Source organism: Mytilus edulis, chromosome 9 (assembly GCF_963676685.1).
Source record: "Mytilus edulis chromosome 9, xbMytEdul2.2, whole genome shotgun sequence".
Lineage (NCBI taxonomy): Eukaryota > Metazoa > Mollusca > Bivalvia > Mytilida > Mytilidae > Mytilus > Mytilus edulis.
In genome coordinates this window covers 84,050,093-84,288,874 of record NC_092352.1, presented here as the reverse complement: position 1 = coordinate 84,288,874, position 238,782 = coordinate 84,050,093, and the positions used below count along the sequence as shown (strand labels likewise).

General features: G+C 32.0%; 6 protein-coding genes and 1 pseudogene across 10 annotated transcripts; 6 read left to right on the top strand and 1 right to left on the bottom strand.

Moving 5' to 3' along the window:
- The first annotated feature begins 1,673 nt into the window (after positions 1 to 1,673).
- Positions 1,674 to 10,280, top strand: LOC139489218 (ras-related protein Rab-40B-like). The gene is made up of 6 exons (XM_071275428.1): positions 1,674 to 1,983; positions 4,198 to 4,258; positions 6,278 to 6,338; positions 7,103 to 7,180; positions 9,280 to 9,502; positions 10,005 to 10,280. Exons 1-6 carry the CDS (start codon positions 1,791 to 1,793, stop codon positions 10,241 to 10,243), a joined length of 855 nt encoding a protein of 284 aa, XP_071131529.1. The 5' UTR covers positions 1,674 to 1,790; the 3' UTR covers positions 10,244 to 10,280.
- Positions 10,281 to 22,182: 11,902 nt separating this feature from the next.
- Positions 22,183 to 26,697, top strand: LOC139490473 (perlucin-like protein). The gene is made up of 6 exons (XM_071277251.1): positions 22,183 to 22,280; positions 22,411 to 22,547; positions 23,218 to 23,309; positions 24,212 to 24,299; positions 25,143 to 25,369; positions 26,586 to 26,697. The coding sequence occupies exons 2-6, from the start codon at positions 22,412 to 22,414 to the stop codon at positions 26,616 to 26,618; spliced, it is 576 nt and encodes a 191-aa protein (XP_071133352.1). The 5' UTR covers positions 22,183 to 22,280; position 22,411; the 3' UTR covers positions 26,619 to 26,697.
- A 1,697-nt stretch (positions 26,698 to 28,394) lies between these two features.
- On the top strand, positions 28,395 to 225,887 carry LOC139489210 (cholesterol transporter ABCA5-like). Of its 5 annotated transcripts, XR_011656162.1 has the most exons (35): positions 28,395 to 28,501; positions 32,416 to 32,526; positions 33,487 to 33,575; positions 34,214 to 34,634; positions 35,431 to 35,540; positions 38,330 to 38,550; positions 39,386 to 39,746; positions 40,004 to 40,148; positions 41,556 to 41,721; positions 42,690 to 42,748; positions 43,700 to 43,833; positions 44,454 to 44,606; positions 47,725 to 47,844; positions 48,970 to 49,108; positions 49,479 to 49,569; positions 49,907 to 50,046; positions 51,173 to 51,289; positions 52,137 to 52,562; positions 57,638 to 57,777; positions 58,162 to 58,434; positions 59,778 to 59,909; positions 61,061 to 61,213; positions 62,363 to 62,500; positions 63,372 to 63,464; positions 64,221 to 64,433; positions 71,391 to 71,621; positions 73,487 to 73,659; positions 74,404 to 74,479; positions 75,079 to 75,173; positions 75,484 to 75,603; positions 76,702 to 76,946; positions 78,870 to 78,925; positions 81,236 to 81,403; positions 105,438 to 105,865; positions 225,171 to 225,887. XR_011656162.1 is itself a non-coding variant. In XM_071275414.1 (34 exons), exons 2-34 carry the CDS (start codon positions 32,493 to 32,495, stop codon positions 81,335 to 81,337), a joined length of 5,214 nt encoding a protein of 1,737 aa, XP_071131515.1. In that variant the 5' UTR covers positions 28,395 to 28,501; positions 32,416 to 32,492; the 3' UTR covers positions 81,338 to 81,470. The 5 variants fall into 5 exon arrangements, 4 of the variants coding, with proteins under 4 accessions (XP_071131515.1, XP_071131516.1, XP_071131517.1 ...); XM_071275414.1 differs by lacking the exons at positions 105,438 to 105,865; positions 225,171 to 225,887 and adding an exon at positions 68,640 to 68,687 and having other exon boundaries at positions 81,236 to 81,470; XM_071275415.1 differs by lacking the exons at positions 105,438 to 105,865; positions 225,171 to 225,887 and adding an exon at positions 67,620 to 67,643 and having other exon boundaries at positions 81,236 to 81,470.
- Positions 97,256 to 105,322, top strand: LOC139489211 (cholesterol transporter ABCA5-like). Its single transcript, XM_071275418.1, has 8 exons — positions 97,256 to 97,465; positions 98,077 to 98,249; positions 99,045 to 99,120; positions 99,758 to 99,852; positions 100,150 to 100,269; positions 101,030 to 101,274; positions 102,312 to 102,367; positions 105,092 to 105,322. Exons 1-8 carry the CDS (start codon positions 97,388 to 97,390, stop codon positions 105,191 to 105,193), a joined length of 945 nt encoding a protein of 314 aa, XP_071131519.1. The 5' UTR covers positions 97,256 to 97,387; the 3' UTR covers positions 105,194 to 105,322.
- Positions 121,784 to 125,478, bottom strand: LOC139490472 (patched domain-containing protein 3-like). Its single transcript, XM_071277250.1, has 3 exons — positions 124,716 to 125,478; positions 123,550 to 123,750; positions 121,784 to 123,296 (listed from the first exon to the last, which is right to left on the bottom strand). Exons 1-3 carry the CDS (start codon positions 125,344 to 125,346, stop codon positions 121,861 to 121,863), a joined length of 2,268 nt encoding a protein of 755 aa, XP_071133351.1. The 5' UTR covers positions 125,347 to 125,478; the 3' UTR covers positions 121,784 to 121,860.
- LOC139489364 (mycocerosic acid synthase-like) lies at positions 155,818 to 174,509 on the top strand (annotated as a pseudogene).
- LOC139489212 (very long chain fatty acid elongase 4-like) lies at positions 213,849 to 216,429 on the top strand. Its single transcript, XM_071275420.1, has 2 exons — positions 213,849 to 213,992; positions 215,841 to 216,429. Exons 1-2 carry the CDS (start codon positions 213,849 to 213,851, stop codon positions 216,336 to 216,338), a joined length of 642 nt encoding a protein of 213 aa, XP_071131521.1. The 3' UTR covers positions 216,339 to 216,429.
- Positions 225,888 to 238,782: the final 12,895 nt, after the last annotated feature.

The window sequence follows — 238,782 nt, the reverse complement described above, 5'->3', positions numbered from 1 at the left end:
AACCCAACAACGTTAGATTTGCATTTTTTTTTGTTCTTCCCTCCCCGGGATTCGAACCCATGCTACTGAGATATCGTGACACCTAATCGCCTGCACTGTAGCCATCCCGCTATATTTCTCCTGATAACATTTTATTCAAATACAGTCCCGCTATACCACAAGACCACCTGGGCTTCCTAAAAATGAAGCTTTCGGTAGCCGGGTGTTACCTTTCCACGTCAGTTTTAATCTAGCGTCGTACTACAGTACATGATATATATAAGGCATGGAGATGTTTTTTTTTACAGATAAGCTAAAATATCTATAAAAAAGGATCCTACAAATTAATGTAAGATACAGTCACAGAAAATAATTATATTTATAAGTACGTCTGAGCCAGTGACAACTCTACAACAGATTTATCCATCGGATCACCAGCAGTGATGGTGATACATGGCTGTGTACATTAATTATGTATATACAATATATTAACCAAATTTTTCACTCTAAATTTGGCGTAGATCTGCCTCTGCTGAAGATAAAGTAGCCAACTTGCATGAAAACTATATATATGAGAGGTTCTTCCCTAAATTAATATTGGACAGGTTTTCAGGTCAGGATAATAATACGAAATTTCAATTATATCAAACCTCTAGCTGTACATATACTCGCATTATTTATATACATTCTGGAATCGTCTAGTTTTTATTTTGTCAATATAGTGATTTAAAAAGAACATAATTCAAAAAGATGTGAATAATGTGAGAATAAAATAGAAGTTTTGATTTAATAATGTTGAAGATAGAGCTATAGCTATTATCTGAGGCTATAATTTGATGACACTCTTAGCGCCTTGTATAATTAATTATATTATACCATTTCACGGAGTCCCTTTTTTATATATATCCACATATTTGGATGACATACACCAAATCACATTCTTTGGTCAATGTTTTTTGTGGAGGCGGGGGATCATTTTCAAGTTTAAAGGTTTTCCAATGCAGTAGTATTGATATCTATAAATTAATAGTTAAAACAAGACATTGATATTTTTGTCATTTACAAATCTTCAAAAATTGTAACAGTTTAAGCAAATCAACGCTTGCACGAGGATGCCGCAAGTGTTACACATGATACATGATATCCGAACTCAAAATTATGAATGTAAAAGCACCGACAGTTTTTTCCTCCAGTGAAAATAATTAAGCGCGTATATTTCAGTATTACAGAAATTTCTTTTTCTTGCTGAATATAAATTCCTTTTCAACTGATTTAACTCGATTAACATGGAATGAAATTTGTATATCGGTAGACTACTGTATTCTGAATTTAACGAATTAAACAAATTTAAATTCATTTTCAATTAAATTTACCCCCCCCCCCTTTTTTTAGTTTTTATAATACACGTAGAAACACTTTAATTGAGAGCATTCGTGTGCTAGCACGTGTTTGTTATCCTATTTTGGGAGTGTAGAAGAAGACCCCAAATAACCGGTCAAGGGTTCATACACTAGTCAAAATAAAAACACAAAAAAACTTTAAGCCAATCGAACTAGCAGGATAATTTATCGGTATGTTCGGACTGTATGATTATTTGTTATGTAAAATCTAGATATTTCCGAAATTAAGCCGCCATTGTCTGATTATCATCTGAAGCGAGTTAGGCTCCCCTCTCTATGATTTCCCCTGATGAAACTGTTTATGTTTATTTGACTATACAATTTATAGCTTACATTCTTAAATTTGCAGAAGTAATCGATTGCTTAGACCATCATGTGATTTCTGTAAAATGTCATGTACACGATTAAGTCATGTCCTCTTTGGAAAGTTCGCCTAGCAATAGTCTGAACAGATCTGTAACTGGGCTGGGATCTCCTTCTCCAAAATCATATGACTATTTACTTAAGTTTTTGTTAGTTGGAGACAGTGACGTAGGAAAAGAAGAATTAATTACCGGTTTAGATGATGGTGCTACTGAATCTCCATATGGTGTTTCAACTTGTGGTAAGAAACCTCCCATATCATATGGCACATGGTGTATTTGTCATCCTTCCCTACGTTTTAATCACCCTACTCAATAGCTTCGTAATTCTCATATCATATTTGGACGAGAGCAGGCATTATCAGCAACATCACTATGTCTGAGGAGAAGTTATCAGCGATGTCACAAAGTGTGAGGAGATGTTATCTAGCTTAATTTTGTTAAACGTAAAACTGTATTAGAGAGGGGGTTAACACCAATAATAGAGCAATAAACAGATAATCAGGTTTTCTTCGTAAAGATATAGTCAAATAGCAGCCGTTCAACACAACAATCACAATGTCCAGCTTTTAAGCTTGTTTGCTGCGCTCACTTCCCAAAAATGTTGACAATGTGGCTTAACCTGACATTTATGATATCAGTGAATAATCAGGCCACAATTAAAAATATTTCAGTTTGCCCAAACCCGACCCATGATGACTGGGTGTGGGTAGGTAGGTAGGCAAATTCTTTTTTTTTTTTTATCAGAATTTGCATCAAAATATTAAAAGATCTTAAAACAGTATATCTTTTTTTTCCGTCAAACCTTTGTAGAGACAACCAAAAGCCATGAATTTAAAAACCTCTATAAATAAATTAGTCTACTATATGATTTGTATCCTGAGATGTTTATAACCCTGACAATTGCTAGCTGTGTGAAAGGGCTGGTGGATTTATGAAGTGATTTTCAACAGTTCCATCAACACAATGTTTGTGTAAAAAAAATATCAGCTGATTATGTAATGATTAAATTTGTTTGCAGTTTTTAAATCCTATTTCTATTAAAATAGATTAAATGTCCTAAAATATTTATATGCATTATTATCTACCATCCTCAGTGGCGGATCCAGAGGGGGGGTTCCGGGGGTGCGCACCCCCCCTTTATTTTGGCCGATCAATGCATTTGAATCGGGACATATGTTTTGCACCCCCCCTTTGCCCTGGGCTAGCACCCCCCCCTTTCGAAAATTCCTGCATCCGCCACTGATCCTTAGTTTGTGTATTTTTTATGTTTCGAAAACAAATTTATATTTGACATTATCACACAGGTAAACTAATTTGGCTATAAATAGATCAAAGCATGTTCTGTAGAATCTCCAAACTAAAAACGTATTTGTTATAATTTTATTTCTTTAAATAATCAAGTTTAAATTTTTGAAAATAATCATTATTGATAAAATATAATTGCATAAAGTTAACGTTTTCTGAAGACTATTTATTTTTAGGTAATGGTTCTAGAGGCTTCCATAACATGTTTTTACTTTTGCACATGTGAAAAAAAATATTTCTGACAAAAGTCAGATTTCTCTTGTCAAAAGGAATTTATATTGCAATAAATTATTCAGGAGTTACATTCAGTTAAGATTATATTTCTGATTCTGTATAGCAATTATAATTTGATCAAATTCTCCCAAACAGCAACATACTGATCTTGTCTAATGAGACTTGTAAATTTGAACTATTTGAATAAAAGGGCATCTAATTTACATGATAAAGGAAAATTATAATTAAAGACAACAATTTATCAAGAAATAATTCCTTTTTATTCAGTAAAAACAAAATCTTCTTGCAAGATTGTAAATTCGCAACTTCCGGATCCATTTCCTGTCAGAATAACATTGAAAATATTCGATTGCACATGGTTTTGAACAAATCTACCTGAATATTCTTATCAGATATTCGATAACACGATGAAATTAACATTGAGCATATAGGTAAGGGTTTGGTAGTACAGACAACTACAGCGTAAAAAAACTGTGCCACTTCACATATTTTACTTCTTTACGTTCGTTAAATCAGAAGATAAAAACAGAGAATATCGAATATCGATTCACTGCGTCTCTTATACACTTTCATTTTAATCGTATTCACAGTTACTTTCAAACGCAAAGACGACAAACATTAAGTTTTGTACGATGACGGAGCGGACCCAAAAAAAATCCGAAAAAAAAATTCTTCAAAAACACGTCAAAAAAAGAATTTGAGTCGGCGGGTTTATTTCGGGTCGGTCGCGTTTGGGCAAACATATAATCTTTTTATTTTGGCCTCAGTGTGTAGAAAACCCCATAATCTATGTGTATCATGTACTGATACTGTATCCTTTACATATTGTGCATAAATTCAGATTTGATAAAGCTACATGTATATATTTTTGGATACACTTTACTGTACTCGCACCTGTTTATTGTGTATTTCAGGTATAGATTACAAGACAACCACCATACTCCTAGATGGCAAGAGAGTAAAATTACAGCTATGGTAAGATACATCAGATATTGTATTGAGGGGGTGGGGGTAGGAATTTTATCAGAACTTTGGGATAGGGTGTTTTAAAGCTCGGGATTGACCCTTTCGGGATCCTGGAATTCTTTTTTTCAAAATTTCTGGATGTCAGTTTTAATTTTCTTTAACTTTGGCACCATGCATGGGATTTCATGTTTTCAAGCTCACCCCCCCCTTTCTGTATTAGTGATACAAATTTACATGTCTGTCTATTTTTCATGGCTTTGGCAACCACTTGTGATGATGAAAATTAAACTGGTATATCGGATTCACATAGTTCCAAACAAGAAAGTCTTGTCATATTTAATTATATTATAATTACATATGAAATATTTGTACAGTTTAGGAAAATATAAAGTTGATTTGCTGAGCTGCAGTAGCAGAGAGAGAAAATAATGGTTCAACTAGCGTACTAAGTGGACCCCAAATTGAATTGTTACATACATGTACATGTAGATATAAGAAATGTGGTATGAGTGCTAATGAGACAACTCTCTATCCAAGTCACAATTTGTAAAAGTAAACCATGATAGGTGAAAGTTTGGTCTTCAACACAGAGCATGTATGTAAACAGTGATTTTACCATAACTGTTCACTCACAACAGAAACAGGGTACCAAGAGAATATAAATGTGAATTATGCATTAATCATGTTAATTTCTTCATCATTCATGTTATCTGCCAACCTGTATTTGTATAATATAGATAGAGGTAACTGGTTGATTGCACGATAAAGTTAATTATTCTGAGTTTATTTTGTGTAACTATGAGTAAAGCAATTGTTTCAATGTTCCTGAGTTCTTACTTTGAAATTTACCAAAACTTATATGTCCATGATAACATGTAGTCAAAAGTTTCCAAGTGACTGCTGGTGATGTCAACTGACTACTTTGTATTTTTAGTTCATGATTATCAGGTGTTTCATACCAATGTGAATAAGAAATTGTTTATTTCATCCAGAATAATTTATAACAGTTTAGCCTTTATATACATGTACCAACAAGCTCACCAGGATGTCATTTGCTTGTTCTCAAAGATATTTTCACTTTATTGAAGAAACCAATAAATAAACAAACATATTTTGAATAAAACTATGATGTGTGCATCTAAGATACATCAAACCAACAATATAAATGATCCAAAGTTATGTGAATGTTAATACAATCCCCGAAGTGTGTTTGCGGAGACCCTGAAACAACGGATCACTATTTATTAAAATGCAAAATATTCAATGTACCTTGCCAAAGACACATTCACAACCTACAGATTCCAATCAAAAATTTCTACTAATGTCTTAATTTTTGGCTCCGATAGACTCACAGTAGAACAAAACATACTGATATTTAAAGCTGTGCAAAACTTTATTATAAGTAGCAATCGATTCACATCCACAATCAAATAATTCTAATTACTCACTCCTCCCCTATATAAAAAATATTGTTTCATTCTTTAATAACACTCTTATTTTTCTAAAAACACCTTTCACCCTCTTCCCTTGCTATATACTTTTCTTATGAATATTCCATTTGTTATTGTAATCATTGACTGTATTTTGTTACATATTTATTCGTTTGCTATTCAGCATGTGTTCATAGCTTGTATTTTTATTTTCGAATTTAGGGAGACAGATTTATATAAGAGCACTGCTCTTCTTTCCTAATCCCAGTTATTGAATCTTGTATATTTCGTATTTATGTCTTTACCCTTGTAGCTATATCATGTATATATATAATGATTTCTTTAATAAAATATGTTTACACTAAGTTAAAAAAAAAAAAAAAAACTCAAAGGAGATTTAGGGTATTTGTATGTCAATGAGGCAGAAACCAAGCAAGGCATCTAAAGGTCAACATAGTCTTATATGCATTTTATTCATGGGTATGACTAATATATTTTACTCTTATTGCTACTATGAATTACAAAACAAATTGTAAAATACCAGCACAGTTATGTGGCCTGCATGATCTTGATGATCATTTCTCATATTTATTTTCAGGGATACTTCAGGCCAAGGAAGATTCTGTACAATATTTAGGTCATATTCCAGAGGAGCTCAGGTAAATCTATATGGAAAAACTTGTCTGAATATAAAATGATATATGAACATTACATGTATTGGGTTTTTCAGAATCTTGTGAGTTTATGATAATTTCACTGGTTTTATATTCTGTTGGGTTATTAACATTTAATCATTTTGTGAACTTAAAATTTGTATGGCATTATCATGTTTGTTAGTCATACATGTAACTCATGATTACTAGGTGTACACTTTTGTATACATTACTCAGAATGCATTAGATTCTGAAATGGGAAATTAAAATGTATACTTGATAAATGATTTCAAAAATTTCATTGAGGAAACCACTCATACGCTGCAGTAATAACATAATGCTGATGTAATAACATAATGCTGACGTAATAAAATAAGGCTGACGTAATAACTTGACGCATTGTGATATCGGAAATGTTTCAGAAATGCATGAATGTGAAAATTTTCAATGAAGAAGGTCTGTGGTTCTCTCTGGCACTCCAGTTTCCATCACCAAAAAAATGACCACCAGGAAATAACACAATAGTGTTAAAAATGACTTTTATAAACACCAATCAATTGATGAGTATGAATGAGTAAAGATACATATGAAAAGAAAATTAAATTGTACTATTGTTTTTACAGTCTTAAAAAATCATCCACAAGTCATGCAAGTCATGAATAGTAGTCCATTTTATAAATTTATAATTTCAAGATATTTATGAGAAGAGCTACTGCTTGAAATTAACAGATTATGATGATCACTAATATAAGTATTGTTAAATATTTCAGGGTATCCTGTTGGTATATGACATAACAAACAAATGGTCATTTGATGGAATTGACCGCTGGATAAAAGAGGTCAACGAGGTGAGATTAATTTATTACGCAACCTAAATGTCTATATTACACACACCTGGTGATTTTGTTAAATTTTCATATTTAATCATGTTGATTGTTTTGAAGGTCTCTTATGGAATGATTGAAGAAATATAAAGTCAACTTAAATATTAGGATTAATGAACAAAATGAAAAAATGTGGTGCAGCTCAAGGAAATTAATCATGTTGGAAGCAGCACTATTAATTATTATGTGTCTTACTTTATATTAAATATACAGTTAAGTTATTTATTCTCAAATAAAACGGGTATAATTCCACCAGGTATAAGGGTTTTCCCTTGAGGTTTAAAACATGGTGGTACCCAATGCTTAATTCTTTTCTCCAAACCTTTAAAACGTGAAATTCTCTATAACTCTTGAAAGACACTTGAGTGACTTATCTCTTAACATGTATGACCATTATCTGTCATACAATCCCTGATCCTTCAAAAACAATTCTTGGAAACATGTACAGTCAGGGGCGTAGCTATAATAAAACGGTGTGGAAGCAAAAAAAATTTTGGGACCCTTTTCTACAGAAATTTTTTTTCGGTTTTCGGTCATAGGACGGTTAAAAGAGGAGCTATATATGTAGATGAAAATTTATGAATGTAAAACTAATAAATCTTCTGAATAGAGTTATACATAAACAACACATATTTGTCATGTTTGTGATACAGAATTTACTCAAAATTGTCCAAAATCTGCTCTTCGGGTCTGGGCAGAAACAACCTTCTCTATTACTTTGTCAATATTCACACTGAAATCCCGATGAATATACAGTAATGCTATGTAACTGTCGTTCTTCATTGTTGATCTTACACTTGTTTTCAAACACATACGTAGTACCGTGACTGATAGATCTCCATCATGGCATGGTAGCACTCGCGAGATGTTATAAACCAGCGTACGTGTTCGGCATCGAGCGACCTCCAATTGAATTCGTCAAAATAACATGCCAGGTCAGTTTCGTATGCTTCAGAAAATATTGAGATTTGTTGGTTTTGGATATTTCCTACAACACGATGAAGCAGATACAGCGCAAAGAAGCGATTTTCTGATAATACTTGATTCGACTCCACACTCCAGTTCCCTTATCATATGGTCTATGAACGCAAAAAATAATGAGACTTTCCAATACTGTTTTGGCCCTGGTTGCAGGGTGATTGGCCCCGGTAGTCTGTCGACCACATCGCCTCGGCATAATTTTAACGATATCGAAGGGATCTGATAATTCTAATGCCGATTGGTACATCTCATTCCAAACTGATGAACTGTACACTGTAAAATGTGCTTCAAAACTACATGTCTTAGGCTGAGTATAACAAATTCAAATCTTGTAAAAGATACAAGTTACCTTCCGATTTTGTCATAATCTCCAAAAAAAAAATATTTTGAAACCAAATGCCGTTATTTAATAATATTTCATCAATTAAAAAAGTGACAACATAGGTGTTTCCTTTAACATTCAATTTATAAATTTTTATTTTGCCGTTTCTTTCTTGCATGCCGAATCAATGTGCACGCAACTGCGTGTTAGCGTGTAGGGAGCTACGATCTTTTTCTGCATTACTCGAACACTTGTAACTAGGTTGTCAAACTAATATCCGGGATAGATGAAAAGACACAAACAGTGTCCGAACGTTAACGTTTCAGTAAACAAATATTCTAATCATTTTTTTTTTCTTTTTTATTTTTTTTGTGAAAACGACGTGGATGCACGTGCTGTCGTGCCTCCGGGTAGCTACGCCCCTGACAGTATGTTCATATCTGTGCCCAGTCAGGCTCTCTGAACATTGTGTTATTTATTGATTATTATCTATAAAAAAAAAATGAAATGTGGTATGATTACCAATGAGACAACACTCCACAAGAGACCAAATGGGGTAGAAGTTAGAAACTATAGGTCACTGTGCTGACATTTATATTTTGAAAGCATTCAGGTGTTGGTGGTTGAAGTGGTCAGTTGGACTATGGTCCAATATTTGTGGTAATTCATGTTATCTGTTTGAATTATTAAACAGAGTTTGGCTAATTATGAAACATTATTAGTTGAATATCTTATTAATATAAATTGTTTAATTTTTTAGCATGCACCTGGAGTACCTAAAATTTTAGTTGGAAATCGTTTACATCTAGCCTACAAAAGACAAGTTAGTGAGGCAGCTGCCGAGGCCTATGCCCTGAGAAATGATATGGCATTCTTTGAAGTCAGTCCACTCTGTGATTTTAATGTGACAGAATCTTACGCTGAATTATCCAGGCTGGCATTGAAAAGAAATGGCGTCAGTAGATCATGGGGGCATAACAAAGGTACAAATCAAAATAAACCAGCTGATAAAAAAAGGCTATTTAAGTGCACTCACTTCTTTAAAAAAAATCATGAGGTCTAAAAATATATATTCCTATTATCTCCTACGGGTAAAAATAATGTAGGTAGTTTAGTAAAATAAATTATTTTTAAAAATATTTCTTGTAGAATATATTTGAAAGCTCTTGAGTTAAACAATGCTTATCCAAAAATTCTGGACAAGTGAGAATATAATCATTCACCTTGTATAAAAACAAGGTTTATATAGAATGTTTGTCATATCATTTGATAACCTTTACAGTACCAGCTTTAGAGCACCACATGTGCATTTCAACCATAAATGTCTCTTCAGTGATGTTTGAGTCCACAATATTTGAAAATTAATCCAAACCTTATCAAAATGAAGAGCTGATGAAAACCCAAAGGGACAAAAAGTATAGCCAAAGTCGGACAAAGAATCATTTAACATTCTATTACAGATATTGTTTATTTCTTCTCTTGTAGTGCTGAGTTTACAGGAGTTGGCCTGTCACACGATTGTTTCCAGTACGACTATATATGGCATAGACAATCTTCCTTTACCACAGACTCTCAAATCTCACCTCAAATCGTATGCATTGACAAACAAGACCCGTGCACGCATGCTTAGTTTTATACACAGAGACAAGAGCAAGAAACCAAAATACTTAAATCCCAGCGACTCGCCGCCTATGAACTGTCGCAAAAGTTGTTGTATAAGCTAGCAATTCAGGATAGTTGTTATTTAAATGATGATGAGTACTAAGAGAAGATAATCCAAATGCAGTGTGTGAGGGCAGTGTTTTGTATTAGAAGGGAGCTTGAGTTAGTTGTGTTGTTGAAGTTCACTCGGTTTAAGTTTTCCATGGGAATTATATGACTTGCTAACATGTCCCATAATGATCTGTTACACAGAATCCATTTTTTCTTTATGATTTATGATGATATTGAAAGATATTTTTTGGTGGTTTTGTTCACAGTGAGAAATTATTGTTTTGACATTCAAAACATAACAATATTTTAATGACCAAGATATAAAAATTTGCAAAAAATGTAATTATCTACTTTCTTAGCTTATTTTTTCATCACAAAAATGTAATTTACACTATCTTTTTGGCCTTTTTATAGTGCACATAGATTTTTAAGGAAATATAGGTACCATATAAAACTAATAAAAGCGAAGTTGTAATTTCAGAATGAACAATGTAATCATGTTAATGACATGAATGAGACAGAATAACATAAGAATATTAAGTGTTTTTGTTTCCATGGTATAGTTCAACTGAGTGTTTATTGTTTCATGATCTTTGTATATGTTTGAATGATGTTTAGGGATGTTTGTACAGTTATTGATTGTATATTAGTTTTGATATTGGTGCAATTGTAGGTAAAATAATATTGTTGTATATTGTTCAGCTGATATCATGTTGATCAGTAATATATCTGAATACATTTATGTTATTCAGATATGTGTTTAAAGGACAGCATCACCCACCCTCCACTCCACTTGAAATAATGGAATAGTTTTACATAATATAGAAGGTGTTTTTTTCACAGATTTTACTACATTAAAACAAAAACTTCAATCAGTGCTATAATCTTAGTCAAATATTTTTATTGTGTGATTTGTATCACACCTATAAATAAGAAAACTTGTAACGTCAAACAGCTGATCATGATTGACATTTTTCTGGTATCCTTGTAAATTAGGAAATGTTTTTTTAAAGATGTACATGTACTTCATAATCATGGTAATAGCGGGAACAAAAGATTATAAACATTATCTTCATGAAAAAAAAACAGATTTGGGCACTGTATATTGAGTGAAGTTATTCAGAGTTATTGATGTTGGTATTTATAATACTTTTTAAGTCTATACCAAATATTCTGAAAGCAATTACATTGGAATGGCTTGTAAAAAGAAATAACATGCACTTTGAAAAAATGCAAGTGTTTGAGATAATTTATTAAATGTAATTACAGGTAGTTTTTAGAAAAGAATAAATTTGAAGCATCTTCTGAGAAAAAGCATAAAAAACTTCTTTTTTTTTTAACATGGTCTCTTACCTGTAAGTCAAGTTATAAGTTTTTCACTATTTCTGCATCATTTTGAAATAAGTATGTGCCATAACTATATGAGAGTTGTATTTATTTAAAACGAAGGATTACCTGGTTGTACAGCAATATAATTTCTGTTAAAAAATTGTCTATATGATCAGGGATTGACTGTTTAATCTATACCAATGTACTTTGGTTTGTTGAGAAATAAAGATATAGAACTGTTTAGAGATAATTAACTCATAGTTTTTTATATGTTTTTTTGTTGTATGTATATTTTGTACCACATGACATACAGTATCGAAGTTTATATTTTTTGTACAGAGAAAAGACATTTGTACATATGGAAATTAATGTTGTATTTATTATCAATCTGAAGGAAATACAGATTATGTGTTCAGGCTTAGCTTACAAAGATTTGACAATGTTACATTCTACTTTCTATTTTAAACACCTTTCAGGATCCTCGGGTTTTGTCCAAATGATTAACTGATGTGATAATAACCAGAACAGAAAGTAGAATAGATTTGTGTCTGTGTTCTACTTTTTGTTTTAAAGAACTTTGGGATATATGTATTTACACTTTTGGTATTCAGCTGAATTTTGTCCCTGAATGACCTTAGATCTACTCTGAATAACCTTCTCAATCTGACGTCAAGAAACCATCACTTCTTAATTGTGACGTCAAATGTTTTAAATTGTGATGTTAAAGTTAATGGGAACCTGGGTAAATTTACGTAATGGTGGACAAATTTGCATGCAAGTGTAAATACATCTATTCTCTGACGTGGTAATGACCAGAACAGGAAGTAGAACGAAGTGTTGTCTGTTCAGTGTTAGTGAAGCACGGACACACGATCAGTATAGGAATCAGATTGTATTTATAATAGATGTCACATGGTTGTGCTGTATTATGATTATGTTAAAATTGACTAGTCAAATATTTTTTTGTAAGTTTCATAGTTCAAAACTTTTATACTGTTTATATTATATCAATAATGAATAATACAGTTGTCACTTGATGTAAACAATGATTGAAATTTAGTGAATTCTGAATGTTAATTTTTAAAATGCATTCTAAATTATTAATATAGTGCCAATATTTTTCTGTCACAAGTTATTCCATGTGAAAGATATAATGCCAGAAACCATAGTAACTAAAACATATTCATAATAGGTATATAATGTAGTATATCTTTAAAGATACTTAAAGAATGACTTGAATAATGTAATGCTGAACTGAAATTGTAATTGACATTTAGAATATAATGCCAATTACTAAAAGATTAATTAAAGATTAAGGATAAAATATTACAGTCAAAAAAAATAGAGCTGTGGGATGAAGATCCAGTCAAGCTAATAATATAAAAAAAGAAGATGTGGTATGATTGCCAATGAGACAACTATCCACAAAAGACCAAAATGACACAGAAATTAACATCTATAGGTCACCGTACGGCCTTCAACAATGAGCAAAGCCCATACCACATAGCCAGCTATAAAAGGCTTTGCTCATTGTTGAAGGCTGTACAGTGACCTATAGTTGTTAATGTCTGTGTTATTTTGGTCTTTTGTGGATAGTTGTCTCATTGGCAATCATACCACATCTATTTTTTTATATTTATTGAACATTTAAATATGTGATCCTCCTGTACCTATGAACTCAATGAAAATTAGTATCCAATGAATGATAATGATTCTACAGTAAACACTTTAATTTCGTACACATTTGCTGTTCTATTAAGCTGAAGTATGGAAATTTTGTCAGTGATTTATTTTATTACGCAATTTTTATATGAGACAATTACAAATATAAACAAAGACACATGGTCTTGAAATTTCAATAACATTTTTTTAAGGTATGTTAAATTTTTATCTAAGATTAAATTATTTGTTACTTGAAAAAAAAAGAAAGACATGTTGGCATTTTTAAATCTGCATTATAAACTTTATGTACATTATAATTTACCCGTTTTGTCTTGTGAGTTACTTTTTAAGTGACGGATCTTATAAGAAAAGATATGATTAAACTGATCTGTTTTTTGTCCCCATTAAAGATTTTATCAATTATTGAATCAGTCCACTTTAAATCATATATTGTCTTATTGGTGACTCTAGTCATTACAAAATTTGAAACATCAAATTTGTACTGAAAGTGAGATTAACATAGGTAATAATCAGAATAATAATAAGAAATTACTAAAATCAAAACAACTTCTAATGCATAGCATCCGTTAAGTAAGTTTTTTGTTTAGATGTCTACATTTTTTGTCCATACATATGGAATGGTATCATTTCTCAGAAATTTTGATGACTGATGAAATTTGTGTTTTCTATTACAAATTTATACTGTTTGAGTCGTATGACTTATTGTTAATTGATGCAGATGTACATAAATATGTATATATTTAATACATGTAAAAATGCATGTAACTTAGATCTGCCTAAAAACATCAAATGTTTGTAATGGCATTAAAAATAAAAAGAATCTCATTTATTGTCTGTTTTTTTCTTTCTGAACAGGTTTATATGTACAATGCATAAAGATTCTACCATAAACAATTGTAATATGATATTTTATCCACTGGAGACATTTATATTGCAAGGCTTGCCAAGATTTTTAAATATCTTTAAAAAATTAGCTGCTGGATAATATGCTGAGATTATGTGTTGGAATTTGTTTCTCTAATGACTTTACGACAATATGCAGACAATCTTAATTCTTGCAAAAAGATGTGTTCTTTCAATGGTAAGTAATCCAGCTTGGTAGCCTTTTTCATGATGTCAGAATATATAGTAATTACATTCAGAGGAAAGCAAGAAAATTTGACATCATACCATAATCGAATTTTGACTATGAAGAATTCAGACCAAAAGAACCACACTTTCATCAGCTAAAAGTGATAAACAGATCAGGAATAAATTGTATAAAAATTACAGACATTTTTATACTGTTTTATCACTTAGTATTGCTTTTATGAGAAAAAGGAGGTTTAGATAGATCATACACCAACAAACTAAAACTAATTCCGCCTTTAACAATTTTTTGTGCTATAATCTTGAAAGCTTTAATAAACAGACACACTTTTAATATAAACAAATTATAAACAATAAAAGATATATAAATAATTTGCCATTGCCTGCATTTTAAGCCAACTACAACGTGAGTTAATGCCCTTTGAGCGTATAACCTCCCCCCTTTTATTGTAGACTATAATCTTGTAAGCTGTAAAAGAAAGGGAGAAACTTTTTAAACAAAAAAACACCAGCTGGACAAGATCTTCAAATAGGTCAACATGACCATAAATTATTAGTACATATGTACTTCCTTTATACTTTGTGGTCTAAACTCTTGCAATTAGGAAACTATTTTTTTCTCAAATGTTGTATTTCAGAGCTTTCTCTACCCTTGTTATCAGTATACCTAACATGGTGCAGTGAGGTGAATATTCATTATAGCCTGTGCATGCCAATGGCAAGCAATTTATTAATAATATGGACTCAGATATTCATGTTACCAATTGAATTGATGTGTATTTGTATAACTATACTTGCCAAGAAAATCGTCGCAAGCATACTTGCATAAATAAAATATTGATGCCACTGTTGCTAAATATAATGACTTATTTTACATATTTTTGTCTGGTGAGCAATTAAGGCTCACTGTTGACAATATTAACTAGAGGCTCCTAAGATCCTGTGTTGCTCACCTGACTCAACTTTGGTTTTGGAAATAATGTAAAAATAGATACAGAATCAAAACAGATACCAAAATTGGGTTTGATATTTATTAAAAAAAAAACAGGTGATCATCTTGAGCAATAAATCAGTAACAAAGTAGCAACACTTCCACGTTACCTAATCAGGAACATTTATGCATTGTTTGGTTTCATTCCATTCAGTTGTTCTCTAAATGAAGACTTTTGAATGTATTGTCCATAGGGTCCCATGTTAAATGAAGTTCCCCACTGGCGGCCATATGGAAGATGGATCAGCTTCAAAGTAACTACACTTGGTTGGTTTCATTCCATATCATTCATTGGTTCTTTAAAAAAAAACAATGTTGTCCTATTTTTACAACTAAGTCCACATCTGGTGGCCATCTTGGATGATGGTTTACAACTAAGTCCTTGGTCAACATCTCATAGGGAAGATTTATGCCATGTTTGGTTCCATCCCATTCAGTGGTTCTCAAAGAAGTTCAATATTAACGACAACGACGACGTGCGCCAAGTGATTTGAATAGCTCTCTAGACTTTCTCTCTCTTTGGGCCAGGTGAGCTAAAAAGGAGATTGTAGCTCCTTCATATTTGAAAACAAGATGTATCAAGTTATGCACAATTGTATAAAAGACTTACTGATCTATAGTCTTTATAATTCACTTATAGCTGGCTAGTGTCTAATACCTAAGCCCTCCGTATTGTTCTTTGCCGAAATTGTCAATATATTGGCACTTTTCACATTATTAGCTCACCTGGCCTAAAAGGCCATGTGAGCTTTTCTCATCACTTGGCGTCCGTCGTCGTCGTCGTCGTCGTCGTCGACGTCGTCGTCGTCGTCGTTAACAATTTTTCAAACATCTTCTCCTCTGAAACTACTGAATGGATTTGAATGAAACTTAACATGATTGTTCCTTAGTATATCCTGCACAAAATGTGCGCTTCGATTTTTGATCCGTCAAAAAACATGGCCGCCGTTACTTAAAATAGAACATAGGGGTCAAATGCAGTTTTTGGCTTATATCTCAAAAACGAAAGCATTTAGAGCAAATCTGACATGGGGTAAAAATGTTCATTAGGTCAAGATCTATCAGCCCTGAAATTTTCAGATGAATCAAACAAACCATTGTTGGGTTGCTGCCACTTAATTGGTAATTTTAAGGAAATTTTGCAGTTTTTGGTCATTATCTTGAATATTATTATAGATAAAGATAAACTGTAAACAGCAAAAAAGATCAGCAAAGTAAGATCTACAAATAAGTTAATATGACCAAAATTGTCAATTGACCCCTTAAGGGGTTATTGTCCTTTAATGACAATTTTTCACAATTTGTTCATCATATTTGCTAACTTTAAAAAATCTTCTCCTCTGAAACTACTGAATGGATTTGGTTAAAACTTAGCATGGTTGTTCCTTAGATTATCCTGCACAAAGTGTGTGCTTTGATTTTTGATCCGTCAAAAAACATGGCAGCCGTTACTTAAAATAGAACATAGGGGTCAAATGCAGTTTTTGGCTTATATCTCAAAAACGAAAGCATTAAGAGCAAATCTGACACGGAGTAAAAATGTTCATTAGGTCAATATCTATCAGCCCTGAAATTTTCAGATGAATCAAATATCCAATTGTTGGGTTGCTGCCACTTAATTGGTAATTTTAAGGAAATTTTGCAGTTTTTGGTCATTATCTTGAATATTATTATAGATAAAGATAAACTGTAAACAGCAAAAAAGATCAGCAAAGTAAGATCTACAAATAAGTTAATATGACCAAAATTGTCAATTGACCCCTTAAGGGGTTATTGTCCTTTAATGACAATTTTTCACAATTTGTTCATCATATTTGCCAACTTTAAAAAATCTTCTCCTCTGAAACTACTGAATGGATTTGGTTAAAACTTAGCATGGTTGTTCCTTAGATTATCCTGCACAAAGTGTGTGCTTTGATTTTTGATCCGTCAAAAAACATGGCCGCCGTTACTTAAAATAGAACATAGGGGTCAAATGCAGTTTTTGGCTTATATCTCAAAAACAAAAGCATTAAGAGCAAATCTGACATGGAGTAAAAATGTTCATTAGGTCAATATCTATCAGCCCTGAAATTTTCAGATGAATCAAACATCCAATTGTTGGGTTGCTGCCACTTAATTGGTAATTTTAAGGAAATTTTGCAGTTTTTGGTCATTATCTTGAAAATTATTATAGATAAAGATAAACTGTAAACAGCAAATATGATCAGCAAAGTAAGATCTACAAATAAGTCAATTTGACCAAAATTGTCAATTGACCTCTTTAGGAGTTATTGCCCTTCAAAGACTTTTTTCACAATTTGTTCATCATGTTGACTTACTTTAAAAAATCTTCTCTTATGAAACTGCTGTATCAATTTCAGCCAAACTTAGGCTAAATGAGTTTCAGAGTTTCAGAGTATCTAGTATAAATTTTATATTTCATTTCCTTGTATGTCAAGAAACATAGCTCCTATGGCTAAAATAGAACATAGGAGAAAATGATTTTTTTGGCTTTTGAAGAAAATAGGACGATTCAAAGAACATTTAAATAAATTGAAAAGACAAAATAATCATTGATGAGAGATTAAACCAAAAAAATTCAGGTGAGCGATTCAGGCTCTTGAGAGCCTCTTGTTAATTGTTTTAACTTTAATTTCCCTCTCATGTTTACTTTATCCAGAAAATCATCGGGACCAATAGCTTGGACCAAACTCTCAATAACACGTACTATTCAACAAAACTTTTTTTCTCCTTGACTGTTGCAAAGTCTCTGACTGTAGGTTGTCTAGTTCTCACTAGGCTAACATGTGTTCGACTTCTCTAGACCTGTAATCGCCTGTTATGCATCTGGCTGCTCTTAACTAAAATAAATAAATAATCTTTATGTCAAGAGGATGATCCCATTAGTTAAAACTAATCTTCCTGAGAGTCCTCAAAATAATAACAACATATTTATAAGTACATACAGTATTATAATGATATTTTATACACAATATACAATTGTGTCTAAATAATAACGATAAGGCATATTAATTTGCACAATTGATGAAAAAATTGTAACATTTTGTTTTAAAAGATACAAGTGTATTACTCATTTTTATTTCAATTGGTAAACTGTTCCATATTTGAGAACCTGAATATGTAAATGTTTTAAATGTTTTTGGTTTTTGAAGATTTAATAGTTTTTCATTAGCTGCTCTTCGTTATATCCTTTCCGTTGATTTGAGTCGTGTTTTGTATATGGTCCCATCACTGGGGGGGGGGGGGGGGGGGGGGGGGAATAACTTCCTATTATTGGGTATACAGAGATGTGCCAAAAATATGGGTCATAATTTTGCGAGATTTTATATAAAAATGACCCTCCTTTTTAATGACATCCTATATTATAATGCTTTTACGTTTGATAACTGTATATCGATTTGGGGTATATGAATATGCTATCGAGAATCTTACATTTTTAGTGGAAGAAGACGTCAAGTCTTCTGAAGACTTAAGGGGCCGACCATTGGCTTTGAGTCTCCGTATGCCGCATTCATTTCGTGTATTACAATTTCAAAACAACTTAGATTCCTGACACCGATTTTTACACATGATTGGGCATCTGAATCATTTAATTTGTAAATTATGATTGTAATACAATCACTATCGTAAATATGACCCTTTTATTTATGTAAATTATTAGATTTCATCTTATCCAGATGAACGTAATTTGTTTACTTGTAACAGGATGTTTTAACTGTAGATATTTGTATTACGCATGCGTGAATTTGGTATCGCCCTGTTTACAAGTTCGCCCTTGAAGTTACGAATTTGCAATCCTGCAGACAAGAAGATTTTATTTTTATATAAATAAAAAGGATATATAAAGTGTTATCTTTATTCATGGGTTTCCTTTGTCATGTGAATTAGATGCCCTTCGTAACATACATGTGAACCTCCCGTTTAGGAGAAAAAACTTCCGTGTATGAAATTTTTCAGACGCCATATTTGATCATTTCTTACTACTGTACGGGTGTAATTGACACCTGTGTTAAATTTTACCTGAACATCAAAGAAGATGTATAATTATATGGCTTCACTTGACAGCTTGGGTGTCAAACATACTGGTAATCAACGATGTTTACCTCCGGCTAACTGCCGTTGTGTTATCAAAACGATGTGTATTGGGAATATTGAAATACTTTTTTGTTACTTCCCTTTGTTTTATCCTGTTTTCAGTTATTTTGCTTTTAAAAATGTAAATGGTAAAAAGACTATAAATGATTAATATTTTAATCAAATAATCATAAAAGGATGTTGATTAAATGAATTTAAATTATTTTGGACAAATAAAAAAATTAAAATTTATAAATTATTTTATTAATTTAGACCTCCTTTCAAGGATTAAATTGAAGTTTATATATTAAATTTGTTTATAACTAATTGGAAGTCAACATATAATATGTGCAACTAGGCTAATAGTTTTTGATGAAGTTGAAATCCAATCAACTTGAAACTTAGTACACATGTGTTCCTCTTGATATGATCTTCTTAATTACTGCCAAATTAAAGATTTTATCTAATTTTCATAGTCAACTGAACATAGAAAATGATTGTACGGATGGGAAATCCATGTACTTATGACCTTTTCTTGTTTGAAGAAAAAAAAATACATTTTAACGATAATGGAACAAAGCAGCCTGGGTAAGTGGGGCTGCTTTTATATTAATTCAAGTTACCTTTTATTCACCTTCTTCCACTTCAGAGCTATCAGCTCTTTGATTATAATGGTCACTTATTATATTAAATTAAATCGATTCATTCAAAATATATAAGCATGGGTCATATTTTATATTAAGTCTAGGTCATTCTTTCTTAAATATTTATATAACTATAGGTACTGAATTTCAGTGAATGTTATATTAAAATGGGTACGTTTTTTGAGGCAAAAATGGCACACCCCTACCAAAAAAATATCGAAGTTACACCCCCCCCCCCCCCCAAACCCCATGGGTCCCATACTATGGCCACATTCCATAGTTGAACATACTTACGATATATATGCGATCTTTTTGCAAGTCTTTTGGGCAAAAAGGTAGATTTCTTTTTAGAAAGTCTACCTTCGAATTGGCTTTCTTGACTACATTTGAAATGTGTGAAGTTCTTTCCAGTGGCGGATCCAGAAATGTTCATTAGGGGGCGTAATGACTGCCCAGAGAGAGGGTGCCAACTCCAGTCATGCTTCAGTGATTCCCTATATAATCAACCAAATTTTCCCACAAAAAAGGGGGCTGGATCTGCCTACGATTTTAGGTCAGTCTTCCTATATTTGTAAGCCTAAGTATGGATTTATTATATTGGACTTAAAGTTGTTGTAGTACATGTCCGTCTATAGGCTGTACATGTTCTGGCTATTGTTCTTGATGTTTGGAATATAGCACTTCTTTGCATCAAAACGCATGCCCCAGTATTAGACCAATATCTCTATATTTTGTTGGTCTCGCTGCAGGAGTGTATGGTCATTTTGGGTATTTATGTTCCTGCTCAGAAGGAAGTCATCTGCAAAAAGTCTGACAGATGACGTATTTGTATCTGGGAGGTCGTTAATGTGGCAGAGGAAGAAAAGGTGTCCTAGTACAGTTCCTTGTGAAGCACCGAGGCAGCTGAAGCTTCTTCTGATTCCTCTCCATCTTCAACTGTTACAGCTTTCATTTAATTTTTAGCTCACCTTTTCAAAGGAAATGTGAGCTTTTGCCATAACTAAGCGTCCGTTGTCGTCCGTCCAGTGTAAACTATTTCAAACATCTTCTCCTCTGAAAAATACTGAACCAATTCCCTCTAAACTTAAGCTGAATGATCCTTAGTGTATCTAGAATAAATTTGTGTTTTATTTTCTGTTCATAAAAAAAAACATGGTTGCTATGGCGTAAAATAGAACATAGGGTAAAATGCTGTTTTCGGCTTATATCTTAAGATCTACAACATTTAGAGAAAATCAGGTAATTGAGAAATTAAGTATTCAATATTTCAAGGTCTACCTGCTCTGAAATTATCAGCCAAATTGGGTAATGATTTTTAGATTATTGTCCCGACTTTGATGATTTAAAGGAAATTTAGCAGTTTTCGGTTATTATCTTGAATTTTATTATAGATAAAGATAAACTGTAAACAGCGAAAATGTTCAGGAAAGTAAGATCTACAAATAAGCTCTATGACCAAAATTGTCAATTGACCCCTTTAGAAGTTATTGCCCTTTGAAGACAACGTGTTCATGTAATTTGCTAACTTTAAAAATCTTCTTTGAAACTACTGAATCAATTTCAGCCAAACTTGGGCTGAATGAGTTTCAGAGTATCTGGTATAAGTTTTGTGTTTTATTTCCTTGTATGTCAAGAAACATAACCAATGTGGCTAAAATGGAACATAAAGATACAATGCATTTTTTTCTTTTGAAGAAAATATGACCGATGCAAAGAACATCTAAATGGAAGAGTTACTCGTTATTAAATCTATTGAAAAGCAAAAATAACCATTGATGAACGATTAAACCAAAAAATTTCAGGTGAATGATTCAGGCTCTTGAGAGCCTCTTGTTTATGTATAAATCTTCAGAGCTTCTTTTTCTTTAGGTTAGGAACATATCCGACCACTTGTGATTTGTTGAGTGGGTTTCTCACACCAAATTTGTTCCTTTATCTAGCAGTTTGTTATGAAGCACGGTATAAAATGCTTCATGAATTTGTTTTCCTGCGTCAAAGAATTTCATGAAGTATTTTCTATAATAAAACATATTTTTGATAGTTTATCAAAATATAATTCGCGTATCAGTTTCCGTAATATAATATCAGTATATTGTGCCAAAATATCATCGATGTTTATTGACTTAAGCTTGACATGGAAAGGTTGCACATCTCCGATTTCTTCCTGCAGAATAGTGCTTTATAAAAGGTCCAGCTGAAGTCAATCGTGGAAACAGTGCTCGCAAGAAACTAAAGGTTTGTTACATATATAAAATATATATAACTATTGTATTATCTTTTTATATAAGTTCTATCTTTTAATATAACATTTTTTTACTTTTATATGATCACATTATTTGCTGTCAATACTCTTGTATGAATTTAGAATGTTTGTCTGTGCCCTGCTGGTGATATTCTGTTGTGTTTCTGTGATTAAGTCCGAGACATGTTATGGAAAAGACGAGAAGTCGATCATATCTGGTATAAGATCATCGCTGAAGACATTGGAAGACAAACTTAATGGTAAGAACAAAACGTAAGACAAAAATATCTAGAATAGGAAAGAAACAAATGTTGCTTTTGTTTTCGAAATCTCATAAAAGTGAATTCAAATGTTGATGATTAATAATATACTAACATTTCATAGGTTTCAAAATCCTAAATCATCCCGTTATTCAAGATATGGTAATTTCCATGACAGCTTATATATTGCTGTTTCAGAAACAATAATACATTATCATTAAAAATAAAGAAAACGGAAAAAAATTGAAAACAACGTAAAATTAAAATTTTGCCGATAGTTCACAATTATAAATCTTTGGGGGGGGGGGAGGGGATACACCCCCCCTTTCCCCCCAAAAAAATAAACTTAGAAACGTGCATGTTTTTGTTTTTGTTACTAAATATATGTCTCTTGTCTCTTGTGTAGTTTGAACCAATCATTGAACCTTTTCTATCATTGCTGTTTTAGTATATATCTCATTTGTATTTTCGTTTGTACAAATTTATCAGCATTCCGTATTTATTTCCCGTTGGATAGCGTTAGTCTAGGCTCTTTTTTTTCACCAATTACATGCCTAACAGCTTTTGCTGAAAATATAGACCATTAAATTACATCAACAACTTCGATGTGCATCAATAGTACTACAGTATCCTCTGTGCAATCAATTTAATTTATCTTTAAATCTTTAAGGAAAATCTCCCAGATGTCCGGCAGGTTGGAAGGAATACAAGAATCACTGCTATTACTTTTCATCAGACAAAATGTCGTGGTTTGAGGCTGAAGTAAGTCTCGAAAAACTTTTAAGATCTTATAATACAGCGAATATGAAAATACCATTTATTTTTACTACAGTTGTGATTGTAAATCACCGTGTAAAGTTGTAATTTTAGTTTTTTTAGTTCCAATGTTTTTATTGAAAGTATTCGTTCGTCAGACATTCTAGATCGAGCTTTATTTCATTAGAAACATTTGTTCACCAAGTTCTGTATTTTGGTAAATACATTTTCATACCATTATCAGATAACAAAACCTCGTTCAATTCAGTGGCGGATCCAGGAGGGGGGGTTCCGGAGATTGGAACCCCCCCTTTTTTGGCCGATCAATGCATTTGAATGGGAGCATATAGTTTGAACCCCCTTTTTTACTCTGGGTTGGGACCCCCCCTTTTTAAAATGGCTGGATCCGTCACTGCAATTGACCATTAGAATAAAGAGTACAAGCTTGTCCGAGTTAAAATAAGTCGGTTTAATAGTATATTCAGACTTCGTATAACAACAAAAATTATTTTGAAGACTTTTAGTAACATTTCTATTCCTCTTCTGTATCGTCATCGACTGATTGTCTTTTACAGCTTTGCAGTTGGCGTTGATACTTACAATGCTTTGTATCCCAAAAAATAGTTTATGAATACAGTGGATTTATTTATTTCTGTGTGTACCAGTTTTCATTGGTCGAAGCAAAATCTTAATTTCGTCTATATTTGAATATGCGGTTTTGCCAATTTTCTGCGTACAGGCCTTTTGTAAAATCTGTACTTCGTTGCCCACCTTTATTCGTGGTTCAATTTGACCAAAGAAATACACGAAAATTGGTATCCCACGAAAAATAAGGAATCCCTAGTTAACATTTAACAAATATTTTAACAATAACATTTTCTTTATCTTTTATACTTTTTTATTCGCAGAGAACTTGCAGAAATATGGGAGCATATCTTGTCAAGGTTACAGATTCAAATGAAAATTCGTGGATCAAGAATATGATAACTAGTAAAAGCAAGTATTTTATTTTTAATTACTGAATATGGTCAACTTGATTATTCTATAAGACTTAGCTTGAATATTGTGATAATAGTAAATCACAACAGGTTGTGTATAAATTGACTTGCAACATCATTTCAAACTAAATTCAATTTAAGTAGAATTTTCACATTACGTACGTCGATCATTATTCAATTTGTCAGCATGTCTATCGAATTAATACATTCATAAATTCATTTTATGCTTAGCTTGGTACAAAATTTGTCATTTCGGGCCTTTTATAGGTGACTATGTGGTATGGGCTTTGCCTATTGTTGCAAGCCGTATGAATGAATGAATGAATGAATCTTTATTGCATTAGCAACAACATTGCTTTAGCATAATACATATATACATATATGACAAATATGACAGAATACAGAGAACAATTAAACAAATTAAATAATGCAGAGATAACTTATAATAATATGAATAATATATTAACTGATAATTTGCAATCTTAGTTTCCATGCAGCTTTAAGATAATTACATAGATTTTTAGTTAAGCTTTTTGACCCAGCTTGTAACAGAAAAATTAGCTTTCGTGTATTTGGCCATGAACAATAATACTTTGGCAAAAAATTACATCTAAGTGTTCTATATGCAGGACAAATCAACACAAAATGATATTCATCTTCAATATTATTCATTTTACAACATCTACAAATACGATTGTCTCTAGGAATGGTGATCTATATTAATTTGTGATCACGAAATCCTTGACTTAATGGTTTACCAGTCAGTAATCCATCATAGAGTATATATGTTGGGTTATGTCTATGACTCCGAGACTTTAATATTTTTTTTATATTAAAATAGAAGTGGTTGAACAAAATTACTGGATGGGAGCAGGAGATTATTTGAAGGAAGGAGACTGGAGATGGGTGAACGATCTGTCTAAAGTACAATACTCCGGGTGGAAATCAGGAGAACCCAACAATACAGGCGGTAATGAAGACTGTGCGTACTTTTATCAGCCACACGGCTTTAACTGGAACGATGCACATTGTAGTGCAACGAGTGGATATATCTGCGAGAATCAACATGTATGTATGATACGTTTTCTCTTTTCCAAGTGTGCGTAAACAAAAATGATATCATGAACGAATTTATTTGACTCTCCAATTAATTTATTTATCTTTACAAAAGGCAAAACTAAAGACTGAGTGCATAGATTTTAGCCAAGGTTAAAAATCATATGATATATATACTAGGTTTCAACTCTTTGATTGATAAGACCTGATACCTTGGCGAGTAACTATTTCGCCACAATTTATTCACTGATATTTAAATGATAGATATACAGGGCATCGAGTATTGTATACAATACAATATTTTTTTTTTATTTTCCAAATTAAAGGGCCCATTAAGAGCATAACATTAATAACAACAACAAAAAAAGAAAATTTTAAGAAAAAGGTTAAATTACAATTGGCAGCAAACAGGAAACACTATAAATATTTAGCTTTAATAAAATTATGAAGGGACACATTTTTGTTTTCTAATGAAGGAATCGTTGCTGCCAACACCAGCAACGTTTTTCATCAGTATCGGAGGTGATTTCACTTTATTTAAAAAAAAAAACAACAATCAAGCATTGCAAGAGTTTGCTGTTGTAGATTTCCTTAAAAACATCTGCCATGTGACTGTTCCAACTCAATATATTAGCAGCCTCAGGCTGGTGATATGTTATACTGAGGATCTAAACATAATTCACCATGAAAATCTCCGAAAAGATGATATCTCATTGTAAATGATGGTTCAGAGAACGCCAACATATCAATTTGAACCATAACTTTAAAATAACGATGGATACCCGGTTGATGATAGTTGACAAAAAGGTAAAACACGCTATACATGCACAGAGGAACACGTACTTGATCAAAATGATGCAAGTTTCTTATTTACAACATATTTGTAGAATGTAATGGTACAACAAATTGTCGACATTCCTATGGAAATTCAGGAATAAGACAGCTGTTTTCCATTCGTTTGATATGTTTGAGCTTTTGAATTTGCAATTTGAAAATTAAGAGACTTTCCATTTTGAATTTTCTTTGGAATTCGGTAGTTTTATTATTTTAAGAAAAAATGTATATCTTTAATAAAACCACAGACATACATATTATAAACACCAATAAACCACAACATACCAACCATCTTAAAAAAACAATGAAATCGAATAAAAAAAAGTTGAAGATTGTTCGGAACTTTTGTAGCGTAATAGTACTTGTTTTCTACGTTTTTAATTTTATTTTACAGGGATCCAAGTGCCTCCCTTATGTAAAAGTATGAAGCGAACATTCGATTGAAAAAAGAAGATGTTTCCTGACATCTGCAAGATAATTACCTTAATAAAGACATTATTTCAAAATTTCTTGTTTTATTGTAGTAGTAGTCATAATTCCGTCTTCTGATATGTTTTGATTCTCAAAAGTTCCTTATAGATCTATATAAATTTTCAAACCGGAATGCCTGTACCTTAATTTAACGGTAGTCATATGAGCGAAAACCATTCCATAAAGTTAAGACCCCCTCCTCAAGTAAGCTCTGTAAAACTCACGAAAAACTCAGCGAAAAAACTATGTGAATTAAGGTTTTTTTTATCCTACATTGAACTTTTGATGTCGTCCCTTACTAAACTTTTTCGAATGTGTGATTGAGATTAACACTTGAAACTCTTCTGTTCCATGTAAATATGAAATTACTCTTTGACCTACAATGACTTCCTTATTATCACGGATTTGATTGGTTCACATATCCTGGTGACATTTTTTAATTGCATTCATTTCCTTTTTAATGTTGCCAATGAAAAGGATTAATCATGATAAAACAATATTATTTCCGAATCTCTTCATATATTTGGTGTGCATGTCTTTCAATTAAAATATAATACCAGTGATGAGCCAGTTTTTATTTAGAGTTTCAATCATTGTTCTACGAGTCAAACACATCAACCCAACTAAGATATACAATTTCTACTTTTTATCAAATTTTGTCAGTTTACCAATCTATTGAAGTTGGTCAATAAGGTATACAGCAAAGGCCCAATTGATAGTACAGAGATTTGCAAGTGATTGTACAGTCAATTAAAATATTAAACATTGAAATAATGAATGTATTTGGATTTCTACAAGAACAATGTCTTTTAAACTTTCAAACAGGTAAGACTTTATATCAGAAAAGGTACATTGGAAAATTCTGGTAGCAACGATTGTTTTTTTAACATTTTTTTATTGCAGCTGCATGACAGTTTTGATCGATTTACTCGGAGCTCCACCATTCTAAGGATAACGTTTGGACGAATTTATCATTTTATAATTTGATTGGTTCATATTTACATATAGAATGTTTTCGTCTTGAAGCAGAACCATAAAAAAAGTATCATCAAGTTTAGCAACTTTGAATGTCGGAGCCCCGCTTGACAGTCTCCCAAATGACCAAAAAAAATTGAAAAACCGTATAGTACTGTTCCCCGACACTTAAAATATCTTAAAATATTGTTTTACGCTACGTAAAAATGCCCGATGAGAGAATTTAATATCTGAATGGAATTAACCAATCAGACAAAACCCAACATAAGTATTCAAGGATTTCGTTACCACAAATATCTTAAAACCTTTACTAAATTCATTTATATAGATACCAGAATTAGTTTGGAATTTTGCCTCTACCTTTAGAATACTTATTATAATCCGGGGGTAGTATAGCAACATCCTTAGTTTCTGTATCCTTTTTATTTTAGCACCCCATTCTTCTCTATATTCTTTATCGTTTCGTCCCTTTTCTCTATTTTTTTATTTATTTATATACCCTGCGTTATCCTCTACACTATGTTTCTTCCGTTAACGCTTGAAATGCTAATACAGCATATATTTATAGATGAGGGGGGTATAGATAACTCATCCCTATCATCGCGAATTCACGAGCCGTGTGTAAATCTTAAACTGGACCCCTGTTGTGTTCTCGAAAGAAAATTTAAAAAAAATCCCTAAAATGCATTCGGATGTCAATACTGTGTAATTAATGACCAGTTGATTGATTGTGATTTATACATAAAAAAAGTTTATTGTCTTCTAACACCGGAAGGCAATGACACGACAGCTTATTTACGTTGCATATTTTGTAAATAAGACAATAGTAAGGCAGAAAATTAAAATATCCATGATTTTTAGGAGGTAAGAGAAAATTCAAATTTGTATATTCAAATTATCTAGCGATTTTCTATGACTGCGGTTGAGATTATATAAGTTTGTCATGCTAAGCAGGCTGTTAGACTATATATACCCGTTTTAAGTATATAAACACAAATATGATTCGTTCTTTGCAATTTGCATGAAAAATATTTGTTTTTCCCCGTTATGATTTTTTACCAAGATGGTATGTGACTGACGAAGGGCCATATAAACGATATCATAGCAACATAACACATTTTTCTTTATGCCACTTCACTAGTTATCATTTTCCACGGATGGACAACATATATCAGGTTGATAGTATCTAGTTAAGATTAAACAAAAGAGATGCAACTCTTCATTTAGAGAAAGTTAAATAGCCAAGTCGGTATATTTAAATTGTTCATCTGAATATATGGCAGTAAAAGTTGAAAGAAATCCCTGTACACATGTTTTTATTAGCCATTCCAGTATATAGTGCACTTTCAACATTTTTCATTTTCGAAATCTCATATGACTGATATCAAGGATTTGTTTAGTATACTATACAAATCCTTGCTGATATGCATAAGAAGAAATCCATAGAAAGGTTTAAGATTTATATAAATGAATTTAAAATTAAATGAAACGGGGAATAGAATATAATGTGTCAAAAAACCAACAAACCGACCTAAAAGCAGAACAAAACCAAAGGCCACCAAATGGGTCTTCAATGCAGCGATACAAACCTGCACTCGGAGACGGAGGCGGGCTTCACTGAGCTAGACCCTATAAAAAAAGGTATACTAGTTATCCAAAAGAGCATCAAACTTAACGCCGAAACATATAACTTAGATGAAACAAAATTAAAAAAACAAAAACAAATTTTTTAAAGCATTTGCCCTTTATAGATTTTTTTTGGAGAGTGGAAGGGATTCTTACATCTGGCAATACTCTTATCGAAAAGTGGAAGTCGCATGCACCTTTTTTTACGTTCACTGAAAATGTTCGAGTTGCTGACTGTACAGACCCCCCCCCCCAAATGTACATGTATGACTACGTAGTATATCTTGATAAAGTTACATTAAAAAATCCTATATACCAATAAAACATGTAAAAATGGTAAAATATGGGACATGCAAAATACCGACGTTCTATATAGATCTATATATAAATGACTGACTCATGAGGTATACATGTTTTTGAATAAACAAAAATCTTCGTTCTACTAAAAATGTAAAAACCTTTAAAAGGTGTATTTCTGACCGTGTATAGCCAAATGATAAAATAGGAAATTTAAAATGTCAAAAATAAAAACGAAGAGACAGAGTGGAAAATTTCTAAAATTTCCGCGGGAACTTTGGAATACTTCTCTTTTTGACACTAAACTGTAAACAATTTTCGCGGGAATGTTGGATTACCTCCCTTATGATTTGGGGTCAAAAACTGTAATCGTAAACAAATGTCAAAAACGCAAAAAACAACATGTACGGGTACTGATGTAGAACCAGACGTACTGACATTTTCACCTATATTTGCAATAGGTAATTTTCTTCTTCAGTGGAACATACAATAGTCAATTATCGAACGTTTGTATCTTTGTTTACATTTGTGACATCACATGGGCAGGGTTATTTATAAATGTGTTTGTACTGTCCAAGTGGGTATTTTGAAACATAAATCAGTCAATATAATCACATCACATCACATGTGAGTTTACAAATAGGATTTTCCCTAGCTACACCATTTATAAAAGTCTGCATATGTGTCATGTGTTTAGTTTATGCTGCTAGGAATACTAGAGTAAGTACACGAAATTCAGATAATTTTTTTTCAGCAGAAAAAAAATTTATGGCTGTATTCACCATGTTCACAACTTTACACATGTTACAACACACCATTTACTCTTGAGTACAATCAAATATGTCACATTTTGCCCCTGGAAAATGCTTTAATGCATGGCAAAATCTAGTTAAAAAAGGTTATAAATACATTTTAATTTCGAACACAAAACCCTATCCAGGGCTGGTAGACAGGTACCAAAATAAAGAGGGGGTAAAGGGGAAGACCATTTAAATAAATTTTAATTCTGAAAGAGGTCAGAATTATTCATGCCAGTCAAGACATATTTTACATAAATTGTATTATATATGAGGGGGGATAGGAGGGGTCTTGATCCCGAAATCCCGGACTTAAAAAAACGAAATCCCGAGGTCCCGAATTTAAATAAAGCAAATCCCGACATCCCGAAATCCGAAAAAAAGGATTCCCGGATCCCGAAAGGGTCAATCCCGAAATCCCGAGCTTAAAAACACCCGATCCCGGAGTCCCGATAAAGGTCCTATCCCTCCTCATATATGTCGATCTATATATAAAAAAAGAATTAAGATGTGGCAAGGATTTGTATAGTACTATACAAATCCTTGGATGTGGTACGTATGATTGCAAATGAGACAACTCTCCATTATAGACTTAAATGACACGGAATTTAACAACTATAGGTCAGCTATAAAAGGCCCCGAAATGACAATGTAAAAAGAGAATACTAACAGCCTCTGTTCATCATAATCATGCCAAGGGTATTTATTTTTATCAAATCAAACTTTTTTTTAAGTTTGCATATGATAATTAAATAAGTCCAAATAATTATGATGCTTTCAGGTTTTGTAATGCTTTTTGGTATATTTTTTTATGACTTAAAATGGCTAATTCCCTGCCCTTGTATGAAATTGTAACAGCAAAGACATTCTAGACCTCATAATTATTTGAACTTACAACATGTACAATAAATATGACATTACGTAATCTTATAAGTGTACAATTAATGGTCATGACATATACAACATTCATACATGTATATATATATATGACAAATTATTTTATGAAACAAAAAATGCTTAACAACTGAACATTAATGATAAATCATGTACATGTATGCTACGCTGTATAATCACAAGTGTGTTATTTTTTTGCAGTCTGTACTGTTAGTCTGATGCCCCAGACTAGTAAATATTGATTCGGACTAGTGAAAATGGTCAAAATTTTATATAGTCTGATAGGGACAAATTTTGATATATAGTTTCCGAACTAGTAGATGAAAAAGTTTTTGGCACCAACTGTTTTTGCAGAGTTGTGAACATATATTTGTTCCGCATAATACTTGTTCCCCTTGTTGTTGTTGAGTCTGAGGAATACAAGTTTTTTTAACATTGTTACATATTTAAATGATGGCTCTTATTCTAGACAAGGTACAAATATATATTTTTAATATCTTATTACTGCACGCTTGATTATTATGCGGCTTCACTGTGACTAGCTTAACTAAATGGTCCATTAGTCTGTACCAATTTAGAAAGTTTAGCTTATACATTAGTCAAGCATGAAGTTGGCCACAAATTTCAAATGAAAATGCCTGTACTTTATCATTGGAAATTTACTTCCATACATTTGTAGCTAGAAATAACTTTGGATATTGTAGTATATATTCCTAGAACTTTGATCATATAATAAATGTTTCTAGAAATTTAATTATCTAATAACCATGATAACTATTCCTGGAACATTTATAATATAGACAATAGCCAATATACTTTTATAATATAACAAATATGCCTAGAACTTTTATAATATAACAAATATTCCTGGAGCTTTTTTAGATATAAGATATACCAAATTGAAAATATTTTGTGTCCCCTGAGAGACGTGTTAAGGGGAAAAAGAAATATTTTCTGTCCCTGTGTATATCCATACTGTCTTACTAGTGCTCTCTGCGTACAATTGTTGCCAGATTTTTATAAAACTTGCAATTGTATCATAGGTTTATATCAGAAAATAAATCAACTACATAAATTTGTATCATATCTGACCATAGATCACAATTTTGACAAAGTCATCAATAGTAATGCATAATATATCTTTATATATTTATTATTTTACAGGTCTTGTAGTAGATAAAGACCATGTATATCTTAATCATACTATGATATAACTCTGATCATTTATTGAACAATTCTCCATGACACAGAAGACGTACCACTGTCAACAACCAGGTAATATAATTACACTAAATTTATCAATCGCTGACCATACATGATTTAGTCAAATATATTAATCAAAAAGTAAATATATAGTGTTAACATCATTGAAACAGCATCCCAACACAAACCAAATAAAACCCCAAGACAGGTCAACATGCAGTGTGCTAGCTATGATATTTATGTGTTCATTAACTAAGCTTTAAATGATCCTTTGTCTAGTCAAGTGATATAATTTTGAATTAATCCAGGTGTAGATAAATGATTTAGAAAAAGTAGTGAAATATTGTTTTAAAGAATGAATTTATAGAACTGGGATAGATCCATACCTATAGGGTGAAAAAACCGGAATTTGTTTCTGCTAACGTGCTTAAAGAAAAGGGTAGGTAGGTAGGCAAAATTATTTTATTTTACAAACATTTTTTAGTTGCTTACTTCTAAGGAATCAGTCTAACTTTAACAGTGTTTTTTCTAAAATGGCATAAAAAGTGTTAGGAAAGCCACTAAAAATAAGGGTAGGTAGGGTTAGTAGAAACACGGGTATTATTTTTTTTTACCTAACCACATGCATGCATCACAGATTCAGTTCTGGGATTCAAATTGATATTCTACCAATAATGTGCAGAATCATTAATAATTATTTACTTGAAATATATATAGGTCACTCAGACCTAAATATTACTCTTAAGTTGTCTTTTTATTTTGTAAAAGTTTATTTCTCTGATACCAAGTGACCTATTGACACACTTGTTTCTATTCTGAGAGTATTCTATTGAAATTAGTACTGTAACTTTATGAAACATGCTCATGATGGTGGTGACAAATAGTATTTATTACGGCTTCAACATAAAAACGAGAATGTTAATGAACAATGATTTGATTTTTTTTTTATATCATATATGACTGGCGAAATGGACATCCTCCAATCAACTTATCATTACTGTAACCTTCAATCAAATTTAAATTCTTTTTCAGAAAAAATGGCAACTTTTTGGGATCAGTTTAAAATTCTTATGTGGAAGAATATTTTACTGAAGAAGAGAAATAAAAAACAAGTTGCACAGGTAATTAATAATCCGTAAAGATCTTGGCATACATTTGAAGTTAATTGCAGTTAATGTTTTTCATTTGATTGTTTATATTGAACTAGTCAACCCAAATAAAATAAAAAAGAAATCAGAAAAACTTAAAATGTTTAGTTTAATACAGACTTACTCTAAAATTCACTTAATATGCATTAGAAATATTTTGGAGTATATTTAAAGCTAATCTACACTTATCCTGCAACCTTTTTACAGTGGGCTTGGAAGAGTTTCTCAGAAAATCACAACTGAAGAGAAAATTGTAAATTGTTTGTTTGTTTCATTTGTATGGTTGTCTCAACCACCTGATTATCCATTATAATAATTGAACATCAAAACATTACTTAAAACTGTTTTATATTTTATAAGGAATACAATAACATATTTTAAAGGAGAGAAAAAGAATTGTAATGAATTGAATGAAAAAAAACACCATTTATACGATGCTCTTGATTAATATTTTATTTTTTATGATATTAGAATATATTATAGTCAAATTTAACATAATATAGATATTAACCCTCAGAGTCCTCTTAAAAACACCCGGGTAATTTATACAATGTAAGAATGGAATTATACGTTTTTGAATGATAACGCTTTTTTTGATTATTTATTTCCAGGAAATTCTGTATCCATTATACTTTATTGCCATTCTGATATTGGTAAAGGCTTTCAACAAAGGCACAGAAAAACCAAGGATAACTGACTTCCCAACATATTCGATGACAAATGCTAAATTTTTAGACCGAAACTTTTTTAATGGAAAGTACATTCTAATATCCCCAGACTCGTCTGTTTCACATTCCATGGCCAATGAAACGATTAAAGTATTTGAAAAAATGGGTAACATAACTTCTGGTCAAGGTCCGTCTCTTATGTATTTTACTGACAAAACAGCAATGGATGATTATTATGATGCTTATACAGATAATGTTGCTGCTGGAATCATCTTTGAATATTCAGGGGGAGATAATTACTCATATGCATTGAGATTTCCTTCTAACAAAGTTCCTGGCACAGGATCTTGGGCTTCTGTTGCTGGTAAGTTAATATGTATTTAAAAGATCAAAATTGCTGGACAAATGCATAGATAAGAAATAGATGTTGCCATTTCTGAAATTTGAATTTATCTGTAAAATAATTGTACAAATGTTAACTTGACCATATTGTCCTTAACCTTACTGAATGATATTCTTTGCATCAATGTATTACGCAAGGACTTTAAACGCTCTTTATGATATTGCTTCTTCATGTTTTATTTCATTAACATCATTTTTAGTGATTTACAAGCTGAGTTTTCTATTGACTTAGTTGGAACAAGAGTTATTTTCCTTCTATGCAAAGTTAATCCAACTTGAGGGCGTCACACACATTCTTTCATAAACCTGCAAATTCAACGTGTAGGACATATATCTTATTAGACGTGTAGGATATATATCTTATTAGACGTGTAGGATATATATCTTATTAGACGTGTAGGACATATATCTTATTAGACGTGTAGGACATATATCTTATTAGACGTGTAGGACATATATCTTATTAGACGTGTAGGACATATATCTTATTAGACTTGTAGGACATATATCTTATTAGACTTGTAGGACATATATCTTATTAGACTTGTAGGACATATATCTTATTAGACTTGTAGGACATATATCTTATTAGACTTGTAGGACATATATCTTATTAGACTTGTAGGATATATATCTTATTAGACTTGTAGGACATATATCTTATTAGACTTGTTTGTACTTTTAATTCTTTGTTTAACATCTAATAGCTGTGAGGGATGATTATTTAGCAAGCTGTTATTTTATTTTCTATTGTTCAGGACAGTGTCGAGATGGAGATGGACTGGATCAATCTAGCTGTGATGTTAACCAGTATTTAAATCCTGGATTCTCTTTGCTTCAGTTAGCTATAGATACAGTATTAATTAGGGTAGGACTTGCTTCAGTTAGCTATAGATACAGTATTAATTAGGGTAGGACTTGATACTGTAAATAAGTTAATCTTTGTGGCATCCAGTTTACAAGGTAGAATTCTAACAGCTTTAGTGAAAGATAAAAGTTTTGCAACTTATATTAATCCCTTTCCACTTTGCGGGTGCAAGTGCTGCCTTGTAGCAGCATTAGCCTACTCTTTTCCGAAATCTACAAGGGTGTCTTTAACGTGCAAGAGATATGGCTCTCTCTTAACACGGGTCAGCCATTTATCGCCCCCTTCCGACAGACTATCATCGTTTCCTCAAGACCATACTCGCAAATGGTGTCAAGGAAGAGCCGAAAATTGAGTTCCTGAAATGAGAGCCGTGGTGTAGTGGTTAGTGCCAGGGCTCACGCTACCAGGCGACTTGGGCGAAGAAGTCGCCTTCCAGACCGTCACTTCGCTTTCCCTGACCCCCAAAAGCGAAATCAAGTCGCCCTGTTCTTGACAATACTCGCTTTCAGTCGCTTCCGTCATCGGACATTTTCAATTTTTACCAAGTTGATGAAACATCAATTTTTTATTGATAATTAAAGAAATTCAGACATAAACGATTCATTATCTTTAGAAAAGAGGTTGAAGCATTGTCTTGTGTAGCAAGTTATTTGATAAAAATACAACTTTTTATCACTTCATGCATTTTCGCAAGTTCCGGTGCTTGTTACTCGAAAACGTACATCAACCTAAATTTCGGCGGCAAAATAAGTTTGTTACTTCATTTAAACGTGATAAAAGTTGCCTCCAGTAAATGTTTAATCCATTTATTGCATTAAAAACGTCATGTTCCTTTTCAAATAACTTGTCAAACATCGTTTATTTTTGTAAATTTTCTTGCATTCGTCCGCCATTGACCGATTTCTAAACTACGGATCTGAACCGGACCAGCTATGACCGAAATCCGTACTTTTACAATAATTACTACGGACGCACGGACGGAACAGCTGAAAGAAGAATATTGATCCCAAAGGGAAAAATTACGCATTCCACACATATTAAGAGACTTTTGGTTACATCTAATTGATTGGTGTATATAATTCCCTATATTTTTTATGGATTGTTTCAAACTATTGATTAAAGTTGCTTCACTCTGAGACTATTATACTAATTTCAATATATTATGGCCCAGCTTAATAACTTTTATATTTTTTTATGAGAAACACTGAATTTCATACACAAGATAATTTTTAATTAAATTGTAATAATGATATATTATAATTTCTTTACATTTTTTAAAATAATTTTTTTTTAGTGCTAGATATTTAGTTGGAATAAGTTTCTCACAAGAACCTTAGTAAAACTTAAACAACTTTTAATTTCAAATGTTACTTTAATTGTATTTTTTTTACTCAGATATGAATTGAACAATATAAAAAGAACATTATTTACATATGACCCTTTATACTATTGTAAAATCCAAACATTGTAGCGCACCGCGCGAATGAGCACTTCTCTTTCAAATCTCACCACTTCTCCCTATCAGTTTCAAAAGGAGAAGTCACTTCTCCCTATAATTCTGAAGTAGTGTGAGCCCTGAGTGCATCGGGCTACTAACACAAAGATTCCTGGTTAGATTGCGTTTTGGATGAAAGATATAATGTTAAATGAACCATGCATAAAGCAGATGTCTGGTTCCTCGAAACAGATGAATATTCTATAACTTGTGTAAAGCAAACACCTGTAAAATGGGATGGTTTGATTTTTATGGTCCTTAAATCAAATGTATATCAATATTTCTAAAATTACCAATATTTAATTTAATAGAAAGCATTAAACAGGCTATTACTGTAAATTCAAAAATTATTGCGTGCATTTTTATTGCGATTTTGTCATTTTAGACTTAAATGTGATTTTAATTTTTATGATTTTGAGAAAAATCCTGTTTAATTCATATAAAATATTTCAAAATACGAGTTTAAATTATTGCATTTACAACCCTGTTGCATTTTTCGCAATAATTTCTGAATTTACAGTATTTGAACTTGGAATTATTTTTATTATGGAATTAGCATAATTTCTTGTGCTTGAATTTTTTAATAAATTTCATGTTTATTTGGTATTACCATGTTTTGAGTAGTCCATAACACTTTCCATAAAATGTATTTTGTATAGATAGTGTTGTGTGCGGAACAGTACATTCTATTGAAAATGTACTATCTTCTTTGTAATAGAAAGTGTTGTGCGCAGCACAGAACATTTAAGTACAGAATAAACATGGAATTTATTAAAAATCTCAAGTACAAGAAATTATGCAAATTTCATAATTAAAAATAATTCCAAGTTCAAATAATAGCCTGTTATTTGTATTTTTGTGTAAAATGTTTCCTTTTTACAGGTTATACATTCCTGACTGTGAAATTGTAAAATTCACCAAAATTTGACTGTATGACTCACTATGATATGTTATAGTGTACAACTCTCTCCAATAACATATTGGCACATGAAGTGCAGCTTGTATTAAACAACATGCAAACAAGAATATATTTTTGTGATGCATGAGATCTATGTTAAATAAGCCAAAAATTCCATAATATATATAGCATTTTTAGTTAAAATCTGGCATATTACTTCCTTCATTATGTTTTATTAATTACATCACACACTTATTAACCTGGGACAGTGGTATAACTGGACAGCATAAGAACAAACTATAAAAATCAGAAGGCCTCACTAAATGCATGAAGCTAAATAAAGTGTCTATTCTGTGTTTACATGGTCCTGATGGTATGTCAACTGTTTCTTTATAGATGGACTATCCTTCCTACCCATTACCAGATGTAACCGTTGAGATGTTACCCAAGCCATTGTACAAACCAGATTCAACATACATCCAAGTGTTATCATCAATATACTTTGTCTTAGCATACTCACCATTTGTTAATTTCCTCACAGTGCACCTTGTGGCAGAGAAGGAGAAAAAGATAAAGGAAGGGATGAAAATGATGGGCTTACGAGATTCTGCTTTTTGGTAAAATTTGCTTAGTATTATTAATTTCCTTAATTAAAGACAACAACACCCATCAATTACCACATGGTAAGAGTTTATTCTGGTCTAAATGTTTTGCCAACAAGGGTGGCGTCTTGGAAGACAATATTACACATGAAATCAAACAGTGAAGTAGAAATTTTGCGGTTGTGTGGTTTGCTGTACAGCTGTACAATAGAGGTTGTTATGACGATGTTATAGATATAAATAGAAAGTGAAAGTAAAAAAAATATAGTATAGTCAAAAGTGAAAGTTAGTCAATAAAGTTATTTACGATCCTAAATATGCTTATATTTCTTCTTCTTTTTTATTTTTTTTGTATACTTGTCTTAAAAAAATGTATGCTATTTTAATTTAAAAAAAGGATGAAATCCTCTCAGATATTCTGAACAAATGAATTCCAAATATGATTTAAAGGTTATAGAACAGTTGGCATGATCATAATGATTGCCAATTCCCGAGGGTTAAAAATTGTCTTTAATGTACATTATAGATTAAGATATTAATGAAAGCAGACATGGCTGCCCTATAGATTAAGATATTAATGAAAGCAGACATGGCTGCCCTATAGATTAAGATATTAATGAAAGCAGACATGGCTGCCCTATAGATTAAGATATTAATGAAAGCAGACATGGCTGCCCTATAGATTAAGATATTAATGAAAGCAGACATGGCTGCCCTATAGATTAAGATATTAATGAAAGCAGACATGGCTGCCCTTCACAGTGAAGTATGTTTACAGTCTTTAGTCGTTTGTCTATAATAATGAAAATGATTAAGTGCTTTGTTTATTTTTATTTAATTTCCATTGTAGGCTTTCCTGGGGACTTGTGTACCTTATTTTCATCTCTATAGTTACCGTAGTAACAGTTATATTGGCATATGCTAGCGGATTTTTTATTAACAGTAATGTGTTCTTGTTTTTCCTGATTTTGATGTTTTATGGACTTTCTATTATCTCTTTTGCCTGTCTGTTAACACCATTCTTTAACAAGGCACAAACAGCTGGAGGCGTGGCCAGTTTATTTGTCATGTTGTTAAGCTGTTTGTACTTGGTTGTTAGTTTGACAAGACAGTTAAATGAAGATGGTACTGTGACATATTCCATTCCAGCAGTAGTCAGGGGATTTATGTGTCTAATTTCACCGTGCTGTGTGTCATTAGCTATTGATCAGGTATGCTATATATCAACTTAGAAGAAGTTACTTATAATAACAATTTGAATATGGAGAATATAACAGTGATGATTAAATAACTTCTCTGATGGCGGGAGTATACTGCTCTACATCTGTCCATCCATCCTATGAAATTTTAGTTCTATTTTTTTCCTGAGCTACAAATCGCAGCTTTCTGAAATTGATACCAATCTTTTATGTTGGCAAGCTTTACTTTGTTTCTGTAGCATAACCTTGCTTTTTGTGATATTTTTCAGGCAGTGTTTTTGGATATTGGAGTTGGAATGGATTTTACGACTGCTGGACAAGGAGACTTTCCACTCTATATTCCAATGTTCATGTTACTTTTTGACAGTATTTTATACTTTGTCTTAGCCATGTATCTGGACAATGTCATCCCTAGTAAGAAGAAATATTTAATTTTAATATCACATTAATCTTTTTTTTTTTTCAACATACTGTAAAGTTATATACCATCTTAATTTCGTAAGTGATTTATTTTTGTAGAAAAATAACGCGAAATTTAATTGTCGTGAAAATGCAAAATTTGGACCTTTCCTTATATAACTTCATCAAGTAAATTAGAAAAACGCAAAATTAAATCGCTGTGAAAAAGACTAGAAAGGGATAAACAGAAAATAAAGTATCTGCGAAAATTAGTTGGTTTACAGTTGTCATGATCTCATACCAATATAACATATAACATGCCAGTATGATCTCATACCAATATAACATATAACATGCCAGTATGATCTCATACCAATATAACATATAACATGACAGTATGATCTCATACCAATATAACATATAACATGCCAGTATGATCTCATACCAATATAACATATAACATGCCAGTATGATCTCATACCAATATAACATATAACATGACAGTATGATCTCATACCAATATAACATATAACATGACAGTATGATCTCATACCAATATAACATATAACATGCCAGTATGATCTCATACCAATATAACATATAACATGCCAGTATGATCTCATACCAATATAACATATAACATGACAGTATGATCTCATACCAATATAACATATAACATGACAGTATGATCTCATACCAATATAACATATAACATGCCAGTATGATCTCATACCAATATAACATATAACATGCCAGTATGTTCTCATACCAATATAACATATAACATGCCAGTATGTTCTCATACCAATATAACATATAACATGCCAGTATGTTCTCATACCAATATAACATATAACATGCCAGTATGATCTCATACCAATATAACATATAACATGCCAGTATGATCTCATATAACATACCAATATAACATATAACATGCCAGTATGTTTTGAAAGAAAAAAATCAGTATCATTTCCTTTTGCATTAGGGAGATATATTCCTTAACTTAGAATAAGTTCTTGTTTTCAAAATTCCAATAGGGAACATACTTTATATAATTATATCAATAAACCAATTTTTCAAGACGTTTGGCCATTGGCCTTAAAATAAGTTCCAAAATTTTGTAAAAATAAATTTTAGTAACACAAAATCTGTATATTCATGCCAGTATCAAAGTACTAGCTACTGGGCTGGTGATACCCTCTGAGACATTCAGTCAACCAGTAGAGGCATCAACCCAATTCTAGTAATAACATAAATGATTCTTATGTTCCGAACAGAACATGTTCAATGCGCATCAAAATTACCTGTTCTAAATTGATTTAAAAAAAATTTCATTTTCGTCTTTTGTGGAGAGTTGTCTCATTGGCAATCATACCACATCTTCTTTTTTTTATAATAGTCTTAAATTGTTTGTTCTAGCTGAATATGGTGCCAAGAAGCCACCTTATTACATCTTTATGAAGTCGTACTGGTGTCCTGGTACCAGAGAAGAAGATAATGATGAAAGGGCGGAGGATTATGATGCCTTATTTGGTAATGATGTGGAGAAAGCGACCAGTGATATGAGAGAGCATACAGGAGTCAGGTAGATAATACTATTTTTTATCCAAAATTATAGGGAAGTTAGATGACCCTAAAATTACACCTAATATAAGATTTTTGCAATTGAAATTCCCAAATATTCTGATTTGATAATTTTAGTATGTTACCTGTATAAATATTAAAAATATAACGCCATGTTATGCATGTACATTACTGTCCCTGACTAATATCAACAAGTAAAATAACAAAAATACTGATCCCTGAGGAAAATTCAAATTGGAATTCCCTAATCAAATGGCAAAATCAAAAGCTCAAACACATTAAACAAATGGATAACAACTGTTATATTCCCAAATATAGCCAATATAACATGATTTTGAAATACACATACAATAGAAGGAGGACATTATGATTTTCTGTCTATTAGTCCATCTATCTGTTTGTCCTTGAAGTCCATTGCTCTTTCCCATGTTAGGTTAAAGTTTTGCATGTTTTGGTTTAAAGTAGTTTACCATGACATCCACTTGAACTTAGGAAGTGTGCACTTCTTTAATTTATGCCTTCCTATGGTTTTAATACAAAATTTGTGGTTTACTGATAATAGATGTCAAGATGGGTGGACTTGGGAGTGAGCATATTGTCCTGTAAACATTTATTTTTGTAAAGAAAAAATTGGATAGTGCCAGAAAAAAAAAAAAATATCAGAGCAAGTGAAACTAAGGATTCCAAAAAAAAAATTGAGCCATCCTGATATTTTTCAAGCCAATCGGAGTAACCAATGGAGGATCAAAGGAAATGACCTGTGTAACAACACATGAAATCATTATTGCATAATTTAAATATGAATTCAATTTTCTTATTGTAGCTGGTATCTTTTGAAAAAATATTCACAATTTCTCAACTTATTTGTACATGCATAATAAATGTTTACCCTTCATGAAAAAAAACCCAACAATTTCCAAGATATTGAAATTGGAAATGCAATAATCCTTAAATCTGCTTTAATTTCAGAATTTTAAATCTTACTAAAGAATTTAGTGGAAAAGAAGAAACAGTCACTGCAGTAAATAGTAAGCATAGTATACTAATGTAAACAAATTCTCTTGCTATGACAAAGTCTTTGATGTGAGAGTTAGGCATGCTGTTTCTAACTGGGTACCTGCATCAACTATTTCTAACTGAGTACAGTTTATTATTTGGTCTGTTTAATTATATTGGTTAGATGATTATATCCTTGAATCCTCTCATTACAATGAGGATTAAATTTGTGATTATTATATTCAATGGTATTCAGTATGCAGTTGTATTAGCATTGGCATATTACATTTCCACATAGTGGTATGCTCTGCACCTTAAGTCATGGTTTATTGACTTTGAATGTTTGGCATATTTTATATGTTAAAGTATTGTAATTAAATTTCAAACTAGACAAAGTGATGCCCCACACTCATCTCTGAAGTAACTGTACCTCTAGGACTTTCTTTGAGATATTATTGTGTCTGGGAGACATAAATGATGCCCTTGCAGATGCAAAGTATTAAAATACACAAAGTTGTGCATGGGAGCACGCTCCTCTTATGCAAGTAAATACTCTATAAAAAGATAAAGTTCAACTATCTCCCAAAAAGAGCAAATATTAATAAAAATCCAAACCCTAACCACATGCACACCTTCAATATATGTACAAACAGACATCAGAGTGAAAACTTCCTAGAATTCAAACTTTAGGAGGAATTATATGTGGAATAACTATATACCCATAATATGACGTACAGATCAAAGGATGGACAGAAGGATGGACATACTGAAGGACAGACAGGTGTAAAACAAAAGCATTTTTACATACAAGTAAGGCATTTCTCTGTGTCAACAGTTTATTGTTATATGAAAAGTGAAAAAAATAGAAATATTTGTTTTTCTATTATGATGCCATCTTTTGACATGTATGATAAAAATATGGATTATAATGAATGAAATATAAAAGAATTGGACACTAACAGATAGAACTTTTTTGTTTATAGAATTGTCTCTAGAAATGTACACAGGACAGATCACATGTTTGCTTGGACATAATGGAGCGGGCAAGACAACACTGTTCAACATGTTATCTGGTCTGGTATCACCAACAAGGGGAACAGCTAAAGTCTTAGGTTTGGTAAGTTCAATAAATAGGACATGTCTGGTTTTTTGTCACTAACAAGGGGGACAGCTAAATTCTTAGGTTTGGTAAGTTCAATAAATAGGACATGTTATCTGGTCTGGTATCACCAACAAGCGGAAGAGCTAAAGTCTTAGGTTTGGTAAGTTCAATAAATAGGACATGTTATCTGGTTGTAACATGCATTGTTTTAGTTTGTTGTCTTAATTGATATTTTAACAATGAATTAACAAAGTAAAACTTTGTAAAGGGGAAAGTAGCTGTTTTTTTCTGTTAGAAATATTAACCACTTGAATGGTGATTTATGAAATAATTGGCCTACTTTAATTTGGTTAGGGGTCCCTGTACTTTATCATTAGGGTTCGTTTTTGGTTAGGGTTAGATTTTAGGGTTAGAGCTAGTGTCATGGTTTATAGATATGGGTTTTATTTGGGGTTTAGATTGAGGGTAACTAAATGATTAGTTTAGTATTAGTTTAGTATAAACCTCTATATAGGTAAAAGAAGGCCAAATAATTCAATTTAAAATGTAACTTCCATTATTTTCAGGCTCTTTATATACATGTATCTGCATTGATTTTTGAAAATAATGTTTGAATTTTTTTAATTTCCACACAGGACATAAACAACCCAGGAGATATGTTAAAGATCAGACAAACAACAGGGGTATGTCCACAGCACAACATTTTGTTTGACAAATTGACAGTCATTGAACATCTTCAACTGTTTGCTGGAATCAAAGGAACTAAAAAAGATAATATGATGAAATCAGTAAGTGTAACAAGAATGAGATGGAATCTCACTGTATAATTTATCAATAAATATGTCAAGAGTTACTTCCCTTTCTGAAATACAAAATCTCTGAAATTGTAAAAGTTCATTTATTGACCTTTCAAAATATCATTACAATTTTCAGGTAATTTTCAAAGGAGAAGATATTCTCTCTGTTAACTTTACACTGGACTGATTGTATCAGAAAAAACCCTTGATTACATTTTAATTGTATTCTAAATCATCATAATCAATTTAGTATTTATATGTTTCCAATTTTTGAAAATGAATAATTCTTTTCAACATTGCATTGGTGTTTTTCTTGCCAGATAAGCAGACATGTCAACCTCTGACAATGGGAAATCATGTCATGACATGACATGACATGTCAAAAAGAGTGTGAAAACGCGTGACGTAGATGCGGACTTTTTAATATGAATGTGGTAATGTTGGTAATTTCACATACAAATTTGTTAATATACAAAAAACAATATATATACTACTGTGAACTTTTATTGTATTAAGCAGTGGTCTTTTATGTTGTTTTTAAAGCACCACCACTAGGCACATATTCAAAACAACTGCCAGTTTCAAGTTTAGTTACATTTATTTGATAACAGCATACAACAATGTACAATATAAATGTAACATAGTCAAGTTCTGATCAGAATTCAGTGTCAATATTTCTTTATAATTGAAAATGCTCTTCCACAGTAGGAATTGATATTTGAAAAAAATGTCATTATGTTGTTTTTTTGGCAATGTAAAATGTCATCTATTATCTCTGCCATTGCTCCCATTGCTATTGCCTGGTCAAAACTGGGTAGTTCATCAGAAGATAGCTGGTACTATGAGAGCTGATCCAACAGTTCTGTGATATTTTCATCCCCATGGCCTGTAGAATCTGTTGGCTATATTTGAAACTGAAATTAAAAAAGAAAAATGTTTTATAAATTTGATTTCCATTAAATACACATGTTAAATGGTTATTCAACTAGCTGCATTGTATTTCTCCTCTCACATGTATTGTTTTTGATCATTGCAATAAAGAATGCACAATACGTTACTTGTCACTCAATCATTAAAACTCGAACTCCAAAATATAATTTATAAACATTGAATCTTGGTACGTACACATCTTTTTGAATTAACAATCGGCGCTTTAGACGACGGTACCAGCCTGAAAGCGACCTCTTTCTGTGCACATTTCCCCATTAAATTGAATTTGAAAGAAAGTAACAAAATCGTTAAAACTAATCACAAACTACTTGCCTTTTACCATACATGTGACAGAGTTGTGAAGCCACAACTGGAGATTTGGAAATTTTCAGCTGGAGTTTGGGCCTCAAAACTGGAGATTTTTTATCGACCTTTTTATCGACATACGTAAGATTTTTTCGTGTGTGTTTAAACTGCATATCTACCTTTTTTGTTAAAACACCACAATGATTCCATACCTTCAAGCACCTACATAGCCATTTTTACTTAGTAAAATAGAAGATAAGGGGGGTTCAAATATTTATTCATCATAATTTTATATAGTTCAAGATAAAGTGATCAGCCATCATACATAGTTGGCAAAAAGTATGTCTGCTTTAGTTTAGCCACATTGTCAACTTTTGTACCACTACTGAACATGTTTGTAACAGAAGTTGTTGAATTGATAAAGTTGTGGTCTTTCTGGTGGGTAGCTGTCTCCATATTTTTGGTCAAGTAATTAGGGCCACCATAATCAGCTTTGCCTGAAGTGTAGTAAGCATGGTCTTGACCCTTGGCACTGGACTTGCACCATTTTTTAATTTGGCTAGATACTGTGTCTTCTTTAATTTGATGCTGGGGTACAAGTATTTGGTGATAACATACAGTTTGCATTTTGTCAAATTATAAGACAAACACACTTATTTAGGTATTTCATTGGACCAGATAGAAGACATATCATATTTGAGTTGATTTTATTGTCTTTCAGGTTCAGTATAAACTAAGTCTGTTCCATGTTTTCAACAGCATCAAAATTAATTAAAGTCGATGTTTATACAACTGTTCCATTGTCAGTATCACTTTTAATCATCCAGACATGTTTATTTAACTAGCTAGTTGATTACTAGGTAAATGCCAGCCAATCATCTTTTATTGTTGTATATACAGTCTAATCCTTAACACCTTCATTGATTACTCGAGGCTATTTTTTATTTACCTTTTTGACACAAATTCCATTACAGGAAACTTCCGATTTTCTCGGACTTTTCCCATATCAATTTAGAGTTTCTCGGACTTTTCCCCTGTCTGTATCTATTTTGTAAACAGAAATGTCTACTGAAATTTTTTCGAGATCGACATTTTGAAAAAGCGGAAGATTTCAAATTTTAACGGGAGGGACGGAAGAGGGTCTGAAAAGCGGGAGATTTTAACTCCCGCCGGAAGAATCACATGTATGTTTTACTGTTTGTCCATATAGAAAAATAAACAACAATTCCTTAGAAATTTTCGGTATTTATCGCCGAATAAGGAAAAAATACGAGAAAAGCGATATCACTAACGACCACAAAGTGAAAAGAACAAAAATGCGTGTAATTGCGTGTAAAGTGTTGAAAAGCGTGTACACGCCATGTGACAAAATCCTCGCGTGTAAACCGTTGAAAAAGCGTGTATTACACGCGAATATCATGTCACTTGACATGTATGCAAATAAGCTTTAAAATTTGCAAGAAAATAAAAAAAATTGTCTGTTCTTATTTTTACCAAAATTTAATGTCTTAGCTAGAGTAGTGAAGCCATACCCCTGAAAAATTACTAACTACTGTATATTTGTTGTTATTTGTTGGATACCAATTTTCGTGGATTTCGAGGTAACCTGGGAACCACGAATTTCACATCTTCGCTAGCCAAGGATTACAATCCACTCCTCATCTCCTTGGCTAGTGAACATGCAAATTTCAATGTCCAACAAATTACAAATTTTCTATAAGAATGTATGCAGACTTTGCAAAACCATGAGATCCATCATAGTGAAGTTTTTCTCAATCCAAAAAAATTAGGTACCCACGGAAATGAATGAATCCACAGTAGAAAAGAAAGGGAATACAATTATATGTTTAATGATTTTATTATTTTTTTCCAGATAAAGCAGATATTAAATGATGTTGGATTACTTGATCAAGATGATACATTTGCATTAAACCTTAGTGGTGGACAGAAGAGAAAGTTGTCTGTAGCTATAGCTCTGATCGGAGATCCAAAGGTACTTTCTTTGCTGTTAGATTTCTTTTTTATGCCCCACCTACGATAGTAGAGGGGCATTATGTTTTCTGGTCTGTGCCTCCGTTAGTTCGTCCGTTCGTTCGTTCGTCTGACTTCAGGTTAAAGTTTTTGGTCAAGGTAGTTTTTGATGAAGTTGAAGTCCAATCCACTTGAAACTTAGTACACATGTTCCCCATGATATGATCTTTCTAATTTTAATGCCAAATTATAGTTTTGACCCCAATTTCATGGTCAACTGAACATAGAAAATGAAAGTGCGAAGTTCAGGTTAAAGTTTTTGGTCAAGGTAGTTTTTGATGAAGTTAGAGTCACAACTACTTGAAACTTAGTACACATGTTCCCTATGATATGATCTTTCTAATTTTAATTCCAAATTAAAGTTTTGACCCCAATATCACGGTCCACTGAACATGGAAAATTATAGTGCGAGTGGGGCATCCGTGTACTATGGACACATTCTTGTTTCTATATCATTTTCTGTTTCCAAGATCATAAACACTGGGATATCTTTTACATCGTCATATAATCATGATAATAATTCTGTTCTCTTGAATTGACTAATTAAATTTTCAATACTTCAGCAGAAAACAATAAAAGAAATAAAGGATTTCTTTACCCTGCCTTAAATGTTGCTCAGGGATGTATATTACTCCTTATCCATTCAAAAATGTGTACATATAGCTAGGATTTTTTGCAGTTATCTTACTTTTACTATATTTTGTGGTCAGCATCAGATAATTGCAAATTTAAATTCCACCAAAATGTTATACCAATTACAGCTGGTCTTTGCATTCATTATAAAATCAAAATTTAAAGCTACCGATAAAACTAGACCAAAACCCAAAAGGTTTTTGCATCCATAAGAAGATGCAAAAATAAGAATCCACAAATTAATATTTAAAATTTTTCATCCTCAAATCTTTCGTATTTTCTGTAGGTGATAACTTGGCTGGTTTGACTCCTTGGTTTTCTACATTAGATGAGTCTAATTTTTTTTTTACATAAGCAGGAATACAGAATTCTCGCATCATACTGCAATAGTTTCACCATAAAGATGTTTGTTGAATGTGTTTGTTGTGTTTATATTTTTTATCTATTTTTACAGATTGTGTTTCTAGACGAGCCCACCGCAGGAATAGATCCTTTTTCAAGACGCCATCTTTGGTCTGTCCTGAAAGAAAAGAAGAAAGGGCGTGTTATACTTCTGACCACACATTTCATGGATGAAGCAGATATTTTAGCTGGTAGGTTTCTGAATTAATCTTTTCAGAGAATGAAGCATTCTGAGTAATTTCTTCACAAACCACACCCCAAAAAAAGATAATTGTAAAAAAACATCCCTAATAATGTACATATTTGTAGTTTTCATTGAGACAGCATCTTGTAAGAGCCAATATGTCAAGTTTGTAAAAATATGAAGAGTATTGCAAATTCAACAACCTATACTAAATCATTAAAGGGCCTTGAAAATATCTGAAATATTGAATTAATTCCACAGCAATCACAATTTCATATTTTGTTCTATTTTGAGTTCAGAGTGGTTTTATTTTATTCACATATTCTGCTGTTTATTGTATAATGTGCTTATAAAACTTAAATCTTTTTCTATTTTAGACAGGAAAGCTTTCATCAGTAAAGGAAAACTTAGGTGCTGTGGTTCATCACTTTTCCTGAAGAACAGATTTGGAATAGGATATCATTTAAAGTATGTAATGACTACAGATTTTAATTATTGCAAAAGAAATGAAATCTTTCTCCTGAATGAGTTCCTCTTTGTAAAGCTATTTAAATATTTGCCAATTCACCTGTTCCATTGTATAAATACAATAGCTTTTGTTTTCTGTAGTTTATTCAATGGGACCTTTTACATTTTTCCTTGAAAAGCTAATCATTCATTGAAGGATATCTTTGTTTTTGTTATTTGCTGTAGGTCGAGTAATTTGTCATTACGGAAAAGAAAAAACTCAATAAAGATATTATTTTAGAAAAAAAATAAAAAAAAAATATTTTAGTTATATAATTTATTTATTTGAACTTTACAGCATGGTTGTAGATAAAGTTAGCGATCGTGACAGTATCACAGATCTTGTTTGTAAAAATGTTGATGGTGCCAAACATAGGAGAACTCATGGAAAGGAATTAGCTTATACTTTACCATTGGAGGAAGTTGGCAGCTTTAAAAGTAGGTTCATTGCAAACTGGATTTCAAAAAATATGTTCATGATCTGTGGATTTTCTTCATTGCTTAGTTTTACTTAAAATGGAGTCCTGCTTTTTGGAAAGATTAGAACTTGTTCTAAATCTTTACTTAGGCACCACCCTACCTAACAACAGGACAGGTTAGCTGCTGTTACTAAATGTATTCACACTAAAATTTGGTAACATTTTCTAGAAGAATTTATGCAATTTTTTTGTTTTTTTGAAACATGTTTAGAACCGGCAACATAATTTCAATTAGATATAAACTGCAGTTTAAATAAAATTGTGCATATTAAGAGACCCATATTATTTAATTTGAGCTCATTTATCCTCATACTGGAAAGGCAAGTTTCCTTCTAAAGACCTGCTGTAAATACAATTTTCAGCAATAGTGCTTTCTTAATAAATGTTCATTATTCCCCACTGTACCTTAATATGAAATAATTCTAACTTCTGTTCTAATCTTTCCATGAGTGATATCCATCACTTTGATTTTGCATATTGGTTGGACAGAATTCAATGTTAAATACAATTAACTGATTTACAATATTTTATATTTTGTGTGTTTATGCTTCTTATTATGTTACAAGAGCTAATAACATACAATACTTTCTGAATTAAAACAACTTTTGATACGTTTATTTTCTAGTAATTGATATTAGTTTGCAGCGGTTGACAAAACATTTTGACGATTTTTTTTGTGTGTAGATTTTAAGAATTATACATTCAGGACATAAAAACATCTACACTTTAATGAACACCTAAAGTTATGGTTCACCTTTACCCAAGAAATCCAACAATTTTAGTTCCCATGGAATACTGTAAACCAAGTTATTTTCTTGACTTTCGCGAGTAGAAAAACAATGCGAATATAGATCATCGTGAATATGTAAAATTTTGATCTTTCCTAATCAAACTACATCAAGTTAATTCGAAATTCCCTAAATTAAATAGCTGTGAAATGAGATGAAAAGGGTTATACCCAAAATTAAGTATCCACGAAAAATAAGTTGGTTTACAATAATACTGATATTGGTTGAATGTCTCTTTTATCAAATGAATTTCACAATGTAACAAGACAATCAGATTTTGACTATTTCTATTTATAGATCTTTTTGCTGCCTTGGAATCTAAAAGTACTGAAGTGTCAACGTTGGCAGAATCTATGGGAATTAAAAGTTATGGTGTTTCAATGACAACACTGGAAGAAGTTTTCTTGGCATTAGGTAATTATTATTAAGTAAACAAATTGAAAATGATGTGAAAATTTGTGTACAATTTTTTGTATAAACCAGTAAAGTTTTAGAAAGCATACACAGGTCTCATAGCAAATGCTGAACTATTTTATGGCCAGTTTAAAATAACACTGCATTGATTACCAATAAACTTGGTAATTGTCGTTAAGTTTTTAACGTTTTACACATTTGTATGTTTTGACTCACTTTTATTATAATGAGAACACTTTTATAGAATAATTTTCAAAAGTTTAAATAGTATGTGATGTTAACCATGAAGAAAAAAAACAACAAATACATCATTTTGTCATTGTGTTAAATTTTGTCATTGATCAGGATTTTTTTAACCAATTACAAGGTGTTGGTGCACTTTAAATCAAAAATTGCTTTATATTCTTCTTTATTCAATGTGTTTTCAAAGAATATATCATCTTTCACAGAATTTATCAGTTTAAGATAATAATTCCATTAAATTTCTATTTCATTTGATTCCGTAGTTTGATTGGCTGACAAAAAAATATTTGATTTCAGTATGAAATATAACAGCTATGACTGCTATCTGTAAAAATGTTAAAACAATCTTAGAAAAACAAACCAAAAGCTTGACATAACTTCCAAGTTCATGGTTATAGCATTAAAATGTAATTATATGTATAAGATTTGAATGCGTTTTAAAAAAATAATTTTATAGGGTTAAAAAAGCTTTGATTGTGCACACATTTTTAATATGAAGCACCTCACACAAAATTGCTCTTCTTTCAATGCTTTTACACCCCAGTAAAATTATAAAAAGAAGTATTCAGTTTTTTATAACAAGTTTTTTCTTTTGATTATTAAGAGGAAGATGACCAATCCATGGATATAAAAGACGTGTTGAAACTAGGTGGTCATGCTGCCAGCGCAGACACACTTGATAATAACCATGATGCTGAGTCAATCGACAAAAGTACTGTCAACATCCTTGCAGCCCTTGAAAAATCGCCACTTGTCAAAGAACAAGATAACTTAAAAACGCAGCAATTTTGGGCCCTAAGCAAAGTTCGTCTGATTAGAAGTTTAAAAGACAAGGCTTTATTATTTGTGAATCTGATTCTTCCTGTAGTATTTGTGGTAGTAGGGTTAGTAGTGAGTAAAACATCAGCGATGAATACGGCAACAGCACCATCACCATTGAATCTGACACTTGCATCAGGAATATATGCTAATTATACAAACTATTCGCCATCTGCTAAAAATCCACCCGTGTTGCTTAGGGATTCATTAGGTAAATATAACTTGACTTCCATCTCACGGCTACAGGGGTATATATTGTTATATAGTATATAAACATCTTTTCATTAAACACTAGTTTTTTTCATTGACAACAAATGTAACCATCTTGCCATGAGAAATTCTGAATCAGTTCCTGTTTTTGACTAGTATTTTTGTTTTTAATTTTAATGATAGGCATATATATGTTAATAAATTATATTACATTAGACTTGACTGTTAGTGTTGCTCTCCACCAATTGCAACTCATTCTAAATTCTGACCAAATTGCAATTTGTTTTATAAAATCAAATTGTTCAACTGGTCAGAAATTTGAACTAACTGCTGTAGAAAACCACAGCCAAGTTATGAAAGTGCAAAGTGATAAATTAAAACATACTTACAATCCTATAAGACTTTAACTCCACTTTAATGATGTTGTGACATAATAAGTCCATCAGTTTGTATAGATATATTATAGAATACTTTTAGAAAGAAAAACTATATAAAAGCTAAGTTTGGACATTTTTATAACAATTCAAAATAATAACAGTTCCTTCAGCATGGGAATGACTATAATATACCTATACAAACTGATAAACTAATTTTGTCACAACATCATCAAAGTGGAGTTAAAGTCTTATAGGATTGTAAGTATGATTTATTTTATCACCTTGCACTTGCACATTTTGACTGAACAATGTGTTTAATATTCTGACCAGTTGAACAATTTGGTTTAATAAAACAAATTGCAACTTGGTCAAAATTTTGAATGAGTTGCAATTGGTGGATAGCAACACTAACAGTCAAGTCACTGTATTTTATAATAAAGAACATCAAGTATCCATTACATCAGCAAGGTTATACAATTACAATGACAGCTCACAAGGGTTGAACAGGAAATTAATTATTTGTGAAATAAGTTGATATAGGTAAATTATATGTACATTTCACAACAACAGTGTAATTATAATCCTTATCCTAAGTCTTCCAGGTCAATATGAGGATTTGAATTGCAATTCTTAAACTGCTTTGTTTCATAAATATTATAACCATGATGAAATCTGTCCTTTACTCTTTTTTCTATTATAATCAGAACCATACATGTCCCTATACATTTTATTTTGCAAGATTTCATTTGTATTTTAAGGTGGTACCCAACACTTTCAGTAAAATTAATTTGGCTCGTTTAATTTTCATAAAATTTTGACAAAGTATTTACTTTGACCCTTTGACAAAAACATTAAAATTTCAAAAAATTTGAACCAATTTATCAGAAAAATTACACTGGTTATATAGCAGTTTGACAAACACTTATTTTGATCATAATCATTGAGAAGCTTAATATTCCCTTAACAACACAACATAATTAAAACGTTTAGGTGATTTGACAGCGTTATCTCCCTGTAGTGTTAGGTACCACCTTAATTTATCAGATGCTGTATTAAAGTAAAATATCAGAGTATTAAGGATTTTAGTACCCAACTGTTGCTAAAAACTGCAGATAAAACTCAGATTAGATCTAACAGGTTGGAAGAAAATTTATTGAACCACCTATGATTTTAGTTTCAATAAACAAATATTAAAATATAACACATATTTATTCTGAAGATTCTGCTGGTTATTGTTCCGTTGGGAACTATTGGAATAACCGATATTTAAAATTTGGAAAACGAATAGCAGCGTGGCAGTCAATGTCTTGGAATGATGAGAAAATCTCCTGTTTTGTGGGTAATACAGGTGGTTGGTTCAGGTGAAAGCATTGTCCCTAGCGGTAAATAGGAATCAATCTCATGACCGGTTTACAAATAACAATGCATGATTACTAATAATTAGAAAAATTAATAAATTGAACGGTAACTGAGGTTTTACTAATTATGACAAACACATTTTTCAGATATCAACTACAATTAGGGACAAAGGAAACTCCAATTCAAAATTTTGTCTGAATGTGTTCACATTGAAAATGAAAGAAATATTTATCCAACAGTGCTAACAAGTGCTTTGATTCTCAGAGGCCTCCCCTCTTATTCAGGCAAATTTAATTGTGGATTTTTTTCACCTAATCAGAAAAGTGACATTTTATCAGGTTTTATGGAGTAAATAAAGGACAACATGGAATTTTTTTAATAAATTAGAAAGAAAGGCAGAAATTTTAAAGAGAGAACCAGTATTACCATGGTTGAATTATTTTCTGCTCTGTATGCATGTTGAATAGAACTTATTTCACATGTTATTTGCTCCAACCCTTTCCCCTTTACTAACAGTCACCTCAATAACGTCTAAATTTATTGATTGATTGATAAATGCTTTACGCCGCATCAGCAAAAAAAGGATTTATTGAGGGTATTGTCTAAATTTAACTATATATATAGGAATAATATACATTATGTGTTTAATTTTTTTCTGTATTTTTTATATAGTCTGTAAGAAAATTTGCTTTTTTAAATGTCATATTACAGTGACTTGACTGTTAGTGTTGCTCTCCACCAATTGCAACTCATTCAAAATTTTGACCAAATTGCAATTTGTTTTATAAAATCAAATTGTTCAACTGGTCAGAAATTTGAACCATCTGCTGAACAAAAACCACAGCCAAGTCATGAAAGTGCAAGGTGATAAAATAAAACATACTTACAATCCTATAAGACTTTAACTCCACTTTAATGATGTTGTGACAAAATTAGTTTATCAGTTTGTATAGTTATATTATATTCATTTCCATGCTGAAGGGGAACTGTTTATTTTGAATTGCTATTAAATTGTCCGAACTAAGCTTTCATATAGTTTTTGTCGAGCCTGCGACTTTTGTCGCAGAAAGCTCGACATAGGGATAGTGATCCGGTGGCGGCGGCGGCGGCGCTAGCTAACTTCTTAAAAGCTTTATATTTTTGAGGGTGGAAGACTTGGATGCTTCATACTTTGTATATAGATGCCTCATGTTACGAAGTTTCCGTCAGTCACATGTCCAATGTCCTTGACCTCATTTTCATGGTTCAGTGACTACTTGAAAAAAAAGTTAAGATTTTTTGTAATGTTAAATTCTCTCTTATTATAAGTAATAGGATAACTATATTTGGTATGTGCGTACCTTGCAAGGTCCTCATGCCCGCCAGACAGTTTTCACTTGACCTCGACCTCATTTCATGGATCAGTGAACAAGGTTAAGTTTTGGTGGTCAAGTCCATATCTCAGATACTATAAGCAATAGGTCTTGTATATTCAGTGTATGGATGGACTGTAAGGTGTACATGTCCAACTGGCAGTTGTCATCTGACCTTGACCTCATTTTGATGGTTCAGTGGTTATACTTAAGTTTTTGTGTTTTGGTCTGTTTTTCTTATACTGTATGCAATAGGTCTACTATATTTGGTGTATGGAATGATTGTAAGGTGTATATGTCCAACTGGCAGGTGTCATCTGACCTTGACCTCATTTTTATGGTTCAGTGGTTATAGTTAGGTTTTTGTGTTTTGGTTTGTTTTTCTTATACTGTATGCAATAGGTCTACTATATTTGGTGTATGGAATGATTGTAAGGTGTACATGTCCAACTGGCAGGTGTCATCTGACCTTGACCTCATTTTCATGGTTCAGTGGTCAAAGTTAAGTTTTTGAGTTTTGGTGGTTTTTTTTAATACTATATGGTCAACTAATTATTTGGTGTATGGAAATATTTTATGATCTATATGTCAGTCGCGCAGGTTTTATTTGACCTTGACCTCATTTTCACGGTTCATTGGTCAATGTTAAGTTTATCTGACAGTTGTAATAAAGCTTTATATTTAGGACTATCAACATAATATCAATGATTAGTAAAGAAGGCGAGACATTTCAGCGTGTGCACTCTTGTTCTTTCTAAAAGGTATTCTATATTTATAAGAATCAGACATTATGTGAATTAAAACATTTCATATTCAGTAAAATATGTGTAAAATTGCAATATCTGTTTGTAGGAAGTTTCCATGGGGGAGATAATAACTTTTCTTTCAAAAAGTCTTTATTCAAAAGAATAATATTTTAGGTTATCTCCCCTGAAAACTTATCAATAGCATATTGTTATTTCACACATATTTTACTGAATATATGATGTTTTATTTAAAATGATATCTGATTCTTATAAATATAGAATACTTTAAGAAAGAAAAACTATATGAAAGCTTAGTTTGGACAATTTTATAGCAATTCAAAATAAACAGTTCCTCTTCAGCATGGAAATGACTATAATATAACTATACAAACTGATAAACTAATTTTGTCACAACATCATTAAAGTGGAGTTAAAGTCATATAGGATTGTAAGTATATTTTATTTTATCACCTTGCACTTTCACATTTTGACTGAACAATTTGTTCAATATTCTGACCAGTTGAACAGTTTGGTTTAATAAAACAAATTGCAATTTGGTCAAAATTTTGAATGAGTTGCAATTGGTGGAGAGCAACACTAACAGTCAAGTCACTGTATGTTTTATTTTTATATGATGTTAAAAAATATCTCAACTTATCATGCAAACTTTATAGCATGATATTATGAATATGGTTTGAACTTGACAAGTCCTACCTAACAGTCTTTGATTAGTCAAAAATCTTTTGTCATCTTTGATAGATGAACACATTGTGTAGTTTTTCTTGATCACAACTTTGCCTTCTCATCATGTGTCTTTGGTTTTTGAATTGACGTTAGTTAACAGGGACAGGCAGACAGTAGACATAGTATAAAATATACAAGGTTAGATTATAAAAGTAGTAAGAAGAAATACATAAGCTGAACAATTTTTATGCCCCCGCCGTAGCAGAGGGGGCATCATTAAGTTTTACCCTTCTCTGTCTGTACATCATACGTCTTAAAATTGGTTACCATTCTTTAACTTTAGTTTGCCTCAATCAAATGTAATGAAGCTTATATACAATGCTTATTACCACAAAACACTGATCAAGTTTGAATTTTTATAACCTTTCTTGAGTTATGCCCCTTTACCAATCGAATATTTATTTTAATACCTATTTGTATTTTAGATCTAGATTGATATGTATATAAGAACTGAAATATTGCTTTGATATGGTAGTAAAATGACATTGTGTATTTCAGGAACCACCACTGGGAATGCTTTCCTTCAGATGTTTAGGAGCATGTTTGAAACAAAAACTTTCACAAACTCATCTGAGATCGTAGATACTACCTCAAACTTTGGAATAGACTTAAAGAATCTCACTGTGACAGCTAGTTCAGTATGTATATAAATAAAGAGGGATTTAAAACAATCATCATCAGACTCAAACTCAGACTTTTCAAAGTTGTTGAAGAAATTAGAGCTCTGAAACAGCTAATATATATATTTTTTAAAATCAAATACAATTATATTTTTTGAAAGTAAAGATTCTTCTTGGTACATTTTAATTCATTGCTAGGCTGTTTAATGCTAGATTAACAAATATCTAAATTCTCAGCCCACTCCATTTCAATTTAACTCCCTTTTAAGAATTTGAATTTTATCATTTCTTTTCTTCCATTTTTCCATTTTGGCTGTTCTGAAACTGATGGAAATGATTAAAAAAAATCAAATTAAAAAAAGTCATGTCTCCCAATGAAAAAGGTATTCGTGTATTTTTCAGATCAGCAATGTTGGATACAGTATTTTGTATAATAGTAAAGCTACACACAGTATACCTTCTGTCATACTTCTGATGAGTAACAGTCTTCTCTCCATGGCATCTTCCTTGGTCAATAGAACACAGAACACAATATCTGCTGCAAGTCTGCCATTGTGGAAACCATCAACTAAACTAACATACAACAACAATGCATTCTCATCTGTTATATTGGTGGCCATTGCTTTTGTTGTTGTGCCACCAGGTTTTGCTGTTGATCTCGTCAAAGATAGACAGGTAATTTAAGATAATTCCAGCATTGGCTGTCAGGTCATACATGTTTGTACTAAAATTGATATTATTTTAAATTGTCAAATACATAACATTAGATATGCTACTATCCAGTCATTAAAGATGTTATCTAGTCTGTTTCAAGATAACAAGCTTTTTAAATTACTGTTATAAAATGATAGTATATAAATAACAGAATTTACAAGGTAGAAAAAAATGACAGATATATAATCTATTGAAAATTTGACCAGAAATGATTCTCTAGATTTTTCAAACATTTAACATAGGCACCAATTTTTTTTCAGAAACTGAAATGATAACAAGAAGTATATGAAATTTTAAAAAATGGCCTTTTACATGTTTTAAATTATATGTAATAAAATTATGAAAAGATAAGCAAGTAAATTTTTTATTGGCACTACATGAATAAAAGTAGAGGATTTCAAATATCTTACAAAAAGTCAAAAACAAGAGTAGGTAATCAACCTATCAATGCTCGTATTTTAATATTGCTCAAAGTCATGCTTATTCCAGACTGATTATAAGGATAAATCCATTGGAAGTGTGCTGATTGATATTTTTGTCAGTGAAAACATGGTCACTTAATTAGTTAAAAGAAAGCTTTAAACTAGCTTTCAGTTAAGGTGGATATTCTGCTTGCTACACTGCATTGGTTTTGCTTATTGTTGAAGGTCCTACTTTGACCTCTGATGTTATAAATTCTTATCCTATTTACTTTATTGAACGTCATGCAGCAAAAAAAAATACATATTCATGTACATGTATAAATCCATTTCATGATTTCATTAGTAGGGATATGATTTTCAGTGCATTTTATTTGATTTGCCACTAGCCAAGGTTATCTTTATAGGTTGCATTTCTGTAAATATTGACAATTCAATTTCCCATAGGAACTCCTTTTATGGATAAAACTGTACCACTTTTACTATGAAGTTTTGAAAAAAATCTTATCCTAGAATTGAAAGTTCATATGCACTACAATTTTTCCAAAGGTCAAAATATAGAGCTGTGCAGCATATTTTCAACGTTTGTATGCTGTGAACTTCTCAGAGTTTAAGCTAACACTAATTTTCTTAACTACCCCTACCTCAACTGTAGGGTTACCACAGGTTTCAATATAAACAATATTCACATGTATCTTAACCGGTAACATTCTGAAGTTTTGTCTCTGTGAGATGCAACACAGAGAGCATAACTGGGAACCAGTTTGGAAACAAAATTAATTTTCTGTGATATTCTAGATCTCCCCAAAAGAGGCGTGGTTTAAGAATCAGCTGTATTTACAAAGTGCAACCTATAGAGTTTATTGATGATTAATTTAATTACAGTATAAGATCAGAAGTCAGTTGAGAACAGCAGGCGTACCATTCAGTGTTTACTGGTTATCTAACTTCTTTATTGACGTCTGCAAGTTCTGTATCCCGGCAGTATTCTGTATTATTCTGACAGCTGCGATACAGGTATATTATATGTAGAGGGTATTACATAAAAAAAAAAACTGTTTATTATACAGTGGTGTATGTATACAAGTTGTGTGTGCTTGCAGCATTCTGTATTATTCTACTAGCTGCTATACAGGATATCATTTAGAGGATGGTATGTAGAATAAAAGGCTTATTTAAATTATTTGGCAGATTTTCATCTCCGCCCGCCCAGACTTTTTTTTATTTTTGAAAATTTAATATTTCCAGACTGTGAATGATATCCAAACGCAAGAATCGTGGAACACATTGGTACAAGAAACATGAAATAAAGAAATTGACAAAACAGGATTCTTTAGGAGTTTTATAACTGTATATTGAGAACAAAAAGTCAGCCAATGTTCAAAATATATTACAGGAAACCCATTGATTTAGCCCAAAACTGTCATTTTTTATTGACCAACAGCAAACATCCTCGGTCTTCAACCCCTCAATAGAGTCTTTAAACAACTTCTTCCTCCTGGTTAAGTTCAAGTTTTACATTGTAATTCAGTATATTTGCACTTGCATAAAAATCTTAAAGCATCAACCCTAGTAATTTCCACACAGTTTAAGTATCTGCAAATAACATTTTTTTCCTGAAAATACTACACACAATGATAAATGAATCCACATTTATGAAAAAAATCAAAAGTTAAATTGATAGGTATTTATTTAAGAAAGTAAATGTTAAACCATATAAGTGATATTGTAATAGTTTCACGTATGTGATAATAACTGAGGTGTTTTGATACTAGCATAGTATCTAATCAATATCTGATCCATTTCAGTTTTGTCTTTCTTTGACAGAATCAAAAAGCGAGGTCAATGTTGTTTTGTGATTAAGGGGAGATAATTTAAAAATGACATTCATTTGATATTTGTATTGGCCAAACAGGTGTTATCTATAATCTAAAAAAAATCTTTACATTTGGTTGAAAATATGCAATATAAAAAGTATGAGATGAGCTTAATTTTCAATGAGACATATATCCACCAGAGTTGAAACAACGGGGATAAATGCTTATTTTCTAAATCACAAAAATGGCATGAAAGAAGGGTATTAGATTTATATAAACTATGTTTTTAAAATGTCTAGGTACACAAATTTCAATTGATTGTATAGACATATTGTATTTTTTTATTTTCAGGTTGACAGTTTAAAGCCAGGTGGCGCTATGGTGTCCCTCGTTCTTCTGTTCCTGACAATTATACCTTCATCTACACTCTTTGTGTACATCTTTCAATTCTTATTTGACAACTTTGAGACCTGTCAATCATCATTGACTGTTCTCTACTTTTTTGTAAGTATACTAAATTTAAATCAAAATAATATTATATTGTCATCCCAATATATATGAGGGTATAATGTTTTTGACCCGTCCGTCCGTCAATCAGTCCGTCCGTCCGTCAGTCCTGTTTCTTGTCATCGCAACTCCTCTCAAACCACACAACAGAATTTCACGAAACCTTTTCAGATAATAAGGACATACTATGTAGTTGTGCATATCAACGGGAAATTGCGATTCAATTTTTTTTCTAGGAGTTACGCCCCTTTGAACTTATTTATTTTAATGTATTACTGCAACACTTTGTCATCGCAACTCCTCTCAAACCACACAACAGAATTTCACGAAACCTTTTCAGATAATAAGGACTTACTATGTAGTTGTGCATATCGACGGGAAATTGCGATTCAATTTTTTTTCTAGGAGTTACGCCCCTTTGAACTTATTTACTTTAATGTACTACTGCAACAGTTTGTCATCGCAACTCCTCTCAAACCACACAACAGAATTTCACGAAACCTTTTCAGATGATAAGAACATACTATGTAGTTGTGCATATTGACGGGAAATTACGATTCAATTTTTTTCTAGGAGTTACGCCCCTTTGAACTTATTTACTTTAATGTATTACTGCAACAGTGTCACCGCAACTCCTCTCAAACCCCACAACAGAATTTCACGAAACCTTTTCAGATAATAAGGACATACTATGTATATTGACAGGAAATTATTATTCAATATTTTTTCTCATACAATTTTTTTTTCTTATACTTATTTAATTTCTCCAATGACAATGTGGGGACGTGGGGTATGTGAGCGTGCTCACTAAGGTTCTTTAATTTTGCCTGACACCTTTCTTCTGTTATAAATTACAAAAGGGACCTTCATCAGAGAGAGAATGATGGATTAATGTTTGCACCCTATTTACAATGATACAGTTATAAATTTATTTCAATTGCATAATTTTATATATTTAAAAAAATTGTCCAATAAATTACTTCCTTGTTTTCATTTATTTTTGGGGCACTTTTGTGGTAGAATGTTAGCTGCACTGTTTTACTAAATTGACTATCATATTTTTCAGATATCTTTTATACCGTATGTAGGAGTCAGTTTAGTTGACATGATTTCTGGCCTAAATTAAATATCATATTTGATTTTCAGATATCTTTCTTACCTTATTTGGCTGTCAGTTTAGTTGACATGATTTCTGGAGAGATCCCCGCCAGGATCATGCACTACATATTTGTTATGCTTCTGCCACCTTACAAAGTTTTTGGAGGCATTTATTATATTGACAGGGTAAGTCATACATAAATTAGAATAAGGTGGTATATAACACTACAGGGAGATAACTCTGTAAAAATCAGCTGAATGTTTTAATCACATTCTATTGCTAAGCAAATATTAAGCTTCTCAGCTATCAAATATGTGATTGTCAAACTACTATTTATCCAATAATATTTCCAAACAAAGTATGTGGTTCAAGTTTCGTTAAATTTTTGTTATTGGTCAATGGGTCAAATTATAATATTTTGTCAAAATTTTAAGAAAAATTGAACTAAAATTAATTTTAGTCAAGGTGTTTGGTGCCAACAATTTAGAAATAACATAGCACTATTTGAATGATGTGTGTTTTAAACATACTGATTTGCATGGATTTCATTTAGTGAACACTGCAAAATTTATCCAGATATGTATATTTTTAAGCTTTGATTTACAATGTTTATTGCATGGCTTTTAAAACAGTTCTACTCTTGAACGGTAGACAGCAACACATTTACGGTCATAGAAGTGACACGATTAATATGAATTATAAAATAAGTTGGTTTACTAATCATTTTGAAATTTTATAGAAAACAATAGAGAGGGAAGGAATATTGTTGTCAATGTGTTAAAGTGGTAGAATCTGTTTCTGTATAAATGAATTACTTGACAATATCATCTGTAATATTCCGTATGAATATGGTGGAAAATTAGACTGAACAAGTTTTTTTTTGATGTTTCAAGATATGTTATGGGAGATTTGTCAGTATTGAGTGAGTTTTGTTATTATATTTTTAAGTTTATGTTAAGTTTTAAGATGTATCCTTTAAGTTTTTTTTATGAGTACCAATAAACTTTAGTTTCTAATATAAAGATGTATAGAGTATGTTTTGTAATTATTTTGAAGATTTATCGAACAAGTTTACTTGGAAATGGACAGGACATTACGTTTGGAGAATATTTTAAGTGGGAGTCCAACATACTCCTACCTATACTGTGGGTAGGTATTTAATATATTTATTCACTAATCTTGTAATGTTTCAATCATATCTTCAATTGTCACAGAAAATGAACATTGATTATTTTTGGTCATAGATATCAGAAGATGTGGTATGAGTGCCAATGAGACAACTCTCCATCCAAGTCACAATTTGTAAAAGGAAAACCATTATAGGTCAAAGTACGTTCTTTTACATGGATCCTTGGCTCACACCGAACAACAAGCTAAAGCGCCCCAAAAATGACTAGTGTAACACTATTTAAATGAGAAAACCACCCATCTAATCTATATAAAAAAACAAGAACCAAGAAACACTTACGAACCACATCAACAAACAATAACCACTGAACATCAGATTCATGCTTGCTATTAATCTTGTTGAAGAAAAAAAAGATTTACTTATGTTGTCAACCTATAGTTAGTTATTTTATTTGAATAATTTTACAGAAATAATTTTACAAATATGACCTTCTTTTCATGTTACATTGGAATTCATTGAAGGTAGTGGTTAGAACCCACATACATTGTTTTTTTTTTATTGAACTAGTACACATTTTAGTTTAGGGGCCAGCTGAAGCCCACCTCTGGGTGCAGGATTTTCTTGCTGTGTTGAAGACCCATTGGTGGCCTTTGGCTGCTTTCTGCTCTTAGGTCAGGAAGTTGTCTCTTTGACATTTTCCACTTTTCCATTCTCAGTTTTCCTTTTTTTTTTAGAATACTGTTCCGTCCTTTAATGATATATTATGTTAATTACAGCCATTAGTTGAGATACCATTGTACATAATGTTACTGAGAATCATTGATGTCAGAAAAACAGGAGGTGAAATTCAAGATGCCTTACCGTGTATCAGTAAGAAGAATAGTAACGAGGTTGATACAGAAAACTCTGACATCATAGAAGATGAAGATGAAGATGTTGCAGAAGAAAGACAAAGAGTTAAAGCTTTACAGACCAGAGAAAGGAACCAGGTGTGTTTTCATAGTAATTTCTTAATAACACGAGCGTGAAGTTTTGTAAAGAAAAAATATATATGTGTCGTAGATGCGGGTGGTAACAGGTGTGCAATATTTTGGTTGAAGCACATTATTAAATCTCTATTTAATAGAAGATCTCTAATTAAGGATTTATTTTAGTGGTAGATAGGCTTCAGCATATATATTTTTTTTACTAAATTTGGATAGTGTTTTATCTATCATGGTTTTTTATTTTAACTTTAAATAAAAGTAAATGTGGGTTTACATCTTTTGAGACAGCAACCTAAATAGTAACAACACTTAAATATGAAAATTCTAAAAAAGATTAGATAAAAAGTAAACATTTTTTATTTGTGCAGGTAACTTGTAGTTTATTCAGTTTCAACCTTTTTTAGCTCACCTGGCCCAAAGGGCCAAGTGAGCTTTTCTCATCACTTGGCGTCCGTCGTCCGTCGTCCGTCGTCCGTCATTGTCGTCGTCGTCGTCGTCCGTCGTTAGCTTTTACAAAAATCTTCTCCTCTGAAACTACTGGGCCAATTTTTACCAAACTTGGCCACAATCATTATTAGGGTATCTAGTTTAAAAATTGTGTCCGGTGACCCGGCCAACCAACCAAGATGGCCGCCATGGCTAAAAATAGAACATAGGGGTAAAATGCAGTTTTTGGCTTATAACTCAAAAACCAAAGCATTTAGAGCAAATCTGACATGGGGGTAAAATTGTTCATCAGGTCAAGATCTATCTGCCCTGAAATTTTCAGATGAATCGGACATTCCGTTGTTGGGTTACTGCCCCTGAAATGGTAATTTTAAGGAAATTTTGCTGTTTTTGGTTATTATCTTGAATATTATCATAGATAGAGGTAAACTGTAAACAGCAAAAATGTTCAGTAAAGTAAGATCTACAAATAAGTCAACAGGACCAAAATGGTCTGTTGACCCCCTTTAGGAGTTATTGCCCTTTATAGTCAATTTTTAACCATTTTTCGTAAATCTTGGTCATCTTTTACAAAAATCTTCTCCTCTGAAACTACTGGGCCAAATTAAACCAAACTTGACCACAATCATCATTGGGGTATCTAGTTAAAAAAATGTGTCCGGTGAACTGGCCAGCCAACCAAGATGGCCGCCATGGCTAAAAATAGAACATAGGGGTAAAATGCAGTTTTTGGCTTATCACTCAAAAACCAAAGCATTTAGAGCAAATCTGTCACCAGGTAAAATTGTTTATCAGGTCAAGATCTATCTGCCCTGAAATTTTGAGATGAATTGGACAACCCGTTGATAGGTTGCTGCCCCTGAATTGGTAATTTTAAGGACATTTTGCTGTTTTTGGTTATTATCTTGAATATTATTATAGATAGAGATAAACTGTAAACAGCAAAAATATTCAGCAAAGTTACAAATAAGTCAACAGGACCAAAATGGTCTGTTGATTTCTTTAGGAGTTATTGCCCTTTATAGTCAATTTTTAACCATTTTGTAAATCTTAGTTATCTTTTACAAAAACCTTCTCCTCTGAAACTACTGGGTCAAATTAAACCAAACTTGGCCACAATCATCATTGGGGTAATTAGTTTAAAAATTGTGTCCTGTGACCTGGCCAACCAACCAAGATGGCGGCCATGGCTAAAAATAGAACATAGGGGTGAAATGTAGATTTTGGCTTATAACTCTGAAACCGCAGCCTTTAGAGCAAATTTGACATGGGGTAAAATTGTTTATCAGGTCAAGATCTATCTGCCCTGAAATTTTCAGATGAATCTGACAACCTGTTGTTGGGTTGCTGCCCCTGAATTGGTAATTTTAAGGAAATTTTGCTGTTTTTGGTTATTATCTTGAATATTATTATAGATAGATTAAACTGTAAACATCAATAATGTTAAGCAAAGTAAGATTTACAAATAAGTCAACATGACGGAAATGGTCAATTGACCCCTAAGGAGTTATTGTCCTTTATAGTCAATTTTTAACAATTTTCATAAAATTTGTAAATTTTAACTAACATTTTCCACTGAAACTACTGGGCCAAGTTCATTATAGATAGAGATAATTGTAAGTAGCAAGAATGTTCAGTTAAGTAAGATGTACAAACACATCACCATCACCAAAACACAATTTTGTCATGAATCTATCTGCTTCCTTTGTTTAATATTCACATAGACCAAGGTGAGCGACATAGGCTCTTTAGAGCCTCTAGTTTTATTTTTTTATTTTAAGTATCCACCATAATCAAGTAGATTTCTAAGGAAATGTGACAGGATCTTTTTCCTTAAATTAAATAAAAATTATTAAACTTTATTTTTACTGACAACTGAAGGGCTATTATTTTTCTGTAATCCTCTTAATTAAGAGAGTTGAACATTTTATATCACAATATTTAAGAATGTCTATTGCCAGTTGAAATACGACATCTTACTAGATATTCAAATTATTTAATCGTACAATGGTCATTAGGTTTGCTGGGCAGATAAATTTGAAAAGGTATTTATTATTTGAAGAAATGACAGATTTTAATGTTTCTGTAATGATTAACTCATCTATCAAGTCACCATTAATTTTAATCTTTGATTATTTATATTTAGCACTTGTGACAGGCTGGTTGTTCAATAACTTTTTATTGACTTCCCTATTTGTCAGTTGTTTTAACAGCAGTTTTTTACTTGCATAAACCTTTATTGTTGTGTTGTGTGTCACCTACAGCACAGGGTTGACACATTTTGATAACAGAGTTGACACATATTGATAACATAGTTGACACATATTGATAACACAGTTTACACTTATTGATAATAGTTGACACATACTGATAACACAGTTGACACATACTGAAAACTGAGTTGACACATTTTGATAAGAGAGTTTGATAGTTGACACACATTGATATTATAGAAAGTTTGAGAGTTGACATAAATTGATAACTGAGGTGACACATTTTGATAAGAGAGTTGACACATATTGATAAGAGAGTTGACACAGGAGAATATCAGTTTCAAGGTGTTTCATGTACTTTGTTTTTAAATACTAAACATTGAATTTAATGAAGAGAATGTATGATTAAACCTGAATGGTTGAGTGCTCATTTTTTTATCATGTAAGTTAGCAGTACCTCTTATAAAGATATGCAAAAAATATTGAAAAAAATAATATTTTTCATCTTGCTATATTTTGTATTAAACAGCCTGGCCAGTATTCATATGAGTCGGTGAGTGACAACCAGACAGTATTTACAAATTATGCTGTGACCCTTTGTTGCATACACCCACTTAATCAGTCCATAGTGAATAGTTTTGTCTCATTGGCAACCATATCACATCTCCTTATTTTATTTTTTTAAATTTTATGCTTAAAGCTTATTCCCAGTTGTTTGTGAAAGCTGTTTGTTCCTGTAAATGCGAGTGTCTCAAAGGTTCTAATATAAATGCTTTTTGTGTACTTTTTCTTGTTGTACAGTTGCTGTGCATGTATTGATTTTGTGTCATGGATCCATTACTCTGTATCCTTTGTTTTTCTATTAAATAATGTCTGACAAAAATGTAAACTCATCACAGAGAACTAATTAGTTGGGCATGTTTTTCCAGTTGTTATAATTGTTGTATAGTGTAACCTGTGTTATCCGACACACTGGGAGACCATGAAATAAAATAAGTAGGTTGTTGGAATACTCAGGTTTTTTTCTGCAAGGATAGGCATATTTTGGGACAATGAAACTCTGTTGGTTAAAGTAGGATAAGGCAGGTTACACTGTATATATACTTGATATTTATCAGTCTTTTACTGGACAACAAAAACAACATCTTAACAACAAAACTTTATTTGTATCGGTCACACAGTTAGGTGTACAACAAACATCCCCAAGTTCCCCATCATAGAAAGGCATAATGTTCGTTCAAATACTATATTTTTTTGGTGTTCTTGGGCTGTTATATTGTCAATGGGAATGGATTACCCGGTACTTAAATTCCTATTAGCCTTTAATTTCCACTGAATTGCTATTGTGTAAATGTCCAAATTTAAGTTTTTAAATTATTTATTTTAAATTGGTGTTTTTCTAGGCTTTCTCAATAGCATCTTTTATATGAATATCTAATACTTGGTGAAATATACTTTAAGCTTCAATATGTTCTTTTAAAGTTTTAAAGTTTTTAAAGGGAGAAAATATCAATATTTTTAAATATCACAATGATTTTGAAACTTTCAGGCTCGATTTCGCTATACCAATTCAATTGAACTTAAGTCTAATAGCATTGTAAGTATGCTTATTTTACCCCTTGCACTATATTGACTTGACTGTTTTCTGCAGCAGTTGTTTAAATTTCTGACAAGTTGAAAAGTTTGGTTTGATATTAAAATAAATTGAACTTTAGATGAATTGCAATCAGTGGAATGCAACACTTACAGTCAAGTCACAGTAATAGGCTAAACTGTAATTAAATTAGCTGAAAAGATAATTAAATTCACCAAATATCAGATAATTTATGTAATTTGATAGCAATCAGTACATATGCAGATCTCATTTATTTAAAGAAGATGCTCTAAGTTGCAAAGAATTTTTTGGACACTGAAATATGTTTAAGGATGTTTGCTAGTCATGTTTTGGAATTTTTGTCAGATTTTCGAAATCCTCTTGTTTTATCCATTTGAATTCCTTAAAAAATGTGCACACTAACCCCCATCTTTCTTTTTATAAATCTTTTACAAGTATAATTATAAGCCATCTGTAAAAGTCTTATAAAATCTTTGTTATTTTTTAACAGTTTTTTGGAACTTAAACTTGTCGATGATGAAGCTATGAAAAATCAAGAGAGAACATTTTACTGCCAAAATTTCAATGGCTAAAATTCCGATAACAAGCACACGGACCTATATTTTTTGCGTGCGCTCTTTTGTTTTCTTTTTTAATTCCCTATCAATATATACTAGTGTTATGAAAAGCTTGTTATTTTGAAACTGAGTAGCGAATATCCTTAAACTAAACTTGAATAAATTGTTGATACCTAAAAGAAAACATCAGTAATGTAAAAGATATTATACTTGTCATATATAACGTTCATATCCCCAGCTTTTTAAACCAGTTGGTATACAGTGATGGGGAAGTCTGTCCATCAGTCTGTGCATTCATTTATTTGTTTGTTCTTCCATTTGTTTATTTGTTCCTCCTTTTGTCCATCTTAAATCTGCATCATTATACCCCTGCTTTAAAAAAGGGGGGGTATACTGTTTTACCTCTGTCTGTCCGTCCGTCAGTCCGTCCATCAGTCCGTCCATCAGTCCGTCAGTCCGTCAGTCCGTCCATCAGTCCGTCCGTCAGTCAGTCCGTCCCATGAAACTTTCGTCACATTTTTCTCAGGAACTACACATCCACCCTTTCTGTAATTTGGTATCAACATTTATATATGTTAGCTATACCGTGTGATGCGTTTTCAGATTCATCACTTGACAACTTCCTGTTTACCGAACACTTGTATGATTTTACACATGATAGCCAAGTTGAAAATTTTCGTCACATTTTTCTCAGGAACTACACATCCACCCTTTCTGTAATTTGGTATCAACATTTATATATGTTAGCCATACCGTGTGATGCGTTTTCAGATTCATCACTTGACAACTTCCTGTTTACCGAACACTTGTATGATTTTACACATGATAGCCAAGTTGAAAATTTTCGTCACATTTTTCTCAGCAACTACAATACAAGGATTTCTGAAATTTGGTTTCAGGATTTATATAAGTCAGCTATACCGTGTGATGCGTTTTCAGATTCATCACTCGACAACTTCCTGTTTACCGAACACTTGTATGATTTTACACATGATAGCCAAGTTGAAAATTTTCGTCACATTTTTCTCAGGAACTACACATCCACCCTTTCTGTAATTTGGTATCAACATTTATATATGTTAGCCATACCGTGTGATGCGTTTTCAGATTCATCACTTGACAACTTCCTGTTTACCGAACACTTGTATGATTTTACACATGATAGCCAAGTTGAAAATTTTCGTCACATTTTTCTCAGCAACTACAATACAAGGATTTCTGAAATTTGGTTTCAGGATTTATATAAGTCAGCTATACCGTGTGATGCGTTTTCAGATTCATCACTCGACAACTTCCTGTTTACCGAACACTTGTATGATTTTACACATGATAGCCAAGTTGAAAATTTTCGTCACATTTTTCTCAGGAACTACAATACAAGGATTTCTGAAATTTGGTTTCAGGATTTATATAAGTCAGCTATACCGTGTGATGCGTTTTCAGATTCATCACTTGACAACTTCCTGTTTACTGAACACTTGCATATTTTTACACTATTAATATTATCCACTTGCAGCGGGGGTATCATCAGTGAGCAGTAGCTCGCAGTTTCACTTGTTATGAAATATTATGAAGCATGAAAAAGAGGCCTATTTTATATTTATTAAAGGAGTTTGTTCTTTGGGGTTACTGGTTCTACTGCTTTTGTTATGTCCTAGCTTTGTGAACCTGCCCATAAATATTTGTGAATTTTGGTTTGTTAGCATGAAGTTGATTCAGGAAGTTGCACCAAGAACAGCATTCTTATCCCTGAATGCAAAAATGAAACGAACCTGCACAAAGTTTTTACACACCCATAGAATTGACATTCCCTGCTCACACAAGCTTGTTTTTTTTAATACAAACTGCAAAAACTAGATGATTAAAATTTGCTATATTTAGATTAACTGGATCAGTTTAAATAGGATTAAAATAGCAATCAAGGTAATCAACAAAAATATTGAAAAGGGTGCAGGGACTTAATTTTTTTGTCAAACATGATGAATGCTATAAATATGAAGGTTAAAAGAAAGGTTTAACAGTATTATATTCTAGAAATCGTACAGCAGTTGAATAAATTAATAAGATCAGTTGTAATTTACATTTCATTCATAATTTATATAAGAAAACCTTTAAAATTTTATTTCAGTACCCTGTGGTAATGGTCGAAAATTTAAGAAAAGAATTTGCAAAAAGGGGAAAGCAGAAAAGAAAGGGATGTAAAAAGATCCAGGGAGAAGAAAAGGTCAAGGTTGTTGTTAGGAATACATCCTTTGCTGTAGAGAGTGGTGAAGTCCTGGGACTTCTGGGACCTAATGGAGCAGGAAAAACTACCACCTTGAATATGGTTATTGCAGAAGTCGGACCAACAAAGGGAAAGGTAAGATATTGTTGCCATTATTCAAGAACGATTCATTTATTTCATATGTCCTGTCATCAAATTAATTATTTTCATAAACATTTTCTGAGGGCCAGATACATTTTGAATGTACATTTAGGCCACACCAATTTAATTTCTTGTTCTACGGATTTTTGGACTCCAAAAATTGGGGCGAGCGAGCGATTTGAAAATTTTAATAAAAAAATATTTAATTTGCAAATTTTTAAGGCGAAGCTTGAAAAGTAAAGGCGAGCGATTATAATTTTTTTTTGTAAACATAAAATAGTAGGATTTGACAATTATAAAACTTGATTTATCACTTGTACTTTGACATTTCTTTAATTTATGAAATATTTTTCCCCTGTTTACCAAGAAATAATTGAATAATTAAATCTGGTCTTTGTATGTGTGACTGACAATGAGACAGTTCTCCATCCAAGTCATAATCAGGTTGGGAACAACCCCTTAATGTTATAAATAACCCGTTTAATGAGGGGTCAATATAACTTTATAATATATTTTTTTGTAAAAAACACTTTTTAGTACAAAAGGGCTCATATTTTCCCAAAGAACTATATATCTATCTGGTATTAAATGGTCCAAGAATTTTGTAATATTTCTGGACTTTAACCATGTTAACAATTTACTTTAACAGTTTAATATTATTCAAAATAAGTGGACCCCTCTTGTAGAAAAGTTGTTAAAAATATGTTGTATTTAACCTCTTTTTGAGTAAAAAATTCTAAGTTATCAAAGGTTTTGTATAGTAGCACTTTACAAATCCTTGGTATTTCTATTTTCTTTTCTATAGCAGTAAAATGACCCCTTGTCTGAAAAGGGGGGGGGGGGGGGGTATTGTTCCCAACCTGATAATAACAAACACAGGTCAAAGTACGGCCTTTTACACAGGGCTTTGATCAATACCAAACAGCAAGCTATAAGGGACCCCAAAATCATTAGTTTACACAATTCGAACAGGAAAACCAACGATCTAATTTATATATCCAAACAGGAAAATACCAATGCACCACATCAACAAACGACAACTGCTGAACGACAGGTCCCTGAATCAATCAGGACAGGTGCATAAACATACAGCGGCTATGGATACTTTTGTTTCGCCAGCATACAATATAAATATCTGATATGTACAGTGTTGTGGGGTGCTAATAGGTTTAAAATCGTTATATACAGGTTTAAAAGACTTTGATCTAAAGACAAATGTTTATATCTTTTTATAATATTTACAAAAAAATTGTGCGGGAAATGAACATGATTACATTTACGGATGCGGGAAGCGGGAATATAAAAAAAATTAAAAAAATCTGTTTTGAAAAAAATAGGTGCGGGCGGGTCCGTCGAACAAGGAATTAAATTGGTGTGGCCTTATAAGTCTATAACAATACTTTGGAATTAAAATAATCTTAAAATTGATACAGTGCCATAATATATTCAAACAACAGATTTTGGTTATCAGCAATGTATTCTTTAAGTGGAAAAACTCAGCTTTTTTTTTTTTGTCTAAATATCACATTGAGAGTTACAAAACCTGTTTGCATAAGGGTCTGGATGAGGTTTTCAGAATGGAGAAAAATCAACCAATGCTTCAGAAGAATAGACCTAAAAAGAATGAAAAAAAAAATTTAGAGAATTATGGGATGTTAAAATATACATATAGTTTTTAAAGGGAAACCAATATAATAGAGTGAAATGACCTAATAATTAAAGAATACAAAAATGAAGGACTCCCAATAGAGACCTTCATATACGCTAGAGAAGGCACCAGATGGTGAGTAATCATATATGTCTAATCACTGTCCAACTAAACCTACCGATGTTTACAGTTTGTAATTTGTTTATTTTAGGTACATGTAGGAGGGCATGATGTAAGATCCAGCATGTCAGAGGCCTTTAAGGTACTTGGATACTGTCCCCAGCATGATGCATTGTGGGATTTAGTTCAGCTTGATGATCATCTTAGAGCTTATGCTGCCATCAGAGGCATTCCAAAAAAAGACATAGAAAATGTCATCAATTAGTAAGTAATAAAGTCAGAAATTATTTTTGTGTCCGTAAAAATTGTATTGTGTTGTCAGACTATTGAAGATTTGAATTCTGTAATGGTAACAAATAAGAGTAAGACTGGTTTGTTGAATTATCAATGAAAATAAATAAGGGAACTGATGATGTCAAGGAGAAAAATACTAAACAATAAGTAGTTTTGAAAAATAAGTATCCAATGACTGCTCTATTTAACATTGAATAATGAAGAGGAGTTCACATATTTTATAAATCTTTAAAACTTACAGAATTGGATGCAGTGACATTACAGGGGTGGATCCAGCCATTTTGAAAAGGGGGGGTTGTTTCTAACCAAGGACAAAGGGGGGGTTCCAACTACATGTCCCCATTCAAATGCATTGATCGTCCCAAAAAAAGGGTGTGTTCCAACCCAATCCCCCCCATTGGATCCGCCACTGCACTATAGCTGAGACAAAACGAAGACATATAGATATAAGAAGATGTGTTGTATGAATGTCAATGAGACTAATTTTTGTCCAAGTCACAATTCGTATAAAGTAAACAATTACATGATGTATATCAATATTTAAAACAATGTTCTGTAAAAGATATCATCAACCGTCTGCAATGACTAATGCTCCTAACATACAAAAGTTTTAGGAATGTTTTAATTATCTGCTTACTGTATATAGCCATTTTTACACTTGTTACTAATATTTACCAGTTACAAACACATTAAAATGATTTCTCTTACTTTTAGTTATATAAAAGAATTAAAGTTGGAGGATCATGCAGGAAAAATGGCAAAAAAATTGTCTGGCGGTACAAAGAGAAAGGTAAATGATTAATATATATCTGTAGGATACAGAGATGCTTGTACAAAATTAAGTTTGTACAAATGCCATTTTGTCTTATTTAGGAGATAAATGTAAGGCGTCGCCAGTAAACTCAATTTCGCGACCATAGAAACACTAATTGATGTCGTCAGGGCTTTAAATACAATACTGTTATTTCCAATCTAATGAAACTTACTGAAAACAACGTCAAATCATCAATTTAAAATCTATCATACTTGGTGTGAATTGATGCCATGAGGTTTTGTGATGCTATCCAATCAAATTGAACGTTACAAACAATTTTGCATTAGAATAAATGTTTAACTGACTTAAAAAAAATCAGTGCATAGTAAAGAGTTTTCTTTTATTGAATTGGAAAAACATTTTCTTTTCATTCACAGAAATATGTCAGAAAATTCAAATTTTTAATTTTATGGCATGACTTTTTTTTTTTCTTAAATGCATGTAGCACATGGTTGAATTATGAAATTATTGAATTATGTACTGTTTCCATTACTAAATGTGTCCTTTAAGATTTTTGTGTTTCTTTTGAATTAATTAAGCTTTATTATGTTTTGATATTTGGTTTGATATTGTAGCTAAGTTATATAATCAGTATGCTTGGTCAACCTAAAGTGGTGCTAATGGACGAACCTTCAACAGGAATGGACCCACAATCAAAAAGATTTCTCTGGTATGTACACACAGTAGCTAGAACATGTTATTTATATCTCATGTTCCATTCTTATGTAATATCTAATTGGAGGGAAGAATTTTTTAGAACACTAGGGGCCATAATTTTCGTATTTTGATTTAAGAAACAAATGGGGATGGTGATTTAAAGGATTATTTGATCATATTGCAAGTTTGATATTATTGAACTGGGGAATTCAAATAAGCAGTTACTTTATTGACAATGAACATAATATTTTGTAAGTATTTTTGTACATGGTGTTTTTTCTCTTAACATTGGGAATTTGAATTTTGATCACTTTTGTTTCTAGGGACACTATTAGTTCCAGTTTCAGTGGAACAGAACGTGGTGCTATTTTAACGACACATTATATGGAAGAAGCAGACGCCTTATGCACAAGAGTTGCAATCATGGTCAATGGAAAGCTTGAGTAGGTATTTAATCTAGGTCACCTACATTCATTGGACAAAGAAGTCTACTGTGTGTGGTTGTATAGCCATTCAAGGTCGTTAAAAACTCCCATAATCAACTATTGCATGTAATAACATTTGTCAAAGTGTCAATTTTCATTTTCATTATGTTTAAATGTTTTCCCAGGTATAATTATATTTTTAGGATTTCCCTTATCAAATTTTGAACTTTGCCATTGTTTTATCTGGGATACCTAATTTGTATACACAACTGCTTCTAAACTCCTTAATGTGGATTCATTATTTCTTGTGAGTTACCATATCAAAGTAAAGTTTAAAATCGTTTTTTTTAATCTTTGTCAATCATTGTAATGGCCATCTGATTACCATAATTGCCTTTTGTGATTAAGTCTTGAGGAATTAAATTCCGGATCAGATATAAAATGTCCGGCTGGCTCAAATATTTTTTGGAAGCCCTGACTCAATCCACATCTTCTTATATCTATTGTATGTAGACTATGTAGAGTTATTGGTCTTTAATCATGAATAATAAAGCAATATTTTAAAATTCTGGTATGCTTTCACATTATCTCATGACATTTTCGAATGAATGAATGATTTTATTCTCATAAACTAGTACATAGCTACAGAGATAATAACAGTTCATATATAATACATATCTTTGTTTCGCATGTGTGAAAATAAATAACATTATAATAATATTACAGTTCCTCTAACCAGAAGGACAGACTTTCAATGATATATATCGTATAAATCTACACAATTTTTCTAGTTCTACAACATTTTCAGATGAGAATACATTTTTATATTTAATAATGTTTGCATTTTTGTTACAATAGTGTGGTAAATATTTTTCTCTTTCTATGTTAAAACAATTGCATGACATAATGTAGTGAAATTCATTGCCAATATCTTTAGAGCCCCATTGTTTTGTGGAAAATAAAAAAAATAAAAAACTAACATGTATTTAATCTGTTTATATTCACTGCTTTGCCGTTGGATGAACTGTACTCTCTAATCACAGCTGCTTATTCATATTTCATTAGTATTTTGGAAATATGTTGTTATAGAAAATAAATTTTTTAATGTGTTTCCAGATGTATTGGTGCTACTCAGCATTTAAAGAACAAATATAGTAGTGGATATTTATTGGAAGTCAAACTTAAAATAGAGGACATCACCGATGAAGAACAAGCTCACAGATTAGAGGAATTACAAAACTATGTTGTGTCTCTATTTCCAAATGCTGTAACATTAGAGAAATTTGGAACTTATGCCCAGTTCAAAGTACCAAAGGAGGATGTTCCATCCTTAGCTAATGTCTTTGCCTCACTTGAAGAAGGTAAACATACAAGAATTTGTTTTCGAGTTCGGAGTCAGTTTATATAATAATCTTATTAACTTCTACCTTTGATTTTTCTAAATATGTTGTCTTTTAGTCTTTTAAAGAATAACTAATAGGATATATTTTTTTTCTACCACAATATACTTTTTGATATTTATTAATATTATGTAAAAATTATTTAGGACTCTTCTTAAATAATCACACACCAACTGGCTTTTTCAAGTGGAGACATTAATTTTATCCCAATAGGTACTCAATGGGTTGATACAATGTGAAATTGAATAAAGCAATATTGATAGATGTTTTTCATACGGATTAGGGATTTGACGAAGCCTTAGTAATGGTGACTGGTATCAATATCATCACAGATGGCTGTTAGGGCACAGGCCTGTAGCCAGGAATTTCCAAGGGGGGGGGGGGGGGGGGGGGGTTCGTTGGACTCACAAACTCGACTTTAACAGTCACAATTTGAACAGAACATTGACTTTAACAGTGCTTATTTGTTTTCAAGGGGGGGTTCGTCCGAACCACCCGAACTCCCCTGGCTACGGGTATGGGGCACGATTTCTATTTGATCATATACTTAGTACAAAATACAGCAATTTTGTATATCTAATAAAGGTGTTTTTTTTCCAGTCTGTATCACATACCCTGTATTGCATACCTGGTGTGACGTCATAATGTGAATGACGTCAACGCTTGAACTATGCCGTCCAGTTGCAATATTTCCTAGCATGAAAGGGAAAAAATGAGTTAAAACTTACAAAAATGTCCTATCATTTCAAATAAAATCGATATTTTCTAAAATATTAGAACCCAGTAACTTTACGAGCGATTTTTATCTATGAAACAAAAAGACACAATAAGATGGAAATATCTGAAGTTTTATTGTTTATGTGGTCTTAATTTTTGTGAAGTTTGTTTTCATTACCTAATGGGTTAAACACAAATGGAAATTTTTACGATTTTAATTTGATTAGAGAACATGATAGCAAACTTTCAAGAAATATTTTTCTTGGTGTTCACCTCTTCAGAAATTGAAATGAACCCAGATAGTGAATAATATCATCACCGAATAAACAATAAAACTTTAAACATTTCTACATCCAACAATATTTATTTTTTTAATATAAATTTTTGTTGAAATACTAGGACAGTATCGTTGGTGGATGCATTTTAATACATTGTCTTTGTCTCAAACGTATATTGAAAATGTTATAAAGTTATAGGGGATATTACGATGTGGATAGTAAGCAAATAAGGAAGTCTATGGAAAAAAAGACAGCTGGGAAAATGCAGCACAATCATAATGTTCTTTTCTTGCTTATAATTTCGGACAATTTAAAAAAAATTGGATATCCCATGAATCTGATTCTATTAAAATATATGATAAACAGAATAATACTGGCAAAATCCGTATCACATGCCCTATCACCCTCGACCAATATCATCCCTTGGGCCTAAAGACCCTCGGGCTGATACGGCATATGATACGAATTTTGCCATGTATTATTCTCTATGTATTATATATATACAACTTTATTATGCTTATTACTAGATATAAAATAAAGATTATTATTTCATATAAAATACTTTTATTGTTATTACTATGACTATTAGATTAAATTAGTGATCTTTCATTTTGGCATCAGACATTTCCTGTTATGATGTCAAATTATATGGGAATGTTTTAGAAATCATGCAAAAAATAGCAGTAATGTGTAAGGTGTATTGGACACTGGGAGAGTATTGAAAAAATATGTGAACATTGAAGATTTTCTGTTTTTATCTCCTTTCAATTTGATATTTCATAATGACTTAGTGAAAACAATAGGTATGCACCACAGAACTTATAAACTATTTGATAATTTGAAGACGATAAGGCTGTTTTCTTTTTATTAATGATCATTTATATTTTAGGTAAACGTCATCATGGAATGGAAGAGTACAGTTTTAGTCAGTCCACTTTGGAACAGGTAAAAAGCCTTATATATCTTATGTATAAGTTTACACGTATCATACAGTGCCCTTCAGTTTGTCTTAGAAATATATAAAAGACAATGAAGGAGGGAGGATAGAAATTTGGACCTCAAAATTTTATATGTCTGTTTTAGACAAAGTCATTCAATTGTTCTGGGAAATGTATTTGTTTTTGGGATACAATTGCTTTCAAGCAATCTGTAGACTTATACCATTGGCTCAGGGCCATGTCCTCATGTCAACCATTTTATTCTAAACATTAAAGAACATCTCAGATTCTTATGATTGTCTTGCTTTAAAAGGTAAAAACAAACAAAGGGATTGAACTTAAACAACTTTCCTATAATGTTCTTTTCATAATCTTCATGTTTGATATTTCCCTTGACTTATATGCGTGTTTTTAACAACACAAAAAATCAGAAGTAAGCAGTATTTATATTTAGTGTTTTTATAAATTTAGAAACACGTCAGAGGGAACTCCCAAGTTTTAATAAAATTGTGAGAGTTCTTTGAATTCCGATAAATCTATTTCTGTCATATAAGAACTGAAGTGGAGTTTTTCTTGTATGTCACTGTTATGAAAATGATATTTGATATTGTACTTCCATAAAGAAATAGAGAACCATCTAGGTTGTTAAATTTACATTAAATATACGTTCTTGCTTCAGGGTTTGTTGAGGTAATTATGCACATGCATATAGTTTTCTTGACTTCAAGGGGTATTAGATTGAATGGTTGCTCTGGATTCCCCACTCAATTGATTAATTTAAAACTCATGGGATCCTTTCTATGTATGTCTGCTATTGAGGATTATTGCTGTTGCATAATTTTAAATCATATGCATCATTTAAATTAAAATTAATGTAGTCCACATCGTAAAGGTGTAACTACAATACCCCTTAAGGCGAAATGGAGTCTTCTATATTATCGTTTCGAGTTGTCTCCCTTCCAGAAGTAACTTTCGTCAATTCTGAATATAAATACGATACAACACGTCAGAAAAATTAACTCGTTCTGTCAATAAATGTCTTATTATATTAAAAACGATCACAATTTAAACCGAGGAATGTGTACGGAAAGGAGTCATGACCACTGACCAAAAGGAAATTAAATGTTTAAAGAGTAAGGAATGGGGTTCCTCCTAGAATTAACGTACTAGGAAAAATTATAGGTGATAAGATGCGAAGTGAAATACCTTCTCTCACTCTCAGTCTCAGTGACTGCTGTGGATAGAAAACTTGGAATTGATAGTACAAAAATAAAACACAATAAGTACATTGTTCATACTGTTACACTTGTATCCGGGATTGGCTATTTTGTAACTATTCAGATTATGTAAATTACATTGAATCAGTTTTGAAAATAATATTATCCAGCTACATGTTAACATTTGTCAATGAAAACAATGGCAATCGTATCCCTCAGAGCAATCTGCTCTTAGATTATAAAGAAGGGAGGAAAAGACCACTATTAAGACATCAGAATTTATATTGTATGTATAAGCAGAGCCAATCAATTTTTCCAAGAATTGTAAAGTTATATTACGGATTACAAATGAGTCAAGTTTTGTAATTGGATAACAACACAGACATCTCAGTATATATTCAGGAAACTGCTGGGAAAATATGTTTTTCACCCCAATAGGCTATTTGCCAATTCCCGTAATTGACCCTGTAATTAGCGATCCCTATTTTGGTTGTCTCCCTTATGAGGGACATTAATTTTCATTTACAATGGAGAACTAGCAGAAACAGCAAATTTACCTGTGCGTAAGTAATCTATAAGGTTTTAAAAACTTATACATTAATTTGTTGTTTAGCTGAATACTTTTGACATCAGAAATTATTTTTCATGAAATATTAGTTAAACCGCCGATACATTACTTTCAATTCATCATGCTTTGCATTGGCAAAAGCTCATTTTGTTCGGTATGGAACCAGTCTATGATTGACAAAGGGAAGTAATTTGTTTAAACACAATAAAACCATTTTCACAGAAAATGTCTAAATCCCTCATGTACGCGAAAAATATATTCATGGTGAACAAATACCTGGTACTAGAAAAAACATTAAGGCAGGGCAATTGGTAATATATGTATAATTCATTTCTTAGATAGGGTATATTATGTGACATCCCTGTCTTAGAGTTTATAATCCCAGAGCAGAATGAGGGTTATCAAAAGTGTGCACCACATTTTTAAGTGTTTTGTTTTTAAATAAACAGACAAATATTACAGTCATTCCTTAAAAACATAAATTGATATTTTTTGGGGCATTTAGACTTATAGATTTTTTATTTTCTTTCAGGTGTTTATTGAATTTGCTAAAAGGCAGTTGGATGAGCATGCTGGTGATCATGACAATGATGACAAGACAGATAAGATAAGAACATCCTCCCTTGTTATTTGACAATAGACTGGTGCTTTAGTGTTTACACTTTGTTATGGCATTTAATTGTTGCTATTTGTTTGCTCTGTGTGATGATATAAAATTAAAATAAAAGATACAATTCAGTGCTCAAATAAATATTGTAATATTCCAAGATACAGGCATGTAAAATTGTTTCAGATGGTACTTCTTTGGCAATGTAGAGGAGCATGTATATCTCTCTATTTTACAGCCTTTTCATTGAGTGTGTAGCCAAAGGTAATATCTTAGCTAAACGGTGAAGTCATTTTTAGCAGGCGCGGATCCAGAGAGGGGGTTCTGGGGGTTGGAACCCCCCCTTTTTTTTGGACGATCAATGCATTTGAATGGGGACATATAGTTGGACCCCCCCCCCCCCCCCCCCCTTTGTCCTGGGTTAGGAACCCCCCTTTTTAAAATGGCTGGATCTGCCCCTGGTTAGGTTAGGTAAACTACCCCATTTTAAGAAAAGACAAGTCCGACAGAAAACCACTCTATCTGTCTGTTGGACTATGCTACTTAGAAAAGAGTGTAGTTTACCGGATCTAATAACGACTTCATGGTTCAGCTAACAAGCAAGCTAACCAAAGATATTACTTTTGGCTACACACTCAATGAAATCGTCTGCAAGAACTTATTGTGATAATATTTGTTGAATGAGAAAAGAGTGATTGTATAATGTTATGTTTTTGTCTCTTTGTTTGTCTGTCCATCCACATGTTGTATCCAATAAAGTAAAATTGAAGTTACAATTTTTAGAAATTTCAATTTTTACTTAGCATTTTAATTACTGATTACCAATTACTGATTACCAAATTTGTGAAAACCAAAAATTTGTTTTTCTAATGAGCATGATTTTAAGGGTTTACTATTACTAAACATGGCATTTGTTTTAATAAATATATGTATATATGAAGTTTTTAGCAGGTTTTCATTTGGGAATAGTGTAGGCATATTAATACATTGATCCCATTGTTAATCAAAAGATGATCAAAGATGTTTTACAGTCATAATGGTCAATATGTCAAGACTTTTAATTTTCTTTTATTATTATAGATATTTATAAACATTTTAAAATTTATTTTTAATGTAGTAAGCTAAATATTTCTTGACATATATTATGAATTGGTGAAATCCCACAATTTGTTGTTCATATTTCATGTTAACTTTAACATATCATTATAATCTGCCTGACTCAACTGTTAAACAAGGATCTCACACTATTTATTTATATACTGCAACTATGCTATTTGCGCAGTCAAATTGCATTGACCGTAAATTCATTTGTGATATACAGTCACTGTATATCACCTTGTTTATGACGTTGACAATATGCAATAAAACATGTAGGTTCGCAGGAATTTTAAGTTGTTTGCTCCAAATTAAAAATGATGTTTTTTCCTGTAAATATTTCAATTAAAACAGTGATAGGAGTTGCAGTTTATAAAGAATAACAATATCTTGTCTCGAATAACTGATTTTATTTGTACTCGGCTCAAAATGGTAGAAAGGCTCTGCAAAGCCTTGTTTTCTAAAAGAGGGACGAAAGATACCAAAGGGACAGTCAAACTCATAAATCTAAAACAAACTGACAACGCCATGGCTAAAAATGAAAAAGACAAACAGAAAAACAATAGTACACACGACACAACATAGAAAACTAAAGAATAAACAACACGAACCCCACCAAAAACTAGGGGTGATCTCAGGTGCTCCAGAAGGGTAAGCAGATCCTGCTCCACATGTGGCACCCGTCGTGTTGCTTATGTGATTACAAATCCGGTAAATAGTCTAATTTGGTAGGTCATATTCATGAAAGGGAAGGGGATTGTAGTTACGACGTAAGGAACATATCCGATATCATTTGTGAAACGGTTATTCCATAACGGTCAACCAACTCGTGATGGCGTCCGTAAAATTTACGAAGGGATGATTTCAACTTCACCATTTGGAACTCTTGGTTTAATAGCTTCCTTGTGAGCAGCAAACCTCTATCAAGAAAATCATGATAGGAAATGCAAGCACGGGAGTATCGTATCAATTGGGAGATATATACCCCGTATGCAGGTGCTGCTGGAATGTTGCTACTTAGAAATGGAAAGTTCACAATAGGAAAGCTGAAATCATCTCTTTTGTCGTAAAGTTTTGTTTTCAACCGACCCTCATTGTCAATTTCTAGATGTAAGTCAAGATATGAAGCCGACTTAACTGTATCTGTAGTATCCTTTATCTCTAGTTCGATTGGATAGATGCGTTCCACATAGTCACCAAATTTTGAATTGTTTAGTAAAAGAACATCATCTATATAGCGGAAAGTAGAGTTAAAGGATATTGCTAACTTCTTATCTTTCTTCCTAAGAAGTTCCTGCATGAAGTCAGCCTCATAATAATAAAGAAACAAGTCGGCGAGTAGAGGGGCACAGTTTGTTCCCATTGGAATGCCGACAGTCTGTTGAAAAACACGTCCTCAGAATGTAACAAATATGTTGTCAATCAAGAAATCAAATTCTACCTGTTTCTAAGCCTTGTACAAATAAAATTTATATTTTGAGACAATGTATGATTATTCTGTACATTTACTAGGTTTTTCCACAGTTATCTACCTTATACCTGTAGGTCACTGACAAGAAATTACAAATGTAGTAAGAACCACACTGTTTATTTTTTACAAATCACCACAGTTTTTCTACCAAGTTCTGATGGGTTATTGTTGAAAGACGTTGTTGTTTGGTAAATGTAGTGTTTCATTTAATTTGGAAACACATGTTAAAATTATGTCATTGATGCCAAAATTACGGGTCTTAATTCAAATTATGTTAAAATTTTAAATACCAAGATCCTGGTTCCTAGGGTCAACACATAACATGACTTGTCTCTACATGTTAACTATTTTTTCCTATGCCAGGGCTTTTCAAACTACTTTGTTAGGTGAAGTTTAGAGTTGGGGTTTAAAATATTTGATTTTGAATACACCATTTGTCTGTCATTACTGGGTACCACAAAGGTATTGTAAAATTTTGACAATATTATAAAAAATATAGGACACTAAAATGAAAAGATGATTGCTATATGCCTTCATAGAACAAGAGGCAAAGATTCTCTCAGATTTCAGAATAGCGATAAGGTCTATTCCATTGTACTTGGTATGAATTCAATTTCCATGTGTGCTGTCCTTTTGTATGTGTTTCTTGTATATGGTGCTAGAAGTTTTCTCATTGAAATGATCATCATGTCCATCTTTTTAGTTTCCTCTATTTCCTTTAGGTATATGACGTATGTTTGACACTTTAGTGAACAAACTATATCAATGTGATCTTTTAATTGTCATAGAACACTGTCAATTTATTTACTTAATCAAAACTGCAACTTTTTCAAGAAACAAACATTTGAAAAAGTATAATTCTATACAGCAATTTTTTTTAGAATTTCACATTTTATATTAGAAGAAGCAAGAAATGTTGCGATTTTTAAAATTTCGGAAAAAAATCAATGCCTTCAGATTATTTTATCAAAAGGAATTTGTGTCTAGAATATTCACATGGAAAAAAAATATTAAAGTATTATTTAATGTATTTAAAATAACAAGAATTTTAAAACACTGGATCATAATCATATTTATAATGTAAATTTTGGAGAAATATTATGGTTATTGTGTGAAGTATTTTATACTAAGTTTGGGAACCTTGAGAGGCATTACAAAATATAGAGAGAAAAAATTCAGAAGTGAATGTTATAATGTTGGTTTTTTATTTAAATTGTTTTTTGTTTGGTCTTTTAAGTCTTACTTTACACATTGTTGAAAGTCATGCAGTAAGTTACATACAACAACTTCAACATCATTTGGACAATTCTGGATATTTGTGCACTTCCTTGAACATTGACTTTGTGGTACTTTTTACCCTCAAAATCATTGACAGTTGGTACAGATCTGTATCCCATGAAAGATGATAAATGTACATTGAATAAATAAAAACTTTTTGCCTCAAATAAGAAAGAAAACAATTTTTAAGATAAGAATAGAGATTTTTGTTGTTTGATCAGATTAAATGTATGTAAATGAATATGATAAAATTTATAGTATGAATATAAAAAAGCATGGATTTTTTTGTGTAGTACTGAAATGAAGCTTGCATATTATGTAAGGTGAGGATTTTTGTTTTCAGTCAACTGTATATTATGTTATATTCATTCATCTCCAGTCATATTTTACACTTGTATTTATTATTGTTATAGTTATTCTTGATAACTACAAATGTTAACATATGTATGTATTTTAGATGAATATTATCTGGCGTAAAACTATTTTTGTCTACTTGTTTTGCTTTTCATCTATACCTATTGTTTCCATTTCCAAGTTGCAAGGTACTTTAATAAGTGTCTTACTGTATTTCATAAATACTAAATTTCTTATCAGTATTAATTCATATGTATAGCTGTAAAATTGAAAACTAAGTAATGGGAGGGTTTGTACAGAATTTATACAAAGTTTTAACATATTGAAAGGTATGAAAACTTGTACAGGACATTTTTAAGAAAAAATGATGGATTGAACCTGGTATTATGTCTAGCCAAAGATCATGCGTAATGGCAATGATAAAAATACTGCTAAAATAACAACATTACATGACAGGAATACAGTACAAATAAATGCAAGAACAACCAGGACAGAGAAATACATAATATAAAAGTATATTTATACATGTAACCACAGAATAACAAAGAACTCCTAAAATTAATTCGGGGTTAAGTTTGAAATGGTGTTATTTGATGTATTTTATAACAATTACTAGAAAATTCCTAAAGAATTCTGTTAGTAAAACGGACAATTCCTGTCATGTAATATCATTTCAAGCACGAGGTTTGGCTAGCCAAAAAACCTGGTTCAACCAACCATTTATTTCTTAAAATGTCATCTACAAAGTCAGGAATATGGCAGTTGTTATCTAATAGTTTGTTTCTATTTATATTGCATTGTCATTTGTTTTTGTGGCTCTTCAGTATTTCTGTTGTTTCGTTGTTTTCCTCTTATAGTTGATGTGTTGCCATCAGTTTAAGACTGTAACCCGGATTTGTTTTCTTTCAATCAATGTATGACTTTTGAACAGCAATATGATACTGTTGCATTTATTCAAAACGGATTGTTATAAATACTGAGCTTATGATACCATCGGGGACTGATAGTCACCCTGGTACCTTTGATAACTATTGTATCGATTCAGTGCTGTGAATAATCAGAACAATATACTATAAATTTCATTAGTCTGCAACGCTTTACTAGATATACATTCATTACAAACGCGCACAGTCTTTCATTTGAAAGAAGAGATTTAAGATATGTGTTAATTGTCCAGTAAAGTAGTCCATGTACTGATCTAGTCAGACACTTTGTCTGATCTCCTATAAATATTTTTTTATTCAACCTTGTCGTGTTAAAGATTTCGAGTCTGCCATCAACACTTGGAATACTGAAAAAGATTTGTAAGCCGAAAATATACATTTGTGTTCAGACTCTATTTCTATTAAAACAAGAGAGAAGATACTTCGATGGGCTCATGTAGATGGGACCATAAAAAATCTTTTCACATGCAGGAAACAAAACAATACAAAATTGTTTCTTAATTTATACGGTAAACATTACAATATAAAATTGTTTCACATATGAGAATTGTGTAATGTACTGGTAGTGATGAATGCATATTTGAAGATTTTGTGCTGGATCCCTCCTAACTAAGGTTCATTTCTTATCAAGACATGGAGTTCCTTTTGGAGACCTAACTATTCCAGTGACCTATAGTGCCTAACAAGATTTTGTGAGGTAGACGAAATTGACTTTAAAACGATCGTATTGACTTTTGATGTGCAGAAATAGTTAGATCGGACATATTTTGACTTAAGTTACTTACTTCTTAAGTTTGGGATTAATTGTAATCAACATATTCCAATGAGACTGAAAAATGCTTCTTTTTATTATGATAAATAATAATTTTACCTGCCGTAGTCTTTTAGATAGGCTTTTAAAAAATAACCTTTCAACTGTATATTACAAAAATTTTGTGAAAATCGAATAATTGGCAATTCTTACCTTTCATACCTTAACTTTCATTGATAAAACATAATATTGACTCGTCCAGTGTCCAGTTTGAAGGTCATTTTAGTTACCGTACACATTCATGCACGTTCTAATTAATCAATTGTCATGTATGAAAAGCATAAACAAGTTGAAGGTAAACAAATAACAACTTAATCCAATCAAATTGCCTACGATTCAATAACAATGACCAGTCCACATCATAAAAATGTATAGGGGTAAACTGGGTAGGGAGAAAATGTCAGATATATTAAGTTCATTATTTTGCAATAACGAGTAAAAATTTGTTAACCAATAGATTTGTTATAATTTCATAAACATGTCGTTATGTATTGGTATAGTTTTTGGATCTTTCATTAGCGTATTTAAGGCTGTAGAAAGTTTGGCCTTCAAAAGTCAACATAATCATTGACTTTATAAAGAAAATTCGCCTTTTTAAAACATTGAATGTTTCACAAATAATACGCGACAACAAAGCAAAATCATTTCTTAAAACACTACAAAAAAAATAATTCTGATTGATGCAGTGGTATTGTCATAAATTGCACTGGAGTGAACAGTGGTACATCAAACGTCGAATTCCCTCACACAATGTTATCACACACTATAATTAGCAATCCGTCAGTGAGTTTGTGTGGGATAACTCCACTCGTTGTAGGTGCATTTAACTCCGACCTTAATGGACTAGGATTATCAGTTTTCTTGCCAAAATTCAGGGATTCTTCACCTCTGAAAATTACCATCGTGATAAAGCCACGAAAACTGAAAGTGGCATTAAACACCATCAACCAAACATGACGCTTATTAAGTCACTTTGACGAAATGTAAAAATTAATTGACGACATTTCAAAGAAGAATTTCTAGGGTTGTTATTATCCAGTCATTGATTTAAATATTTAACGCACTGCTTAAAATGCACTCGAATAATGTCGACAATACAAAAGGGCTCAAATTAAGATACAACGACAAAATATGACTTTTATGTAAAAGATATTCATTCACAGTATAAATTACTTCATTAAATATTTAAGCTAACAACAAAATAAAAACAAGTACAGTATTGTACACCCACAGATAATTATCACAAACACACACATACTATTACTAGCACAAACATAGGAGCATTAAATCACCTCTCGCCCACCACATGCATAGTCATCTCTGAAATTCAAATTAAAACAATCTAACAGTTCTCTAATTTTATAATGTCAAAAAATCAACATATGTTTAATAAGGTGTTATCACACATCACACAGGATTATTTTTGGCAAAATTTTTCATTTATTTATTTTTGGCTTGTTCATATTTCCAGTCCAAATAATACTAATAAAAAAACTAAAAATTGTCAAATACTTGCTTTTTAGATTATGGAATGTTAGTTCAAACATATTGAATGCAAAAACATCAGCAACACAAAAATAACAATTATGTGAATACGAAAGTTTTCATTCGCAAACTGGCTTTTTTAATTGTGAAATGACCTTTGTTTAGGCTTTATTAATTTTAAATTATCGTTGGTTATTCCAATAAGGCCCTAAAATGAACTCCATTTCAAGATATGAAATAAACCTTATGAACTTTGTGATATTCTAGCGTCACTGTTTATTGCGTTTATTGCAGACAAAACGAGCGTCTGACGTACAAACTTATAAGTCTGATATCTTTGATAAGTTATCCTGTTGGAATGATCGTTTAGAATGTTGACAGTCATGAGCATATACAAAATGTATGACAATTGAGACTGATATTATATACTAGTAATTATTATTAAGGAAAAGTAGAACATTTTCTACATAAGAAAATGCCTGTACCAAGTCAGGAATATGACAGTTGTTATCCATTCGTTTGATGTGTTTGAGCTTTTGATTTAGCCATTTGATTATGACTTATATCTAGAAATTGACTATGAGGGTCGGTTGAAAACAAAACTTTACGACAAAAGAGATGATTTCAGCTTCCAAATGGTGAAGTTGAAATCATCACTTTGTAAATTTTACGGACGCCATCACGAGTTGGTTGACCGTTATGGAATATCCGTTTCACAGATGATATCGGATATGTTCCTTTTGTCGTAACTACAATCCCGTTCCCTTTTCACGAATGTGACATACCGAATTAGACTATGTACCCCTATTTGTGACATTTGTGCCTATATTTTTGTTTGTTTTGTTCACACATCGTTGTCAATATAATGGAATTTGATGCGACTGTCATACAAGTGAGAGGTTTAGCTAGCTTTAAAACCAGGTTCAATCCACCATTTTCTACATTTGAAAATGCCTGTACCAAGTCAGGAATATGACAGTTCTTGTCCATTCGTTTTTGATGCGTTTTGTTATTTGATTTTGCCATGTGATTATGGACTTTCCGAATTGATTTTCCTCTGAGTTCAGTATTTTTGTGATTTTACTTTTTAATTACATAAGGATATTATTATGACTTGAATGTAAGTGTTGCATTCCACCTATTGCAATTCATCTAAAGTTCTGTTCAAATTGCAATTTATTTTATCAAACCAAACTTTTCAACTTTTTAACAACTTCTGCAGAAAACAGTCAAGTCAAAATAGTGCAAGGGGTAAAATAAGCATACTTACATTGCTATTAGACCTTAATTCAATTGAATTGGTATAGCGAAATCGAGCCTGAAAGTTTCTATACATATTGATATTGTAAAGAATGATTTGAAAAGTTTATAGGTATTACTTAATTCATTGCTATAACGTTCTAAACCAAGCTTGTCTATGTTCATCAGAATCTGACATCAGTTTGTATTAAAACATGTTATATTGTGAAATTACAATATATGGTTTATAACTTCCCATGGAAGGAAGTCTAAATATTGATATTTTCTCCCTTTAAAACTTTAAGAGAACAAATTGAAGCTTAAAGTATATTTCATTTAAAAGAAGCAATGGAGAAAGCAAAGAAAAACACCAATTTAGAATAAATAATTTAAAAACTTAAATTTGGACATTTTCACAAAAGGAATTCAGTGGAAATTAAAGTCAAATAGGAATTTCAAGTACCTGGTAATCCATTCCCATTGAAAAATATAAGAGCCCAAGGTGACCAAAAAAAATATAGTTTTTGAAACAACGTTATGCTTTTCTATGATGGGGACTTAAGGGACGATTAGTTGTATACCTAACTCTGTGACCCCCTTAAAATAAAGTCTTGTTGTTTAGGTTGTTGTTTTTGTTGTCCATAGAAAGACTTAAAAACATCAAGTTTATGTACAACAATAACAACAGCTGGAAAAATATTGTTCAACCAATAAGTTCTCAGTGATGAGTTTCTGTGTTTCTTAGACATTATCTAACAGAAAAACAAAGAATATGGTGTATCTATCCATGACACAAAATCAATTCATGCACAGCACCTACAACAACAAAAAGCACTCAAAAAACACTGTTTGTGTTTATATAAGAACCTTTAAGACACTTGCATTTACAGGAACCGACAGCTTTCACAAACAACTGGGAATAAGCTTTAAGCATAAATGTTTTAAAAAAATGAAGAGATGTGATAAAGTTGCCAATGAGACAAAACTATTCACTAGGGACTGAATGAAGTGGATGTATGCAACAAAGGTTCACAGCATAATTTGTAAATACTGTCTGGTTGTCACTCACCGCCTCATATGAATACTGGCCAGGCTAGTTTTATACAAAATATAACAAGATTAAAAATATTAAGAGTGATCGATTGTTTAACCTAAACGGACAAATTTCCTATAAAACTTGAAAATGTAAAAAAAAAGTGGGGTTATAAATTTCTCTGTCATTGTAATTGAATCGCACCATTTCAAACCAGGACATGATGTGTGCTTACTCAATGCTATATAAACATGACTGTTAATTTATAGATTATTGTACTTTATAAACTTTAAAAACGTGCAATCCAATTTCTTCTTTTATTTCCAAGAAAACTAATATTATTTGATACGTGGTGAAGAGGTTTGTCCATTTAAAAATACTAAGTCTAGAGTAGGTGGCTAATTAAAAAAAGAAAAGAAGATGTGGTATGATTGCAAATGAGACAATCATCACAAGAGACAAAATGAAACAGAATTGCACAACAATAAGTCACTGTACGGCCTTCAACAATGAGCAAAGTACCTACCTCAAAGTCAGCTACAAAAAAAAAATACCGAGATAACAAAATAATTTCTCCTGATGAATATTACTTTGACTGCTTAGTTTATTTTTGATGATATCCATTTGACGTGGCTCTGTAGTTATACATGCCGTTGCTGTGTTATTGTTCTATGGTAAAAAAAAATGTATTTTGCAAATGTGCTTTGTTATATGCCTTCTGGGTTTCTTTGTAACATGACGTGGCCCTGTACTTATACATCTCGTCATTATGTTATTGTGGTATGGTTATTGTTTTGTATTCTTATCTTTATTTATTGCTAATGTGCTTTGTCTATATGCCTTTTTTGCTTCTTTGTTACCTATTTGTTTGTTTTCATTGTGATTAAATTATAACACAGTGTTGACTGCTGTCCCCCTATTTTTGACATTTTTTCCTTTAACTAGTATGTATATTTTGTTTTGATTACACATTGTTGTCAATATAATGGGATTTAATGCGACTGTCATACAAGTAAGAGGATTAGCTACCTTTAAAACTAGCTTAAATCCTTTATATTCTACTAAAGAAAACGCCTGTTCTAGTCAGGAATATGACAGTTTTTATCCATTCGTTTGTTGTGTTTGATATTTGATTTTGCAATTTGATAAGGGAATTTCCTTTTTGAATTTTCCTCGGAGTTCAGTAATTTCGTTATTTTTCTTTTAAGAATATTGAATCTAATTCTAACATGCAAAGGTATTTCTGTCGATGAAAAAGAATTAATCCAATTTTACTTTTGTAAAATTTAATTTTCAAAAATGGCAAAATTTCTAATGGACCAAGGTCATTCATTGTTGATTTCTAATTACTTTATAATCATTGCTAAATTTTACGAAAGCGTACAATAAACTCATCATAGATACCAGGACTTAATTTTTTTTTATATACGACAGACGCGCGTTTCGTCTACAAAAGACTCATCAGTGACGCTCGAATCCAAAAAAGTTAAAAAGGCCAAATAAAGTACGAAGTTGAAGAGCATTGAGGACCAAAATTCCTAAAAGTTTTGTCAAATAAGGGTCACAAAAAAAAATTGATCATGCACGTAATAACGAGATAAATATCGCGTTACTACGAAAAAACTATCACGTAATTACGAATAGATTTTTATCGCGGATTAACGAGAAAATCATCGCGAAATTACGAGAAAACTATCGTTTTTATCGCGTAATTACGAGATAATCATCGCGTACTCACGAGAAAACTATCGCGTAATTACGTGATAATTATGTCGTAATTACCGAGATAAAAAACTTCTTATCACAAAATTACGCGATAGTTTTCTCGTAATTTCGCGATAGTTTTCTCGTAATTACGCGATATATCTCTTGTAATTACGCGATAATTATTTTTTTTTACTCTAACAGGCTTTTGTAATATTTAGCACGGTGATGATATTAAATTTATCTAGATGATAAATAAAAACTGAAAACCTTGCAATATTTAGCTCGGACTAATGCAAGGCTCCGTGATGAAGGCCGTACATTGACCTATAATGGTTTACTTTTATAAATTGTTATTAAGATAGAGAGTTGTCTCATTGGCACTCAAACCACATCTTCCTATAGCTATATAATCGTTATTCACTCAATCGACAAACTGCATGGTCGTATTAGATGGAAACACTAGAGAAAAATCAAAATGACAAATGAGGTTATAAATTTTAGCCTTATTTAGCAACTTGATAATGCAACCTTTAAATAACAGAAACGGGTGCACTTAGACTATTTTACTTAGTAAAGGATAAATATGTAATCGCAAATTCATCAGGAGAAATTATTTTGTTATCTCGGTATTTTTTTTTGTAGCTGACTTTGAGGTAGGTACTTTGCTCATTGTTGAAGGCCGTACAGTGACTTATTGTTGTGCAATTCTGTTTCATTTTGTCTCTTGTGATGATTGTCTCATTTGCAATCATACCACATCTTCTTTTCTTTTTTTTAAGTTAGCCACCTACTCTTGACTTAGTTTTTTTAAATGAACAAACCTCTTCACCACGTATCAAATAATATTAGTTTTCTTGGAAATAAAAGAAGAAATTGGATTGCATGTTATTAAAAGTTTATAAAGTACAATAATCTATAAATTAACAGTCATGTTTATATAGCATTGAGTAAGCACACCTCATTTCCTGGTTTAAAATGGTGCGATTCAATTACAATGACAGAGAAATTTATAACCCCACTTATCATTTTTTTTTACATTTTCAAGTTTTATAGGAAATTTGTCCTGTTTAGGTTAAACAATCGATCACTCTTAATATTTTTAATCTTGTTATATTTTGTATAAAACTAGCCTGGCCAGTATTCATATGAGGCGGTGAGTGACAACCAGACAATATTTACAAATTATGCTGTGAACCTTTGTTGCATACATCCACTTCATTCAGTCCCTAGTGAATAGTTTTGTCTCATTGGCAACTTTATCACATCTCTTCATTTTTTTAAAAACATTTATGCTTAAAGCTTATTCCCAGTTGTTTGTGAAAGCTGTCGGTTCCTGTAAATGCAAGTGTCTTAAAGGTTCTTATATAAACACAAACAGTGTTTTTTGAGTGCTTTTTGTTGTTGTAGGTGCTGTGCATGAATTGATTTTGTGTCATGGATAGATACCCCATATTCTTTGTTTTTCTGTTAGATAATGTCTAAGAAACACAGAAACTCATCACTGAGAACTAACTGGTTGAACAGTATTTTTCCAGATGTTGTTATTGTTGTACATAAACTTGATGTTTTTAAGTCTTTCTATGGACAACAAAAACAACAACCTAAACAACAAAACTTTATTTTAAGAGGGTCACAGAGTTAGGTATACAACTAATCGTCCCTTAAGTCCCCATCATAGAAAAGCATAATGTTGTTTCAAAAACTATATTTTTTTGGTCACCTTGGGCTCTTATATTTTTCAACGGGAATGGATTACCCGGTACTTAAATTCCTATTTGACTTTAATTTCCACTGAATTCCTATTGTGTAAATGTCCAAATTTAAGTTTTTAAATTATTTATTTTAAATTGGTGTTTTTCTTTGCTTTCTCCATTGCTTCTTTTAAATGAAATATACTTTAAGCTTCAATTTGTTCTCTTAAAGTTTTAAAGGGAGAAAATATCAATATTTAGACTTCCTTCCATGGGAAGTTATAAACCATGTATTGTAATTTCACAATATAACATGTTTTAATACAAACTGTCAGATTCTGATGAACATAGACAAGCTTGGTTTAGAACGTTATAGCAATGAATTAAGTAATACCTATAAACTTTTTAAATCATTCTTTACAATATCAATATGTATAGAAACTTTCAGGCTCGATTTCGATATACCAATTCAATTGAATTAAGGTCTAATAGCAATGTAAGTATGTTTATTTTGCCCCTTGCACTATTTTGACTTGACTGTTTTCTGCAGAAGTTGTTAAAATTTCTGACAAGTTGAAAAGTTTGGTTTGATAAAATAAATTGCAATTCGAACAGAACTTTAGATGAATTGCAATAGGTGGAATGCAACACTTACATTCAAGTCACAGTAATATCCTTATATAATTAAAAAGTAAAATCACAAAAATACTGAACTCAAAGGAAAATCGATTCGGAAAGTTCATAATCACATGGCAAAATCAAATAACAAAACGCATCAAAAACGAATGGACAAGACTGTCATATTCCTGACTTGGTACAGGTTTTTTCAAATGTAGAAAATGGTGGATTGAACCTGGTTTTAAAGCTAGCTAAACCTCTCACTTGTATGACAGTCGCATCAAATTCCATTATATTGACAACGATGTGTGAACAAAACAAACAAAAACAATAGGTAAAAATGTCACAAATAGGGGTACATAGTCTAATTCGGTAGGTCACATTCGTGAACAGGGAACGAGATTGTAGTTACGACATAAGGAACATATCCGATATCATCTGTGAAACGGATATCCCATAACGGTCAACCAACTCGTGATGGCGTCCGTAAAATTTACAAAGTGATGATTTCAACTTCACCATTTGGAACTCTTGGTTTAAAAATGAAAATTCACACAATTTGGAAGCTGAAATCATCTCTTTTGTCGTAAAGTTTTGTTTTCAACCGACCCTCATAGTCAATTTCTAGATATAAGTCATAATCAAATGGCAAAATCAAAAGCTCAAACACATCAAACGAATGGATAACAACTGTCATATTCCTGACTTGGTACAGGCATTTCCTTATGTAGAAAATGATGGATTGAACCTGGTTTTATAGCTAGCTAAACCTTTCACTTGTATGACAGTCGCATCAAATTCCATTATATTGTCACCGATGCGTGAACAAAACAAACAGACACAATAGGTAAAAATGTCAAAAATAGGGGTACAGCAGTCAACATTGTGTTATCATCTTAATCACTATAAAAACAACAAATGTAACGAAGAAGCACAAAAAGGCATACATCAAATTAACATCCTCACTTTGATTATAATATACGATTTTATTTGTCTATGTAAAATGCACCCATCAAGGAAGGAGGGTTTTGAGTACTGGTGTAAAATTTCGCGTTTGAAATTCGCACAGGTAGACATGAAATAATTTTGTCGTTCAAAGTATGACGGGATGCATAAATACAGTCACGCAAAATAGATATAACAAAAACTGACTTAACAGTTAAAGTAATATTAATAAATAAAATAATTTTGTCATTCAAAGTATGACAGGATACATAGGTACAGAGTCACATTAAAAATAATTTTGTCGTTCAAAGTATGATGGGATACATAAGTACAGAGTTACGTCAAAAGGATATCTAAAAAAACAGACTTAACAGTAAAAGTAATATTAATAGAGACAAACAAAAGAATAATATAACACGTTATTAAGATGATAAACAACGTCAGTACGCAAAATCTATACTTCAAGACCATCGTGTATTATTTGTGAAGTTGATACGGAATATTTATCAACAAGTTCTGGGTACCTTCCGATGAACTTTTTTAGAAAAAGGACGAGACGTTCTTTGACATACCCCTGGTTCATCAACTTTCTGCTCAGACACTGGTGACGTTTTACAAAGTCTGAATAGGAGCTGCAAGCTCTTGGATACCGAATAAGTTGGGAAATGTATATTCCATATGCAGGTAAAGTGGGGTTACTGGTTCTACTGCTTCATTCTGTCCTAGCTTTGTGAACCTGCGCTTAAATTTTTGTGAATTTGGTTAATTAGCATGAAGTTTTTGGTTAATTAGCATGAAGTATTTGGTTAATTAGCATGAAGTTGATCAGAAAGTTGCATCAAGAACACCACTCACATGATTTTAATCCTTGAACGCAAAAATAAACAAACCTACACAAAGTTTTCACACACCCATAGCATTGACATTCCCTGCTCATACAAGCTTGTTGTATAAATAAAAAATGCAAAACGATGATTAAAAGTTACTTTATTTAGATTAATTGATCAGTTAAAATGGGATTAAAATAGCAATCAACTTTAAAAAATATTGAAAAGGGTGCACGCAGGGACTTAATATTTTTTTACAAATATTAAGATGAATGTTATAATTATGAAGTTTGAAAGAAAAGTTTAGTTGGGTAATATTCATGGAAACAGTACAGCAGTAAAATTTGATTAATGAGATCAGTTGTAGTTTACATTTTCATTCATAATTAATACATGTATAAGAACATCATTTAAATTTTATTTCAGTACCCTGTGGTAATGGTCGAAAATTTAAGAAAAGAATTTGCAAAAAGGGGAAAGCAGAAAAGAAAGGGATGTAAAAAGGTCCAAGGAGAAGAAAAGGTCAAGGTTGTTGTTAGGAATACATCCTTTGCTGTAGAGAGTGGTGAAGTCCTGTGAATGCTTGGACCTAACGGAGCAGGAAAAACTACCAACTTGAATATGGTAATCGCAGAAGTTGGACCAACCAAGGGAAAGGTTAGTTCTATATCTCTGATATTGTTTGGGGATCTTGTTACAATTCAAGGCAGATTCGTTATCTAGTATGTCCTGTCATCAGATGTATTGTGTTCATAAAACATTTCTGAGGGCCAGATAAAGTCTAAATGTACATATATAAGTCTATTCATAATACCTTGGAATTCAAATTATCTTAACATTGATACAGTGCTGTAATGTATTTTTAAACAACTGATTTTGGTTACCTGCAATGTATTTTTTTATATAGAAATCCAAACCTTTTTGATCTGAATATCATATGGAAGTTTTCAAAAACATGGTTAGTTGTACTTTTAATCAAAGATCTGGATGGGGTTTACAGAAAAAGTTACCAATGCTACTGATCAAGAATATATAGTCCTATAAAAAGTAGACAAAAAAAGAATAGAGAATGATGGGGTGTTAAAGGGGAAACAAATATAAGGAATAGAGTACAATTACCTGAAAATTAAAGAATACAGAAATGAAGGGAGACCCCCCCCCCCCCAAAAAAAAAAAAAAAACCCCAAATAAAGATCCTCATACATGCTAGATTGTGAGTAATCCTCTATGTCTAATCAAATTTTTACTAGACACACTGATGATTTTAGGTACATGTAGGAGGGCACGATGTAAGATCCAGCATGTCAGAGGCCTTTAAGGTACTTGGATACTGTCCCCAACATGATGCGTTGTGGGATTTGGTCCAGCGTGATGATCATCTTAGAGCTTATGCTGCTATCAGAGGCATTCCAAAAAAAGACATAGAAAATGTCATCAATTAGTAAGTAATAAAGTCAGAAAATATTTTTGTGTTCGTCCTTTCCATTTTTGTAAAAATCAAATTATGTTGTCAGAAGATTTAAATTCTATTTTAAATGGTAACCAATAAGAGTGAGACTGGTATTAATGAAATATCAATAAAAAGTAAATAAGGGAACTGATGATGTCAAGGAGAAAAATACTAAACAATAAGTTGTTTTGAAAAATAAGCATCCAATGACTGCTCTTTATTACTTTGAATTATGAAGAGGAGTTCACATATTTTATAAATCTTTAAAATGAACTTACAGAATTGGATGCAGTGACATTACAGGGGCGGATCCAGCCATTTTGAAAAGGGGGGTTGTTCCTAACCCAGGACAAAGGGGGGGGGGTTCCAACTACATGTCCCCATTCAAATGCATTGATCGTCCCAAAAAAAGAGTGTGTTCCAACCCACAGACCCCCTCCCCCTTGGATCAACCACTGCACTATAGCTGAGACGAAACGAAGACATATAGATATAAAAAGATGTGTTGTATGAATGTCAATGAGACTAATTTTTGTCGAAGTCACAATTCGTATAAAGTAAACAATTACATGATGTATATCAATATTTAAAACAATGTTCTGTCTATGGACAGCATCTCTTTTAAGAAAAAAAAATATCATCAACCGTCTGCAATGACTAATGCTCTTAACATACAAAAGTTTTAGGAATGTTTTAATTATCTGCTTACTATATATAACCATTTTTACACTTGTTGCTAATATTTACCAGTTACAAACACATTAAAATGATTTCTCTTACTTTTAGTTATATAAAAGAATTAAAGTTGGAGGATCATGCAGGAAAAATGGCAAAAAAATTGTCAGGCGGTACAAAGAGAAAGGTAAATGATTAATATATATCTGTAGGATACAGAGATGCATGTACAAAATTAAGTTTGTACAAATGCCATTTTGTCTATTTAGGAGATAAATGTAAGGCGTCGCCAGTAAACTCAATTTCACGACCATAGAAACACCAATACCAATTGATGTCGTCAGGGCTTTAAATACAACACTGTTATCTCCAATCTAATGAAACTAACTGAAAACAACGTCAAATCATCAATTTAAAATCTATCATACTTGGTCTGCACTTGCGCCTAAGTTTTCATGGCATCAATTGTGAATTGATGCCATGAGGTTTTGTGATGTTATCCAATCAAATTGAACGTTACAAACAATTTTGCATTAGAATAAATGTTTAACTGACTTAAAAAAAATCAGTGCATAGTAAAGAGTTTTCTATTATTGAATTGAAAAAACATTTTCTTTTCATTCACAGAATTATGTCTGAAAATTCAAATTTGTAATTTTATGGCATGACTTTTTTTTCTCTTAAATGCATGTAGCACATGGTTGAATTATGAAATTATTGAATTATGTATTGTTTCCATTACTAAATGTGTCCTTTAAGATTTTTATGTTTCTATTGAATTAATTAAACTTTATTATGTTTTGATATTTGGTTTGATATTGTAGCTAAGTTATATAATCAGTATGCTTGGTCAACCTAAAGTGGTGCTTATGGATGAACCTTCAACAGGAATGGACCCACAATCAAAAAGATTTCTCTGGTATGTACACACAGTAGAACAAGTTATTTATATCTTTTGTAATATCTACTGGGACGGAAGAATTTTTAGGACACTAGGGGCCATGATTTTCATGTTTTGATTTAAGAAACAAATGGGGATGGTGATTTGAAGGATTATTTGATCATATTGCAAGTTTGATATTATTGAACTGAGGAATTCAAATAAGCAGTTACTTTATTGACAGTGAACATAATATTTTGTAAGTTTTTTTGTACATGAGGTTTTTTTCGCTTAACATTGCTTGGGAATTTGATTTTTTATCACTTTTGTTTCTAGGGACACTATTAGTTCCAGTTTCAGTGGAACAGAACGTGGTGCTATTTTAACGACACATTATATGGAAGAAGCAGACGCCTTATGCACAAGAGTTGCAATCATGGCCAATGGAAAGCTTGAGTAAGTATTTAATCTAGGTCACCTACATTCATTGGATAAAGAAGTCTACTGTGTGTGGGGTTGTATAGCCAGTCAAGGTCGTTAAACACTCCCATCATCAACTATTGCATATACTAACATTTGTCAAAGTGTCAATTTTCATTTTCATTATGTTCAAATGTTTTCCCAGGTATAATTATATTTTTGGGATTTCCCTTATCAAATTTTGAACTTTGCCATTGTTTTATCTGGGATAGCTATTTTATATACACAACTCCTTCTAAACTCTTTAATGTGGATTCATTATTTCTTGTGAGTTACCATATCAAAGTGAAGTTTAAAATCGTTTTTTTTAATCTTTGTCAATCATTGTAATGGCCATCTGATTACCATTATTGCCTTTTGTGATTAAGTCTTGAGGAATTAAATTCCGGATCAGATATAAAATGTCCGGCTGGCTCAAATATTTTTTGGAAGCCTGACTCAATCCACATCTTCTTATATCTATTGTATGTAGACTATGTAGAGTTATTGGACTTTAATCATGAATAATAAAGCAATATTTTAAATTCTGGTATGCTTTCACATTATCTCATGACATTTTCCCCATTGTTTTGTGGAAAATAAAAAAAATAAAAAACTAACATGTATTTAATCTGTTTATATTCACTGCTTTGCCGTTGGATGAACTGTACTCTCTAATCACAGCTGCTTATTCATATTTCATTAGTATTTTGGAAATATGTTGTTATAGAAAATAAATTTTTGAATGTCTTTCCAGATGTATTGGTGCAACTCAGCATTTAAAGAACAAATATAGTAGTGGATATTTATTGGAAGTCAAACTTAAAATAGAGGATATCACTGATGAAGAACAAGCTCACAGATTAGAGGAGCTACAAAACTATGTTGTGTCTCTATTTCCCAATGCTGTAACATTAGAGAAATTTGGAACTTATGCCCAGTTCAAAGTACCAAAGGAGGACGTTCCATCATTAGCTAATGTCTTTGCCTCACTTGAAGAAGGTAAGCATACAAGAATTTGTTTGGAATATGACATCAATTTATACGATAATCATCTTAACATATACCTTTATTTTTATGCCCCACCTACGATAGTAGAGGGGCATTATGTTTTCTGGTCTGTGCGTCTGTTCCTCTGTCCGTCTGTCCGTCCATTAGTCCGTCTGTTCGTTCGTCCATCTGTCCCGCTTGAAGTCCAATCAACTTGAAACTTAGTACACATGTTCCCTATGATATTATCTTTCTAATTTTAATGCCTAATTATATTTTTTATCTAATTTCGTGGTCCATTAAACATGGAAAATGATAGTGCGAGTGGGGCATCTGTGTACTTTGGACACATTCTTGTTTCTTTATATGTTTGTTTTAGTCTTTTGAATAATAACTAATAGGATATATTTTTTTTTCTACCACAATATACTTTTTGACATTTATTATGTAAAATTGATTTAGGATTCTTCTTAAATAATTAAACATCAACTGGCTTTTTCAAGTGGAGACATTAATTTCATCCCTACAGCTACTCAAGGATTTCATAGGTTGGGGTTGATACAATGTGATATTGAAAAAGCAATATGATAATATTATACATTTTATTGTATACTTCAAGTAGATATCAATATCATCACAGATGGCTATTGGGGCACAATTTCCATACATATAACTTATGTTTATTACTAGATATGAATAAAGATTATTATTTTATATAAATATTTTATTGTGATTACTATGACTGTTAGCAGAATTTTAGAAAAAATTTTGATCTTTCATTCTGGCATCAGACATTTTCTCTTATGATGTTTAATTTTACTGGAATCAGTTATGGTGAAAAATAGCAATAAGGTGCATCTGACATGGGGAAAGCATGGAAAAAGTTTGAGGACATTGAACACTTTCTGGGGTTCTTTCATCTTCGCATTTAATATTTTAAAATGATTTAGTGATTTTATGCATAACAGAACTTGTAGTAAATTATATGATGATTCAAAATTGAAAAGGATTGAGATTTATTTATTCAATAATGACTTCTGATATTACAGGTAAGCGTCACCATGGAATGGAAGAGTACAGTTTCAGTCAGTCCACATTGGAACAGGTAAATACCTTAAATATCTTATGTATAAGTCATACAGTGCCCTTCAGTTTGTCTTAGAAATATATAAAAGACAATGAAAGGGGAAGGAAAGAACTTTAGACCACAGAATTTTAGATAAAGTCATTCAATTGTTCTGAGAAATGTTTTTGTTTTTATAAAGGAGGGAGGAAATGACCAGTATTTAGACATCAGAATTCTATGTATAAGCAGAGCCAATCAACTTTTCCAAGAACTGTGAATTTATATTTAAGATTACAAATGTGTCAAGTTTTGTGATTGGATAACAAAACAGAGATGTCAGTATATATTACGGATTACAAATGTGTTGAGGTTTAAAATTGGATAACAACACAGAGATGTCAGTATATATTCAGGAAACTGCTGGGGTATATACGACGTTTTTATCCCCAATTGGAACCTCAAAGACGTCATCATAACAGGGTTACTATGTGACAGACAAAAGTTATCAGACTGTCAGAGGCTCACAGAGGGAAAATAATGACGTGCTTCAGTCAATAATACATTTTTGATACAAAATCACACAATTTACACTTTTAATACTTTAATTTAATTTTAAAAGTGTTATTATAAATTATTACATACACGATAAAATTATGTTCACAGCAAATTAGTAAATCCTTCAGGTATGCTGAACATATCAGGTTGGGTTTATCAATATATATGTGTTGTCAGGTAACAAATACCTGCACTGGAAAATAACATCAAGTCAGGGTTAATCCGTAATATATGTGTAATTCAGGTCTCAGAAAGGGTATATACTGTGACATTCCTGGCTTAGGGCTTATATCCCCTTCGCCTTTGGCTCAGGGGATATAAACTCTTAGCCGGGAATGTCACAGTATATACCCTGTCTGAGACTTGAATAACATATGATATTCAATAAACTGCCAGGGTATATACAATGTGTTTCAACCCAATTCGAACTCCAACAATGTCATCATAACGAAGGATACTATGTCAGTGATTTTGCTAGCGCTCGTCACTTTCGTATGTTAGGAAAAGGTTTTCTCATTGACGAAAGTATTTCAAATCAATTTCGTCACTTTAATTTTGAAAGTGTAAAAAAAATTTAGCAATAAAAACCATAAATCTACCTGTCTTCATGTTTTTGACAAGTTTATGACCTCCAGGTAATTAACATTTTCAACAGGTGTTACAAGTTGTGATTACAACTAATCCGCTTATCGCCATCAGATGGGTCACTTATCCGCAATTTATTAATTAACCCCATCATTGAATGACCATCATATTTATTTCCCCAGGAAAATCTGTCAGTCGGCATTTCAACAACCAGGAGTATAATTTCGTCATTTAATAAAAAATGTAACAACCCGGACAGTTCGCATTTGAATTTCAATATTTCCCAAACGATCACAATCTGAAGTTAGTTTGTCGTAGCTTCGTCATTCAAAGGCATTTTCGTCATATTTGATTTAAATTTTTCATCAAAAGCTTTCGACAATTTCCATTTAAAATAAAGAACTTTAATGTGTTTATTCAAAAAGTTCACGATGTTAAACAGGTGCTTCCTGTACTGTGTTCTAAGCATGCGTGAAAGTATTCTTTTGACTATTTATAGACATTAAAAAGTAAACGTAAAATATGAAATCATTTAGAATCAATTAAACGAGAGAGACAAATATATATCTCTTACTAAAGGAAATTAAATCGAAAAATGATAATTTTCTGATGAATCCGTACTCATTTTGAATTTATTATCCACGTGTCACTTCCCGTTTTCGTTTCATTTTAAAACCGAAAGTAGTAAACGTGATCTATTGTTGATTTGTTTACAACCTCCTTTCAGTCATTTTAATCGTTCCAAAAAGGATTTTATACATTTCCAACTTGATAGAAATGATTTCCAAATATCGACTTAGACGTTTTATAAGGATAATGATTATGCAGTGAAATAATCATTAAAAATTAATTTCTGCTGTGATTCCTTGTTTAAAAAAAATAGAATCCAACTTTTGTTGATCAGGAATGACCCCTGGAACAAACTGGAGAGAAATTGTGAACTAAATTTCTGGATTCCATGTCAAAATCTTTCATAATGGCCAATACAGTCAAATCATACAATAACTGCCAATCATGCTGGTGCCTCAATCCCTTAAAATCTGACTAAAGTCCATTGCTTTTACAAATAAGGTTGATTTTAATAGCGCGCAAAAGTGACTAAAGCCCTCAAAATCCTAGCTTAAACCCTGACTATGTGACATAATCTTCAACTATACAGAACTTCAGAGATTTACAGAGGGAAACTAATGATGTGCATCTGTCAATGATCAGTTTTTAATTTAAAATCATGTGATTTATACATCCAATACTTAATTGATGTCATAAAGTGTTATTACAAATTATTTTACACACAATAAAATCATTTTCACAGCAAATTACTAAATCCCTCACATGTGTGGAAAATATATATACTGCATGATGAATGTTTAACAAATACAAAAAAGCATTAAGGGAGGGTAATATGTAATATATGTGTAATTCAGATCTCAGACAGGGTATATTATGTGACATTCCTGACTAGAGTTCATATTCCCCAAGATGAATACAGGTTATTAAAAGTGTGCACCACGTTTTTTTTCTAATGCTATTTTACATAGAAAAAATATTACAATCATTCCTTAAAAAACATAGATTCATAATTTTTCTGGTATTTAGACTTATAGACTTTTTTCTTTATTATAGGTGTTTATTGAATTTGCTAAAAGGCAGTTGGATGAGCATGCTGGTGACCATGACGATGATGATAAGATAGATAAGAAAAGAGCATCCTCTCTTGTTATTTGACAATAATTTAATTTTGGATGTAACACGTCTTCTGATTGGCTGACGTTATTTTGTTATGAGCCCATAGACATAATTTAGTCATGTGACTGTGACGTCATCAACGTTTTTTCATTGTTTTCTACGGTTTAAAATGGAATTTAGAATTAAATTATAAGAAATGACTGTAATATTTTTTCTGTCTATTCAAAATAACATAAAAAATGTGGTGCACACTGTTAAATAACCTGCTATGCGCGTTATTCAGTGTGCACCAAATTTTTTATGTTATTTCTTCATAGACAGAAAAAATATTAGTCATTTCTTAAATAGACTGGTGCTTTAGTGTTTACACTTTGTTATGGCATTTACGTGTTGCCATTTGTTTGCTCTGTGTGATGATTTAAGAATAAAAGATACAATTCAATATTCCAAGATATGTAATATTGTTTCAGATGTTACTTTTCAGTTATCATGAATGAGTGTGTATATTTCTCTATTTTAAGGACTTATTGTGATAATATTTGTTAAATGAGACAGGAGTCAGTGTATAATGTGATGTTTTTGTCTCTTTGTTTGTCTGTTCATCCATTTGTTCTGTCCATCCACATGTTGTAGCCAATAAAGTAACATTGAAGTTACAACTTTTAGAAATTTCAATTTTTACTTAGCATTATCGGATATGTTCCTTACGTCGTAACTACAATCCCCTTCCCTTTCATGAATATGACCTACCGAATTAGACTATTTACCGGATTTGTAATCACTTAAGCAACACGACGGGTGCCACATGTGGAGCAGGATCTGCTTACCCTTCCGGAGCACCTGAGATCACCCCTAGTTTTTGGTGGGGTTCGTGTTGTTTATTCTTTAGTTTTCTATGTTGTGTCGTGTGTACTATTGTTTTTCTGTTTGTCTTTTTTATTTTTAGCCATGGCGTTGTCAGTTTGTTTTAGATTTATGAGTTTGACTGTCCCTTTGGTATCTTTCGTCCCTCTTTCTTTAATTACTGATTACCAATTACTGATTACCAACTTTGTGAAAACCAAAAATTTGTTTTTCTAATGAGCATAATTTTAAGGGTTTACTATTACTAAACATGGCATTTGTTTTAATAAATGTATGTATATATAAAGTTTTTAGCAGGTTTTCATTTGGGAATAGTGTAGGCATATTAATACATTGTTAATCAAAAGATGATCAAAGATGTTTTAAAATCATAATGGTCAATATGTCAAGACTTTTAACTTAAATTATTATAGATTTTTAAAAACATTTTAAAGTTATTTTTAATATAGAGGCTAAAATATTTCTTGGCATATATTACGAATTGGTGAAATCCCACAATTTGTTTTTCATATTTCATGTTAATTTTAACATATCATTTTAATCTGCCTGACTCAACTGTTAAGCAAGGATCTCACACTATTTATTTATATACTGCAACTATGCTATTTGCGCAGTCAAATTGCATTGACCGTATATTCATTTGTGATATACAGTCACTGACTGTATATCACCTTGTTTATTGCTTTGACAATTTGCCTTTTTTCTACCTGTTTCTAAGCCTTGTACAAATAAAATTTATATTTTGAGACAATGTTTGGTTATTCTGTACTTTTACTAGTTTTTTTCCACAGTTATCTACCTTATACCTGTACGTCACTTGACAAGAAATTAGTAAGAACCACACTGTTTATTTTTTACAAATCGCCTCAGTTTTTCTACCAAGTTCTGATGGGTTATTGTTGAAAGACGTTATTGTTTGGTAAATGTAGTGTTTCATTTAATTTGGAAACACATGTTAAAATTATGTCATTGATGCCAAAATTACGGGTCTTACTTCAAATTATGTTAATTTTAAATACTGAGTCATTGTTGTTCTTGCCTCCGGATCCCTGTTCCTAGGGTCAACACATAACAGGACTTGTCTCTAACTGTGAACTTTTTTTCTTCCTATGGCAGGGCTTTTCAAATTATTTGTTTAGGTGAAGTTTAGGGTCGGGGGTTTAAAATATTTGATTTTGAATACACCATATCACCATTTGTCTGTCATTACTGGGAACCACAAAGGTATTGTAAAATTTTGACAATATTATAAAAAATAAAGGACACTAAAATGAAAAGATGATTGCTATATGACTTCATAGTACAAGAGGCAAAGATTCTCCAGTCAAGTGACTCAGATTTTTTAAAAGCTATAAGGTCTACTCCTTTGTACTTGGTATGAATTCAATTTCCATGTGTGCTGTCCTTTTGTATGTGTTTCTTGTGTATGGTGCTAGAAGTTTTCTCATTGAAATGATCATCATGTTCATCTTTTTAGTTTCCTCTATTTCCTTTAGGTATATGACGTATGTTTGACACTTTAGTGAACAAACTATATCAATGTGATCTTTTAATTGTCATAGAACACTGTCAATTTTACTTAGTACTTAATCAAAACTGCAACTTTTTCAAGAAACAAACATTTGAAAGTATAATTCTATACAGCAATTTTTTTTAGAATTTTACATTTTATATTAGAAAAAGCAAGAAATGTTGCGATTTTTTAAATTTCGGAAAAAAATCAATGCCTTCAGATTTTTTTATCAAAAGGAATTTGTGTCTAGAATATTCACATGGAAAAAATATTAAAGTATTATTTAATGTATTTAAAATAACAAGAATTTTAAAACACTGGATCATAATCATATTTATAATGTAAATTTTGGAGAAATATTATGGTTATTGTGTGAAGTATTTTATACTAAGTTTGGGAACCTTGAGAGGCATTACAAAATATAGAGAGAAAAAATTCAGAAGTGAATGTTTTAATGTTGGTTTTTTATTTGAATTGTTTTTTGTTTGGTCTTTTAAGTCTTACTTTACACATTGTTGAAAGTCATGCAGTAAGTTACGTACAACAACTTCAACATCATTTGGACAATTCTGGATATTTGTGCACTTCCTTGAACATTGACTTTGTGGTACTTTTTACCCTCAAAATCATTGACAGTTGGTACAGATCTGTATCCCATGAAAGATGATAAATGTACATTGAATAAATAAAAACTTTTTGCCTCAAATAAGAAAGAAAACAATTTTTAAGATAAGAATAGAGATTTTTGTTGTTTTATCAGATTAAATGTATGTAAATGAATATGATAAAATTTATAGTATGAATATAAAAAAGCATGGAATTTTTGTGTAGTACTGAAATGAAGCTTGCATATTATGTAAGGTGAGGATTTTTGTTTTCAGTCAACTGTATATTATGTTATATTCATTCATCTCCAGTCATATTTTACACTTGTATTTATTATTGTTATAGTTATTCTTGATAACTACAAATGTTAACATATGTATGTATTTTAGATGAATATTATCTGGCGTAAAACTATTTTTGTCTACTTTTTTTGCTTTTCATCTATACCTATTGTTTCCATTTCCAAGTTGCAAGGTACTTTAATAAGTGTCTTACTGTATTTCATAAATACTAAATTTCTTATCAGTATTAATTCACATGTATAGCTGTAAAATTGAAAACTAAGTAATGGGAGGGTTTGTACAGAATTTATACAAAGTTTTAACATATTGAAAGGTATGAAAATTTGTACAGGACATTTTTAAGAAAAAATGATGGATTGAACCTGGTATTATGTCTAGCCAAACATCATGCGTAACGGCAATGATAAAAATACTGCTAAAAAAACAACATTACATGACAGGAATACAGTACAAATAAATACAAGAACAACCAGGACAGAGAAATACATAATATAAAAGTACATTTATACATGTAACCACAGAATAACAAAGAACACCTAAAATAAATTCGGGATTAAGTTTGAAATGGTGTTATTTGATGTATTTTATAACAATTACTAGAAAATTCCTAAAGAATTCTGTTAGTAAAACGGACAATTCCTGTCATGTAATATCATTTCAAGCACGAGGTTTGGCTAGCCAAAAAACCTGGTTCAACCAACCATTTATTTCTTAAAATGTCATCTACAAAGGCAGTTGTTATCTAATAGTTTGTTTCTATTTATATTGCATTGTCATTTGTTTTTGTGGCTCTTCAGTATTTCTGTTGTTTCGTTGTTTTCCTCTTATAGTTGATGTGTTGACATCAGTTTAAGACTGTAACCCGGATTTGTTTTCTTTCAATCAATGTATGACTTTTGAACAGCAATATAATACTGTTGCATTTATTCAAAACGGATTGTTATAAATACTGAGCTTATGATACCATCGGGGACTGATAGTCACCCTGGTACCTTTGATAACTATTGTATCGATTCAGTGCTGTGAATAATCAGAACAATATACATGTACTATAAATTTCATTAGTCCGCAACGCTTTACTAGATATACATTCATTATAAACGCGCACAGTCTTTCATTTGAAAGAAGAGATTTAAGATATGTGTTAATTGTCCAGTAAAGTAGTCCATGTAATGATCTAGTCAGACACTTTGTCTGATCTCCTATAAATATTTTTTTATTCAACCTTGTCGTGTAAAAGATTTCGAGTCTGCCATCAACACTTGGAATACTTAAAAAGATTTGTAAGCCGAAAATATACATTTGTGTTCAGACTCTATTTCTATTAAAACAAGAGAGAAGATACTTCGGTGGCCTCATGTAGATGGGACCATAAAAAATCTTTTCACATGCAGGAAACAAAACAATACAAAATTGTTTCTTAATTTATACGGTAAACATTACAATATAAAATTGTTTCACATATGAGAATTGTGTAATGTACTGGTATTGATGAATGCATATTTGAAGATTTTGTGCTGGATCCCTCCTAACTAAGGTTCATTTCTTATCAAGACATGGAGTTCCTTTTGGAGACCTAACTATTCTAGTGACCTAATTAGCAATCCGTCAGTGAGTTTGTGTGGGATCTCGTTGTAGGTGCATTTAACTCCGACCTTAATGGACTAGGATTATCAGTTTTCTTGCCAAAATTCAGGGATTCTTCACCTCTGAAAATTACCATCGTGATAAAGCCACGAAAACTGAAAGTGGCATTAAACACCATCAACCAAACATGACGCTTATTAAGTCACTTACACGAAATGTAAAAATTAATTGACGACATTTCAAAGAAGAATTTCTAGGGTTGTTTTTATCCAGTCATTGATTTAAATATTTAACGCACTGCTTAAAATGCACTCGAATAATGTCGACGATACAAAAGGGCTCAAATTAAGATACAACGACAAAATATGACTTTTATGTAAAAGATATTCATTCACAGTATAAATTACTTTATTAAATATTTAAGCTAACAACAAAATGAAAACAAGTACAGTATTGTACACCCACAGATAATTATCACAAACACACACATACTATTACTAGCACAAACATAGGAGCATTGAATCATACCTCTCGCCCACCACATGCATAGTCATCTCTGAAATTCAAATTAAAACAATCTAACAGTTCTCTAATTTTATAATGTCAAAAAATCAACATATGTTTAATAAGGTGTTATCACACATCACACAGGATTATTTTTGGCAAAATTTTTCATTTATTTATTTTTGGCTTGTTCATATTTCCAGTCCAAATTAGTTCAAACATATTGAATGCAAAAAGATCAGCAACACAAAAATAACAATTATGTGAATACGAAAGTTTTCATTCGCAAACTGGCTTTTTTAATTGTGAAATGACCTTTGTTAAGGCTTTATTAATTATAAATTATCGTTGGTTATCCCAATAAGGCCCTAAAATGAACTCCATTTCAAGATATGAAATAAACCTTATGAACTTTGTGATATTCTAGCGTCACTGTTTATTGCGTTTATTGCAGACAAAACGAGCGTCTGACGTACAAACTTATAAGTCTGATATCTTTGATAAGTTATCCTGTTGGAATGATCGTTTAGAATGTTGACAGTCATGAGCATATACAAAATGTATGACAATTGAGACTAATATTATATACTAGTAATTATTATTAAGGAAAAGTAGAACATTTTCTACATAAGAAAATGCCTGTACCAAGTCAGGAATATGACAGTTGTTATCCATTCATTTGATGTGTTTGAGCTTTTGATTTAGCCATTTGATTATGACTTATATCTAGAAATTGACTATGAGGGTCGGTTGAAAACAAAACTTTACGACAAAAGAGATGATTTCAGCTTCCAAATGGTGAAGTTGAAATCATCACTTTGTAAATTTTACGGACGCCATCACGAGTTGGTTGACCGTTATGGAATATCCGTTTCACAGATGATATCGGATATGTTCCTTTTGTCGTAACTACAATCCCGTTCCCTTTTGATTTGTAATTGCTAGCAATAACGGATGGCACCCTTCCCCCATTGCCAGGTGAGCAGCAGCCATTTTGAAAATTTCAAAGTCAAAGAGCACATTAACAGATGTCTATTAACATTGTTGTAAAGTTTCATCAATTTTGGAGCATTTTGAAATTTTTGAAATTTTGCTGTTTCCATGGGTCCTCAATGCTCTTCAACTTCGTACTTTATTTGGCCTTTTTAACTTTTTTGGATTCGAGCGTCACTGATGAGTCTTTTGTAGACGAAACGCGCGTCTGTCGTATATAAAAAAATAAGTCCTGGTATCTATGATGAGTTTATTATAGGCTTTCGTAAAATTTAGCAATGATTATAAAGTAATTAGAAATCAACAATGAATGACCTTGGGCCATTAGAAATTTTGCCATTTTTTTAAATTAAATTTTACAAAAGTAAAATTGGATTTATTCTTTTTCATCGACAGAAATACCTTTGCATGTTAGAATTAGATTCAATATTCTTAAAAGAAAAATAACGAAATTACTGAACTCCGAGGAAAATTAAAAAAGGAAATTCCCTTATCAAATTGCAAAATCAAAGATAAAACACAACAAACGAATGGATAAAAACTGTCATATTCCTGACTAGAACAGGCGTTTTCTTTAGTAGAATATAATGGATTTAAGCTAGTTTTATAGGTAGCTAATCCTCTTACTTGTATGACAGTCGCATTCAATCCCATTATATTGACAACGATGTGTAATCAAAACAAAATATACATACTAGTAAAAGGAAAAAATGTCAAAAATAGGGGGACAGCAGTCAACACTGTGTTATATTTAATCACTATGAAAACAAACAAATATGTAACAAAGAAGCAAAAAAGGCATATAGACAAAGCACATTAGCAATAAATAAAGATAAGAATACAAAACAATAACCATACCACAATAACATAATGACGAGATGTATAAGTACAGGGCCACGTCATGTTACAAAGAAACCCAGAAGGCATATAACAAAGCACATTTGCAAAATACATTTTTTTTGTACCATAGAACAATAACACAGCAACGGCATGTATAACTACAGAGCCACGTCAAATGGATATCATCATAAATAAACTAAGCAGTCAAAGTAATATTCATCAGGAGAAATTATTTTGTTATCTCGGTATTTTTTTTTTGTAGCTGACTTTGAGGTAGGTACTTTGCTCATTGTTGAAGGCCGTACAGTGACTTATTGTTGTGCAATTCTGTTTCATTTTGTCTCTTGTGATGATTGTCTCATTTGCAATCATACCACATCTTCTTTTCTTTTTTTAATTAGCCACCTACTCTAGACTTAGTATTTTTAAATGGACAAACCTCTTCACCACGTATCAAATAATATAAGTTTTCTTGGAAATAAAAGAAAAATTTGGATTGCACGTTATTAAAGTACAATAATCTATAAATTAACAGTCATGTTTATATAGCATTGAGTAAGCACACATCATGTCCTGGTTTGAAATGGTGCGATTCAATTACAATGACAGAGAAATTTATAACCCTACTTATCATTTTTTTTTTTACATTTTCAAGTTTTATAGGAAATTTGTCCTGTTTAGGTTAAACAATCGATCACTCTTAATATTTTTAATCTTGTTATATCTTGTATAAAACTAGCCTGGCCAGTATTCATATGAGGCGGTGAGTGACAACCAGACAGTATTTACAAATTATGCTGTGAACCTTTGTTGCATACATCCATTCCATTCAGTCCCTAGTGAATAGTTTTGTCTCATTGGCAACTTTATCAAATCTCTTCATTTTAAAAAAAAAAATTATGGTTAAAGCTTATTCCCAGTTGTTTGTGAAAGCTGTTGGTTCCTGTAAATGCAAGTGTCTCAAAGGTTCTTATATAAACACAAACAGTGTTTTTGGGTGCTTTTTGTTGTTGTAGGTGCTGTGCATGAATTGATTTTGTGTCATGGATAGATACCCCATATTCTTTGTTTTTCTGTTAGATAATGTCTAAGAAACTCATCACTGAGAACTAATTGGTTGAACAATATTTTTCCAGCTGTTGTTATTGTTGTCCATAAACTTGATGTTTTTAAGTCTTTCTATGGACAACAAAAACAACAACCTAAACAACAAAACTTTATTTTAAGGGGGTCACAGAGTTAGATATACAACTAATCGTCCCTTAAGTCCCCATCATAGAAAAGCATAATGTTGTTTCAAAGACTATATTTTTTTGGTCACCTTGGGCTCTTATATTTTTCAATGGGAATGGATTACCCGGTACTTAAATTCCTATTTGACTTTAATTTCCACTGAATTCCTATTGTGTAAATGTTCAAATTTAAGTTTTTAAATTATTTATTTTAATTTGTGTTTTTCTTTGCTTTCTCCATTGCTTCTTTTAAATGAAATATACTTTAAGCTTCAATTTGTTCTCTTAAAGTTTTAAAGGGAGAAATTATTAATATTTAGACTTCCTTCCATGGGAAGTTATAAACCATATATTGTAATTTCACAATGTAATATGTTTTAATACAAACTGATGTCAGATTCTGATGAACATAGACAAGCTTGGTTTAGAACGTTAAAGCAATGAATTAAGTAATACCTGTAAACTTTTCAAATCATTCTTTACAATATCAATATGTATAGAAACTTTCTGGCTCGATTTCGATTCAATTGAAATAAGGTCTAATAGCAATGTAAGTATGCTTATTTTACCCCTTGCACTATTTTGACTTGACTGTTTTCTGCAGAAGTTGTTAAAAAGTTGAAAAGTTTGGTTTGATAAAATAAATTGCAATTCGAACAGAACTTTAGATGAATTGCAATAGGTGGAATGCAAGACTTACATTCAAGTGACAGTAATATCCTTATGTAATTAAAAAGTAAAATCACAAAAATACTGAACTCAGAGGAAAATCAATTCGGAAAGTCCATAATCACATGGCAAAATCAAATAAAAAAACGCATCAAAAACGAATGGACAAGAACTGTCATATTCCTGACTTGGTACAGGCATTTCCAAATGTAGAAAATGGTGGATTGAACCTGGTTTTAAAGCTAGCTAAACCTCTCACTTGTATGACAGTCGCATCAAATTCCATTATATTGACAACGATCTGTGAACAAAACAAACAAAAACAATAGACAAATATGTCACAAATAGGGGTACATAGTCTTATTCGGTAGGTCACATTCGTGAAAAGGGAACGGGATTGTAGTTACGACATAAGGAACATATCCGATATCATCTGTGAAACGGATATTCCATAACGGTCAACCAACTTGTGATGGCGTCCGTAAAATTTACAAAGTGATGATTTCAACTTCACCATTTGGAACTCTTGGTTTAAAAATGAAAATTCACACAATTTAGAAGCTGAAATCATCTCTTTTGTCGTAAAGTTTTGTTTTCAACCAACCCTCATAGTCAATTTCTAGATATAAGTCATAATCAAATGGCAAAATCAAAAGCTCAAACACATCAAACGAATGAATAACAACTGTCATATTCCTGACTTGGTATAGGCATTTTCTTATGTAGAAAATTGTGGATTGAACCTGGTTTTATAGCTAGCTAAACCTCTCACTTGTATGACAGTCGCATCAAATTCCATTATATTGTCACCGATGCGTAAAGAAAACAAACAGACACAATAGGAAAAAATGTCAAAAATAGGGGTACAGCAGTCAACATTGTGTTATCATCTTAATCACTATAAAACAACAAATGTAACGAAGAAGTACAAAAAGGCATACATCAAATTAACATCCTCATTTTGATTATATTATACGATTTTATTTGTCTATGTAAAATACACCCATCAAGGAAGGAGGGTTTTGAGTACTGGTGTAAATCTGCGCGTTTGAAATTCGCATAGAATTCGTTCAAAGTATGACGGGATGCATAAATACAGTCACGCAAAATAGATATAACAAAAAACTGACTTAACAGTTAAAGTAATAATAATAAATAAAATAATAGTGTGGTTCAAAGTACATAAGTACAGAGTCACGTCAAATGTATATCACAAAAAAGTGGGTTAACAGTAAAAGTAATATTAATAAATAAAAGAATTTTGTCATTCAAAGTATGACAAGATACATAGGTACAGAGTCACATCATAAAATAATTTTGTCGTTCAAAGTATGATGGGATACATAAGCACAGAGTTACGTCAAAAGGATATCTCAAAAAACAGACTTAACAGTAAAAGTAATATTAATAAAGACAAACAAAAGAATAATATAACACGTTATTAAGATGATAAACAACGTCAGTACATTTCCCAGGGATAAAGATTAAATGGACATATATTAGTATGTTCATAATACTTCCGAACTAATATGATCTTTTAAAATTGATACAGATTTTGGTTATCAGCAATGTATTCTTTAATTGGAAAAATTAAGCTATTTGATCTGATTATCATATGGAGGTTTGCAGAAACCTGATTACATGTAATTCTGAGAGAAAAAGTGACCAATGCTATGAAATATAGGCCCAAAGAGTAGACAAAAAAAAGAAGAGAATAATGGGATGTCTAAATATAAAGAATAGAGTAAAATGATATAAAAATTGAATTATACAAAAAAGAAGGTCTCCCCACATACAGACTCTCATATATGCTAGAGGGGGGCGGTGCACAAGATAATTGATAATCCTATATGTCTAATAACAGTCCAACTCGACACACTGATTGTTTCATTTTGTAATTTGTTAATATCAGGTTCATGTAGGAGAACATGATGTAAGATCCAGCATGTCAGAGGCCTTTAAGGTACTTGGATACTGTCCCCAGCATGATGCATTGTGGGATCTGGTTCAGCTTGACGATCATCTTAGATCTTATGCTGCCACCAGAGGCATTCCAAAAAAAGACATAGAAAATGTCATCAATTAGTAAGTCAAATAGTCAGAAAATATTCCTATTTTGTTCTTTCTTTCCATCTTTTGTGAAATCATATTTTGTTGTCAGAATATTAAAGATTTGATTCTTTAATGGTAACAAATTAGAGTAAGATTGGTTTGTTGAATTATTAATAAAAGTAAATAAGGGAACTGAGGATGTCAAGGAGACAGATACTAAACCATAAGTCCTTTTGAAAATAATCATCAAATGACTGCTCTATTTCATAATGATGAGGAGCTCACATATTTATAAATCTTCAAAATGATCTAACAGAATTGGAAACAGTGACATTATATTATAGCTGAGACGAACAAAGACATAGAAATAAGAACATGCAGTATGAGTGCCAATGAGACAAATATCTGTCCAAGTCACAATTCGTATAAAGTAAACAATCGCATGTATATCAATATTTAAATCAATTTTCTGTCTTTGGATAGCATCTCTTTAAAAAAATAATTAAACTGTCTGCAATGACTTACGCTTCTAAAATACAAAAGTTTTAGGAATACTTTAATTATCTGCTTACTATATATATATAGCCATTTTAACACTTGTTACCAATATTTACCAGTTCCAAAGGCATTAATCTGATTTTCTTACTTTTAGTTATATAAAAGAATTAAAGTTAGAGGATCATGCAGGAAAAATGGCAAAAAAATTGTCAGGCGGTACGAAGAGAAAGGTAAATGATTTAACATATGTCTGTAGGAAACAAGAGATGCATGTACAAAATCAAGTATGTACAAATGCCATTTTGTCCATTTAGGAGATAAATGTAAAGCATCACCAGTAAACTCAATTTAGCGACCATCAAATCACCAATTGATGATGTCAGAGCTTAAAATACAATATTGTTATCTCCAATCAAATGAAACTAACTGAAAACAGTGTCAAATCATCAATTTAAAATCTGTCATACTTGGTCTGCACTTGCGCGTAAGTTTTCATGGCATCAGGGTTTGTGATGTTATCCAATCAAATTAAACATTACAAACAATTTTGCATTAGAATAAATGTTTAACTGACTTAAAAAAAAAAATCAGTGCATATACTAAATGTGTCCTTTAAGATTTTTGTGTTTCTATTGAATTAATTAAACTTTTTTATGTTTTGATATTTGGTTTGATATATTTAATATATTTTTGGCTTAAATGAGACAATAACGAACTTTAAGATAAGAATAAATATTGTTGTTGTTTGATTAAGATGTAAGGCGAAAAATGAATAAGATTATATAGTCTAGTCTGAAAGTATGGAAAGTTTTGATCTGTGTAGAACAGAACTGAAGTATGTAATGATGAGGATTTCTGTTTATGCAGTATATTATGTTATATTTATTTGTCTGTAGCCTTATTTTGTACTTGTATTAATTATTGTTATAGTTATTCTTGATAACTACAAATCTTTACATATGTATGTATTTTAGATAAATATTATTTGGTGTAAATTTGTTTTGTTTTTATTTGTTTTGTTTCATCAAAGCAAATGATTGTGCTAGGGGATGATTATAGCCTGCTTTTAGTATAAAGTTTTTGCTATTTGCTTCTTGAGGTATGCTAACTTTCAATAAAAAAAAACTATGTAATGCAAGATACACTTTAAACCATAAGAGTAGAATTAAACAGAATAAAGTGAAACAATTTCTCTGAAACCAAAATAGATGATTTAGGTAGATTCCATTATCTTGTATTATTAAATAGCAGAAAACAATTGGTCCAGGTCTTAAATGAAATATGCAAATTTGGAGGGTGGGATATTATTGATGATAAATGTGCTTCCAGGGAAACTTATTGATCCTTTAAATAAACTAATTTTTAAATGTTTCTAATTCAACAAAATTATTAGAAATTTGAACATTGTTTTATTAGTATAAATATTGATTCTGTTATCAGTGAATTAAAACAAATATAATTGTTGTTCACATATGTACATTTAATGTTAAAAAATATGTTTAAGAAGTAGTTTATTTAAAGGATCAATAAGTTTCCCTGGAAGCACATCTATCATCAATAACAATAAAAGTTATGTTTGACTTGGTTTTTGGTTAATTGCCTACAGCGCTTACAGTGCTTTGATTTTTATAGGTAAACTATGCAGAAGTTCAACCAAAAGAAATTTTAGTCATTAAATTCTAGTCTACAATATAATAGAGTGGACATTGATGAAAATCACATAGATTGTGCTCAGCTCAGCTGAGTGACACTTGTTCGGGTTTCACATAATAAAAAGCAACTTCAGTGGTAAAGTGACCAAAGAAATAAATCGACAGTGATCATCAACCTGTAAAAACTAACCGTGAGTTCTAACTCTAAATAGGCAAGATGTGTTTGACTTGGATCTTATTCAGTTAGGATTGCGAGTTTTGCTTTGGTAGGTTGGTGGTTTTCTTGTGGTACAACTCTGTCTTTCTGTGCTGAAAGTGGTGTTAAATTGTCAGTTATAGATGTAGGCCTCTATAGAAAACAATGTACAACAGTTTTCTCAAACATAATCAATAATTAATTTGTATACGTAACAGGCTTTTCTGTACTCATTCAGACATGTTCAAACCATTTGAAGATTACTCTCATGACTGAGTGAGGTTGCTTTAAAATTAATTTCAATTCATCTTTTACTTAATATGAACTTTATAAATTTTATTTTGCTTTAATATTTTACGTATTTTATAAAAAAAAATATTAAGATAAACGCAATAGGCACATTTTAGTTTAAGTGAGAAAATGTTTTAATGAGTATTTCATGAGTTAGTTCATCCTTAAACATGTTAAAGTTGTCTGTAGAAGTTTTGTTTGAAATTTTAGGTGGTAATTTATTCCAATCTTTGATTGTTTGGCTGAAGAATAAAGAATTAAAACTGTCTTTGTTGCATTGGAGTTGTTTGTATGTTTGTTGATGGGTAGATCTTGTTTTGGACTGGCTTTTTATGAGAATGTCCAGAAATGGTGGAACTTTTGAAGTCTGGTTTTTAGCCCACGTTCTTTTAGGGTTTGCCAGTTTAGGTTGTGAAACATTTCAGATACACTGATTCGCTCCTTAAAGATGCAATGACAGTGTTTTCCTTCTTTCTCTTTTTATATAGGAGTACAGCTGTTTAGGTTGTTTGTTGAAACATTGCAGGTCTGGTTCCACAAAACCAGAGAGCTACACGATCAATAACAGTCTTGAGCGGCAAATTAACAAATACACGTATATGTATAGATATTGCTAAAAAAAGCATTATTAAAGAAAAATCAGTCTCATAAGTATAATTTGAGTAGAGGTTATTTTCAAAGCTTCGTTGTATCTCGCTTACCCTTATTGCTTTTAGAAATTAAAATATACGGAGATTCGTTAAACAAGTAACTATTTATTCGACAGGATAAATTATCATCGCATTCAAACATTGTTTCTCCTAAAGGCTTTTTCAAGGCAGCTTATTATTAAAGTAAGAAAATTTGATATGATTAAGAAAGAGACACATCTCCACCAGAGACCAACTGATGTAGATGTTAGCAACAATATATATCTCTGTATGACCTTCAACAATAAAGAAAACAAGTCATACAAGAAAACTAAGGATTTTATTTATATGTAAAACAATAAACGAAAAACAAATGTAATACAAGAAATCAAATCAAAAATCTTAGACCGAAATATCAATCGGTACAACACCATCATCAGAGAAAAACATGACCTTGTACATTGCCAAAATATAGGTATCGAAAAACTGTAGGACCGTGAATACACATAGCATGATTATTCGTATATTCTGAATCGTATCAATATTTACGGGCTCGGTAAATACACCTTCCTAAACCCTGGGATTGTTTGTAATTTGAATAATTCAATTAATTGTCAATAGATCAAAACCAACATTGGATTTTTGTTTTGTTTTGGTAGTTTCTGATTTTTTTACTTGAAGATTTGAAATAATGTATAAAAAATCATAAAAAATAGAAATTTATTTGTGTCTGATGTACATATATTTCCTTTAATCAATTTTGAAATATAGCGGACGACAATGGCAGTATTTATTATTTGGATGGCGGCTGAGTTATTGGACTAAGTTGTGTTTATATAAAAGTCTGTGTTACACAGATAAATTATTTAGAACAAACACTTTGAAAGCAAAATATGTTTTAATAAGAAACAAATGAATGCAAACTAAGATATATGATATAAAAGAAAGACAATGTAAAAAAAAAAGCACACACACACACAGAGGTACGCTTATTATTTAAAAAATGACGATTCACCATTTAATATATTTACATATATGCTGTGAACATGGTGAGCCTATGAGATTTTCACAACATGAATACAAAAAAACATATAAAACCCATACACATAATGTATACAAATATAACATTATTTATCTGTTAAAAGCACCCATTACTGAGTTAGTTAATTATTTTTTACCATAAAACAAACGAAAACCGTTTTTTTTTTTATTAAAAGAAATATAGTTCTAGTTTTTTGAAAATGTGTCCATGTTCTTGTATCCAGACGGTATGCGAGTAACTGACAAGCTACTAAATACCTGTACAACCCTTTAAAAATATAGTTCAATACTTAGTTTCTTAGATATTAGATTCTTCTCTTGAACTTGCATTTCTATTGAACGATTTATTGTTCAGTTTTATTCGTCTTATTATCTAATGATTCTGATTTTTTTTCCTGTCTCTTTTTCTGATTGAGCTTACTAGAAAACCTTCCAATAATTTAAGGATCCAGATATAAGAATCTCTCGTCATATCAATAAACGAGAGATGCACAATTGTCATAAGACAGCAAATTGTAACGCCTTCATCTGTACCGGTGTATCCAATAAATGCATGAAATAGCTAAAAGACATTGAAAAAAACAATACATGGTTTATGGACACCTGTCTATTTTTAAGGACCGTATATATACTTTTAAGTCTTTTAATTTTAAATGCGTTATTTGGTTGCTCTCTCATTTTCATATATCTTCAAGTTTTGTTCAGTCATGTTAATGTGTTTGCATACACTACTTATAAGCCAGGTTGCATTTATAATGTATGAAATGGTTTTGAAAATCGGACGTAATATTAAGCCATCTAACTTCTATGAGTAAATCCCCGTCCACCAAAATCTAGGGCAGTTTCTTTTAGTCATTACTAAAAAGATCTTTTTCGGTAGCTTCATCATGATTCGCTAAATTATATTTTAATATTTTAATAATGGGTTTACGTCCAAGAAATTCTTGTTCTTTAAACGAACTTAAAACTGTTTTTGCATCGTTTTTGTAATATTGATTAATGTTTGATTGGCACTGTTATGTGTTTTGCAGACTAGAAAAAAGCTAAAGCATGAATTAAATGTACTTTTCCAGTAATTCTTGTCAAATAATAAATACACTCAATTAATAAACAATAAATAAATAATAATTTACTACTCTGAATATTAAGAATAATATATTATACACATTTCAAAACAAGTGCATGTTCGTAATCAAAACGGTTACTAATGTCTACTAGCATAGAAGTAATGTTTATGTCAATTTTGGGTTTGATGCATATCTTTCTGGATTGAAGCCGTCGAAATCCTTGGTATGGATCCTTTCACGTAAGAAGATAAATTTATCTCCTTGTCGTCAGCTTTATTTGTCTGCTGCTCGTAATTGGGACCTATTAAAGACAATACAACTGGAAGTAACAATATAGCATGAAGTGCACCAAAAATCATCACAATAAACATAACTTTAAAGAAAGAAAAGAAGATAAAGGATTTTGAAAACGCCAACATGAGTATGCCTATAATGGACGACAGAGCTCCATTAAGTATTGGACCACCTGAACGATCTATAGCGACAGAGACTCGACTATTTCTCGTTGACCCTTCTGCTTGAATGAACGCATGACATATATGCGTACTGAAATCAATCGAAAACCCAACACACATTATGATGTGAATCATGGTAACAGAACTGAGTGTTAAATCCCAAAAGTACATAAAAGCAAGTACACCAACCATTATCATTGTTACCGATATTGTTACGAGTATAATCAGTGTTGGTAAAGGCATAAATATTGCGGTTACTAGAAAGACAACTGATACCGAAATCCCTAACGTTTGAAATGTCTGAGGGACAATTTGAACGTATTGTTCAAAAAATATAAAAGCTGGAGAAAAAACAAATACAGGAAGAGACGAAGCCTCCGCAATGTCCCTCAATCTTACCATCATAGCAGCCTGGCTACTTGAAGTGGTAAGACTAGCGCTTAAGACATGAAATCTAGAAGAAACAACAGAACTGCCACTTATCGTAACATCATTTATATACAGATTTCCTTGGGGGGAAGATAAGAAACTGGTCAATCCTGTGATGAAATTTATATCAGATGTATTGTCAAATGACGCATCAGATATATATGAATGAAACCATGACAAGCGGAAGTCATTTTGGATGTCTGGGTCATTTCGAATTTTTTGTAAGACAGAATTGAGTTCTGAAAATGTCGAAGCAAGTCTATAATCGACAGTGGTTCTTATATTTACAGAAACGAACAAACTCTGACTAAACAACTTTTGATTTGCATCATAACTACTATAATAGTATGAATCCTTAGAAACAAGATCCCTCAAATCCAAGTCCTCACGAAAATTAGTTGTGCCCCAAACAGAAACACCCAAATAACCACAAAATAAAAGTAAGACCGCAATTTTACTTGGAGTATATAAAACAATCCTTTTGAACAACCGCTTTGGATATTTTTCTATTGGACCCTCAATTTCATCTCTTGATTTACGTGGAGATCCCGCACAGCAGATTATAACCGCTTTTGATCTACCATCAGCCTCCATCTCTTCCTTTTTTCTTGTTTTGCAACATGTGGCCCAATGCAAATTCTTTGAAACACGCTTTTCGTTGATCGTCATGACTCCAATATAAAATGTTACGTAATTCAGGTAGCAAAATAAAATAGCACAACCTGCAAAGTAGACATAAAAAAAACCAAATCATTCATTGGATGTTAGAGGTTGCATGTGTTGATTATTTTTAAAATTCGAAAATTAATAATAATTTTTGAGAGCATACTCATTAAAATTATCTATATTTGATGCTTGAAATATATTTTCTAATAAAATTATGAAATGCTTCAACAAACCATAAGAAATTGATATTTTATGTAAAAAGATTATCTTTATTCCCCTCCTAAAGAAAACAAAAACAACGTGTTGTACCTGTAAACCATGAAAAATTTCTGACACTTGGAAATACAGATGCAGCTCCTGCACAAAATGCAATTATATCAGTAATTGAAGTTATAGTGATAGCAATTCCACTTGTCCTCATAGTTTGTGCAATCCTGGTTTCAACGTCATCCTCGCTATTTGTATCTGCTAACCCAGACAGAAGAATAAACATATCGTCAACACCAATGCCTGAAAAATCATAAAGTTTAAAAAGAAAAAGAAAAACGAAACAGACCATTATCAAAAAGGTTATGTTAATATAGACAAACGTTGTTTTTTTTTCTGTTGAAAAAAATATTTAAAGAGAAACTACACAAAGCCTTGGACTTTTGAAATTTGTTCTTTACGCATTTTGTTTATAATATACATGATGTATATGTTACCAAAAAATATCTTGCATGGAATCTCAAATTCACATACAACTATCTCCTTCGGGAAAATAAACGAAAAAACAAAGACAACACCGAACAAGAAGCTGTCGAGATTATGTGAAGTGAAACCACAAATAAGTGGTCGTACATAATTGATTGACAAAAATACATGTATCTCATTTATTTACAAATAATGTTAAAATCAACTTCGTTTACCCTGAAAGTTAAAAAAACTTCAGAAATTTAAATACTCAACATTTATTAAACCTAATTCATGATAATATGTACATCAAATTCTAAAAAATATTGAATTCGTAACTTTGAAGCTACATAGGAACCTGATAATTAAAGTCATAAGAAACCTCAAATTAAAAAAAAATCATGGATATGTTTTTTTATAACTAAATGGATAGTTTTCATTATACAACTTATGTACATATACTATTTTCTAAAGAAAATTCTTTAATTTGTCCACATTTAGAAGAAGTTTATTTGTTTTTAATTGCTTGCTTCCAGGAAGCAATTCGCCGACATATTTTCCGTATGCATAGTGACCTGATCGTAACCCTCCTCGTAAAATAAACAATTATCTGATTATACATGTTAAACACGTGCTTTATACCCATAGGGTACAAACTAGGAAGTGTTTAGAAAGCAAACCGTGTAGTTGTATGAGGAACTTATGGTGATAAAGCAATACATCTCCTTCTCGGAATGTACACTTAGAGGTAACAAAATGCAGTCTATTGTAGATGAAACAACATATTGTGCGCTATAACATACCTAAAATTAAGAAAGGCATTGCTCCAACGATATCAACAAATTTAGCACCACAAAGACTGACAAATCCGAAGGATCCTAGGATTGCAAGGCCAGTCGACAAAATGCCTGCTAGTCCTAAGTAATAACGATTGTCAACACAGTTACTGCCCATAAGTGCAAGACATGAAAATATAATCATCAGTGTAAAGGTTACCGAAAAGAAACCTATATCACCAGATACATTTTTGCTTAGCTCAACACTTAAGCTGTCGGAGAATGAATACTCTACACGAATCGCATTGTTTGAAAACAAGTGCATTCTGTCAATAAAGGCTTCTTCCCATTTTCTTGATATGTCAAAATTTTCGCTCTGAAGATTAAACCTGAATTTTAAGGCGGATGCCGAAACGATGAATCTTCCCGCAAAACTCACCCCGCCAATTATTCTATCAAGGAATATTATTTGTCCCGATGGTAATGTATAGTTTGGAAATGTGATATTTCCGCGATTCATATCGTTGATGAATTGTGTGGTGTTAAATATATTGCCTTCAACATCACATGCGCTAAACGTGCGAGCGCAAACATCTGAATAACGGTATGTTATTCCATCTGTGTCCTGGACGGACGTTGATTCTACATAAGTCCGCATTGCTAGTAGGTCTGGCCAGTACGTGTTGTTTAATATATTTCCACCAATTTTTAACTCAACTATCACTTCTGCATAAAGACCGAGATCAGGTAGGCTTTGCTGGTAGAAGTTTTCACTCGTGTTTACACGAAACAAATTTTTCACCTGAAATACGATGTGAAATTTTCTTTAATTTTTCTCCTGTAGTTTTACAACGTATAATTCTTTTTTGAAAATAAATTGTTATGTGACCTCATACAATTCCAAGCAAAAAAAAGTATCTGCTGCCATTAACCCATTGATAATTCTTAACTTTCTGAAATTGTTCGCGCTTTTCGAAAAAAAAAGAAAAAAAAAGGAATTTATTTTTTTCTGAATATAATCGATTTTTTTCGACACCTAGTGTTAAATTATTTGTTGTTTGGATCATTGTAAATGAATAGATTTCTATCTAATTGAAACAAAAGTTGATCATATTGTTATTCAATTGCATATCATTTATCATGCCTCAACATTGTGCAAACAGCTGATTTATACATGCCGGCTTTAAAAACACTGCTTATCTACAATGTTATACTGCCTGTCTACATTTGATAAATATCAGGGTCTTCGTTTAAAGCAATAGGTAACATATAGCTGATCATGTATATGAATTTTGAATTTTAACTAAGCAAACAGTAATTTTATTCCAGAATCAGTGCAAACAGAGAGCCATATCCACAAATTGCACAACATAGACAACTACTCAATTATTGTATGTAGCAGAACGGATCTTTCGATACTTGAATTACATTAACGCTATGGGTCTTAAATTGTTTATAGAATATCAAAACAGTCACACTTTGGTTTTTCCAAAGATCTTTTCCAAAAAAAAGTTAATGCCATGTAAAACAGATCACTTCCTCGAAGAGGATTGTATCATATAAGAATCGATCAGCCATAACATTACTTGTTAAGTGGAAGTTCAGCTTTTCAGTAGATTGGCATACAATCATAATCACACATTTGTTCTTTAATCTAAGTTATAAAAGCAAATATAACAATGGTACTTCAAAAGTTTTTTCACAATTGGTTCAAATAATTTATGTAACAGTAGTGGTCGCTATGTTTGTAGTTAATTAGGCTTCATACTAAACTCCTAATTAAATATCGTCTTTTTTTTCCTTTGTCTTTGAAATTAAGATATGATCCTTATCTTTACCCATAACGATTCTGTGCTGCAAATTTTTATTTATTTGAATTTTGAAGAAGAGAATTTGATGGTACTAAAAGGATAATAAACTGACAACACGGTTGGGCAAAAATGACTAATGTTTTCCATAATTGTGATTTGAAATGTTATAAATAAATAAGAGCATTTCTTATCCAAAACATTCTGGAATACGTCAAGGTAGCCAAAGGCGCATACAAGACCCTGTATCATTATGCTAATTCCCTCTAAGAGCATACATGCTACCAGTAATCGGCATGACCCTTTTAAACACGATTGTTCTTCTACTTTTATGTACTTGTAATCGTGATTATAAAACTAGAACTATCATAGCAACAAACGAGAATTGTAGAAATTACAAATTTTATGAACCACTATAAATTATTTAATATATTTGAAAATACTCAAATAAATATTACACAGGGTAAAAAATTATTGGATTTTAAAAAAATCCGATTTATTTACAAAAACTATAACAAAAGCTATCAAACAACCTCCTAGTAAACAAAATCAAGATTTAGATATAACAGAAAATATAATGCAATTGCAACTGTACATGTTCTTCAACATAAAGAAAATAAATCGTTGCATCGATACCGTGAAGTACATACCGAATCCTGATCTTTACTAGCTGTGCTACCGGTAGGCACGTACTGGTCAATTCCCGATTCTGTAGTTATTCTTAGCAAACCCAGTCCAAGTCCAATATCAATGACACCAATTATGACAACTATCTTGAAAGGATGACGAGCCATTAATCTTCCATACCGCTCAAAAGCACCTCCTATTCCCTTTTCAACCTTCTGGTGGAGATGATAAAAGAATAACATCTACAAAAAAAGTTCAATGTATTATTCACATTATCATTAACTTTTTTTTATTTAAGATTTTATATTCTTTTCGTTTACTAATTTTACATAAACATTTAGTAATGTTCATTTGTTATTATACTGAACAATAGTATTTTGAATTCGTTAAAATAACTCCACAAGCAAATACTCATGTTTTGATAATGGAACATGGTCTTTTGTTTCAGTTTAGTTTTTCTTAATCTGTGGGATTCGGTTATCATTGAAGATTTAAATTGATTTCCTTTAAAGATTTCACTTCTTTTTCACACGGAAAGATTAAAGTCCTACTCTGTGAAAGTACCTATATTCGCATGACCTCATACATTTTGTAAAATTTTGGAAGTCGTATTAGATAGTGATGATCGGGGTAAATTGTAGTAAGGACGTACCAAGTCCTCAAGTTCGTGGATTCCCACGACAAACCTTGAACATGTCCAAAACACTCGTAGTAATGTCGGGGCTAAAAGTACTCGCATAAGAAGCGAAGGGAGGTCGTAATAAGGGCGTTATTAGATCGGGTTATACCGATGAGAAAGTTAAGGAAATATTTCTACATATTTAAATAATATCATAATTATAAAGTTGTATTCTGCACATGTAACTGTATAAAAATTCATGAATTAATAATGATAATATTATTGTAATAACAAGAATAATTATAACGATCATAATGCTATTAACATAAAAAAAACCTCAATACCTGAAGTATAACAGAGATAATCTTGAAGCTATTATTACACAATGAGTACAACTTGAGAGAAAAAGAGATACGTATAAATACTTCAGTGTTACAGTGTGTATAATAAGATCAAAGCTTCGAATCCCCTTAATTGACGGATCATCTGGAGTTTTAAAAAAATTAACGGGTTAGCCTGTCATAAAAATTGTGTGTTTTCCACTCCATGATGAGTTTATACATGATATTGTCTGAAATAGTCCTTAAGTTTGGAAAATAAACTAAAGTTTTTTTGTTAACCAGAAGTATAGCTTTGATGCATTATCCTAAATCGAGTTTATTTATTGTCGCAGTTTGTTGATACAAACGGCGTGTACACTGAATTTGTGTACACTGAATTTGGTCCTGGTGTCTATGATGAGTTTATTTATTGATATCCAATAAAAGAAACATGGGGTTTTGGGGAGAAAAAACATACTTGCTTAGAGTTGTTCTTTAAAATATATTCTACTTCTAGTTTTTTGAAGAAGTTGTTACAAGCGACATATCCTAATTCAATGGGTAATCTTATGAAAGGGAAAAAGAAAATAAAACCAAACAAATCAAAACCAAAAAGAATAAAAAATAAAATTGTTTTTGTTTATACAACTTTGTGATATAACCTTATCAAAGTATAAAACACACACGAAAGTAATCATAGACAAACTATATCTCCTTAATCATAGCGTTTTGTTATATTAAATCGCAATAAATATTTTAATCTATATAATTATTTAATAAACTTATAAACTTATATCCAAGTAAAGACTATTATCACTGTTCATTTCCTAATCATTGTTAAATGTTTAAGTACTTGTTAGACAATATAATAATAATAATAATAATAATAATAATAATAATAATAATAATAATAATAATAATAATAATAATAATAATAATAATAATAATAATAATAATAATAATAATAATAATAATAATAATAATAATAATAATAATAATAATAATAATAAAAAATAATAATAATGGTACGATCGTTCCAATATCTGTAATATTATAAGGCTAATAAATTGTTTTATAATAGAGTGAAACTTGAAGTTGTCATATTATAATGAATATAGTGTGTGCATGAAGATGAAGCTTTAAATAATATGCTTTGTCACGTAGACCCTAGACAAGATACTGTAATTGTGACACGATATCTTATTTCAATGTTTAACATGTGACAGATATTTCCCACTCAGAGTCAATATTTTATATTTGTTATAATAGACTCGCTCATGTACTTGCTTCTATCATATTTTTTTTTTTTAATTTGAAATGTCAGTCTAGAAAAAATAATTATAATAGCGTCAATTCACAATTATCGATTGTACCATGTAACATGTACCCCCGTCTTTACTATGTACTTCATTTCTCAATAGTTATAAATAGCAATAATAGAGAGCTGCACCATGAGCGCAACACACACCCTTCGCTTTGTAAAAGAATAAAGTTCAATAACAACTTGATGTCCTATCAGTAATTTGTAAAAATCAACAAAGAAGCGAACTATTAGATAACAACCACATAATTGGTACAGGTCATTGTTAGAAAATATTGGGGGATGGGGAAGAGACTGCTTTTGTGGCTAATTAAACATCGCTTTTTATAGAAATGTTAAGTGTACCGATAAAATGACAACATTACATGAAAGGAATACAGTAGAAATACTAAGATGCAAGAACACTGAGGACATTGCAATATATGGATCAATAATATCATAGTGCATTTCAATCTAAGATAAATAAAGTATACGGAGAGTCAATTTTTAATACCTCTCCCTCATAACTTTGTTGGAGTAGTTTCTGTGTGAGGAGCACACTCCTGTATATAAAGTCCGTATGTTGTTAACATGCACGCTTTAAAGGGAGCTTACGTCAATTTATATAAACATTTCACCAAAGTTTTATGAAAATTGGTGAAATCCTTTTGAGTTATTGTCCAACAAGTTAACGATGGACGGAAAGACGATATGGAGTAATACGTCTCGTAAACGATCATATTTATAGAGGGGAACGATTGTAGTTATGGGCATATTTTACGAATTATATGTACAATAAATTAACAGTTTGATAGATAATGACAGACTTAAACATACTGAGACAGTTTAAATGAAATGCCTTTTCCTTTGTATATATATAAAAAAAAAAAATTAAAACCGCTTAAGCGAGACGACTTTTTCCTGGAATTTTACAAAACCAACGGGTTGGTATGTCATAAAAATCACTTGTTCTCCAGCTTATTCATGTTATTTTGATGAGATAGTTTAAAACATCTTTGAGTTTGCAAAATAATCTTAGGTTTTTTTCATGACCAGAAATGCTACTTTTGATGAATTGATAGAACACAGTATTGTATGAAAATAGTACTAAATCTATATTTTTTATGTTAAATTAAACTTTTGTCTTTTCATTGAAGTTTTTGAAATATGAAAACTCATAAATCTACTCTAATTTGCCTGTGTGTATTGAATCAAATGTATTGTATTCTCTCTTTTTTTTTGCTAACGTTAACTGTAAATACATCAATATCTACTTGTTGTTTTACATTGAGGTTGCTGACGTCAAGTCGGGCTTCTTTAATTAACAAATTGTTTTTCATTTTTAACACATATAAAACTTGTTTTATTTGTTTTATTCAAACATGGATATAGGTTGAAACTTAAGTGTTTATAACAAAAATATAAATTATCGGTGAGGTTCATTACAGTAAAACATATATAGATGTCTGCGATTGTTACTGATGATGTATGTATTATTATATTTCAATTTAATATTGAATTAGACATTGTATCATTGGCACTCATACATAATCTTCTTATATCTATCAATAATAAAGACTGCAAAGTTGATAGAAGTAACTTTGAAATGAATGATGAACAAGGTGCATTTCCAAAAATGAAAAGTATTATCGATAATCCTCAAACAGATCGAATAAAATGATATTAACTGAAAATACAAACTTTATCAGCAAATAATCAATACAAAAATTATCAAAATTACTATTCATTCCCTTGGAATTCACAAAATTAAAATCTTACTTCATTGATTAGTCTTATCGTTTTTTCCCCCAGCATTTGTATGTTGATAACTAAATTATGTTATTAATGTTAAAGGTCTGATTAGTTGTTTAAATCAACTTTAATTTCATAAAAGTTACGTAATCATTTTAAATTTTTAAAACATGTATCCACTTTTGTTCAGCTCTGATTAGTTGTTTCTGGTTTTACTCTTTATTTTCGAAGCGACAAACAGTTAGAGCTGGAAATCACACAATATGTGTTTTCTTTATGCAGAAATGTGATGAAAATGTCACATGTTTTCCGTAAAGTTGATAAAAAAAAAGAGAATAAGATAACTGTGTTATTCTTGAGCTATCTACAAATTAATTTATTGCACATTATAAATGAAAACATTCACCAGTGCCAAATTTCGAAATCACAATCCTAACTTTATATTGCTACGTCAACATGAAAATGTTTTGTTTTTATTTCCACTTTTAAATCTTATTTTGTGTTAAGCTCGCTATTACGAATAAATGTTTTCTTGTTTAAAATAAAATATGTTCAGTGATAAGTATTGTAAAAGAGGTTCGCAATTGACATGTTCACGGGAAAAAATAGTTTAAAGACATATAAATGATATACCAATGGTACACTATTAAGCTATTTCAAAAAACTTAATGTAAATTCAAATGTGTATAGCAAACTTAAACCTTTTTTAATAATTTTGGAAAATAGTAAATATATTTATTACAGCGATGGCACCTTTAGATTAAATGTTTCACAAAGTGAAAAATAACAACTTGCTTAGAAATTTGAACATGATATATTTGCAGGAAAAATATAAATTGTTCCATCATGAGGCTGTTAAAAAACGGAAACTTTTATTTCAAGCGATAGCCAATTGTGTATAGATTTAGAGTGGAACCAAGTCTGTTGTTGCATGTCTATGTTCCGGACCATATGAGTATTTGCACCATACGCGTATGGTCATGACCATATTGTTATATACTCATATGGTCCGACCATACGCGTATGGTCAGACCGTACGCGTATGGTCGGGGTAATTAACACTCTGTTACGGTTTACTTTTAATACTTCTACACTCTTCATATGGTATGACCATTCATTAAAAAGACGCTTCATACATGATCATATAGGTAATTTTATTATCATATTATAATAAAAAGATAAGCTAAATAAAAATAAGAAGTTTTACATAGTTAATTTTACTTAACAGTCAATTTTATAGTAAACACATTTTATATACGTACCGAGGGTCATTACCGATTTGTTATTACGAGTAAATGGTTATATGTCGACTAAAAAACATCAATTCCAAAATTGTTTTAATGAACTGTTACACAACAAGACCCTGGAAAGTAACATAGTTTATTTAAGTTGTCTTGAGAATATGGTGTATTGCAGTCATTTTACGATATTTGAGATCTAGAGCCTCTTAAAAACACCGTATACATCAGAATGGCAAAATACCTCGGTACCACTAGCTAGCTTTTCACTCACAAACAAAAAGTGTAAATGATGAGGATCAAGCACAAAAAAGCCATGATACCGTGTGGAAGTAAATGTCACCCCAAGCCTACATGTAAGAATGTAACTAGCGATGAAAACTAACTATGGCATCAATATTTAATTTTTACGTAGTTTTTGGATTATTAAATTAATAAATTGTCATATAACCATCACTCCTCTTATATTTAATGCGTTTCCCTCGGTTTTAGTTTGTTACCCCGATTTTGTTTTTTGTCCATGGATTTATGACTTTTGAACAGCGGTATACTACTGTTGCCTTTATTCGATAAAGTTTCTGTATTATTGAAACGTTAAAAATGGAATTTGAAAAAAAAATATAACTATATGGTCCAAATACTCATATGGTCCGGCCCGTTAATAACCAAACGAGTATTATACTCATATGGTCCGACCATACGCGTATGGTCGGACCATATGAGTATACGCATATGGTCATGACCATACGCGTATGGTCCAAATACTCATATGGTCCGGAACATCTGTATTTGGTTTCGAAGGACACTAGACAAAAAAATTGTTATGTATTGCTATTGTAGAAAAAATAAAAATCACATCTTGGAATTGAAGTTAAAAATCTAAATACAAAAAAAAGATTTGTTGTATTATTGTTATTGAAATAGGCATCCTGTGCTCTCTCAAAGGCATAAGTAGCAATACACAATAAGGGAAAAAGACTGTAAATAGAAACAAAAAATTTATATCCAACTTTCTTCTCTAGCTTTTACAATTTAACTAATTTTTTAGTCATATATGTGCATATGTTTCGTCCCCGAGGTATCACCAGCACAGTAGTCAAAACTTCGGTGTTGACATGAATATCAATAATGTGGTCATTTTTATAAATTTCCTGTTAAAACTTTGAATTTTTCGAAAAACTAAGGAATTTCTTATCCCAGGCATAAATTACCTTAGACGTAGTTGGCACAAATATTGGAATTTTGGATCCTCAATGCTCTTAAACTTTAAACAGGTTTGGCTTTATCAATATTTTAATATGAGCGTCACTGATGAGTCTTATGTAGACGAAACGCGCATCTGGCGTACTTAATTATAATCCTGGTACCTTTGATAATTATTTACACCACTAAGTCGATGCCACTGCTGGTGGACGTTTCGTCCCCGACGGTATCACCAGCTCAGTAGTCAACACTTCGATGTTGACATGAATATCAATAATGTGGTCATTTTTATAAATTTCATGTTAACAAAACTTTGATTTTTTTGAAAAACTAAGAATTTTTTTATCCCAGGCATAGCTATAGATTACCCTAGCTGTATTTGGCACAACCTTTTGGAATGTTAGATCTTCAATGCTCTTAAACTTTGTACATGTTTGGCTTTATCAATATTTTAATATGAACGTCACTGATGAGTCTTATGTTGTAGACGAAACGCGCGTCTGGCGTACTCAATTTTAATCCTGGTACCTTTGATAACTATTTTGGAACGGAACCTTATGAAGATTATATTTCCAATATTTTAAATGTGAAATTTATCCCTTTTTGGTGCAATCTCCAGTATGCTCGAATTTATACAAAATACTGCTTAAAAGAATAAAATATCACAAATGTCCTTAAACTTTGGAGCACAGAAGAATTTCAATTTATTTAAGTGATTTATTTCATAACAGAATTATCAATCAAGAGATCTTTAACATAACATTGAAAATAGTTCGATAAAAAAAAGTAAACATTACGATTATTTCTGAACCTATGTACGGACTTTCAAATAGAAAATATTTTTCTCAATTTACTGATTATGTTCTACACTCAAACTCGTACCATGCATGCATGGAAAACTTTAACATGATGTTGTATGCAATTTCAAAACTAATTTTTTTCTTCTTCAACTTTTTACAGATCCATTCTATACCACTATAACTTTCATATTTAAAAAAAATATCATAGGTTCCGAAATGCAAAACCACTCTCCTAACTGTGCACTTCAACGTTTCTATTATGTTAAGTTTGCAACTATTTCGGCCTTGAACATTATTTAAGATATATGTATTGTCGAAGGTCGCGTAGGGTGCAGTTACATTTCAACATTTTTAATGCAATTGGAATTAATAATTCTTGTATCTATCGCTTTTCTCTATTCCGTTTTCTGCAATTAAAGACAGATTCTTTGTTTTGCATTTTTTTTATGTAGTAATGGTCATATATTCCTACAGTATTAAAATATTTTATTTGAGATTATTAATGTATAGTTTGTATAAAAAAAGGGACGAAAGATACCAAAGGGACAGCCAAACTCATAAATCTAAACAAATCGACAACGCAATGGCTAAAAATGAAAAAACAAACAAACAAACAACAGCACACATGACACAACATAGAAAACAGGTCACATTCATGAAAAGGAAGGGGATTGTAGTTACGACGTAAGAAACATATCCGATATCGTTTGTGAAACGGTTATTCCATAACGGTCAACCAACTCGTGATGGCGTCCGTAAAATTTACGAAAGGATGATTTCAACTTCACCATTTGGAACTCTTGGTTTGATAGCTTCCTTGTGAGCAGCAACCCTCTATCAAGAAAATCATGATAGGAAATACAAGCACGGGAATATTGTATCAATTGGGAGATATATACCCCGTATACAGGTGCTGCTGGAATGTTGCTACTCAGTATAAAGTGTGAGAAAGCTCTAAACGTATCCCAATCATATTGTGGTATTGAGACTTTGAATAATGAGAGAGAGAGAGAGAGAGAGAGAGAGAGAGAGAGAGAGAGAGAGAGAGAGAGAGAGAGAGAGAGAGAGAGAAATCTTTTTTGGAATTTTACAACTCATATCAACTTTGGGGCTGGTATCGTTAATACAAAATAAACAGAGTATGTCTTTTTTTCTGACTCAAGACACATTAATTGCCGAAGGGCGCATCGGTTGCATTATTTACATTCCTTTTATTAATGCGATTGGATTTTATAATTCTTGTATTGATGACTTTTCTCTATTCCGTTTTCTGCAATTAAAGAAAGTTATTGATTCACTATTTTGCTTGCATTTGAACGTAATAAAATGTTTACAAAATTAATAGACCTTTTAATCTATTGTCAGGTACATTAACTTATTTATTTGTCTAATTTCGTGATGCTGTTTTTGCATTAATTGCTTTGGGTGATGACGAAACTTATGTTTCGCTAAAGGTTGGTCTAGTAATTAAAAGGAATGGAAAAGAATATGTCTTCTTCTACTTAACCGTTGTGTTTTTATTGTAAAAATACGAGCATATTAATATTTCATCAATTTACTTCATAAAATACTACACGTCTTTACTTTATATTAAAAATACTTTAAGATAAAACATAAAAAACATAAAAGATCAATACACCTTAGAACCGATCACTCTTTTTTTAAATTTATTACAGTCAAAATCTACACAGTTATAGATATACAGACAATGTTTAAGGATGTAAAAGCTATTAAAAAAATATTGTTCTTACCATGGAAAGCTGAAATATTTTCTAATACTTCATAGAATTATAACTGAATAGTTTTGTATGACAAAAAAGTCACGTGATCTGTTATTATACCCGGAAGATAATATACATTATTTATTGCGTGAGAAAATCAATGTGATTGAAACCTGAACTAAACTTGTTTTTCCTGTTAATCTTTTTTTTTCTGTTTAAAGCAATATAAAAAGTTTCAATTAAATCAAGTTAATTTTTAAGGCAATTGGATTGTTTATACGAAAATGGAAGACTTGTGTAGAAGAATATGAATATAAAGTATAAAATTGAGAATGGAAAATACAAAAGATTTGTAAAATTTACACTTCTATAAAACCATGCATATTATTATTATTATTATAATTTGAACCCTTAAATCCCTTTCCTTCTGAACTCGGTAAGCTAAAATAACTGAGGTCTGTCCTATAATAGATATCAGGAATTTTACTCAACTTTTCTGAGGCTATTTTTAGTGTACTTTTCGGTATCAATATCTGTTCAATGAACGTTTTAGTCTTTTGTGTTCCAGTGGATAATTGTCAATATCGCAATCCGTCGGAAAAAACCCATTATTTTAGCAAACAAGTAGAAAACTAATCATGGTAAAGTCATAACCCTCTTAATTGATAGAATAATCAAGTAAGAAAAATCTAAAATAAAAATCATAGGGTTTATCAAAAACTGTGTTTAATCAATATTATAATATAATTTGAATGTAAGCTCAATAATTAACACAATCATAATTGCAGAAAAACTTTTTCACATACATTTTACATGAACGCTTGTATTTTAAAACTTTTCACCATAAGATAAATGAAAATCTTCAAAAACAAATAAATATTTGGACTCTGAAATTTAAGAATTTTATTTTTATGTTTTAAATATTGTAATGAGTATAATGCACCAGTGGTGTTAATCAGATATGCAAAATCCGAAAAGAGGAAAAAACCCAGAAGAAAAGTTAAACTCATAGATAGAGATCATTGAAACAAATAAGAATTTAAACACTGAATGGGTAGATTAATACCCATGCTTCATCTATCTTTTAAGTCCAAAATGTTTCAAATAAAGGCAACAGTAGTATACTGCTGTTCAAAACTCATAAATCCATGGACAAAAAACAAAATCGGGGTCCCGTGACAACAATTATGTTGATGTACCAACAAATAAAGCCCACACAACATCGTCTCTTTGATATCTACGTATCAATTAGTAGTTCAATGTATTTCTCTACAACGCTTGCTCTATGTTCCTCTGAAACTTGTGAAAAAAACTTTGATTTAGGCAAAAAGTTCTCTGAAACTGACACTATCAAGATGATTCCTTTTTTGATTGACAACATATTTGATACGTTTAGAGGTGTTTTTCAACAAACAATTGGCATATTCATATGGGAACTAATATGCCCCTATTCGTGCCGACTTGTTCTTGTATTCATATGAGGATGAGTTCATACAGGAACTTCTTAGGAAGAAAGAAAAAAGAAAGCAGTATCTTTTAACTTACAATGTACCTTTCCCTTATATAAACGCTGTTCTCTAACTAAATTATTCAAAATCTGGTTACTATATAGCACGCATCTTTCCCATTGAATTTGAGATAAAAATAAATTACAACATATAGAGTTTAGTCGGCCTCGTATCATCTAGAATTGAGAACGAGGGGCGGTTGAAATCAAAACAATATGACAAAAGAGATGAATCCAGCTTCGCAAACTGTGAACTTTCTTTTTATATGTCGCAACATTCAAGCAGAGCCTGCATACGAAGTATATGTATCCCAGTTTGTACGATATTCAAGGGGTTGTCTTTCCAATCATGATCTCTTCCAAGAGGTGAAGTTTGAATAATCTCTTCAAAAATATTACGGACGCCATCACGAATTGGTTGATCTTTATGGGATATTCGTTTCACATATGATAGTAGATATGTTTCAGATGTCTTAACTACAAACATATCCCCTGTTTCCGAATGTGATCTACCCAGTTAGACGTATTACCGGGGTTGTACTAAAATGAGTAATAATACGGGTGCCACATTTGGAGGAGGATCTGCTTACCCTTCTTGAGTACCTGAGACCATCCTTCATATGTTATTGGGTCCGTGTTGCTCAGTCTTTAAGTTTATCATGTTGTGCTTTGTGTACTGTTGTTTGTCTGTTGGTATTTTTTCCTTTTTTATCCATGACGTTGTCAGTTTTATTTCGACTTACTTGTTTGAATGTCCCTATGATATCTTTGACCTCTCTTTAATGTTTGACAAAGTGGTGGATAATTAGGTAACTTTTTCTGTGATTTAGTAGTTTGGAACAAACTCATGAACATTTTTGAATACTTAGTTATCACAGTTTTTGTAAATATTCAGAAGAAATTGTTTTACCTAATAAAACAGGGAACGTTATCCAGTTTATCACGATAACACAGAAAGAAACATTAGAAAACTGTTTTGGAATAATATTAATGGTTAGAACTTTATCGTCCAGATGCGCATTTCATTACGCATCACGAGTTGGTTGACTGTTATAGAATAACCGTTTCACAAATGATATCGGATATGTTCCTTACGTCGACAATCCCCTTCCCTTTCATGAATGTGGAGCAGGTTCGCTTACCCTTCCGGAGCACCTGAAATCACCCTTAGTTTATGGTAAGGTTCGTGTTGTTTATTCTTTAGTTTTCTATGTTGTGTCATGTGTAATATTGTTTGTCTGTTTGTCTTTTTCATTTTTAGCCATGGCGTTGTCAGTTTATTTTCGATTTATGACTTTGACTGTACCTTTTCAATAATTAATGTTTATTCAGTGAAGTTTGATGCTAAAATATTGAAAATCCAAAATCTACTTAAAATGTTTAACAAATGATAAAACCAAAACAGATTGGCAGTTCTCACGCTGTTATACTTGTCTAGTAGCTGTAGATTGGCCACTTATATTTGTTGAAAGATTCGCTGAAATATATCTTAAGGAGACGACTAAAGGTCTGGGATCTACATGTATAATATATTCCTTTTAAAGATAGCAAATAATAGGAAAAGCATTGACGGAGATTTTAAATGGAATCAGGCATGTGTCGGTTGTGGATGTATGATATTACCACCAATTAATCTGGATGAGCAAATTGACATAAAATTTAGGAGATAACTGTATTGTATTTGAAGCTTTAAGGACGTCCATAGGTAGTTTTACCGTCGCAAATTTAGTTTACCTGGCGACGCGGAGCGGAGACAGGTAAACGGGTATTTGCGACAGTAAAACTACCGATGGACGTCCGCAAAGCTTGAAATACAATACAGTTATCTCTATTCTAATGCTAAACAAGTTCATAATTAAATTTCAATCCTTATTTCAGTGTAAAATCTTCATTGAAGAAAATTCCGCGAAAAGATGTGATCTTCTTTGGTCTCTACACTAGGTGACGTCATAGGTATGCGTCCGGCGTCAAACATAAACACCGGGCGTTTTCTGGCTTCTGTGCCGCTTCAGAATGTAATAAAAGTTTACAAAAAGAAGATTTTTAGGCGCAACAAGTGAGTTTTTTTGTTTATTATTGTAGCAATAACATGTCAATACATTCCGAAATACAAAATGTCGGCTTCCTTTGTTACAGACAAGGAGATAGAGAATTTTACGCTGTCATCCAATCAGAACAACTTTTACAAAATAATTGCATTAGAATCGTCAATGAACTACGAACTACAACGCAAGACATGCACCTCGCAATCAATAGACTCATTCTAAACTGAAATGAACTTTCAAATTGATGTCAACTCGCGGCGGGATTTTAATACTATATATATAGTATATAAGATACGAATGTTCTAACACATAATTTACATCAATGTGTGTTATTCAAATCACCTATTATTTCTAAATCAGCATTTTTTTAAATGATTTAAACGATCTCTCACATAATACTCAGAAATACATATATTCCTAAAACTTATATAAAGATATCATATGGGCCTAGATGTGCAACACAGTTCAGGGAGGTGATAATGACAGCCATTTATTCCATTCCACTGTCCATATTCTAAACTTGGATATGTATGGTGGCTCGTTTTGATACTGATACATTTTAATAGATTTGTTTTTTCGTGGTACAAAGTGAGATTGGGTATTATGACATTTCAGCAAGTGAAAAAACAGTTCCTAATATATATATATCTAAAACTCTTTACTGTACAGTCTTCTGCTCTTAAAAAAATGGTAAAGTTAAAATTGAGAATGGAAATGGGGAATGTGTCAAAGAGACAACAACCCGACTATAGAACAGACACCAGCAGTAGGTCACCAACAGGTCTTCAATGTAGCAAGAAATTCTCGCACCCGGAGTCGTCCTTCAGCTGCCCTCTAAACAAATAGATATACTGGTTCAGTGCCATACTAAACTTCAAATTGTACACAAGAAACTAAAATTAAAAATAATACAAGACTAACAAAGGCCAGAGGCTCCTGACTTGGGACAGGCTAAAAAATGTGGTGGAGTTAAACATTTTTATGAGATCTCAACCCTCCCCTATACCTATGATCAATGTTGAAAAGTAAACGCATTACAATACGCACATTAAAAGTCAGTTCAAGAGAAGTCCGAGTCTGATGTCAGAAGATATAACCAAAGAAAATAAACAAGTTGAATCAACTACTTCAAATAGTATCGTGTGCAATATCATTGCATACGTTATATCTATTTTGATTTATCACTTTGGAGTGCATTATGGTTTTTGATCCATAAATGTTTTATCTAACATGCTTAAATTCTAAGAACGATAATAAATTTTAAAAATAACCATGATCATTCGAACGTACATGTGAATTATTATCCAATTGAAATACGACAGACAAACACATACTCTTTGCAACACATTCACTTACGTTATTGTCTGCACGTATCATGGTGAGTTTCCGCGAAAATATTCGACCTAAGAGTGATATTTTTCATATATTGAAAGTGGATTCTTATTCAAAATGCCAAAGATCTACTCAAAAATTTGCAATCCCAACCTTGAAACTTTTGAAGCTAGTAAAATCAATTTTCTTTCGCACGCTTTATACCATGGTCATTTTAAAGATGTTTCTTAAAATATCACGACTGAGTTTTGAAAGGAATCATAATAATTGTTGTGTTCGGTGGGTAGATACTTTAACAGGTAGTCCTTTTTTTCTGAAACTTTATTTTGCCAATCAAGGTTTCGATTCCATCAAATTTGAGCAACGTTCTTCATTTAAAATCAATTCGATCGAAAATATCCCTCTTTTTAAAAGATCTGTCTGTACCTACCATCTAGTATACCTATACCAAGCCATTGTCAACTAAAAATGTTCATTTACAAATATGTTTTGCAAAATATATATATTGACAACTTCAAGTTTAAAACTCCTGATTGTACCTCTGTTAGTTCTCAATTTATTAATTATCCTGTCGGTCAAACTTTGAAATACTGATGATTTCAGTCGAGGCTCACGCCAGGCAATGGACTCAAGGCGAGATATATTGGTGGAGTAATAAAGATGTGAACGCACAAATATCAATACAGTAGTGGAATATAATGAAGTAAATGGCATTCCTATGTTTCATATAATTTGTGCTATTTCATATGATTGAACATATTTTTTTTTAACTTTTAATAACAATCCAATATCTTTATTTTGATGATATTTAAATTGACTTTAATTTCTTAGTAATCATGTACCATGAAAAATGTTAATATATATTTAATCTTTCTAAGATTTTCGAAACAGCATAAACATAAAAATATCTAGAAATTGATAAACTTAGCTGTTTTGCAAAACATGTTTTCCTTTAATGCTCTTTAACTTGGTACTTTATTTGGCCTTTTAGTGTGTTTGTTGGAGCGTCAATGATGAGACTTTTGAAGATAAAAAACGCGACTGGCGTTCACCATTGTAAGTCTGGTATCTATGACCTTTTTTTTTTAAACAAGACGTATGAAATTCAGGAAAATGTTTCCATATGTTATACAAATTATGGAATAACCGTATCACAAATGATATCGGATATGTTCCTTACGTCGTAACTACAATCCCCTTCCCTTTCCTGAATGTGACCTACCGAATTAGACTATTTACCGGATTTGTTATCACATAAGCAACACGACGGGTGCCGCATGTGGAGCAGGATCTACTTACCCTTCCGGAGCACCTGAGATCACCCCTAGTTTTTGGTGGGGTTCGTGTTGTTTATTCTTTAGTTTTCTATGTTGTGTCATGTGTACTATTGTTTTTCTGTTTGTCTTTTTCATTTTTAGTCATGGCGTTGTCAGTTTGTTTTAGATTTATGAGTTTGACTGTCCCTTTGGAATCTTTCGTCCCTCTTCTATACAATGTATGCATATTTCAATTTTCTTTTAAAATAAAAAAAAAAATGGACGTATATAAATGTTGTATCAGCGAATTCAACTTACAACTGCATTCTCAGTAACTGCTAGTAGTCCTTTGTTACTTTATGTATCATTGTCATTCTATTTTGTTTCTTTTTGGTACTTATTCTGACATTGGACTCGGACTTCTTTTTAACTGAGTAAACTTTAAACTGAGATTTACTGTGCGTATTGCTCTCTGTTTGTTTTTCCTACGTTGGTTAGAGGTATAGGTGGAGGATTGAGACCTGAAATAGTTACCAAAGGTACCAGGATTATAATTTAATCAGCCATACGCGCGTTTCGTCTACATAAGACTCTTCCGTGACGCTCAGACCAAAATAGTTTTAAAGCGAAACAAGAACAAAGTTGAAGAGCATTGAGGACCTGAAATTTCAAATCGTTTTGTCAAATACGGCTAAGGTAATCTATTTCTGGGATAAGAAAGTCTTTTTCGAAAAAAATAAAGGTTTGTCAACAGGAAATTTACTAAAATGACCATATCATTGGTATTCATTTCAACACCGAAGTGCTGACTACTGGGCTGGTGATACCCTCTGTAACTAAATGTCCACAAGCAGTGCGATCGACCCAATGGTGTCAATAGTTATCAAAGGTATCAGGATTATAATTTAATACGGCAGACGTAAAAATACTTGTTAAACACCGCCGCATTTCTCAAATCTGGAGCCTCTGTCCTTTTTAGTCTTTTATGATTTTTAATTTTAGTTTATTTTATATATTTAGGAGTTTAGTATGATTTCCATTGTCACCTAACTGGTACACATTTTTGTTAAGGGCTCAGCTGAAGCACGCCTCCGTGTGAGGGATTTTCTCGCCGTATTGAAGACCGGTAGCGTTCGGCTGTTTTCGCTCTTTAGTCAGGTTGTTCGCAATTTTCATTCTCAATACTAAGACTTGATTCGGACATTCGTTTGATGTGTTTGATCTTTTGATTAAGCAAATTTGATTAGAAACTCTCCATTTAAATTTTCCTCGTAGTTTAGTATTCTTGTGATTTACTTATTTTTAAAGGAATATCATATCTTATATGATGATTTGGTTTACAGAGTTGTTATATAGATACAACCCCTGTAAGATCTTAAACCCTTTGCATAAGCTTATGACCAATGACAAACAAACTAAAACTAATCGACGATTATTTTCAATTGAATGTAGATGCTGTTTTCAATTGTTTAAACCTATAAATAATAAAACATATAAAAAAAAACTGGAATTAATGGTAGGTATATGAAATAATTACCGAATATAAAAATATAAAAAGAACAATTTGATAAGATTAAGTTAGAAAAATAAGTTTGTTGAAAGCATACAAATATATCCAAACCTATCATTCTTTAATTACATGTATAACATTTACATACTACTTTAGAACATTAACATTTGCAATAATATTCAGAAATACTGAAAAGATTATTCTTTTATAAAATGAACGCCAATAAAGTCTCAATTAAAAAAAAAGTTGTTGGCATGACACAGGTTATGTTCTTCTTATATATGTTATGATGGTATGATAATAAACCCCTAACGGGAAGGATTGTACCTGATATTCATATGATGGAGACATAATCTTTCAATCAGTTTGATTGAAGTCTGAAGCTGGTATGTTAGTTAACTACTAGTAGTCTGTTGTTATTTGTGTATTATTGTCATTTTGTTTATTTCCTTTGGTTACACCTTCTAACATCAGACTCGGACTTCTCTTGAACTGAATTTTAATTTGCGTATTGTTATGCGTTTACTTTTCTACATTGACTATAAGTATAAGGGGAGGGTTGAGATCTCATAAACATATTTAACCCCGCCGCATTTTTGGGCCTGTCCCAAGTCAGGAGCCCCTGGCCTTTATTAGTCTTGTATTATTTTTAATTTTAGTTTCTTGTGTACAATTTGGTGTTTAGTATGGCGTTCATTACCACTGAACTAGAATATATATTGTTTAGGGGCCAGCTAAAGGACGCCTCCGAATGCGGGAATTGTTCGCTGCATTGAAGACCTGTTGGTGACCTTCTGCTGTTGTATGTTTTTCTATGGTCGGGTTGTTGTTTCTTTGACACATTCCCCATTTCCATTCTCAATTTTATCATATAACCTCTTGACTTTGGTTTGATTCTTTGTTTGATAGACATCATTTAGACTCAGTTTTGTATTAATGATTTATTTTTAAAGTTCCAAAACATCCCCAAACATGCTTCATGTATCACTTTCTGTTAAAAAAAAATTGATAGCAGAAATGCTTTTCTTGAAACCCCAAAATGTTTGTGAAATCCATACAACGTCACATTGAGTTCGGGGAGTAAGATTTTTCTTAAAAAACATATTTTTTCATATAAACATATAAACTTTCAATTATTAATCAAAACAAAGGTTCCAAGTACTTAAAATGTACAATTCGTGTAAATAAATTATCAAACATCAACGTTCCCACACTTGCATTGATTGGAACATGGACTGACATGGATTTATTTGTTTTCAGAGAACTTCTTAAAGAAAATGACAAAGTCAAGTAAGGACAACAAGCTTTGTAAGGAGTCAAGTGACGATTGTCTTCGTTTTATTATAATGTGTCATTTTACTTAGAACCCCAAAGCGCATTTAACATTTTTATTATACTATTTATAAACTATATCATCATTGATATTGCTTCATATTTAAACACTGTTAATAAAAATATCTTTACAAAATGTCAGATCAATAACTTTATTGGCGTATTATATATGAATCGTAAATAATAACGTCGTAAAAAGAATATGTTAAGTTTGGTTTTGTGTTTAACTTAATTTTAAAAGATAAGTGGTCGTTATATGCAAAATCCTAATTTATATCTTTTGTTAAAGATCAAAAGTTTGATTATGAGAAAAGCTAATATATTTAATCTTTCTAGCATACTTGAAACGGAAATGATTAATGACCTGACTTTATTCGTTTTACAGATATAATGATATTATTACGGAGAATATGACGAAATTGAAGTGTCAAAATCCTTCGTGGAATTATTGAACTTGATTGATCCAGCTTCTTATCAGTATTTTATAGCCCCTCAATTTTTGGCATGTTTGCTTTTAGCTTTTTTACTACTTGTCATTAAGATGATTTTGCTATGTTATTTAAATGAAAAGATATTTCCCTAGTTACAAAATATACATTGCTACAGTAACTAATTATGGCATTCAAATCACTAAAAGACATATATACTTGCCTAGTTTCTAAATATATAATTAAAATAAAATCATGAAGAGCTTTATCTCCTCCGTAAATCTAGCAGACCCGATCACGAGTTGATTGTCCGTTATAAAATATCCATTTCACGGATGATAGCAAATATGTTCGAAATGTCGTAACTACATTCCAGTCCTCTTTTCTCCGATTATAAGCGGGTTTTTACTAACACGAGCAACACGAAGGGATCGCATTAGATTATCCCCAGTCCAGACTTGGTTGGGTTCGTGTTGCTTAGTATGTAGTTTTCTATATTAAGTTTTGTGTACTATTGTTTGTCTATTTTTTTCTATCTATTTTGGCCATGACGTTGTCAGTTTTTTCGACTTCAGAGTTTGAATGTCCCTTTGGTATCTTTCGCCTATTTTTGTTGCATGAACATTAAAACTTTGATTCATAAATACCATTTACAAATTGACCCTAAATTGTGCGAGGATAATTCTTGTATTATCAAGTGAGTTTGGTTTTTCAAATTAAGGGATGTTTGAATTCAGGTGATTTGTTCTTGACAGGTCCTAGTGATCGTTTACAATATGTTTACAACATTTAAATGATAATTGTTGACTATTTCACGAATGACATGTGAAAAGAATAGTTGAAATGTCTTGATTTTGTTTTAGTAGGCGAACAGACAGTTAACTAAAATGGGTTTAAATACTGACAAATTATGCTAAACACAAAAGTGATATTTCTCTGCAATTTCGGAAACAATAAAACAAAATTAGGAGAAGCCCATCAATTAAGCTTTCTTTAATAAAATCCAAACCTTTAATAAAGAATGTAAATTTGTTCAGTTTGCAGATATCTTGATTCTGTGCTGGTTTTCTTGTGTGTGTGCTTATTTTGATTTAAACATCTATTTGGCTCTATGTATAATGTTCCCAAAAAGTCATGACGACATATTACATAAGGTAGATCGGGTGTCTTCCTCCATCTTGGATTTTGAAAAAAACAGATAACAATTGGTCTAGATCTCTAATGAAATGTGCAAATTTTGAGAGTAGTATGTAATTCATGTGTAAAATAAAGGCAACAGTAGTATACCGCTGTTCAAAACTCATAAATCCATGGACAAAAAACAAAATCGGGGTAACAAACTAAAACCGAGGGAAACGCATTAAATATAAGAGGAGAACAACGACACAACACCGAAAAGCAACACACAAAACACCACGAGAATAACAAATATAACATCAAAACCAAATACAAGAATTTGGGATAGATAAGTACCGTGCCACGTCTTATCTAAAAAATAAGAGAAAACACAAACGACTCAACGTTAAAATGCAACACACACAGAAACGAACAATATTATAACAATGGCCATCTTCCTGACTTGGTACAGGACACTTTTAAAGGGGAATAAAAGTGGTGGGTTGAACCTGGTTTTATGGCATGCCAAACCTCGCACTTTAATGGCAAAGTTAAATATAACATTGAAATGACAACATAATATTACAGGACTACAATACAAATAAAAAGGAGACCATATTAGACAAAGAAAAGCATGATTAATAGATAACAAAAAGCATCAGGTTTAAAATTCAATACGCCAAAAACGCGTCTTGTCCACACAAGACTCAATAGTGACGCACAGATTTAAAAGATCGAAAGTGAAAAAAGTACAAAGTTGTACAGCACTGAAGATCAAAAGTTGAAAAGGTTTTGCCAAATACGGCATTGTTTGTATGCCCGGGATAAGAACATTCTTATTATATAGAACAATTCATGCTATTGCAAACAGTAAATTTTATCAAATGAATATGAAAGAGATATACATAATCGATCATAATAAGACTTTTCATCACGTTCATGTTGATATAGAAAATGTGTGTTTTATCATATTTACGGCTGTATTGTTTTAATTTTTTTTTTAATTTTGACATTTAAAGATATATAACTCAGATATAAAGGGAGATGACTCGATAAAGTAACTTTTGTAATAAAAAGTGTTTTGAATTTACCTATTTTGTTATGTAGCAAGAAAACAAGTCCCGTGACCTCATTCTTTTTTTCTTATCTGAAAGCATATATTCTCATATTTTATTTTAAAATTCTATGGTGTAGTTTTATTTTTATCGCCACAATTTAGGTTTTTCGTGCATAATCTATACAAAATCTGAGAATTTTGCTCAACCTGTGTCGTGAAAAAAAGCAGGGTGACGCATACATTTTTTGCATTTTTGAAATAAGCATGACAATAATTTACAAAGACAAATAAAAGAATACCCAAACAAAAGTTAAATCATAAAACTACTTAACTCCGAGAAAAATTCATAAGTCCTAAATCAAATGGCAAAATCAGCATCTCAAACACATCGAACGAATGGACAACACGTTATTAAGATGACAATCAACATTATTACCTAGAATACATACTTCATAACAATCTTTAAAAGTGTAGATGAAGTGATATGTTTCTGATTTCTTTTTATTAAACGACACAATCTTTACAGCAGCTTATACTTTTGAAGCAAGCTACCTGCAGTTCAGAGCAAATGTTGAACCTTTTGTCAAAATAATTTCCGTTTTTCCCCTGGTTAAGTAAGTGGTAAATCTACTTATATTTGCGGAGATGTTGTCTATCATGTTTTTTTTTATATTTGTGTATTCGCTTTGCTATCCTTATATAACTATGTCAGCTTAGTATATATGTTTGTTTTTTCTCTTACCTACCAAAAGGTATCGGAATGATTAACTATTTTCAATATGTGTTCGTCAATATATATCAACTATTTCTTTTCATTTTTATTATTTGTTTTACTTTGCTAAAACCATCCTTACACCAATTTAAAAAAAAAAAAAAAATCTAGTATAGCTAGCATTATATTATAACCCCTTTTCTAATGAAGTAAAAGTTTATAATTCCTGTTAAAACAAAAATGTCCAAATTTTAAAGCATTAACCAATTTAATTGAGCATCTAAATTTGCCATTTGATAAAGGTCTTTCCGTGTAAATTTCAGTTGGAGTTCTGTACTTTTCCTATTTAAATTGATAATAAAATATAAATTTAAATCTAGATTGAAGTACACAAAAAGATCAATTATTGATAAAAACATAAATATTTAAAAACTATATTAGCCTTTCTATGATTTTGTTTGTCATACCGTTTTTCCTGTCACTTCATTTTTGTATATCTACCAAAAATATTTTCTTGCGTAATTATTAAATATGTTTAAAGGTGACATTTATCTGTAAAGTATAACAAATGTAAGTAGTAAGTATGTTATTTTTCGGAATATACAAGGCAGTGAGTAGATAAAATATTCTAGAAAAATAAGTACAGTATATTTAAATATTGATCATGTTTTGAATAACCTCATTTGTTGTGAACGTAAAAAAAACAACATTGGAACCGCCTTACATGGCATGACTGGCGAATACCAATAATAAAGGCGGTACCCAATGATTAGCATAATCATGTACTAATTCATGATATTTTCGGAGAAAATATACTTACCAATTGATAACCAATGGGTAATTCTAATCATTATCTATATCCAATTATATTTATTTAACTTTGATATCTCCACAAAACTTCCCGGTTTTAAAGGCTATAAAATGAACATGATTAAAATGTATTTAATATAATCACAGCCTTCATATACGTAAGCATTCTTTATTATTCAAAAAGTAGTATCAAATTTTGTTAATTAACATTGAACTATAATTCGTTTTGTTTTCGACTATGATTGCATTAGGTTTATTTGTTCATCCTGTGTCTGTTTATGATATTTTTTTTTTACACTATTATATTACCATTTGTTTTTCATTTTCTACATTTATTAATGGGAGTGAGGAAATATAGTATTTTATTTTCATTCGTAACCTTTGAAAAGCATAAATAACTAGGCAGACAAAAGATATAAATGCAACTATTCTGAATAAATCTATTCAAAACTGTTGAAGGGAAATAAATGTGATGACACAAGAGAAAGAAAAAGCAGCCTTTTATTAAGTTAATATAAAACATATATTCCGAAAGGGACATTTACAGTTTGTGCGTTTGGGTTTTGCTTTATGTTAAACATTTTGAAAGTAACACAATTATTAGACAAGCGAATTTTATTCAACTTTATAATTAAGGCGTTAGATGTTGTTTTTATTACGCGCATATCAAAGTTATCTATTAATGTAATTAATTTGATGCAATTGACTAAAGGAATAGGTCAGGTAAGACCCCTAATTGGCCTCAAAATATAGCAATTTTTACAAAATGGTTAAAATGTAATCTTTTTGTTATTAATTAGAATACATAGATATGGTCTGTTTTTGACATAACAATGCACATATATTGGGTACTAGCATCATAAAGTCATGCTCAATTACTGAAATCATCGAAATGTTTGCATTTTGATTAATTTTTATACGGTTTCCGTTTGAAATAGAAGTGGCAACATAAGTGTTCATTCCTACTATTTGAATGTTAGTTGTATTTGATAATTATACATAACATATATAAAGGTTGAAAATGAACACGGCCACTATCATTTTTGACAAAAACCATCTGAAAAGTGACATAGTATGGCATCTTTGATAGATTTTTCATATTTAAGCTTGAATTGACCGTTTGTAGTGACTAAATTAGCTGAAATAGTTCACATATGAGCTGCGTCGGATAAAAATCGACCTTATGCAAGTGCATGTAAACTTGTACACGTACAAGACCATGGCCATTCAAATACGAAATAAAAGATAAATTTCGGTGAGTTTTGTATGGGTTTTATAACAACTCAATTTTCAGACAGTTACATGCTGTTCGTTTATATTCTATCAACCCAAAACAAGTTATCAGATGTCTTGATATTCATTTGCATAAGGTCGCTTTCTATCCGACGCAGCTCATATACTAATAGATTTGATTAAAATATACACTTAAGTGTTTAAAAAGTGTTTAAAATCTGTCATCAGATGAACCTGAAATTTGAGGTCAAAATCGGACCTTACCGGATCTACTCCTTTACTACAAATTTTCAACGAAACTTTCTTTTTACCGGAATCAATAATTAAGGTCCGTTTTTTCCATTTGCTAATAGTTACATGTATTTTTAATTATAACATGATTGGAAATGATGTTAAAAATATAAAAATAGCAAAAAGAATGTAAAATGGCAAATACATAAATGGGACAAATGCTCTTCATTTTGTATTAGATTTAAAAAATTATGTTTTTTATTGCACTGTTGTTATAAAATTAACGGTACCAATTTTCTTGCACCAGATGCGTATTTCGACAATACATGTCTCTTCAGTGATGCTCTTTGATGTTACTTTGATGAACTCCAAGTGTTGTCTCGGGTATAGAAATAAAACCACTCTAGAGATTGTCAGTAAACAAATTATGCAAATGTAATTATAGATGTGCGGGTAGTGTAAACGCGCAGCGATACTCTGTAGTGTAAGGCGATTGATTCCCTTGGACCATGCAGCTCTATGTAAATTTCTTGCCCTGTAGCAGGAAAATTGCATTCATATCGAACAAATTTCCTTTACTCAATTGCAGGCCAGAATATCAACATTCGTTGCCTACGATCTATAACTAAGAATTTTTATTTATTATTCTGTCCTATCATAAAAATGCATTTACATTTGCATCATATTGAAGTGATTTATATACAGATTTACTTGTTCTAAGCCATATATGTTATGATATTCTATTACCATCCTTTCTTAGCTGCCTTTTAATTACTATTGTCCAAATTTCCATTAAGAATTGAAACCTGAGTTTCTTAAATCATATCTCAAGTTGTCAAAAGAGAATCAAAGAAAGGTGTTTTAACATTCATGGCAATACTAACACAAAGACTAATGAGTTCATATTATTATAATGGACTATCGGTGAACGACCAGCAGTTTCGACCCAGTGATAATACTTTATAAATCTCCAGCGTCTATTGCATTGTGCATTTCGTAACTTACCTTTGTACTTGAAATGATTGCAGTGGAGTATACTTATCTATGTCAATATTTCATTCCAGATTTTTATCATTTAATTTCTAACATTGGTCTTACAATTTCTTTAAAAGTAAAGAAAAAAAACCGAAATAAATAATTCTTACCACACAACTATAGGACTAACATTAAGAGCAAGTGATAAACCTTTTGATCTTCATAAATTTAGCAGCTGTGCAGTCATATACCATTGCAGACAAAACTTATTTATATCAGCACTTGAAACACATAACGTTAATACATGTAACATCTATTAAAATGTTGTAAAAGGTAAAATCACAAAAATATTGAACTCCAAGGAAACTTCAAAAAGGAAAGTCCCCAATCAAATGACAAAATAAAAAGTTCAAACACATCAAACGAATGGATAACGACTGTCATATTCCTGACTTGCATAAGAAAATGTTGGATTGAACCTGGTTTTATAGCAAGCTAAACTTCTCACTTGTATGACAGTCGCATCAAATTCCATTAAAATGTCACCGATGCGTGAACAAAACAAACAGACACAATAGGTAAAAATGTAAAAAATAGGGGTACAGCAGTAAACATTGTGTTATCATCTTAATCACTATAAAAACAACAAATGTAACGAAGAAGCAAAAAAAAAAAGGCATACATCAAATTTAACATCCTCATTTTGCTTAAATTATGCGATTTTATTTGTCTATGTAAAATGCAACCATAATGTATGGAAGGTTTTAAGTACTGGTGTAAAATTCGCGTTTGAAATTCGCACAGGTAGACATAAAATAATTTTGTCGTTCAAAGTGTGACGGGATACATAAATACAGTCACGTAAAATAGATATAACAAAAAACGGACTTAACAGTAAAAGTAATAATAATAAATAAAACAATAGTGTGGTTCAAAGTATGACAGGATACATAAGAACAGAGTCACGTCAAATGTATATCACAAAAAAACAGACCTAACAGTAACAGAAATATTAATGAATAAAATAATTTTGTCATTTAAAGTATGACAAGATACATAGGTACAGAGTCACAACATAAAATAATTTGTAGTTCAAAGTATGATGGGATACATAAGCACAGAGTTGCGTCAAATGGATATATCAGAAAACAGACTTAACAGTAAAAGTATTATTAATAAAGACAAATAAAATAATAATATAACACGTTATTAAGATGATAAACAACGTCAGTACGCAAAATCTATACTTCAAGACCATCGTGTAATATGAGGCAGGCATTACCTGTAAATGGGGACGAAGTCTGTATGAATTATTTTTTTGTAACTTTAATATTTGTTTAAAAAAAGAAATGGAAATATCGTAACGTTTCCCGGATTTTGGTTCTGTTGTTAGGATTTTAGTTGTGACGTTATTGAAATTATGACGTCATATACAATGTAAACAAAGAAACGCTATCATCAGGTAACGTTTTTTTTATATCGAGGAATTATTAAAAATGAAATTGGTATTGCGTTCCTTCCTATTTTATACAAGACTGGTAAATATATTTTACTCAAAGTTTCATACAAACGAGACCGGAAAAAGGAAGTACATTGTATATTTCTGCGCAGATCCGGAATTTCAAAAACGCGACAAAAAAAAATTGAACGATTTTGAGTTCATCAGTACAATGAAAATATCGGGAAAATTTTCCCGATTTTTTTTTCTTTATTTACTTTTCTACTGTTATTGGGGACTTCGTCCCCATATTCTTTGTGAAGTTGATACGGAATATTTACCAACATGTTCTTGGTACCTTCCGATGAACCTTTTTGAGAAAAAGGACGAGACGTTCTTTGACATACCCCTGGTTCATCAACTTTCTGCTCAGACACTGGTGACGTTTTACAAAGTCTACAGAGTATGAGCCGCAAAAGTCTTGAATTTCGAATAAGTTGGGAAATGTATATTCCATATGCAGGTGAAGTTGGAATATTATCTCCTTTCGAAATGAGTGCACTGGATCTTATAATCTTTTTCACAGAACAAGTGATAATTTTCTAAATCAGTCATTTGAGTACAATGTACAATATCTAAATCCCTTTTTTTGGCAAACAAATCACAAAACGAAATGTGTCGGTAAAAAACAAATGTGGCGCAAAGAAAAGAACGATTTTGTTAAAAATGGTAGTTTTGCTTGACATGTCAATAAAAAGACAATAGAAATTAATTTAGACGACCAATGACTGTCGCACGTTTAACCCTATCTTTGCGTGCATATAAATACATTGTTGTTCGTTCAGAGACTGTTTCAATGAAATATAAATTCAATTACAAGGATAATATTATTCGTGATCATCATTCATTATATACAACTATGATATCTTTTTAAAGTATTTGAAATTATAAGCTCCTGTTTAGATCATAAGTCATATATAGCTTTGTAATTTTTTATTAAAAGATAGTAGAATTTACTTCTGTTTATTTTACAGAAGTAAGTATAAACAGAGACATATATATACACATGTGTATATATGTCTCTGGTATGAAGTTTTTAGTAGGTAACAGCTCAATATGACACTAGGGAGGTGTGGTATGATTCGTTACTTAATTTGGATATTCAGAGTTTGTATCAAATTGTATATTTAATATCCTCAGAAATACTCTGACAGAGCAAACATGTTGTCATAGAAACTAAAAACTGAGGAAATATATATGTTTGTCATAATGAGTTGACCAATAAACGTAGACGTTGACATATGTAATCTCGGTTGTGCTTTGATGAGTTGTATGTCCAACCGTCGTCTTTAATTTATTAGATATTGTCGGTTTTTCTAAAGAGGTATGAGTTTTGAATGTCCTCGTCCTGATTCTTTCGCTTTATTAGCATATGTTTCATGTCTTGCTATGCGCCTAGGCACTTGAATCAAATCATTTTACTTCATCCAAGCAACCCCATAGTTTTACTCGTGTTGGTAGAAAAATCAATGGCGGAAAATGCTTCGAATTGATTTTATGAGCATTCTGTGTGAAGTTCAGTTCAGATATTGATGTCTAAAAAATGTTTCTTTTTATATTTTTAAAATAGAAAGTGTAATTCAAATTTGCTACGTTAAAAAGTTTTGTATCTTAGAATTTATCTTATTGACAACAAAGGTATTACTTTTGTAAAATATGATTCCCCTGAAAAGGGAAGTTTCTGATTAATATTTACGTCACAGTGGGCTTCTCTGATCGTTGCCATTGTTTTTCTTTGTTTGTTTCTATAGGGGTTAAGATTATACCACAATGTTGACTACTACAACGGAATTTTTTACATTCTTACCTATTATGTCGCTTTGTTTTGTTCATACATTGTTGTCAATATAATTGAATTCCAACGGAGTTGTTTAGCTAGCTATAAAACCAGGTTTAATCAACCATTTTTTACACAAGGTAATAATGTACGTAGTCAGGTATATGGTAGTTATTTTCCATTTGTTTGATGGTATAATCTTTTGATTTTGACAATTGATATGGGACTTTTCATTTTGATCTTTAATACATCGAATACCGGTACCTTATTTCCTTTCCTTTGCTTTTATTTTCTATTCTTTTATTTTTGATGGAAGATAACTTGAGAACATTCAAAAATCATAAAAATTATTCATCAATGAATAATACTATTTTCATCGCTGGGTGTTAGTTTTTAAAGTTCTTCATCGGTATGTGTAAATTTACGGGTTATTCATCCTTCCTTGCATATATATAAAAGGTATCTGACTTATTCCATTTCACATGGTATTGTATTACTCAATAGAATCACTTGTTGTTCATGTAAGTATCACAACATATATTTTCTCTCATTTTTAATCAATTTTCACATTTCCTGACCGGTGTGAGAAAAATATTTCTCCTCACTAGTGAGAAATCTGTTCTCGGCAAATGATTGGTTGAAATTGAATTGTGACTTAAAGAGGGAAGCACCAATAACTGTTACTCAAGATATAAGTTATATTTTGTTAAAACCAACGATACAGAATTTCTTTAAAAAGCTTACTTTAAATTTTGCCTCCAGTACTTACGGACCATCATTCGATACACTATGGTAACTGCTACGATATTGACTGAAGTTTGAATCCGTCTTTTTAGGTAAAGAAAGTATTATTGTCTGTATTTTCTGGTATATCATTTAAAATTCGTTGTGATTTTTTTTCTGTAGGTATGTATGACAAGGTATGGATGATGAAAATGGAATCGCAATCATTGGAATTGGTTGTAGGTTTCCAGGAGCTGATGACATAGACGAGTTTTGGAAACTATTGGAAAATGGCGAATGTCATATTGATATAGTCCCAGAAGACAGATGGAATGTACAAGAAGCCGACATCAGAGATCCCGATGAATCGTGGAAAGATTGTGCTAGATATGCTGGCTTAATAAATGAGTAAGGGATAACATTATACGTTTAGCCTACCACAGCTATATTTGTTGTATAAATGTGTGTCTTACCAATACAAATTTTGACATACGAAATATTTTTATTTAAGGAATGACTGTAATATTGTTTCTGTCTATGAAGAAATTACATAAAAAATTTGGTACACACTGAATAACGCTCGTAGCGGGTTATTTAACAGTGTGCACCACATTTTTTATGTTATTTCGAATAGACAGAAAAAAATATTAAAGTCATTTCTTATAATTTAATTCTAAATTCCATTTTAGGTAGCACTCCACAGTTAGAAAATAAAATTAAAAATGAGCCACAAAATGTTTTATCATCTCCTATTCCTGGCTTTCTAATACATTAACCTAAAAGAGGGACGAAAGATACCAAAGGGACAGTCAAACTCATAAATCTAAAACAAACTGACAACGCCATGGCTAAAAATAAAAAAGACAAACAGAAAAACAATAGTACACACGACACAACATAGAAAACTAAAGAATAAACAACACGAACCCCACCAAAAACTAGGGGTGATCTCAGGTGCTCCGGAAGGGTAAGCAGATCCTGCTCCACATGTGGCACCCGTCGTGTTGCTTAAGTGATTACAAATCCGGTAAATAGTCTAATTCGGTAGGTCATATTCATGAAAGGGAAGGGGATTGTAGTACGACGTAAGGAACATATCCGATATCATTTGTGAAACGGTTATTCCATAACGGTCAACCAACTCGTGATGGCGTCCGTAAAATTTACGAAGGGATGATTTCAACTTCACCATTTGGAACTCTTGCTTCCTTGTGAGCAGCAAACCTCTATCAAGAAAATCATGATAGGAAATGCAAGCACGGGAATATCGTATCAATTGGGAGATATATACCCCGTATGCAGGTGCTGCTGGAATGTTGCTACTTAGAAATGGAAAGTTCACAATTGGAAAGCTGAAATCATCTCTTTTGTCGTAAAGTTTTGTTTTCAACCAACCCTCATTGTCAATTTCTAGATGTAAGTCAAGATATGAAGCCGACTTAACTGTATCTGTAGTATCCTTTATCTCTAGTTCGATTGGATAGATGCGTTCCACATAGTCACCAAATTTTGAATTGTTTAGTGAAAGAACATCATCTATATAGCGGAGAGTAGAGTTAAAGGATATTGCTAACTTCTTATCTTTCTTCCTAAGAAGTTCCTGCATGAAGTCAGCCTCATAATAGCAAAGAAACAAGTACTGTTTGTGTTGTACATGTGCATATGTATGTAATCAGTATGTTCTATAGATTTGATTTTCAAAAGTTAAAAGAGTGAAAATTCATTCCTTTTATGTGTATCCATGGCAACATTCTGCATTTATTTACCATAAAATATTGCAAAAAGGGGGGTGGACATGTCACATATCCCCCCAAAATTTAAATCAAACTAGAATTTCAATGCCTTTGAGTGATACCTTTTTAGAAACTGTTTTCATAAATCTTCCTAATGATCAAATACAAAATGGGTGTCTTTCGCCTAATTTTTTCGTAAAATCCAATCACAAAGTTCGTGCGATAAAAAGTTGGAAAAAAACATTACAATAATTGCTGGACCAATGTATGGTAGGGACATGCAAATACGGACTGTCATTCAGAAAACAGCCTATATTACATACATTACATAATCTTGATGTTCATATAAACCCAATACAAAGGCTATTTTAATACTCAGCTATCCAAAAATGAATTTTATTGCACACTAGCTCTCATATTTGAAAAATCCACAGGGGCCAAAATGCGAAACTACACACCTAACTGTGGAGTGCTACCTTAAATCGTAGAAAACCATGAAAAAAAGTTGATGACGTCACGGTCACATGACTCAATTATGTCAAAATAACGTCAGCCAATCAGAAGACGCGTTACATCCAAAATTAAACGATTAACGTTTGAATTTTTTTGTCCCTTTGAAATTGACAATGGAAGATCGAGAAAAAAAGTTGTCAGCAATACAACACGATACATAGGTTTAATATATATTTCACAAAAACGTTTAATTTATGATATTTCATTGTTGTTAGAAATGTGGCCTTATATTGTACCTTATTTATTCTTTCTTTATATTGAAGAAGTGGACTCTTAAAAAAAAAAAACCCTAATATTTCGCTTTTCAAACTTTTTACATTTTTAAGTTTATTTTTTATTTTACTAACTACTATCAATAATTTAATTTCCAACTATCATTCAGATAGTTGTATACGAGCCAAGATTACCTAAAATAAACTAGTTTCAGATCACCGCCAGTTCTTTGGTTGAATTTGTGTTGCTAAAAGAGGGGCGAAAGATACCAGAGGGACAGTCAAACTCATTTTTCGAAAATAAACTGACAACGCCATGGCTACAAAAAACTGGGAGTGATCTCAGGTGCTACGGAGGGGTAACTTCCCGTCTTTCGTTTTCTATGCTCAATCCCGAGTTTTTTGTTTTGCGTTTTGTGTATAATTGTTAGTCTATTTTTTTAACAATGTACCCGACACTCTTAACCTGAAAGTAAGCTATTTGATTTTCAATAAAAAGCAACTGGTGATTTGATTAATATTTTTTGTATTAATTCAGCTAAAGCTGGTATAGTGATGGACACAAAGGGCAATCATGGTGAACATTTTTTTTACATTCCTCCATGATTTATCAGACATGTTCCAGGTCGTACTGTAATAAACAAATTGCTCTATATTGGACATTGATTTATGTGTTGGACCACAAGGTCCTAAAGTTTTTACTAACACACTGAATTTACCGGTAACTATTTTCATGCATTTAAATCATTTTCGTTTACCTCGTCATATGAAATGACTTTATATTTAGCAGTTTAAACGTTAACGTTATACATATTTTTTGGTGGTAAACAAATATTTTAATTGCCAGTCTACTTAACAGGCCAATGACTCAATTATGAGTTCCATCATTTAAGTCAGTTGTTTCATATATTATTAATTTGCATTTACTTAAATTAAATGATTCTTATGTTTAATTCAATCTTTTAGGAATTTGACGAAAAAAGTGTCAACTGAATATTTAGTTCATCTCCAGATAAACTATTTAAAATGAATGGAATGCAATTTATTTGCAGGTATGACAGATGGGACAATAAGTTTTTTGGAGTAAGTGATACAGAGGCAGCATGCATGAACCCCCAGCAATGTCTCGCGTTGGAAGTAACTCATTCTGCTTTAGAAAACGGAGGACTTACAAAGGGCAATATGAAAAAAAGCAAAACGGGAGTATACATCGGCAAGTTCATGTAAAATCTATGAAAATGGAAAAAAAAATAGTTCATTTAAAACACGAATGCAACTAACGCTTATTTTCGTAAAACCATGTTTCATTTATGATAATTATTAAATAAAATTGTATTGATTTTGAATAAGAATAAATCCATTGAAAGTTTGTGATTGAATTTTTCAATGAGTTTATCATTCTTAAACTGATCACGAAGTCCTTTAAATGCTGATGCTGGTTCGCTACAAGTTGTTTATACAGGAAACTGTTCAAATCTAAAAGTTTGACTACTAGTCAAGACTACCTTTTTACAAATATTTTAATGATATCAGTGTCTATACGTAATTCTTCGTTGTAAACTAATCCTCTGCAAGAACGGTACCGTGGTTATGATTTTTCTTCTATACTTTCTTCTTTAATCTTTAGAGTTCTGGATTTAGTATATATAATTTGGCATACACAAATGTTGGTAAAGATGCGTCACATGAACATTTAGTGTATATTATTATATAAGAGACATGTGTATTTTATGATGGCCATCTTTCAAACAGCCGCCATTTTTTAAATTGAAGGTAGGTTCAGAGAAATTATGTTTGAAACACTCATCACTACTACTTTGTATGAGTTTATGGGTAAATTGTCCGAGTTAACACACAAATGCACTCCTTTAAAATAAACTCATCATAGATACCAGGACTAAATTTTGTATATAAGCTAGACGCGCGTTTCGTCTACAAAAGACGCATCAGTGACGCTCGAATCCAATAAAGTTAAAAAGGCCAAATAAAGTACGAAGTTAAAGAGCATTGAGGACCAAAATTCTTAAAAGTTTTGCCAAATTCAGCTAAGGTAATCTATGCTTGAGGTAGAAAAGCCGTAGTATTTAAAAAATTCAATATTTTGTAAACAGTCAATTATTTATAAATGTAACCATATCAATGATAATTCATGTCAGCACTATCGACCCAGTGGTTGTAAATAAACTCATCATATAGATGTAGATCTCTATGTATTAGTTTCTGACTAAAGTATACACAATTATATTCGTTACCTATTTTTTGAATTTACCACATCATTTATTTTTTTTCTGCAGGAATAAGATATTTTTTATCCCTTAACCTAAGCCTATATCTTACTAAAAATCATAAAATTTACTATTATGTTACTAAAATGCTTTCTCTGACTTATCTTATAGCTTATATATATATAATTACAGGTATAATGAATAACGATCTTCTACTTGGACTCCCAAATGCTAGAAATGAATTCAACAACTTTCTTGTGACAGGAATAGCATCCAGTATAACATCTAACCGGATATCATTTCATTATGACCTCCTAGGTCCATCACTTACAGTTGATACAGCATGCTCCTCGGCGCTTGTTTCCGTTCATCTCGGATGTCAAGCTATCCGAACTGGTAACACATATTTTTCAAAACAAAAGCATTTTTCTAATTTTCAAAAAGGACAGACATATATCGTTGCAACATGTAAAATCAAGTGCACTCAAATTTAACTTATATGTATTTACGATCAATTGAAAGCATTTGTGCACTCTAAGACCAAAGTTCAAACATGTCTTACATATCGAATTAAATTATTTTTTTGTGCAACGATATGTTCAAAATTTGATTAATGTCTAGTGAGCAATAGCTTGTACCGTATGAAGAACAATAGATACAAAGCTATGACACGTCAGTACAGACAAACTTGAAAGGATACGTTCACACTGTTAAAAAGGCAATTGTTAAGGTCGAGATCACCACTGATGTTAAAAAATAATTATTTCAGGAAATTGTATAGAATGAGGATTTAAGGAGAATTTTACTCATTTTCCCCTTAATAGGCCATAATAGTTTCCAATTGTTAAACACTTATATTTTAAAAAATTGAAGCAGAATAAATTAACCAATTGAAGCCCCCCCCTAATTTAAAAAAAGATCTCATATTTCCCTCATTTATTTTTCATTTTTAAATTAATTTTTTAAAACATCGTCATTGTCGCAATTGTTGTCATGTTTTTAATAGTCACGTGGACTATGTACAATTGATTAAAATACTTACAAACATTATGATTATTACAGTATTTAACATCTTTTAAAAGGTGAATGTGAAATGGCTATTTGCGGTGGTGTAAACAGCATTCTTACACCTGTCAATTTTGTACCTTTGAGTAAGGCTAAAATGATATCACCTACAGGAAAAAGTCATGCATTTTCTAATCAAGCAGATGGGTATGTCAGAGGGGAAGGATGTGGTATAGTTATTCTGAAAAGATATAAAAAGGTATTTATCAAATGTATAAAAGAGTAAGCATAATATTCGAAAAATAAATTCTTCGTTAAAAAAACAATAACAAAGTCACCGTGTAGAACGCCACATGCGGGGTGTCGGCTATGTTTGACATGGGGTGGCAATTTTGAAGCGACGAAAAAGTAACAAGGTAAGTTCAAGCATCAAAATTTCTTATTTTTAGAACTCTCAGTACCATATAATGTATTGCACGGAAGGAACCGCAACATAATCTATTTCCTGAAAGCAGAAGCAGTCGTTTTCAGTGCTCAGTTTTCTTAAACACCTCGCCCTAATTTTCCGTGTTGCAGATTTTGAGGCTTTATATGCCAATTTCGGTATAAAAAACTACTTTACACAGCTACATCCGTATCATTTATATAGAATTGTATTCCTCTCATTGACTTGTACCAAATACCAGTTTCTTAGTTAAAATTAATTGGTTTTAAAACTGTTATTCATCAAAATATAAAGTGTCGCTCGGGGTGTCAGATTTTGCGTCGCAAGGGGTAGAGGCTTGTCATAAAAAAGAATACATTTTCTTATAAATCGATCTCTATCTGATACTTTTTAATTCAAACACAACTACACTGTTATGATGACAAATTACAAACTTAAGTTATGTAGTTCTAGCTGGGCGATTACGAACGAAATAACTGTCTTGAATCATATTTTCTTGTAAACCTGTTCCGTTGTAAATTTGTGTACAAGTCGTTGACAATAGAAGTATCATCGTCTTCAGGATTACTTGAAGTTGTGTTGTCATTCGCTGAAAAAGATGCCGGTGAGTGTTTCATTGGAGAGAGTGTTCTAATTCTTTTAGGAGTGATGGTTTTTGGCGGGGTGCACGAGTGCTTTTTAGATGAACCTGGTGATGAACTATGATGCATTTTGGCTGGTGGGGGCTTCGGGCATATCTTATATTGAGGACTATTTTGTGATTTTCCACCATGTTTTGGTTTATTTAGCCATAGCCTTGCCTTTTTTTACCATGATAGTGACTGAAAAGGAAAAGAAATCGTTTACCAGCTTGGAAACTAAATATTTTGAGCCATTTTTTACTATGAATGAAATCAAAAGCACATGTTTTATAAGACCAAAAACAGGCAAAATGAAAAACCCTTTTTTTGTCATGGTAAAGTAGATGTGAATGAAATCAAAAGCATATCTTTTATAAGACCACAAACAGGCAAAATGAAAAATCCTTGTTTTGTCATGGTAAAGTAGATGTGTTTGAAATAAAATGTATCATATGAAGGCTAATTTACATGCAAATATGTATTATTTTATGACAAGCCTCTACCCCTTGCGACGCAAAATCTGACACCCCGAGCGACACTTTATATTTTGATGAATAAAAGTTTTAAAACCAATTGATTTTAACTAAGAAACTGGTATTTGGTATAAGTCAATGAGAGGAATACAATTCTATATAAATGATACGGAGGGTAGCTGTGTAAAGTAGTTTTTTATACCGAAATTGGCATATAAAGCCTCAAAATCTGCAACACGGAAAAGTAGGGCGAGGTGTTTGAGAAAACTGAGCACTGAAAACGACTGTTTCTGCTTTCAGGAAATAGATTATGTTGCAGTTCCTTCCGTGCAATACATTATATGGTACTGAGAGTTCTAAAAATAGGAAATTTTGATGCTTGAACTTACCTTGCTACTTTTTCGTCGCTTCAAAATTGCCACCCCATGTCAAACATAGCCGACACCCCGCATGTGGCGTTCTACACGGTGAAAGTTATTAAAAAAAGTGATAACGCCAACTTGCAAAGTTAATGGTAAATTAATCTTTTAACTCATTCATTTTATTTGCACAACAACAAAAAGTGGTCGTCATTCACAACATCGTTGAACAAATTAAACAACTTTAGATCATTGTAAGGCCTTCAACAATGAGTAAACTGAAAGCCCATTCTGCATAGTCAGCTATAAAAGGCCCCGAAATGACAATTGTAAAACAAATCAAATGAGAAAAAAAACGGCATGATTTATGAACAAAATGATGAACGAAAAAAAAATATATAACATAGCAACAAACGACAACGAAATGACTAACATGCTCCTGACTTTAGTCAGGCACATACAAAATGTTGCCGGGTAAAAAAAACATGTAAACGGTCGCCACATTATTTCCTAACCTGGGACAGTCGTGTAACAGTACAGTAAGAACAATCTATAAAAATCTGTTTAAAAGGCATAACTCATCAGATGGGTACAAATAGAAATACATGTAACAAAAACACAGCGTGGACGTGGCTATGTACTTGTACATCCCAACAACAAAAAGACACTAAGTACAGATCTAAGAATACTCGCAATTACTGATTGTTCAAAGCCAATAAAAACTAACAAATATTAGACTAGATATAAAATCGTTTTACATGCATTCTAATGTATTCCTCAAACGTCGAAAAACATCACAAAACTGGATGCAATTTGAATAATTTGAAACATCCGTTCCACATGTTAAGGAACCCTTGATAATATATGCATAACCCTAAATAATAGCTTCTCTTAATCATATTCATGTATAATTATAATGTGTACTAAATACCATATGAACCTAACACTTATATCACAACTTTTGGGATTTTGGATCCTCAATGCTCTTCAAGTTTTTACTTGATTGGCTTAATAAATATTTTGATATGAGCGTCACAGGTGAGTCTTATGTAGACGAAACGCGCGTCTGGCGTACTAAATTATAATCCTGGTACCTTTGATACTAATTATCTATACATGTTCTGAAAACAAATGTATTTTTATAGGCTAAGTTTGACGGTAACCATATATGGGGTCTCATAGCCACGGGTTGCAATCAAGATGGACAATCAAACACCCCTATTACAGCACCATCAAGTGACCAGCAGCAAGCTCTTCTGAAAGAAGTTTACTCCAAATACCAAGTCGATCCAAAAACTGTACAGTACATAGAAGCCCATGGTAAGTATTAACATTATATTGTTATTGATAATTGAAAATGATTTACAGTATACAACATTTTTTTATACCGTTGAAAAAGGAAAAATGAATGAGCTTACTTTGTTTGATATAATAAAAAACACAAAAAATGTGCAAACAATAAGTTGTTGTTAAAGAACAGAAACATTATCACGATCATTGTTTTAATAAAACTGAGAATGGAAATGGGGAATGTGTCAAAGAGACAACAACCCGACCATAGAGAGAAGACAACAGCAGAAGATCACCAGGTCTTCAATGCAGCGAGAAATTCCCGCACCCGGAGGCGTCCTTCAGCTGGCCCCTAAACAAATATATATACTATTCAGTGATAATGAACGCCATTTTAAACTCCAAATTGTACACAAGAAACTAAAATAAAAAATAATACAAGACTAACAAAGGCAAGAGGCTCCTGACTTGGGACAGGCGCAAAAATGCAGCGGGGTCAAACATGTTAATGAGATCTTAACCCTACCCTTATACCTCTATCCAACGCAGAAAAGTAAACGCATTACAATACGCACCTTCAAAATGCAGTTCAAGAGAAATCCGAGTCTGATGTCAGAAGATGTAACCAAAGAAAATAAACAAAATGACAATAATACATAAATAACATCAGACTACTAGCAGTTAACTGACCTGCCAGCTCCAGGCTTCAATTAAACTGATTGAAAGATTATTTCTTCATCATATGAATATCAGGTACCATCCTTCCCGTGAGGGGTTTAGTATCATACCATCATAACAAAACCCGTGTCATGCCTTAAACCTCTTTTAGGAAAAAGTAAAATGATATATTAATGTATAATTTTCAGAATGTCAAAATCTATCTTCTGTTCATTTTTATTTTTTATGTTGGACAACTCCTGATTTATTGTCTTTAAAAGAAATGTATACCCCCTCCCTTTTGACCTTAGATGAATTGTTTAACTTTTACAATAACAATATTTAATATCATAATTGAAAAAAAAAAAATATCTTTAGAGCAAAAACATTTATCAGGATAGGATAAGATAAGGTAAGATGAGAAATCATCAGTCAACTTCAAATTAGCATAATTTCTATTGGAAGACGATTTTTTTGTCGCTTGTTTTTTTTTTATAGCAACTATAGTAGAAAAAAGAAGCTGTAAATCTCAAAGTTAGGGCCGGTCATGATCTATTCGTAAGTCAAATAATCAAAAAGGAGTTATTGCACTTTTTACACAAATATTTGCTTTTTTGCAAAAAACGTAAAAAAAGTAGTCTCATTGCATGGTTTCAATTGTATATTCAGATGAACGATATAGGCTCTTGCGAAACTCCCAGTAATCCTTTTCCTTTTCATTTAGGTACTGGGACCCCAGTTGGTGATCCTATAGAAATAAGGGCTCTTTCTGACTTCTTTTCACCCTGTTTGAAGAATGGTGAAACAATTCCAGTTGGGTCAGTGAAGACAAATATTGGTCATCTTGAATCATCTGCTGGAACGGCTGGTTTAATTAAAACCCTTTTGATGATGCGCTCGGAAAAGTTAGTTCCATCGCTGCACTTTAAAGAAAATGAAGGAAATGCAGATATCAATTTCAACGAGATACCCTTACGCGTTGTAACACATATCAGTGATTGGAATGGAGATTCCAGAGGACAAAGAATTGCATGTGTAAATTCCTTCGGTTTTGGTGGTACAAATTGCCATGCAGTAGTGAAACAAATGAAAGTTGAAACTAAGACAAGTTCTGGTAATTATGCGTTTGAACATTACGTTGTGTGTCTAACCGGTACAAGTATACCTGCGTTACAAAAGTCGGTTCGATACTTAAAAGAGAAAATTGAACAAAAGAGCTATAGCATCAAAGATATTGCATTTACATCACTGCTTAAACGAGACCATTTCAGATATCGTATGACATATGTAGCTAGCTCCTGTCAAGATCTTTCAGCTGATATTGCCAGGAAAGAGAGATCATTTGATAAAATGACTGCTGTGGATACGAAAGAATCAAAATTGATATTTCTATTTTGTGGAGTTGGAACGGTCTGGAAGGGAACTTGTCAGCAGATGTTTAATTCTATAACACCATTTCGAGAAAAGTTTCAACAAATTGACAAAGAAGTCCGAAAATTAACAAAGTTTTCGATAATTGACGAGATACAAAATCCCACGGACGACATTATCAGTGACCCATACAAAGGACCTTTGATAATTTTTGCATCTCAGGTATCATTATTTCATTTATGGGCCCATTTAGGTGTACATCCAGATGCTATCATTGGTCAATCAGTTGGCGAAGTTGCAGCATCATATGCAGCTGGATGCTTGAGTTTTGAAGACGCAGTCAAGATTATACATCACAGATCATTGTTGTCATCGAAGGCAAGCGGTGGTGGAATGATGGTAATTGGGAAGTGCGATGTCGATGAAATTGAAAAGATATGTGGACAGTTTGAAAATAAGATATGCATTGCTGTGTATAGCAGTAAGGAGGCGTGTGTTGTATCTGGAGACAGAGATGTTATAGATAAGATGAAGGAAAGACTCGAAAAGGAAATGCCAAATTTACTACTGAAAAAGCTTGATGTGAATTGTGCTTACCACAGTCATCATATGGATGAGATAAGTAGAGAAATAGAAGAAAAATTAACAGGAATAAAAGGAAAAGCACCAAATATTCCTCTTATATCAACCGTTACAGGCGAAAGCGTAACAGACGACATGATGGCAAAGCCAATATATTGGACAAACAATCTTCGGAAACCAGTCCTACTCAAAGAAGCTGTCTCGTTTTGTATGAATGAAGAGAAATCAAATGTGATTCTAGAAATCGGTCCAAAGCCCGTTATAAGAGCACATCTAAGTAAAATATCGTCTATTGACGCAGCTTCAATTGCGTCCCTTAATCAACCAAACGAGAAACATATATTTGTAAATGCAATGGCAGACCTCTTCCAACGTGGCTTTAACATACAATGGGGCAATGTTTTCAACGGAACAGAACAACTCATTGATTTACCTAGGTATAAGTTTAATAGATCAGGGATTTTAATAAAATCTGACGCACTAAGAGAGGGATTAAGGGCAACTGTAAAAACAAATAACAACCACCCTTTTGTTTTTCCTAAACCACTGTCGCGGAATTTTAGAATTGAACTTTCTCCAGAGGTCACACCATATGTGTACGAACACATAGTAGATGGCAGAAGTATTGCTCCCGGTGCTATTCATGGGGAAATCAGTATTGTTGTGGCAACAGAAATTTTGAAACTACCTATTTCTCAAGTTGAAATTTCACTTCAATTTATCAGACCTTTGTCGGTTGGACGTGACCAAATAATTTATTTGGAAACAGCTTTAAATGAAAAAGAAAAATCATTCGAAATAAAGAGAAGAAAAGATATCGTTTGTAAAGGGAGTCTAAAAAAAACAGACGACCATGACATACCTCGTATACGAATAGAGGAGTTACGTCAGAAATGTCAAAGTTACATAAGTTCTGAAACATTTTATGATACTTTAGAAAAGTTGGGATTTCAGTATGGCAAATGTTTAAAAATAGTTGGTGATTGCTGGCGATCAAAATCGGAATATATTGCAGAAATTCATTTCTGTCCTGAAGAAAGCGAAACAGCACACAATATTTCTCTCCACCCAGCAGTTCTTGATGCAACTTTACAAACAATTGCATTATGTTATTTAGGAAAAGAACAACATGCAGATGATTCCTCAATTGAAAGACCGATTCCCGTGAGAATAAAATCATTGATAGTACACAGACCAATGGAAGAACATTTACTTGCACTTGGAAAGCTTGTAAGGACAGATGATAAGGGGTCTTTAGTCAATGTTCTGGTGGTGAATGAGCGCGGCAACATAGTAGTAGAAATAGAAGGATACGAAGTTCAAAATATAGCAATCGGAGTGACACCTAATTCCTTGGCAGATAAGCTATACGAAATTGAATGGAAACAAATGAAAATAGAAACAGAGAATATTAATTTTGATGACCATAAAACACTATCAATTACATTCACTCATGACACGGAAGAATTATTACAGCAAATTTTCGCAGACTCAAATTCAAACATCGCTTATTTACCATTCAATGTAGACTCTTTGAAGATGGAAGCAATGCTAGATGAGCTTTGGAACTACATAAATGTAGAATTGAAAGACTTGTCAACCGTTACTGAAATACTGTTTTTTCCAGGATTGTCCTGTCTCGAAGCTGACCAAAATGCAATTGAAATATTCAATATGGTAAAGTCAACTTGTCTTGTATTAACAGGCCTTATCCAACATTTGATAAAGGCGAATATAGACGTACCTTTATACATAATGACAAAGAAAACGCAATCAAGAGCTAACCCTACCGAAGTGGAGAGTCACACAGTAAATGTCATTGGCTCAGAATTATGGGGAATGGGACGTTGTCTAGTGAGGGAAAGGTCGTTCTCCCAGATACGACTTATTGATATAGATGATGATAATGATGCTTATCTAATCAATAATGTTATTTTCGGTTCCGATGTTGAACACTGGAGAAAAGCTCCTGAATTTAAATTACAAGACAGGAAGATATATATAAATCAGGTACATAGAAGTGTAATAAAAGAACAACCGTTCAAACTTAATACTTATAATCATCTTGAAGAGGTAGAATTGAGATCATCGTGTTATGAAACAATAGAGAAGCCATTCTTTATGCCAAAGTCAGATTTACCTGTACCAGTACATTTTGTGAAAATGAAAATATCGAATGCTTATGTGAATGACGTATGGGTACCATCTATCAAAATGAAAGCAATCGACGATCCAGACCCATGGAACTACCGCAGTAAAAACGGCCATCAAGTTTTAACATCTGAAGTTACCGGGACTATTGTCAATTCATCAAGGTGTGATACGAAACCGTTATTATGTTTTTCGTCTTCCAAGGTACTACCATCAGATGTATTGCAAAAAGTTGAATACGTCACATGTTTTCCTAGTACATGCTCCAATTTTGCAGTAGTACCAGAAGCAGGTCTTGTGGCAAAATCCCTATTTCCTGTGTACAGACCAGGAATGCTAGTAGAGATACTTATGTATTTTGCACTTATAGACGAAAGTAAAGAGAATATGCCTTTGACAGTTCTTTATGACGAAGTTCTAAAATTAGATTTAAACATTCTTCGATGTGTTGTCGAAAGGTTGAAAAGGAAGGTTTTATTTTCAGCCGAAATTGCGTCATTTCCAGGATTTCAGTTTCAAACAAAAACTCAAGTTATCATTCTATCCCGAAATTCTTTCAAAGTAGAAAATATTTTGAACAAGCTAGATGGAGAGCAGATTTCATTTTTGTCTTTTACCAATTTTCTGCAGAAACCACTAGAAAGGAGAATTCGACATACTTTTCCCAATATTAGCCTAAAACTGATTGATAATGACAACATTTTGTGTCATGATTCGTTACCAGTACTCATGAATAAGGTAGTATCATGGCTAACAACGAAAAAAGCAAAAAATATTTTGGAGAATCAAGGCACGTTTTTGCCTGAAATGGCTTCGCTTATATCGTTTGACAAAGCTGTAAAAGAAAAGAAAAATACTGTGTTAGCAAAACAACTGTATGTCGCTACAACGAAGCAAAATATGTTTAGTAAAACTGCAATTTATGTTGTAGTTGGTGGTCTTACAGGTTTAGGATGGAAGATCGTGAATAAAATTGCTGAAATGGGAGGTGGTATACTGTTTATTCTTGCACGACGTAGTCCGACTGAAGAACAGCAGATGGAAGTTGATTTACTTATATCCAAATGCAATTGCAAAATAGAATCTGTGCAAGCTGACGTTGCAATGTTTTCGTCTGTACAAACAGCTTTCCAGCTGATAAACAGCAAGTTTCCAGATCATGAGATTAAAGGAATATTTCATGGTGCTGCTGTAGTTGATGATGCCATAATTCTGCATATGACGGAAGAAAAAATAGACAAGGTCCTCAGACCTAAGATATTGGGAACATGGAACTTGCACCTGATCTCTAAAGACCTAAATTTGGACTACTTCGTTTTGCATTCTTCCATAACTTCTGCATTTGGAAATTCTGGACAAACAAATTACGGAGCTGGAAACTCTTTCAAAGATGCTGTTGCATTTTACAGACGTGCAACAGGAATTTCTGGTCAGACAATAAATTGGGGTCCACTTCGATTGGGACTTTTAAAAACATATGCGCATGTTGAAAAACACCTTAACTCCCAGGGATACATGAGTTTGACAGAAAGTGAAGTCATTGACTGTTTTATTCACTCACTGCATACTGATTCTGTACAGATTATATGTGGCAGCTTCGACTGGAAAACTGTTGTTCGCCAGTCTCCAGATATGTTGCATTTAACATCAAGATTGCAGCCAATATTGGTGGAGCTCAATCTTTTTGATATATTCACAACAACAAAAAATATCATAACTTCAATTGATACACAAGAATTACTTAAGCTTTCGACTGCTGACCAAATGCAGAAAATATTAGACGTTGTTTCACTAATTGCGGCAGATATTTGCGCTGTTGAAATGTCTGTGGTACAGCCAGGAACTAAGTTAGTTGCCTTGGGAATCGATTCAATGAAGGGCATGGCATTTATAAATGCTATATATGAACATGTCAGTTGCAGGATTCCAATCTTAGCGATAATTGAAGAAGAATCTTCAGTTGAATCAGTCGCAAAGTTGATTTTAGAGCAACTTCATTCTGGAGGAGAAAATACAGGGTTTATACCTATTGAAAAAATGTATGAACTACAAAAGGAGCTTGAAAAGACTAAAATTCCTTTAAATTCAATTGAGAAAATGTATTTCATTGTTGAAAACGGTGATGATTTCTCATCTTTTAATTTTATTGAAGCGGTTTTTGAAATTGAAAATTCAGAACTTAACAGTGATGTATTAGTGAATTGTTTTCAGCAGCTGAAACAAGTATATCCGGATCTTTCTTCGGTTTATTTTGTAGAAGACGATGTGCCTTATCGTGCAATCAATGAACAAGGTCTACTTAATCTCGAAGAAAATGTCAAAAAAGATTACGATGAAGTCAACCTAACTTCTCTTCGACACACAGAAGAAAATGATTCTTTAACAAATACGAACATTGATTTCAACATTATTGGGGAAAGCAAAGACCCATTTGCGAACCCTCTCGAAAATGAGAAGCATGAATATTATGGAACACAACTTCTTATGGTAAATGTTGTATCAAAAGAAAACGAAATTAGACAACTCCACTTTCGTTTCCATCGTTTATACTTTGATTTTTCAAGTATGAGTACACTGCTTCGTGAGCTTTATGCAATTCTAAGCAAAGCCATTTCCAAAGAGGACAGTATACCTGGTTTGATTTCAACAATGAGCAATAAAATGATTGAGTCGAAATTGAAAAAGACTGAAGAAAAAAAGGAATTCTGGGAAGAAAAACTTAGTCATTCTTTTAAACCAATACATTTCAGCAGTAAAGGACTTTTTGAATCAACGAAAACACATATGATAGTTAGAAGAATGAAGTTAGCAGAGGAGAAATATGAATGTATACAGAAATGGACAAAAGAAAAAAAGGTATCAGTAAGAGATCTAATTTTGTCAGCTTATCAGTTGCTTCTGCATTTTATATCAAATCACAGCTGGATTTCAGTCCTTACCAACTTTGATTTAAGGGAGGGACACATTGAGAACAGTGGTTCTCTCGAGTCGATTCTGCCAATAATTACAAAGGTTGAAGAAAGCGACATTTCTGCAACAGATTTTGTTCAAGCCAGGTCTACAGAGATTACATCTATATTTTGCGATGGTTTGATTTCACATGATGCTCTTCAATCCATTATTGCAGATAAGTTATCGATACCATCAATTTTTATGCATGCTGTTTTCTACGACAATTGCAATTTAGGTGCGATTTCAGATAAAACGCTAGGCATTACGCCCTTATATACGGTCTCTATTGATAGCAGATTTGGTAGTTCAGTACACATAATACCGAATCACGAAGAGCACATCATTGAGCTTGAATTGCATTGCCAACCAAATTTTGCCGACAACAGTCTTATAACAAATATCCTTACTGGACTAGTAGAATTGACAACTAGTATTGCAACCAATAGAAATGTTTCCATACAACAGCTAAAGAATGGGTTCAACAAAATGTCAGGCCAGAAAAAGAAAAGTGATCAGAGAGTTAAAGAGACTGAACAAACAATGGATAGATTTCCGACGTCCAACGAGCATATACATTGCACTTTTGAAGGTAATCAGACTCTTTACATACCGGTAGTTTATAATTCGTTACATATGCGCTATTAGTTGACATAAGTTTCTTCAGTGACGCTCGAGTTCAAATATTTGGCAAGTAATATAAAATTAAGAACGACTTAGGAAAATAATCTATATTTTGGGTTAAAAATGTCATATTTAATCAGGTCAAATATTGATCTGCCTCATTTTATTTTCTATTCTTTGTTTTAGCGCTAAACAATAAGAATGTTCATTATAACTTATGCAATCTTCGTTTAATGATTTGTCAAAGAAACGTAAGTACATATAAAACGCATTTTCACTTTGATAAGAATGATTATGCCAATAATATCAAAATTTACATACGATTCCATTTTTCAAAACCAAAGAGCGTGCAAACACGTCAAAACAGGCGCATATAAAGTTTATAAAGTTTACAACTTTACAACAAGTGAAATAAAAATGTTTTCGGCCTCATCCGATCTGCTTACTGCCATATATGTGTAAATTATATTTTTGGGTTAAGCTATTGACCATCTCTTTCGTGTTCAAAAATGGTAATGGTTTTCTCAAATATTTCTAAAAATATCATTATTATATCTAATTATCGAAAAAGTCTGTCAACAATTCAATTAAGATTGTGAAAAGTAATATAGATATGAATAAAGGAAGAAATAGATTTTTAAAGTAATAATTTAGTTATCAAATCAAGTTGTCAATATAGTCAGTTGTTAATGAATCAAGATTGTTAAACGGACAAATTTTAGGATAGAAAAAGTTAAAAACTGACTTAATATTTTATTTTTTTCTTTATCTTTTTCAGTTTCAAAAGAAACTTCACAAGGTTGGGAACATGATGTTGTCCTCGAATTATTGAAATCAAATGACAAGAAGACGTTAAGCTGGCGAGCAAATTCCGGGAAGAAACACATAGACGTAGCTTCTCTGTCAAAAATGATTTACACATCACGAAATGGTATTTATAGTTTTAAACATCAAATGGCGTGACATTTGTTTTTGAGAAAATATGATGTTTTTTCTTCTTTCTTTTTTGAGGGATAATAAAAATTTAATAAAAAAACAGTCAAAGAATGTAACAATTCACAAATCTTGAAGTAATAAATAGAAATAAGTTATTTAGATTTCACTGTTTCAATTATACATTCAGCTTTGTCACAAAAGGCCTCAACAATATTTTTAAAATGGCCAATATATCTTCTCTACATTCTTTTTATTTGTGAATTTTTGTCAATGAAATATAATTTCACTTCTAAATATCTTTTATCGATCATTAATTAAACCAATTATAAATAGAATTTTGATACCTTTGAATTTGAAACAAATGTTTTAAAATAGAAGCAACTTTAGCAGAAGCTATATCTAGAGTTTGACATACGCTTTAGCAGTAAACTTATGCCAGTTCTATATGTAAAGTTTCGTAGCTATGAGTTTTCTTGCTCCTTTTCTGTTGATAATAGATTATCCGAACATTTTGGTGTAAGGTACCACTTGTGATAAATAAAGATTCGAAATATTTATATATCAAATTTAACTCTCAGATTCTGAAATAATCGGATTCATCTTTTAGTTACTGTTCTATGACTTCTTTTACAGGCATGAAGACACTTCTACTCGAGACGCTACAGCGAAACTATGTCTTTAAATCGTCTGACTCTTCAAAAATGAACAATCTTTGGAGAAATCTTGAGTCTTTTGTTAAAGGATAAAGTTTCATGGATAGATATAGCTAGTAAGGCGTTTTAACAATATCTCTTTATGCCGTCAAAAATTCTAGAAGCGGCTGTTCAAATATGAAACCTACTTGTTTGGATGCAAATGAACATTTTAATTTATGTGTTTGATTTTAGGAGTATAAGTCGTTTTCTTTTATCATAAAGTTGATTCGTATGTCTGCTATCATAAACTGCTTTGTATTGAAACATACAAACCATTTAACAGTGCAAATTTGCCATTGCCATGGTCATTCTCAAAATATCAAACTAATATTTAAATCATAAATTATATAATTACTTGGTAAACATTTAAAAAAATGTCCTTTGAAGAATAAGTAGTTCTACGTTCTATTAAGGTTTATTTTTTTGTCTTTTTCATTAGAAGTTAAAAGTTATAATTTATTGAAATCAGTATGCTTATCGTATATTGTTTAAGAAAATGTATCCAAAATTGATTGATGAACTGAACAAGAAAATTACTACATTCTGGAACTTACTTCCCCATCACGATTTCCTCCACAGAGTTGTACTGCTTACAAGGAATCTATTGAACCAATGATTCGTCCCTAAGAAAGTTTCTCGGAAGCAATTAATTTTTGATAGACTGTTATGGAATATTTGCATTATTGCCTTTTAGCTTAAGCTTTGTGAGTTGTATTCTATGATTTTTATTATTCAATGTGAGTGTTGTCTCTGTCGATAACATTCTAGTTTATTTTTGGTCCTGGAAAACCGTGTTCGCATTCAATTAGGTCTTGATTAGATATTTGAGAATATCGAAAACTTTATGACTTTTGTTATTTTTTAGAGTTACAAAATAGAAATTGATAACTCCACCTTTTTAATCTTTATTTTATTTAATTGTTTGTTTCTTTATTTATAGGAAGTGGTTCGACCAGCTTTGGTCCCAAAGGGGTATAGATAGATTTTTTGCGCTAAAATAACGTTTGACTTCTGTATAAAAAGTAAAAACAATAAGGTTTTATATTGTAACTTTGTTTTGTACAAAACTCTTTATTGTTAGCTCTGTTTATTATTTGAAGAAAGCAAAGAAGATCAATTGGTGGGTGAAAATGCAGATTTATGTATAACAACAATTTGGTGAACTGTCAAGGTCATCGTTACTTGAAATATGTTGTTTTAAAGTATACAAAGTGAATTCAATGTACGTATACAGTGGATTATCGGAATATATCATAAGATGTCGTTACAGTGTGCCAATTGAATATGTAAACTTAAAATGATTGTTCGTCTGGTTTTAAACGGAATAAGAATATTTTCAATTCGTATGCATTCCTTGTTTATAAAGCATAACAAGATTTGGTTAATGCTCCTACATTTATATAGTCTAAGAAATAATTCACATGACAGGTTTCATAAATCAAGTAGGGTTTTTGCACTTGCATTGGAAAAATATTGTACCAAGCAGAATATCATATTGAACGAACGTTTAAGTACTATGATGTATCCTGGAGTTAAAATAATCCCCAACATAAGTGCAACAACCCTATAATATCAATGTACCATATATTTTCACAGCATGTATAATAATTCGTCTCATTCATGTAGTTCCGATACCTGTAAAACTGACGTATTATTTTGTTGTTTTATTTTTTGTATCTTTCGTTTCCTTGGTTGAAAATATCATTTTAGTCGTAATTACACCTTATATAAGAATGCCAGCTTTTGATTGGCTGATAGCCAGTGTATTTTTCGCATATTCTAACATTTCTTCCTCATTTTAAACGAATCTGACTGTTTTTCACCACTGCCGGTGAATATGCCTCAAATACCATGGTATTTGCCATTTTGGATATTCCTTTTTTACCCTCGCGAGCATTTTCCCGCCATTTTTTTTCGGATAAGACGTTACATAAAGACAGCGCGAACGCGTATAAGTACATGTATAGTTCCCGCGGTATATTTTATGATAGTACTTGTCCTCAAATAAATATTTCCTTTTCCTAGTACAGAGAGTTTAAATTAAAATTCATTCGGTGTAATTAAACAGATATATCATGTTATGGAGGGGTATTTGAAAAAAATACAAGTCTTGGGACAAAATTTCCCTTGCCTAGCGGCTCGGGAAATTTAAGTCCCTCGACTTGTATTTTTCGCAAATACCCCTCCATAACATGATATATCTGTTCATAACCCCTGTGGTGTGTTATTTTCTTTAAAGATTAATATTTAATGCATTCAGTGAAAATGCAATTTTTGTTTATCTTATCGATAATACTGTACTGTGACAGGAGATAGAAAAAAATCAGTAAATATTTTTTTCTTTTGTACATATATCTACAACTATTTGTTTATTATATTAAAGAATATTGCAATCTCTCATTTATTTTTTTTCATTTGTATTTTTCGTTGTTAATTTATATTCTTGGAATGTTTTAATTAATGCTTCAGTTATGACCTTCTGCTGTTGTCTGTTCTATGGTCGGTATGTTGTCTCTTTGACACATTGCCCCTTTCCATTCTCAATTTTATTATATTGATTTTGAAATATACAAAAGAATAAACATCATTTTATGAACGTCTAGAAGTTGATAAATTTAAAAAATTCAAACCAAGAAGAATGTAATAGTAATAATTTTTTTGTCTCAATTTTAGTTAATTGCACATATCAAAATATTTATTTTAAATCATGAGTCGCCAGATTACTAACCCAAAAAATCGCCTTTAAATGGTCATGACTACCCTGTGTTTTCTCTTGCAGTTTTGTGCATTTGATGTGAGATTTATTGTGATAAGTCGACTTCTGGACTCACAGACAACATTTGTTCAAGTAAAATTCTATTTTTGGTTAGCTCACATGGAATCTCATGTCCGACCTCATTTCACAATTATATCAATAACACAAAGACATCTGGGGTGGTGTTCTCGAAAGTATCCTAAGAATCGTCCTAAGTCGCATCCTAAGACCAATTTTAGGATGGACTTAGGATCAACTTAGGACACTGTTAAGGTGTGTCCCGAAGCTATCTCAGATACATCTTATGTTAGGACGTCCTAACCATATCCTAAGTGAAAAATTTAAAATCGTTTAAGTAATTTTTTTATAAAACATATACAGTGTATATTTAATGAAAAAAACAATTTTTAAAATTATATGTATAGAATTAAATGCATGATTCAAAATGTAATTATAAAATTAAATAAAAAAGGATTGTATATTCAAACTGGAAAATAATTTGTTTTGAAATGAGTATTGAAACACGTAGTTCAAAGTTTAAAATCATGCACAATTTCTTTACATACGCGTTCATAACCGATGATGCGTTTTATTTTATAATCTTCACGTAAAATATTGAGCAAAAAGCGAAATTCAAGCTTTATTAAGTTATGATGAACATAGGATGAACATAAGATATCTAATTAGGTTTCCTAAAGTTAGGACGAAAAATGCGTTATATCCTAAGTTAAGACAGCTTCGAGAACACGACTTAGGACAAAGACTTGTCATAAGATGGTCTTAAGACACGTCCTAATCCTAAGATAGCTTCGGGAACACCACCCCTGAAGTGCAAAGTAAACACTCTCAGGTATCTAAACAATGTATAGATGAATATACACCACACTCTAGACAAGATAAAGAGAGAGAACAGTTCCTACTGCAATTTTATGAACAGTATTGTACAGGGGGTATATCCAGAGCCCATCCCGTACGTTAACTATGAGAAAAATTCTAGGCTAGAAGTGACTTTTAACTTTTGATATAACCTTATAGACTTTTAGTGCTGTATTTCAATTGACATGGTATTTTTTATATTGTGCTGTCTTGATTGTATTAAAAATGTATATTCTTTGATTATTATTTATTATAAAATGTATTAAAAATATTACGCTAAAACGTCTGATTTCTTTTCGCTAAAATGCCCTATCAATGCGCTAAAATGTCCTCCGTCAATCTGAACATTATGTTGATCTTTAAATCGATCTTAGTCTGGGGGGGAAATGCATGAGTTTTACAGAAAACAATTTACACCATTCCGAATTCCATTTTTTTCAATCTGAACAACTTTTGGCTCTAAACTACATGATTTTTAAAAATTTATCAGCCGTCATGGCTTTGTTTGGACTTGTTTGTTTGCTTTTTGGCCTTGAATGTTAGTCCCTAATATTTTATTAACTATGCATTTGCATTCAGGTATCGCAGATCTAATTTATTCGTTCATAGTGTGTTAATTTACGTCATTTGATTGAGTTAAGGTGGTACCCAACACCTGAACTAAAATTAATTTGGCTCGTTCAATTTTCTTAAAATTTTGACGAAATATTAACTTTGACCCTTTGACAAAAATATAAAAATTTCAAAAACTTTGAACCAACCGTTTATTACACTGGTTGTATAGCAGTTTGACAAACACTTATTTTGATCATTAAGAAGCTTAATATTACCTTAACCACACAACGTAATTAAAACGTTTTGCTGATTTTACAGAGTTATCTCCCTGAGTGTTAGGTACCACCTTAATTACTTCCAATTGATATTTTATCGTGTGTTTTTCTATGTTGTAATGTTATGCTATTGTTTCAAAAAAAGGGAGAAGGTTTGGTACCATTAAAACGTTTAATCCCGCTGCATATGTTTGCACCTGTCCTAAGTCAGGAATCTGATGTACAGTAGTTGTCGTTTATTTATGTAATTTATACGTGTTTCTCGTTTTCTATATAGATAAGACCGTTGGTTTTCCCGTTTGAATGGTTTTACAATAGTAATTATGGGGCCCAATATAGCCTGTTATTCATTGTGAGCCAATGCTCCGTGTTGAAGGCCGTACATTGACCTATAATGATTCACTTTTATAAATTGTTTTGTCTCATTGGCACTCACACCACATCTTCCTATATCTAATTATTCAGAATGGATATAGTTACGATACTGTTGTCAGGTCTGCAAAGATGGCATATTGATATTGATTCACTCATAGGGTCGTTACATCGGAAAGAAACGCATTTATTCAGTTGTTGGCATGATACAGGTTATGTTCTACTCATATATTGTATAATGGTATGATACTAATTAAACATCTAAACGGAGGAATTGTGCTTGGTTTTCATATCAAGAAGACAATCAGTTCAACTAAGGTCTTAAGCTGGCATGCCAGTAAGTGCTGGTAGTCTATATTAATTTATGTATCATTGCCATTTTGCTTGGTTTCTCTTTTTACTGTGCGTATTGCTGTCTGTTTTTTTTCTTAGATACATTGGCTAGAGGTATAGGGGAGGTTCGAGTTGTAGTATATAAAGAATAACCATACATATTCGACTAAAAAAAGATTTATGCATGTTATTTGCTTCATAGAGAAAACAAGTACTATCTTTAAAAAAGATATCCGACGTATTTAAATTTAAGTATATATGTTTAAAACTATCATTTCGATAACCTTCAGAAGCACAATGACTTAATGATGCAGGACCTTTTTAATAAAATCTCCATCTGAATGTAACTATAAGAAGGCGATTGCAGTGCACTGAAAACCTGCATAGTTTGACACAATTTGTCCTTGGTGGCAACGCCCCTTCACTACCTTCATCTTGTGAACAACAATGCTCTAACTATCTAAAAATCAATGAATTACCATCAAAAGAACATTACAAATTGTTTTGTGAATATTCCGTTTATATTTAAATAAGTGATTTACCATGCAAATAACGTTTTCTCTGTTTGTGTTCAGTATTCGCGGTCCTCGTATCTTTCTGTTTACATTCACCAAAACCCCGCGGAAATCTCACATGCGTAGGTGCGTTCTTAAAGTCATGTACGTTCGTACAACAAAGTTTACATTAAAAATTATATAATTGTCCCGAATTAACAGCTGTCGTGGATGCAAAGAACTATTGGAGAAACAATTATTTTAATAAAAATATAAATCTTTGTAAGATCTAGTTCAAATATTTATAGTTTTTTCACTTGCTTTCCATCACGATATAATTAACGAGACGTTTTTTCAAACACAAACAAATCACCCACCATGACAGCATTTTGTCCAATCACAGAAAGGATTATCGAGCATGCGTATTCTGTTGCCATAGTTAAGCGTCCTTAAGTTCAAAGGGCACCAACCGAAACTATACCGACTACGTCGGAAAAATGTTTGAAGTAAAGAAAAAGACTAATACATGATAATCATCCTTCTATTCATATAAGCCATCGACTAACGTCTCGGTATGATACCAGACCAATATAGAAAATGTATAACATCTAAAAGACCTTAACTGTTTTCAAGTAGACTAAGTCTTATGAATGCAGTTTTGAAGGGAAAAATGCTTTATGAGATATTCAAACTTTCCGCCATTGATAAATGTTTAAATCTAATGATTTCCGGTTGAATAATCCATCCTTCTTCATTTTCAGTTTCTCTAATTCTTTGTGAATTTATCCCTATCTGCACCCATTATATATATATATATATATATATATATATATATAAAATTAATCAACGTGTGGTTCGTTTGATCTGAGTTGATCATTGGTTGAAATCCGATTATGACGAATTTTCTTGCTTTCCTCTGAATTTCCTATTGTGACGTCACATAAAAAGAACACATCTTTTTGCAGATAATTCGTAAAAAAGGAATAAGTTTGCCTGCATTTTGTTTGACAATCATTAGAGAAACAGATTCCATCACCAAATCTCGTTTAATACGATATTTATCCACTCTCGACAGTTAATTTTTACATATTTAAAACGCTCGGCGAGCCTCGCGTTTTAAATTTGAAAATGTAATCGTCTTCTAGTGGATAAATGTCGTATCACACTCGATGCAGTGATGGAATCTATATGTCATTGTTAAAAGTCTTCTTGATAAATTGGTGACTGATTGTTGGATGCTTGACGTCCAGTGTCGAATATTTCATTTATCTCTTAATCGAAAATTACTTCATAACGAAAGAGTTTTTAATTGTAAAGCGTGGACACATAATCTGTACTGATTTTATTGGACTCATTTTTTGTTTTTCCCATTTGATACCGTTTAGAAATAAGATTTGGTATGATTATCAATGAGACAACCCCCACAAGAGACCAAAATAACACAGATATGGACAACTATAGCTAGGTCACCGTGCAGCCTTCAACGATGACCAAAAACCTTTACTGCATAGTAAAAGGCCACGAAATGACAATTTGTAATTTAAAACAATTCAAATCAGACAACTAACGGCCGTGATAATGTACAAAATAATTAACAGCAACACTATTTAAAAGTGTACAATCGAATACTAAGATTCTTTATCACAATTAAGGCAAAAGGCAGAGTTTTCTAAAAAAAAAACAACCCTGCCCTACATTATTGCATAAGCACGAGAATTGATTTTCAATTATATATAAAACAAAATCTTGTTTCCAGCAATACACGTGAAACTTAAAATTATTTTGATGTCTGTTATTTGTATCCTTCTGATGAGTTGGCACTCACACCACATCTTCCTATATCTATATAAGCCTTTTTCAACTGATTTTTATAGTTCGTTTTTATGTTGTACTTTTACACCTATGTCCCAGGTTAGGAGGATCCTGCTAACAGGTTTAATCCCACCAAATTCTGTATGTATGTTCCTGTCCTATTTCAGGAGCCTACATGTAATTCATTGGTTGTCGTTTGTTGATGTGTTCCATATTTCTTTTTCGTTCACGTTTTGTACATAAATTAGGCCGTAAGTTATTTCGTTTTACATTTGTCATTTCGGGGCATTTTTTTGCTGACTATGCAGTGTTGAAGGTCGTACGGTGACCTATAGTTGTAAATTTCTGTGTAATTTGATCTCATGTGGGGAGTTGTCTCATTGGCAATGATACCACATCTGCTTTTTTTATATTGCAAGTTGTCACTTTTTCCAGTAAGGCTAAGTCAGTACAAACTACACACAGTGGGGTAGACACAAAGGAACTTAATATAAACAAATCAAAATAAACAGCAATAATTGTCTTTTCCCAGATATAGATATTTCAGTATCACACAGAAAACTGTATCCAAAGATTTACGACAAAAAGAACGATTTTATTTCGTTTCCTATTATTATTTTTCATTAGCTCCATCTTACGGTGTTTATATATCCAAGCTCTGTTGCTATATCCATGTTTTTGTGTTATAATTGGATTTCGTTACAACAAATTAATAAAAAAAAGTTTACTAAATTCTTTGATAAATATACAAAGATTTTGTTTGCGATTTTGGCTTTACCTGAATAGCACATGATCATCTTACATTCATGTTATTTATTGAGCTCGTAAATGTAGATACACTCTGGATATATTCAAAGGTCCTTAGATAAACTTAATTTTAAAAGTTATTATAGTTATTATTATTTATTTATAAAGCACAAAAATTTCAGTATTCACCTCAGAAACTAACAAAACCTTTAAATAGACTTATTTAGAAGGGATATAAAGTTACGATACTGTTGTCAGGTCATTAAAGATTGCATATTTTGGCGTTAATATTGATTCACATATAGGGTCTTTGAATCGGAACTAAACACAATTATTCAAAAACCAGTTGTTGGCAGGACACGGGTTATGTTCTTCATATATATGTTTTTGCGCCTGTCCCAAGTCAGGAGCCTCTGGCCTTTGTTAGTCTTGTATTATTTTAAATTTCAGTTTCTTGTGTACAATTTGGAGTTAATTATGGCGTTCATTATCACTGAACTAGCATATATTTGTTTAGGGGCCAGCTAAAGGACGCTTTCGGGTGCGAGAATTTCTCGGTACATTGAAGACCTGTTGGTGACCTTCTGCTGTTGTCTTTGCTATGGTCGGGTAGTTGTCTCTTTGACACATTTCCCATTTCCATTCTCAATTTTATTAATTTAAGACTGTTATTAGATCTTTTCAAATAGCCTTTATTATCGGTACAAAAACTACAAAAATTGATTTTGTTTTCAACAAATAAAGATATGACTTAATAATATTATCAAAGATTTAATTAAATCAAGAAATATTGTTTGGAATAAAACCAGACGCATATAGTATGGGTTTTCCTCATTGTTGAAGGTTACACGGTCACCTGGAGTTGCTTATATCAACTTTCCTTGTACAGTTGCGTTGTCTATGTGATCCTGTTACATTACATGACATAAAAATGTCTAGTCTTTAATATGCTGATGACTTAGTATTAGTATCAGAATCTTCAGAAGGTTTACAAAGTTGTCTAAACAAGTTAAATACTTATTGTGAAAAATGGAACTTGACTGTCAATCTTGACAAGACAAAAACAATGATATTTAATAAAAGTGGTAAAAAACTTACTAAAGACAAGTTTGTATTGAATAATGAAGTAATTGAATGTTGCATAGAATATAAATATTTAGGTATACTATTCAAGCCATCGGGAATTTTCACTAATGCTGTAAAAAAGCTTCAAAGGCATTGTTTTGTTTAAAAAAAATACTCTACTCAGATAGATTTTTTACCATATGAAACTGTTTAATTCTTGTGTTAGCCCAATATTACTGCATTGTAGTGAGATATGGTCGCTTAATATTGTGAAGAACAACAAAACTCTTACTCTCAATACTTATCTATGAAATCAGTAAAAATCCAGATCAAATTTGCAAAAGGTCTTCTAAATGTTAATTCAAAGGCAGTAAATACAGCTGTATTAGCTGAATTGAGAATGTACTCTATTGATACATAGGCCACTAAGTCTTCTGTAGGATTTTGGTTACATATTTTAAAGTCAAATGAAAATGAGTCTTTATTACATAATGTTTATAAAGCTAACAAGCAGTTAAATGATGGATTCGCTTCAAAAGTTAAAATGCTACTTTCAAAATTGAATTTCACTCATGTTTGGGAAAATCGATGTACCTTTTCTAAAAAACGATTACTTTTAGCCCTCATGAAGAAGCTCAATGAAAATTACATTATATCTTGGAAAAAATGTCTCTTTAATGATGATAATTCAATAAATGGAAATAAACTAAGAATCTACAGAAAATTTAGAGTAAAGTATGAACTAGAAAAGTACCTTTTATTGAATTTAGATAAAAAGGTTACCAAAAATTATGCTAAAATAAGAATAAGTAATAGTATGCTTGCTGTTGAACGCGGTAGATACAACAAAACAGCTTTAGATAATAGAATATGTCCTTTATGCCATCAAGAGGTGGAAGATGAATTTCATTTTATCATAAAATGTTCAGAAATGAATAAAACTAGAATCAAAATGTTTAATGAAATTTCTAGTATTGTCCCCAGTTTTATTTCAATGAGTGAAGAAAACAAATTTGATTTTATATTTTCCTGTGAAGAATGTGATATTTTACTTATTATTGGTAACTATATCAAATGTCAAATGTATAATGAGAGAAACAATTATAATGTCATTATATCAACTGTGCAATTGACGTCTCAACTTATAATATTATATATAAGCATAATATTTGAATTATTAATTTTAAAGAGGAGGCATGCTGTCAAAAATAGTATTATAATTCAAATTTATAATCTATATAAAAAAAAAATAATCTTTCAAATCTTTAAAAAAAAATTTATTCTTATTCCTATTCTTATTCATAGACAAACATTTCTTATTTCTTATCAAAGATTTATAAAATCTAGAATTCTATGTGGAATAAAATCGGCTGCAGAAGTATATTATTGCTATAAAGCTATGAACATGCACCGTCTTACATTCTGTGGACACATTTATGCTAGTATTGCACAAGATAACGTGTCTGTGCTTTGAATTAGTCTTATGAGTAGAGCCCTTATCAACAGATTTGTATAACATGAACTTCTATTGTGCTGTTACACTTTTGTCCCGAGTAAGGGGATGGTTTTTTGGAGCCAAATATGTTTAACCCCGCATCGTTCAATTTGAATTTGTCCAAGTCAGGAGCCTGAAATTCAGTGTTTTTCGGCAATCGCTTGCTGTTGTATATCATATTTGTTTTTCATTAATTGTTTTGTACACAATTCAGACCGTAGGTTTTCTCGTTTTAAATTTTTCATTTCGGAGTCTTTAATTGGTTGGTAACCTGTACGTTGGTCGATAGTTGTTAACTTCTACGTCATTTGGTATTTCAACGGGTGGATAGTTGTCTCATCGGCTGTTATGCAACATCCTTTTATTTTTAATTTTATGAATATTTTATTTTGTTTCAACCCGTATTTTTGAATACACTTTGCATCGCTTGCACTATTTCACATAGAGATCAATCATGAATTATTTTTTTTCCCATAAATTTATGCATTAAACAGGTTTAAGCCGGTCAAATAAATGGCGCTTGTCATGCGATCATGGTGTGCAACGGAACTTGATCTGCATTGAAACAGATACTGGAAACCAGTCGAGGCAAATGTATTTCTGTCCGCTTTTTTAATTCACCTATATACACAATATGAACATTACAAAATATGTATTTTGATACCTGCATTCACTGATTCGTGACCTGCGATTGTAAATTTAAACTATTACCGATAAGGTTCACAAAAATATTGTTAACGTCTGATATAAGCTTGTAATAGAGGAAGAATAAATGTGAAGGAAAAACCTGGGATAAAGGACAACTGAAATTCCGTTTATGTGTCTTTTAGTAAGACCTCAACCAAGCATTAATTGAAATAGAAGTAGTAGAGAGAGAGATGTTTATGCAACCACAAAAACGCAAGGCGCTAAGGCGCTAAGGCGCTGACTTCATATAGACAGTTTGACTCACGTAGAATTATGCCAATTCCATGAGTCTTACCGAATGAACGCCGGCCATATTTGGTCATGACGCAACCATGTGTCATCGGGATGCAAGATCAGGGCATTACTCACTACATATTTATACCATAAGTCATACCGAATACACGCCGGTCATATTTGGTCTTGTTGTGTAGCTCTGGTCCAAAACCACCATTGTCGTCCCTTGATTTTCGTTGTTCACAAATATAGTCCCTAGTGTTGACAGTGGGTTACTTGCCATTATTTTTTATACCCCTTCCAAATTTATTTCTCCATGTTTAATGCCTCAAATTGCAAGTAGGGGGATAAAATTACACTGTAAAAAAATTTGGGTCCAGAATTTTTCAGGAAAGTAGTGATTTGGTCCAGCTGAAAAAGGTTTAAAATTAGCACTTCGGAGGCTGTCAACAGATTTCAAGACGCCCTAAACATACAATTGTCCATATTTTGAGTTAGAGCCGATGAAGTTTTCTATAATTTTGATATAATTTGTCCCAAAAGTTGTACAACACACTGTAAAAGTTTCTTTGAGAAAGCGCAGGTGTTTTTTTTTTTATCTTCATTTATGTTCTAAAAGAAATGCACTACGAAATAATTGTGTTCTCGGACCGACGAGTCAGACTTCAATACATGGCTACGTGCTGAACCAACCAATGGGGACGAAGCATTGGTGTATAAAACGATCTGTTCACTTATTCTAGTTTAAGGTAGATTCATGGAATACCGCCATCTTGGATTGTACAATCACTGTACAAAATCGGTCTAGTTATTTGCCTAAATCTGCAAATTTTAAGACAGATTTGCAATTCAATGGTTAGACTGTTTTTTCTATTTAAAGAAAACTTGTTAATTAATCGTATTATACAAAATATTTTAACAAATATCAATTTTTTTTATTTTAAAATCATTTTTTTCATATGAGCCATTTAAGGGGAGATAACTCTTTTAGTACAAAAATTATACTGGGCTAATAGGGAATTTTTTTTATTTTTACTTGTAGCAAGAAAACAAGTTCGGTGACACCATGTTTTCTCTTTATTTTTTTTTTAAACATGTTATGAAACCTTTCTTCTCACAATTTATTTCAAAATTCTATTTCACAGAATTTGTTTTATGCACACTAATGTGTTTTTTCATGAACAAACTAACTAAATTTTGGCAATTTTCAACGACTCATAGCTTGAAAAATAGCACGGTGACCCATACTTTTTATTAAATTTTTGCAAAGAGCATAGTAAAATCTTCATTTTGGCAAATTATAAAAAAAATCTGTCTCAAAAAAAATATACTTGTGATCTACCTTGATTCACAAGTCGATCGGGAAATTATGACCAAATTTGGTAAAAACATTATTTTCACTCAAAAATCAAAATAAACATACATGACCATATATGGAAATCGACAAAACACCCTATGACCATATCTGGAAATCATGACCAAATTTGGTAAAAACCTTATTTTCGTTGAAAAATCAAAATAAACATACATGACCATATATGGAAACCGACCAGATACCATATGACCATATATGGAAATTATGACCAAATTTGGTAAAAACCTTAATTTCATTCAAAAATCAAAATAAAATACATGACCATATATGGAAACCGACCAGAGGTTCCCTATGATCATATATGAAAATAATGACCAAATTTGGAAAAAAACGTTTATTTTCATTAAAAAATCAAAACAAACATATATGATCATATATGGACAGCAGGTCACATGATCGTATCGAGGAACGTTAACTCTGGTACAAAACAAGGGAAGCAACTCTGTATATATATCTTTTGTGGAGTGACAATTCAACGTTCGAGGCAAGGTCACGTGATCGTATCGAGGAACTCTGGTACAAAAAAGGGAAGCAACTCTTCATGGTGTGAACATCAATCACCGATTAATCGTACCGTGTTCTGGGCAAATAGAAAAAATACCAACGCAGATGTCAGTTTCATATATATTTATTACATTCATTCGTACATTAATGCAAGCAGTTTGTCGTCGTTACTCATCAAGTCTCTAGAGGAAAAATCTTTCACAATGTCTTCCATGCTAATGTTTCTATATCTCATCTTCACGAAATGTACACAATAGAGTCCGCACGTATCGGATGATCCCGGTTGCACTTGAGTCGTACTGAATCTGTATTGAGGTCCATTGGCGATGAGCACGTTCCTGAAGCGACGATGGTAATACTCCGAAGAACGTTCGAGTGAATCGAAGAATTCTGCCGGTCCCGTGGATGGAAAGTGAAACGCCACCCAATGCTTCCCCGGTCCATCGCAGGTATCCGTGTTGACGACATAGGTCATCGGTCGGTGCGAGATATCTGCGGCTAGCTCTTCGGCACAACATACGTCCACAGGTAACCCTTCCAACGCTTCTTCTAGTTCTGCGTGTCGTATTCGGAGGTATCCTCGCTGCTGTCGAGCCTCCTCGCCTTGGAGACCCTTTCCTCCTCCTCCCTGCCACACGCATGCTCCTCCAGTCCGCGGAGGTGTACAAAGACCAGACCGCATTCTTCGCAGGCGATCAGATCGTCCGTGGTCGTTTCTTCCGTTTTGGTCGTCTCCTCCTCTCCCGCCCCCGTCAGGACGTTCGTGCGCAGTCTCTCCGTCTCGGGGGTCTCCGGTTTGACGTCGACGAGGAGATATCCGTGACGTCTTCTCGTAGCCTCGTCGAATTGTCGCAGGAAGTGTTCGGATCGACCCGGGTACATCTGTCGTGCCAGTGTGGCCACGGTCTGTCGATCGATCGGATTGTCAAAGAGGACCATGTAATGACAGTTTCTTCTCTGGGTGTGGTCCTTTCCAAAATACAGGTTCTGGTAGATGGCGATCACGGAAAGATTTCGATGGTGACTTTTTTTCGGTGAAGAGATCGTTGATGCGGGTGTCTTTGTTGGCGAGGGTAATCAGATCGTCCAGGACCACCACGTTGCGCACTCTCGGATCGAAGAAGTCGTCGCTCTCCAGGTCGGCGGGGATGCCTCTCACAAACTCCACAGGCGGGTACACGCCGTCTCGTACGACGTCGTAGAGGGGTTGCCACCTCTTGTACAGCCAGACGATTCTCTGCGGCGCCGGTTCGTACATCGCTTCCGCTTCTCGGATGACTTCCGCCACGAAATGCGTCTTGCCGCAAGACGTCGGACCCGAGACGATCATGGTAAACGGGTGTTGACAAATACATTCCCCATTTCCTTTCTCAATTTTAAGATTTCACAAAATTACAATATAGGAATGGTGGGTGGGTGGGGAGGGGGGTGAAATCCCAGCTGCACATCTGTACCTAAAAACCCATGTTGAGAACCCTCCCCCTACATACACGTGGTTAAAACAGTGTTTATTTAAATAAATTAAATTAGATTTGGCAGCAGGCAAAGCATATGTAAGATCTTTTCATAAAGCAAGGTACAATATATTGCATTTGAACAAAACAACACATACACAAACAATGACAACACTTTTTTTTCAAAACTACTTCATTCGTATGTGTAGACTCATCAAGTTGGGCGTAATAAACACTTGAGTTGGGTTCTATTGGTTTATTATAGTAATCCTGAATAAACACCCGTGTATATAATACAAGGGCTGAGCAGTGCTCCTCTATAAAGTTACTGTACTCTATACTATACTTCACATACTGGAATCTGAATATAAAGAATGGTTTCCAGAATAAGAATAAATAGAATATATCAATCACAATCAAGTATAGTGTTCTCTGTGTAGAATTTGAAAAGAGTGCCTCAATATCAAAGGAGTTCACAGAGTAACCAATCGGAATAAAGAAATAGAAAACCCAGGATGTAAATACCAAAGTGAATAGAAAATCAAAGTACTGTCATACTGTATACTCTGTCAAAGTCAGTCAACAAGTCAGTGCATAAACAAATATATACAAATACTATTTATTAACATAAATGCTATAATCAAGCTGTACTACAAACTCCCCTGCATTGGGAAATGACGTCCCCGTCATTGCAGTCAAGTTTTAACAAAATTCAATACACATATGAAGTTCTGACTCTCAGTACTTCTTACTAACAATTCATGAAATTAACTATCAAACATATAAAAGATAAAACGCATATCTCAATCACTGAATGGAATAATCTCACTGAATTTCTAAGATGATTTCATAATAATGTCTATTAAAGCTTTCCCAGCTTCTTTTTCTAATCCAGCTAGAGTTCCATCCTTAATTGCAGAAGCCATAAATTCTGCTTTTGCTTTCCAATCGCAACACACTGCACTTTTTACAACAAAATCTCCAGACCTTAGCCACTTTGGTTCTCTCCTAGCACGACGCGACCTTCTAGGTGGAGGTATCGGAGTAAGAACCAAATCATCTAACGCATCACTATCATCTGATTGAACGGTTTCATCTGCGTTCAATAACTCATGACTAGATTCCTCAAGTCCAGAAGCGCTTCCTAATTCAGAATCATCTCTGATTTCCTGAATATCAGATTGGGCGTCCCCAACTGATTCTGTTGTATCCTGTTCAATTTCCACTTCCTGTAATGCAACAGTATCCTCAGTGCTTGTTGGAGCACTGTCAGTTGTCATAGCAGGTACAAAATAACATTCATCCTCTGATGAAGATTCACTGGCTAAGTCTGAAGTGTCTGTATCTGATTTCGGTTTCGGTGGTGATTTCATCGGTTTAAATCTAGGTTTCGGTTTCGGTGGACTTTTAATGGTATTGTCTGAAATATGACCAATAGGTAGAAGTAGATTTCTATGGAGTGTTCTTAATCTGCCTTCTCCATTTTCCTTTTTAACGTTGAAAACAGGTATTTCTAAATTTGGTTGAGATAAAATAATGTACGGTTCATCCTCCCACTTATCAGCAATTTTATGTTTTCCATCGAACGCAACTTTCCTAACTAAAACCTTATCTCCTTTTTCAATCGCTGCACCTCTTGCTCTTATGTCATAACCTTCCTTTTGTTTGGTTTGAGCTTTCCTTGAGTGTGCAGCTGCTAATTCATACGCCTTAACTAATCTTTCCCTTAATTCCTGAACATATTTCGTTTGCGGTTTGCGTTGTTTTTCAGTAACTAATCCAAAAGCTAGATCTATAGGCAATTGCGGTTCTCTTCCAAACATTAAAAAGTATGGTGATTGATTGGTTGATTCGTGTTTTGTACAATTATACGCATGAACAAGTGATCCTACATGTAATTTCCAGTTGAGTTTTTGATTCGGTTCCAAAGTTCCTAACATAGAGAGTAAAGTGCGGTTAAATCTTTCGGTCATTCCATTTCCCATTGGATGATATGGTGTAGTTCGTGATTTTTTAGTTCCCAAAAGTTTACAAAGTTCCTGTATTAAATTCCCTACAAAATTTGGTCCCTGATCTGAATGTATGCGTTTCGGTATTCCGTAATGAACAATAAACTGATAAAATAAAACTTCTGCTGTAGTTTTAGCGGTCTGATTTCTTGTCGGATAGGCTTGAGCGTACCTAGTGAAATGATCTGTCACTACTAAAATATGCTGATGTCCTCCTCTTGATTGTTCCAAAGTTAAGAAGTCTATACATACCAATTCCAAAGGTTGTGAAGTTGCTATACTTACCAGTGGTGCTCTTGATGGTAGTTTTTTCCTTTTTATACACCGATCGCAGTTCTCAATCCAATCATCTATATCTTTTGACATTCCTGGCCAATAAAATCTGTCGCGCAATAATGATGTAGTTCTATCACGTCCAGGATGTCCCATTTCATTATGTAGAGCCTCTAATACTGTTTTGACATAATCTGATGGTAGTACAAGCTGGTTGAGTATTTTACCATTCCTATCTGTTACTTCTCGGTATAAGATGTTGTCTATCAGTTTCAGATGTTCAAACTGTCTGAGTAACGGACTCTGTATAATTTCTCCCTTCTTTGGTTTCTTTCCTATCTTAACGCATTCAACCCATGGTTGTAGTTCCTTATCCTGATGTTGTATACTTACCCAATCTATGTCGTTGTAAATTTGATGTTGCGTATCTATTGTTGTTTCATCAACTACTTCTGGTGATATTGAGATAGTTTCGACTAATGGTGTTGAAATCATTCCACAAATCGCTTTAATTGATTCCATTGGTATGTTTGTCTCTTTGTTGGTTGGTATTCTTGATAAACCATCTGCATCAGAGTTGTTTTTGCCAGGACGGTATGTTATATCAAAGTCATATACTGAAAGAGCAGCTAACCACCTATGTCCTGTGGCATCCAAGTTTGCAGTTGTTAACGCATAGGTTAGTGGATTGTTATCAGTTAATACCTTGAAAGCATGTCCATAAAGATAACTATGAAATTTGTCACAAACTGACCATTTGAGTGCTAAGAACTCTAATTTGTGTGCCGGATAATTCTTTTCTGATTTCGATAGTCCACGGCTTGCGTATGCTATAACTCTATCATGTCCGTCTTGATGTTGATATAAGACTGCACCTAATCCTGATCCACTAGCATCAGTGTGTAATTCAAACGGTTTCGTGTAATCGGCATATCCTAAAATTGGTGCTGTTGAAAGAAGTTCCTTTAATTTTAAAAATGCATTTTCCTGTTTTTCTCCCCAAGTCCAAGATTTCTGTGTATGAGTTTTCTTTTTGTTCTTTTTAGCTGGTGTCGGCATTAATTCTGTTAATGGTTTAGAAATTTGACTAAAGTTTCGAATAAATCTGCGGTAATATCCTGCAAAACCAATAAATTGCCTAATTTCCTCTGGAGTTTTCGGTGTTGGCCAATTCTTAATTTTCTCTATCTTATCTGGGTCAGTTTCAACTCCTTCCTCTGAGACTATATGACCTACATACTTTACCTTTGGTTTAAAGAAGGTGCATTTAGCTGGTGCCATTTTCAAACAAGCATCTCTAATTCTGTCAAAAACAAGTTTCAATCTCTCCATATGTTCTTCAAATGTTCTAGAAAATATAATGATGTCATCTATAAATATGCAACATATTTTCAAGTGTAAGTCTCCTAAGCAATCTTGCATTAGACGCTGATAAGTTGCAGGCGAGTTAGATAATCCAAATGGCATCCTACAAAATTCAAAAAATCCTAAAGGGCCTACAGTAAAAGCTGTGCGCTCTTTGTGAGGTTCGTAAATCTCGACTTGGTGATAGCCCGATTTCATGTCGACGGTAGAAAAGTACTTATTTCCTGCAAGACAGTCGAGTATCTCCTCTATACGTGGAATAGCATATGCACCAAGACGAGACTTTTTGTTGAGTTGTCTAAAATCAACACACATTCTTAGACTCTTATCTTTCTTCCTTACTAGAACTACATTTGATGAAAATGGACTATGTGATTTCCTTATAATACCTGTTCGCATTAATTGCTGTAAGTGGGATCGGACTTCTTCAAACATAGAAGGCGGTATTCGACGGTATTTTTGCTTAAACGGTCTATCATCCTCTAATTCTATCTTATGTTGTACAATTGTAGTATGTCCCATATCTGAGTCGCCTTTCGAAAATATATCTGAGTAATCATGGATAAGTTGTTTTCCTTTTTCAAGTTCCTGAGTCGTTAAGTTATCTTTGCTAACCTTAACTTGTTCTAAAAGAGGTGGAGTAAATTCCAAGTTTTCAGATCCAATATTGTCCTCAATAGATACAGGCTGTATTTCGCAAAGTAAAGCATGTGGTTGAATATTTACTGTTCTTGTTGTTACATTGCTAATATCAACTGAGATGTCATGATTCTGATGAAATTTATACTCAATGAGTGACGGTGATAAATCTAAATCAGACGGTATAATGGAATTCTTAGTTGGATGTATCATAGCTGATGTATTGCAGTACGGAAGTTCTTTATCAATGTAGCCTGGTAAAGTAACATTACTGTTCGGTGGTATAATAATGTTGGTATTTCCAGCAAATTTAACAATAGCTAAACGGTGGTTATTTCGGCTAAGTTCCTTTTCTCTAAGTAATATACTTCTGAACGATGAATACCATGGAGTTGTTAATTTAGAAGTTTGTAAAAATCTTTCTCCATATTCATATCGGCATTTTTCCATAATTGATGTCAATACATTCGTTCCTAGTAATAACGGTACCTGGTTGTTATAAGGACTATCTGGTATTACAAGTAAAATACATGTATGTGGTCCTCCTATATCTTTTAGGCTGATGTCAACTTCAATAAAACCATCATACGGTAGCATTGTTCCTCCTGCACATTCAATTTTGAGTATAGTATCTAAAGATTGAAGTTCTATGTTGCTCAAATAATTTTGATGAAAAGATCTACTAATAGTTGAAACGGTTGATCCTGTATCCAAAAGTGCCTTAACGTTGATATCTTCTATACTTACCTCTGATTCTGTTGGTTTACCTAAAAGTCCAGGTGGTAAAATATTTTTCAAAGTAAAATCTATGTTTTTCTCTTCAGTTGTTGGGCCTTTGTTGTTGAAGTCTGTAATCGGCCTCGCATCACAGGCTAATACCGGTTTAACAGATTGCCATCTTTGTCATGTGTTGCCCTGCAAAATCTTGCAATATGGTTTGGCATCTTACATCTCCTGCATATAATTGGTATATCCTTGTTCATGTTGTTGAAATTTGTATTAGGAGTAAAGTTTGGATTGCTGTACCTTGGTTGAAATCCTCCATTATAACCTCTGTATCCTCTATTATTTCCTCTAAATCCTCCTCTATATATTCTAGCACCAGAATATCCCGACAGATTATTAAATCTTGGAGCACCTGAATATCCCGAAGTATCGGAGTATCCTTGAGCACCTAAATATCCTTGAGCTTCTGCGTTTTCCGGAGCACCTGTATATGTCGGAGCACCTTTCTCTATCTTTTCTAGTCTAGTGTTTATCTGCTGTATAAGAACTTTCAAATCTGGCTCTGTTTCCTCATCATCAGTTTTTGTAGATTTTTTACATATGTTTTTAGTGTTTGTCTTTAATGATGGGTTGTCTACAATATGTTCTCGTTCGATTTTCCTTAGTACCATTCTTAATTCATCAAAAGTCTTATATTTCTCCTTTTCATAATGTGCTTTGTCTTTTAATTCAGGTCTTAAACCTTTATACAGCATATCATGGAGCATTTCGTCAGATTCTGTCTTTTTCACTTTGCCATTTATTAACGCTTGACTCAATATGTCTTCAAGTCGGCAACTCCATGTAGATACATCTTCCTCCTCTTTCTGTTTGGCATTATAAAATTCGGACATAATAGTTTCTTTCTCATCTATGTTTCCAAATATACAATCAAACTTTTGTAATATATCAAATATTGATGCATGTTCTCCTAAATGCATAAGTACCACACCGGCCTCACCTTTGACTGATCGCCTAACGGCCTGAGTAATAGCTTCAACGGAATGTGTTTTCTCATTTAATAGGCATCTAATATCGTGTCTCCATAAATCATACCTTGTGTTTTCACCTTTTACTGTCTTATCATTTCCCTGAAAAGTGTTTACTCTAGGTGGATGAACGTAAGGTGTTGATGTTTTAGGTTGAGGTTCAGTAATATTCGGTTTTACATCCGCTTGCTTTCCTTGTTGTTGTAAATAGCTCTGCATCCATGCAGCAAATTCCTCAGGAGTATTCGCTTTCGGTTCGACATTCATGGCTTCTAATGTTTCCAACAAATCCTTATATTTCTCGCCAAGTCCAGCCATTTTTCCAATTTAATAATAACGTGACGACTCAGATATATAATACGGTGTACGCAATTGTCTTATACTAAATATATTCAAGTAAAGTATCGTTAACTATATCAATGTAACTATAGTTGATATTCAATCACGCAAATATCTGAAAATTCAATATGGAGCTTGGACAATATCTATTTTATTCTATATCAAAATACTCAAAATACTAGTATCAAAATATTCTCAAACTAACGTCAATATATGTACATGTATATCTACAGCACCATCATAAATCGTAACTCAAGTAATCTTATCTATCAAATCGAATAACTAGTCTGAGTCAACTGTAAAATGTCAAACTCAGTATGATAAGTCTCAAGCACGTAATATGACACTAGTCTCAAATCACTAAAATGACAACTAAGTACAAGAATGGGTCAATAGTATGCCAACTAGCAAAGTCTAGATGTGTAAAGTAAAACTATAGAATAGTAAAGTCAACGACCAAAGTGTGTAACGGCCACAAGTAGGTATAAGTATATGAAGTAGTATATAAGGGTTCAAACACTCACAGTAACATTCTCAGACACAAACGCAGATTCAAATCATACAAAAAAAATGTATACCCTAACTACACTAATCGCAAATAATAATGTGTAGCATAACTCAAATCAACGTCAAATGCTATCATATACCCACTAATATCTAATAAATACAAAGTACACAAGTACACATGTACTCAATACCAAGTATCAATAAAGGTCAAGGTTATACTAATGACCTACTTTCAAATTCACAAAAATATTATACCAAATATTTTATATACACACTTGATCAAGTAAATAAACCTTATAAATGTAACCGGTTTAATGTAAATGTGCACAATAATCAACTGTGATGTATGTACATGTCAACATAAATGTAAACTGTACATCCAGTTAAGTTGAAGTACAATATAAACACAAAATTTACAAAGTACAAATACACACAAATAAACAAAGAATCAACACATAAATAATGTACTGCTAGCTAGCTTATCTCAGAAATTCAAATGTTTATGCAAAATGACTATGTCAAAATGGAATAAACACAAGAAATTCAAAATATAATGACACAATACCCAATGTTCAATAACAAAAACCAAAATAAATTTTCTGGATTTGTTTTCTAAGTTTTTCAACACATGTATTTCATAAATAAATCATGTAATTTTTATGACAATACTTCAATTCATTACCCAAGTATATATTCTCACCATATAAATAAGCTTCGATACATTATAGTCACCGTATCATGTTAAAATAATTGAAAATTTAATCTTCATTCACAAAAACCACATTGTTTTTCTGTTGATGTCAATATCTAGGATGTTCCGGTTTCACAATTCACACATGCGCAAGTATCACCACCGAGAGGTTCTGTATGGGTACACTAGCTCAATCGATTACCATTACCAAAATCACGTTGGGCGCCATTTGTAGACTCATCAAGTTGGGCGTAATAAACACTTGAGTTGGGTTCTATTGGTTTATTATAGTAATCCTGAATAAACACCCGTGTATATAATACAAGGGCTGAGCAGTGCTCCTCTATAAAGTTACTGTACTCTATACTATACTTCACATACTGGAATCTGAATATAAAGAATGGTTTCCAGAATAAGAATAAATAGAATATATCAATCACAATCAAGTATAGTGTTCTCTGTGTAGAATTTGAAAAGAGTGCCTCAATATCAAAGGAGTTCACAGAGTAACCAATCGGAATAAAGAAATAGAAAACCCAGGATGTAAATACCAAAGTGAATAGAAAATCAAAGTACTGTCATACTGTATACTCTGTCAAAGTCAGTCAACAAGTCAGTGCATAAACAAATATATACAAATACTATTTATTAACATAAATGCTATAATCAAGCTGTACTACATATGGTTCTTTTAAAAAAGTTTAGTGCTCAACATCGGTATGTTCTTTACATTTAAATATTCAACGTGCAACTATAACCGCAGTATACAGTTTTTAAAAAGTGATACACAAATACCCCAATACACTTTCTATTTAATAGCTTAGGTTTATGGTTGTGTTGTATAGCATAAGTTTTTTTTAAAACTAACTTTAATTGTGTATCATAAGATTTATGACACATACTTATTCACGTATCGTATATCGTACAAAAACTTCCGTTTAGGTAATATCATACGACAGAGACATTCAAGATGAATGCGTATATGAACACCTGCATGTTTGCTATTGGAATCAAGATATGTGTCGCACAGGATTACCGTGAGTAAAAACTTGCTTCAATTATTTTTTTCCATTTCGTTACATTTTTTGTCACCCAATGAATATACTTGATGTATTTTTGTTTCATCTTCTATGCTGCATTCGCTTTTATTTGAGTATTTGTTGTAAAGTAAGAAACACCTTTGTACTTTTTTAATTATAAACTTCATTGAGTGTTTTCCCTTGATTTTCATTATAAATGTAGTGGTGTCAAAGTATGCTTTCAGATCTTATGCTGACAGAAAAATGTTGGAGATCATGCAAAATGTTTTAACAATATAACCCCGACAGTTCAGTTCACAATTGATATGTTCAGTTTGTTTACAAATCAAATTTCATTCATAATGCAAAAACGACTTGACAATTAATACAATGAAATGAAAACCAAAATACTACTGAGAGGACAGCGTGCTCAGTCATGACTGGTCAAAGCTCTCACAAAACTGCATTTGAGAACCTGCAATACAATCGTCATTTTAATAATAGTTACGGGTACGAGGATTATACTTCAGAACGCCAGACGCGCGTTTCGTAATAAAATAGATGTATTACCCATAGGAAACTGCGTTGAAATTAGTTAAGACAATACAATAATATATTAAAGACGATGCTTCAGTGCTGGGAAGAGAAGAAATAATATTAAGTTGTTAGCAATAATGATTAAAAAAATTGGATTAGTATATATATACAAAACTTTTAATTCTTAAAGATACTAAAGATTTTCTACTCGAGGAAATTTTAAAGATAACCTGTATTTGGCAAAACCTCAGTTTCAGAGTTTTGGGTCCTCAATCCTCTTTAACTTCATACATGGTTTGACCTTTGACTTTTTTTTATCCTAGCGTCACTGATTGGTCTTTTATAGACCAAACACGTGTTTGGCGTACAAAAGTATAAAAGTGGAATCTATGCTGACTTTTTAAATACATATGCTGTCACCCTCACAATGTTAAAGACAATCTCAAACAGTGACTGAAATCTGTACTTTAACTATTCACTTCTACGGCAACACATCGTACCACTGATTAGACACATTATCCCGTCCTCTAAACAGATACAAATGATGTGATACACAAACATTTTACCATCACTCTACTCCATTAGTCCTATAGGCGCACTGATGTATCAGTTGTTTTATATTCCCCAATTTATAGATTGATACGGCCAAAGTGTTTTTTGCAATGACAAAATGTTTTGAATTTAATGTCCAATGGTGCTGGATGAAAGTTTACAACCACTCTACTCCAAGACACAGCAGGTTTAATGTCCGAATCTCAGCATTCATATTCACAATATCATTATAGGATTTGTGGCTTTAGAATTATGTCGTGTTCTTTAAACACTCGGGACCCATACTGACTCGAGATTTGCTAAACCTTCCATGTAGGAACATATGTATTCCAGCCAAGGATCAGAACATCGTAATAACGTTCCCAAATTACAAAATTCATTTGAGGTCTGAACTATTAATTAAATGTAGTCATGCGTATATTAAGTGGTACGTTTAGTACGTTTAACTGTCCTTGATAGAAACAAAATATTACCTTGCGTCACTTAGTTTGGGATTGAATAACCAAACCTTTCTCCATTTTTAAACGAATAAAAGGCGGTTCTGTCATGAAACATGTTTGCTTTTTTTTTTTTTTTTTTTAAAGTTGTTAGTCTATTTTACAATGATTTAAATTATATTCGTATAAATACATTTCATTTCATAGAAATCGTCATCACATTGTAGAAACACAATTATAAGTTTGCTTTGAAATAATTTTTGTTGCCAGTGTTGCATGTACCGAATTCAACGTGTATGGCCAAAACTTTTAAAAGTTTCCCCTTTCATTGAGGCATACTAGATGGTTATATTAGCCAATCGTGAATAAACTTCTTGAGCTGGAGAGGCTATGTAATAATAATAAATTATCTTTATATTCACAGACAATATAACCTTTTGTGAGACAGAAAATAATCTCAAAATTAATTGCATCCAAAACACCACAATTGCAATACAATTTCTCACCACTGCTCAAGATACAAACAACGACAAATGTCTTAGACATTTCGACAAATGTCTTAGACATTTCAACCCATTGTTGAGTGAACAATGCTCAGGAAATACCAATTGCGATATATCAGCTATGAAATCTCTCCTAAACAGTTGCAGAATGATTCCAAAATTGATAAAAGCAGACTATACTTGTTATTGTTATTGTAAGTGCAGAAGTATGATAGGATTTGTATGATCGTTGAGATCCTTCCTTTATAATAATCAATTACTTGTTCAAGAAGAAACAACAATTAATCGATGATATTTAAAAATAACTAGAAGACGCATCAATAGAAATTGTTTCTGTGTCTATTTTCATAAAATAATCAAACGATTCAGACAAGCTAATAATAATCAAACATTTGAAACTGGCGCTATACGTTCCTTAAAGACTTGATATTATGTGCATTCTGTATTTGGTTTTAGTCAACTTCATAGCTTATCGTTTGCACTTTCTGTTTTGCCCGCTTAGAAAAAAAATCGTAAGGTATAATTTGGGTTAAATAAAGGGCAAAAACAAAATTATACATTCCTAAACTATCATGTATTAAAAAAAATTTAAATGCCATATTCTTGTATGTTACAATTTTCTAAAAATATTTGGACTTAATAAATCAAAATACGATATGTCTCAATGAAACACTAAGTAGAAGGTTGATTGTACAAAATTAACAGAAAATACCATTCATTGAGAAAAATTGATAAAATTGTACATATACACTGTAGCAGTAAACATATGCTACTAAAGTATTTAGAAGTCGAACTTTGCCTGTTTAATACATCATTGGCATGTTGAAATACCAACACGACTATTCCTTTTAAAAGGTAACACGATACCGAATGGCATATCTCCCGATTTCCAAAATTTTTGGCATACGTGTACTTTGAATCGAGTTACATCGGAATATGTAATAAAAAAATAAATGCATAGTGAATTCATACACGTAAAGAAACTCATATGTCACCATCCTTGTTTTTGAAATAAATGGCTTCAAAGTTGATCGATAGGCCTAGAATTTGATCAAAAACGTGTGACGTTATGGTGTACGGAATATAACGTTATTCCTTCTCAGAGAAATGGAGAAAAAAATATGTGTCGGGATCTGAATGAGTATATTTTATTTTCATTTCCCCTGTCGACTGTCGTAAAGTTCCTAGTACTATTCTGTACGCTATCCGGAAGTCGCGATTTTCGAAGCGAGAACTTTTTGGATCACATTTTAAATTTGATGGATATACTGAATTAAACGGTGAGATGTTCATCTGTACATTGCTTAATGATTAATTCAGCTGACATCGATATTCACAAATGGTTTATAATTAAATTTAGCACATTCGTTATTCGTATCTTTGCCTTAATCAAGAGATTTTCTAGTGCATCACTCGGTGAACCTAATCTTTTTGCACCCTTACTGTACAAATTAACGTTAAAACCAGACTTAATTAACTAAATAAAGTATATTTTAAGTGGTGGTAAAAGTTTCAGCCAGATCTTTGAAGCCAGAAATAAGAAAATTACAATTGTTTGAATTTCTCACTGTACGATCAGTCTCGCTTGTATATTTTGAAACTGTATGATCAGTCTTTATTTCACTGGTGATTTCAAGGTATTTACAATACATTAGAAGGTGGCATTTTTCTAAATAACACAAATGTATTTCAATAAATTCACGTCCTGAAAACTTATCAAACATGTTTTAGCTTGATAGGGTGTACTCGACTTACTACATTAAGTATAAGGATGTTTGAATGTTGCTAAAATAAGAGGAAGGTTTGTTGTTTATATAAGTTTCAGAAATGTCCTCCGTTATATTTAAAATTGTACAAACACTCAGATTTAATTGTTATATAAAAATGCATGTATTTACAAACATTCGAGGCCGTACTGTAGCCTATAATTGTTCCTTCACTTTGTTTTGGATGAAGATCTGTCTCTTTCACACTCAATTGTACACCACTTTGTAAAGCGGTGGTTTATAGTGATAATGAAGTCCGTCTTTCCGTTCGTCCGTTGGACCGGTACAACATGTTTCGCCGGTTTTGTAAGCGCATCTCCTCATAAACCACTTAATATACACAGGGGTTTCCAGACATTTTTAAATGGAGAGGGAGTCCAATCCAGGAGAAAAGAGGATTCCAAATATATGTTCCCATACAAATGCATTGATAGTTAAAAAAGGGTTTCAAACCGCCGGATCCCATTTTTTTTGAATCCGTCACTGATATAACTATTAATTATTTTTTCTCGGATTCCGTATCATGAATGATAATATAAAAAAGAAGATGCGGTATGATTGCCAATGAGACAACCGTCCACAAGAGACCAAAGAGCACAGACATTTCTTAGGTCCGAGTACACAGTTATTTCGTAGTGCATTTCTTTTAGACAATAAATGAAAATTTAAAAAATCCCACCTGCATTTTCTCAACAATATTTTTACAGTGTGTTGTACTACTTTTGGGACAAATTATATCAAAATTATAGAAAACTTCATCAGCTCTAACTCAAAATATGGACAATTTTATGTTAAGGGGGTCTTGAATTCTTTTGACAGCTTCCGAAGTGCTATTTTTTTTACCTTTTTTAGCTGGACCTAATCACTACTTTACATTAATATTTATGTCCCAATTTTTTTATACAATGTCATTTCACCCCCCCCCCCCCCCTAATTTGCTATATGAGGCATAAAACATGGAGAAATAAATTTGGAAGGGGTATAACAAAAATTAGCAAGTAACACTGTCCACACTAAGGACTATATTCGTGGACAACGAAAATCAAAGGACGATAACTGTGTACTCGGACCAAATATAGGTCACCGTACGGCCTTCAACAATGAGCAAAGCCAATACCACAAAGTCAGCTATAAAAGGCCCCGAAATGACAATGTAAAACAATTCAAACGAGAAAATTAACGGCCTTATTTATATAAAAAAAGGAATGTATTTCGAATTTTATTAAAAATCTTTTATGGGGTTTCTTTATATAAGATACGGACTTGAACGTTGCATTATATGGGGGCACCCATCAGGTATTTCCAACCGTGACCTCAAAAACTAATTGTTAAAGTTTTCTAAAATTGCTCCATTTTTTATCAATTAATGTATTTATGGACCTTCTATTTCGAATTTTTGGTAAACATATTTTTGATATTTCTATATCTAAAATACGGACTTTGTCATAGCCTTATATTGGGCGTACCTATTTTGTATCCACAACTTCCTTCAGACACTTGTCATAACTTGATGAATCTTTTTCAGATTCCTTATCATTTAATTCAATTGTGCACCTCTTATTTTGATTTTTCGAAAATTCAGCAGTTTTCTATTTCCATGATAAGGACTTTTCCACTACCTTATTAGGTGGTACCCATTTACTATACGCAACTTTCAAAAACTTACCATATATTAATAAAACTTCCTCATATTCTTTATTAAATGATGCCCCTGTGCACCTATAATTTAGTTTTTTTGGTGGTTTATTTTTTTCCAAAAACTATGGACTATAGAAGTGGCGGGGTATAATTTCGTTAATTTTTTCCTCAATACCTAAAGTTTTTAAACAAAGCTTTCTCTATATATTTTTTGTAATTTTAAAAGAGACAAGCTTGATGTATGTTATCACCAATTGGTCAACGGCAGACGGTGTAAATAGTCTTTAAAAATGTAATAGTTAAACAGATAACTGCAACGACACACTAATACAAAGTCTACAAGCGAATCATGTATTGCTTTTTAGGCATTTGATTTTAAATAAGACTGACGGAACAAAAGTATAATTATTTTGCCGTCTACAAAAATCATCAGAAATATATTTGTATTGTCTGATGAAAGAAATTACACGTTATAGTTCCATAGACAGTTCATAATATCACATAGACACGTATATACCTTTAAATTGCCGTTGGTTTTTCTCTTCAAAATCACGACTGGTCATACAGACAAGAAATCTGAAATCGCTTCTAGAATACAGTCAGTTTTAGACTGATCGTACAGTAATTTATTTTGGGATCCTCAAGGAAAACATATTTTTTATTTGAAATACGAACATTCTATTTAAATACGGTAAGAATATTGAAACAGTATATATTTAACTGTAAACTGATGCAAATATTTGCAATAAAAGATTATTTGCTTTGTACTACGAGAGAAAAATTGTCCATCGGTTTTACTTTTTTCTATGAAGTTGGTGTGATGCACACGTATATTTTATATTCTAATGCATGTTTTTGTTACAGTTACTCATATTTATGATGCTATACATACATTGAAGATGTGCAAAGCACTTTATAGATATAGGAGTAAACAAATGATGAGAAAAAGCCCCAAAACAAAACCGTTCTGTTAGCCAGTTGGAAATCCTCGCTTCGAAAATCGAGACTTCCGGATAGCGTACAAAATAGTATCTACACTGTGAGTAATGCAATATAGAATTCTACTGAATCAGATATAATTTTATTTCGTCCTGCTCATGGAATTTCACTCATATGAATTAATATCAATATCGTCTGATTTTCACATCAAACGAGCATATCATGACTTGAAACTTGCGTGAACAGGTTCCATGTGAATCTTATGATAATAGTTCATGCATAAATCACCGGAATTTTGTACACGTTAAATTCACGTAAATATTTGAAATAAAATTATTTAAATAAAATCTTTGTTCTAAAATTTGATTAAAACCAATGTCCATAAAAAATACCTTCAGATTTTTGTTAAGTTTACGTGAAAATTAAATGAAACATTTCACGTGAGATTCATCCGAATTACTAATTTTTAACTCCATCATATTAGACAATGGTGGTATCATCACTGCATCCCGTGATGCAGAAATATAGTATTTTAATAAAATTGATTCATTTAACAGTTTTTTAATTGCTCGGTTTCATGGTTGTTTAACATTCAGTGGCAAATAGTTCATGCATGTTCGGAACAATACAATTTTGAAAACAGTTGTTTATAAAAGACACATTTGATGCACCAGTCAAAAAAGATTTTGTGAAAATTATGAGGAAAAATAATGATCATGATAAAATACATATTCCAAAAAATAAAATAACAAAACGAAAAAATCCCTTATCAAATGACGAAATCAAAAGCTGAAAAACATCAAAAGAATGATAAACAGCTGTCATATTCTTGACTTGGTAAATACAATACATGTAGTATAATGTACTCTGCGTTGTGTAAATGTGTTACTTGTTTGCTCAGCAAGTCGGACAAACCTTGCAAACTGTTAACCCGAATAATTCAGTCGTTATATTCCGCTTACTACATTAAGTAAGTAGGAGAGATCGATTACGGGGAGGGACTGAATTATTCGGGTTAGCAAACTGTATGCAAAATTTCACAAATGTCATCATTCTGTCATTTGTGAAAAATTATTTACATATTAACAAATCTTGAGATCATATATGCATTCTTTATATAAGTAAAACAACTGCGAAATTTAAAAGTTCCAGCTTGAAGTTCAACCTGTATCAGTTGTAAGCCGGAGTCTGTACTCTGTACTCTGTGTGCCTTTGTATTTTATCAAAATGCCTAATCCAGCTGCCTGTCATGAATCCAAAAAAAACAACTCCAGACGATATGCGCACCTATAATATGAGTAGTAACACCAGATACATAGTTTTAAAGCTGAAGCAAAACTATTGTAGTTCTAAATAATTAGCCGATTTAACTCTATATATACTAAGTGCGGGATTAACGGTTGAACAGACAAATGTAAAACAATATGATGATACGTGCTCTATAAGTAATTTGGTGACAATGCATATTTTTGAATATGCAGTTCATATAATGGAATGGTAATTTGGAGATCTGAAATGTAGTAGCAATGTAAGAAGGCTAGCATTTCCGTCATTTCGTCTTTGGTGGAAACTTGACTAATTGGAAATTTTACCGCATCTCCTTATATTTCATAATGGTTTGAATTTTCCAGAGAAGAGCAAAAGTTTTAAGACTTAAACTAATATTTACCAAGAGACTGAAATGTTACTGTGAAAATTATACTACACATACTCAAAATTTTCCAACGTTTACTAAAACTACAAATAAGAAGTGTAAAGATACTATTCCAATTAGCATTAGTCACGATTTTCTTGATGTCTTCAAGGTGTTGATGTCAGTTAATTAATGCCCAGCTGTTGCTATCTTATAAATTGCATATCACACATCTCCATTTATCATTCTATCAGCCAACTTTTGTACAAAAAACATGTACACATTTTTTTTTATTTGTACTTGTACTTTTACAAATAGAGTCTCATGTTACCCCACTTCCAAAATGAGCAAGCGGTAACGCAGATATTTAGTTTTGCGTAATTGTTCAATGTTGGTCTTCCTCGCGGTCTGCGTTTAAACTTTGTCAAATTTTTTGAAAAAAATTAGAGGCAATGATTTAAATTTTAACAACTAAAGTTCCAAGTGACGGGTGTAAATTGTAGGATTGATTGCTTTGAATATTGGTTGGTTAACGTCCAGTGGAAAATAGATCATGCATGTTCAGGACGAGAACAAGTTACAATAAATACAATAGGTACATGCAGGTTTTCAATAGAGGCAGGGCATCCGCGATGATGGTCGGAAAAATTTAAACTGACGCTATACATGTATATATATACTTGTATACTTGTTCTAAAAACTAATTTTAAGAAAGAAACTTTCCGGGCCTTTTCCGACGCCTATTATGCAAGCAATATGGCCCTCAGAGCCCTAAAAGGTAACTTTGTTAAATTTCTTTCAGTCGTTTTGTCTCCCAACTTGTACATGTACATTATTTCCAACTCAAAACTAAAAAAAAACACCGAATACCCATGCAAGCGTAAATTAACACGAATATAAAATCTATATGATTTCAAGATCTAGCTTTTTTACAGTCTCTTGCCGTTTGAATAATAAAAAGTCAGCCGTTTGCATGTAAATTTCGAGAAAAAAATTATAACGGAATCAGGGAACACGGAACCGGTCTGACTACAGCCAGCCCCAACTATCAACTTGCGTTTGTAGACGCAAGTGGATACTCGGGGCTGGCTTTATTCAGACTGTAACGGAACCTGAATTTTGTTATTTTATTGCTGGCGAGTCAAGTGCCCATGTATTTCTCAGCCTTCGTTAACTTTCTAATGCTTCATTCCGATGTTGCTGTCCGTCCTGAGTAGACGTGGTTTATACGATTACAAAGCTTGCACTGTATTTTAAAATATTTCCAAAACTATATCGAATTTACTCTGTACAGACCAATGAATTTCAGAGACTGTTTACACATGGAACACAGGAAAATTATTCGGCTAAATAACCACTTTTTTACATTCCATACAAACAAACTATTTTCTGTATGATTTTCAACGTCTGCTTGTATTGTGCTTTTCCCCCTAATTATATCCGTATTCTCATCCAAATAAATTTCAACTTGTCCGAGGGGTGTTTTTGATGACCATTTTAAGACGAATTAATAGTTGTAAAATTCCCCGTTTTTTTCACACATCATCCTAAGCTTCTATGAATTAGATATCTACTTTCAAAACAAAATTTCATTGGGATACGGCGTGAATCATGAATAAGTGCTTATTGCAAAAATAAACCAAGGTTTACTTTTATAAATTGTTATTTGGATGGAGAGTTGTCTCATTGGCACTCACACCACATCTTCCTATATCTATACCAAGAATAAAAATAAAGTGATAAAACTGTGTCTGTTATGCATAAGAACATATATAGATAAAGCGTGCAGATGCTTAAATATTAAAGAAACAGAATATTTAAAAAGTAAAGTAATACTTTTTAAAGATTAACAATGAGCAGAATGATTGCCGGAAAACGATCAAACAATCTATGTCAAATAACTGCTACGTATTGTATCAAAACTCTCGGCACTCTGCATCTAGGGAAAGTTACCGTTAAAAATGCTACACAAAACCCGCTGCATTTGCTTATATATGTGTGAACGTTATTCGATAACGTCAGGAACGATAACTCATGGCGTAACGTCATTCGGAATCGTGTTACCTTAAGGGCAAACGATACAGTTTTGATCCCGTATTTACAGTTTTATGAAAATTTCCATATAGGCTATTTTTTACGGAAGCCCTGGAGTGCAACACAAAAAAATAATTACAACTTGCGCGCACGAGTTACAAACTTGTGCGCACGAGTTACAAACTTGTGCGCACAAGTTACATTACTTGCGCGCTCGAGTTTCTAACTTGTGCGCACGAGTTACTATCTTGTGCGCACGAGTTACTAACTTGTGTGCACAAGATAGTAACTCGTGCGCACAAGATACTAACTTGTGCGCACAAGTTGATAACTCGTACGCACAAGTTACGTAACTTGTGCGCACAAGATAGTAACTCGTGCGCACAAGATAGTAACTCGTGCGCACAAGTTAGTAACTCGTGCGTGCAAGTTATGTAACTTGTGCGCACAAGATAGTAACTCGTGCGCACAAGTTAGTAACTCGTGCGCGCAGGTTATGTAATTTGTGCGTAAAAGATAGTAACTCGTGCGCGCAAGTTAGTAACTTGTGCGCGCAAGTTGTAATTATTTTTTTGCATGGCACTCCAGGGCTTCCGTAACATACAGTTAAACAAATCTGAGATTTTATAAATATTCATATATGGCATGTATGTAGCATACAAAGTTAAATCACAAAGAATACCGAACTACAAGGAAAATTCAAAACGAAAAGTCCCTAGTTATGATTAGATTATCAATTATTCATGTTATTTAAGAAGTATTTACAACTGTAATGTTTTTATATTGCTTCATTGCAACAAATGGGGCTCATTTTATTTATATATATATATTGCTATTGAGTGTTATTCTTATTTTTGACGTTGGCTCAAATATTGTTATTGGGTGTTATTCTTATTTTTACTTTGACTCAGATATTCTTATTTTTGACGTTGGCTCAGATATTGTTATTGGGTGTTATTCTTATTTTTATTTTGACTCAAATATTGTTATTGAGTGTTATCTTACTTATCCAAAATGAGTAATTATGTGATTTCATATGTCGACATTTTTTCCGGATACGATTGCTTTCAAGCAATCTGTAGACTTATACAATTGACTCAGGGCCATGCCCTCACGTCAATTGTTTTATTCTAACCATTAAAGAACATCTCAGATTCTTATGATTGTCTTGCTTTAAAAGGTAAAAAGAAACAAAAGGATTGAACTTAAACAACTTTCCTGTAATGTTCTTCTTATAATCTTCATGTTTGATATTTCCCTTGACTTATATGCGTCCTTTTAACAACACGTAAAATCAGAATTAAGCAGTATTTATATTTAGTGTTTTTTTTATAGATTTAGAAACACGTCAGAGAGAATTCCTCAGTTTTGATAAAATGCGAGAGTTCTCTAAATTTCGATAAATCTATTTCTGTCATATAAGAACTGAAGTGGATGTCACCGTTATGAATCACCGTAAATTTTACGGACGCCATCACGAGTTGGTTGACCGTTATGGAATAACCGTTTCACAAATTATATGGGATATGTTCCTTACGTCGTAAATACAATCCCCTTCCCTTTCATGAATTTGACCTACCGAATTAGACTATTTACCGGATTTTTTATCACATAAGAAACACGACGGGTGCCACATGTGGAGCAGGATCTGCTTATCCTTCCGGAGATCACCCCTAGTTTTTGGTGGGGTTCGTGTTGTTTTATCTTTAGTTTTCTATGTTGTGTCATGTGTACTATTGTTTGTCTGTTTGTCTTTTTCATTTTTAGCCATGGCGTTGTCAGTTTATTTTAGATTTCTGAATTTGACTGTCCCTTTGGTATCTTTCGTCCCTCTTTTATGAAACTGATATTTGATATTGTACTCTCATAAAAAAATGGAGAACCATCTAGGTCATCTAGGTCGTTTAATTATCATTTAATAAACGTTCTTGTTCCAAATCACAAGTTTAGGGTTTGTTTATGTAAGTATGCATTTGAGGGTTATTGTTTTTGCATAATTTTAAATCATATGCATTTATTAAATCAAAATTAATGTAGTCCACATCGTAAAGCTGTAACTACAACACCCCTTCAGCCGAAACGTTGTCTTCCATATTATCGTTTCGAGTTGTCTCCCTTCCGTAAGTAACTTTCGTCAAAATCAAAATACGATACGACTCGTTGAGAAAAATTAACGCGTTAGATGTTGATAAACGTCGTATTATATTAAAAACGATCGCAATTTAAACAGAGAAGTGTGTACGGAAAGGAGTCATGCCCACTGACCCAAAGGCAATTAAATATTTAAAGAGTTAGAGATCGGGTTCCTCCTAGAATTAACGGTGATAAGAAACGAAGTGAAATACCTTCTCTCACTCTCAGTGACTGCTGTAGAAAGTAAACTTGGAATTGATAGTACAAAAATAAAACACAATAAGTACATTGCTCATACACTTGTATCCGGGATTGGCTATTTTTAAAGTTGAGTAACTATTCAGATTACGAAAATTACACTTTACATGTGCAGTTGAATTAGTTTTGAAAATAATACTATCCAGCTATACCAGGGCCGCCAAAAATGCGTGAGACTCACGCATGTTCATGCTGTTTTGCGGCATTATCCTTTGATCTATTGTTTTTTTCTCTTTGATCTTTTCAATTTTGGCTAAATCTCACGTATTTGCTTTATGAAAATTTGGCAGAACTGCTATACATGTGTCAATGAAAACATTGGCAATTGTATCCCTCAGAGCATTCTGCTCTTTGATTCGTCATTCTAGGCACCAAGAAAATTACAAATCCATTGTTACGGCAAATTCTTTTGTCAAAGCTTTGAGGGTTTCTTAAGACTTTTACAAAAGCTTACATGTGATATAAAGACTGTATCAAAATAATATAACTAGGCATGAATGTCATCAACTGTCATAAGTTGGATGTCTAGCTAGCTACAAAACTAGGTGAAATCCACCATTTTCTACTGAAAATGCCTGTACCAAGTAAGGAATAAGACTGTCTACGCTGGTTGCTTCTTGTCAGTGTTTGTTGACTTCCCCCGTTTTGAGTTTGAGTACGATATTTTTTATATACATTTTTGCTCGAACCGGTCTTTTGAGTGAAATCAATTTTAATTTATTTTTTCAAGTTTGTTCTTATATTGTGCTGTTACATCACTAGTTATGCACTAGCAAACATGTTAAACCACGCCACATGTAGCCTGGAGGCTGTCGTTAGTTCATGTCTGTCGTATGTTTTTTCGTAAATTATTTTATTAATTAGTTCGTTCGCTTCTGGTTATACCCTCGCTTTAAAAAAGTGGGGGTATACTGTTTTACCTCTGTCTGTCCATCCGGCAGTCCATCCATCCATCAGTCCGCCATCCGTCAGTCCATCCGTCAGTCCATGCGTTAGTCAGTACATATTTTCGTCACAGTTTTTCTCAGGAACTACAATACAAGGATTTTTAAAATTTTGTTTCAGGGTTTAAATAAGTCAGCTATAACGTGTGATGCGGTTTCAGAGTCCCCAATCAACAACTTCCTGTTTACCGAACACTTGTATCATTTTACACATGATAGCTAAGTTGAAAATTTTCGTTCCATTTTTCTAAGGAACTACAATACAAGGCTTTCTGAAAACAGGGTTTATATTGTCAGCTATACCGGGTGAAGTATTTCATATTTACTACTCAACAACTTCCTGTTTACTGAAATATTTCGGAGGGGTAATCATCAGTGAGCAGTAGCTCACAGTTTCAATTGTTTGCATTGTTTCACAAATTATAAAATATTGAACTTTTGCATCAATTTCTTTATTTTGCATTGTGCCCCTCTGGACCCTCTCTTAAAAAAACTTTTGATAATGAGACAACTTTGAATCCACCAACCTTAAACTCTTTGATGAATTAAAATTGTGCATACCCATAAACTCTGTTTAAACTACCTTTTTTTTTCACCTGAACTACACTTGATATATTAGTTTATTACTTTTATCGAAGGTGATTCAAATTGAAAGATAACAATTCAATTTACAATAGCTATCTGAACGCTTTAGAAAAAAAAATGACGTGTAAGTTTTACATGTTAAAGGTGTTTGCATACATTACTAGCTATTAGAAGTAATAACACTTTACAGGTCAGTTCAATGTTGATTAAGATTACATACTGTAGTAAATTAGTTGTTCATATGATGAAATCATAATCTTTCAGTCAGTTTAATTGAAGTCTGGAGCTGGCATGTCAGTTAACTGCTAGTAGTCTGTTGTTATTTATGTATTATTGACATTTTGTTTATTTTCTTTGGTTACATCTTCTGACATCAGACTCGGACTTCTTTTGAACTGAATTTTAATGTGCGTATTGTTATGCGTTTACTTTTCTACGTTGGTTAGAGGTATAGGGGGAGGGTTAAGATCTCACAAACATGTTTAACCCCGCCGCATTTTCGCGCCTGTCCCAAGTCAGGAGCCTCTGGCCTTTGTTAGTCTTGTATTATTTTAATTTTAGTTTCTTGTGTATAATTCGGAAATTAGTATGGCGTTCATTATCACTGAACTAGTATATATATGTTTAGAGGCCAGTTGAAGGACGCCTCCGGGTGCGGGAATTTCTCGCTACATTGAAGACCTGTTGGTGACCTTCTGCTGTTGTTTTTTTTCTATGGTCGGGTTGTTGTCTCTTTGGCACATTCCCCATTTCCATTCTCAATTTTATTATAAATGTAATGAATTCAATCTAGAAAGAGATACATATACATCTAAGGTATATTTTCGCTTTCTTAATAATTGAAATCCCGTTTACGAAAAGGCAGTCGTCGTATATTATAAGAGCTATTAACTATATTGAACGAATTTGAACTGTTTCATTATTTTTATATTCTAAAGATACATATCAATACAAATAATTATTCTACTTTATTAGTATTGTTAAAAATATTACAACCCGTAAAGCTTCTAAAGAATTTTTATGTTTCCATGAAAACGGCAGCCATTTTTGGGAAAAACAAAGTCAAAAGTCTCATCTATGTTGGCCAGTCAACATCAATGTCAACCTTCATTTTTCAATTTTTCATATTTTTGCTGTTTCCATTGTAACGACGGATATTTTGACGCATGACTGAAAAAAACCATTTTAGTTTTACTGGGGTCGACCTATAGTGTTAATCGAGGTTTTTCCATATAAAACATTTCCATGGAAATACAGTAATTACAAAGATTCTCCTAATTATCACAAACCTGAAGAAAGTGGACACACTTGTGTATAATAAACTGAAAGAGGTTAAGTTCAGGTATACTAATTTATTTTTTTCCACATTTGTTCCCATGGTAACGGTGGTAATTTTAAAAGTGAAGGTATAATAATGTTTAGACATTCAACTACTAAATAACTCATAATTTCCAAGACTAAAAGAGACAAAGATACCAAAGAGATTCTTAAACTGATTAGTCGAAAATTGATTAAAAACGCAATAACAAAAAAAAAGGATAAAAAAAACACTCAACCATATATAAAATATAACATAGGAATCTAAAAAAACTAAATTCAAATAAGTGCATATCAAATTGATTTAGTGTAAAGACGTCTGCGAAGCATAACCATGTAATTGCCGCAATATGAGTATATTATATCAACAGGATATAAACGACAAGTAGTTGAGATCAAGTTTTCAAATTATATTTTTGATGTTTCGCAACACGTATTCAATGTGTTACATTTTTATCTTGAATTCCAGATGTTTCTTTTTCAGAATGGCAGTGACGATTTTAGGCGTCCAGAAATTTGTTGGTTTAACGATTTCATTACAGTCTTTTCCACTATTCTGTGTATATCTCCTTATGATATTGGTATGCCCTTTATGGCAAAAAGTTACTTCACCTATACAGGACAGAACAGTAAGTAGCTAAAGTGTAATGGTTTCATTATTTGGATTTTGTACAGCATTTAGATTTTATTTTCTTAAACATATGAGCCAGTCCATGCGAAAAGGTACAAAAGGTCCTTTTGGTAAAATTTACAGGACACGTTATCAAAGATGTTATAGTATTTTTGAAAAACGATTTTATCCGAAAAAAAATTACATTAATGTAAACATTCATAAGATTGTCAATTCTATCCCGAATTTGTCAACTAAAACAGATAAAGACGTAGAAATATCTGAGGTTTTGGTATTTGAGCAAGTGTAAAATCATTTGTTCCCCGGACTAATGCTATACCGACCAGAAACTATAAAAATTTATGACACTACAGAGACAAAAGTCAATAATTTCCGTCAGTTCTACAGGTTTAAAGAAAGTAAGACAACATTAAAACATGAGGGAAAATACAAAAACTATGACATCTTGTGTTTTAGAAATTGAAATTTAGTTAAGTTATTTAATCTATAATACTAAAATTACGAGGTCCAATTTGTCAGCCGTCATCACGTAAAAACGACGAATCAAAGAATTCAACTTTATATATAACTGATATAGTAAAAAGGTGTAGATTAAAAATTACACCACTCTGGTTCAGGCCCTTTTGTTTTCCACGTAATTAATATTGCCAATAATTGAGAAGTTCCGGGTTGAGTCCGATACCGATACCAATAGTATATTCACCTGTTACCTATTACCTTATTTGTACGTTCCGCATCTGACAGGCGCACCGCCAAACGGTGTATTCAGGATTAATATGCTATATACACGGGTCATATTCACAGGGTTGACACTACTAGATTGTCAAATTGTTACCTATTGTATCATTTTAATCAGTAAAACTTTCTAAGATAACAATACGAATACTAAAAATCTGGACTAAAATAAGGCGTATAAGTACAGTTTTCAATTTGTTAGCGGGCATGACGTAAAACAGCGAATCAAAGAATTCAACTTTATAACTAATTTAGGACAATGCTGTTGATTAAAAAATATTCCATTCCAGGACCTTTTGTTTTCCAACTAATTAATACTACCAATAATTGATAAGTTCCAGTTCGACGGATTCAAACAGAAAGATTTGAAAGCAGAGAAAACTGCGTATCTTATAATCGGTATGATTTTATCAGATGACAATACTAATATCAAAATAAGACTTGCGCATAGTTATATACTTTAATTCAGTCACGGACCTGCGATATCACGGGTGTGTTCTAGCATTATATAAATCCACCTTAGATGCACGGGATTCGAACCGTTGCCCGGTTTGATTGCATTGATATCCGCATCGTAAGCGAGAGCCTTATCCCCACTGCTACCGGGGTTAACATTATCAATTGGCAAATCAAGCCATTTAAACTGTACTTTGAAAATTATTGAAATATATGAAATAATTCACTAAAAATCTTGATAAAACTAAAACGGGGGGGGGGGGGGTCTCAACACTCGCAGGTGCGTGTAGCTCACAGCTTGATGATATGAAGGAAAGTAAATGTGTTTTATAAATCACAAGTCTACTACCTATAATTATGCACACTTTATAGAATTTCGTAAATTTTTCGTTTTTGTACCTTTTCGCATGGACTGGCTCATATATCAGTGAATATTTATTTTAAATTTTTATACTTTTCTGGTAATTTCCTTATATGTATATTTAGTATATTCACATCACAGCGAAATGGATAGGCGCACACAATGGATGTAAACTTTTGTTTTATTAAAGATTTGAAATAATAACATGAATTATGCAACTATTGTCTTTCCACCACACTAATTCCAAGCTGGTACTATACTTAATATCTCACATTTTTCTATTTTCTTTTTCAGGTGTTGATGTTTTATAACTTTACTTGTAGTTTTATTTCCCTGTACTCCTTATTAGGATTTCTCTATTGTTTAACATTAAGTGAATCAACATTTGAGCTTCGCCCAGCACCTTATTTGAAGCCATATTTCAGATTATACTGGATAACAAAAATAATTGAATTGCTTGATACAGTTTTTATGATCCTACGACACAAGCAACGACAGATCAGCTTCCTGCATGTGTATCACCATAGTTCCATGTTACTATTAGCAGATGCTTGTTACCATCTGTATCCATGGCCAGCAATGGCTACTTATCTAGCGACAAATTCGTTTGTGCACGTCATATTGTATATGTACTATTGTCTAACTGCTTCATTTCCAAATAAATCTTTCCCATGGAGAAAGTATATTACCCAGCTGCAAATTTTACAGTTTTTCGTCTTATTTGTACATGCAGCTTATGGATATTTAAACCATGGGTTTTGTATTTATGGTTTATTTATGGCGTTACTATGACATCACTATTTGCGAATTTCTACTACAAATCTTATCTAAAATGTAGCCAAGCAAAATCAGAGAAATATGATTAATAAATGTGTTACACGAAGGGAATTCTTTATGTTTGTATCTTTATTTAATTGTTCCGTCGTAACTTCAATATTTCACACAATATTGATCTAAATGGAATAACCATTATTTGGATTTTTCTACCAGATAAAGGGAATTAATACCAAAATTTGGAATACCACATGTAACACAATATCATTCAAGAAAGATGATATTTTTGAAAAAACAATCACAAATCAGTCCTTCTCTTCTTTAATTTGTACTTACAAGGACGATATAAATCTCCAATCTGTACACTGGATAGCTTAACTTCACAATAAATCTTAATAAAGATCAATATATAGCCGGTATCAAAATGCTTAATGAAATTCTATCTACATATACAAATAAGAAGATGTGTTATGATTGCTAATGAGGCAACTCTCCACAAGAAACCAACAATTACCAAGAAGTTAACAACTATATGTCACCGTACAGCTTTCAACAATAAGATAAACCCATACGCATGGTCAGCTCCAAAAGACCCCAAAAATTACAAAATGAATGTAAAGCACTCTTCTCATCTTCTAAAAGGTTTTATCACCATTCTTTATGCCGATACATATGGCCTTCAGAAATATAATGAGGAGGTATATTCATCCAGCAACGTCAATTAGATGTGGTTTCATATAAACTCTAAAGATCTATTCCAAAATGTTCCTTCACAATCACTATGTTGTAGTTAAATCAAAACCTTTGATTTTTCTACGATTTACACTACTATTACCCATGCTCAGTTGAAAGATCGACTACATCATCTAATAAAAAATGTTTTTTTTTAATGAAAAATAGGAAACGTAGATAAAACTTCAAGGTTTAAATTCACTTTACTTTGTGAAGAACAACATGACAATACTGATTCCCACAACACAAACGCCTAATATAAAATCATCAAATTGCTGGACGTTTTGATCGACAACATATTCGTAGTGTTGGTGGATTGATATTTCAGACAGTCGGTACTCCAATGGGTACTTATTGGGAACCACTACTAGTCAACTTGGTTTTTGTCGAGCCTGCAACTTTTGTTGCAGAAAGCTCGACATAGGGATAGTGATCCGGCGGCGGCGGCGGCGGCTACGGCGGCGGCGGCGGTGTTAGCTAACTTCTTAAAAGCATTATATTTTAATAGGTGGAAGACCTGGATGCTTCATACTTTGTATATAGATGCCTCATGTTACGAAGTTTCCGTCACTCACATGTCCAATGTCCTTGACCTCATTTTCATGGTTCAGTGACCACTTGAAAAAAAAGTTAAGATTTTTTGTAATGTTGAATTCTCTCTTATTATAAGTAATAGGATAACTATATTTGATATGTGCGTACCTTGAAAGGTCCTCATGTCTGTCAGACAGTTTTCACTTGACCTCGACCTCATTTCATGGATCAGTGAACAAGTTTAAGTTTTGGTGGTCAAGTCCATATCTAAGATACTACAAGCAATAGGGCTAGTTTATTCGGTGTATGGAAGGACTGTAAGGTGTACATGTCCAACTGGCAGGTGTCATCTGACCTTGACCTCATTTTCATGGTTCAGTGGTTATAGTTAATTTTTTGTGTTTTGGTCTGTTTTTTTCATAGTATATGCAATAGGTCTACTATATTTGTTGTATGGAATAATGGTAAGGTGTACCTATCTAGCGGGCAGATGTCATGTGACCTTGACCTCATTTTCATGGTTCAGTGGTCAAAGTTAAGTTTTTGAGTTTTGGTCTTTTTATCTAATACTATATGCCATAGGTCATCTATATTTGGTGTATGGAAATATTTTATGATCTTTATGTTAGTCGCGCAGGTTTTATTTGACCGTGACCTCATTTTCACGGTTCATTGCACAGTGTTAAGTTTTTGTGTTTTGGTCTATTTTTCTTAAACTATAAGTAATAGGTCAACTATATATGTTGTATAGAAGCATTGTTAGCTGTACATGTCTGCCTGGCATGGTTCATCTGACCTTGACCTCATTTTCAAGGTTCATTAGTCTTTGTTAAGTTATCTTGGTTAATAAATGTTAAGTTTATGTGACAGTTGTAATAAAGCTTAGCTTTATACTTATGACTATCAACATAATATCAATGATTAGTATAGAAGGCGAGACATATCAGCGTGTGCACTCTTGTGTACTCTTGTGTACTCTTGTGTTTATATTGACTAAATTTATAATTTGGAAAGTGTATATGTCATTATGTTTACCATACAGTATGTACCATCATTGACAAATAAAAAATAAAAAAGTGTCAGATCTATTTGATTGTTTATGTAAAATTTCTATGTCAGTTTTATATATATGTACTGTATGTTTTCAAAGTTTTGGCGACTGATTTCCAATTCTTTTCACGCTAAACAAATATGTCGGTTGAAGTGACTAGCTAAATTTTGTCAGTATGACAGAACGATACACACTTGTCATACACGCTGAAGGTTTAGCTAGCTGTATAATTCAAGATTAAAATATAGTCGTTAATTTGTTATTACAGTTTTAATTCAGTTTTGATGGACTTCTCACATTTTAGTTTGGAGTTTGATCTTTTTTGTAAATGATTTTCTTTTTTATTCAAACATTCCTTTTTGTTGCTGTTGTTTCATTATCTTAATTCATCTGATTATTTTCATTTTATCCTATGTTATCTAAAGATATGTTTTTTTTTCAATCCTTTTTTCGTGTACTTTTTCTTTTCAATGAAATTCGCGTCGTGCAGTTAATTCAATATGTTATTTTTTTTCCTGAAGCGTTATTTTTGGTCCTTTCAGTAGTTTGTATATGAAGTAATCACAGTGTTATCTACGGGTCTCTTTCATTTTATCTGATCGGGGTTGAATTTACAAGTTGATGATCTGGTATAACCATGGTTATTTCACCTCTCATGCCCAAACCATTATTTATCTTTGTAGAAACAAATTTGATCATTGTCCGTACAACCCGTATATCTATTCCACATCGATGGACTCCGTTGTTTTAATTTATCGTTTAATAACTGAAAGAAGTAAGTTCGGTAAGGGCCATATTTGGCCCCGATTATAAAATTGAATGGTACAAGATAAAATATGTTTTAAATTGCCTTAAAGACATGTGAGAAAGTAAAAAAGAACTATTTTTGTCAAAGTTTTATTCCAAAGCGTAGATTTCTACATCCAAAATAGGCCAAAGTAAGAGAATTCGGCGAAATTTGAAAAAATTGGCCAGAATTCAACCAAATTTAGGACGAGGAAACATATTCAAGTTCAACATGTGAAATGTCATTACAATCATTGTGTTTACAGATCTTTTTTGTCGACGTATGCGCTCTAGGTTTCTTGTCCAATAATGAATGCAAAATTTAACAATTTTCATAGATTTTTCGTGAAAAATATAAATGAGTACTGTTTGTGATGTCATCAAGAACACAGGAACGTAAATTTTCAACAAAAAGGCTAATATCCTATATAGTCAATGGATTAGCTATGATTCATTGTGATATTATATTAGTAAAAAAATCCTTATTTGAAATTCAAGGTAAAAAAGAGGGCCATTTTAGGGCCTTATTGAACCTACTCCTTATACAATCATTCATATTTAAAAAAAAACCTTCATAACTTGGGTGTAGAATATGTCTTTCAATAAAAATGACAAACTGAAGTATATCTGTTTTATAGCTAAGGAATCTTTTTTTGCCCTTCGAATTAAAAAAATCAATATATACTTTAATGAATAATTCACACAAATTCAATAAATAAATGTGTCAGGTTTCTGTTTTCATTTTTCTTATTTTGTCTTGCACATTTTATTTTGGTGTCAAACTTCATGAATTAAATGGATACAACTGTATAAATAGCCTTTGCTATCACATCATTTACAGGTGCACTTTACGTTAAAAAAGATAAACTGAAAATAAAACATTGATAAAGAAGTTTTACTACTATTTTTCTTTTAATGACTTATCCCGTGCTTAACATGGACTTGAACTATTAAGATACACAAAGATTTAATTCTAAATCATTCAATATGTGACATATTCAATGATTTAGATTTGCATGTTTTTGTTTGTAGCGACTGCATTTTAAGCTTTTCTTTGATGTTTAGAATGATTATACCAGGATGTTTGCCTTAAATGTTTCTGGATTGACCTCTAAATGTACAGCCAGGAATCAACATGCGTGCAGTTAAATTATCTTGGTTATCATTATATGATTAACAAATCAACTTTAAAAGCATTGCAAGATTTCAAATATGTAAGCGTCATATTTGATTCGATATCAGATCAGCAAATAATTAGTTTACAAAAAAAAAAGAAGAAAAAATCCGCTATATTTAAAATATTGTGCACAGGATTAAGGGGATAGTCAATCTTGCGTAACTTTGAACCTAACCTTGATGTAATTGCAACAGAAGATTTTTAAGTTTTAATCTTTAGCATTATTCCCCAAATATTCACAGAAAAAATTCCAACAAAATCTAACTTAAGGAAAACTAAAAATTCACGACTTTCAAATTCCTTTTAAGATTTGCATTGATATGGGTGATAACTTTCCAAAAAAGTTAGAAATATCAATAAAAATTGATACAAAATTATAACTGTACCGCTTCTATTCAATAGAATGTATTGGTTCTTGACATTTTAACCGTCTTCAAAGTATGAAAAATAACTTAAAAGGTGTTTTCATATCTTTTGTCAAGCTACAAACTGGATTTCGTAATTCGCCAGATGACCATTTATTAAATTTATCTACATGTTAAGGTAAAGAATCTTAAATTTAATATAAATGGTTGAGCATAAAATCTTCTTTTTGTGGTTTTAAATTCTTTAAAGAAGGTAGATGCTGAACAAATATAATTTACAGATATACACAATACCAAATTTTCACATTATTTTTTTTTTAAAATGGTCACAAAGCTATAAATTTGCAATTTCTTCAATACAAAATGTGCAAAAAATATTAAAAAATACCCATAACACTTCAGTTTTGTACACTTCGTGAGCAGAAAATTATATAACATAGTCAAATACGAACTTATAACCCATCAAAGTATCATACTTTACATGAATCTTAAGAAAATTATGTTTGCAGAGTTATCTCCCTTTCCAATGTAAATTTCCGTAGGAAATTAAAAATGCTGATTTTGACTTTTCCTCAAGTTTGATTTTATGGGACTTTTTTCTGTGTATAAGTGTGGCTAAATGCTATAGATACGAAATAAAACTATTTCTGTTGCAATTAGTTGAGGTTTAAACTGAGTTTGACTGGATCTGAATTTTATACAGCAACTTCTTACCTTCTTATGAAAGGTTATATTGCATTTTTATAAATCTAAGTATCTCTACTTTTTATTCTGATCGGTTGAACACAACTCGAATGCTGCAATTTCCGTCAAAATTAGAAAACACACGGAGAATTTATTAATATTCAAATATGACAGCATTACAAATTTGACACATATCCAACTGCTCATCACATACTGCAAAATTAAATCCTACATTATCAAGGAAGATTTTAATATCACCAATTAACGACAAACTCAGGTTGAAAAATCATTTAAACAGAATTGAAGTTTGGCACATTTACACCTTTTTGGTAGTTATTTTGGGGACGAGATCTTGGTAATTCAATTGATATTGTAACTGCTATCTTAAAAATAAACTTCATTCGACTTTCTGAAAATTTAATTTGTTTATTCATACTAAACATCAGTAAACATTTTTCTATTACACAAAACAGCAACCCCCTCAAATAAATTTCAAATAAAACAAATCTGTACAAAAATGAACAGAAATGCAGTTGATTATGACTAGTTTTCTTTTTTAGAAATTGTAATGATCTTGAAAGAGGGACGAAAGATGCCAGAGGGACAGACAAACTCATAAATAAACTAAATAAACTGACAACTCCTGGCTAAAAATGAAAGAAGACAAACAATAGAACACATGAGACAACATAGAAAACTAAAGAATAAGCAACACGAACACCACCAAAAACTAGGGTTGATCTCAGGTGCTCCGGAAGGGTAAGCAGATCCTGTATATCGACTATTGTCTGTTCTATGATCGAGTTGTTCTATCTTTGTTTTGGGTTACACAATAATTCATATTTTGTGAAGAATCACACTGAATCTCAAAATGCTGGACTTTTTGATCGACAATATATTTGTTGAGTTTGGAGGATTTATATTTCAATAGACATTCGGTATTCCAATGGGTACTAATTGTGCACCCCTGCTGGCTGATTTGTTTTTGTACTCGTATGAAGCAAAATTCATTCAAAACCTTCTAAAAGACAAAAAGAAAAGCACCTTCCGAAATTCTTTAATTTTACTTTCCGATATATTGATGATGTTCTATCATTGAATAACCCATACTTCAGCCAATACTTACATCTCATATATCCCAGTGAACTTGAAATTAAGGATACTACTGATACTAGAAGGACTGCTTCATACCTTGATCTTTTCCTCAATATTGACGTAGATGGACGACTTCACACGAAAATATATGACAAACGGGACGATTTCAACTTCCCAATTATCAATTTCCCATTTCTCAGCAGTAACATACCATCTGCCCCTTCGTATGGTGTTTACATATCACAATTGATACGTTATTCACGTGCTTGTTCACACTATACGGACTTCATATACAGGAGTGTGCTACTTACGCAGAAACTTCTCCAACAAAGTTATGAGGAGGACAGATTAAAATTGACACTCCGTAAATTTTATGGACACCATCACGAATTGGTGGATCCATACGATGTGTGTTTAATCAAACTAGCTAAAGACATTTTTACCACATGGTAGATTGTGGTTTGTCATTATGTCGTCTAATCTTTTAATTACCAAACGTGACTTATTCCCGATTGTGACTGTTTTGCTGAGTGTGAATTCGCATTACCATAAGACGTGTTACGGTACTTGTCTATCCCAAATTCATGTATTTAGTTTAAATGTTTAATGTTATATTTGTAATTCTCATCGGATTTTGTCAAATGTGTTGACGTCTTTTCTATTATATTTATGTGTTATGGAAACTAAAATTAGTCACCGCCGTCATTTATTAGATTTAATTTTGGTCAACATAATCTGTACGATAATTTACGTTTGAAGTTGGATTATATATTATAGTTAATTGCTATTAATACGTATTGCAATATGCATTGTGTTTAAATGCAATATCAGTATTTAGTTCTATTTTAATATTTAATCAATCCTAATTCTATCTTACTTTTGAGATATAGTTTTTCATATGTGACGTAATTTTTCTGCTGTTTCAGAAATTTCATATATTTAAATGTGACGTAATTTTGATTGCCTTTTCACCATCGTATGTGACGTAATTTTTAATGCCTTTTCACCATCGTATGTGACGTCATTTTCATAATTTACTGCGTTGAGGCCTGGACTGAGTCGGGTGTGTCTATTCTGTGTTGGTCATTCATTATGTATTCGTGTTTGTTTTATGTAATAAGTTAATACTTCAGTTTCATTATGTATATCTGTTATATTCATTTGATAAAATTTACTGTTTGCAATAGCATTAATTGTTCTATATAATAAGGATGTTCTTATCCCAAGCATAAAACTTAGCAGTATTTGACACAACCTTTTTCAACTTTTGATCTTCAGTGCTGTACAACTTTGTACTTTTTTTCGCTTTCGATCTTTTATATCTGGTCGTCACTAGTGAGTCTTGTGTGGACGAGGCGCGTTTGTGGCGCATTAAATTTTAAACCTGATGATTTTTGTTATTCATTAATCATGTGTTTCTTTGTCTAATACGTTTTCCTATTTATTTGTATTGTAGTACTGTAATATTATGTTGTCATTTCTATGTTATATTTAACATTGCCATTAAAGTGCGAGGTTTGGCATGCCACAAAACCAGGTTCAACCCACCATTTTTTCCTATAAAAATGTCCTGTACCAAGTCAGGAATATGGTCATTGTTATATTATAGTTCGTTTCTATGTGTGTTACAATTTAACGTTGTTTTTTTTCTCTTATTTTTGAGTGTAAATTGACATTGCGATAAGACGTGTCACGGTACTTGTCTATCCCAAATTCATGTATTTGGTTTTGATGTTATTAGTTATCAAAGGTACCAGGATTATAATTTAGTACGCCAGACGTGCGTTTCGTCTACATAAGACTCATCAGTGACGCTCATTTCAAAATATTTATAAAGCCAAACAAGTACAAAGTTGAAGAGCATTGAGGATCCAAAATTCCAAAAAGTTGTGCCAAATACGGTTAAGGTAATCTATGCCTGGGATAAGAAAAGAACATCCTCCCTTGTTATTTGACAATAGACTGGTGCTTAAGTCTTTACACTTTGTTAAGGCATTTAATTGTTGCCATTTGTTTGCTCTGTGTGAGGATTTAATATAAAAGATACAATTCATTGCTCAAATAAATATTGTAATATTCCAAGATACAGGTATGTAAAATTGTTTCAGATGGTACTTTTTTGGCAATGTAGAGGAGCATGTATATCTCTCTATTTTACAGCCTTTTCATTGAGTGTGTAGCCAAAGGTAATATCTTTGGTTAGCTTGCTTGTTAGCTGAACCGTGAAGTCATTGTTAGGTTAGGTAAACTACCCCACTTTAAGAATAGACAAGTCTGACAGAAACCGCTCTATCTATCTGTTGGACTATGCTTCTTCGAAAAGAGTGTAGTTTACCGGATCTAATAATGACTTCACGGTTCAGCTGATAAGCAAGCTAACCAAAGATATTACTTTTGGCTACACACTCAATGAAATCGTCTGCAAGAACTTATTGTGATAATATTTGTTGAATGAGAAAAGAGTGATTGTATAATTGAATGTTTTTGTCTCTTTGTTTGTCTGTCCATCCACATGTTGTATCCAATAAAGTAACATTGAAGTTACAACTTTTAGAAATTTCAATTTTTACTTAGCATTTTAATTACTGATTACCAATTACTGATTACCAATTACTGATTACCAAATTTGTAAAAACCAAAAATTTGTTTTTCTAATGAGCATAATTTTAAGTGTTTACTATTACTAAACATGGCATTTGTCTTAATAAATGTATGTATATGAAGTTTTTAGCAGGTTTTCATTTGGGAATAGTGTAGGCATATTAATACATTGATCCCATTGTTAATCAAAAGATGATCAAAGATGTTTTACAATCATAATGGTCAATATGTCAAGACTTTTAATTTTCTTTTATTATTATAGATATTTATAAACATTTTTTAAATTTATTTTTAATGTAGTAGCTAAATATTTCTTGACATATATTATGAATTGGTGAAATCCCACAATTTGTTGTTCATATTTCATGTTAACTTTAACATATCATTTTAATCTGCCTGACTCAACTGTTAAACAAGGATCTCACACTATTTATTTATATACTGCAACTATGCTATTTGCGCAGTCAAATTGCATTGACCGTAAATTCATTTGTGATATACAGTCACTGACTGTATATCACCTTGTTTATGCCGTTGACAATATGCAATAAAACATGTAGGTTCGCAGGAATTTTAAGTTGTTTGCTCCAAATTAAAAATGATGTTTTTTCCTGTAAATATTTCAATTAAAACAGTGATAGGAGTTGCAGTTTATAAAGAATAACAATATTTTGTCTCGAATAATTGATTTTATTTGTACTCGGCTCACAATGGTAGAAAGGCTCTGCAAAGCCTTGTTTTCTACCTGTTTTTAAGCCTTGTACAAATAAAATTTATATTTTGAGACAATGTATGGTTATTCTGTACATTTACTAGGTTATCTACCTTATACCTGTAGGTCACTGACAAGAAATTACAAATTAGTAAGAACCACACTGTTTCTTTTTTTCGCCACAGTTTTTCTACCAAGTTCTGATGGGTTATTGTTGAAAGACATTGTTGTTTGGTAAATGTAGTGTTTCATTTAATATGGAAACACATGTTTAAATTATATCATTGATGCCAAAATTATGGGTCTTAATTTAAATTATGTTGATTTTAAACACTGAGTCATTGTTGTTCTTGCCTCCGGATCCTGGTTCCTAGGGTCAACACATAACAGGACTTGTCTCTAAATGTGAACTTTTTTTCTTCCTATGCAAGAGCTTTTCAAATTATTTGTTTAGGTGAAGTTTAGAGTTGGGGTTTAAAATATTTGATTTTGAATACACCATATCACCTTTTGTCGGTCATTACTGGGAACCACAAAGGTACTGTTAAATTTTGACAACATTATAGAAAGTATAGGACACTAAATGAAAAGATGATTGCCATATGCCTTCATAGAACAAGAGGCAAAGATTCTCAGGTCAAGTGGCTCAGATTTCAGAAAAGCGATAAGGTCTGTTCCTTTGTACTTGGTATGAATTCAATTTCCATGTGTGCTGTCCTTTTGTATGTGTTTCTTGTGTATGGTGCTAGAAGTGTTTTAATTGAAATGATCATCATGTCCATCTGTCTCATTTCCGCTATTACCTTTAGGTATATGTATCTTTGACAATTAACTGAACAAACTATATCAATGTGAAATTTAATTGTCAAAGAACACTAATTTTACGTACCTTATAAAAACTATAAACCAAAAAAACAAACAAAAAATTCAAGGACCAGAACCATTCTTTAATCCCTGTCTAAAAAAAATTCTGTTGAAATTCTGAATAACAGTTCTTTTTTGGACTCCCTTTTCCATAAATAATGTATTTTAAATAAAAAGTAATGAAACATTAAGATATGGCTATTTGTTTGTTTTTCAAGAGACAAACATTTGAACAGATATAATTCTGTTTTAGCAAAATTTTTTTCTTCAAAATTTTACAATGGGAAGATGAAGCTATATAAATTTCGGAAAAAAGTCAATGTCTTCAGATTTTTTATCAAAAGGAATTTGTGTCTAGAATATTCACATGGGAAGAAAAAAGTATTAAAGTATTATTCAATGTATTTAAAAATAAGAAGAATTTTAAAACACTGGATCATATTTATAATGTAAATTTTGGAGAAATATTACGGTTATTGTGTGAAGTATTTTATACTAAGTTTTGGAAAGTTCAGAAGTGAATGTTCTTATATTGGTTTCTTATTTAAATTGTTTTTTGTTTGGTGTTTTAAGTCACACATTGTTGAAAGTCATGCAGTAAGTTACATACAACAACTTCAACATCATTCGGACTCCTGTGGATAGTTTTCCGATTAGCTATCATACCATATCCCTTATTTTTATGTCTTGATCAATTAGTTTGAAATTGTAGCAGTAAGAGTTGGACCGATCTTCATTTTCATTTGATGAACCTGTTTTATAATTTAACCAAGATACCTCATTATATTATTATATGGATTGATTTATTCTTTTCTGTACCAATTTTAATGTATCAGTTAAGAATTGAAATTTTATTTTTGTGGGTGACTTTGTGGTTCTACAATAGACTCAATAGTCCATGCAAGCCTAAATAAAATGTGCACTTTCATGAACATTGACTTTGTGGTCCTTTTTACCCTCAAAATCACTGACAGTTGGTATCCCATGAACGATGATATATGTACATTGAATAAATAAAATTTGTTTGGCTCAAATGAGAAAGAAAAAAAATGTTAAGATAAGAATAGAGATTTTTGTTGTTTGACAAGATTTAATGTATGTAAATGAATATGATAGAATTTATAATATGCATATAAAAAAGCATGGATTTTTTTTGTAGTACTGAAATGAAGCTTTCACATTATGTAAGGTGAGGATTTTTGTTTTCAGTCAACTGTATATTATGTTATATTATTCATCTCCAGCCATATTTTGTACTTGTATTTATTATTGTTATAGTTATTCTTAACTGCAAATGTTAACATATGTATGTATTTTAGATGAATATTATCTGGCGTAAAACTATTTTTGTCTACTTTTTTGGCTTTTCATCTATACCTATTGTTTCCATTTCCAAGTTGCAAGGTACTATAATAAGTGTCTTACTGTATTTCATAAATACTAAATTTCTTATCAGTATTAATTCACATGTATACCTGTAAAATTGAAAACTAAGTAATGGGAGGGTTTGTACAGAATTTATACAAAGTTTTAACATATTGAAAGGTATGAAAACTTGTACAGGACATTTTTAAGAAAAAATGATGGATTGAACCTGGTATTATGTCTAGCCAAACATCATGCGTAATGGCAATGATAAAAATACTGCTAAAAAAACAACATTACATGACAGGAATACAGTACAAATAAAAACAAGAACACCCAGGACAGATAAATACATAATATAAAAGTATATTTATACAATGTATGTAACCACAGAATAACAAAGAACACCTAAAATTAATTCGGGGTTAAGTTTGAAATGGTGTTATTTGATGTATTTTATAACAATTACTAGAAAATTCCTAAAGAATTCTGTTAGTAAAACGGACAATTCCTGTCATGTAATATCATTTCAAGCACGAGGTTTGGCTAGCCAAAAAACCTGGTTCAACCAACCATTTATTTCTTAAAATGTCATCTACAAAGGCAGTTGTTATCTTATAGTTTGTTTCTATTTATATTGCATTGTCATTTGTTTTGTGGCTCTTCAGTATTTCTGTTGTTTCGTTGTTTTCCTCTTATAGTTGACGTGTTGCCATCAGTTTAAGACTGTAACCCGGATTTGTTTTCTTTCAATCAATGTATGACTTTTGAACAGCAATATAATACTGTTGCATTTATTTAAAACGGATTGTTATAAATACTGAGCTTATGATACCATCGGGGACTGATAGTCACCCTGGTACCTGTGTACTATTGTATAGATTCAGTGCTGTGAATTATCAGAACAATATACTATAAATTTCATTAGTCTGCAACGCTTTACTAGAACATTCATTACAAACGCACACAGTCTTTCATTTGAAAGAAGAGATTTAAGATATGTGTTAATTGTCCAGTAAAGTAGTCCACGTAATGATCTAGTCAGACACTTTGTCTGATCTCCTATAAATATTTTTTTATTCAACCTTGTCGTGTAAAAGATTTCGAGTCTGCCATCAACACTTGGAATACTTAAAAAGATTTGTAAGCCGAAAATATACATTTGTGCTCAGACTCTATTTCTATTAAAACAAGAGAGAAGATACTTCGGTGGCCTCATGTAGATGGGACCATAAAAAATCTTTTCACATGCAGGAAACAAAACAATACAAAATTGTTTCTTAATTTATACGGTAAAAATTACAATATAAAATTATTTCACATATGAGAATTGTGTAATGTACTGGTAGTGATGAATGCATATTTGAAGATTTTGTGCTGGATCCCTCCTAACTAAGGTTCATTTCTTATCAAGACATGGAGTTCCTTTTGGAGAGCTAACTATTCTAGTGACCTAATTAGCAATCCGTCAGTGAGTTTGTGTGGGATAACTCCTCTCGTTGTAGATGCATTTAACTCCGACCTTAATGGACTAGGATTATCAGTTTTCTTGCCAAAATTCAGGGATTCTTCACCTCTGAATATTACCACCGTGATAAAGCCACGAAGACTGAAAGTGGCATTTTTAAAAACACCATCAACCAAACATGACGCTTATTAAGTCACTTTGACGAAATGTAAAAATTAATTGACGACATTTCAAAGAAGAATTTCTAGGGGTGTTATTATCCAGTCATTGATTTAAATATTTAACGCACTGCTTAAAATGCACTCGAATAATGTCGACGATACAAAAGGGATCAAATTAAGATACAACGACAAAATATGACTTTTATGTAAAAGATATTCATTCACAGTATAAATTACATCATTAAATATTTAAGCTAACAACAAAATGAAAACAAGTACAGTATTGTACACCCACAGATAATTATCACAAACACACACATACTATTACTAGCACAAACATAGGAGCATTGAATCATACCGCTCGCCCACCACATGCAAAGTCATCTCTGAATTCAAATTAAACAATCGAACAGTTCTCTAATTTTATAATGTCAAAAAATCAACATATGTTTAATAAGGTGTTATCACACATCACACTGGATTATTTTTGGCAAAATTTTTCATTTATTTATTTTTGTCTTGTTCATATTACCAGTCCAAATAATACTAATAAAAAAACTAAAAATTGTCAAATACTTGCTTTTTAGATTATAGAATGTTAGTTTAAACATATTGAATGCAAAAAGATCAGCAACACAAAAATAACAATTATGTGAATACGAAAGTTTTCATTCGCAAACTGGCTTTTTTAATTGTGAAATGACCTTTGTTTAGGCTTTATTAATTATAAATTATCGTTGGTTATCCCAATAAGGCCCTAAAATGAACTCCATTTCAAGATATGAAATAAACCTTATGAACTTTGTGATATTCTAGCGTCACTGTTTATTGCGTTTATTGCAGACAAAACGAGCGTCTGACGTACAAACTTATAAGTCTGATATCTTTGATAAGTTATCCTGTTGGAATGATCGTTTAGAATGTTATCCAGTCATGAGCATATACAAAATGTATGATAATTGAGACTAATATTATATACTAGTAATTATTATTAAGGAAAAGTAGAACATTTTCTACATAAGAAAATGCCTGTACCAAGTCAGGATTATGACAGTTGTTATCCATTCGTTTGATGTGTTTGGACATTTGATTTAGCCATGTGCTTATGACTTATATCTAGAAATTGACTATGAGGGTCGGTTGAAAACAAAACTTTACGACAAAAGAAATGATTTCAGCTTCCAAATGGTGAAGTTGAAATCATCACTTTGTAAATTTTACGGACGCCATCACGACTTGGTTGACCGTTATGGAATATCCGTTTCACAGATGATATCGGATATGTTCCTTATGTCGTAACTACAATCCCGTTCCCTTTTCACGAATGTGACATACCGAATTAGACTATGTACCCCTATTTGTGACATTTTTGCCTATATTTTTGTTTGTTTTGTTCACACATCGTTGTCAATATAATGGAATTTGATGCGACTGTCATACAAGTGAGAGGTTTAGCTAGCTTTAAAACCAGGTTCAATCCACCATTTTCTACATTTGAAAATGCCTGTACCAAGTCAGGAATATGACAGTTCTTGTCCATTCGTTTTTGATGCGTTTTGTTATTTGATTTTGCCATGTGATTATGGACTTTCCGAATTGATTTTCCTCTGAGTTCAGTATTTTTGTGATTTTACTTTTTAATTACATAAGGATATTACTGTGACTTGAATGTAAGTGTTGCATTCCACCTATTGCAATTCACCTAAAGTTCTGTTCAAATTGCAATTCATTTTATCAAAGCAAACTTTTCAACTTGTCAGAAATTTTAACAACTTCTGCAGAAAACAGTCCAGTCAAAATAGTGCAAGGGGTAAAATAAGCATACTTACATTGCTATTAGACCTTAATTTAATTGAATTGGTATAGCGAAATCGAGCCTAAAAGTTTCTATACATATTGATATTGTAAAGAATGATTTGAAAAGTTTATAGGTATTACTTAATTCATTGCTATAACGTTCTAAACCAAGCTTGTCTATGTTCATCAGAATCTGACATCAGTTTGTATTAAAACATGTAATATTGTGAAATTACAATATATGGTTTATAACTTCCCATGGAAGGAAGTCTAAATATTGATATGTTCTCCCTTTAAAACTTTAAGAGAACAAATTGAAGCTTAAAGTATATTTCATTTAAAAGAAGCAATGGAGAAAGCAAAGAAAAACACCAATTTAGAATAAATAATTTAAAAACTTAAATTTGGACATTTTCACAAAAGGAATTCAGTGGAAATTAAAGTCAAATAGGAATTTCAAGTACCGGGTAACTCCATTCCCATTGAAAAATATAAGAGCCCAAGGTGACCAAAAAAATATAGTTTTTGAAACAACATTATGCTTTTCTATGATGGGGACTTAAGGGACGATTAGTTGTATACCTAACTCTGTGACCCCTTTAAAATAAAGTTTTGTTGTTTAGGTTGTTGTTTTTGTTGTCCATAGAAAGACTTAAAAACATCAAGTTTATGTACAACAATAACAACAGCTGGAAAAATATTGTTCAACCAATTAGTTCTCAGTGATGAGTTTCTGTGTTTCTTAGACATTATCTAACAGAAAAACAAAGAATATGGGGTATCTATCCATGACACAAAATCAATTCATGCACAGCACCTACAACAACAAAAAGCACCCAAAAAAACACTGTTTGTGTTTATATAAGAACCTTTATAAGACACTTGCATTTACAGGAACCGACAGCTTTCACAAACAACTGGGAATAAGCTTTAAGCATAAATGTTTTAAAAAAATGAAGAGATGTGATAAAGTTGCCAATGAGACAAAACTATTCACTAGGGACAGAATGAAGTGGATGTATGCAACAAAGGTTCACAGCATAATTTGTAAATACTGTCTGGTTGTCACTCACCGCCTCATATGAATACTGGCCGGGATAGTTTTATACAAAATATACCAAGATTAAAAATATTAAGAGTGATCGATTGTTTAACCTAAACAGGACAAATTTCCTATAAAACTTGAAAATGTAAAAAAAAAAATGATAAGTGGGGTTATAAATTTCTCTGTCATTGTAATTGAATCGCACCATTTCAAACCAGAACATGATGTGTGCTTACTCAATGCTATATAAACATGACTGTTAATTTATAGATTATTGTACTTTATAAACTTTAAAAACGTGCAATCCAATTTCTTCTTTTATTTCCAAGAAAACTTATATTATTTGATACGTGGTGAAGAGGTTTGTCCATTTAAAAATACTAAGTCTAGAGTAGGTGGCTAATTAAAAAAAGAAAAGAAGATGTGGTATGATTGCAAATGAGACAATCATCACAAGAGACAAAATGAAACAGAATTGCACAACAATAAGTCACTGTACGGCCTTCAACAATGAGCAAAGCACCTACCTCAAAGTCAGCTACAAAAAAAATACCGAGATAACAAAATAATTTCTCCTGATGAATATTACTTTGACTGCTTAGTTTATATTTGATGATATCCATTTGACGTGGCTCTGTAGTTATACATGCCGTTGCTGTGTTATTGTTCTATGGTAAAAAAAAATGTATTTTGCAAATGTGCTTTGTTATATGCCTTCTGGGTTTCTTTGTAACATGACGTGGCCCTGTACTTATACATCTCGTCATTATGTTATTGTGGTATGGTTATTGTTTTGTATTCTTATCTTTATTTATTGCTAATGTGCTTTGTCTATATGCCTTTTTTGCTTCTTTGTTACATATTTGTTTGTTTTCATAGTGATTAAATTATAACACAGTGTTGACTGCTGTCCCCCTATTTTTTACATTTTTTCCTTTTACTAGTATGTATATTTTGTTTTGATTACACATCGTTGTCAATATAATGGGATTGAATGCGACTGTCATATAAGTAAGAGGATTAGCTACCTATAAAACTAGCTTAAATCCATTATATTCTACTAAAGAAAACGCCTGTTCTAGTCAGGAATATGACAGTTTTTATCCATTCGTTTGTTGTGTTTTATCTTTGATTTTGCAATTTGATAAGGGAATTTCCTTTTTGAATTTTTCTCGGAGTTCAGTAATTTCGTTATTTTTCTTTTAAGAATATTGAATCTAATTTTAACATGCAAAAGTATTTCTGTCGATGAAAAAGAATAAATCCAATTTTACTTTTGTAAAATTTAATTTTAAAAAATGGCAAAATTTCTGATGGACCAAGGTCATTCATTGTTGATTTCTAATTACTTTATAATCATTGCTAAATTTTACGAAAGCCTATAATAAACTCATCATAGATACCAGGACTTTAATTTTTTTTATATACGATAGACGCGCGTTTTTTTTAGGGGTGTTTGAGGGCCTGAAACGCGTTTTCCTGGATTTAAATGTATAATTTGTGATTACAACCTAATGCCATATCGCCATATCGCTGTATGCTGCTGTAGCTAAATGTTGTTTAAGGACGGGTTTGTCTTCGGCTTTCCAATGGACGAAAAAATCAAAATTCCCATCTTCACGTTTAGCGTCTTTATCCCAATTTAATATGACCTCGAAGTGGTATGTTACGTTGACCCATGACTACGATAACGTCGATAATATTGAGAATTATCTGTTGATTTTTCTTAATATTATCTTCGTAAGCCTTAGAAATACTACACTTGATGTTTTTTCCCCTCCCCCAATGATTTGTAGAAAGTTCGACGATTTGAGCAAAGCGTCCTTGTGGCCACTAGATTCTTGATGTATCAAACAAGTTCCTCTTTTAGCCCCGACAGCATTTTTCCAGTCTTTCATTCCAGACGAGGAAAATTTGTCTGAATAGCCACCAGAAGACTTACATTCACCAAACGCTATGCAGGGAGCACAGAAAGCAGAATCTGTAGAAGGAGAATACCTTAGCCAATTGAATTTATCTTCCCAGGCTACATTATATCTTCTACCGTGTGTAAGAGGAAATGAATATTTTCCTTTTTCTGGTGTCCATTTTGAACCAAGAATTGTACTTTTAAGTGTATCATTTAAAGATTTTCCTATAAAACCAACTGGATCAACAGACTGTGTTTGTGTTTGTGTTTTTGTATTTGGGTTTGTTTCAGAATCTTGAGAGTCGCTACATGAAGCTTCTTCATGGGTTTTGGATATAACTGCAAAAAAAAAGTCAGATTGTAAAATAAGTTCATGCAAGTTAATCGTTGACAGTTTTTTTGTTGCTCATCATGAACGCCTGATACGACCGTCTTTCCGTAAGAAAATGAAATATTGCTTATCAAAGTGTTATAAAGGACGGACGGACAGACAGACAGACATACATGTTATTAATTTTTAATATTGTACTGTTTGTATATTTGTCTCATGATTGTGTGTCGGTTTAAAATAGCCCTACAGAGCTTATGCTATTTGTACATGTAGTTACCGACTTTAAAAACAAAAAGGATGTGTAAATATTTCTACCGATATGTCTCCGACCGCGGACTTTCTCTTTTTTTTTTATTGGGAACACACATTAGTATGTCACAGGGTGGATCCAGGTTTAAATACTAGGGGGCGAAACAATGACAAGTATATGCTAAAAAAAGTGCATGTTTAGGGGGCGTATGCCGGGTCCGACCCTCCCCCATTTTTTCTTCCATCTGAATCCGCGCCTGTTTCATACACAATTTAAAGATCTATACACAATAAATCGGATATAATGCTGTCATGATACTAAAGAACTATTATATATTAATATACCCGGATCCATATTATCCGTGGATTCTGCAGTGACTGTCTTTCTTTTTTTAATAAGATATTTGTCCATGATTTCCAATTTTGGATCGTTAACAACTTTTTACAAATTTATAATACCATTGACGGGCGACAATGTATGTTTCCATAAAAAAGCTTCACAGAAAAAGACGATGATCTAGTATTTTCTTATTTGAAATAAAACTAAGTGTCAAGTACATGAAAATATTTCATATTTTTTTTTTTTTTTGCCAAAAAAAAACTAGTGAGGCAGTTGCCTCATTGCCTCAATGGAAGCTACGCCACTGAGGTAGCTAATCCTCTTACTTGTATGACAGTCGCATTCAATCCCATTATATTGACAACGATGTGTAATCAAAACAAAATATACATACTAGTAAAAGGAAAAAATGTCAAAAATAGGGGGACAGCAGTCAACACTGTGTTATAATTTAATCACTATGAAAACAAACAAATATGTAACAAAGAAGCAAAAAAGGCATATAGACAAAGCACATTAGCAATAAATAAAGATAAGAATACAAAACAATAACCATACCACAATAACATAATGACGAGATGTATAAGTACAGGGCCACGTCATGTTACAAAGAAACCCAGAAGGCATATAACAAAGCACATTTGCAAAACACATTTCTTTTACCATAGAACAATAACACCGCAACGGCATGTATAACTACAGAGCCACGTCAAATGGATATCATCAAAAATAAACTAAGCAGTCAAAGTAATAATCATCAGGAGAAATTATTTTGTTATCTCGGTATTTTTTTTGTAGCTGACTTTGAGGTAGGTGCTTTGCTCATTGTTGAAGGCCGTACAGTGACTTATTGTTGTGCAATTCTGTTTCATTTTGTCTCTTGTGATGATTGTCTCATTTGCAATCATACCACATCTTCTTTTCTTTTTTTAATTAGCCACCTACTCTAGACTTAGTATTTTTAAATGGACAAACCTCTTCACCACGTATCAAATAATATAAGTTTTCTTGGAAATAAAAGAAGAAATTGGATTGCACGTTATTAAAGTTTATAAAGTACAATAATCTATAAATTAACAGTCATGTTTATATAGCATTGAGTAAGCACACATCATGTCCTGGTTTGAAATGGTGCGATTCAATTACAATGACAGAGAAATTTATAACCCCACTTATCATTTTTTTTACATTTTCAAGTTTTATAGGAAATTTGTCCTGTTTAGGTTAAACAATCGATCACTCTTAATATTTTTAATCTTGGTATATTTTGTATAAAACTATCCTGGCCAGTATTCATATGAGGCGGTGAGTGACAACCAGACAGTATTTACAAATTATGCTGTGAACCTTTGTTGCATACATCCACTTCATTCAGTCCCTAGTGAATAGTTTTGTCTCATTGGCAACTTTACCACATCTCTTCATTTTTTTAAAACATTTATGCTTAAAGCTTATTCCCAGTTGTTTGTGAAAGCTGTCGGTTCCTGTAAATGCAAGTGTCTTATAAAGGTTCTTATATAAACACAAACAGTGTTTTTTGGGTGCTTTTTGTTGTTGTAGGTGCTGTGCATGAATTGATTTTGTGTCATGGATAGATACCCCATATTCTTTGTTTTTCTGTTAGATAATGTCTAAGAAACACAGAAACTCATCACTGAGAACTAATTGGTTGAACAATATTTTTCCAGCTGTTGTTATTGTTGTACATAAACTTGATGTTTTTAAGTCTTTCTATGGACAACAAAAACAACAACCTAAACAACAAAACTTTATTTTAAGGGGGTCACAGAGTTAGGTATACAACTAATCGTCCCTTAAGTCCCCATCATAGAAAAGCATAATGTTGTTTCAAAAACTATATTTTTTTGGTCACCTTGGGCTCTTATATTTTTCAATGGAAATGGATTACCCGGTACTTGAAATTCCTATTTGACTTTAATTTCCACTGAATTCCTTTTGTGAAAATGTCCAAATTTAAGTTTTTAAATTATTTATTCTAAATTGGTGTTTTTCTTTGCTTTCTCCATTGCTTCTTTTAAATGAAATATACTTTAAGCTTCAATTTGTTCTCTTAAAGTTTTAAAGGGAGAAAATATCAATATTTAGACTTCCTTCAATGGGAAGTTATAAACCATATATTGTAATTTCACAATATATCATGTTTTAATACAAACTGATGTCAGATTCTGATGAACATAGACAATAAAATTGAGAAAGGAAATGGTGAATATGTCAAAGCGACAACCACCCGACCATAGAGCAAACAACAGCCGAAGGCAACCAATGGGTCTTCAATGTAGCGAGAATTCCCGCACCCGTAGGTGTCCTTCAGCTGGCCCCTAAAATATGCATAATAGTACAGTGATAATGGACGTCATACTAAACTCCGAATTATACACAAGAAACTAAAATTTAAAATCATACAAGACTAACAAAGGCCAGAGGCTCCTGACTTGGGACAGGCGCAAAATTGCGGCGGGGTTAAACATGTTTATGATATCTCAACCCTCCCCCTATACCTCTAGCCAATGTAGAAAAGTAAAAGAATAACAATACGCACATTAAAATTCAGTTCAAGAGAAGTCCGAGTCTGATGTCAAAAGATGTAACAAAAGAAAATAAATAAAATGATAATAATACATAAATAACAACAGACTACTAGCAGTTAACTGACATGCCAGCTCCAGACCTCAATTAACAAGCTTGGTTTAGAACGTTATAGCAATGAATTAAGTAATACCTATAAACTTTTCAAATCATTCTTTACAATATCAATATGTATAGAAACTTTCAGGCTCGATTTCGCTATACCAATTCAATTAAATTAAGGTCTAATAGCAATGTAAGTATGCTTATTTTACCCCTTGCACTATTTTGACTGGACTGTTTTCTGCAGAAGTTGTTAAAATTTCTGACAAGTTGAAAAGTTTGGTTTGATAAAATGAATTGCAATTTGAACAGAACTTTAGATGAATTGCAATAGGTGGAATGCAACACTTACATTTAAGTCACAGTAATATCCTTATGTAATTAAAAAGTAAAATCACAAAAAAAATGAACTCAGAGGAAAATCAATTCGGAAAGTCCATAATCACATGGCAAAATCAAATAACAAAACGCATCAAAAACGAATTGACAAGAACTGTCATATTCCTGACTTGGTACAGGCATTTTCAAATGTAGAAAATGGTGGATT

Excerpts from the sequence above, each read along its gene's own strand:
- LOC139489218 (XM_071275428.1), top strand. The coding sequence starts at position 1,791 with ATGTCCTCTTTGGAAAGTTCGCCTAGCAATAGTCTGAACAGATCTGTA. Across the intron at positions 7,181-9,279 it reads GGATAAAAGAGGTCAACGAG|CATGCACCTGGAGTACCTAA; the intron begins GTGAGATTAATT and ends TTAATTTTTTAG. Across the intron at positions 9,503-10,004 it reads ATCATGGGGGCATAACAAAG|TGCTGAGTTTACAGGAGTTG; the intron begins GTACAAATCAAA and ends CTTCTCTTGTAG.
- LOC139490473 (XM_071277251.1), top strand. The coding sequence starts at position 22,412 with ATGTTTGTCTGTGCCCTGCTGGTGATATTCTGTTGTGTTTCTGTGATT. Across the intron at positions 22,548-23,217 it reads ATTGGAAGACAAACTTAATG|GAAAATCTCCCAGATGTCCG; the intron begins GTAAGAACAAAA and ends TAAATCTTTAAG. Across the intron at positions 25,370-26,585 it reads ATATCTGCGAGAATCAACAT|GGATCCAAGTGCCTCCCTTA; the intron begins GTATGTATGATA and ends TTTATTTTACAG.
- LOC139489210 (XM_071275414.1), top strand. The coding sequence starts at position 32,493 with ATGACACAGAAGACGTACCACTGTCAACAACCAG. Across the intron at positions 33,576-34,213 it reads ATAAAAAACAAGTTGCACAG|GAAATTCTGTATCCATTATA; the intron begins GTAATTAATAAT and ends ATTTATTTCCAG. Across the intron at positions 51,290-52,136 it reads AGAAGTTTTCTTGGCATTAG|AGGAAGATGACCAATCCATG; the intron begins GTAATTATTATT and ends TTGATTATTAAG.
- LOC139489211 (XM_071275418.1), top strand. The coding sequence starts at position 97,388 with ATGCTTGGACCTAACGGAGCAGGAAAAACTACCAACTTGAATATGGTA. Across the intron at positions 98,250-99,044 it reads ATAGAAAATGTCATCAATTA|TTATATAAAAGAATTAAAGT; the intron begins GTAAGTAATAAA and ends TCTTACTTTTAG. Across the intron at positions 100,270-101,029 it reads ATGGCCAATGGAAAGCTTGA|ATGTATTGGTGCAACTCAGC; the intron begins GTAAGTATTTAA and ends ATGTCTTTCCAG.
- LOC139490472 (XM_071277250.1), bottom strand. The coding sequence starts at position 125,346 with ATGCGGACTTATGTAGAATCAACGTCCGTCCAGGACACAGATGGAATA. Across the intron at positions 123,751-124,715 it reads AATGCCTTTCTTAATTTTAG|GCATTGGTGTTGACGATATG; the intron begins GTATGTTATAGC and ends ATGATTTTTCAG. Across the intron at positions 123,297-123,549 it reads AAATTTTTCATGGTTTACAG|GTTGTGCTATTTTATTTTGC; the intron begins GTACAACACGTT and ends TCTACTTTGCAG.
- LOC139489212 (XM_071275420.1), top strand. The coding sequence starts at position 213,849 with ATGGCAGTGACGATTTTAGGCGTCCAGAAATTTGTTGGTTTAACGATT. Across the intron at positions 213,993-215,840 it reads CACCTATACAGGACAGAACA|GTGTTGATGTTTTATAACTT; the intron begins GTAAGTAGCTAA and ends TTTCTTTTTCAG.